This window comes from Brienomyrus brachyistius, chromosome 11 (genome assembly GCF_023856365.1).
Source record: "Brienomyrus brachyistius isolate T26 chromosome 11, BBRACH_0.4, whole genome shotgun sequence".
In the NCBI taxonomy this organism is placed as follows: Eukaryota; Metazoa; Chordata; class Actinopteri; order Osteoglossiformes; family Mormyridae; genus Brienomyrus; species Brienomyrus brachyistius.
In genome coordinates this window covers 16,621,548-16,905,209 of record NC_064543.1, presented here as the reverse complement: position 1 = coordinate 16,905,209, position 283,662 = coordinate 16,621,548, and the positions used below count along the sequence as shown (strand labels likewise).

Sequence of the window (283,662 nt, the reverse complement as noted above, 5' to 3'; positions counted from 1 at the left end):
ACATTTGGCTATGGCCAAGGGAGCAGAGAAATGCCCCCGCGACCCCCTCGAGGAAATTGAGCAATTCGCTGAAGTCTATTGATTGGGGGCTGAAGTGTTTGTCCCAGGCAGATGAGGCCTGTGTGCACAGGGCTGCCTACTGCATTAGCCAGGGGCTGCCTGCCATTTCAGTGCTCGTCACAAAGTGGCCGAGGAGGAGGAAGAGGAGGAGAGGAAGGGCGAGGAGAGAGAGCTGGTCCCTTCATGTCCCAGAGACAGGCAAACTTTCCGGCCCCCAAGGAAAGGGCGATCTACTGAGAGATCTACTGAGAGATCTACTGAGAGATCTACTGAGAGATCTACTGAGAGATGTCAGCAGCCAGATATAACATGGACAGTTCTGCTAGATTGCGGAGATCATCGGATGACGAACGAGCCGTCATCTCTCACTCTCGACGTGACTAGGAATCTATGCAATCTGCACGATGAACTGGGCATGCGAGTTGCTTTTGCTCTCTGGCAGGAAGTCGGGATCTTTAAACAATGGCAGGTTTTTCCGGGAGGGTGTGGCCGACTCTCACGAGGAACCTGTGGGGCCGGGAATGACCGTCGCCACGGGGTCCGGGTGCTAACAGATCTGAAGGCACGCGTGGTAACAGGCCGTACATCATCCAAAGCGGCTCTTTAGGAGCAGACAGTGAGTAATGGCTCCCAGTGGGGCCAGCTGAGCACCCAAGGACCACAGAGCCAGCAGCATAACAATGGAACGGCAAGTTGGGGGGGGGGGGGGTGTTAATTTTATGTATCACTGAAATGGGAGCTTGGGACCACCCATCTTTTAGTGGTGACAAGAACACAAGCCTACCCCGCCTCCTAGCCAAATTTCCAGCACATATTTAGGTGTCAGGCTGCAGGTGAGGGTCCACCAACAGGGGGCAGTGTGAACAGCCAGTAGGGGTGACAGACAGTTCCTTTACTTTACCGCACTCACCTGATTGGGTATTTCTCCCCAGGGTCCCGCCCTAGATTGAAAACAAGTGGCTGCATAGTGTGCTCCTTTTGTTCATGGGTGGTAATGCCCACCACTTCTTCCCCAGGACAGAAGTTGATGCCCTGTGTGGATAGAGAGCATGGAAGAATGTCAATATTTATGTCAAACCCAGCTTGAAGACAACTGTGAAAAGCTGTAAAGACCACAGTTCCTTTAAATTAAATCATACGAAAGCAGTGTTAGATACAGCTAATGTCATGTGTTTGAGGAGTTCCTTTGCATTAACTACAACTCCAATTCAATTAACTGCTCCACTTATTACTAGCATGATGATGAAGAAAGACGGTATGCAAAGTCCAGATGTTCAGATATTTAATCCTGCTACTCATCCCAATTTAGCCCAGAGGAACGGGCTTCCAGGTGGCATCCCAGAATCCTCAGAGACCGGGACATTTCCAAAGACCTCAGACCAGTGAACTGAAGCCTCTGATTGAATGAGCATGGTCACATGGACCGCCATGTAATCCGGCGCCCCTCTTTAGGGTATGAGCTTTGCCTGTCAGACAGTGAGTCTTTCAGGATGGTGCAGGTCTCTGGTGACTAATCCATGCAGGTATCCAGTTAACATTACCAAGACAAGAATTAGGTAAGCCCTACCAAACCAGGCCGGCTGCAGTTCCCTCTCTACCCAAGTCTTGGCTGCAAGCCACACGTGGGACGTACAGGACAGCGCACTCGCTTGGGATTTTGCGGCACCTCTGCGGAACCCCCCCCCCCCCGGGTTTAAGGGGTAAAAGGAACTACAGATTGAAACATCTGCATTGGACTGCAAGTCTTTTTTCTCACTAACATCAGAGGGAGAACACAGAATGGCTTCGGAACCATTGTTCCGCATTCAGAGCTTGCAGGGGGGAGAGAACAGCTGCAAAGGAAAAGGCGACATCACCCCAAAGAGCCGTGACATTAAACCTCAGACCGTTCTTGCTGCACAACAGACAGAAGCGCCCAGGTTAATTATGAAGCCATTACAACCCCAAACGCAACCCTGACCCCACCCACCCAGCCCCAACATCCTCCAAACACCGCGCTTATGTATTTGTAGAAAAAGACCCCCCCCCAGCATAATCATGAACATAGCTTGACAGGGAACCTCGTTAATCCCAGGTCATGATGCTGAGCATCACCAAGGCGAGAGTGTCACCGTCGACCATGAAATGTCTGATTTTATACGTCTCCAGCTCATAAAGGTCCAGGAAGGCAAACATGGTCATTTAGCTTAGGCCACTTCTGATTGGCCTGGAGGTGAAGCAATGACGGCAATTTAAATAACCACTTTCCCTGTCCTCAGTAAAACGCCTTGTGGGTCTTCACTTCGCTGCGCCTCCGGGGTGGCTGAGGTTAACAGGCAGAGCAAAGCGTAAAATCTGACACGGATTGCCGGGAGGCAGGCTGAGGCGGGGACAGCGGGGAGGGCCCAGCATGCTAGCCCCCGCCTGAACACCAGCACACTTCTGCGTTAGATTGGTCCTGAAATCTGTGGGCTGCATCCACATTGTGTTTCATTCATATACAGGACATCACTGTCAGACACCCTCAAGATGCATCCTTCATCACTGCACAGGACTGGGTGTCACATGCAGCCAATAAAGGGGATAGAAGGTCAAAGGTTAAAGGTTAAAAAGGTCATGCGGGACATGACACGGTCCCGGCTCCCGCAGATTATGCTGGGATGACCAGTGACCCTTAACGCGTTAACCTTCCAGAAAGGCCTCGGCTCGTCTCCTCCGCACCTCCCTCTCCCCCCATGCCATTGATCGATGGCCAATCCGGCACCATTATTCGTGGAGTTCCACTCCAGTTCCCCTGGGATGATAACGAAGGCGCCATTGATGCAGAAGTCCTCCTGGAGAGAGGGATTCCCATCTTCGGTGTGCCAGAATACAACCAGCTCGAATTCTGACCTGCTGAGGACGGGCGTGGCCACGTCCAAAGGACGCCAGCCGTTAGCCTGAGATATAATTCCTTTAATATTTCTGGAAACTTCCTGCAGGTTGCTGATAAGGATGGACTGCTGAGCTTACAGGTAGGTGCTTGACAAAAGGGCTTCCAGATAGTACGCTTTCCCCAATTAAATGTCACTTCCCTTTATCTTAATTTTGCCTGTAGTGCAACCTTCCCAAGCCTGTGTTCAAAAACAGATGACACTAGCATTTCCCCAACTGTGATCACAAAGTGATGTAAAGGGTCAAAGGTTAAGTATCTTTAATATATGGAAGCAATTATATATTTAAATTAGAAGCCCTTGGCATATTGAATGCTATTCTTACCTTCTTGAACTCCTCCAACGAATTGGTCCATGTCCAGTAGTGCGCCTTGTACATCCCCAGCCTCACTGCCATCAGCACGTTGCCGCGGTAATAGAAGATGGGCCTGATGGGTATGAAATGTGATTGGCTACTGCTGGATCCCGCAGATAAGGGGTCCGTGCGTACTTCACGGTACGAGTGAGCAGACACCCAGGTGTGTTATCCTATTATACCCTTAAGATCGTGAGGGGGGGGTTCTCTGATGGGTACTTTGTAGACTCATTCCAGGGACCTGCGTGGTCACCCCTAAAACCAGCATCCTCCATCAGAAATCACATGGAGGCTTAAACAAGAAGTGTGCCCCCTAGTGTTGCAAACTGGACTTCATGGGACCGCTGGGACAGCGGAAATATTTAAGGTACGATGATCAGCCTCAGACAAACTACGCATTGGTGTGTGCCTACGGGACCTCACCTGTCAATATGCGTACTGTTGAGAAGAACTGGTGTCAGGTCCAGCCCATCAATGATCCGGTCGCCTGGGATGGCCAAGCCGGCTAAGGCCAGGCTAGTGGTGAACAGGTCCATCACGGTCCCCAGCTGATGACTCACCTGCAGGGGGCAGATATCACCACCTTTTACAAGCACCAGACCATCAGCATTTTCTTCTTCATTTCAGTTGGGTACCAGGGGGTGGGGGGTGGGGGGGGCACATTAATGATGACATCATTCATTAGACAAAGCAGGCAATGGACGCGGAGCCAAAATCAAATTGCAATCATGTCTGCGCTTCTGTCGGCACTCAGAATGAGGCGTGACATCTACCCATGGGGGGCCGGCACAGGACAGGGGAGAACACCCGCCCCCCCCCTCGCGCCGTGGCAGCCTGCTGTGTGGAAACTCACAGGCATGTCAGCTGTGATGTACCACCAAGGAATCCCTCTCTGCTCGTACAGCCCGACATGACAGCACAATGCCGTGACTTACACACGCTCTCACATAAAAACGTGTGGCGGGGGGGGGCTCCTGTTGGTGAACTGTCTCTGCCCCCCCAGTGCATAATCTGTGCTCCCAGGTTTATTATGAACTACACAAACGTCTCTGTAAATTAAGGGCTGGGGGGATGGGGTGGGGTATCAGGCCGTGAGCGGGGGCTGGCATGTTATCGCACTCTCACAGCCCCGCGTCAAGCTTTATTTTATTTATAAACTTTGAACTGTCCTCAGATAAAACGGCATTTTTCCACTGTCATCCTTGATCTTTCGTCCCATTCTCTCCCGAGCGTCCCTTTGAGGGCCGGGCCACTGCCGCCTCCATCAGATAGGCCTGTCAGGCGTGAGCAGGTGCCGTGGCCCCGCCCACACAGACACACACACACACGCACCTCGCCACAAGACGCTTTCCTTTCCTCCTGTAGCCCCTCAGCAAAGGAGGGACCTGGAACTCCTCTGTTACCCACACTTTCTGGATTAACACGCACACACACAATTTGGGTAATAGCTGGAATTATGGAGGACATCTAATAATGAAGCTGACTCCCAGATATCACCTGAAGAAACACATTTAGAAAAAGAAAAAAAATACACATATTTCCATACATCTGGACAGCCTGCGTCCACCCGCTCGCTTTCTTCCTCGCCGTCGCTCTCTGTCACGCGCCCTTTCAGCTGTGAATAAATCCCCTCTGCCCGTTATCGGAGAAAACAGACCTGCTACCCCTATCTAACGCACTCAGGCTCTGTGTCTCCCGGCTGATAAACACAACAAAGAGAGGCGTGATGGCAGCTTTGGGAGGATAGGGCTGGGGGGGCTGGGGGGATGGGGGGGGGCAGCTCCCCACCACCAGGGGAATGTGAGAACGTTCCCGCTCTGGCGCTAACTGGCATGGACACTGGAGTCGCAGCTGTACCTGCGTTCAGCATCAGTGACCGGCTGGACCGCAGATTGTGCTGGAAGGAAGTTCAATCAGCCCCTAGAAATGTTAGTCAAGGATTACACAGTGTGGTCAAGATGAGCATTTTGTGAGCATTTTGGCTAAGAATAGCAGCTGTTCAGATAATTCAAACATTAAAATCTTCCCGGAGTTTTCTTGCTCGCTGGGGTTTGACAGACTGCAACGTTAAAATTCTGACCCCTTTTTACCAGGTGCCGTGAAATATCAGCTGGGAGGGAGCAGTGAGCAGACAGAATGGCAGGACGTCAGCTGGGATGCTAATGTCATCTAACGTTACGGTATCTAATACAGTCGGTCGGTCAGTTAGTTAGTACAGTCTCTGGCACACTAAGCAGTCTACTATGAGAGTCCGGATGTATCTAATTAACAAATTAACTGGGGCGTTAACCGGCGAGACACACTGACAAGCACTGTGCCTCTCTGCCACTGCATCCTTCACGGGATGCTGGCTCAATCCCCCCCCCCCCCCACCCCCATCCAGACTTTTCTTCGTCGCCCTTTATCCAGCACGCCTGCCGTATTCAGATACAGCGGCCCTAATTACGACTCAATCCAAGCACGGCAAACACACAAACAGATTAGCCGTCTAAGCCCCTCCCAAGCCCCGCTCCCCCAGCGCTCCACCACGCTATCAGCACCCAGCACACCCCCGGAGATGAGTACCGGGCCGCGGCTTAGCGCACCCGCGGGCCATCTCCCTCCCCCTCCCGGGCAACTCGGCTTTGAGGCGGCCTGGTGTCACAGCAGAACCTAATACAATTAAAAGTCATTTTCATAACGTGCCGGTTTGGCAGCAAAATATTTCATGCTGCCATGAAGGGGGCCTTGGGGGGGGGGGGGAATCAGCCTCAATGTCCCAAAATTGTGAACACACACACACACATACACACAATCACACACACACACACATAATCACAGTGTCATGTGCATCATCTGGGCCCTTTCCTGTACTACTTAGACGGAATCTGGCCCGATCTCTCTGCAACAGGGGGAACTTCAATATGACTCGGGGGAGATTTGGGGATGGGGAGGTCCTCACCGTTCCAGCTGGGATGTGCCCCGGCCACCACGCGATCGCCGGCTCCCTCATGCCCCCCTCGAAGGTGGTCTGCTTTCCGCACAGGAAGGGCCCATTACTGCCACCTGCAGGAACGTAGAGGAGGCGTGAGAACGTGTGAGACCGTCCAGTGGGCTGGTTCCCAGAGGGTACACCAAAATCCCACCACATAGCAGTTGTATGTGGCATGATCACATGACACCTTCTTCTCGTGTCTGTTCCTGGCTGCCAGCCAAGTTCAGGACAGACTTTAAAATCCATCTCCTTGCTTTAATAAGGCATTGTAAGGTCAGGCCCCTGCTTATCTAGCTGTGCTGATTAATGTGTCCGATTCAGGCTCTCAGATCGCAGAATGTAGGCCTTCTTGTCATTTTCAAGAATAAAGAAAAGATGTTTTAGCAGCTTTCCACCGTGGGGCTTGTAATCTGTGCAGCTGTCTGCCGGTGACCATGCAGGACACCCGCTTGATGCAGTGTGGCTGTAATAAGGTTAATTTGTTCTATTTTACCTTAGATTACACTGCTGGTGCTGCTGCACATGCTGTAGTGAGAAAGGCTGTCATTTTTCAGTATCAACACTGACCCACTCTGCTAGTTCCCCTTGCTCTATGTCTGGGGGAGATGGACCCAGGACCCTCCCCAGGGATGTTGTGACATCACAGGGGGACCCTCCCTAACAAAGGGCCCAGAGCCTCACTCCCCTCTCTCACCTTCTATCAGCATTAACATCTTGCTGATTTGTTGCTGAATCTTCATTAAGCTACAGAAAATTGTATTAAACCAAACAACAAGTTCTAAATTTACCACACAAGATGATTTGGTGCCTGGTGGCCACATCATCAGTTTTCACCAGCAGAAGATTCAGTGCAGGTCATGCAGCAGGACAGGGTGCAGTGGGACAAGGAGCAGTGAGACAAGGAGCAGTGGAACAAGGAGCAGTGGGACAGGTAGCAGCGGGACAGGGAGCAGTGAAACAGGGCACAGCGGGACAGAACACAGTGTGACAGGGCGCAATGAGACAGGAAGCAGAGGGACAGGGCGCAGTGGGACAGAACACAGCGGGACAGAACACAGTGTGACAGGGCACAATGAGACAGGAAGCAGAGGGACAGGGCGCAGAGGGACGGGGTACAGTGAGACAGAGCGCAGTGGGACAGGAAGCAGAGGGACAGGGCGCAGAGGGACAGGGCGCAGAGGGACGGGGTACAGTGAGACAGAGCGCAGTGGGACAGGGCGCAGTGGGACAGGGTACAGCGGGACAAGGCGCAGTGGGACAGCCCTGAGTTACCTTGCATGGGAGCAGATATGAGTGCAGCTCCGTTGTCTGAGGTAAAGAAAACAAAGGTGTCCTCTGCGAGACCCAGGCTCCGCAGTTCACCCAGGATCACCCCCACACCGTGGTCCAGCTCCATCACGGCATCGCCATAGCTACAGGACAAGAAAATGCCACCATTCTGTCCATGCCACACTGGAGCTGATCAAATGATAATTCAGCCTCACTATGTATCATGAAATTATAATGAAACCTCTTTAATTTTCAATTCCAAAATGCCCCATTTTCCAAAGCGACCTACATAACATGGAATTTCACACTCCTGCCCGTTAATATGTCTGGGTGTTTTCCATGGCAGTTTAACCACCCTGTTCAAAGACACAATTACAGTTACCATTGTGGTTTCCGAACCTGAAGCTTGGCTTGGGTGGTATTACTGGGTGTATTTTGGTATTTTGAAATCTCTGCAACAAAATTAGCCACAAATACAATTTGGGGTCCGAGTGTGGGGTCATATATTCAGTGTCCTTGGAGGATCTGGGGGGGGGGTTTAAGGGCTTTGCTCAAAGGTTAAATGGAAATGTGACTCTTCTGCCAAGAACGGGATTTGAACCGGTGACCTTCTGATCACAGGCCCAAAGGCCTAACCCACTGAGCCTCTTCCCCTCTTCCACTTGGCAGAATAGCATCGCTTTTGAAAATTCTGTCAAAATGCCATAAACCACTGTATAATGTCAGGAGAATATGATGATTTGAATAATTTGATACCACCCAAGCCTACCTCAACCCTTTTACTTTCAAGTGTGATTCCACGGTAAGAGGTGGCGAGACCTCACCCCCTACTCAATGAGATAAAAGGACCAACATGTATCACCACAGGGCTTTCCTGAACACGACTCTCCTGTTCCATACAACCCCCCTACCCCCCACCCCATCAGCGCGGACCTTGACGCCTGTCGCCGTGGTAAGCCTCCCACATTCAACGCAAATCAGGAGAGCGCCGGGCGATGGGACCCGCTGCTGGAGCCATCAAACCAGAACGGCGCACGCAGCGTGAAATTCGCGATGTAATTAATCAATATTCCCAGAGCTGAGAGCGGTTGCGTGTGTACACTTAATGAATGCCACTGCTTTAAATCAACCCCCCACCCCTGCCTCTCCGACGCCTGAGCCCCTGCTTGATTTAGCTTTAATTTCCAGCATCTGAAAGAGCTTCCTCTTTCACAGCCGTGACCGATTCGTGTCACATCTACAGAGGTAAGACGGAGGTGATAAATTGCATCTTGCCATCCTGGATTCCTGTAAGTACATTTGTCTCCTTTGTGACACTATAACACTCCTGCGCAGCAAAGAATGCGCCCCCCCCTCAATCTGAGATCTACTGAGCTCTGAACGTGTGTGTCCTGGTCAGAAGACACTTAATGAGGCTAATTCACCACAGTTAATACCAACGTCCATCTTATAATATCAAATTTTGGTCAGGATACCATGGACCAGGACTCTATCCCCAGTAGAACTGCAGGGCTTCCTAGATGGGGTTATTATTTCACAAATGAAAATACCGGCCACTTTCACAACCCAGGAAAAAATTTTCAGGAGCCAGAATCTCTTTCCAGAATCAGGAACCTTTGTCATGTTCCCATCCCAGCAACTCTGTCCTATTGTAGCTCCTCAGAGGTAGTTCAGGAATATTTTTTAGTCCCTACTAGGGCTGTGTCTGAAATCAGTGGCTGCATCCTTTGAAAAACGTGGTCCGTAGCACAATAAATGTTGGACTGCAAAGAATTTACCCATTGGATCCTTCGGCAAATTAAGGAAACATTCCTAGACTGCATTTGAATGAGCCTTCAAAATGACACAGCCTTGTTGTGTCACTGTAATGCATTCTGTCTTTGAACGCAGCTATCAAAAGATGCAGCGCCTGAATTCGGACACAATCTAGGTACTTTTTGCCTGACCATGAACTACTGGGGTGTAGCTTACAAGGATAACTTCTTAATTGGTTAATCAAAGCACTGGTGCTAACTTGGAAGTTACACAAAGTATGGGAAAAGAGAAGAAGTGGAGTAAAAGTTGAGTAGATAGGATTATTTTTGTACCTCAGTTACATTTAATGCATTAGTGAATACCTTTTTTGTTCCATCTCCATATTTCTGCATCGGAAAATTTGATCATTAACCAATATACTTTCGTCTAATATCGCCAGTGCTGGCAGTTAATCTTGGCAGGGCTTATTAGCAGGGTAACATTACAGTCAGTACTGCTATAACATGACTGATGCATTCCTGAAAAGTCTCGTTCACTAAAATTGAATACTAAAATACACATATCCAATGGTAAAAACAAGGTTAAGGGAATGCGACTCCAAAACTTAGTAACTTAGTAACTTAGTAACACCAAAGAAAATGAATTAAAAATAAACATTGATACCAGTGGCCAATGTTGCAATTTAAATGAGAAATAAAAACACATTAATAAATTAAATAATAAAAATCCCCTGCGGGTTTTATGAGTATCACTAGAATTGCCTAATGAGCACTTCGACCAAACATGCCGAACTCGCCAACTTGTTGATCGCTGAGAGTTGGGAGTAGTGAACCGCGGCCACTATGCGGCCGGGCATGAACACAGCACAAATACGGTGGACGAGGGTATGAGGAGGGTCACTGAAGACAACATGGCCGCAAAGAGGTAACATAAGGCCTATCTGTTGGCCAAATTTATTATTGAATTATAAATAGGGGCTGAGTGATGGCTCTGAGGCTGTTGGATCTGTGCCAACAATTGAAAGCTTGCTGGTTCAAATCCCATGAATGAGTTATTCTACTCCATTGGACCCATTGCTTCATCCTGGATATGCTGTTAATTTACATCCAGCCCTGCAAAGAGGTCCTCCAACTTTCAGGAAAAATGTGGGGGTCGGTGGCAGGATTGGCACTCCAGCCAGTGGAAAAAAAACTCACCCTGTTCCATTCAGATTGGTATGGTGCTGAACTATCACACGGCTGCACTTGTGTTCTCATGCCTGAGGTGGTTAATCATGTGGTAGCAGCAGCAATGTGCTGTAATCTATGCATGCTCCTTACCCTTCTCTACCTATAAATATGTTGTAGGATATATAAACAAAATACAGATAAAAGGCTGCATCCCATTTTGACCACTGTCGATACCCCCAATAACGAGGTACGCTCGTACCTAACAAAATGACTTGTTTATCCTCCCTTGTTCTTAGGTGGCGGCGTGTTTTGGAAGAAGATTTAAGGAGCCAACTGTAGGTGTCACTGCTTACTTAGCATACAGGCTACAGTTCCTGTTGGGTGGTGGGAAAGCGATACATGAAAGTGGCCTGGAACTGCAAAGGCTCTCAGTCGAGACGAGCAAGGAACTTGGAACCAGGACCCAGGTTCTGGAACTTTTGTGTGAAAGCAGCCACTGACCACTCTACTAATACCAGGTATTGTTTTTTTCATTATTTTCTTGACATTTTTATGTAGAGCAATATATAGTTGGACACAATTTTTGCAGCAGGGCAATTTCACAAGAGCAGTGCCCATTGGATTTGACCCTATAACCTTCAGGATGTACAAAGCCAAAGAACAGCATTCCTAATAGACATTTAATTTATATTTATTTAATTCATAGGTGCGTTTTCCAAAGTGATACCCAAGTCTGGCAAAAAGAGCACCACCTCATATGCCACCACGGGCTCTAATGTCATGACATTGTGGCACTGCAGTTAGCAGTGAGCTATATTTGGCATTTTGACCTTACCGACCCCGTTGACTCTTTCCTAGGAAGTCCTTGGAGGCATAGACTGGCGCATGAGTCGCATCCACGGCCCAGTACAGGAAGAAGGGCTGGTGAGCGCTGGCCTGGGTGCGTATAAACACCAGGCTCTCCTGAGGACGACACACGAGCTGCTCACATCCAAGGCAAAAGCTACATGTTTAAAAGGCACTGTGGTCATGCACTCACCTCCAAGTATATCTGGGTGAGGTTGGACTCTCCAGTCTTTAAGTTGATACCAAATTCCTCATAATACCTACGGAAGAGAGAAGTACATTTTGCTTTTCACTGTCTTTTTTTTGGTTCACACCCTGTGATCTGGGGATTTGATTCACACAGAGAGCTCTGGGAACTGCATGGCCTACCGAACTGGCGTCCCAAAACTGAAATGAAGTGACGCTTCGTTTGCTATTTGCAAAGTATGAGGACAAGTACCTTGAAACTCTTTAGTTTTCGTATATCCAGTCTTTCTCTCCTTTGGCACAGACACACACACACACACACAGTTAGGAGCAGAGCTTGGGGTCCAACCACAGGCTCAGCCATTTTTGGGGGTTAAGAGCCTTGCTCAAGGGAAAGATGGAAACGTGACTTTATTGCCAAGCATGGGATTCGAACTAAGGACCTTCCGATTACAGGCACAGAGGCCAGACCCTGTGTGTGTGTGCCCATCCAAGGTGACCCCTGCCTCATACTCTGTGTGCGCCGGGACGTGGTCCAGGTTCATTACAACCCTGTGCTGGGCCATTGGTTGAATGGTGGAGAGCTGCATGTTAAGTTAACTGCTTAAATCCAAAAGTGACCAAATGGATTTTCGCAGGTTATACATCTTCCACAAGGGGGCGACCTTTTTGCCGTGAGTCTCCATCTGTTCTTGCTGTGCTACTTTCAGGTGCCTGGGAGCATCCTGGCACTCCGTTTCTTCATAGTGAAGCCACAGCGCAATTCTGGGAGCACCTTACGTTCCCGGCGAGCGGCAGCGCGGCAAAGAACGGCTGCTTGGATGGTTGAGCGGCGTGCCCACGCGCCCATCGACAAGGCGCTCACGCTCAGCCGACTCCAGGTGTCCTTGTGCAAGCTGGCAAACGCAACCTGCTGTCTCCTGGGTGCGCGTCTGTCCGGGCCCAGGAACGGCAATTAAACTCACGGCTAAGCACAAAAACGGCCCGGCTGTCAGCGACCCCTGACGCGCATATGCTCGTTCTGGGGAGGGAGGGGGGGAGGGACAACTGGGCGGAAAATGGAGTATCGTGATCACAGCTGGTGGAGAACATGAGTGGGGGGGGGAGGTGCAGCCAAACGTGAGCGCAAGGAACCAGGTGAGTACCTAAACACCACATACATAAGCCTCACCTGCCCACCATCTGCGAGTTCCTGTACACCGGGATGTTGGGCCGGTCAGAGTTGTTGTATGGCCCAAAGTGACAGTTCGGGGAACCAAACCACTCATCAAACCCATGTTCCAGAGGGAGAAATCTGGGCCTGTGACCAAGGTGCCTGAGGGAAACCGAACAAGGGATCCAAACAGGGCATTGATATGTCATAATTTTCCCTCTCTTCGTAAAACTGCAACCCAAATGTATTCATAAGTACATTCTGGTTCCTTCAGTTTCACTGTGCATTCTCTAAACTGCATTTTTAACTGTATTTGCCTGTCTGTTTTATTTCCTGTGCAAGTGTCATATTTAAACGATTTAAACTTCTTACATAATTATATTATATTTATTACTGTTTCTTGCACTACAGTCTCAAAATAATGGATAAAGGTTTGTACCTTTGCTTATCACTGGGCCTGTACCCTTGTAATTGTACCTTTTAAGGTACAGAAATTCTGAGGTACCATTCTGAGGAACATCCCAAAAGTACGAACAGCATTAATGTACCAAAAATGGTACAGAAATGTTCCTCAGAGTCCATTTCTGTATCTAAAATGGTACAATTACCTACAGCTAAGAATACAATTGGCAGACCCTTGTTGGTACAGCCCCAGTGACAAGTAAAGATACATTTTTTCCATTTTTTATGAGGGCATACGACCAATGAAACTGAAATGACATCTCATGTCCCATGCCCCACATACCTGGAGGCAACAATAAATAATACTGACTTTGACTTGACCGTCATCATCACTCACCACTTGCCTACGATCTTGCTAACGTAGCCGGCCTTCCTGAGCATTTCTGGCAGCAGAACCTCATCCTGGGCGATTCCTCCTACTATCTCCTGGGGGGTATAAGCTGTAAAAAGCGTGTCCGGCACAGGGATCCGCAGGAGAGCAAAGACAAGGGCGTCAGGGTCCCACGGCGGCTTTTCTGAAGCACCGTCACAAACATATGTTTACTAACGCTGCCACACGAATCAGGCAGGTCTGAGTTTTTTTTTTTTGCTGGCTGGATGCTATGGAGAATAAAACAAGCTGAATCTCAGTCTTTAAAACAGGAGTACTTAATTGCAGTCCTCAAGAGCCATTAGATCTACTGGTACGCAATCTAGGTTACCTCTTAACATCTCAATCAGGGGAATTATCTGCAGAAATCACGTCACTTGTGGCATAAGGGGGACGTAAATTGTCTGTTTGGAACGATAAGCTGAAAAGTAACTCAAAAAAATGGGCGGACCCCCAGGGTACCAGCACACCCTCCTGGTCTGAAACAGCAAGTGCTGTGACTGAGGGTGACGGAGGTGGCCTCACCATTCCTTCCGTGGCCGTTGGTGGTGTAGAAGCCGTTCCTGATTGGTAGCCTCCCCGTCAGCAGAGCAGCTCTGGCTGAGAAACGCAGCAACAGATGCAGTCGCTGTTAAACAACTTACAGTTTCTTTCTATCTTTATTTATTTTCTCCGTCCCCATTTGCGGCGACCTATGGATAACTCACGGCCTCGTTTCCTTCCCTCTACCTGCTCAGCTGACTCGTCCTTGAGTAGGAAAACTATTCGCTTTTAATTCCAGGTAATTATGCTGTGTGGCATGACGAGACATTTAAATAAAAGTTGGCACCCAGACATTACTTCCTGATTACCTGCAAAGCCGTGCTCACCAGGATGTAGACAGACTGCATTATGTGAGCCTTGAACTGATAATGCTTCAGCGTTTGAGAAAACTCAAAAAAAAGTAGAAAAATAACAGCACATATGTATGCCAGTGAGTCAGTCTTAAAGATTAAGCCCCATACAAGTAACTCAACGTTAACAGCACACACACACACACACACACACACACACAATGCACGGAAAACTAAAGCCAAGCATTCTTATAAACGCGTATGATAATGTCCCTGAACATGATTAAATTCTAATTAATGCGCAAGAATGACAAGCCTCTGACACAGTTTCTTCTCCCTAACACTGATGCGAAGTTGCAGGCAGTGCACTTATGACATCCTTACGGTGCCCAAATCACACACGTATGAGATTAATAATTGATAAAGTCTTATTTGCTGAAATATTAATTAGAAAAGAAAAGGCCTAATGGCACATCTCATTTAAATAGCACATTTATGCAAATTCTTAAATTAGGTCTAATTAGCATATTTCAAAAGTACATTATCCCCATTACCATAATGAGCCTTCTTACCACTATCATCCAAGCGTGTGTAGCTTAGTCTTTTGAATTATTCATAAGGCTGAGGGAACGGTCTTTTACAGGATTTCGGCGTCTACTACCAATCTCACAGCCCAAAAATTCTCTTTTCTCCCTCTTAATCACTGTTCGTGTGAGATGCTTTAACTATCTCTTACCTCTGGGAGAGCGGGAAGAGGCTTTAATCGCGTGGACAGTGATCAATCCTTAAAATTAAGAATGTGAGGGCACGAGGTTTTTAAGTGTCACGAGTATAGTTCTAATGGTTTTAAGGTCATTTTAGGGAGCGTTAGAAACTGGAGAAAGGGGAAAGTAGCTACTAGAAATACACAATAATAATAATAATAATAATAACAATAATAATAATAATAATCGCAGTTATATGCCACGTTAAAAGGAAAACTGTATGTATTCTTTAAAATAATTATAAAAATCACGAAAGAGACAAACCTCCCCTGCGATTTTTGACCTATATTAGTTGTTGATGATTCTGCGGGGAGCATACATTATTGGCTTGTACGACGCTTCCGACAAAAGACTTAAATTAATGTAAATGTAACGAAAAAGGGGAAGCAGACGTGCTCAGACTCACAGGGGGAGCACAGAGGATTGGCAGTGTAAAAGCTGGGGAAGAGCATCCCCTCAGCAGCCATTCGGTCCAAGTTCGGGGTCTCTTTGGACGGCTGTCCGAAGACCCCCAGATCACCCCAGCCCATCTGGAAATATAAGTAGAGTGACGCTTCAATCCTAATTAGTGCATATGAAAAGGCGACAGAATGACAAAACGACTTATTTTTATTATATGTGTTACACTTGGCACAAAAAAACACAACTTCTACTAAACATCATACTCGATTAATAAAATAATCACGTCAACACAACATTGCAAAACCGTCCCGCTACACAAATTTACGGAATGTCTTCATTTCTACTGCAGTCTCACAATGTCACGCAAAGCTGAAAATGAAATAAAGAAAGTCGTCCTTACGTCATCCATAAGCAAGATTATAATATTTGGAGTAGTGCCATTTTTGACCGCCTCTAAACATCTGCAGCATTTATAAGCGATTAGGAGAAGTAAAAGTTTCTTAAAGTGGTCGACGCTCATAGCCGCTGCTACTGCATAAAGTGAAGTGTCACATGACAGGTAATTAAGGAAGTAGCTGACGGCCGGTCACATGCAGCCTATGCATTCCTGCTACATTAATGCATCGCTGAATGCATCGCCTCTGTTAAAATTTGATTTCATCATTTGGTCATATACAATTTCAGAAATGAAACATGAGCCAGTATAGGTGACGTGCAAGTCTTTTATTTTGCCTGAAAGTCTCCTGTGAAGTAGTGAAACAGTTGACATTATGAATGAGAAAATGTTTTTTAAAAACAGCAAAAATATTAAAATCAAGATATCGTGATGTGTACCAAAATACGATTGTAGGTAACATAAAAGCTATTGTATTTTGGCTAGTTGGAGAGCAGTGTATTTATTTTACAGTTCTGACGCACATATTTTATTGTAACTTGCAGAGCAGCCATCTTGAAATACAAGAAGAACCAGTAGAAATAACTACACTTCGGACATGTGATATTACAAAAGCAATGTAGTTAATGAAATTGAACACAGAAGCTAGAAACGGAATATTAAAACAGAGACGCAGGAAGCGCGTACACGTCGCAATCACGTGACCAGCCTTCAACCATTGTCCAACATGGCCGTCTGTATCGCCGTGGTAGCTAAAGAGGTACGTACAAACTGCTCCTTTTCCATGTAGCTGATTAACGACACTTTATTTTTGCATATTTTTTTTAGATTGCGAGTCTTTCGCCATTCCGTGTACATGTGATCATTTTAATTTAAAAATCCGATTATATTACGGCACACCGTCTCCTGTTTTGACACTTCGGTGACACGAGAGACGTTGCACTCGTTGATATGATTGTTTTATGCTGTAGAACTACCCCCTGTACATCCGGAGTATGCCCTCGGAGAATGAACTGAAGTTTCATTACACCGTACACACGTCGCTTGACGTGGTGGAGGAGAAAGTATCAGCCGTAGGAAAAGTGCTGGTGGATCAGAGAGAATTGTACCTTGGTTTGCTCTACCCAACAGAAGATTACAAAGTGTATCCTTGCGTTACCGGTTACTCTACTGTTACAGTTTTTTTTCCTCACAAGTTCACTTCCAGTTGTGATCGCTGCGGTTTAGTGGTGTGGTTCCGGGTGTTGTTGGCTTTGTAGGCCAGGATGAATACAGCCACACATGCATCTTGTTCATTTATATACACCCACGTACATGTTCATACCTAGTGAATAATTCATCCTTTACAGTGACATCAGATATGGATACGTAACGAATTCAAAGGTGAAATTTGTCATCGTGGTGGAATCATCTAACACATCTCTTAGAGACAACGAAATCCGCAGTGTAAGCCGCCTCACTGTTCTTGCACTAAATTGTAAAGCTTCCTAAATCTAACCCTAGCCTTTGACCTCAATATCACTACCTTTTCTAGATGTCTTACTCCAAACATTAGAATTTACTGTTGCATATGTTATACCTGTATAACACTACTTAACGAGTAGTAACATTGGCTGTGTGACATATTTGCAATTATATACAAAGTGAAATGTATATCTATAAAAGATAAGAAAACAACATTGTTGTAGTAACAAAGGACACCTGAACTTGCACAAGAATGTAAAATTGATAAACTGTTCAGTTGTTTCAGCACTACATCTGTTTGATGACATTGACAGTTAAGAATGTTCCCTCTTCCAGATGTTTCGGAAGTTGCATAACTCCTTCACGGATGTGATGTGCAATCCTTTCTACAACCCCGGAGATCCCATTCAGTCAAAGTAAGGGGCTTATTTTATCACCCACGTTGCAGTGATTGACATCAGTTTGTTCCTCATCCCAGCATTCCGGTGCTTTTTCCCAGGGCATTTGACAGTGTGGTGTCATCCATGATGGTCCAGGCTTGCTGAAGACCTCTCTCATCTGTATATACACTGTATTTAAAGGTCTACCCCTTTCCCTTGAAGTATTTTGTCTGTTTTTGAAAGTTGAATAAAAATGCTTGTGTTCTAATAAAGAGCCGCAACTAAATAATGAACATTTATTTATCCAGTAAAGAAATGTATTTACAATACACATACATAAACATTTTAATTGTTAAAAAGAAAAACATACTTAAATTCAAGGCACGGCTGCAAATCCTCTCCCAAACACATGTGCAATATACTCAAAGGATATGCTGCAAAATATGCCCGACCTGCATCAACTCTACATCACCCATCACCCCACAGAACACCTGTCTCAATCCTATAAAATGCAGGACCCAATACTTAGCACATCCATTGAGAAGGGAGAAAAGAAAAGAAAAAAGGTACAGTTTGCTTCAAGGATAAAAAGCTATACACAGTGAGACAGCATGTGCTTAGGAGACAAACACATGAGAGAATTAAAGCAACATCACAGCCTTTGCATCTTCACATCCTCTTTTTACACACTAGTAAGGAGTAAACCAAGGCTGAGGTCCGCCACCTCCCCTAAAACGAGGAAAAAAGGTGGATCAATTTTGGAACGATGGAAGTCAACTCATTTCCGAGGCATCGCAACGTTGCAGGGTTGCCTGGCAGTTTTACCTCCCATTCCGGTTATCTGCAGGGACAGCATTAGTCTACTCTGGCAAACTGGTTCCAAGTCAGAACAAGATTCCAGGAATTCCTCTGAACTTTGCTTAAACCTTTACCTTTGTGCTTGTCTCACCCCAACTAATAAACCTCCCTTTAATTTTCCACTAAGAAACCTGTATTCTCTGTAAGATTACATTCTAATGAGTCTTCAGATTTAAAAAAAAAAATTTGAGGTAATTCTATGGAGTCACATCTTTTATTCAAGGTACAAATGTAACACAGTTAAAGAGCAGAAGCCCAACTTCCTAGATGAGGGAACGGGGCCTATCGTTGCTGCTTTCCACTTGGGCCCGGCCCAGAGTCGCTGGCTGGTGGCGTAATGAGCAGGAGGCAGGGGTGTCGCTTCGCACCCTGGTGCCGGTGCTCCGCAGCTCCCCAGGGCCGCTTTCCCGCCGGGAGGCCGTAGGGGTGTGGCAGTACTGACCTGGAGGGGCGGCAGTAGTACCTGCCCTGAAAGCCGCTGTTAAATCTGAAGGAGCGGAAGCCTCGTCCTCGAGATCGAGCCCCACGGAAGCTGCCCCGGTCGGTACTGCTGATCCCTGGCATATTGGTCCGTTTGGGCAATACCTGCATGACAACAGTGACACACGTGGCTCCAAGCTCAGGTCACTTGGAATGTATTTCAGCAATAAAACGTGCAGTATATGGACAGATAAGACGGTGGGCATCACAATACGAACAATACACAGATTATCTTATTTTCCAAGTGGAACCATAGAAGAGAGACCGTGCTGTGCAGCCACCCCCATAAATACAACTGGCCCCTGATGGCCACCCCAATAACAATTTTCAGTAGCCTCCACAGGAACAGCACCACTCAGTTTCAGTAAACCTGCTCAAACTAACACCCCAGTCTTCCCAGACCTCAATCCTATAGGACAGCGTTTCCCAATCCGATCCGTGTTTTTTCTCTCTCCCAGCTCCCAAGCAAAAAATGCTGACTGTCTGCCAGAGGAAAATGGGACAAACTGGACAGTCCCAAACAACCTCCCAAAAGCACAAAAACCGCTGCAGACAAGCTGGGAAGATGTGATTTCCCGTTGAAGGGGAAAAAAAAAACACTAACTAAACCTCTTGTGCTTCTGCTGTTATCGGGGCTAATGGTGACTGAGGAAGACATGAATTTTCTTGAACACTTTGCTCTTCTTTGTTTTGCTTATTGTAGTTTCCATTTTCAAATTGTAAAATATTTTTATATGTAAAATAAGAAAAGAAAAAAAAAAACAGATTCCAGCGAGTGTCACCAACCCTTGACTGGTAACTGTGGATTCAGTGATTTTACTCAGCCAAATTAAATTAAATTCCCACCTCCCACCAACACATGGATGCTGCATTGTTACATCATAACACAATATCCATCTTAAGCACAGCTTCTAAATCTTAGCTCCGTATCTCACCTTGATAATTCTACCTCTGAAGAGGGTCTCATCTAAGGTCATAGCAGTCCTCACAGAGTCTCTGTCCGAAAATTCGATGTACGCGAACCTGAGGAAAAGGGCCTTCGATGAAGCATCAGAAGAAAATGCAAGCAAAAAAACAAAAAAACCTGCCATTGCAAACTAACCACAGTTTCTTGAGAACAGAGGTATGCAAAAGTCCAACACTGATGTCTTGGCAACATGAGGTGAGTGATAGCTGGAATAAGGGTGGGAATTTACCCTTTTGGGTGGCCTGTAAATTTATCACACAGAATGGTGACGCGGTTCACAGGACCACAGCCATTAAAATGGATTTCCAGTTCATCAGCGGTTGCACCATAGTCCACCTAAGAGTAATATAAAAAGTATGTTTATGACTATCACGCTTGCAAAGACAATGCAATCCCAAATCCATAAAACATAATGAAACAAAGCAGAGAGCGTCAGGAGACACAAAAACTCACATTTCCCACATAAACAGAGCGGTTGTCTGCATCTATTCTCTCCTCGTGCGTCATTGTATAGAACAACCCTAAAGAAAAACGGAGGAGAATGGGGTTCAAGTTATGAAGGAGAGAAGGTACATGCCCCAACAAATGTTATACTTGCAAACTGTGAACTTGCATCAACCAAACAATAGTTCTAAACAGGTACCATCATCCATGCCATGGAATTTCATGCATCAAATGCACTGACGTTTAGAGCTTCTCATTTGAAGCCCTTCACATTAGACTTTCAGTTATAATCGAGGGAAGTAACATCTTATTTATGATAGAGTATTAATAACAGTTCTGGTCCAGGCAGTAGTAAGAGTATATCACTTGTACTCTAGTGTTGACTCCAGGGGACTATGTCTTTGAATGGTGATCCATGCCTGTTAGCTAATGACTTAGCTCTCTTTTCCTATAGTTAGAATGTTTTTCATTGGACTCAGATAGCAGTAAAAGATGATGCTCTCATGCTTCAGTTTAATAGCTTAAAAACACACGTATATAATTTTTTAGCACTAAATCTTAACTATGGCTATAATCACATTACATTTTTGATCTTAGAGTAGCATTTTATTTCCATGGCTGGGTGACATTGTTACTATTGATATCCTGCTATTATAACGCTTAAGTAAGGCATTCTGCTTTCCTAAGGAGTTCTGAAAAATTGAAACTCACCCCCCGGGGGGCTACAAATGAGCCGCCTCTCTGACTCGTACTGCACCTCCTTCAGCTTCTCTGCCTCCTCTTCCATTTCTAGCACTCGGGCCTTAATTGCCTCCAGCTCCTGTAAAACAGCAAGATGTAAAACACCGTATAAGCAACTAAAAGCAGGGCACCATTCCTTCACTGATTCGCTGTTTTCCTTTCCTACATTAAAATAGCATCCGCTTAAACCTACAGTCCCGTTTATAATTTACGAAAAACCACATCCCAAAAAAATCTTCATGGTCCTTATATAATACCCCCTACGCTACATCACAATTACAGACACAATTACTAAGAGGTATTTAGAAAACGAGATCATGTTAATTTCCAAACAAATCAGGTTTTGACAATTGCCTGCATAAACAAACGATCTGGGACAGTTGAAAATGCTCCCCGTTTTCGTTCGTGGATCCGGCCTGTTCGGGACGTACGATCATCGCGGACATTTAAAATGCAGAATAACGCCACACGTCTCCATGCACGCCAAACAGTTTCACGGGCGATACTAAAACCCGCTTAAGGGTGGAGTTTTGCAGGGAAGAAAGCAGAACCTGCACGCCGTGCGATTTAAACAATCAGCATAAGCCAACGTGTCTCAAGGATTCAGAAAAACATGCATGCGATTAAACAACCATGCACTAAAACATGGTATTCAAGCCATTTTTAAAGCAATACATGTTTTATAGAAATGACTACCTTTGAACGTAGGTCTTACTGGATAATGGATAAGTTATACGCAATGAATGAGGAGCATCGGTAGCGCGGAAGACCGATATAATCTTTTTTTTTTTTTTTTGCAAGAGCTCGGTAGCACCATTGAAGATATGCACATCTTCACACTTACAGGATCCTCGGCGCTGCGATCCCTGACCAGCTCTCCGTCCAGATGCCTCTGCGCACCGCGTCTCTGCTCCGCCATGTCAGTACCCAGCGGGCTCCAGCACCATGCCTGCTACAACCACTGCTTTTCTCGACTATCCTCACTGATCGATCCCAGATGGCGTAGCCTATAGACTGCAAGAGACGTCGGGCAGCGCAGATCGTGTGTTTGTGCGCGTCCGAGATGCTAATATTTAAGGCAGTAAAAATGAGAGACAATATGGGGCAGAATACCGTCTTCACACACAGCAATCAATTGCACGCCAAATGTGGACGGAGTTACCTGCTACCTGGCCAAGGTGATGAGAGATTTGGTGTCTCAATGTATGGGCACCTGCAGGTCACGTGATTACCAGGATGTAGAAATAAAAATCACCTAGAGTAGTTATATTGGTGATTTACGCTGCAAACATACCAGAAGTTAAAAATAGCGTGAACGTGTAACTCTGGAATTTAAACTGTTTACTAGCCAGATGGATTGGTTTTCGGTAGGGGCTGCTCTGGTCTGAAAACATATAAACATGTTTCTCATTGCGTAGATGTCGGCTGCCGCACTGAAGACTTTCTCCGTTCAGGCGCATTATAATTGGTGATTGTGTTCGTTCACTTCATCTGAGGATATTTGTCGAGCTTTTACACATAGGCACCTGTTTTACTTCAAAGAAGATGAAAGTAAATGTCTTTTTTCTTTGCTCACGTGGCGATTTTGGGCCATTAAATAAGCAGATGCAGATCCGGTGTTCTTATTGGGAGCCTGGATAGTCCCATACCACGAATGCATTGATGGAATAATTTATTCCTTTGCAAACTACATTTTGCAAATTTCGCATGGTGCCGTTAGGCTATGGGCGTAGATTTAATGAGGATGGACTCTATAGCTTCGATCCCCTCCTGCAAATACAAACACTGTATAAATGGCCCAAATCTGATTTTAAGTTAAACGGAGTTTATCAATCCATCCGTTTTCCCTAACCGCGTATCCAATGTTGGATCGCGGTGGTTGCAATATATGTGAAATGGGGGGGAGGAGTGTTTTTTGTGACTGCTGTTTGTTGGTTTTATGATCGTGTCTTTCAATAGTTACCACCAATTTCATAAAAAAAGTATTTGTGCGTTTTAGCTGTTTGAACCTTCAAGATTCTTTAAAATGTCAGTTAGGCCTATATTTTCCTACTCAAAGATTTTATTGGGCCACAATACACTTTGCGCTGGAATCTGTTGTCATTTCCAGACTGCTGTCGGACTAGTATTGTGGTGAATTGATGAGACTGTCCTAGAGTAATAAGGAAGGGGGCGGTGTTCGACTTGAGGTGGGGAAATTAATTTTTGGGATCACCTGTGGGGAAGCGGTGGCGGTGGCTTGCTGGGTGGGTAACCTGTGGGTAAGGGGGCTAGGAAAGCTAATGGATATACCTTAAATACCCACAGAGGTTCGTTACAGTATGTAGTCATCAGGATACACACTGGTAACAACCATGTTAGTTGATTTAAGACGTTGTGATTTCCAGTGAAATTCAGTATAACTAAAGTCCTACAATGTACATATAATACATAGCTGTACTCCTGATGTGTTATATGTGCTTAGACTGAATTAAAAGAAAAGCAATACTTGGATAGAATGTAGTTTGAAGGTATACCTTCGAGGTCCACTGGTTCTTTATGGCCGTTGCTGCATATTATTAATTTTCATTTACTAATATTAAGACTGGAGTAACAGAGCTCTCTCTGTCTGTATAGTCGTTCTGGGAGTAAGGAAATAATTCATGAAGCGTAAGAGGATATCATATTCAATTTTCTTTTTTAATTACACAGATACATAGTTCAACACAGACAATAACCTGAATTAGAATGTTTACAGCTTCACATGTCCGACGTAGCGCACGATTAGAGGGAAACAGCGAAAGGGGACGCATGCAAGAAATAAATTAAAATGAAAATACAATTCTCCTGGCACAGTTTGCTTTTCTTAGAGCATGATCACAGGACTCTTAAAGAGGAACAGAAAATTACATTTTCTTCAACACACCAACCTTCCTACAGAAACGTACTTTTTTCTGTAATAATGTATTGCACGAAACAGCATATTATGATTCTCTACACATATCAAATCAAATCTTCATTTGTCTAAAGCGTTTATTTAAAAAAGAGAGTCCCTACAATGGCTTTGAGAATACAAGCTGTACCCATCTTTCCAAAGACCTTTCCAGCAGTTAAGCTTTGCCAGGTTTACAGTACAAACTATTTTTTTTTTACCGAAACAGCTGAAGAATCACACAGGCAATGTAAACCAGTTCGTTTTTCTAGGTTAATAAAAACTGTGTCAGAGAAGCTTATGTCTCCGCACGTTATACGCATAATGGAACATCTCCTTCATAGACCATGTTTTAAAAAGCTTAAAAGAATGTGACAGACGGGTTTTCTTTGCCAACGCAGGAATGAGTTGGAGCCCCCGCACCTGTTAATGAAACGAACATTCAAATATATTTACAGCAGCCGACGGCTCTCCTTGTTGCAAATTTCAGAAGCGTTAAAGCAGAAATCCTTTTGACTATACTCCCAAATGACCATATCCATGTCTGAATAATCAAAAACACCTGTTCGTATATGCAACTGCATGAGGACAGTTCCTGCAGTGGAAACAGGAGAATTGTTTTTTTTTGCCGAGTAGTTCACAGCAACGCCTGAAACCATAACCCAGAATTATTCGCTGATATGATCGGAGTGTTTTTGGACATATACAACAATGTCAAAATCTCTCTTTCTTTCCACTTCAGCTGTGACAAGCATGTGTTTCATCCAGTAGTACTCCACACTAGCATCCCTTTCTGATGCTGCTGCAAAGGGATCGAGACCCCCAGAACGAACCCCCTGACAGAATTCCATACGATTCACAGACAGAAAGTCTTCATAGATAGAAATATTGTGGGAATATCGGTGATAAAAACAGAGAAACCTAAAAGTTACATATAGTTGTTTTTTTTTTTTGGTTAGATTTGTTGAGGTTATGTAAATAAACAAATACAATCCAAAGAATCATGCCTCAAGTTTCATCCACAGGCAGACACCAAGCACGGCTAGACATATAGAGAATAAGAAAATAGTAGCATCATCTGAAAATAGCCTAACTTTCCAAATTCAATGGAATGCGAGGTTTTAGTGCTGCTCCTGTTGGTTTGATAATATTCCTCCCATATTTACGCTTCAAATGTCTGATTAAAGCTCAGGGTGCTGACTTCTGTCTGGTCATACAAATAAACGACATATTGAAGCATTTACCCCTGCGGTTCTTATGTAATTACTACATTTTCACATTCCTAAATAAGAAGCTGTAATATTCTGCGAATGATTGGAGTAAACAGGTAATTATGCGTTTGAAATGCTTAAATGGAAAAAGCTGAAACGGTAGCTAGCTGTCGATCTCCGCGCTTTCATGCATTGGCATTTTTGTGCTTCGAGCAAATTCGTCTATTTTAGATACTTTGGTTTACACATGGTTGGTACGGAGCCTCCAGCTCTCAGGCTTGCCCGTGGCATGTCGAAACTGCTCATTGGTGAGATCTGCAGCCATTCGGAGATGCTTTGGTCTGTGCTTTTCGTTATTTTGGAAGAAATATGACATGAGAGGGGTTACAGGCTCACAGAACATTCGCCTCAAAATGGAACTTCTGCCCACTGAGATAAGCCGCATTTCCTTCACAGCACCCGGAGAGCTACAAAAGCCTGCATTTTAAAGTTAGCACCAAATCGCGGGGTCTCCCTCACGTTTGCCTGAGTGTCACTATGTCAGGCTTTGGGTTATGGGAACAGGTTTGGCACTATTGAAGCGATCTGGATGCTTTACAGGTATTTCATAGGCATCATCAGTCAAAAGGTGGAATCCTCATGCTCCTTAATGAGTTTATTTGTGACTGAAAAGCAGTACTGTTGGCTGTATTATTAAGAAATAATACTCTTTACTGGATTGTGGAACCAGCAGGTTCTGTTGTAATCAACACATTACGGCGGCTGCTGTTTAAACCAGCCATCAAGGTCGGCTTTCTCAGACTTTGCCAGGAAATCTCAGTGGGCTTGCAGGTTTGTTAAACAAGCGCAGCTCTCACAGCTGAGTGCTTTAGCTCTGTTCTTCATTTATTTGCTCGGCAGTGATGTCTATCTGCTTTTTCCAATGATTACTCAGAGGTAGAGGGAGAACTACCAGTTAGTGGTCTGTGGATGGGTTTGTGGGGGCCAGAATCCTATCATGGGAGGGGGGCAATGCAAAACAGTCGATCACTGTTTTAGATGAGACGTACAAACTAAAGAACAACAGATGCAGTGAAACACATAGATAATATATCAAACACACACGCACACACGAGCGCGCGCGCGCGCGCACACACACACACACACACACACACAGATATACAGAGACGTAGAGAGATGGATGACGTTGTAGTCTGAAAAAATGAAATATTGGGAATGGAATATGAAGATGGATCAGGCGCATTGCGCTTAACTTTGACTAGCCCGAAATGCTCTAAGATGAAACAAGTAACACTCGGAAATGAAGTTAAACGGGACAAAATTATTTAGGGAGTTTAATATTACTTAACTGGATGTGGAGTTATTTGGAGTTAAATAATTTGGATATGAGCTGTCTATTTCCTTGGAGAACCTTTGATTCTGTTTAAAAGGATTACTTTTGTAATATTCGAAAGCGCCATCGTCCTCTGTGGCCCAGTAATCTCAGAACGGATTAAAAGTACATTAACTGTTGAAACAAGTCTTTACGGTTTTAGTAAGTTTCTCTTCATAACTTGGTGCCACACTCAGCTGCCGCAGGACACGTATGTCCAATAGGTGGCAGTATTTCACCTAAATTCGCGAGACTAACACAGTAAAACTTGATTTGTTAGAAGTGGAAGAGCGAAGGCGGCTGGTGTTAATTCGGCGCTGAAAAAGCCAGTCCTTCCAGGGAACCAGAAAAGAACCGTATCGCACAAAGTCAACAAGGAGATATTTCTTTACACGCGTGCATGATGCGTAAAGAACGTGCATGCTGCGCTGCGGCCACGCGCCGCTGCGCTGGAGTGGCTCGCGCCGCGCTCGAGCTGCGATTCCACGGGCAGCATCACGCGCCCTGTACGTGCATTTCTCCTGTGTATTAGTCGCGCCTCAGATTGCGTAAATATAGAAAAATGAAGCGTTTGAATGCTGAACTGTAATTGCTTCAATAAAAATGTTAAATGAAAAAAATATTCTAGACTTCATACTTTCTGTTATTTGGCAAACATTTTTTTGTTTTTGGACCTCTTTAAATACTATATACATTCACATTAAGTTAATGTTATTGTTTTAAATATATTTACGTATATTTATATTCTACATATCACCCTAAGGGCAGTTGCTGAGGTTCCCTTCAGTAGCTGAATTCTGCTATCATATTGCACCTCTAACTTCTTGCTGTCTCACAATACGAGTAATATAGAATATTCTGGGTTCACTTTTTACTGCCTGCTGCAGATTCAAAGGAGACTCTGCTGACAAATGTCTTTACGTTAGAAAGTTCAACCCCAAAACATTAAAGCGCTGGATTCTTCCTGTCAGGGGGTGGTCTGCAAACAAACATCAGAGACAAGACGTTTTTTTCCTCTTAAAAATAAACAAAACCAGTATCTACAAACAAGGTTTATCCCCTTCACAATTCACAAAGTATATATATGTATATATGCATGGATACATACATATATATATATATATATATATATATATATGTATATATATATATATATATATATATATATATATATATATATATACACATACATACACACACACACACATACATACACACACACACTGTGTGTTTTGTTGAGGTGGGCCGAGATTAGCCAAAGGGGCCATGGGGTGTGGAGGAAGGTACACATAGGGGAGGTAGAGAAAGAGAGAAATCAACAGTGCTCTGCATGCTTTCGAAAAAAGAAAGTAAAAGCGGAAAGGTCAAACCCCCTTAAATGTCTTTGGAGAGCGACAAAAAGCTTCCAATCTGGAGGGTTTGCATGTGGGACAAGGTCTGTTTCAGTGCCGTTCAGTTCTGTGAGGATCAGCAGTTCTATCTTCACTGGGAGCCGGCCAGCATCTTTTGGTTTCCAGTCCATCACCGCTCAAAAAAATAAGTAAAGTCACTGTCTTGTTCACTTTCTCATCAGTTCTGCTGCTGCTTGTTGCTGTTTTCGTGTGACAGGAAAAACTCCGGAAGTGATTTTCCCGTCACCATGGAAATGTGTCTGAGTGACAGCGGGGTTGCTGTCGGTTCGGTTTGGATGCACAAGGCCCCGGGCCCCGGGCCCCGGCTCCTGCTGCTGCTCCTCTCCCAGCGCCGACCCTGCCGCAGAGAGGCTGAAGTAGCTTGCGTTTGGTTACGAGATCAGTGCTCCTCCTTGTTTCTTAGTAACTTTGGCAGTGTAGTAAAAATAGAAAGGTTTGGATCGTGTTCTTTTAAAATTCATTTGGGTTCACATCTGTACAGAGAGGTGAGTCCGGTGTACATTTTCTTGGCTCGCTAGCAAGGTAGTTAACAGGTTTTTTTTTTTTAATTTTCTCCATTCCTTCAGGATTTTTGGATTATTCTTTTATTATTCTTGTTTAAAGCCAAAAACAAACCTTTAAAGTTATTCTTATGTGAGATAAAGCGTCACTTTTCTTGTTGAAGAGTCCCTCTTTGAGGTGAGCCCAGCACTGTATGTGTGCATGCGGGGGGCGAGGGGGGTGTAAAATCCCACAACTGTCATGTTTCAGAAGATCAGTGTACCATTACCCCCCTCATGTTAAATGAGGTGAAATATTTGTTTACTCCACCCCCCCCTCCCCCCCCGTATACACAACATACAGTGGGGTTACGTTACTCAAACCAGACAAAATCACTGTGAGTCGCTGTGATGGCTGAAGTGCTGTGCTGATGTTAAACTGTCTGATTATTAACTGGCAATAAGATGCCGGACTTTTTACTTGGAACCTGTGTGTCGGAAGGCAGTGGAGGGTGTTCATGTTTATTGGTGTGGCTGTGGGTGAAATAAGATCTGGCCTGACCGCACAGTAAAGCAAACACCTTGTGTCATCATGAGTATGTGTGTGTTTGTGTCTGCACAAGCGTGTGTGTGGTTGACCGAGAGACAGCAAAGGTTTTAGGGGTGGCAAGAAGAAGATCTTCAGGTAGCTGAAAAGTGGCGCCCATTAGCTACAGCTCAGGGGATGATAGTTCTTAAAGGAGATTCTTCAGTCTGTTGTGGTGGGAGTGGGATCACTGCGGCGGGGGCCGTCAGCGGGAGGCGCTGTCCAGCAGGGCAGGAGTGGCAGGGGTTGTGGACCGTGAAGCGCTGCTGGAACTGGCTTCCTTTGGACTGGCTGTGGTGCTGCTGCTGCCCCCCCCGGCACCAGCAGCCGGGCCAGACAGGGAGAGGGACGCAGGGGGGTTGCTTTCGGAGTGTGTGGGGGGTGCCCCGGAGGTGGAGGACGATGAGGATGTTGCCCCCGGCAGCCCCTGCCCGCAGACGTGGTGGTGCTTCTCCCAGTCCCGGTGCTGGCAGAAGGAGCCGCAGTAACGTGCCGTGTTGCACCCGCTGCATGTCTCACTGGCCTTGCGCCCGCAGTTCCAGCAGCTCTGGGGGGGCAGAGGGGCTGTCCATTACCCACGGCAACGTGGTTTGAGTGACTCTAATATTTAGGCTCTTTAACGTTCAACTGTGCAGGGGAGATTCTAGGGGCCGTCCTTATCATTAACCAGTACTATGCTTTGAATCTGTGAGTGACAGGGGGCACTCCGGCAGCCAATCAGTTTTCAGCTGGGGCCAGCGCCCCTGTGGACCCGCCCTTGTATATACCCCTGTAAATGAGAAATGCTAATTGGGTTTTTTTGTTGCTATACTACGAATGTGACAGGACAAAACACTGCGAGCCATTTGTGGGCCTGGGAATATCGAGGCCGTGCAGCGTATATGGGGGGGTATGTGTGTGTCAGGCGCACATATGTGTGATCTCAGAGGCAGGCCCCACCTCGCTGGAGTCCTCCTGCTGGTTAATGACGGTCAGCGCATCCTCAGATGCCTGCCTCTTGGCCTCGACCAGCGCCCGCTCCATCTTGGACCTTTCGGCGGAGATCATCTCGTGGGCCTTGCGCTCAGCGTCTGACACGGCCTTTTGCAGCTCTAGCATGGCCTGTCTCTTCACCTCGTTCACCGCCTCCTCTGCGAGGGGGGGGAAACGGGAATGTTAGAACTCCCCCCCCACACACTGAGTACGGGAGGGCCCAGTCATCATCCTTTATTGAGGCACTCTAAGCTTTCAGCTTGTCGTATCGCAGCAAACAGATGTACATCATCCAAGATTTAAAACATTCTGTCAGAAAGTCCTTAATAATTCATTACAACAAGTCCGGTAACAATCATCTCCAGCCTGAAAACAGCAGCTGTCTCTCAACTTTGTTTGCAAACTTCCTTAATAATGTGGAATTCTGGGTATCATCTCCTTTTGACGTTTTTTTTCTGAATGAATAGAAGAAAAAAATTGGAAACGAGGAAACCACTAATGACTCCCAGACGCATGATGTAGGACCAGAGAAATGCGGAGCTCAGTTGATTGGGCCCCATCCTCAGCTCTTTGTTCCAGAAATGCCAAATGTGCTTGAATTAAGACTCTGTGCTTTTTAGAACGGGCAGGTGTGCGGACTACCTCACATAAGGCCCCCGAAATAGGCACCCGCTCTCCTGTCCTTAAGAAGACAGATCATCAGGCTGGTCTAATTGTGTGTTCATTTGGTCGGCTATTTATCTTACTACATCATGACAGACTGAACAAGGATAAACATTGACTTGGAAATAATTATCGCTCAGGCCGACAAAAAATATTTCCCTGGACAAAACACCGCAAAGTGAATGCGTTGATCTTCTGAATTCATTTAAGGAAATGACATTTTTATAAGCGCCAGAGTAACAGAGAGGTTGGAACGCGATCCAATCCGTAAACATTTCGCAGGCCCCCTGGACCTGGAGGTAGCCACTGGATAAATGACAGCTGGAACCACTAGAGGGGATGGGAGAGGCAGATGTGGCAATCGTAATGCTGCCCCCCCCCCCCCCCCAAAAAAAAAAAAGTCATTCCCATACGCTGAGTTTACCCTAAGCATTCTGCCAGTCTCCAGTGTCATCTTGCCTCCAAATGAGTGATGCAACGTAAAGCTTGAAAAATCAGGGAAACAGGACTTCACCAGGGAGGACGCCTGCATCACTCTGTACTCAGGGTCTGTTTTATATTTGACGGGGGCCACGCTGCCAGACTTACGATCCAGCCACGTGTTTCTCAGTAAGAGGGAACATGGAATGGGGGCGTTAAACGGTATAGGGGTTTGCTTTTTGGCATCCCAAGGCCAAAAAATGTTTTAGGCATGTGTGCGTTTTCCATAAACTCTCAAACTCCAGCCCCCCAACTAGGCAGCGCAGATCTGCTTCGGCCTCTGGGAGCGAGAAACCACGAACGAGGGTCCCACTGTCTCCCATGAGCGTCCCGGCCGCCGCCCTCTCTTCCGTCCCCATTACGTGTTTCCTGCATCCACCCGCTCTGTTTGGGGCCCCGGCCGTCCCGTTATCGGCCTTACAGCGAGCGCCTCTCTAGGATTACTTTGCAAATGTAATTAATTTTATCAAGGAGGTTCCAGAGCAGATGCTGGAGCAATTAGCACTTAATGGAAAACATGGGCCAGCAATAATAATATTTTAGCTCTAGTGGGATTTGCTAGGTTTCTTTTTTTTTTTTCTGCAATTCCGTTCCTTCTCTTTTTTCGGCAGAATTGCTTGTACCCTTAGACCTCACAGGACTGCTGAATGTTTCTTTTTTAGAAAAAAAATTTAGAGGGGCTGGCGCCATAGTAACCCGCTGGGAGAATCAGCCACCGGACGGCGACGGCGCGAAGCCCAGGGCTCCCCGTGGAGTGCTCAATCAGAAATGGGAGGGAGGGCAGATAATCCCGGCGCGTTCGCGCTCGTGGGCACCCGCGGTGCTTAATCTGGCACTGGTGGGTCTCGCGGGGGCCGGGCACGGGTGCCGTGACTTACCCTGCTTGTTTTGGAGGTGCTTTAGTGCTGGTGAAAGGGGCAAGCTTGTAGCACCTGCGTGAAAAACAACTGCAATTAAAAGGGCATTACTGCCAGCGAGGATGCAGCGCAGTTCTGCCAGGTGCCTTTCGGTTCTGGTTTGTTCTTCCTGCGGCCCCAATCAAAAAGTCACTTTGGGGCCCCTTTACGGTACCAACTAGAGGCCAAACCTCGGGGGCCCCATGCAAATGCATGGTTTTAGCAGTAAGAAAAGCCCCCCACTACTGATGCCGTATTGGATCCGGGCCCGGCTCAGACTGGTTATCCATTATCTAGTCCAGGCTGTCTAGGACTGTGCTAATGTCCAAACCCAGGCCTGGGGTACGTCGTATGTGACCCCAGCTGGTCCAAGCTGTTGCAGTCAAACGCTGCAATAAACGGCGTCAGCTGTCACTGAGGCTTTTTAACGCGAAAAATTTTATGGAAGGGGACTAACAAATTCCCCCCTTCCCCTCCAGCAGCAGTGGAGCGAAACCCGCTCGATCGCCCTCCGCTGTCAGCTGCGTCCGGTCGCTGCATTTTCACTGCGGTTTTTAACTGCAGTCGCCTTGCACGGCGGTGACAGATGGAGATCGGCGATCGCTAATGACACGCGCACTTGCAGTCTCCACCCTTATGTAACCAGGTCTGCGCTTGCCTGGGCCATCTGTAGTGACAGGCCTGTCCAGACGCTCGCTGCTTACCTGCTTTCCTCCAGATCTCCTCGGGCAGGTATCCAGAGGGCGGCCGGTGCAGGAAGTCCCGATGGATCTCTGCGGAGACAGGCAGAGAGACACCGTTGCCCTCGAAGATCCTTTAATGAGATATCGGATGGGCATGGGGGGAGGGAGAAGGGGGAGCATCGCTAATCGTGGGCTTACGCTCCACCATCATGGAGATTAAAGGGGGCTTTCGGCTCGATTTGTGCGGGGTTAGCCAACGGAGCCGGTGTGGTGTGGCGGGGCGGCGGTGTGTGCATGCTGGCGTCGCGGGACGGTGCCGGAGGAATACCTAGGGGCTGTGGCTTGCTGCTGTTAGGAGTGTTGGAGTTGTGAGGAGGTGGAGGAGAAAGGTGAGGGAGGCGCTGGGCGGAGCTCCCACCTTTTTTCATATCCTCTACGTCACTGTAGCGCCGGATCCAGTGGTTCATCTCCTCGCGGTCGGCCTCCTGGCAGCGCCGCAGCACTGTGAGCGACCGCCGTGTCTTCTCCACCATGTCCATGATGCAGTTCAGCAGCTGTGGGGAGGTGGAGGGCAGAAGAGAGAGTCAGGGACCCAGGGGACGGCAGAGTGGCCCCATCCCTGATCAGGGGACGTGGCCATATGGATGATGGCTGACCGGATACAATCACAGGGGAAAGTCTTACGCGTTTCCTTCACTTACAGGAGGCTTAAGACAGCCGAGTAACAAGGGTCCCATTGTCCACGGCCCTAATTCCAGCCCCACCCTCACTCCCTCCCCGGGAAGATGGGGACGCTGCCCAACGTGTCAGCCTTTCAAGAACAGGGCCACGTTTTCTGGGACGCCGGCCGACCTCCGTCTCAGCGAACAGGGCCAATGGCGGCTAGCCTGGGCAGTCCCATGGCAGCTGATGTTCACGGTGTCAGCAGCTCTTGGTGACACGGTGACAGTGACCACCCTCCATCCCGGACCTGCCCCTCATCACCCTCTGCCAGCGCCGTCTTCCTCCGCCACCCTGCAGCATTGCCCCTCAGCCTCCCTCCCTCTCTCTCCTTCCCTCTCATTTCCTCTCTACCTCTCTGTTGGGTCTATTTATTTTCAGTGGAGTGTTTCTAATTTGGCCGGCTCCCAGCAAGGCCGCTTCCCTCCATGACTGCAGCCCTTGTCTCAGCTGCTCGGCCCAGCTGGAACTCCACTCCGCTGGGGCCCCCGCTCCATCTGTGGCCCTTTTTTGGTCTGTGTGTATGTTTGTGTGTGTGTGTGCGCGTGCGAGAGAGAGAGAGAGAGCGCTCAACACTTGGGGAAGGTAAAGGACTGCTTGCTCTGGGCCCACCAGGCCAGGCCCTAGCCCTGCAAACGGGCCACAGGGGTTCACCTGCCTCCCCATCGGACCCCCCAGCACCCCGGCAGCTGAAGCTCGGCGAGACTTACATTGTCGAGATGCTTCCACTCCTCCGCCCACTCCCGATCCGTCAGCCGGTGATCAATTACTTCTTCCTGCCGGGCCCCGTGCACCGCTGCAAGGCAAAGATTCCCAGTAAGGCCCCCGCCAGCCATGGGCCCCCACCCCCACCGCATCCGTGTACCGGCTTCCCAAGGAGGGCCAGGCAACAACTGCAAATGTAAACCAAATGCGCCTGGGAAGCGGGTGATTATGCACAGATGTGGCGGTTTGCGTGACGTGGCGGCGCATTTTGGGAAGATAGCAGTCAGCTTTTCAGCTCCCGCCGCCATTCCCCGCTCACCCGTCTGCCGGTGCCGCTCGCGGGCCTCCCGGTGTTCGGTGTGCCGGTACGCATCGCGGTAATGGTGTGCCAGGGCCATGTCCTCCAGCCGGTAGTGCTGCGGCCCGGGGGCCGTGGGGGGGGCCAGGCCGTTGGCCGTGGGGTGGGTCAGGCCATTGGGGGGCGGGTGGCTGGTGAGGCTGCCGCTGGGGCTGTACCGCTGGCTGGGGCTCACCGTGCAGGGTCGCTTGGCTAGGTGCTCTGTGTGGAGGCCCTCTCTGTCTGCGCCATTGTCTTTGGTCCTGGGGGGACCGATGAGGGGGTTAGGACACACGCGCTGCAGCGACCCGACGGGGACAAATCTCAGTTTTGCCTGCTGGACTGTGGTGGGCGTTCATATAACGGTGCTGAAGGGGTGTCGCTTCACGTCACTGCAAACCTCACACTGCCTTGTCCCCGCCAAGGTCAAACAGGTGAGGGAGGGGGGGCTGAGAGCAGCAGCCACACGAGTGGGTGGTACCCCGGGGGTCACATGGATGTGCCGGCGGAGAGGAGGTGAAGCTGTACGCCGCGGGGGCGCCAATAGACCTGCCCCCTCGCCAGAAATATCAAATCAATAGTTGGACACACCTATTCAGACCAGGAGCCTGTTTATGGGGGGGGTGTCCAGATTACAGGGGGAAGACCTAGCCCCCCTGCTGGCCAGTCCTCTGCAGATCTGACCAAGCTGGGCTTTGGTGGGTAACCATCTGGACACATCTCTGACATATGGCTGGTTGGGGGGGGGGGGGGGGGGGGCTATGCAGAGAAAAGAATCCCAATTATACAAAGATTATTCTTTTTTTTCTGCTTTCGTGTGCTTCAGAAGAACCAGCAGGAGAAGGGGGAGGTCAGCATGGACGGGGTTCTGGGGGCGAAGGACGGGGTTCTGGGGGCGAAGGACGGGGTTCTGGGGGCGAAGGACGGGGTTCTGGGGGCGAAGGACGGGGTTCTGGGGGCGAAGGACAGGGTCGTGTGCAAGGGGACTCTGTGTGTGAAGATCGGTACCCAAACGTAGTTTGCGAAGACGTTAACTATATAATTTTTAACTGGAAGGAGGGGGTGGGTGCAAAAGCCATATAGCGTATTGTTTCACAGTATCTGTAATTACCTCTGTTCTTATGTGAACCTGAAGTAGATATATTTTGAATAATAAAATCCCTGCAATTGAATACAGTGTATTACTTGTCGGGATGTGCGGAGGGCAATAAAGTGTTTGACGGGAAAAGAGGTGCGGAAGCGTACGCCCGACTAATTCAGGTTAATGACTCCTGTGTGCCATGGGCGGGGGCTACCTGTCGGGGGTCTTCCTCTTGCCGTGCTCGTTGATCTCCAGCAGGATCTCGGAGGAGTCCAAGGGTGAGCTGGCGTTGGCGTCCAGCAGTAGCTGCTCGTGCTGGGCCAGGTACTGCGCCGGCGTCTGCTTGGCCATGCGGGCACAGTGCAACAGCTCCCTCTGCAGGAGGGGCAGGTTGGCCTGAGAGGGCAAGGGGAGCAAGGAGGGAGGGGGAAAGGCGGGAAAAGACAGAGGGAGGAGAGAAAGGATATGGAAACAGGATAGAACAAAAGAGGGAGAAGAGGACAAGAGAGCGAAAAAGAGAAAGGAGTGAGGAGGAATGGAAGGAAAGGGAAGGAGAGGGAGAGAGGAGAAAAGGAAGGAGAGTGGGGGGGTAGATAGAGGGAAACACAGAGTGAGACAACACAGACGCAGGATCCCACCCCTGTCTGCATTCCTCCCTGCCTCCATCAGCAGGGGCAGGCCCCCCGGCACTCTGACAAGAGACAGCAGTCGAATGCGGGTGCCGGCTGACCGCTCATTAGCAAAGGGCTGGGGCTCAGCCGCTGACAAGGAGGACTCATTCTGAGCCGGCCACCAGGGTGAGATCCAGCTCAGCGGGCTACTTCCACTGATGGGCCAGGCGGCCGCAGCTTAACAAGGGCCCGTCCACTTCACGGTGTCTTCTCATTGGCCGTTTCTGTGCCTGTGAGTCGCAACCAATAAAGAGCGGGCACTCGTACACCCTGGATTGGATGCCAGTCCTTCACTGGGCACACACCCTGAGAGGAAACCCACATGACAAGGGGAGAACATGCAACACCCCCCCAAACACACACACACACACACACACACACACACATATACACAGAACTGGGGACACAAATTGAACCCCCGAACCAGGAGGCGTGGTATTGCAGGGGGTGGGGCCAGGAACCGTGGCACAGATCCTGTGGATCAGGATTTGGCTCCTTAACCGTGACACCTCCCGCAGAGGTGGACGGCTGGCTGCACAGAATTCTGGGTGATTCCCCAAATGAGACCCTCCACCACGACAGGCCATGGACTCTTACCTTCAGAAAGGGAATGACAAAGGGCCTCAGCGGAAAGTTGGTGGCTTCCTGGAGCTTTCCGTGGAATTCCTCGATGGTCAGGGTGGAATTCTGCCCCGGAGAAAGAGCACAGGGCGATGAAAGAATGGATCGTGCTGAGATCCGTGGGGGAGATGAGAGAGCAATGCCGATGACACGACATTGTCATCGTGGAGGGAGACGTGGGACTCACCACCAGGCCCAGCACCAGGCTGCGGACGCGCTCGCCGATCTCAGGCGAGATGTCGTTGCCGAACTGCTGCAGCGTGGTGAGGAAGCGCTTCAGCTTGCAGAGCTGCCGGGCGCCGCAGGCAGGGGGCAGCTGCTGGGTGGACAGCGAGGCCGTGGATGACATGGCCGGCCCGTTGCTGAAGCCGTTGGGGGTGGAGGGTGCCCCGTTGAGGGCTGTGGGCGAGTGGCCGCTCCCGTTCAGCACTTTGGGTTGGGGGGATAGAGGCTAGGGTCAGTTTCTTTTAGGAAAGATCCATGACCCATCCAAAAGCCGGAGGGGAGGGGAACGTGGCCCGAACTCCCGCCTCCGCCTGGGTGCATCCCCAGCCATTTTCACCCCCCCCAGCCAGAAATGCCCACCAGACTGCCCCCATCCCCCCGTCTCTCACTCACTGGAACACAACTATAAGAGGAACTTGTTAAAGAGCTGCCTGAAATAGCCCAGGGGGGGCTGTGTAACTTTTACTCCAATAGCAGGTGCGTTGCTAAATCAGACCCCGCACATGTCCACCAGCTGAAAGTAGATTCGCAGCTTTCGGGTTCCGACACCCCCACCCCCCGCCCACACCCCACACCCCTACCCCGTCCTCATTTCCCAGTTCATCCTAAGACCCCCCAGTGTCCCGAACGAGCTTCTCCTCGAATCTGATTCTCTCCTGCGTTACTACACGGAAGCACCATCCACGCAAATAAAAACATATTTAAAACTGAAACACTCGAATGCGTGTAACTTGCTCTCTGAGGACAGTGGCTCAACATCACATATGTACTTTCCATAACAAGCCTCTTAGACGGACACCATCGCTCAGCCGCTGCAGATCCTGAGGGTGGGGTCTGTGTGTATCTGTGTCCTCATAAGTTTGCGTGAGAATCTTGCGTGAGAGTCTTACACACTCCCTGTCTGTACGGGTTTTACATGCACGTTGAGGAGGGGCGGGGACCATGTAACACGGGCACTTGCATTCTGGTTATGGAGCGGGGAGCAGGCCGCACTGGTGGACAGCAACGCAACAGGTGAAACAACACGGCTTGTCGTGACTATATAGGGAAGAAACTGGTCCCGGGGCCTGCGGTAGCGTGTCAGTGGCCCCTTCGGGTTGGAGAGGGTGTCACACCTGGGCCCACACACGCACACCATCACCTGGTGCTCCCAGGCCATTTACTTGTGAGCAAACATATTAATGCACCTTATTCACAAGGAACTTTAACACTAAATATGGCCTGGTGGGCTTATGTACGTGCACATCAAATGCGGGGGGGGGGGGGTAGCGGGAGAGACCCCAGACATGCGTCCACACACCAACTGCCCCGGGAACGACTAGAATGATCCGCCGCACCACCCCGGGCGGAGGAGATGCTCTAATGAGAGCAGAAAAGACAACAAAGCGAGCCGTCTGACATATGGGGCGGAGGATGGGAACTTCATGCATAGAACATAAGGACAATGAGACAAGTTACCACGGTAAACATGTCCATGGTGACACCTCGCCTTTGTCTGTCCGCTCTTTAAAAATTCGAGACGCACGCCATCCATCTCGGCACAAAGATGATGGGCTCGGTGACCGCCACCGCCCTCGCCAGACGGCACGGTAGCGAGGACTTACTCGTGGTGGGCGTGAATGACGCGTTGCGATTGGCCGCCTGGCTGACCGCGGGAGGGGGCGGTGGCATGGTGGGTGGGGTCAATCTGGGCTGGGTTTTGACATCGGCGGGTGAATCTGGCATCGTTCCAACCTTCTGTTCCGCGCTACCTGCAGAAAGGTGCGACGGGGTGAGATCACGCAAGGGACATACAAGGTCATTTCGGGCGCCGCCGCCCGGGCTTAGCGGGGGCCTGGATGGCGAGGCCACCCTGTGGCACTGCCAACAGGCCGACCTGCTTGCGTGGTTTCGGCCGGAATTGAATCCTGCAGCATGGTTAGACCGGCAGCCTGCCTTTTCGGACAGTCAGAAAAGTCATACTGCATTTAGGGGGACAACCTTGCCAGTGTCCCAGCGATGACTGGGGTGCCCTACATGTGGAATATGGGGCGCTGGTAGCCTCGGGGGGAGGGGGGGGTGATAGACAGAGGACATGAGGCTGAAGGTAAACACACATACCCTCAGCGCTCTTGGAAAGATCCAGCAACACCTGCTGCCTCAGTCGGCAGCTGCGGATAGACCCCCCCCCCCCCACTACTGCCACCCCTGCCTTTCCTCAGCGGCGTCTGTCACCCTCCTGACCCCCCCCCCCCCCACCCCCGCTGTCCCTTCCCCTCCCTTCTGCGGACAGCCGCGTGACGGTCAGTGTCATATGCAGTCCGTGTTGACACTGTCCATCAAGGCCATGGTACATATGCTGCCCCCCCCCACCCCCCAAAACCCCAGGACCAAACAAGGCCAACTCACCACCACCACCCCCCCCTCCACTCCAGGGCAGGGCCCCCTCAGCAATACAGAGGGACACACTTCAGAGTCACCCCTGTGATCTCATAAGCCACAAAACGTTTCAGTGTCCCACAGCTCGGTTCACTTTACCAGACACGGCCTGATTCATGCTGAAATCGGTCAGGTAACGCATCTCCCTCACACTCCTCTCCCTTCTCACATTCCTCAGGGGCAGCTTTGTACCCGGGATGCGTGACTGTGCCGTTTGCTTAGCGGCCTAAACGGTCCACCCTCGCTCTCTGTGGTGACTGAGTCAGACAAGGGCAACAATAGCTGTCAGGAAGCGGGAGGATGGGGCACCTCCAGCCTGCGGTAGGGGAGTACGGGGGCAGACAGCCGTGGCTTTCACACTACCACTGTCCTGCCTCAGCAGCCCCTGCAGGGGGCGACTGTAAACCTGCGGGGTAGAGAATTAACTGCCTCCATGTTGAAAACAACCTCTGAGGGCACACCGCCTCACACACACACACACGCACATACACGTCTTGCGGGGAGAGGCCTGCTCAGTGCCGGCACTGTGAGCCAGGTACGAAAATAACTGGCAGTGCAGGGTCTCGGCCAGAAGCAGCAGCAGGGCTTGTAATTAGTCCCGGATCCAGAGGGATGGCAGTCGCTGGGCAGGGAGGGGCACCGCCAGCGGGGAGTTACAGAGAGGTCACAGGAGCGTCCTGGACAAGGAGCTTCTAGCTGGGGCTCGGTCATGTGACCACTCCACTGGCCTGTGGGCCGCCCACCATATGTCTGACAACGCGCTGCCAAGCCGTCGCTGCTCTGTGCCGCGCGGCTGCGTCTGCTATTCGCAGTCGCCTTTAAAAGCAAAGAAACAGGTTTGCCACAGCAATCCGGAATATTTCAAACGGGCTGTTTATCACGGCAAATAAATCCCTTTGGGTAAATTATCACTCCAGCCCACTAAAAAAGGTGTTTATTGCACACATATTTTGGAACAACTGTAAGAATCTGGCGAACAATAAATTAATCATTATCATTGGATGAGCATCCTTCTAGTTCAATGGGGGGGTGCTACACAATGTTCTATCCTCCAACGGGGGCATGAGGTCTTTGGGGAATCCTCCAAGTTGAAAAGAAATATCCCTCTTGGGTGCTAAATGTGAATATGGGGGCCAAATGTCTGATGTTCCAGGCCAGATGTTTGAAGCTACAGGCCAGATACTTGATGTTACAGGGCAGATGTTTTGTGTTACAGGCGTGACTCTTGCTGAGACAGGCGAGGACTTGATGTTACAGGTTAGATACTAGATGTTACTGGTCAGGAGCTTAACATTGTTACAGGTAATGGGCTTCATGTTACAGGGTGGATGGTTCATGTTACAGGGCAGACATTTTTGCCTTTTGAGTTCCCTTCTTGTCAGATGAAAAGACCTTTAGCACCAGAGCGTCACTATAGTCCCACAGCTCAACTATAGTATAGTACTCGTAGGAGTAGAAAAGCGCTATATAAATGCAGTCCATATAGAATATGGTGTTCAAATTCACCTGTAGTCTTCAAGAGGAGGAACTCACACTAGTAATAACTATAACATATCATTTTAACACCAACATCAAAAACCTAACAATCCTGGAATATACTACGGTTATATACCCTACATGACAAACTGGGGTTAATATACCAGTGTTATACACCCGGTATAATGTCAGTAGCAATATACCAGTATTATACACCTGATATGCCAGTGTTACATTCTTGATGTGATGTATAAGTGTTAAGAAACCTGATATAAGGCATCATTGGTAATATACCAGTGTTACACACCTGAAATAATGTATCAATGGTAATATACCAGTGTTATACCACTGACATGATGTGTTAGTGTTAATACACCAGTGTTATACACCTGATATAATGTATCACTGGTAATATACTAGTGTTATACCACTGACATGATGTCAGTGTTTATACACGAGTGTTATACACCTGATATAATGTATCACTGGTAGTATACCAGTGTTATACCACTGACATGATGTTAGTGTTAATACACCAGTGTTATACGCCTAATATCATGTATCAATGGTAATATACCAGTTTTATACACCTGGTATAACACTGATATCAACCACAGTGTGACACTGGTAATATTGGTGACCACTCCCTTCCAGAAGTAACTGTCTGGAACTGATAAGCTAGTAGCTGCAGACCTGCGGATGCCGGTTAGGTAATAGAGCATGGGCACTGCCGCACCACAGCCTGCTCCATTTACACGGACACCGAACGAGGATATGGGGTCACGCTGCGATGCAGCAGTATATACCTCAGGAATGTCAGGACTTCGGTGGGAAGGGGATGGGGGCAGGATCTGGGCCGGGACAACGGAGGGGATTACGGACAGCTGTTGGATCGCGCTGGGCTGAGTGATGGGGGCTCAACACCCAGCTCTGATACACTGCTGTGTCTGCCACAGTCCCCTGCCATCTGGGCCCATCTGTGCAGCCGGCAGGCTCCCAGAACAAGGAGGCCGATGGGGGGCGGGGTGGCACCATGAGGTGCAAACCAGCAGGATGCACTTTCCCACGGACCTCACTCTCTCCAAGCCTGGACCCCCACTCAAAAAATCAATTTATGAAGCTACCACGTTTGGCCCAAACCTGAACCACCAGGGCCGCACGTATGTCAGAGACTGGCCAGAGATGGATGTGACCCTGTTGGTCCAACCTGTTTCATGTACCACCGCGCCTCATGTATTGACAGGATGCTGAGCCTCGCTGCGCTTGCCGGCGCCTATTTGTTCTTCAGGAGCCTGGGGGGGTGCAGTTTAAATCCCTCTTCACATGGCCGCTCTGCACGCACCAAGCAGGGTTCAGGCAGAAACAAGACCCCCACCCCAGGAGACCCCTGTCCCCTGGCCCTCCCCGACATTCCCCATTCGTTGTCGCCTGCGATCCCGCCTCCCTCCCTGGCTTTTCCGTAATCCCGCACCGGACTCCAGGAATGCTGTTGTTTTCTGGGTCTCCCAGCTGTTCTGGCTCTCTGCCCAGCCAGCCTGCTCACATCTGCTGCCCATCAGCCGCACAAACACGGGCCTCACATCAAAACACCGGGATTAAAGCCGTGATCCTTCCCACCCCCACGTCCCACTCACGCCCCTCATCTCCAACCTATACCTGAACCCGCAGCACGGCACAGGTTACGACCCGACCCGGCCGACCTCTGTCCCCTGACCTGCCCCCCCCCCCCCCCCCCCCGGTGACGCTTGAAGGGATTGGGAGGGAGATGCACTGTCACTAGAAGTCGCCACTGCTGCCTGCTTCAGAAAATCATATTCCAGAAGTAAAACAGGCTCTTAAAGCGGGTGGCGTGGGGGAGGGGTAGAGAATCATCCAGAATTGGTGCGTGGGGGGGGGGGTTTACAGCCTATGTCCGCAAGCTCTGCTGACATGTCAGAGTGCATGAGAAAATGATGCTGGAGGGGGCCATCCACCAACCCCCCCATTATGAACCGTACCACATAGAGTCAGTCTCTGACGCGGCATCTGAACCTTTACACCCGCAAAAGATAAGCCTGGGGAGGGACGCTGTGTTTCGATAGACCATCCCCCATACCTAATGAGGAATCCCTCTAAAACCAGCTGGCTGAACAAATACATTTACTCAAGGCAAACATGGTCTTTTCACCCACTTTCCCCCCCCCCCCCCCCCCCACCCCGACGTCAGGCGGGATGGGACAGTTGTGGGATTTTTGGGGCCCAGTGCGTCACCCCCAGAGATGGCTAAGGGTGGTGCATACCCCTTTTCCTCTGCAACGACACCCAGGCCACCTCTCCCTAGACTGGGTGAATCCTGGTCAGGCGGGCAGGCCCTCTAGGGTCCCACTGGGCTCTGGACCACAGAGCCTCAACGCTCATTAGCGCCTCCCAGTGGTAGAAGATGTGGAGTCTCTTTTGCAGCTTGCTATTTCCCACTCGGCAGTGTCCGCGTCATGGTAATCGCCAGCGTTTAGCCCCATCCCCTCTAATCCTGGGAGGGTGTCAGCAGAAGTGGTTCCATTCCATATATTATTACTTAAAGGAAGGGAGAAAGAGGAAAAAAAACTTCTCTTCAGATTCTCTCAGTGGCCGCTAATGAAATCCAGATGTTTGAGAAAGCTGTTATTCTCCATCTCCCTCTCTTGCTTTCTCTCCCTCCCTCCCTTCCTCTCTCGCTCCCTAAACCCCCCGAGCCATTCCTAAATAAAGGAAAGTATTTGTGACATTCGGCCGCGGTGAACCATGCCAAGAACAACTCCCCAGTCCGGCCCATCTGCGGCGCGTTAGGACGGCACCGGGCACCGGGCACGAGGCGGGTGGGCGGGCACAAACACACACAGACACACACACACACACACACACACACCACATACACACACGCTCGCGGCCCGGCTCTGCACTCTGGCTCCTGTTATGAGCATTAGGAGACAGACCCCAGGGCAAAGGCAGAGCTGGACTCACAAAGCCGCCTCTGTTCGGGCTCTTGCCGCAAGGCGCCCAGCGTTTGCTGTGCTGTTGCTTGGAACGCCCCCCCCCCGACTTTTGGTAAGGGGGGGGACACGTCCTGTGAGCAACCCGCACCTGAGCGGCAGTAACTGCCAGCCCCCCAGCACCTGGGGAGAGGCGGGCGCTCCGTGGGCGTGGAAGCGTCACTGGCACAGCTGCCTTGGTTAGGGGGTGGGGGGGGCGACTGGAAGCTGAACAGAGAAAGGAGGCAGGAACTCGCAGATGAGTGGGCAGAATAAACGAGAATGAGCTGGCTAAAGGGGTGGGCCGTGAGACCCAGCGCCCCTCCCCCCCCTCACTAGTCTCGACAGCTCACTCTCTTTTTCTCTCTGTCCGATGGGAATGACTTCATGGTTTAAGGGTAACAAAATGTGGGATTTGGACTGACATCATCAGGCCGGCCCGGCTGGATGACATCGCTCCCCCCCCTGCTGAAAGCAGGGCCCGGTTCTGGTTCGCCTGCCTGAGAACGACCGTGCCATGTGGAGCCGGGGAGAGGGACCAGAGCCAAAAAAGAATTAGCCCCGATTGGAGGCTGTTTACTCTGCACACTTACACAAATAAGCCTCCCTATCAAAACACCTGCAGCTCCGCCGAACGCCAATTAGCTCATCAAGCTTTTAATTACTCTGTTAATTGCACGCAGGCAGTGCGAAGGGCGGCTGGGGAATAAGGAAGGGCCCCTCCTGGGGACCTGCCTCGCCGATCCTGACAAACAAAGAGAAGCACATGCCAGCCACACCTCCACTCAGGCAGATGGAGGGGGGACAAGAAAATACACAAACGAAGGGAAGCTAAACACTGCCGCCTCGGTATCTATCCCTTTGCATCGGGGCGAACCTGGATACTCAGGATGTGAATGGGTGCGCCTGCCGTTTCATCTCGGATGGGTGGGGGGCCCTTATCTTTTGCAGATCTGTGTGAAAAGCGTGCTGGGAGCACGCCCATGTTTATTTTCCCTGGGCGTTATTTACTCAGCGCACCATACACTCGCTTCCTCGGCTCCCCCTCCTGTTCTCCTTCTCTCAACATGTTCCCCCTCTCTCGTTCCCTCTTTTCATCTCCGTCTCTGCCTGCTGCCGGGCCAGCCTAGAGGAGGAGGAGGCAGAAGAGGAGGAGATGTCCAGGAAGCAACGATGCGGCTCAGGCTTCCTGCATGGCAGGTGCGTGCCGGGACCCTCGCACCTGCGGCCCTCCAGGCCGCCGCCTCGCCAGGCCGAGACCAGCTGCAATGCGGGCGCCGGGCCTGTTTGCCTGCCGCCACTGCCATGCTGCTCATAGCTACCGGAACCTCTGGATCGTTCCATGTGGGGCAGCAGTGAACAGCTGTGAGCCATCATCCCACCAGAGAGCCAATTAGCGGCATGGGATCGGTGCGTCCGTCCTGCAGCGGTCGTGTCACCAAGGGCTGCATGGACGCAGGGCGGTCCCAGCCGGCCCTGCTCCTGGCCCGTTCTGCTCCTCCCAGGCCAGATGGTCAGCTCACAGTTATTACTCGTTTTTCCGCGATGTTCCCCCTGAGCACCGGCGGTGTGCCAGCTGACCACTATTCATTTCTTCGGAGGTAGGTCTGATGGGCAAGTGTATCTCACTGCACCTGGTAGATGAGTGTCGAGTGGGATGGGCAATGTTGAGTAGGAGGGGTTTATCACGAAGGGTAGGAGGGGTTTACAGTATAACAAAGGTTAGGGTATCAGATAACAGGCTCCTTGTAATGAACTTCTTCCACATTGCACATCCTACTCGACAGTGTCCCTCCTACCCGACATTGCCCCTCCTACCCGACATTGCCCCTCCTACCCAACATTGCCCATTCCACCCAACATTCATCTCCTAGCTGCAGTGATATGTCTCTCCTGATGGGGGGAGGAAGTCATGTGACCAGCTAAACAGAAGTCTGACAGGTTTCCCCCGCAGAGTCTCCATTTAGCTCAGGACCAGAAAACGGCATCTAAAGGAATAAATACCGTCCCCCAAGGGATGCGGTGACAGAGCCGGCAAGTTGCCTTTGCCCCCGGCGAGACTTTCCTTCTCTGATAAGTACCAGTGTCATTAACACAGAGATTTCCTACACCGCTGCAAAAGATCACCGCCAATGAATTACAAGCGTGAAGAATAGGTCACAGTTTGCTGTGACTTGGTTTGAGGATAAATTTGCACATTTATTCGTCTTGTTCTCCATCTCATGGCTCAGATCCGGTCTCTGACTGTGTCCTTAAAGAATGCAGTCTTTCTGAGTCCTGTCTCTCCTCATGGTTCTGATCCAGTTTCTGACCCCATCCTTGAAGCTCACTGTCTTTCTGGATCCTGTCATTCGTCATGGTTCCGATCCATTTTTGACTCCAACCTCAAACCCACTTTCCTTCAGAGTTCTGTCTCTCCTCTTGGTTCGGATCCAGACTATGACCCCATCCTGAAAGCCCGTTCTTCGCCTGCCCTTCTTAGGATCCCGGTGTCACCCTCTTCTTTAAATAAGCATTTCTCTGTATTGTGGCTCTTCCCCCAAGATTCGTTGTGACTTTCGAGTTATTGCTTGTGCAGAGATTTTCGTTTTTGCACATCCCCTCAACCCCCCTTGGACTGGGGCAGGAAATGAGGGGGAGAAAAAAACCAGGCAGACACAGGGAGACACACTCTACCCACATGGAGCTGGGGCCAGATCCAAAAGGCCCAACTGGAAGAACCAGCGTGTCACCCGGCAACCAATGCGACCTTTCTTTGGTTAATTTACAGCACTTATTAAAGTTTCTTGTGCCGAGTAAAACCCTATTCACAAAGCTGCAGTTTAGAAAAGATATCTGTTAACAGTGAAAATGGGCCAGCAGCCTGTCAATATAAATGACAGAAACCCGACGTTGCTCTAAAACTCAATTTAAATGGCTGCTTCGTTGCCGGCCTTCTGTTTCGGGGAGATAACAGCCGTTAATTTCGCCAGCGAGTGGAGACACGGCCCGCTCCCGCTCGCTTCCCGCTCCCCTGGCTCTGCCCGGGAACATTTCAGATGCTTTCAGACTGGCTTCGAGGGAGACTGTCGCTTTAATGCCACCTCGTAAAGCTGGCGTCTGACTCGCTGGCAAACGCCTGGTGTGTGAGATCTCTCGGCCCGGGGGGCCCACCGAGGTGGGGAGCAGCGGCACGCCATCAGGGGGAGCAGATCCCCCACCTCCGTTACACTCCCCCCCCCCCCACCCCCAGTGCCTTCCTGATTTCTCTGGCATTCGGACCACGGTGCCGTGACCTGGAGAGTTTGCACAGCCACAGACCTGAGGACAATGGTGCCAAAAACTGCCTCCTTTATGTCACATCGCAGCAAACAGCCAGACCTTGTGGACTCTGGCTCTACTTATCTGATCGGGGAAATGGGAAATCAGAGGGAACTCATGTTGTTTATTATGTTTGTTTCTTTTGCGCTGCGGGAAAACGAATAAGAAGTGACACGCCGGGAGAGAGATAGAAGCACAGGGAGACGGAGACGGACATGTTTGTGTGTGTTCCGTTGTTAAAAACAGAACATAACGCAGATTCGTGTGTGGGACAGACACGATGGCGTAACAGGGATTTATTTACCATGGGGTCAGCGGTACAGAAAGTACACACGTGTGCACTGGGGGGGGGGTTGGTGCCCAAGCATGAGAAGGAGCCCATATCCATGTGCAGGCGTGTGCGGTTTTACACTACAGTCGCTCCCAGCTCCCACAATCCCATCCCCACATGTTTCTCATCTCAGCCAGATGTTTGGGAGCTGACACCCCCCCCCCCCCCCCATCGAGAGCTGACCATGTCATGGTAATATTAAACACATGTGCAGGGGACTGACACTGGCGCTGAAAGCGGGGGAGGAGGGGGGGGTCAAGCGGCAACGATCAGCGCCTGCCTTTCATCTGCAATAGGGCTCCAAGTGGCTGGCGTCCTTCAGGGAACGTGGGGACCTTCAGCCAGGCCACCAATGCCGTGGAGTAACAGCATGACCTACACGTGTCTACCTGAATCTGCGCTGGGTCAAGACGACAAGCTGGACACTTCAATATAAAATCTGTCATGTAGACATAGAATAATAGTCGTAAACAAACTAATGCAACTTCAGTAAAAATTTAACTTAGAATGACAAAATTCCTCCTGTTTTGAAACACTTTATCTAGGCTTTTCATAATTGTATTTCCTCTTTCTTCCTGTCACGCACACACACACACACATACACACACACAGAATTCCCTGCTCCTTCTCAAACACGCCCAAACTTAAATATATCCCCTGACTCGTTGTGACCGTAGAGTTCATTGCTCGCAGAGATTGCCTTTCCTGCACGGCTTCTCAGTTGCTCTCACATAAACAAAAAAAAATCCTCAGTTTCTCTTCCTGCAGCCCCTCCTGAAATCACTCTCCGTCTGAAACACATTTCCTCACACCGGGAATCTAACTGCAATCCGAGTGCTTTCCTTGGCCACTAATGCCCAAATAATCCCAGGACCCGCAGCTCTTATTAAGGGCCCGTGCAAACAAATAGATAAAGGCGGTGGGGAGCCTGCGGGGCCCTCGCTCGCGGCTGGGGCCTGCTGTTCCGGGCACAGCGCCTTGGGGAAGCAGCCTGCCCCATGTAGCCGAACAACGGTATTAGTGTATTACGGCGTATTAGCCGGTCAGCTGTCGCCTGCTTAGGGCTCTGGATCTCGGGACGCCATCGATAGGTATGGCCATCTCAGGCAGTATCCCGGTTACAGAGGGCCCGGCATGATGCTCGAAGGCTCCAAGGAGGCGGGGGGGAGGGGTTCCGGAACTCTCTGCCGTTTTCCGGACTGAATCAGTACCTCTCCGGGAGCAGCTGCTCTCTGCGGTGAGAAAGTCCAGAGTTTTCTCCTCCTTTTACCCGCACAGCTGAATAATTCATTAACAGCCATGGTGAAGATGGTCTGAACATCTCACTGCTGATAATCCAGCAAAACGCCACAGAGTGCTACTCCAAGCTGACCTGCGCTCGTCACAGGCACCCCCCCACCCCCAGCCCACCCCAGGCTGGTGGCATTCCGTCTGGGATGATGACAAGAGAAGTGGTCCGTCCCATGTGCATGGGGTTTCGGCAGGGGCGGGGGAACGGACGGATGTCAGTGCCCTGCCGTCCAGGATGCCAGTCTGCATAGTGACGCAGAGTGGCGCACCCCCCCCCCCCTTTCCGAATCCCCCCTCCCCCAACCCCCCGGCTCACTGCCATCTGGTACACCGCGTTAATTACGCCGAAGGCAAACTTCACCTGCACCCTCAGACCACCCCCCCACAATTGCTGCCAGGAACACTACAGCCCTCACTTCATCATCAGTGATTCTGCTGAGGGTTGCCCCACAGAGGCTGAGGCTGGGGGAGCGAGTGTGTCAGCAACGGCCACTGCTGTGTCCCCCCCCGGGACGTACAGCCCACCAGCGTCACACCGTACTGTTGCAGTAACCCCTCATCCTTAAACGTCACCATAGTGCTACGTTAAACCGTTAGCCACGGCTGTCACATGGTCACACGCGGTCATTCTGACTGAAGTAATCCCCTCCTCCCCCAGCCAATGGAACTGCAAACACGCTTTCTTCACCGTCATGCCGTCCCGCCTCTCCCCAGTCGCACGGTGCAGTCAGGGGGCAGCGGTGTGCATCACCACCCATCAGACTGCCTGTGTAACGTGGCCCTGAGGAGGGTAACGCGGCGCTGAACTGAACATCGGTTGTTCAGAAACCAAACTGAACAAACGGAACTGAACATGAGTTATGCTTGTCGGGCTTACTGCTGATTGGATGGGCAAAGTATCCAAAGACAAACATGTGTCCTCCCAGTGCGGCAGCCGGCCAATGTCCCTCTCTCTCGTTGTCCTACTGTCTCTCGTTGTGCCACCTCACTGGGCGCTGACTCCCCACGTCCCGATTCACTTCATCAGAGTTACAGATGCCATGACACCTCAACAAACCCAGGGCCTGTTGGCGTTCTCTGTTACTAATGCTCCCCTCCCTGGCTTCTGCTCAAGGCTGACCCTCCTTCCCCCCCCCCACCCCTTAAAAGTTACAGCTGACTGGATATTAAACAGAACAGATCTGCAACTCTGCTAGGGGAGGTATTTACACAAAGTGAGCACAGACCCTCGAAGGGTAACAGAGGTCTTTCCTTAAAGGCTTGCTGACCAGGTGGGGATTCCTGCCTTGGGGTCCAATTCTGAATCGTCGTCTGTTGCTATACCTTTAGACCTCCCATCAATTGCGGTGACTATTATCATTCCCTTTAATTATTTAACTGGGTCTTTACCAGGGCTGGATGAATAATTCATTAACATCCAGCGGCAAAAATACGGGGAATGGTTTTTAATCGCCGCCGATAACAGAAGCTGCGATACGGAGATGTTTCTAGTAGAAGACAGGGGTGATGCTGGGGGCCGCGGGAACGGTGGAGATTATGCCGTATCTTCTTCGCTGTTGTCGGGCGAGTGTTAACAAGCTGGTAGCGTGATCTCACGCCATCAACTCCAGCATTTTTTGGCCGCGCAGGCCTCCATGTGGCTCAGGACTCGCACATTAACCTGCCTGGCATAGACTGGCGCCATATCTAGTCCAACGAAAGCTAAGGAAGGTAGGTTTTTTTTCACCAATAGCTTTTCTAGCGAGAGTGGCTTGTTTGTGGCCCCGAGATGAACAGGGTGGAAGAAACCACGGGGCCACGAGACCATGAGTGACGTGAAAGGTTAGCATAGGAGCCCACAGCCCACATTTTGACTATTCCCCCCCACGCCCCAGCCAGAATGACTTGAGTGATATAGCTTATTGTCCAGGCTTCAGTAGGTGATGGGTGCTTTCTCGCCCCAGCTGATTATGTGGAGTCAGCGGCTCCCACCTGAAGATCCGACGAAGGAGCATGCGATTCAGGGCTGCCAGTTCAGGCACTAATGGCTCACCACCCTCCCCCTGCCCCCCACCCCTCCTCCTCCAAGGTCTGTTGTGTATTAAAGGGAATGCAGAAAGCAGACACCATCTGATCGAAATGAAACTGTCCAGATGCGGGAGAGTTTACATGAAGGATGGGGTCAGACTATCAACGATCGCCAATGGATACCTCCTGCTGGACGCAGAAGAATAACAGTTACCATTTATAGATTGCAGGAGAGTACTGTTACCTGTCGGTATCCGTCTTACTACATTTTCACTCCTCTTGTCACCATAACAAAAACAGTTTTTTATTCACATTCAATAGGAAGCAATCTAATTGAACATGTTGCTTCAATAACAGTAGGGGTATCTATACAAAGAAAAATACTGGTTTAACAGAAGTAAAATGCAGAGATGTAACTAAAATTAACATTCCTCTATAAATGCCCCAAATTAACTTATTGATATTGTCACTGGATTTAAAATCAGTAATACCAAACATCCAATTCCTCCATGGGGTGTAACTGACAAATATACATTGCTAAGTTAGTAGAGCAAAATTGAATCAATAGAAAAAGTAGCTATATATAGACATTTTCCTAACATAGTGAAAAACTGTAATATTACCCAGAAAACAGCTAAGGAATGATCTAAGAGCGGATTTATTTTCAGGGGTATAGTTTACTGAATTCAAAGCTATAACTGGGAGAGATATGTCATTTATTTCTAGACATGATGGAGTGATGAAACGCCAAATCGGAGAGATGCCAGGGACGAACAGGAGTGACAATGCCGGTCGCCTCATCTCTGATCGACCCTCGTCACCGAAAGCTTTTATACCGAAACCGACGAGCTGAGGGTGCCGAAAACTTAACGGAGGGAGGGAAACGGGGGAGGGAGGGAGGTGTCCGATCCCCTCGCCAACAAAGCGGCGTCCTCCTCCGTCCGCTTCGCCCAGGAACACGCAACCTGACAATGAGAGACAGCCGCCGGCTGGCTGGTTCTTAAACCGGGATGGTTCGGTCACCGAGACCCCGCGATTTCACATCAACAACGTGGCCAACGAATAAATATCCACGGGTTTATGTCGGCTGTGCTGGTAAGTGATACAGTATAATGAGGCGCAAACTGTGTCTAAAGATTAAATACATAAATGGGATCTTAACAGTCGAAATCGAACGCTTTTAAACGAGATTATGCAAAAATCATAAGCTTTATTGGGAAGAATTAATTGAAAACGTGGCTGGAAAATACATCCCATAGATTAAATCAGAAATATTTGTTAACATTTTTGCAAAAATCTCTATTTCAGCCATTTAAAAAACGTGCAACTAAGTACTTTTAAGGAGAGGCAAGGCTTTTCAGATGGACACCTTATAGGCAATGCATCTCTGTGGGTCTCTCTCACACACACAAACACGCACAAACACACATAAACAATGCATAACACTCTGAACATAAATGCGGCACTTACTTTCTCAAGGTCGAGGTCAAATTGAGGTAATTGCAGCAACGGTAATCCACATAAAAATTATGAAATGGCGATTACAACGCACCAGTCTTCAATATTTGGAAGAATAGTAAAAAATAAAGCATCCAGGTTTATTAAGCACCATTTAAAGGTGTTCTTTTATCTTAAATCTTGTAGAATTAAAAAATAATATTAAAAAAAATCCGCACGCTGGCCAATACACAATAAAAATAGTTGACTCCTTTGGATTTAAAGCGGCGCTGACTTTTCGATTTAAATAAATTATGAGGTAATTTACTTCACAGCTATAAGTTCGAAGGATATTTTGTCCTACAATGCAACAACTCTGAGACGGAGTCTATTACATAGATCAGTCTTTGGTTTTTGTCTTCCCTCTGTGATGATTAAAAAATACAGTTTTGTTGGTTTTTAGGATCAACACATTTTTTGTGATTTTTTTTCGGTTTCACATTTGACCTTCTCCTTTATGTCTCATTTTCGGTCTTCTTCGAATCCAGCCTCAAACTCCAGAAAGGACGAAAAATAAAGAAAGCGCGCAATTTTCAGCAGTAGATTAAATTCTGAAATACAATAACACTGGGAAAAAACGAGCGCTCATCACGAAAGTCACTCGCTCATGCCAGCGTTTAATGCTTTATTTATTTTGCCAGGTAATCCACGGTTGAAACACTTGACAGACGGCCGTGACACTTATAGAAAGGTAAAACTATGCAAATTATTTTGGCACAGATCCTCTCGCCGGTGCCACATCAGTTCTTCGCTACTTTCCTAGTCTGCTGCTGAGCACGTCAGTCAAAACCCAATAAAAAATCAACCTTTATACATCCGCAAAAATAAAGGTCTGGTGTTAAAGGATAACGCCGCACCAGCGCCCGGTCTGCGGGTGAAGCGCTTCTGCTTCCCTGCCGACTGACGCTCCGATCGCTCGGCGACGCCAGTCGCACATTCCCCAGTAAACAAGCAGCTTTAAACCTCCGCAAATCCCGTTATTTCTTTAGGAAAAAAACATAAACGATCAGCCGGTTTGTGTAGCACTTCTCGCCGATCTCCGTAGTTGTCGCCGGCCTTTTGATTGCCTTTAAAACAGTGACTCGTGTGGCTCTCTCCTCTCTCCCCGCCGCAACCTTCTGTCTGCGTTTAAATCGCCATCTGGAGCGGGGATGCGTACTCCGGCGCTCCTAACCTCCCTCCCTCCCTCCCTCCCTTTCCTTTTGACAGCTTCTCAAAGCCAGAAGTTGACAGCCTCCCTCGCCGCCCGACACCGCCGTGGCTCGGCTACTGGCTAAGCACCGGCAAACTCCACCTCTCCAAGCCACCGTTCCTCCTTACGGTCCAGATACCGTCTGCGTCGCTTGGCTGTTTTACTCTCATATTGGTTTTTGCTGTCGTTCCTATATTCCCAATCTAAATTAAGACCTGTAGACCAATAATAATCGTTAAACTGCTTTATATTGTAATTAGCACATTTATGCAGGTTTTTTTTGAGATGTTATTGTATTTTTTATTACCTTACTCTAAACATCCTTGCAATATATATATATATATATATATATATATATATATATATATATATATATATATATTTGACATTTCAGTCATTAAATAATTGCAGAAAATATTCCTTTATAGGAACTGCGGTTGGGATTTTCGTGTAGGGTATCTTTATTAAAACTGACGTTAGAGATTTAATTATATTGGTTTAGTTGTGGGCTGCATTTATGCTGCTGAATATTTATTCTGGATTTAAAAGCCGCATTTCTGCCGCTTCGATCTCAAGTATGTTTTTGGTTGCCAAGCGTCGTTTTATAAGCGTACAAAGGTGCCCGGCTCACCTTACGGGTTTTGTGTTCCTCGCATGTCCCCGAAGTCTACCCATGGGGGCGCTGTTTCCTCGCTTCCGCAAGGCCGAGTTCTGCGTTTACCACGTGACGACCATCCGTCTTTTTTAACGGTAGACTAAGAATAATATAGTTCAGGGATTCTTTGATATTGTCACGGATCTGAGGACTTAGACGTGTGTTTAATCTAAATGAATCGTACTTTCTTCCAAACGTGTTAAAGTACATACTGAAGCTGTGGTTATCTAAAGCTTACCCCCCCGAAATATTTAGGTGCCTCCTGCACTGTCCATTACGCAAAATCACCGTACTTATAAATTTCTTAAACTATGTTTCCTTTCACATTTAAAATTTAAATGTATATTCCCCATTCGACATATGTAATTCAGTTTTTTTAATCATAATATGTTGTAAAACATACATCTATGAAAATATATTGTAGTGCAGGAACAGTAATTTTATATCCCTAGCCATAACTAGTTAAAAGGTAGTAATATTCTTATTCAAAATCGATAATAATCATAGTAAAACTGTTGGACAGAATATTTGTTCAGCAGGGTTGCCAACTTTGGTCATCTGGCTGGCGTGAGATTTTCAATTCGAGACGAGTCTGCATGTACACGCATACGCATTTACATTTATGTAATACTTTCCTTACCTTGCAAATAGTCTGTAGGGTTTGTAAACTACTCCATCGTTTTGATGTAGCTAATTTGAGGTTCATAATGGAATAATATAGATTCGCCCGTAAGATTTCTTGCGTGAGTGTGACAGTCTGAAAGCGTGAGTGTCACGCCAGATGCGGTTGGCAACACTGGTACAGCTTGAGGTTTCCAGATAAAAATTCTGGTTCTAGTGAAAAGAACCAATTGTATCATTTGCCCCAGAAACTAGAGTGTCAAACAAATGATCTATTTCCATACATTCTCAGCCTTTTTATCTGTTTGCTTGGCAAACATATAATCCAAAGAAAAATACAATGCCTATATTTTTCACTATTAAAAATGGATTATTAGTATGAAAAAGAAATTACTCTGTATATACCTGGATGGTGTAACAGATGTTTCGTGTCAGGATCTGAAGTCATAACCTTCCCACCACACATCCAGTTCCTTAATCACTAGACCATCTGCCACCCACTTTTTTCAGGTACAGCGTAAGCAGGTTTGTCCCCGATAAGCAGTTTTAATTTAGGTGATGGAAAAAGGACTTTGGGAAGAATGAAGCTTGGATCTCGGCCGCCTCTAACCAAGCCCTTACGTTTTACAGCTATTATTTAAGAGAAAGGTTTGGACAAGGCATATTTTTGTGATCATAACATATTTTTATCCTGGCCACCTCCTAAGTGAAACATCTCTGCACCTCAATGAAGATAACGACCACATTAATTATGACACTTTGGGAGGAAAGCCTTTTCGGGCCGCGATATTCCTGAATTGCGTTTGTGTGGAAGCAGGTGAGACCGTTTTTTTTTTGTTTTTTTTAACTGAGAATCTCACATCTGCCTGGCGTTTGGAGAGATACCGCCGGAAGCATGGCAAATAAAATGTGCGCTCGGCGAACGCCGCGGCGCAGCCTGGACCGCCACAGCTGCTTCCCACCGCCGCCTGTCCCACAATCAATCCACTCGTCTGTTTGCTGTCTTCTCTCCAAACACACGGCGGTTTGTGTGCGCTCCCGTTCAGCGGGGGCCAATTTCGGCACATTTTATCTTAGCTAACAGGCACCTATCAAAAGTATGATCTTCTGTTGCCCTTGCTAATTAGGCAGCAGATGAGAAGGAGGATGGCGATGAGAGCCTTCAGTGGGTACGTACGTCAAAAAGAGGTTAGCACTTCAACAGATACTTTGGTAGCATTCCCTGAAGAGTAAAGCTAAATGCTAACACAAGTGCTTCATGATTTGCATAGGCAAAACCCGTGTGAAAGAGCATCGACTACCATGCTAGTGTGCCAATGAGCATACTGTCTAAGCTAATATACCTAGAAGACTTCTCTGGACAGCTGTCGAATAGACTACATGAATTTTATGCATCCATCGACCATCCATGGCCATTTATCCGGTACACGGTCTCCAACAATTTGTCTTTTTCATTTGTTTGCAACTCTAAGATTATTTTAGTGGAAATTCTTCAGTTTACCGACTTATTTTATCAGTTTTTTTTTTACATTAGTATTGTACAGAATCTTCTGTTTATGGTTTGTGCCTGAGATTACCAGGGAGAAGTCGGACGTTTTAGTTAGTTGGTCTGCTTTGAAAACCCATGTGTATGCTGAATAAATGCTTGAAGAATGAGTCTCCATCCACTGCTGATTATTTGGAAGGCGCTCCATCTACCTTTTAGGTGAACCTAAGACTTACAGGGAGGGGCACCATAAAGGAAGGAGGGGGAGTTAGAATGATTCCAAGGGCCCCTGATTGATAGCCCCCCCCCCCAAAGAATTGGAACATAATTACATTGGCCTGGGTGGGGTGCCCAATATGGTATTTTTCCATGGATCCCAAAATCTTCTGTGATGCCCCAGCTTGCAGCAAATAATACCGACCACCATTAGCATTAAAACGACAACCTGGAAACCCTACACCTTTAGGATAACATCCATCAGTTTGGTAGCTCAACTGGTGGTTATATCCTAAACAAATGAATATATTGGACAAACAAGAAGCTTTACCAAAAGGGCTACATACCAGCACCATTCAGGTTACAGGGCTGTGTCCTCATCCACTCATTGCCTTGTTTGCTTTCTATTGATTAACAAATTAATGATCATACTGTAAACAGGAAACCGGTAACAAGACTTCTATGTTTAATTATGAAGCATTACAGTATTGCTTTAGTGTGATATACTGTAATTATGTTTCACAAATGTAATTATGGTGCACAGTTAATACTTTTAACTCGGGCTTATTATTAAAATAATATCTGACCCACTAGAAGAGTAAACTGAAATGCAACATTGAGACACTAATGATATTTCAGTGTTTCCACCACACAATAAACTTCTGTTGTCTTGTTCAGAAACGTTCAGCTTAAGGTATCTGAAAACAGCTGAGTGAAATATGTAAATCACTCCAGACAAAGGCGTCTGTCACACAAATCCAGCATCACAGAGACAGAGGAGTTCCACTCAGCCTGGTTTTTCTGAGCTTTTCCTCTTTCGGAAAGCCCTAGAAAGTACGGATGCAGCGAGGAAGCTCACAACACAAGAAATGTTGTTTGGGTTCGACAGTGAGGAGCAGAACTGAGTGTAGCTCTGGCGATTGGGCTAGAGAACGGCTCTCCCCTGCCCTCAAATCTCATCCACCACGCAAAAGTACCTAGTGACACGTCGCGTGGAAGACTGGAGATCGATGCCGGTGATGTACCGTCGGGGAATTGGGGAAGATCTGCTGCTATTGTTTGCTTGTGTGTTTCTCTCTAGGCAACATCAGGTGATGGCCTCCTCACCACACACCACACCACTGCTGGTTCGTCCCCCAGGAACGGCCCTACGAGCGGTAATGGTGGCCATTCCATCCTGTGTGTCAGTGTGGGTGGGGGTGGCATGGATACCGTGCGCTTCTGTGGGTCCCATGGGTCCTTTTCGCAGACTGTGTATGGAGGTCAACCTTACTGCAGCCAAACCTCTCCGTGAGTGAAGCAGCGCTAAGACATTAAAACACCGCTACCGTGATGACCTTTGGAGTGTCTGTTCATAAATGGCTAATTGTAAAAGGCAGCCTGTGCACGTGATTGGCTGTTTGACTGTGCCTAATTGTTTATTGGTCACGTAGCTAGAAAATGATAGAGAAATTGTACAGAGAGTGAAATCTAAGGAAGACTGATTCTTCTTCATTACTGAAGGGTTGAGTCCTGTAGCTCTATGATTGACAGTTGAATTTGTCCCTCCCCCCATCTGACATCAGCATTTTGTTGTTCAGGGTGTTTAGCTACAAGCACAAAGTGCCACCCTAAGACCCTGAACACAGCCTGCGTCCACACAGTAAATATGAAGCGAGGAGGAGAGGAATCCCCTTGGAGCTAGTCTACGAGATGATCTGGGAACTGCTGTTTGGAAGAAACTATTGTCTGTATTTTCAATTGAATTCAGAGGTTCTGTCTTCAGGCTTTGAGATGAACCAGAAACAGTTCAGTTATTAATTAGCTATAAAAGGATCCCTCCATGTTATAAACCCTAATCCTGGCCAAGGTCACCTGGAGTCTCCCCCAGGCAGTGCGGGGCACCAGGCTGGGGTTCACCCTGGGTGGGGTGCCAGTCCATCATGGGGCAAATACATGGACATTCTTAAAGATGGACAAAAATACATCAAAATGTATTTTAATATAAAATACCCTGTTTGTAATATACTACAGAATACAACCACCAAGCAAAGTATCAAAATAGACTCCAGTATTTCATATTTTAAAAATACAAAAATAAATCTTGCGCACTTCTATAGGATATCGGCCTGCTCCTTCACAAATGGCCATGCATATAAACAGCACTTTTCTATTACTTAACGTAATAAAATACAAATATGAAACCAAACAAAAGATCGGATATTCTGCAGTGTCTTACATATATCCTAACTACTCACGTGAACATTCAGGCAATGTTAAGTCAATCGAATGAAAAAGGAGTAATAACAAACTCAGAAAGATTTGTTGTTTGTTAGTGTTTTTTTGTTTTGTTATACTGACAAAACTGCTTCATTTTCACACTACAGATGCAAATAAATAAAAACAACAACATTTAAAATGAATAATGACAAACACAGTTTAAGCACTTAGCAACATTTTAATAACTTTAAACATGAATGGGCCTGAACTCGGCTTAAAAATCTTTTGGTTCAACACAAGTGATCAACGATTGGCCCTAATGACCGACCGACCGACCGACTATCCATCCATCTTCTGTACCTGCTTATCATATTCAGGGTTGCAGGGGGTCAGGAGCCTATGCTGGAAGCTATGAGTACAAGGAAGGGAACAACCCAGGACAGGGCGCCAACCCATTTCAGGGCACCAATGACCATTTATTAAAATGCTTTGGTTGCTATGTTCTTCAGTGCTGGATTATCAACACATTCCTACAGATACCACTAGCCATACAGAGATCAATGTATAATATCGTACCCTTCTGTGCATATAATACTCAGCTACATACACAAATATATGCTTTGCAATATACTTTTGAAGCTTCTTTATTTGAATATTGTTATATTCTCACTAGTTTATTTAAATGCTGATTTAAAATTAATTGGATGCTGTGATTGGGTGGGGGAGATCTGATTGACAGTTGGGGAGGTGGGGCCAGAGTCTGGGGCACCCAAACTTGATTCCCCTGATGGTGATGGGCACTTGAGCGACGCAACGCCGCTCTCATTCCCCGACAATTCCCAAGACTGACGGCAGACCGGCTGTCAGTTCTCTGCCCCAATTTGCAGTTTCATTGCCAGATTTGTAGCCGGGACATTGCAAGATAATTCAATAGACATCGACCTGTTTCGATAGATGCGGCACTAAGTTTGGTGACTACTGGTTACACCTAGGGGGCGCCCTCACCTTCATGTCATCCTACTTTAGGCTGTCTCTGATTTTTATTATTGAGTCATAAAAAAAAAAAAAACACGTTAAACCCACATTGCCGATTCCCAATCTGATACCTTAGCAGGAGTATCAGTACGAGCAAAGCAGATGGATCGATACCACGGAGGAGTGCTGAACAGGGGTTATGTAAATGAGCCTGGTGCTACAAGAGCCTGGGGGGGGGGGACGCTGACAAGAGGACCCATGGCCAGTCCTTCGGCTCACACGCCACAAATCCTTCCCCGATGCGCGAGTCACACGTTAGCGTGTTCAAAGGAGATAAGGCCGTCGCCGCTGGCTGGTGGGGAAGGGGGGGGGGGGGCGGTTGGGATCGGCAGAAAATATCAGTTATTACAGGAGCTCCCAATTAAAGACCCACGTGCCGTATCGCGCCTACTTTTGGGGTGAGCAGCGGCAGCCCGGCAGCCCGGACAACATGGAAGGACGTCGGTTAGGTCAGACCTGGGCTCCACTCCAAAAAAAAAAAAAAAAAAACCAGCCACCAGACCTGACAGAAAATTCTGCAATCTAAAAATGGGATAAAAGGACTCATTTTTGAATAGTCATTGCTGACAGGGCAATGGAGGCGAAATGCATGTAATATGTAACATGCGATATATGCATGAAGCCTGCACCCTGCGGTGCACTTTCCTCCCTCTGAAGCTTCCAGAAGATGTCCCACCCCCGGGAGCCGCATGCACGGGGCTCCCAAGCCACCAGATGAACCCACCGGTTTACAAGGATGTCGGGGTCACAGGGGTCCTAGGCGTCTCTGGTCCTGATCTCCGTCACTCAAGCTCCCGTTTTATTGGCTCATCTGGATTTTATGGCTGGATTTCACACAGTTAGAACATGTCCTCGAGACACTGGGGTCGGGGCGGGGGGGCAGGTGGGGAGCACAGATGCTGTCTGTAAGTGTTTTATTTGACACTCAGGGGTGTTAGCGTGGGGCACATTGCTGGGGAATTCTCACGTCTCCACGGGTGATGTGAAAGAGGTACCGCTGGCATTAAACGTCACTGTGATGCTCAGTGTCACCTCTGATTGGACTGAGGTAGATAAGCAAGAACCTGCCCGTACAGCACATACATCGTATGTCTGTACATAGCCATAGAAATGAATGGAGAGTCAGCACAATGATAGAAATATATGAACTGTGTGCGTGCGCATGTGTATGCGTGCACTCCAGTGCATGATCAGCGTGGTGCGAGTCCCGCACTGTAGAGGATCAACACTGCAGGGGTTAACGCGCCATTTCCACTATTTCCAGTTGCGAACATCTGTTCCTCAGGAACTGAAAGGGCAGTGCAGTGGAAGTGGGAGAGATGACTGCGGGAAGAGACTACGCCACAGACACACACACACACACACACACACACACACACACACAGACACACATACAGAAACACACACAGACACGCGCAAACACACACACACAAGCACACACACACACAAGCACACACACTCCTCTTCATCTTATGGGACTCTCCCTTGGTGTTCTGGATTGCAGACATTACTAACAGATCCATGTCAGATCACTTTCAGTCCATATAACTGTGTTTTTAACATTTTGAGTTACTGGGTCAGCAAGTAACTATGTCAGCTAACAATCATTAAGGAAAAAAATTATTTCCACAAGTAGACCAATCGGATTGTGCCAGTCTGGGATCCACTTTCCTACGCACGTACTTGCGCGAGGCCGTCATGAGCGCGTGTGAGGCCTCAAATGGCAACGAGAACAAGCAACCTGCCGAGCGGCACATTTAGCACAGGTGCTGAACAAGGAAGTGAAGGTTTTATTTTGATTTGTTTTTCTCTCTCTGAGTAACAGTGGCCAGTGAGCCTCTAGAGGATTCCTGGCCAGTGCCTGCCCAACCCCCCCCACAACACTGAAGCAGTGCCATAAGGGTCTGCCTGCTCTGGAAGGGGGGGGGGGGTGGCAGTTCCTCATTGTGGTGCAGCGTGTGCTGTGTTCGCGGTGATAAGACGGGGGTGTGTGGTCGGGGGCGGGTGGGAGGCAGAGGATTCAGCACTCCGCCGTCTCCCTGCCGCTGCGGTTATCGCCCTCCCCAGCTGTGCCTGAGCCCTCCGACATCTGCTCCTGAGCAGGAAGCTCCGGCTGTTTCTCATAACGCCCCGAAAAAGGAAGGGGGGGGGGGATAGGCGCTGCACTAAAGCTGGGACCCCTGTGCGACCTGCTTCCCCAGCCCCCTCCGCCCACTACCCCAGCTCACCTGGCAAACAGGTAAACTTCCCCACAGAAATGGGCAAGAACACCCCCCCCTCGTCTGGCTTGAAAACGAACCTGACGGATGGAGTGAGCATTTACTGGGGTCCTTCTCGCTTTATCAGGGAATTACAGAGGACGCCTATGACTAAGCCTATTTATAGAGTGCTTATCACAGAGCCGTCCCCAAAGCTCATTACCGTGACGGAAAACCGGGGGGGTTGTCACAGGTAATTCACTGCGTGGGGTGTTAATGCTTCTTTGAGGCAGCCCCCACCCCCCCTTAAATATTTAGGAGCTACAAAGTACCACTTTAATGACTTTTTTTTTTAGTTTTGCTTGGCTTTATGATTTATGAAAAGTGTATAACTTACTCTGTATTTCTCCTGTTATAGCCCTGCTCTCGACCGGCTCGACATCTGCCTCAAAGCAGGAGAAACACGGGGTCTCACCAAAGCAAAGTCCCAGGTGTCATCAGCACACACACATGCTTCAACCCTCACAAAATAAAATTGATGATCAAAAAAGAATCGCATTTCGCCAATCATCTGTCACGCATCATCCGTCACGTAATCTTGTGCCTCGTCCTGCACTAGCTGACGTCAGGGATGGTGAAAGTCTGTCAGGGATGGATGATCTCCACCTTGGGCTAACTTAATCTCCCAACCCCTCAAGGATTACGTACCCTTAGTCTAGCAGATGCTGTCTGCCCACAGAGACTTCCACACCTGATAAGTTTATACTAGGTTGGTGGGGATTACTTGAGCAAAGTTAAATATAAGGATCAACAGCCAGGCAAACTTCTCTTTTGTTCCTTAACCACTGGGCCACCTAGTGGCCAGTGGCTGTGCCGTGGCAGAGCCGAGAGGCCTGATAATACCGTAAGAACTGACTATCTGGAGTCTTCTTTTGCTCACTTTCCCCGGGGGAAGTTTGTTTGACTCGACTGTCATTACGAGGGGAACCCCAGAGAAGATTAAGTTCCCTAATTAGAAATATTGTATATAAAAACATGTCTTAAAATAGCTCACGGTATCTGCCCTGAGAGCACAGAGCAGAATGCGTGTTTTCCCTGATACTTCAACATTTGAGAAGAGAGGTATAGAACATAGAAGAGAAGATGACTGAGGCAAATGATGTATGGTATATCTGCCACCCAAAACAGACAGTGATTGAGGGATTGGTACTCACCTTCAGGGGCTCTCCTGGCTCCCCGGCCTGCAGGGGGAGATGTGGGGGTGACTCCGTGTGCAGAGCGTCGGGCTGCCATGGCTTTCTGGCTGGTCAGTGTCACGGTGGGGACCCTCAGGGCAACGGGGCTGGCTACGGGAGACACCTTCTCCGAGTCAGATCCCCGTGGGTGATGGAAGTGCAACTCGGTAGACAGCTTCTGCATTCTTGGAGGGAGGGCGGAGGTCACCAGGTTTGGGCAGGTACCAAGGACCAAATGCAATGGTCTCCAAGTTTCAGCTTACAAGAAGAACACCAGAAAGTCGTCCCCTCTAAGCCTCTGCCCCAGTGATGATGAGGAGGGCGACCTCATTGCGAGAGGTCAGACCCCTTTCTGAGTGGGAGTGGACCCCCTTCCACGCTGGCGGAACCAGCGCTGAGCTCGCAGAGCCTGCTAGGGCTGCGGTTTCCAACAGTGTGAGATCAGCAGTCTTAATGACAAGAGCAGGAGTCTGAGAAACACACATGGAAATCACATGGAGTGCAGTAGTCCTCCAGAACTTTCTTCCCACTTCTCCGTGACTTAATCCTTCTTCTCGGTGCCCGGCGTTTACCAAGATGTCGTGGACGACCTTCCGATCTCGTGCTGCTCCTGTGTTCCCATGACCCTCTCTGGCATTTCACAGAGACTTCAATATTAGGTCCTTTTCTCCTCCTTCCCCTCTCCCCTCCCTCTCTTTCTTTCGCTCTCTCTCTCTCTCCCTCTCTCCGTTTCTCTTCCTCACTCACTCAAAAGTCCATTAAACCGGGTCAGATGCAGGAGTCGGGTGCGGTTCCAGGAAGGTGCCGGTCCAGAATCGAAGACAGGGCAGACTGCCAGTGGCTGGGAGCAGAGCGGGTGGACCAAGGGCTCCTTCGGGGGAAGCAGCAAGAGAGCGTGTGTGCGTGTATGAGAGAGAGAGAGAGAGAGAGAGAGAGACCGTGACTGCGTGGCCCTGTCCCCCCGCGTAAAAGGGGTGGGGAGGTGCAGGCCGACGAGGGGAAGGTAAACAGAGCTGCATGCAGGCGATAGCGCAGAGACATCAGGCTCCTGCCTCTGTCTCAGCTTCCTCTGTCAGGAACCAGCTGCGCTCATGGGCAGGACCATCTTCCCCTTTCCTGCTAGACACCAGTGCCCCCCTCGCCCCCCCACCAGCCCAGCACTTCCTTCTGGCCCCAGCCCTTTAGCCAGGTCCACCTTAACTCTAAGAGTGATGTTTAAATGCACGCTGGTGAATACATATCCCCTCACCCCCCCCCCAACCCCAAGTCCCCGCCCCTGACCTTAGGTGTGTGGCAGAAGTGAAAGTGGCCTGTTGGCTTGAGGAAGTGGACTTCCCCACACGCTTGCACAGATGCGCGGTCCTCCTCTCAGAGCGAAACTGCCACGCAGGGCTGCCGTGAGCAGTCTGGATGTGATGCCGGATGTCGCATGACCTGGGCGGGACGTTTCCAGTAAGGGACATGGTACCCCCCCACTGAGACAGAAGCTCTCAGAAATGTCCTAGTAGCAGTGGGGGCTTTCCAATCTGACAGGGGGCCATCGGATGTCCTCAGTTCCTTGGTACTTTCACGAGCGACGGCCATTAAAGGAGTTAGAAGACACGCCTTGGGTATTCATCTAAGACTCAAAATCATAACAAAGTTAAAAGATTTCCAATTAGATTTAGAAATTATTCATGGGATGTTGGGTCTCCACAGTTCTGTGACTGTACCTCGTATATCGGCCAGTCAGGCTGTGACGACATCCTTTTGCTTCCCCTGTAACCTGTTGCATTTTTGTCTGACACCTCCAACGCAAGCCTCCATCAACCGGTCAGCCATTTTGTTTACCTCTAGAGTCATTGTCCTTTGCTTTTGTGCTTCCATCCCTGATATAACCCATAAAAAAAGGTTGTTTTACAAGTCACTGTCACAAAACAGGTGCTGTGATATTTGTGGGAGATGGCAGATTATGATTTCATCTCATTGCATTTTCAGGCCGGTGATGCTATCACAACAGAGTTGATCTCTCCTGTTAAGTGGTTTTAACTGTGGTGACCTCTGCGGCAGTAGCCACTGAAGCCCATGTGGTGCTTAAGGCAAGCTTCACCACCAACGCCCTCCTCCGAGACAAAGTGAAGTTCACAAAGTCTGCGGCCCTTCAGAAGATGTCGTTCTAGGCAGCCACCTATGTTACCTGATGGGCTGGCAGGCACTACTATGAAAGATACAGGGCGACACGTGGAAAGTTGGCAAGACAGAATGGTAGACATGTGGCCGGGTCGGACTTATTGCTTGCTGCTTTGAGCTCGACACTGAGCCTGGAAGACCAAACTAGCCAATTCAGAGAGATCCCCCTATCAATGCTGCACAGTCTCCTCCAGGCAAATAAACTAAATTGGGAGACAGACAGGAGGTTAATGATCACTTTAACTGGGGATCAATAGAGAAAGAAAGGCTGAATGTATAATTAAAAGTAGAAACATTCTTCTCAGTTGTCACATTCCCTCTTCCTGACTTTTCCCTCGACACATTTAGGCTGAGTGATGGGCTATCGAATAAGGAAGATTTGCTTTAGATTCAACCCCACAATATGCCTCTGTCCTCATACACACATTAGCTGCTGCCAGCTCTCTTGTCGGCAAGGTGATTATGCCCAGGGACATATACAGGGGCGGGGCCACAGGGGCACTGGTCCTAGCTGTAAGCTCATTGGCCACCAGAGTGCCCCCTCACCTGTCACTTACCAATTCTCATCATATCATTGGGTAACGAAAAGTCGTCCCCTTTGTATGAATTAAGTCCTCTGTTATTCTGATGATCCACAATGAGGCTAAGGCGAATTGTCCAGCAGGACATACCAGTGATCTTGTCAAGAATCCTGCCCCATTCCCTAGGGACTCTCTGGACTTTCCCGAACATCGCTCAGAGCCGGGGGGGGGTGGCGGGGGGGAGCTCTCTTCGGGTAGCGGGCGCACACCTGCTTGGCACGGCCAGGCTCTGCAGGCCTCCAGATCTTAACTGAACTCTGGAAGTTAAACCGTCCCCATCTGTCACGCCACCGCCCCCCACAGATGCGAACTGGGGGCTGCGCGGAACGAGCCTGGCTCGCGTTCAAAAACTGTCAGAGCGCACCTGCTAAATTAAGTGTGCTCTCTCACATGCACACTCATACACACACACACACACACACACACACACACACACAGCCACGTGAATGCAAACGCACACATGCCTGCCATTTCAGACCTACGTCACGTGTCTTCAGCATGAAAGTGAACATGTATCCACGTGTTTACTATTACTACATGTCTTGCAACATGGGACAGACAGGCATGTAGTATCAGAGCTCCGGGTGTTTTGCTAACATCCGTGTTTCTAACCGGGGTTCACATATATGAACAGGTGAGCACAAAACAAAGATGAAATGGGTCATTTTACAAAAGCCCCTGTGCGCTTTCGGGGCCCCTCATCCCCCACTGCCCGATCACTGCCGTCTGCGAGGAGCAGTAGATGGAAGTGACAGGCGCAAAGGCCCCAGAACATAACCGCAGGTGCGCCACGTCGCCCCCTGCAGGCGTCTCTGCACGCTACCTCGCTCCCTCACTGCGCACACAGCCGGCAATCCCTCCACTAAATAGGTGCCACCCCGAAAAGGGGCCAGATGGAAACGAAGGCGTCCCGCCGAGTGGTTCCCCCACATCTGCTGGCGCCTGGAGTCGGGGAGACATGACAGCTTCTGACGGTTAACCCCTCCCCCTCCTGCGGCCCCCGCTGCCACCTCACCGCAATGCCTGCCTCATATCTGGAACACGGGGCATATACAACTACAGGCTGACGCCCTGGATGACCCGGTCCTACCTGCAGCAACGCGTGGTCCAGTCTGGAGTGCCATGTGAGGTTCTATTTCAGGTGGGATTGCACAATCCAAAGTTTTAGCCAAAAATATGTAAATAGGCTCACTTTAAGAGCAGGAAATTAGCCATCCACTCCCAAACCCAACTTTTGGCGAACAGGGAAAGTGCTTTCGACAAACTTCTAATTGCCGTCGTACTGGAATTACTTAGGGTTTCAGTAATAAGACTGCAGAGTGAGAAATGGAACACACACACACACACACACACATGTGCACACTTACACACACACCCTGTCGGTTCATCGCTGACAGCAAGCATAATTTCGGATATCATTATCTCCGAGATGCCCCAGGTAACCCTCCTCCAAAGTACCGGCTTGCCTGCTTTACATAAAGCGTTTTTCTGTCGCTCAGAAAACGTGTCTATTTGGAGGTAAATAAACGTGGGTTAACCTGCAAATGGGGGGGGGGGGGGGCGGAGTTTCAAGAGTCTGGCGAGGGGGTTGGGGGAGCCCAAAATTTGCCAGAAATTGAGCTGCACCTCCGGAGTTTAACTCCAACCAATTAGCCTGGCAGCGTATTCCGTACACTTTGCTCAGGGCCCATGCATAATGCATGATGGACGCGCTCTTAAAAAAGGTCACGGAGGAAATCCAAACAATTACACCTGTTTTTATTTCATCCAGAGTACTGAATAAATTATTTTCGTTGTTCTGATCCCAAAACCCGAGGCTCTAGATGAAAGTTCGGATTACAGATGGCCACTATCTCCAGTATTCATCTGATCCCGGGCCGAAAAAAAGTGAAAGACCGCAGTCGGTTATAATAAGGGTGTATCTTGAGTGTTACTTAATAGCTGTCCGTAGCTTATATAATATTATGCTGTATAATTATTTATTCATGTTTTTTGCTCATGTTTTATTCATATTGCAGGCCATTTGTACTAGCGTGTGTGTGGCAAAATGCAGGTTAAGGGTACCTTTCTTACTGGCGACGTGAGCATTACCGTGAGTGCACTTAAGGAGGCGGCCTAAAGCCTGCAGTGATAAGTGATGTTCATGGATACTCTGGGGCACCATCACATTCTCTACAGGTTCCACTGACGAATTTGCCCCTTGCGAATCCGTGCTCCATTACCCAGCCACCCCCAGCCGGTTATCCAGGACGGGCTCCCAGTGAGCCCAGAGCTTAGCCGGAGAAGCGCAGGGCACAAAGCAGGGGGGAGGGGGTGGGACCGGACCACACTCACACACACGGGCAATTTAAAGATACCGGCTCAACTGCAGCGCAAAGCATCGGACTTTAGGAGAAGGCCGGAACACCCAAAGGACAGGAGAACAAAGTCGACACACACCGACCGGCTCGAAGGTGTGAGGCAGCCCTGCTGACTGAGATGCCATTTAACTGAAATAAAACACGACGATCATCTATTTGCGGTTTGTAATGCGGTGTAAAGAAGGTGCCACGTTTTCCACAAAACACGCTGAGGTTTAGATGAAGGAGAATGTTTTATGTTGATGTGGTACAGAATGGATGGATCTCGGCAGATTGACAGATTTCATCACCAGGCTGGTGACCATTCATTTTATCTGATGTATGTACATGTTCAGTGAATAACTTGAGCAAGGCTCTTAGCCTCCAATTTCCCCAGTGACTGTCTGCCCTTGCTCTCTCAAAATTGGACTGTTCTTGGGATAAAAGCATCTGGTAATTAAATAATAGGGAAATAAAGATGTGCCTGAAAAGCAACTGAATGGGTTGAGATCCCAGACCCGAATGAACTTCGGATCAGTCCTCAATAAACTCCAAAGAGTGACGTACCCCACCGCAAAGAGCCTGAGAGGGGCTGCCCGTGCCGTCCTTCAAGGGCCCCTGTCTACACAACTAAGGAGCCTTTACACTTAAGCAGCCAGGGTGTTAACACTTGTGGCTGGATTTGTACCCCAGGCTCTGTAATCTCTAGGGTAACAATCATTGGCAGTGGGTTGGAGAGCAGCTTTTGATGCTACGGCTGACCCACCACTGGGTGTGATTATCCACATTGGGGATGTGTGACGGAGGAGTCAAAGGTCAGGTTGCATATGCACCTCAAGTACTGAACACAGGGCTTGTGTCTTTAGCATCCATCTTAACTATCGAGTCAGGGTTGTGGGGTTGGTGGTGGAGATGGCAGCACAAGTCTAGGGTACATTCCAGATGGGATGCTAGTGCGTGCAAACTGCATATTTTTGTATTGTGGTAGGAAACCAGAGCACCCAGGGGAGATCATGCAAACTCCACATACAAAGAATGGAGGCGGGATTGAAACCCATCACCCTGCAGGTGTGATGTCACCTTGCTGACCAAAGAGGACTCATCCCTTCCGGCAAACCCTTAGCCTGCTTTATACTGGTGTTCTGCTGCTAACTCACGGCTGCTGCTTGTTGCTCTCGGTCCATATTGATTGGGCCAAGTGAACTATCAGTAATTCCCCGGAATGAAGGACTAAGCATCTCTTTCCTGTGACTCTCAGAGTCTGATCAGTTTCAGCAGTTTTAATGACCCCAAGCCTTAGTGGTTCCTATAGTCTTAGTCTCCCCGGGTCTCAGTCATTCCTATAGTCTTAGGGACTCAAAGGGTCTCTCTCATAGTCTCAGTTTTTCAAGTGTTAGTCATTTCTATGACATCAGTGAACGTTTTAGGGGGTTTTTCATAGTCTTGGTGATATCCAGGGCCCTAGAGGTCCCTACAATCTCAGTGACTCTCAGTGCCTCCAAGTCTGCCCTAGCCTTAGTGGCATGAGTGGCTCCCTACCTCCTCGGTGCTACCTGTCCCCTGCGGCGGAGCCTCTCAGCCCATCTGGTTATCAGCTTCCCAGCAGGAAGGCAGACCCCTGGGTTTGAGTTCCCAGCCACTGCTGTGTGTTCACGCCCCTTCTCGCATTGGCTGTCCGCGCAGAGCCAATCTCGTGCGGGGGCGACTGATGAAAGACACCCCCCCCCACTACCCCAAGAGAATCCGAATCCTCTTTGCCAGGGGTTTTCAGGGGGGTAATGCGCTTAGTTAGAGGGCTGTGTGAGGATGAAGAGCACAGCACACACAGCTGCAGGGCACCGTGCCCACATCTCTGCCATTTTACTTTGTTTGTGTAAAAAAAAATAAATCTTAAATCCAAAATACTAGGCAGTACTGTGCAAAGGCATGGTATCACTTAGCCAAAAAAAAAGCTCTGATTGAATTAAACAGACACTGCTGAGCGGAGAAAGACATCCCAATATCTGATCTGGCTAGATTCGCCTTGAGCATTTCACTCTTTTTTTTTCCCAACTTGGCTCTCTGTACTTGGGGGTGGTTCACGAATTAATGAATTTGAAAAAAATATACCCCCCTCCCTCGTCAACATGGCCCAGTGCTCTGAATTTGCATTCCCCCAGGGTTTCACTGGGGACTTCGCCATAGTCAACTAAAAGCAGAGCCCAAAGTTATGGGAGTTAAATGAGAGCACTCCGTGCCCCCTCCCATCCCATTTACAGGTGTGCATCTGAGGGTCTAAGGCTGCTGAAATGAGTGCTTCTCAGGTGGGCTAACACACTGTGGGGATGGACTTACTCATTCTTTGTTTTATTTCACTTTAATTAAAGAAGCGAAGCCCAAGGCGTGAGCATACCATGTGACAGAATCCTCAGTGATGTGGGGGGGTGGGGGGGGTGTGTTCAGGTGAGGCGGGGGAGCCACCCCACGGCAAGAAATTTGGGAAGGAAATGGCAAAGTGGCAGGACGCAGCGGTGTCGGCTTATTTGTTTATATTTAGCCTTGTGGTTTTTCCGGGCAGATTGTGCTGGTGGTGGGGGAGGGGGGATGAAGATGACCCCGTGATTTTCACGTTTCATGAGACACCCGACACTTGGAGGGGGAAAGGAGGCGAGGATAAAGGTCCGTCCCCTGAGATGAAGAAGTAAATACACCACCCCGGGAATGAGCACGAAGGTCAGAGAGAGAAAGAGAGAGAGAGAGAGAGGGAGGGAGAGAGAGAGGGACACAGAGAGGAGGCGATGAGAGACCGGGGGCCCGGCCAGAAAGGAAACAAGTAAATAGGACCAACTCTAATAGGAATATCAAGCCAGTGAAAGGTAAACAGGCATCTCAAGGCCGACACAAAGGGAGCGAGGAGGCTTTGAGAGCGCTGGAGTGCTGGCACGCTCCTGCGGCGCGCCGATAACGCTGCCCGGGCCGCCTGCATCCTGCAGATAAGCCCGAGCGCCCGTATGCGTGGCCCCTGATCCCCGTTTCACAGTCAATATCCATCCAGGCCGGCAAACAAGCGGCCGTAGAAGATACGGCAAATAAATAAATATACACTCCTGCCGCTATTACCTTCTGTTTACCCCCCCCCCCCCATCCCGCCGCGCCTTCACACGCCAGAGAGCAGCCTCCGTACAGGCGCACGCTCACGCTGATGCATACAGATGCTCAGCCCCCCCCCCCCTCCCCCACCGCATGTGAGGATTTTCACTTTGCCTACCCTCCCGTCTGCTATGGACGGGACGGAGTCCGGATGTGCACCTGGGCCCTGACTCTGACTGCAGCTGTTCATCTGGCGTCCATCTGGGCCCACCTGGTCCATGACCCACCCTCAGCCCCCCCTCCCAGAATGCGGAGGTCAGTCAACACCCCCAGAAAGCTGGACGACCTGCTGACAGGACCCTGCCGCTATTATTCTCCTTTGAGTCACAAAAATGGCTTAATAAGCTGTACCTTGAAGCCCTGTTGTAAAGGGTACTTAAACAAAGCACTTTGTGGTTTGAGGTCATCCTGCACTGTTCTCACCCTGCATGATGCTCCATTGTTGCCCAGCACTGGTTTGACCTGGATCGGTTGGCACTCTGTTACCGTCCTTGCGCAGTGCTATTTACAGGCCCAGTGAACAAGAAAGCAAAGGCAAGTCTCAGTCCACACCATTTCCTCCGAGTCCTACTTCTAAAAAAAGTTTTTTTTTGGATCACAGGTGCTGCGAGACAAAATTCTTCCCTAATGCCCTGCGTTTGGGTGCTGTGACCTGCGCCGGGGTGCGGGTGGAGGCTGCAGCCAGCGGTGTCTCTTCTAATGCGATGAAGGCTGAGCGTGGCGCTGGCTGAGATCGCCGTCCGCCCGGTGCATTTCCGCAGATGGGAGTCCAAGCGTGCCAGTTGGCACAGGAACGCCCAGCATCGCCCGCTGGCAGCCAGACAGGAGGCCTGGTCAGCTCACACCTGAACACACCTGCTTCTACTTCCGTGGAGAGAGAGAGCCACTGGAGTCTTGCGCATCATGAGCACATGCACATTCACATGAAGAAATCTTGCGTGAAATCTTGTGTATAATCTTGCGAATATACACACCCTGACACATGACTAGGGGGACCACTATCACCAACTAGGGGGATCATGGAGATGGAGATCCTGAAGTGGGCCCCTTGTGGAGGTGAGACTGAGGAGCCAGAGGCTTCTTGACAATGCAGGCAATCCTGTATCTGCTCTACACGACGGCATTCAGACCAATCGTCCATCAGTAATGAAAAAGAGGTCATTTGGTGAAGAAAGGTCAGAGAACATATCAGCTCACCCTCTGAAAAATGGAAGTTTAACACGGACCAAATCCCAGTGTAATCAACCCCCCCCCCCCCAGGCCCGCACCCCCCACCTCCAGGGACATCAAGTATACATCAAATGTCCCGGACCTATCAGAAGAGCAGAAATAGGAACCTGGGACATTATTTGTTCGTTTTCGTACGTTGAAATTTTGCATTAACAGCATTATCCTCTGTGAGAAAAGTGCATGCTCATTCCACTGCAATTTTGCCTGTTATTTCCAGATGAGAATGGTGTGCAGGCTCTGCGGGGGGCACTGTGGCCTTACACCAACAGGATTGTTGGTTTGATTCCCACCCGCAGTCTTGTGTGTGTGTTTGTGTATGAATGGAATTTGCATTATCTCATGTGCAGGAATGTATTTTTCTTGGTTTCTCATGCTTCTTACTGCTGTCCAAAAATGTGAGCTGGTGTCTTGGAGCATGAAGTCGTGTGTACGAGAGTGTATCTTCTGTCCAGCCTTTGCCGTCATTCAGTCCAGGTTCTCAGAGATTCCACACTGGGAACATGCTTATAGAAAAGGGTTGAATTTATGTTGATTGTGGAGAAAGGCCATAAAAAGTGAAACAATCTGGCTGTGAGCCTGGCTTCCGTCAGGTCCGCCAACGTTTCGCATAAATACGAGTTGAATGACAGAGGCTCTGACATCCATGTTGTGTGTGGTAGATGACTTATAGGGGGTGTGTATCTAGCAGGGGGCTTGTTGCTCCTCGTTGCCCCCGTCTGGTGATCCACAGGCTGCTAGAGGACATGATTTTACCCGCGAACTCATACTCCAAAGCCCAAATATCATGCTGGGATGAGGCCATGTCAAATCACCACAACCCAGAGAACCTCTCCAGATGTAGGGGGGAGGAGAGGCCCAGCTGGGGGTGTCTCCACTGCAGGTAGTTCATCACCGCACCGCCACACGCGCAAGTACACATACATGGAATCATAGAAATAGGATCACACACGTATGCTGGTGTAGTGGGTAAGAGTGTGGAGGCCTACAGGATAACCAAATGTTGTTAACCACACACGCATGTTCACTCACTCACAAGCACACACACGCACACGCGCTCATATTAATCCCTCAAGACACGCATGTTACCCACGGAAACAGGCTCTTGCTGTTGCCAAGGCATCTTGCCGACTTTTGGGAAGGTCACTTCCCAGTTCTCTTGCCAACCCTGAAATGGTGACATTGTGTGGGGGTGGGGGAAGAGGGTTGGGCATGGGATGGGGGGGGGGGGGGGGGGGGGGGGGAGAGTCATTCTGGAGCAGGGAGTAGTGGGAGCCATAGAAGATGCTGGAAAAAACCCTTCTAGAGATTTTGGGACCATGGGAAGCTTGGGTATCACCACTTTCAGATACTAACAGTTTACTCTACTACTCACGAAAAACCTATGTAAAGTTAATATAACTGGACAATTACTGAAGGCTATGATGGCCTTCTGCTTGCCTAGAAAACACCGGAAAGTTCTTTCAACCCCTGGTGATGTAATGTCTGGCGGCACTGGCGAATGCAATCCGATGATAACACTCAGCAAAATCGTACATTAGCAGAGCCAAAATGGCTGGACAGAGTTACATTTTCACTCCGTCTGGAGTTCATCCAGTGTCTGCCCCAACTCAAAGCTTATACAAGCAATGTCTGTTGGGTAGGACAACTCAATAAAAAATCCAGTCCTTCTGTTATGTACAGAGCTTCCTTTTTGATTTAATAACCAAGGGGTCGCTCTTGGTACAGCTGTGTGACCTTGACAAGGTGACTGGCAAAGGCACCCGCTGACACTTCAAATGGAAACGTTCAGATTTGCCCGGCCTGTACTGTGGAGCACAACGTGACACATAAACTGAGAATTCTCTTGCCTACAATGAGTTCAACTCATCATATTACAGCTGGTAAAAAATACTTTGAATAAATTCCTGTTCTAAAGCTTCAGAATGCATACACACTAAAGGCTTGGAATTTTGCAGCTTTTGACAATAAAAATGAAGGCTCTTGGTTCTCCTAGGTTCTACTTGCATGCTATGAGTCATCACCACCTATTTTCAAATAAGGCTAGCCCCTCCTCCTCCTACAGCCCCTCCTACTTATACCCCACCCCTTTAAATACATGTACATTGTCTGTGCAGAACGTCATTATAAGAGCTGACAGGAATATTTTTGTGTGTGTTTTGCCTCTTTTTGTTATTGTCCCCTCCTTACGCCCCTCCCCCCCGGGGGCTCAGTGAGCTGCCAGTCGGTGGCAAGTATCCAGATGGCATTCACAAGGCAGGCAGCACGGGGTGGTGGGGGGGGGGGTTTGGGGGCTGGGGACCCACACACACACACACACACACAACACTTAATGAAACCTCATGAATTATTCATCACACACAAACACACGCTTGCACAGTGAGGGAGGGGGCCACACACACAAGGCTCTTGTCAGGAACAGAAGGCAATGAGACTATGTTCTGTTTCTGTTGTTGCCGCTTTTGTTGTTGTTTTTTTGATTTTTGAGTTGTAAAGAAATGCCAGGTGGTGGTAGCCCCCTCCCGGGTTACAGAGCAGAGGCTAAGGGATGTACTGCCTTGAGGAGCAGAGCAGGGAGGTGCTGATAGAGAGAAAAAAAAAAAAAAAAAGGTTACCTTACTGTTTGCAAAAATCCCATATAGGCGCTTGGCTCCAGTTTCCGCTGTTTGATTCTGACGTGCTTTGGCTGTAGGGCGTTTCTGTCAGAGTGGTTGCCAGTCATGCTCACCTACTTGTCCCGTCTGTGGTCAGTTAAGGGCCGTCACAGTTTCAGCTCTGAGGTCTATGCAGTGGAATTGGACACTGGGTTTGAGAGGCAGGCCTGACAGCAGACTGGCTTAGGGCAGAACTAGGTACAAAATCATCCCACGGGCCTGATGCAGCCCACGGAACGTAAGAAAAGCAGGTAAAAATGCCAGAAGTAATTACGAAGACAATTGCTACTTCCATATAGACATGTAAAACTCCAGAAAAAGGAAAAACTGATTCAGAATGTAGGTCTTTCAGAAAAGATGTCAAAAAAAGTCTTCTACTTCTACTATGAACATGAAAATTATAAAAACGCCCCCTCTTGACAGGGTGAAGCACAGACAAAACAATTGCTGAGGTCTGGCTTAGGGGCTGTCCAGCTGTAGCAGTTCAACTCAGCTGAGGGCCTGGATTGCTTCTGAGGACGCTCAGCATTGGGAAGGTCAGATGCTCCTGATCTTCCCCAAGAGCCAATCGGGCAAGAAAGTGGTGACTGGAAAACATGCTAACTCAAGTGTTATGCAAAGGTCATTTATCATAAGACACTTTAATAAGGAAATAGTCATCAGTAAGAGCTGGATGCAAGATGGGGGAGGGGAGCAGTCAAATTGAGGGAGTCAGCATGTTGTGTCGATCAACTGTTTGACTCTCTTTGGGATTGAGATATTTGTTCCTGAAACCCCACCCCCACGGCAATCCTCTGTTAGATTACTTTACGAACATCCTCTGCCCATGTCCATTTGTAACCTGGAGTACCACCCAAACCATGCCACATCACATGGTTTTGTTTGCGCATCGTCGGGTAAATTGCAGAAGAGCATGCGGCGATTGGGCTGCCCAGTGCCACTGGCAAAGACTGCAGTGTTCTCTCTCTCTCTCTCTCTTTTGTGCATGTGATATGCTGAACCCCCTTGGCAGCAGGATGACTGAAGGACAGCTGTGTGGGACCAGCAGTGGGTTTAATTGCATGTGGAGGAATGCTAGTACACCTTCCAGGGGCAGGTGCGTGTGTGGTGGGTGATGCACTGTGGCAGGGTAGCTTGGGGGGGGGGGGGGCAACACAATGGAGCCAGGTGGAGATTAGAAGGTCGAGGGATCTGAAGCGTTAAGGCTCACTGAGCTGAGGCTGCCGTTTGCTGTTCAGGTGGGGAAAAGGTGGTGGTGGTGGTGGTGGGGGGAGCTTTTGGGTCACTTCCTGTGATCTAAACACCAATTAAATGCAGCAGTCAGAGGGAAAAATTTCCCTGCAATTCTCGGAAAACGCTTTAAAAACCACTCCGCGTCCTCTGACTGCGGCGGAGAATGTCGAAAGGTTTCGGAATGTAAAAGTCCGGGAAAGTCGCCTTGAAAAGACTTAACGTCGCGCAGGCGCGCCTTTTTTCTTCGTGTCCTCGCGACGGCGGTTACGAGCGAAAACTTCTAGAGCAATTTAGGTCACCAACAACAGGTACTTTACTTAATCCCGTATAGGCAGAAATAAAGAGTACCATCCTTAGGGAAAATTAAAATACCATTAAATAGGCAGCTGGAGACATTGTGTTCTGAATTATAGGGAAACTCTTTCGACTTTTCCGATAAACATAGGTATCACTGACAAACAGCAACAATCGCTTTCAGATATACCGGAATTTGAAAGTCATATCGTAAGGCTGTGATAACGACGATCTCGAGGGACGGCGTTTATATACACACAAACCTTTGAAAAGCCTCGTTTGAAACCTGATGTTGTCACCTCTCTCCGCTCAGGGATCATGTCATCAATGGAGCGCGGAGATCGCCCCCGTGCCCTTCTCTGCTGCCGAAAACACTGTTTGTCTTCATCTTAAAAGCGAGGATCGGCACTTGAACTCCGAGCAATTGAATGGTACGAAGGTATAGTTCCAGTGAAATAGGCGTGACTAATGGGTAAATAGACAGTGTCTAAAGTGCGGGAGGTGGGGGTGGGGGCAGGGAGATGATTAAGCCCAGATATTTGAATAATTACAATGGAGTCGGTCCTCTCATTATCACACCGGCTCCTCTGTCACGGAGCGATCGCTCTCGGAGGAACGCTGGTCTCTCCGCACTCCGATCGATAGATCTTTTGTGCGATTAAATATGAGTGAGCCACCAGCAGGCTGGGGGTGCGGGGGGAGTGCCGAGCAGGTCGCACGCAGAGCTGAGAACACCCGCTCCCCTTTAATTGCCTCCGCCCCCTGCTTGTCATCACGTCAGAAAAGAGGCATCTTCTGACTAAAAGGATTCGAGCTCAAGTTCCATTAGTTTGCCTGTGGCGTTAATTTGTGTTTATTTCACCTGATTTTATACAGTAAAGCCGCCGAGACTGCATAAATGACAGGCCAAGGCTGTAAGGGAATCAAATAAAAGATTACTTTTTATTATTGAAACACATTAGCCTGCCCAGAAAGTTCCATTTCACGTCTCTTGTTCTTCCTAGGAAAGAATCTAGCCCCACAGTGACCCTGTACTAGATAACCAGCTATGTGAGATAGATAATAGTAATAGCAACAACAATAATACTACTACTAATAATAATAATAATAACAAAAACCAAGGTAGCCCATCCTTCTGCATGATGGGGTCGTATTCCTCGGTGCCTGATACCATGAGCTGATACGTGTTTGGCCTGCTGTTGTCCATGTTGTCGATACTTTCATCTGACTTCAGAGGGATTAATTACAGCGCGTTGCTGGCTGGCAGGAGGGCACACAATCATCCAGACGCCCCGCCACCCACCGCCAACCAAGGAGTAAAACTTATTTCCAGATGTCCCACTGATGGGCAGCGTCTCCCTGCTCACACGTTCTAATTACTGTGACTTCCAACGCTGAATCCACCCCAGCCCCCTACCCCGAGACCCTCACAGTATGGGTAAAGCAAATCACAGGGGCTGGGCACCTGCTCTGATCCAACATCCTTATCTTTTCTGGGTCATTCCTGTGCACAGCGCCTCCACAGGCCACAAGTTGTAAGTGCACACAGAACAACGACAGGCTTAAGAATCATGACATTTCGAAAGGAGGGGAGGGGGTCATTTTTAAACTGTGCATGCCTCACAGGCTGGGGGATTATCTCAGGTGTTTGTATTCCGATTTGCCCTCCCATCATTCCCGGGCCGTCTGTACAGATGCAGCTGGTGCCGGGTGATAATGGAACTGCATCCCGCCGCGAAGAACGGGAGGCGATGACCCCCGGGCCCTGCACACATCTACCCGCTGTGATGAATCGTGGAATAAGCACGGCGTAAATCACTCAGCATGACAGGGCAAAAAACAAGGAATTTTTACCAATAGGCAGATGTCAGATAAAAGTATTTCAGGCTGATGAGGACAAAATATTAGCCGGCCACTAATGCGACGAGCACTGGTTAGAGCAGAAATTGCTTTCTTGTTTGCCCACTAGAAACATCACGCAAGAGTGATCATTTATCCAACCATCAGTTCCTTTTCCATATCCTTGTATCTAGCCTGGGAATCATCCAGCAAGGCATTAGGTAGGGAACACCCCGAATGGGATGCCAGAATTCCCATCTTAACTCTCTCTGTAGATGGTCTCATCCTGTATAATGGTCTGTAAAATTCTCCAGTTGTGCCATGTCAAGTGAAAATGCAACACACTGTTGTCTAAATATCTGTAATTAAATGAGTGAAAAAGCACTGTAAATACACAATTATGAAAAGGGTCCGTGGGGAAGACAGACAAAGGAGACTTAATGTGCTGAGAATCTGTGCTAAGAATCTGTGCGTTTTTCTGGACTTTGGATGACCAGGTATATACTTCTGAATAGGGTGAAAAGTCATCTGTCTTTTTTTTTGGTGGAGGGGGTCTCTGATAATACAACTAAAGGGTGAAATGCAGCCAGGAAATTATAATTTTTCTGGCTCGTTCTCCTCCCAGTGATGCTTGTTTGACTGAGAAATATTGCCACCAAGCTGGTCTCCCCAAAGTTCAGAGGGAATTAAAAAAAGGGAAGTCATTCAAATTCATGTGCGCCGCTCGACTCGGCAGCAGATGTTGGCGTAATTAAAGAGAGGGGGGAAAAATGCTAAATTAATTTCAGGTTTAATGTAAATTTTGGTGATTGGCAGAGCCATACTAATCACCATCCGTATGCGGGGGAAAAGAGCCGCAGCCGGGCACGTAGGCGCTGGCACACGGGCACACGCCGCATGCACGTGCTCATGGGGTGTGCCGGTATGGCATCCCGCCACAGGATCAGCTGGCACGACGACTATGCACGGGGGTGACACATGTGCATGTGAGCGTTTTTGCACCTGCCGGCACATGGGCTTTATATGTGCACAGAGGGTGCAGGCGTAGATGAACAGAGATGGAAATGCATCATGTCGCAATACATGCATGTTAGCGAGCCTCAGAGAGGAAGACCAGCGGTGCCGCGAGTACAGAATGACTGCACGTAATATTTATTATGTCTGTCCACAATGGCCATTTCATTGTTGTTTACTCAGGCCCAACAAACTAAAGGGACTTGCATTGTATGATTAAGAATACAGGCAGAATCACATGTCCATAAGCCAACAGTCCATCCATCCATCTCAGTACCACTTATCTGGATCAGGATCACTGGTAAGTCAGAAGCGTTTAATAAAAATTTGCAAAGGAATGCAGAAGGTCACTGATGGAAGAAAACGCATCAAACATCAGCTTTGCATCAGAGGAATATCCCATGAAACCCCCAAGATACAGAGAAAACCAAACATGTGCAAGCACATGAACATGCCTCATAAGGCCTCCCATAATGGGTCATGATGGGGCTGTGGGACCCTGCCATGCCAGTGTCTTTATTTGAGTATCTGCATGGCTGCATGTCTTTGCTGGACACACTTATGTTCACATATGTGACTTTGTGTTCTGTTTAAGTGTATGTAAGACTGATCCTGAGATGGCGTCTTTTGATTGGCTTCAGTCCCGTGGTGGACAGGCTGGTGTCACGCCCCCTGCCCCCTGCACTGCTACCCCTTCCCCCCCCAGCCCTTTTTCTATGTCTGCCGCCAGGGTCAAGGGACAAAGAGCATGTGTGTGTGCTTGTTCGCTTATATCTATACAGAGATACCTCTGTGTTTGGTGATGAGATTGTATGTCAGTGTGAGAGAGAATATACACAGAAATAAACACAGCAGCCTTGACCCCTGTTTGCAAAGATCCGTTTTGCTCGCTCTCTCTTTCTCTCTCTCTCTCTCTCTCTCTCTACCCCACTCTCTGTCTCCCCCTTCTCTCCTCCATCAGCAGCAGTATGTCTGTACCTTTCTGGAGGACTCTTTGTTCACCATGCCATCGTCTGTCACAGATTAAGCAGTCAGAGGCTGAGGGCCGATTGGTGATAATTGTGCTGCAGGACAGGAGTGTTGGGGCTGGGGGTGGAGGGAGGGGGGTGTGAGGTGTTTCAGCAGCTCACCGCGTGACAGATGCCCCCTCTGTGGGCTGGGTGCTGCAGCTTGTTACGTTGAGCTGGAGTTCATGGGAGGGGAAGCAGGTGGCATTCAGGGTGACACAACTGTTTCATTACCGAGACCCAAACTGGGGCGTGTGAGGGGGTGGGGTGGGGTGGGGGCAGCTTTGTTTAAATCCAGTTGATCTCCCCTCAGTCTGTTTAACTAATGACCATGACTTACCACAGGTGACCGGAAAATGAGGACTGGCGGGCTTGTCCATTGCATCCTGTGGTCACAGCTGGAGTCTGCCCACCTCCATGGTGAAATTAAAACACAGATGGGGGGGGGGGGGGAGCAAGAATAGGACAGAAGAGAGAGAGCTGGAGATTGTCAGGAGACCTGGAGTGGTGGGGGTAGTGGGGGGTGGGGGGTGTTGATGTTTTCCAATTCAGCAGATGTGAGTCATTTCATCTTGTGATTCAAATGAGTTGTGTGCTGTGTGAACAGATGTCCCGGACTCCTCCTCTTTTATCAACATTAGCTGATTGGGTTTTTGTGGGCAGCTACCACGACTGTCAGCTTCTCAGGTAAGTCACAGTAAACCTGTCCTCCTGGGAGTGGGCCCCGACCCTTGCGCCAGCAAATCTGAATCAGTTCTGTTGTTTCTCGTACCACTCCTATTCTTCAAATTTTGACTGAAATTTCTTTTTTACAGAGGAAAGGAATACCTTGTAACAGTTTCAACCAACAATGTAGAAGAGAAAAGGAGACAGGGGGGTAAAGAGGAGGAGAACATGGAGAGGTACAAGAAGTAAACCTGGAGAGGCAGGAAATGAGACAATACAGACTGGAAGGGAATGTAGGGAAAGATTGGAAAGGAACAGGGAGACAGGAAGAGAACAGAGACAGGAATAGGACAGAAAGACAGGAAGGAAACAGATGGGAAGTGGAGATAGTAACAGGAATGGAAAAGAAACAGACAGCAAGGGAGACATAAAGGGATCAGGGAGACAAGAAGGGAACAGAGAGAGGAAGGGAAGAGACAGACAGGAAGGCAATAGAGACAGTGACAGGAGGAAAGCAGAGGGAAAGACTGGATGGGAATAGAGACAGGAATTGAACAGAGAGAAACAGGAAGGGAACAGAGAGGCAGATAGGAGAAGTGAAGCACGTGAAGCAAGAATGGATTAGAGAGATAAGCAGGAAGAGGGTAAAACAGAAATGAAGAAAGATGGAAAGGAAACATCAAGAAAGAGAAAGGAAGGGAAGAGGGAGTGGCCACCGTTTCCCGGTCGTGCCACTCCCTGCCATGAAGTCTCCGGGATGCTCAGCTCATTAAAACGCACCCATTATCCCCACATTTGCACGCATCACATGCAAAACTAATTTTCTTGTAAGAAATTAAAAGTTCATTTTAATTGAGCTCGCACTGCAGTATGCAAATGAGGAGTACATAATGTACACTGAGGCAGAAACAGCACGCCAAAAGCGGCCTTAACCCCTTCCTGGCATAGAGCACATGCCGCATACACGTTAAAAACATGCATGTGCCAGGTGGTAGCACATTATAGGAAAAGAATTTACATGTGCAGCTTGACTGTCTCGGTTGGCAGGGACTGACGACGCATCCCATAATGCAGCATGCACATCTGACTTAACGTCCTCCCACACACATCGTCATGTGCGTGGTGACATTGGAAAGGTTGAAGACATTGACAGGCTGCAGGTGTGGGACCCTCTCCTATAGCCCCGCATGCACCTCAATCAGCTCCCGGGATCTTTGGATGCTGCGTCGTTAGGCAACGGGAAAATTAAGAGCGGCAGAGTTTGCTGCTGATGTGAAGTGGATTGAGGTCAGCCGCTATCTGACACCAAGGACATCTAATTCTGCATTGAGTGTATATTTACATTTTTATTTACTTAGAAGACGCTTTTATCGAAAGTGACATGAATTTTTGAGAAAGCAAGGTCAGATACCCCTGAGGTTAGGGTTAAGGGCCTTGCTCAGGGGCCCAAAGGGAAAACCATTCTGCTGACCCTAGAATTTGACCTGGTGACCTTCCGTTCACTGACTTAACAGCCTAACCTGGTGAGCCACACACAGATGCTGGTAAGGCTCCTGTCTGGTGTGTGTATCTCATCTAGGGTGTCCACTGACTCCTGCACTAGGCTTCCTGCCCCGCTACCCTCCTTGTGACCCTGTAGTGAGAAAGTAGTTTGAGGATGGGTGTATTAGAGTTATTTCCCCAGCCACACAACTGCACATTTCATCATCCCTGTTTATTGGTCCGAGTGCCAAGGTGTATTGCTTTTTGAAATTCCCATAAAACCATCAATGCAGGCATGCTTATGTAACTGTTAACCAAGGGTGGGAACACTGACCCCTCATGTAGCGATGCACTGGGTTCAATAAGGTCTTTCTTTGGGGCCAAAGATCAATAGAAATACCCATGGTATGGCGGAGGTCAAAGGTCAGAGAGCAAAATGGCCATAGGGTAGATAGAACAGTTTGTTGCCCTTTTACCTGATGTGACCTTTCCTGGGGGAATTCTATGACACTCGAATAGCCACTAAAAGCTGAAAGCTGTCAGCACCATCACAGACACCTGACACAAGTGAGATTGGCTTCCCAGTAAGCACTGACCAGTTAGGCAGATGACTTTACTAGGACCTCCCTCAGCATCCTAGTGAGTGTTTGCTCCTCTAATGATTTGCTGGTTCAGAACTAATCAAAACACCTCCAGTTATATGCCACAAACTGTTTTGTAACTAGTTCAAAATCAGGCACAAATGAGGTAATCAAACTGAAGTACACTGGAAATGTCGCCTGGCTTTTGGCTTAGGTCACAACAAGAATGGCCCAGAGATCCGAAGGCCCAGGGACTGTAGCACATGGGCTGGTGTATTCACCAGGTCATGGGAATCACCAGGGCAACCATGTGCAAATCACCTGCCGGGATACAGATTTTGTCGGTGGTCATTAATGGCAGATGTTAGGCATCAGTGATGTGCATTTAAAGACAGAGCTGTTGACTAGTGCTCCAAGTCCTTGGCTCGTGTTGTGTTTTGGTAGTTGGGTGCACTGAAACAAATTGCAAGACTCCCACCAGTGCTTGAGTTCCTGTGGTGTTTCAGGTCCCGGTTGTGTGAAATACCTCTGACCTGTTTGCATGAATAGTCTCCTGACTATGAAACTGGCAGTCTGCATTACTGGACAGGACCAAGTCCAATGTTCTACAGGAGTAGCTCCAGCAGCCTGTGAAGGTCCAGAAGTTTCCTCACAAAGTATTGTTGATGTTATGGACAACGGACACAATTTGAGAGGTGGAGGGGTCAGGGTGTGAACACTTGGGGTTGCGGAGTGTGCCACGTAATGTCAGACCCAGGGCAGGGCAAAGAAGCCGTCAGCGATTAGGGTGAGTCTGCCACATGACGTGGGCGAGGAGCGATGCTGGTGTTCTGTTGGCAGGGTCTTGAAAGTGAGCCTCTAATGAGGAAAGTGTTGATTTGGCACAAGCCCTAATAGGATCAAAGGGCCCGTTTGGCTCACAGCTGACAGCCGGCGGTGCTCCGCTGGCGGGCAACCAGCAGGGGGTGGGGCTGTGGTAGCACGCGAGGAACAGGGAGGGCCAGGGAGCCTCTAACAAGGGCGGCCCCCATGGTGGTAAGCAGGCTCTCGGCAGCATGCCGACACAGGTGGGTCGCCCAGCAGCACGCGTCAGCGGAGAAAAAGTAGAACGGCATTCCCAGAGGGGCTCATTTCCTTAACCTCCACCAGGTTATCGGGAAGCAGCAAGCTGGACATGGGAGAAACCGGCTGCATGTTAAAATCCCAGAAGGGGAAATTTCTGCTGCGGGAAGCGGAGCCAACAGTGGAATTCGTCGTGGGGCGGCGTGAGGGGAAAGCGGATGAGCTGGTAGGAGCTGGCACGCTCAGGGACATCTGCAGAACGAGCAACAAAGTCCGGGGCGTCCATGAAGGGGGGTTGGGGGGGCTTCAAGAACACGATGGGACGGGCGTCATATGCGTGGCCCAAATGGCATTTTGGCCAGGCTGGGTCTTGTCAGGGAGGACAAGAGCATAAGAGTGGGGGTATCCAGAGGGGCCAGCGGGAAAGACAGACTCCCCGACTGCCTGTCGATAAAAATACACCCCATCCCCTCTGTTAAATTCAAATGCAAATACGTTGTTTTTCTCCCTCTCACCCACCCCCCGGCAACCCCCCCACACTGTTCCTTTTGTCTCGAAAATTAGCCAAGCAGAGTGCTCGGGCGGCTAATTACGTATTCAAATGAAAGAGGCTCGTTAATGTTGCACAGGGGAGAGTGGAGATGATTGGGAGAGGGTGATGGAATTGAAATGAGCTCTCCGGTGCTGGCGGAGGCGCATCTGGAGCCGGCGGAGCGAATCCCGGCAGATGTCACCTCCTGGGATTGGGGGGGGGGAGGCGTCAGGAAGGGGGTGAGCCGGCGTGCGCGTATACGTGTGTGCCAGAGAGGGTGAGCGGACTGCGGGCAGCAGAGAACACGCGTGTACATGCACATGCCTCGGAACACGATGCTTTGTGTCAGCCAAATAGGATGGGATAGAAGTATAGGTTAAAAAAGCAGGCCCTTATGAAAGCAAAAGGTTTTTTGTTGGGGTGGGGGGGAAGTGAATCAATGAGTGCTGTGCCTGCCTGTGACCTGCTGTGCCTGTGCCTGTAATCATGGAGATGATTAGAATGGAGCGATCAACCCCGCTCCACGCCACATGGGACTTGGGGGCGCTCTCTGCTGTCCCGCTATATTTCTGGCTCCTCCTGGTCACATTTAATACTGTCGTTCACTGAGGCAGCTTCAGTGCCCGACACAAAGGGATGCCTTGCTTACCCATTCCGACTGGAGCAGACCAACCAGTTGGGCTCTGCTTGATTCTTTTGTCCCCGAGGGTCCTCTGAGCAGTACTGTGACCACCTTGGTCCTGATGACCACCTTGAGGGGGAGGGGGGGGTCACAGCGAGGAACATGCCGAATCCTCCACCCATCCAAATTCCAGACTCCCTCCCCTCACTCTGCTCTACCCGTGCTCCCCGCCGCGACCCCCCTCCCACATACACCTCTGCATGCCTCTGTTTACCCAGAGGGGCTGACGGTGTCCTCCTCTGCCCCTAGACCACCTACCACCACCCCCCACACTTCACCCTCCTCCCTGCCTGCCTAACCGCACTGCCCTCGTGTTTCTGCCAGCCTGGTCTGCACTCCCTCCCACCCACACACACACACATACTCATGCACGTAGGTGCATACACGCACCTCCACATGGGACCCAGAAGTGCACGATCTGGAATAAAGGCGCCTTCTCCCTCCTTCTCATCATGCATTCATGGGGCGTGTGCTGTCAGCACCATGCCCCGCGGCTGCTCAGCTTCTGCCCTGCAGGTATTATTAGCATGGGCCTGTAGAGTCATTATTGATCCTCCAGCTGCTAATGGTATGCACGCCAGTCCCCTAGGGGGTAGCCCTTTGATGCTGGTTGCCCATACAAACCCCCCAACGCACACACATAGTGGCAGGGCTGCCCTGCCACGCTTCTCTGTCTCTGGCCCCCTCGACGCATAGAGGGTGTGGAAGGTGCCTGTACGTGGGGATGCGCCTAGTGGGTGTGGAGCCAGGGGGCGCTGTGCCAGGAATTCAGGTCGGCTGTCAGTGCAGAGTGCTGGGACCAATGTCAATGCTTCCCTCTATCTGGCTCCAGCCGTTCTTATCTATCTGAGATACCAGTATGTTCAGTTTGATTCAATTAATTTTAATATAGCGCCCTTCCCCACATGGTTACCCCAAAGCACTTAACTTCTCCGTTGGTGCGTTATCTGTCGGGGAGATAGAAGGGAAAGAAGATTCGCAGTTCTGGCATCCCCCCCCCAAGCCCCCCACCCCCCTTCCGTCTCTCCCTTCCTTACATTTTTCCCCTCTCGCCTCTCTTACCCCCCCCACCCCCCCATTCTGACGGAGATGCATGGTGTTTCTAATTTGGCATGCAGACGTTAATTCCAGCACAGCTGCTGCTTTCTCCCTCTCCCTGAAGGCTCGTCTCTAATGTGCAGCTTCAGAGACACGCTGCAAATTAACACCATTTGTTCTGCAGAGCATGCCTCCTTCCCGGTGCCTCGTGCATATCTTATTACTCGATGTTTGTCTAAATGTGTAAAAGGGGCAGAAAAAAAGAGAGAGAAAGAAACACCCAGTCGAAAATGAAAGATGCTAACTCTATTGTCAGCTCCTCCGAAGATCTGAAGACCCATTAAAATGTCTCTCGCTCGGATTTTCCTGATTGAAATGCGTTTGTTGTTGTGGCACCAGCCGCCGCTGCCTTTGTCTGTTCAGGGTCCCATGTGTTAAACGCACATACTCTAAGCCACCCCGGGATAGCGTCAGCAAGCCTACTGGAGCAGACCATGTATATTATAAGGGGGCTGCTTTGAAATCTGAAACATATGGCCAATCAAAACAAACCAATGTAACAATCACTACGTAAACCTCTCAGAAAGTCACATGACATATGAACTTCTCAGGTGACTTAAAAATACTTAAACACTCTTAATAAAACAACTCGCTGGGTGCAGCACACAAACCCACAACAGTAGGCGTGCCTCTTTAGTGGTGTAGAAGCCCGAAAGACTTTGGTCTACTGACCTGCTATGGGCATCTCTGTATTTCACATTTGCTGACACAGTCAAGCCAAGCGAAGTCATCCCAGCTTATCAACCATGAAAAGTTGGGCCTGAATGTGGTGATGAATGAAGGAGAACAGGAGGGGAGTGAAGGAGAGAGGAGAAATGGGGATAGAACTAGGGGTTCAGTCTCCCTTAGGGCATGACCTGAGTGCAACCTTAAAGGCAGAAGAAGCCACTTGACTGCAGTGCATGGTGGGAGGACCATGCTAAGAGGAAGTGGCTGTCTGAGTCAGACGATACCATGAACAAATGTCTCCCAGGCAGTGAAACTCCTGAATCTAGAGAGCTTCCTTAATGTGGGTGCAAGGGTTTGGTATGGAGGGATAACTGCATACACCTACATACACCCTATGCACTGGCAAATACTGAAATGCAAATACCAGCAATGATACACATTTGGATTGTCGGCTTATTCCTTGAGGGGAATGACTGTAGACGCGTGTTCAGGAGAACACTGAACTTCTATGCAACAGACACTCATTCAAATCCCTGCGTTTATGCCCAGCCTCATGATTCTGCACCTACATCAGAATGCACACCACATTCCCACGCTAGTGCACAGCCAAAGCGCCATGATTAAAACTGAAAATATCTGGGCGTGTGATTCCCCAGACGTCCGATGGACTTATTAATCTCTAATTAGCCAGCAATTTAAGGAAAAAGCCATTAGGGGTCAATCTGGACAGAAATAATTCTGCCAGTATTCCACAGCAACTGGCCAGTTTTGAGCTGAGCTCCCCCAGGGACTCCTGGTGGAAGCAAGAGGGAAGGTTACAGAGGTGGGCCGTCCCCACAGAGGAGGGGGTGTGACCAAAAGGACAGGCCAGCACATGGGTGCACAGATTTGGCAGGGAAGCCCGGAAAGCTGCTGCGGCATCTGCTGCCTGCGCTATCGGCACTGTGATGTCACTGCCTCCACCGTCAGCTGTCACCTTGGACGCGAGTCAAGTCGCGTCATGCTCCGCTCTACTGTTCATCTCATCACGTGCGGCGCATCTGGGCTCCTGCGGACATGCTGAAGCTGAATGTGTGCTTGTCTTCTGTGTGGTAGGTACCATAGAGAGGCCTGGGCTTCTTACTGGGATTCCCAGGAGATGCTTGTGTCAAGTCTTCGGGAGGAAGGTGATGGGGGTGCTGTGACCCTACTGTGACATAAAAGGACCAACTTAAAGGCAGCCAATCAATGGAGTGGCCAGTCCAATCACATTTTGTTTACTATGCTCCAGTAGTCATGAAAGAATTTCAACACAACCCCAATTAAATAACTTGAAATAGCAGGGCAGGTCTTTTGATGGAATAAAAGGCTTTATTTTTGTGTAGAGCCCTACTTACATTTCAGTGGCTTATGGTAAAGGAGAAGGTTATAACTTAGGAGCATTTTCTGGGATTTGGACCCACAACCTTCACGTTGTTGACATAATTCTCTGTTTGATTAACCTACATGTGCTGTTAGCCTCAAGAGCAAGTCCCCAATGCTTGATTCCTACACTCCCGGCCTCTCTCAAATGCCATAGTGCTGTAAAATCGTACAACACTCGCCATGTTTAGGGTATCTCAGATTAGATGTGCTTCCAACGACCACAGCACACAATGTCCTACCAAGACCATATTGTGAAATTAAACTGTTTACATTTAATTACAGCGAACTCTCTGAGTCCGAGCACATAAAAAATACAATATGTGATGGAGCCGCTTTATTGATTTCCAGCATGATTGTAAGTCAGATGCAGAGGGTTGCTGCATAGTTTATTCATGTATTATTATTTATTGATCGGGTATATGCCCTTATACAGATCAGAGCACAGCGTAGCAGGAGATAGAAGTACAGAGCAATTCTTGGTAAGTGCTGAACACACTGTGAAGCTGTGAAGAAGTGCACCATCAGCTGCGGGTGGTAATAAGCTCTCGATTTAAGCCGATGCCATTCCGCAGTTCACACCGAGATGCTAATGGTGCTGCTTGTCAGGCCTTCAGTGCAGAGGTCCTGGTTAAAGTGGAGGACTTTCCGAAAGCTCGCTGATGTGTAGGTCTTGCTGACCGCAGCCAGCGATTCAGTCCCCACTCTGGCTATAGGAGTGTAGTAGTGTAGGGTAAGGGTGAGGATTTTATCAGATGGAGAGCTAGCTAGACTATATGTTAATTTATTATTATCATAATTTATTTGTTTGGTTGTTTATTTCCTGAATGTCCTTTTTCAGATCGTTATGTTTGTGTACTGTGTACTTTTCATACTTATCTTTTTTGTCTGCACTATGTGTACTGTCTATACACTTCGTCTTGTTTTGCACTGTATGTTTGTTTGTCTGCACTTTACCTACTTTGCTGTTGTATGCAAAAGAATTTCCCCCTGGGATTTATAAAGTTCATCTTAAAGCTGTTGGAATGCTGGGTGAGAGGAAGAGGTCAGGTGACCTGCGTAGGGGTGATTCTCTTCACAATTGCTCGATAATGGTCCAAACTGATCTCACTGGCCTGCTCCTTATGAACTTCTCAACGCCTCTGTTACATTCTTCCTCCATGGAGGCCCAGGGCCAGGAATGCATCCTCTACAGGAGCCAGACCGGAATGGCAAAAAAGTGAATATATTCTGTGGACTATAAGACTGTAACAGACAATGGGAATATGCGAGAGAGAGAGAGAGAGAGAGAGGGAGGAATGCATGGTATGCATCCCATTGTTGTGCAGAATGATGAAATAAATAAATAAACAAACAAACAAACAAGCGGGTGTGCTCCCGGCAGCCTATGAATATTGCATTAGCAGGCGAGGGGGACGTGTGCAGCAGGAACATCTGGCCCCGTCCATGGGGACCCTCATGGCAAGAAGGCTGCAACTTCTGGGGGAGGGGGTGGCAATAAAAAAAAAGCAAGTGAGGTTTCGCATCATATGCCTGATTTGTTTTGCTAATTTGATTCTGAACAGCAGCAGCCCCCAAAGTACTGGTACCACGTGAGTGGTACCCAGGGCGGAGAAGCAGTGCTTCACACTTCCGGAATGGTGTGACCAATCCGGACTGCTTATTCCAATGGGAGTTGGAGTTGTCTCCCTCCGGACCTACCGCAAGTTAGCGATGTCTGTAATGAACACGTTTTATTGAGTCTTCCTTCCCTGCCCCCTTCCTCTGAAGTCCGTTTCGGCCGGTTTATTAAGTCCGTCTATCCCATCGAGCTCCACGCCTGAATCGCTCATTGTCCAGCTGTAATGGCGCATAGGAGGGAGAGGCTGGGGTTTCAAAAGCCTGAGGAAAGCTGCATTAGAGAGTGAGAGAGGCTGAGACAGTCATCTGCATAATTGTTACGGGAGGATTCAGCGCACGCTCTCGCAGGTGTACAATTAGAGTGGCCTTGCATCTCTGCCGTGCGGCTCAGACACGGCCCATTGTCATTCACTGCGCCGGCCTGCCTGTGCTCACCGAGAGCTCTGGTTTTTTCTCCTCTCCCCCTCCTGTGTGGGTGTGATGGGGGGGGAAATAAATAAATAAAAATAAAAATAAAATGGAGGACTAATTGCTTCGGATAATGAAAGCCAGCCCTCCGGATCCATTTTCTTCATTCTCCACTGGGCCCTGATGATATGTTGTCTGGAAACTCTTCATTTTATCTATACATTTCTAATATCCGCATTTGATTTGTAGATGGCTTAGAGGGCAGATGATATGTGTGTTGCGTACAGATTGTTATGTGCCTGTCATGTACTTTATCCCCAGCATTAAAACGATGGATGAGAGTACATCTTTCTCACAGAAAAATCTTGATCTGACTAAACAGTAGAGATTAATATTAAGGGTATCTTCATCCTGTCTTATTTAGCTGTTCTTTGAATTTTTGTGATCTTTCAAAGGGTGATGTAGTACTGTTATTGATTTTTAACCATGCAAAGAATGTTGAATGTTGTTCACACTGAGTTGAGATGAGCTCATGGCTGATTCAAGTATAGACTGAAGACTGGGCATCAGCACCAGGAACTGGAAAAAGTATGTATGTCCTTCTCGTCACTGAGGCTGTGGTAGGACATGGGTTCGGATCTCACTTAGTGGGACCAGATGTTGTCCAGCCAGTTGAGGGCTATAGAAGGCTTTATCTAGCCATGGGTTTGGGGGAGGAGTTTGTCTCCTAAGGACCCAGAGTATCCAGTTTCAGCCCAAATGGTAGAAGCTGAAATTCAGGCTGCATATTGGACAGGTGGGGAATTTTAATAACTTGTGTTCCAGAATGGTGAGCAAGATGGAGGCTGAAGCAAATCCAAGGAACGTCAATGCTAACCCCATGAACTTCAAACAACCCCCCTCCCCACTGATGTGAAGCAGCTGTGGCGTGATGTGGCCTCTAGCAGACCCATGTGCAGCCTACATTCAGACCCCAAAGATGATCTGAAGATGCATGCATGTCAATGTCTGTATGTCTCCTGCGATCACAGGGCTGTGATCACAGGGCTCTTCCAGATGCTCGACAACTTCATCCAGAGTAAATCATGGCTAGATAGACCCTTCGCTCCAGGATCAAGTGCACAACTAATGTGTGCGATGCGTTCCCAGGCTGGGATGTGTAAGCAGATTCTGCGTATGCCTGAGAAAACAACCCTGAGCCTTTCTCCATCATACATTAGAAACATCACATACAGCAACATTTCCCAGTTGTGAAATGAGGTGAAGAATGCACTCCAGTGTAAAGACAGTGAAATCTGCTGTTTGTCGCTTTAATCTCTGAGGCTCCCAGTTTTCATTCACCCTCTCTCTACACCCCCTTCCCACCCCCCTTAGCTCTCCCCTCCTTTCAGGCTCCTCTTCTCTGGGGAGTGGTAGAACCACAGGTGTGGAGAGCTTGATACCAACACACAACTGTGAATCAAGCGAAGAGGCTCCCTGGTCATCCCTAAATCATATTCTCCAGCATAGGTGGTCGACCTTCTTTTACTGGGAGCCGAAGGGACAGCAGTTTGGGGGGGGGGGTGTGACTCAGACAGCTGCCCCCCCCCCCCCCCCCCCCCCCATCTCCCTATTGGCTAGATAATCGAGCGAGATGCTTGTCTGAATTCCCCTCCTGATTGGGAGGGAATGATTTATTTTGTATCAGCCTCCCATTTTTCTTACCTTTTTAAACCAGGAATGTCATGTAGCACCCTGGGTTTTTTGTGGTAGCCAAACGCGCTGAATTGTGTTAAGGATGCATGCTGCACCATGTAAATGAAAGTGGTGAGTTTTGCACTCTTGTTTTTCCCACAGGTCAGTGATGGGTCTGCTTTCTTGACAGTAATGTTCTCAAGCTTGATTTCCAGGCTCAGAGGATGGATGGTTTTCTCCAGCGCCAGAAGGTCAGTCTGTATTTTTCCTGTCAAGAGTTTGTTTTGTATGTGAAAATCACCCCCAACCCCCAACATCTCAACTAGGAATATCTGTCTAAATTCAGTCCAGAAAAAGATTCTTTTCCTTGAAACTCTTTCTTTTGAAACACTTAAAACAACCACAACTTTTAAAACTTTTCAATATTCCTCACCTTCAAAATTGGTTAGCAATATCGTTATTTTTATTGAGATAATAATAATAATATTGAGAATGCTTTTCAAGGTTTTGTGGTGATAGTCTCTGTATCTTTACATATAATGTGAGACTATATGTAAGAACACTTCTCCAAATATTTTTGTATTCACAGTTGTTTCTTATGAGGACATGATATTTGCTATCTACTAGGCCAAAATACTACAGATCACACACACATACATTTATCACAAGTTTATTGGATGAATGATGCATCCAATTTCCATCTATCCATAGATCTACCAACTGCTTTTAAAGATTCACAGAGTAAGTGAATTGCAAATACATTATGAATTCAACTAACAATTAGTGACTGTGATATATTTTTTAAAAATGTGCAATCATAAGTATCTGGAGTGCTGGCAGTAGGATGACCTCTACCCCGTGTGAGATGGGTGGTGGCAGACACATAACGGTATTATTTATTTAAACACTAAAAGAATGTATTCCAATTCTAAAACTGATACAGCAAAAAGATGGATTTGTAAGTCACACGATATGATGTTTAAGGCACTTGATTTTATCTGGTACATGTGTGGTTTGTGGTTCTGTGGGTTAGAATGGTTGCCCTGTGATTAGAAGGTTACTGGTTCGAATCCCACGATTTCACCAAGGCCCTTGACCTCTGGTTGTGGTATCTGCTAAAAAGGTAACCATATTTGCAGGATATAGTTGTATTATGTCTTGTCTGATTGCATACTTGGTAATAATTATATAAAAGTTTAAAGGGGCAACAAGATGTTGGTGTGGCCTCACACTTCCAGGGGGTTGAATCCCTTCTCTGTTTTATGTGTAGAACAATAGCCTGTTCTCATGTTCTCCCAGTAGGCCTTTGTTTTCTTCCAGTAGTCTCATAGTTAGGCAAACTGGCGTCTCTAAATTGCCCATAGTGTGCCTGATGGACTGTCATCCCATCCGGAGTTCAATGCTACCCTAGTGGATACGGAATACGAATGAATAGCTGCAGCGTTTGACACTTGTTTGTCTTTGCTTTTTCTTTAACACTGCATTTCATTTCCGGACGTCTCCCAACATGAAATTAAACCCACGGTTTATGCTAATGGGAAACAGCAAGAACGCACATCTAATTTCGACAAAGAAATTGTAGGTGGCTACAATAAGAGTGTATTTACCAGTAACCCCAGTAAATCCAACATCAGGTGCTCCTAAGAAATGTGTTTTACCAGCAAATGTATGCAAATTTTTAAGGATGCCAGAAAAATGAGACCTGCTGAATGAGGTCCGCTGAGAATATAGTGTTTTGTTTAACCTTTTTACATTTTTAGTCATTTTATTTATTCATCCTATTCCTGTATCAGAACTGGATCAGGACCAGAGCAGTCAACATTTTATGCTGGATTTCTTGGAGGTCTTACCCTGCTGTCAGCCAAATCAGCTCCTTGTCGAGTGAAAAAACAAGGGCTGGAGTTCCAACTTCCATTTTGCTAACGAGGCGGAGAATGGCAGTGAGAGGCACTGGAATTCCATGGGTTTCCCGAGCCGCGGTACGGCACTCTGCGGTCCAGCTTTGGCTGAAGTCTTGCTCTCTGTCTCTTAATCTCTCCTCCTTCCCCTGTAAGAGCCGATGTGCCCTGTTCAGGCTTTACTGTTCTCCTGGGGTAATTAAGCCGGTTGCACTCACTGGAATAGCCTGCTAGAAGCAGCATAGTGAAGTCAGCGTGTACACTGTCACGGGGGGGAGGGGGGATTTCAGCTACTCCAACTTGCCATGATGCGACCACACACTACTATGAGACTTTAGGGGTAGGGCTAAGCACTCCCAAGCTGGGGGGGTCGGGTCAGTAGAAACTAGTGTGTTCGGTGCAACCGCTGGCCCACTAAAGATCAGCAGTTAGAGACCACCTGAGCGACCCCATCATTAACAACTGCATAGCCACCTTGTGCACTGGCTGGATGGTGCACTGGGGTCCCCCTGGGGACCGCTGGCCAGATACCTCCCCCCAGAAGCGCATACCCCTTAGACCCCTGGTATCGTGGGCCTGGATCCTCATCATCGAGGGGAAACATTCAGATACACTTTCCCCATTGTTAGGATCTCCTGTGATAACACAAAAAGCGTTATACATGCAACATCAAGAAGTGATCTCTGCACAGTCCTACGGGATGTTCTCTGGGGGCATGCTCTGTCACGGGGTTCCTGCTGCTAAGGAGACTGCATCTGAACTCGTGTGACACTGGAAATGGAGACAATGACAAATTAATCCACATGCAAATTTATGGGGGCATATTGCTCATTTGGAGGATGGTCTGGGTATTGTCCAGGATGAGGTAGAGTCTGCGACCACAAGAAAATGACCCCGGACTGAGCAGTTTGGCTAGCTGCCACTGAGACCATCACCCGGACAAGTGTTGTGAAGATCACATGAGATATATTGCTTGTAAATGTTCAGCGGTTCCATGTATGATCCGTGTTACTCATAGATGTACTGTACGTATGCGTGGGAGTGTGAATCTATGGGCATTTGATGTGTACTTTGACTGTTTGTGAAAAACAGAGCTCTAGATATACACCTACCACACCAATGCAATTAGCCAATAAGTCAATAGATAGGCTAATTAAGCGACCAACTATAGCTACATGCAGATGTCAGTATGGCAGAAGGTGGAAGATAATGAATTCGTAACATGAAAGCTGTCAGTTGAACTCCCAGGATGGGACTCCCAAGCGAGGAGCCTAGCCAGGATCTCTCCGGAAGGATATTCTGCCATGTACATGGGTGTAGAAACCGTAATCTGCTCTGGAAAGGCACAGCAGCTAAGCTACTACATTAAAAGTAAATCAACGTGCATTATAATGCACGGGTTAACTGTGTGAGGAAAGGTTTTAGGGACCTTTGGGATAATGTTAATTTATGATCTTCATCTATCTGGTAACAAGAGTCTTATTTAACAAATAATACAGTATTTGACATTTACATTGTTGTATGTATTGAACAAATGGTTTAAATCATTTTAAGATTTTGATCCAAATTTATTTGGGGGGGGGGGGGGGGGGGGCAAGTCAGCTAGGACTAAAATATGTTAACCTGGTGGAGGGTTTCTGATCGCTCGTCTTATTTTGTATAACCGCACAGCAAGATGGTCCCGCACCACAAATGTGGTCCCACCATCTGAGAAACTGTGATAGGTGATGAACAATCATGTCATTGATGGAAAAGGTATGTGAACTGTTTCTTAAGAGTTAATGGAACCTCCAAAACCTCAGCCAAACTCTTCGTATCGCTACTGCTGAGACCCACATAGGATGAGGATTTTGCAACGTCTCTGCTGGTCTCCTAGTGGCAGACAGGACGCCTCCTCCTGATCTCCAGGGGTAATTCTGTCCTTTTTTGTGCCTGACTTTTATGGGGAACCTCCGCTCTGATCCGCTGTCTGGCCTCACTGACCCGGCATGAGGTACTAGTAGGTCCACAACAATCCCCCGACCTTGGAGGTGCCATCTCACCTGTCAAGAAAGGTGTCTCCGTGTCTAATATGACACACCTCTAAATTAAATTTGTCAGCTGGAAGTTACAGCTGGAAACGCAGAACCAGCTTTTGGGGACTCATCAATGTAATGATGTGATTTTTTTGTGGCACCCACACGCACACATGGAGAGACGAAGATTTCGATGGTTACTTGCGCGTGCGCTTGTGAGTGTGTATGAGAGAGTGACTGTCCAGCATGTCACCATGCATGTGTGTGTCATTTAAGGCAGTGTTTCTCAAATCAGTCCTCAGGGACCCCAGGATTATCTACTTTTATGCTCCCTCCCAGTTCCAGGCACATCTGAACCAAACAGTCATGCACAAACCAAGCAATCCTGAACAAACCAAACAGTCATGAACATCCAAGACCCAGTTTAGGTGTGCTGAGAGCTGGGAGGGAGCAAAAATGTGGACTGTCTGGGGGTCCCTGGGGAATGGGTTGAGAAACGCTGATTTAAGGGGACATGTGTGCATGTTTCTATGTGTTTAATGTGCGTTTTTTTCACATTTGTTAGTGTGATGTATGTTTGTGTGTATACTACTGAGAGAGCATCACGCCTGTGTGTGTGTGTGTGTGCATGTGTTTATATGTGCGCTGGGGGCGGGGCTTGATGGTATGGGGCTCCACCATTGCTTCTCACTCTGCTGATTAAATCAGCAATTCAGATAAATTGTTGGTCTGTTTTCACAGCAGAGACAGCGAGTAAATTAAAAGCAGGAGCTGACAGAGAAGCATATGGTGCGAGTCCCTGCAAGAGGGGGTGGGGGGGGGGAGAAAGCAAAGATTAATTGATAATAGCTGGCTCCTTCACCCCCTCCAGGAGGGTTTGGTGTATGCCATTGGAATTTTAACAGCAAGTCAGCGTGTGGAGACCCAGAGAGGGGAGCTGGATAAGAGGTTCGACACAGCAGATCCGCTCCCGTCGGGAAGGAAAATCTCTGTCCAGAGAGCGACATCAGCCATTCCCGTCAGAGGCGGCTGTGCCGGCCCCTTTGGGCAGGTGCTTTTGACTCTCAGAGGGGGGGACGGCAGAGAGCTTTGGTCACATGCTTGCATTCGGTTGTTGGTATTTCCAAGCATTACAATTAACATGTTATTAATTTTGCAGATGCTTTTTATGGATGCCGAGAAAGGCCATGAAATATCATTATTTTTTAAGACTGTTTTCTCTTCATTTTTTTCAAGATCTCCAGAAAACAAATGCCGTTTAAGCATGATAATGAAATAATTACAAGGAGTAACATATAGCCTAATGTTCAGAATATTGCAGCCACAGCGTATCATGTGTGGAGTTTGAAATTACAATATATTAATCGGTACATCACATTTTTGTTTAATCAAGGCTTGATGCAGGCTGAAATAGCTTTATGCCTTGCTTTACAAAATATTAACAGGTCCTGTCTCTATGTTGCACCATGGTACTGGGAAACGCTACTGGTTATAACTGTACACAACATATACAGGTGATAGGATAGTAAGATCCACTTAAATTTCCATCCATCCATCCATTTTCCAAACCGCTTATCCTACTGGGTCGCGGGGGGTCCGGAGCCTATCCCGGAAGCAATGGGCACGAGGCAGGGAACAACCCAGGATGGGGGGCCAGCCCATCGCAGGGCACACTCACACAACAGTCACTCACACATGCTCCACTTAAATTTGATGTAAAGAAACAAACCTTCACACCAACATTCAAATCTAAATAAATTGTCTGAATCGCTGGGGGTTATTCCTCTACGCAAAAATGTGCTATGGTGAATACTGTTCCATCTGCACAATGGCGGACATACAGAGCAACCCTTAAATATCTGAACAGTGCCACATGCCCCCTTCCCCCCCGCCCCCAGCAAACCTGAAATGAAATAATGGCTCTGATGTTAAAGTATCAAATGTTAACTTTGCTTCTGCAATTTAATTGAACAGTGCAGAAGCTCCAGTCCTTTAAATACACACAGCCGCTGCTGCTATCATGAAAAAAACCACGTTCGTCTCCTCAAGATCTAGGGAAAATTATTCCATTATCATGAGAAAATGACGTCCGTTTTTTCGAGATGTCAAGAAAAGTCGTTCTGTTATAAGAAAACCGTATAAAAAAATAGTATTCCATGGCCTTTCTCAGCTTCTGTACCTTTCATTCAAAGCAAAACAAAAAAATAAAAAATTATTTTTGAGGAGCTATTCATGTGTCGGCGTAATAAAGAGGACCTACATTAAGCTTACACATTCCTCTTGTTTATGCTAAATTATTTTGTTTACATTTTATCAATACAGAAGTTGTTTTATCCAAATCAACATTTCTTGAGAAAGCAGGGAAAACAGTCCCTAGAACAAATGAGGGTTAAGGGGCTTGCTCCAGGGCCCAATGGTGAATTCACTTTGTCGACCCTGGGATTTAAACCAGCGACCTTCTGATCATAGGCATAACATCCCAACCCACTGACTGCCCAGGCTGCAGAGAGATACAGAATAGCTACAATAGCCCACAGGAAATAACAGTGAGCACCTTGAGTGAGATATAACCATAATCAAAATAATCTGTTATAGGTAGCATTGAAGCATAGGGCTTTTTAACAGGACAGGAGGATTTATGACTAACGAATCATCACGTTAGCAGCACACAGTGGCGTTTAGGGATGCTTGATGTGAACAACAACACCGACACAGACCTTTGGCTGGAGGATTTACCTATGGGATAAAGCCACACTGGGACGTCAGAAACTGGAAATAGAGGTGGAGATGGGGGGTGGTGAAACTGATAGTAGATTGCAAAGGATTCTGGAATTCTCCATGTTTTTAACACCAGAGGTAAAGGAAGGCCTGAAATCTCGCCCCCTAAATGTATGTTTTTTCTGTATTTTTGGCCTCCACTGATGACCCAGGGGGCGGTGAGTAAAATAAATGAAGGTGAACAGAGTGTCACGTTCAGCGTGACCGGGTGATCGCTTGGACAGGCAGGCTGGCAAGGATCGAGCAAACAGGCAGAATACGGGGCAAAACTAGGGGTTTATTACGGGCAAGGGTAGTACGGAACACAGAGGGGCTGCTGTCAGTGCTACCTGATCATTTCAGCATGAACGGCATTGGTGTGATGGGGGGATAACATGGCCTAGATGGACGGACTCTTAATTCGCACTGATGATGGATCGGAGCTGCTGGGTTTTCGAAGTGGGTAGAATAAATTTGAGTGCGGGAAAAACCCAGAACGGCGATCTTAAAGTGCTCCTCCCAACACCCCCCCACCCACCAGACTGCTTGAGAGAACCTGCTCCGGGGAAATCAGAACACTCAGCTCATAAACATATTCATCATCAGTGCTGACAAGCGACTCACTGCATGAATATGAGCCTTTCCGCAGAAGCAGGGGTACTGAGCAGACGAGGAACCCGGCCCAGTGGGTCAAAACCGCAGCTAAAGGCTGTGAGCCCTGCTTCACTGCCCCGACTGCCTGGATGGCAGGAGGTACTGCCCAACTTCAACAATGAGCTTTTGCACCAGAGAGACACCCTCAGCTGTTTGCATTATGGTCTTTGTCATGCAGCTCATACAGAAAGCAGAGGAATGCCGGCCTTCCGGAAAAGTCTTTGTACACAGCTGCTTCTTGTTGTGGCTGGTTTGGTGACACAAAAACCAGACTGGAACACAGAGGCAGGGACATCCGGCCTAGTGCGCGGGGGCTGCGGGAAGCACCCAAAACCATTTGTGTCAGCTGGGAGGCAGAGCTGGCCCCCTCCAACCTCGACCCGGGAGCGGGGAGCACTGACGTCGTCAACACAGGCCGCCATTTGGCGGGGGGGGGGGGGGGGCTGGTGGCTGGCAGCCTATAATTAGGGCTCGCTCTAAGTACCTAGTGAAGGGTGCCGGGTGGAGGGGAGGGGAGATATTAAAATTGCACCCATAAAATCCCCCCCACCCACAATCATCATGACATCTTACCATTTCCAAAAAAAAAACAAGCACCAAAAAGCTAATTTTCACATCACAGCCAGTCTCTTCACAGACATCACAGAGAGGGGGAGAGGAGACAGCAGGAGGGGGGGTGTGGGAGGGGCTGTGGGGAGGGGTGTATTGCGAGGGGGGGGGGGCACTGGTAGACATGGGTCAAGCTGCTCATCCTGTGAGCTCCACTATAGACTCATACATGCACAGGTAGCCTGAGCAAGACCTATGTCAGGGGGCTGCAAATAAACATGGTCAGAGTTTATGACATGTCAGAAGCATCAGTGGTGGTGGTGGGGGGGGATAAGTAATAACGAATTGGTGGTTTGACAGGCGGCGGGTCGCATGACGGCCAACACGTGTGCGTACACGCTGCCGCCTTGCCCTTTGTGCTGCACTCTGTTAATTAACCCCCGCGCTGTCAGCATTGTTCCCGCTGATATCTGCGCAGTGCATGCGACGACTTGCATTTCACCCTGGATAAGGCCATAGGTTACCGCCACCATGTGGCATCAATCCGGTCCGGTCTCCCATTGCCAAGAAATTCTGGAAAGGCATCGTGGAGCATGCATTCGTGAATGGGGAACACAAAGCTCTCTCGCAGCTCTGCGGGCTGACAGCCGCAGCTAAACCCACACAATCGACTGTCCTCCGCGTTTAATAATATTATGTGTGTCATGCGAGGCGGCGCGTCTGTTTACGCGGCAAGACTGCCTGCTGCCGTTATCCATCATCAACACTGGTTCGTACCACATGTGCCATAAGCATTATAATAACAGCCCGGAGAACTCCACGATGTAGTCAACCGGAAGTGTGTGTTCAGCTCACAGCTTGGTGTGGTAGAGATGGAGTGTTTCATTGTCATAGGAGTATTTTGGGGAGTCTGTGATGGTGGCTAGAAGAGTGTCCCGTTCTCCAAGGAAATCAGCATGAAGTTGTACACAGACACACACAAATAGACAGATAGATAGATAGATAGATAGATAGATAGATAGATAGATAGATACTTTACATTAATACATTAATCCCAAAAGAAATTGCACAGTAGCTGAACACACATATTTAGACCGTAAAAAGACGTTTAGATATAAATATTAAATAAATACACACCCGGGTGAGTATCTCAGCCTATTGTATAACACACTCCTCAGCACCACAGCCCCCCTCCCCCGGCACACATCTCCTTTGAAGTCCACGCCCAGCCCCTGTAACAACGCCCCAATAAATTATTAAGAATGCTGCATTCCTGCTTCCAGCAGGAGTCTGACAGGAGCGGAGCCTGTATGGCACCAGACAAAGGAGCAGGTAGCGAGAGGGAAGTTCACTTCTGGAGGAGTATCTCCCCCCCCACGTATAAACACGTTCTCTCCTCGGCCGGCAGTGGCAGCACCCCTCAGCGCCGAGTGGGCCCAGCACGTCAGCGTCGGTCTCGTCACCTTATGATTACAAGCTCATCTCGCACATGAAACCTCCCTTACATTCTTCTCCCAGATTAACAGCCTGTGACCAATTGGCCAGTAGGGGGAGTAGTGGTCAAGGAACCAGGCTTGTGACTAAAAAGCTAGGTCCTAGGAAGGGTACTACTTTGTGATATAAAGTGAGGACCTGCAGTAAAACATACAGATATATGAACAACTGTATAAAGAAAATTTACTAGGCAAAATTACAATAAACAAAAGCAGTGTGCAAAGACATAAAGTATAGTGTAAGCAAAGATCCTTCCCCTCCTGGTGTATTTCCCTTGAACTAGCAAAACAGTACTATGGCATAATGTGTTCTATGTAGGTACAGCCCCAGGCTCTCTCGGCTCTTTCTGCTGTAAAGACTTTTTCTCCAACTCCCAGATGCCCTATACCCGTGTCCTTTTGCGCCTCCCCCTCCACTCCCCCCATCCTCTCCGCTCCTGGTCCCAGCTGGCTCCTCAAAGACATTCCGGTGCAGCTAATGACAAGGGGGACCTCGGGGACGGGCCTGCAGAGACCCCGCCCTCCCTCCACGGGCCCCCACCTCAGACTCTGGGAATGACACAGACGGGGGAGGCGGGCTCGGGGGGGGGGGGGGTGCAGGGGGGGCACTCCAGGTGGTGGGGCCGCAGAGGGAATTGCAAGTCATGAATATATGAATTCCAATATAAATGATGAGGGGGAATGAATTCAAATTGAATTATGTCGGCTAAGGACCGTGCTCCCGTCTCCAGCGCTGCGCCGGATGTTTAGGTCCCGGAGAACTCTGCCTCGCTGATGCGCGGTGATAAGACCGGCACCATGGCGGACAGTGCACCCTAGATTCCCGGAGGCCGGGGTTAAGCGTGAAAGCAGGCCAATGAGAGATTCTGGGTGGGAGCTGGGGGGGAGTCACCACTGCTGCCCCCGCAGGCAGAACAAAGAAGGACGAGAAGCAGGTAAGGACATCTAGAGGTGAGAGCACACACAGCTGTCTCTCTGCCCCCCCCCCCCCACCCCAAGACCATCCTGTTCCCTAATTGAGGGCGGGGGGGAAGGCGGAGCGGCCTCAGGGAGTGGGCCAAATATGCGAAGCCTCAGGCTCCACCCTTCTGCTACTTTGAGGCACTGGGGCAGCAACAAGGAGTGAGAGTGGGGGGCATGGGGGGCAAAGAGGGCTGGAATTAGGACTCTGAGGGGAAAATGTCTCTCCTCATAGGGGCATTGGTCCCCCATAGCCAGCGGCAAAACAGTAATGACTCCCCCACCATTGTTACAAGGATTCCTCGGTAAACAATCAGCAACTTCCAGCTTGCTAAGCAGCGCGTGACAGCAACCAGCACACCAGAGTCGGCCAATCAGATCGCAGCGAACGTGCACGCGGCATTCAGATTATTATTATTATTTTCCATCACTGAGAAGTGCCATTTAACGGATTGAATATCATTTCCTCGTAATTTCTGCTTTTTTCCACTCCTTTCAGCTTTTCTGCTCTGGGCTGTTTTATTTATCCTGGAATAGTGCAGCGACCTGGCAAACAGCCCAATCAGACGGAGACGCCGGAGAAGCGCGCCGGGTTCGAGAGGAAACGAGTCGACGCGATAAGTTTTCATCAAACGGTGTAATGCACAATTGACAGCGGCGATATAATACAAGCGAAAGCCCCATGTATGGCTCACTGCCTTCATCACGCGTGTCGGAAGCCGGCGCGTTTTAAGGCACCCCCAGACCCCAGACTTTCTGCGTTTATATGACTAGTTAAGCTGATACGGAGATTAAAAGCAGCCCGATAAGGAGCACCGGAACGCGTGTCGCTTTTAAAGATGTTATCTCAGCTATCTACTGTTCAGATAAATAATGTTTCTTCTGCAGGCTTAAGAAAGCCCGCGAGCCCTTTACGGAGATGTGCCTTCTACTAGCATAGGGGGCCCAAGTTAACGGTTTCACTGATGCTAACTAGATATGGCAACGTGAGTGATGTTTGGGGTCCAGATCAACCTGTACAGGGCGATGACTACAATACGAGATGTTATATGTACCATTAAGGGAAAAAAACTATTTTATCATAGTCATATTGTAGAACCAATTAGTCCACTGGAAAACTGTGGAATATATATATAATAATACCATATATCATGGTTATCTGATTTTTTGAGTGATATACTTAAAGTTTGCTGGTTCATTATCGCATATATCTTTCACAGCAATCAGGAGAATGTAGTAGTTTGGTATATCTAGATTTGCTATCATACAAATTACTTTTCAAGGGGGAATATAGTTTATTGTTTGCATTTTTATGGCATTATCATTCATTGATTAGCTGCTTTATTATATGATTTATTCCTGTATTTCGGATGTGTTAGTTTACCGTGAAATAGGCTGATATTTACAAAAATAAAAAGCTCCAAAGCTTTTACGCCACCCTATTTACCCATTCATAATCGCACAAAAACACCAGATGAAGGACACCTTCCCTGCATAGATGCTGGCTTCACTGTTTAAGAAATAATTAATTACGAGCGCGGTTGCCGTTCTTAACAGCCTCCAGACAATACAATCAAAATGAAATGCCAGGGTAGTCATTAGCGGAAGCTATGAGGGCTTGAAGGACTGAATGTTGCAGCGCTGCTCAGAATAATCGCTGGGATATGTCTGATAGGACCTCATGGCTGCCTATCCTTATTTCGTAAACGTAACTGAATAAATGCTTTTTTTAGAGATAATGAAGCCTTTCACCAAGATTAAATAAAATAATTAATTTCAACAGAAAGGATAGAGAGAATTTTCTTTTGTTTAACATTTATCCTACGCTGAGAAATTGTAATAGATTTTAAAATATATATCTATTTTTTTTTTTGGTTAAAATTTGTATTTGCTCCACTTGCACTGATAGAGCTGTCCACCTTAATACTCAAAAAATAGCCATGCGCTGATGCGTTGGATGCTTTTTTTAACATCTCAAAATTACTGTGACTGACAGTTTATTCATTATTCAATCGCACATATGTGGTAAGACATACATTTTGGTGAGCCACGAGGCTTAAACAATTGAGTGGGGATCATTATGGCGCCCTTAATAATATTTCCATTATCCCTGAGGCATTTTTTTCAGTTGTTTTCATCAGCCCCCAAAAGGCACATTTGGATACTATCTTAATGCTGCGTTTTGTTAATATGGAACATTTTGAACGAATGAACTCTTATTGAATGAATTATATGTGTGTGTGTGGATTATGTTTATATGTTTTATGTTTATATTACATTGTGAGGACCAAATGTCCCTCACAATGAAATAAAAACCTGCTATTTTGACGTTTTTCAGGTCCCCACAAAGATCCGTGAATGCAATCAAACAACTAAAAATGCCAAAAATCTTGTTTTTTGTTTGGTGACTTATGGATAAGGTTAGGGCTTGGTAGGGGTTAAGGTCATCATAGTTGAACTTATGGTTACACCCATAAAAATGGATGGAGAGTCACAATACAGGCATAATTATGTGGACTGTGTGTGTGTGTGCGTGTGTGTGTGTGTGTGAATGGACATGTTAGCTTTTAAGACAGATGCATCCCCACAATGTCAGAATTAACCTTCATCCGATGCCTGGAACCATTCCAGTTAAGGGATACAAAAATGTTTTGTCATTTTTAAATGTTGTGCATGTCAATAAGCCAAGGGATGCAGGTAGCAGGGGGACCATGTGGAGTGAGGAAGACTATGGTTCTGAGCTGAGGAAAGGGACAAGCCCGGGGCTGGGGTGACTTGGGGGGTGCAGATTAGAAGGTGCGAGACAGCAGATGGGTATGTCTAAAAACAGCATCTCCGCACAGACCACAGGACGATGATTGGGGGAGAGACCGCCCTTCTTGGCCACCGGGGGAGGGGGTGTAATTGGAGGGGGAAGGGGCTGGTCGTTAGAGTTTAGTGAAAGTCAAAAAGAAATCAATTCATTAACTGCAAAGGAGGTTTATAGTGTCACTGCAATTGCTTTAACAAACTGAAAAAATGGCCTCTAAGATGTTTGGGGAAGAAAGACTCAGATATTTTTCTGTGTAAATGTAGAGGATGGCGGTTGCAGTATGATTAACCTTTACTGCTAATTTACATTTACTTTCCATCTTGTGTGGTTTACTTTTTTCTGGGCAGGGGGCGGGGGGTTGTAAAACATGCATAGTAGTGTTAACAAAGGGAGGAGAAAGTCATGAAACAGAAGCCAAATCACTGGTGGGGGGGGGTCATCCATAGAACAATAGCAACAAAGATTTATGCAAATGACAGAGAGAGAGAAGATCAATTTTAATTTGAGAAATCATGCTTTAAGGATCACAGGATCACCTGCTTTTTTTTTTTTTTGTCAGGGTCTTGCCCACATAGCCAGTAAACTGCCCTGCTTTTGACCAGAGGCCAGTTTTCTTGACAGAAAGGCTTATCACATTCAAAGCACAAAATAATCTATGGGGATATGCACCCTCCCTTCTGCCAACACTCCCAGCCCCACTGTACACTGATCCTAAGTCACACTGTATCAACTGAGCTCCATTGAGCATAAATGTGTTTAGAAAGGCATTCTTTACCTAAAGCCAGAGAGAATGAAAAACCAGTGAGGGGTAAATGGTTGCTTGCAGAACACAATAGGGACGTTCTCCCTCTCTTTGTTTCTGCATCATTTTATTACTTGCGTACCAAATTCTGTCTGAGTGACTCTATGTTTCCCAGCCCTTGGGAAAGTTGTCATGCTCTTTCGACATCTAGTGCATCTTAGCAGCCCAGACCTCGTTTTACTGATGGCTAAAGGAAAGCCACGAGTCAAACGATTGATGTGACCATGACGTTGGAGCTTTGAGCTTGACATTTGTGCTTGCTCCCTCCAGCTAATCACCCCACGATGCATGGCACCCAGTGCACAGGTGTGTACCCGGTAAGTCTGCGACATTTCCATGCGTCCTCCGTAACAGGGCTGTTCCTTCCATGCATGTGTACTGTCACTTTTCTGTCGTTCTTGGAAGTTCTTTTTTAATGCCAGTTCCAGCAAAATGCAGAAACAGGTGCAAACTGATGACTAAGAGGATGGCACTTTTTTTAAGTGGATAAAGTTTCTTCAGTGGATACCGCTTTTGTGGACACACACACACATACATACACGAATGCAGAGTGACACCCAGTATATTATAAGTGATGGATTTCGCTGAGTGCTCTTATTCAGAATTAATTAGCAGTAGTACGTGGGCATCAGAGGTCCAGTCAACTGTTTATGCACCAGTGTTTTCCTGCTGACATCACAAGGTGGGTGACCATCCAGTGCAGGAGAAACTGCAAAAGAGGGAGTACATTTCGCATGTGCTGACATGGATACAGTTGGGGATTGGAAAGGTCAGAGCCATGCTTCACTGCGTCGGCGCATCTTCTCTTGAAGCCCATGACATTGATTTGGGTGGATCGTATGGTCCTGTGCCATATATCAGCACACACCCTTTTGTTCTCTGTTTCCGGGCTGGGACGGCATGTCGTGGGCACCATGGTCCTTGGGTCGGTGGGGGAGGGAAGACGGGAGGGCAGGGGCACGCAGACGGTGCAATCCTGCACCACGGCGTCTCAGCTTCCAGATGGGCCTCAACCCAACAGGTGCTCCCAGGAGCTGGGGGGGGGTCGAGGGGTCTGACATCTGCTGCCCACACACTCCTAACCGCTTCCCGGCTTGCACAGACACACGGCACATGTAGACGCACAAACACATGCACGCAGCAGAGCTGACCTACACCCCCATTCTCCCAAAACGCAGAGATGTATTCAGACGTTTTACCCGAAAGTTCCGCTCAAATAAGCAGGGAGTCACTATCAGCTATCATGCATGCGGTAATTCCAGCAGACAAACTGCTGACTGGCACACGCGTACATACAGTAATTAGCTAATGCACATTATCCCAGTCAAATGTGAAGACCTGTACTCCAACATAAACAAACATTTACAAATAAGCTAAGTCATAAACACAAACATGCAGGCCGCTTTACTCAACACCACAACCCATGTCACCTTCAGCTATCGGCATCAGGACTATGCAAACGAACCAATGTGTTTGTTTGTTTTCCATGCCACTAAAAGCACATTACGGGGCCCCCCGGGATGCAAAAGTGCGTAGTTTTTGCATAGCTTTTACATTTCTCATTTCCACAAAGCACCGTTCAAAGTGTGACAGGTTTGATGTCACATCCAGAGTGCTACATCAGTTCTTTTGTTTGTGCACGAGTCTTTGTGCAACCTTACTCCATGGCATGTCGCTTTACAGATGTAGTTTTTCGGTGAAGTGCAAAATAAAATCATCCTCTTGGATCATAATTTAGGCAGCTTTGTCAATTAGCTTGGTAAAATATTTGATGTTAAATACATTCAGGACCGTTTGTCGTAATCTGCATTTAGAGTAGAGAACCCCTAGCTGCATTTTTTGTGTCATGCAAACATCTAGCCCAGTTAACCCCAGAATGTCAAGAAGATAAAGCTCCTTTAGGGGACGTTTACATAATATTCAGTTCTCTGCAGTAAAACCAGCAAAGGTAGCTGGGACTGAGGGAAGGTACCTCCTGGATGTTATGGGTTCAATGTCATGACCATTATACCATGACCATTAGTCCGTCAGTTGGCAACTCCCCCCCCTTCCCTCCCCCCACCCCACCTCCACCACTCAGGAGACCGGAGCTCATTGTAGCTACAGTCCAGTCCCAGGACACCTTGTTCATTTCTCACCAAGTGTGAATTAAGGGGCGTTGCCATGGATGATATCTGTGGTCTTTTGTGGACGGATAATTCAGACTCAGTTCTTCAGCTGTTCTCAAAAACAGTTTCCTTTTTTTCTCTTCCATGATACAGCTTGCAGAGCCAAACTCGCATACATATGCATGAAGAATGTACAGATTTACCATGGCGCAGACGGTGCTGCTTCCACATATGTTGACTCCTTCATTAGCGGTGTGAGGGTACGGTTAAATTGATGCTGTCTCTCCTGCTATGAGATGATCACACCTGCTCTCCAGGGCCCCGTGCTCAAGACAGCTGTCCGTCAACAGCACTGCTGGAGCCTTGGGAGAACAATACAAGTCCGGAGGTCCACCCACTCAGCACAGAACCCCCCGGGTGCCGGAACTGCTCGGTCGGTCTCCAGCCCCAGGACCACTGGTGACCCATCTTGGGGATGCCGCACTTTCTCCGCACGAGTTGGACGGCTAATCCCCTCATTACAGGGCTGCAGAGGGGCTACGTGTTGGAGGGGGGGTTTAGGATCTTGAGGAGGAGGGTGACAGATGGCATGTGGAGTGTGTACTGGGGTGGAGGGGTGTACACAGGGAGAGAGAGGTTTTAAATAGACCACACTCATGCCTAGACCTTTTGGCTGGAATTACATTAACCAGATCAATAGCACTGCTGTCATGGGAAATGGGAAAAAAACCTAACACTATAGGTAGAGTTCCTCAGGTTCCGGAACCCCTAATTCCTGTACTACTTTTCCTGAAAACTCAAGTTGAGTGCAGGTCTTTGTATTGGTTCATATTGATCTGTTACTAATTGAGCTGTGGTTTGGGGGAGCTGTTTGCGCCTCTCCCAAGCCTATGGAAACAAGGGGAGTGAAAAAATAGAGACATCACGGGGTCAGGGGGTCATGACCTTTAGCTGCGAGCTAGTGCGGGAACCCTTGGTGTCACTAACACCCCTCTGGTACCAGCTGCCCAGGCCGGATGGCCGGCTGACCTCTGGGATGTTTGATGGACGGACCTCATGCTGGCCTGCTCTCTGGCGGCTTTGGCTTCAGGCTCTCCGCTTCACATTCCGGGTCACCGGGCTCACGCTTTGGACACGAGGACAGCCCCAGTGAGTGTCATGCCAAGAGACAGAGAGAGCTGCGCTTATGACTGATGGTGGAGTGTGTCGTTTATGATGTTACTGTCCCCAGACTGACTGAGGACATCATCTGAGAACACAGAGCTTGTGGGTGGGCCTTATGAGAGGAGGAGGAGCCATCGCATGATACAAAGGGCTTGTGAGGGTGTAGTAGGAGTCCCAAACATGGTAAAAAAAGGGAAAACACCAGAGACAATTCAGTTATTACTATTAATTAAAATGTATTAATCATTCTTGAATTTAGTTTATTTACCCTTCACATTGCACACTTGGGGCCCCAATGAAAATTAATTCTTAATGGTACATTTCTTTCGGTAAATTTCTTAATTGTTAATATGAGCCTTACGAGGAGTAATTTCACTGAAATTCACTGATATCTTAAAAGGTTACCCGGGAGATCTAGTTTTGTGAAAAACACACCAAATACACAAATTTAACAAGTTTAACAAAATAATACAATAACGGTATTAACATCATAACACAGCATCGCACATCACAGGTTCACTGTCACCCAGCCCTTGTGGCCGTGTGGTTGTCATCTCTTCCAGCACACTTGAAAACATGACTGGGATTCTGGAGCTCACAGCTGGACATCCTGCAGAAGATGAGATCTGACCCTGAGAGGACTTACCAGTTATGTCTGGGAGTCACTTATTCTATTGTGGACAGTCCCTGAGGCTCATATCAGGAAACCAAAACAGCATCTGCACTTCTGCGTGTTTATGCCCTAAAAAGTCAGATGTGGCTTAAATCTCCTGATGATCCTCCTACTGAGGGAATTAGCTGTTCAGACACACAAAGCTGTAACTGCCTTGGTGTTTCACTGCTGTTATCTAGGGTGGTCAATATATTCCTTGGTGCAGTGTGAGTATGGTCATTGTCTTTTGACTCACGACGCGGTTCCTGGTATTTCTCCAGAGGTGGATGTTGTCAGGTGCTGCTTTGATCCATTAGTAGGTGGGAATAAAATGTTAGTGAAGTGTTGATTTTATCGTGCTTTGAGTTGGAGGGACATCCTTAGAGGACTCTTGTCAAAGAGTACCCAGCTTTGAGAAGCTTGAAGTAATGGCAGCATCACTGGCCAAAACTAGCCGTGAAGGTACTTGTCAGGACCTTTGACTTATTTTAATCAGAACAATAGGGAATAATGCCTATTCAGGCCAAGGAGCTGGTCATTTTCATCAGAACACATTTGGAGGATGAATTATGGATTACATATTAGAACTAGGCATCAGCTATCTATCACCATCCAGGATACTTGCGACGGTTTTATTGATCGATCCAGTAATGATACTACTCTATTGTAAGACGTCTTCCATACAACCGCATACCGCAGAGTTGTCGTAAAACATGATCAATGCAGGGTAGGTTTGGCTGACGATGATGCAAAAGCCGCAAGAACTTAAAGTTAACATCGTGCATGGCAGGAGTTCACGAAAATACATCCAGCAGTGGCGGGTGCTTCAGACAAGTAGGTCTGCCTACAAAGAGATGGGCAAGATCCTCAGTGAGGATCTACGCAGAGTGTAGTTGGGGCAAACATAACCTTCCTGCTGCAGCGAGCAACAATCCATCAGACTAGCCAGCCAAAGAGAACCACTTCACCTGGGGTCAGAATCATGCAGCCAGGCACTAATTTCCCTTGTGTCATGGCTCCATCATTCTGTTTTCTTGCTTCACCCCCTAACAAAAACACATATATCCAGGTGCTCTAGATATTGACCATATGTCACCAATCCAGCATAATGAGAATCATCTCATTCAATCTCAATGTTCATTGGGGATACTATATGTGCCCTTACTGTGCCTAATGTAATTCATGTGCAAGACATGATCTCTGTCTGCCAGAAAATAGTCATGTCTGCCAGAATAATAGTCATGTCTCGCACATTCATGACAAAGTAGAACGGTACCGGTTCATTTCCTTAACATGGCTATTCTTCACGTCATCACCTAATTGGAAATAGTTAGGCTTCAGGAGACTGAACAAAGGTCTGGGAACATCTTGTGTGTTCAGTGGTTTCCAGCGTCTAATAATTTGATTTAGACCATGAGTTTTAGCCCGATTCCAGTAACATCCTCGTCTGTGGTCCTATGTGATGTATTTGATCTATCTTGTTCTTTCATAGTACTCATCATTTGTTAGTTGACTCTTTAAGTGAAACTTTTGTGAACACTACTGTAAAAAAAAAGTTCCAGAAATCCAATTTAAAGCTGCTTGTTGCTTTCTGGGTTTAAAATATTTGTCTTTTGTGGATGGTGACCACAAAAAAAAAAAAACAAACATTTCCATCAGCTGTGGATGACAGCAAACCCATTGCTTTTAAAACTGAGATTTCGATCGCTATTATAGAGCACGCAGGGGTACCGCTCTTACGGTGAACTTTGCACAGGCAGCGATCATCTGGAATGCAGATGCTCAGGCAGAATCTGCATTTGGAATTCATCTGGCGAGGTCTTTTTTTTTTTCTCCCGAAGTGCCTTTAATGACATAGAGGAACAGCTCTGTGGAAGTGACCTTCCTCACCAGCGAGGCCAAGCTTTTAGTGGCAAGGGAGGTTGAGCCGAAGCCATAACATGTAGAGTCCAGGAAAACAGCGAACTGCAGGGGGGGGGGGGGGGGGGGGCATGTTTCCGTCTGTTTTGATAGCCGCATTGTTAGTGGGTGCCTCATTGTCCTAAATGCATCTGCCAGCGTTGGGCTATTGTGCCATGGCTGCGTCACATCCATGGGTTTCCTTCAGAGTGGCGTATTTCATGTACCCGCGCCTCTCTCCAGTGACAGCACCTGCTAAGCACATGTTACGCTCTTTGATGGGCCAATAGCCAAACTGCTCTCAAATTTCACACACTATAAATAGCTTACGTTCTGCAGGTCTTCTGGAAACAGAATCGGCGTCACGTTTAGTAGGACGGGGGGGGGGGACGGGACATATAAATACTTAAAGTGTTGACAGATGCATAAGTAAAATGTCTGAAAGGACCACAAATGCACCTGCGCCTCCACCAGCCCCGACACGCAACGCCGCCGCTGGAGGCGGTCTCCATCTCCGGGCCGCTCATTAGCGGTCCCCGAAAATCCTCCTTCCGTCCTGGGTCCTGCCGTGACGCTTCCCTCCAGCAGATCCGCTCGCTCTTCTGGGCAACTCGTGGGACACGACTGATGCTTCTGGACTGGAAATGGAGATCCCTGGCGGGCGATCTGCGGGTTCGAGAAACGTCATGTGGGAAATGCAGAGTGGTGGTCGTGTAATGAGAGGCCAGACCGTGAGCTGGAACCGGTCTCCTCAAAGAGGAACCATGCGGCTCCACACGCAGACCAGGGGCAATTCTAGGATTTTTTAAGCCGGGGGGGGGGGGGCATAACAGGAACTTTAAATGATACAGAAGGGCCAGCCTTACTGTTAGATAATGATATGTTTAGAATCGGTGAGTGACAGGGTTGAGGGGACCCTGGAGACCAATCAGCTTTCAGGTGGGGCCAGTGTCCTTGTGGCCCCGCCCATGTAGCCCTACCCCTAACAGAGACAAGCGGGCACTCATATGGGCAGACTGGGAGCAGGGTGACGCTTGGAAGCAGCTGACCTCACAACCTCTGAATAACAATGGACTTCAACTCAACTTGGCCCTTTGACCTTTGACCTCGTCTCTGGAGCACTGATCTATATGATCGCATTTACAAGAGACATTACGACATTTACCACACTTAATGGAACTAAAAAATAATTAAATCCACCATTAACTTTAAAAGCTAGGCCGCTACTTATTAAAATGGAGAAGAAATTACTTTACCCTGGTGTCGTTCTTATTTTTAGATTCTTTTTTGCTTCGGTATGTACATTGCATTAAGAAAAAATGACAATAAAATGAAAGTAAAGATTATTCTAATCATCATAATCATGACAAATGGCTGCCGACATTACCTTAGAACAGGAGCGTGCAAATGTATTACCTTGCCGCACTGTAAAAGCAACTCTTAATCTGCTCACAAATGTCACGGCTTAAGAACCGCAGCTAATTAACCACACATGAAAACAGGAATACATTTTAATATTGATCTTTCCCTCCCACTCCCCAGCGGATTCAGGCTGTGCGTGTATGATTATGAATATTTTAGAAGCGCATTTAACACGGTGAAGACAGGCGGCCTCAGAGGGGGATTGGGGCCCACTCTTCAGCTAATGACCCAGGGCACTTCCAGCAAAGCCTCTTCATATTCTAAAGGAAGTCAATAAGCAGTGGAGCCCCGTCAGCATCACTGGGATTCATGCAGACGCCACGGGACCGGAACAAAAAAAAATTAATAACACGCGTGCCTAACAATTCTTCCCGAGACTTAGCTGCGCATTAAAACCTCCTTGCTTGAAATGCAAAGTGGAAACATAGACTTGGGAAAGACAACTTTGGAAACCCTGCCCCCCCCACCACCACCTCCGCCCTTCTACTAAGTAAACGCGGAGAAAAATAATGTTACAAGGCGGACACGCAATAAATTCTGTTATCATCCCCTTCGTTTCTTTGGCATTGAGAAGAAGGCTTGGGGTGAGATGATGCCGACAGGTCCAGACCCCCCTCTCCCCCCCCCCCCGTGGTGAGTTGACATAAGCCACGTCCTCATGCCCTCTGACCACAGGACGGTACTGAGAAAACCTCAAGGCCAGCTGGGACCTGGGGTCAAACCAGCCCCACAGAAATCTCCTGGTTTCATAAAAGGGGAACAAAGGGGTCCAGAATTGCTGCATTGGCTATGATATATGATATATGAATCAAGTTATTAGACATTGGGACACTGTGCCTATGATTGGAAAGTCAACGGTTCAAATTCCAGGGTTGACGTAGTGATTTCACCATTGGGCCCTTGAGTAAGGCACATGACCCTCAGTTGCTCTAGGGACTGTCTGATCCTGCATTTTCAAAAATGTATGTTGCTTTGGATAAAAGGCTCTGCTAAATAAGTAAAATGTAATGAAACCTAATGGTGTTGGGGAAACGGCATGGGGGCCTGATGGGAAGAGGGGGACGGATGTACCTAACCCCCGACTTGGCCCTGGGCACCGCGGTCTTACCGCTGGCGCTTCCCAGGGAGGCCAGACAGCATATGGCGCCGTCTCCGTGTGAACACACCACCAGCGTAGTGTGACAGACCCACGCTGTCGCTGTGGAGACAGTCGATGGGGGAGGGGAGGGGAGGGGAGGGGAGGGGAGGGGGTAGTGCTGGGAGGGGGGGGGTAGTGCTGGGAGGGGGGGGAGCAGGGTTGCAGGAGAGACTGACAGATGTCAAGCTGTGAGCCTGAAGAATAGGAAGTGCTGGGAGGGAGTGAAATCAGCCTCATGTGCGGAAACAGATGTACGGGGTCTGGCTGCTTTATTTTGATGCCGGAGACGCCAATTCCCCGCACCACTCTCTGATTGTTCAGAATAACACGATCACATGCAGCACGAGGTCCCGGTAAACAAAACGCGTGCATCGCAACGTGTGGCTTTGGCGGACGCCTAATGAGTTTGCCCCGCCACCGAACACATTTCGTAACAGAAAGGATGGATTATATTAAAGCATCAAAACGAACATCTGGATGCAATACAAGACGATTAAAAAGAATTAAAGTCTGAAACGTTTCCAAGATCTAATCTTCTGGGAGCCTGCAGTAATGTGCTATTTGTTAAAAAGCCGGCGCTGCTCAGTTCGTTTGGTCTAGATTTTCTGTCATCTCCAATCCACTTTGTACGTCTCTGCGGAAGATTAAGGACACGAGTTCAATAATTCATCGCGGGGAGAATGAAAACAAACCACGCTGGGCCGTCTTTAGACCTCAAGTAACCAGCAGAGCAGGCTGTACATCCCTTGTAGGTCGGGACCAATAGGAGAGAGGCCATCTTTGCAGGGACAGTCAGCCTCTGCCTTGGGGCATTGTGGTAGCCCCGGCCACTCTGCTTGGGGTAGACAGCGCTTAGAAGCGGGCTCAGAGATACCATAAAGTCGGCAAACATGGGCGCCAGGGGCTCGCCTCGTCGCCGTTCCTCACTCATTAATAACGCGGCATCCATATGGCCACCACACGGCCCTTGGCCCCAGTGGACGCGGCTGCATCCATTCCCCGTCCAAAACGGGGTGTCGAGGAAACCCTGCCAGCAGTCGACGCTCTTCAGCACTCCAACAATGAAAGGTCGGCGGTATCCTGCTCTGGTTCTTTGTCGTAAGTCGTTCAGGGCAGCAGCTGGTCCCCTCCCCCTCGATCAACGGGGCCAAAAATAAACCAAAAAAAACACAGCACCTGCAAAACCCTGTTGGCAGCAGCGAGCGGCGTTCCTCCACAGCCCTACCAGGAACACGCCAGAATTTTCCTCCCACACGTCTACCTCTGAGGTGTGAATCCGGGGGCGTTCTCGACGTTCTCCGAGGGAAGAGCGCAGCCACACTGCGGGTCCGGTGTCACATCGGCAATATGTGTTTCCCAGTCCCGCGCGGCGATGATCGCTTATCCCCCCGCCAGCGCACATATGTTCGGGACACGGAACAGTTGGACGTGGCCGTGGGCTAAACTGGGTCAGCCTGCCACAGATGGAACCAACTCCCAATGGGTCACTCTTTGCTGGAAAAAAAGCTTCTCTAAATCTTCACTGCAATCATCTGTTTGCCTACAAAAATCTGTTTTATTGTAAAAAAAAAACAAAAAAAAAAACATCAGGCCTAATTAAGTCACAGAAGCATTACTGCAAGTCTAGCCAAGGGTCCAGAATTTAAAAGAAGAAAAAAAAAGATAAATCATGGAATCCACTTTCTGCGGCATCCGTGAATTTCCATGTTGTGTGCCAGGAACCATGCAGGTGACTTATGCAGAACTCTGCGTTCAGGTCCTTTTGAAAGAAAAATCAGGCTCATCTGACAGACAATATCTTCATAAGCAAATTGTATCCTTTGAGGCTAATGTATGTTTTATAACCACCTTAGGAAAAGTGCACACCCAGGCTTGGCAAATTGCAGGCTTTGGGAGTTCTCCCAGAAAGGCAGCATTTGGGACTCTAACAGCAGATATTTTAATTAACAGTGTGGTGTAAAAATCACAGGTTTTCGCACAGATGGGTTACATTATGCATCACTGAAGTCCCGTTCAAGTCCCGTCAAGAATGCAGAGCAGTCCTAGTCCAAGCATCGCGAAGCGTATTTCAGACTCTGCAAGACCTCTGCTGGAAAGAAAGGTGTGAAATCGTTGTACTCCAAATGTAGCAAATAATATATTTTTAAAAAGTCCCTCAGGCTTGAATTACATTTCAAACCAACTGCTGTTTTTGTTTTTGAAAGAGCAAAAAAAAAGCATTTTCCACATGGATAAAATTGTGAAGATATCACCCCTTTTTAGAAAATCATATCCATTTCAAAGCATTATTGAAGCCGTCATCGCAGTTGACTGTAGAGTAGTCCCATATGCAAATCATCCAACAAAAGACTGCGTGAATGAGGCTTCCGTTTGATGCAACCTTGGCAGTGCCAGGCAGCAACTAAACCGGTATCCAGTAGCTGCACAAGCTAACAGAAGTAGCGTTAGCTAAGAGCAAAAACACCAGCTAATGGCTTTAGCACCAGCTATCGTAAAACAGCAATCGGGGGTAGCGGCAGCTAGCAGAAACGGCAATATCTAACAGCACTGGTTAACAGTGATAGTATCGTCTAACAGCGACGGCAACCTCAAAAACGACGACAGCACGCACGGCGATGCCAACTAACAGCGGCGGCGGCTAACAGCAATAGCGGCAGCTTGTTAAACACACGGGTGGCACGAGACAGCCCCCGTGTTTACCGTACTGTATCTCTTGGAAAGATGTCAAGTTTGCAGCTGCAGTACAGAATTATTCATCGCCCCCCTGCCCAGCCGGGAGAGCCACAGGTAGTTGATGAAGTGGCAGTGCCAAGTGTCCCAACTGGCGAAGATAAAGCGCAGCTGCTGAGAGTCAGCGTGGCCAGATGCCGCCCGACGTGCCATGTGTTCCAAGCAGGGCACGGGGGGAGCGGGGCGCTTGCCAAGACACTCTCATCTGGTGCCAAGTCGACACATGTTCTGGCACTCCGACAGTTTCCACTCCCGGCTCCCGTTCCCCTGGCGGAAGGACGGGCTTCTCTCTCCCCTCCCGTTCTTGCCGTGTGCTTCATCCTAGCTGGACCAGCGCCTGGCGCCCGCTGCCCTGCCACACAGCCTGCCTGCTCCGTGGCGCTATGCGGCAGCCCGAAAAAAAACGGGTGCCAACCGTCAGATCAAGGGGTCGCTCCCTGCCATGCGGGCATGCATTCCCGTCCGAGTCCACCCCAGCGGGTCCGTAGACGCCATCGGGATGGCGAAGCGACAGATCTTCTGCCTGCGGAGGTTCTGCCACACAGGTAACAAGCAAATCTTCGTAACCATCATACAATCATGCGTTTCTCTGGTCATTTCAAATGTAAATGTTGATTAGCAGATTGTTCGAGCACTGTGAGGAAAATACCACAAAAGGAAGAATCCTTCAGTCCTCTTTTGGGGTAACATCGCAGAGCGACGTAATGATGTAGCTAGTTTTAGCACTAACCCCGGCGCCAACGTTGCCTTTTTTGCGCAGTAATCTCCGCAAGGAGTGAGACTGTAGTTGAAGATGCTCGCCTGCGTGGCGCTTCCCCGCTTATGGAGCGATTGCTCTTTGACGATACTATTTCTCCACTGCAGGGGAGTTTCCGAGGAAAAAAGAGCCAGGTTCACAGGAACATCCCATCCTCGCCTGCAACATGGGGGTTCGGGGACGTGCAAACTTTTTGAACGAGTGCCATGTCTGAGCAATCCTTATCTGAGGCCCGCGAGTGCCAGCTGGCGGCTGTGTGTGCCCGCACCGCAAGCCAGTGCCAGAAAGCGCTGGCGTGCCTGGGTCCTGGCAGGAACGATCTGGCAACAAACTGCTTCCATGGCGCCTTCCCGCTCATGCCTAGCTCTGCTGTTCGCCGTTTCCGTCGAGGTGACATCTTGTTCACCACAGGACAGAAGATGCTCTGTGGCTAATACACCTCTAATTTACTTTGTTTCAAAAAGTACAAGGCTTAGGGTACTTAAACTTATTCTTCAAAATAAATGTGGTTTCTTGGGTATCATTGCAGAAATGGTAAAGTAATATATTCAGATGCCTATCAATAAGAATACCTTCTTGTCTCCTGCAAAACAGATAACATGTATTTTATAAGCATGCAAATTAAATATAAATGTATTCATTAATATCCAAAAACGTGTATCAGTTGTTTTACTACGGACGGCTTAGCTAGGGCGATCTTCAGACATTACCGTTATGATACTGCGGTTTTTAACGACTAAACGTCAACCCAACTGCATAAATTCAATTACAATTAATAAATGTGATTAAGCATACGAATACATACCGGTGGATGTTAAAATTTCGATTTTGGAAGATCCGCACTAAACAGCAAGTTCCCATCCTACTCTCGGGATGGGTGTTTTGACGCGGGAACTGTGTGCTGCCCGTGCCGCGGTTTCCCTCCGGACGCTTTTAATGCCGTACTGCACTCTTATACGTACGTTTGGAATGACTTGAGGGTAAGACGAAGTGAACAGAAAGCATATTTAATCAGTTCGGTGTTAGTGAAATACTTGATTTTCAGTTTTTCGTTATTATTGACAATATCGACGTAGAGTATTGTAATTGCTAGAAATTGTATATTGAATTTGTACCGAAGAAAAAAAAGGTGACAGTTGTCCGCGGCGAATTTATATGTGTGTACTAACTTACGATTGCTAATATGTGCAATAAATAAGATCATGCTATTACTAATGCAGTGTATTAATACACGCAGTACATTTTGTTTAAACTTCAACCTAATCGAAGGGACTGTACCAGAAATGTTTTAAACATTAATTTGTTATGTAATTATAACCAGGGGCACGTTAATTATGCATGAATGGTGATTATTGTGTTATCTTTCTGGAGTACTGGCCTCAAGGAGGACCCATGTTCCCAGCTTGGTATTTTTTCATATGAAAACTATTAATCTTTCGGTCCTAGTCCATGCTTAGTCCTGTGGCTTTATGGTAATCATTACTCAAGTCCAATTTTAAGAATTATTCGCCCTGATCTCGTTTATTGCAGTTATTATCCCTTAACCTCCCAGCTCGTCCTGCTTAATTAAAACGGGTGCAGCCCGTGTCAGGGGTTTTCTGTGGTGAGAGCAGGTGTGAAAGCGACTTTGGCTCCCAGTATCCCTTGCCGCTGCTCAGTCTGTGCGTGTTTGCCTGGGATTTATTCCTGTCGAGGGACTTGACTGTAATCCCACAATGCTGTCACGCCGTATTCCCGGTCTGCTCCTGCCTTTTTGCCGTATAAGAGACATGCAGAACCGCGGGGTCTGAGTGTTTTCTCACATTGAGTTCGTTGAGTGACTAGAAATCGAAATTCAGTACATGTGCAAATCAGCTAAAAAACCATCTTTTTCAAATGAACCACCCGATGGACAGTTATAATTTAGAAATGTAATACAATTAAAAATATAATTTATAAGTTATGGCAGTCTCATAAGTCTTTGTACTTTGTGTGCTTCATTTAACCTTTGGACTCTAGCTCTGTAGTTAAACAAATAAAGAAATACCAGCATAGATTATAGAATTTATTGTAAAAATTATCAGTAATGTAAAACCACTAATTTCTAGTTTATTTTTTTATTTTAGTTACTGCTAGAAGCATGAGGCTTTGAAATTGGTGTCCTGGGAGGTGCCTGAGGGAAGTGCCCCAATGCCGCTGGGAATCGTTCTCCGGTCTATGCACAGGGGACCTCTGTGCATTTCAGGTCTTGCATGGACACACTGGGAACCTGGTAAGAAAGCGGCCAGGTGGCTCTTAAGAAGGTGTGTCTCCACGGGCGTGAGCCGGTTAGCTGCGACGAGGAGGGTCACTCCCGTGTTCACCAGAGCTCCGAGCTTTGGGGACAAGCTGGCCATTTTAGATGGCAGCGGTGGCCACAGCTACCGTGACTTGTATGACAACAGCTTGGGCTTAGCGAGGCGGTTGCTGGAGCAGTTGGGTTGCACCTCTGGGGACGTGCAGGGGAGAAGGATCTCCTTCCTGTGTGCTAATGACGCCTCCTACGTGGTGGCACAGTGGGCGGCCTGGATGTGCGGGGGTGTCGCCGTCCCCCTCTACAGGAAGCACCCACCCTCGGAGCTGGAATACATCATCACCGACTCCCAGAGCTCTTTGCTGCTGGCAGGGGACCCTTACACAGACACCCTGGGGCCCCTGGCTGAGAAGTTGGGCCTCCCTTGCCTAGAGCTGCCTCCTTCTTCTGGCCTTGCTGAGCTGAAGACCACGGAGACTCGCGCAGACCTGCCGATCACGGACTGGGCCGACAGATCGGCCATGATCGTCTACACCAGTGGCACCACGGGCCGTCCCAAGGGGGTCCTCAGCTCCCACAGGAACCTGCAGGCTATGGTAAGGGGGCCTTGAGGTCAATTCTCTGCAGTAATCTGACTTGCATGGTTCAGAACCACCTAATATCTAATTAATTGATGAATACATAGCCAGTCAAGAGTCTGGACACACCTACGGAAAAATTTCCTTTTCAACAACATAACAAGGTTGGTCAGGGCTGCTGGCGATGCATTCCAGGAAGCTGCCAAGAGTCTGCAATGCTGCCATCAAAGCGAAAGAGCGCTGTTTTGAAGTGTCAGAAATTTTTAGATGTTGAACACTTCTGCTTGTTGCAGTATTTGGTAAGCATTGCATCATTATCTTGACGCTTTTTGCTAGGGCGTAAATAACACTAAAATCAAGACAAATGCAAATGTTTCCGGACTTTTGACTGCACTGTATATACACACAAGTTCGGTACAACCAGGTAATTATTTACAGTACTGTGCAAAAGTCACAAAGAAAATGGTCAGACAAAGAACATGTTTAAAGCTACATATCTGGGCCGTAAGTGAATATTTGCTCAAAAAAAAACAATTTAACATGATAAAATCTGCAAATTAAGAATAATATAATAAAAACAAACAGGAATTTCTCCGGCTTTCCAAAAAGTTACTGACATCTTGTTGGATGGCTAGATGAACATCGCTTTAGTTCCCACACCTCTTCTCAGGGGCACCCCAGCCATTCATTGTATATGGTAAATTTCACCAAATCAATCAATTAATTAATTAATTAATTAATTAGTTATAAAAGTTAATAAGGTAATAGATATTGATTAGCCATATGAGGTGTGCTAGTGGTCACTCTTACCCAGAAGGGGCCGTTATATATGCAGGTTTTCACTGCAACTCCCTAATTATATTACTAATTAGAGGACTGATTGGATGAAGAGTCCTCACATCTGGGTTTGAACAGCTGAACTAAAGGTTACCCCCAAAACCTGCGTATACACCAGCCCTTTGTGAATTAGATTGGCCACTCTTGGTTTTCACCAACATGATGATTATTTAAACATCATTTTCCTTGACTTCCTAATGTTTTGCAGAGTACTGTGTTCCTCTGTTTTATTGGTCTTTTGCACAGCTTCAACCTGTTAAACCGTTGTCTATTGTATCTCGTATTTGGTTATGTACTTGCTGTGTAATTTTTATTTATTTTAAATGATTGTGACTGCACTGACATATCGTGTGAAATTCCTTGTGCTTGCAAATGTATTTTGAGAGAATAGAATTGAATCTGATCCCCCTTATCTTGAGCTCAGTGCTTTGCGCTCTTTTTAATAACTTCTCCACATTCGCTTTAACTCCCCGGCTGAATCTGTGGAGGCCATTATTAAACATGCCCGATTAGACCTGGATTTGTTCACCTGGATAATGTGGTCGGTTATTTACGGCAGAATTCACCTGGAATGTCTCGCCATTGTGTAACTCAGTGGAAACTTCTTTTCCAGCTGGTTTTAGTGGCCGCTAACGATCCCACTTGCTGGTAGATTGCCTGCCAGTCGCTGTGAGCCAGGATTTTAAAAAGAATAATTTGATACATATTCCAAAGGAAAAGTGAAACCTCGGAGAAAGTCTGGAAACCTGAAGTTTGTGTTCTCACTTTTTCTGGAATTTGAGACTTAAGAACCGTTATGTCACAGCTATTAATTAATAATATAAATTCACTTGTCCCACAGGATTATTTGAGATGAATTTGTTCATTGGTATTTGTTCTCATAGAGTGATTTTGTGGATAGCGCTGTGGCCTCATGTCTCAGGTTATGGGTTCGATTCCCACACGCGACTCAGTACACATGAAGTTTATGTGTTTGGGCAGATACCCTGGCTTCTTCCCACCGGACATAAACATGGTGTTAGGTGAACCAGTGTCCCTGAATAGCCCCTAGTGTGTGACAGTGAGTACGCCTTGCGTGGGCAGACATGCTGCCCTGACTGTAGTGTTTCAGGCCCAGTGCATCCTGAGACAGGTTTTACCCTGATGGTGAACCTGTACTTAATTAGCAGTGGTGGGAGATGGATGGATGGCTGTTTTCAAGGTTACTTTGCTGGGGCAGGTTGCCCTCCCCTCCCCATCGTCGCAGTGCTAACTGTTCTGTCCCTCTCTCACAGATCCAGTGCCTCGTGTCTGAGTGGGGCTGGTGCGGGGATGATGTCATCCTGCACACACTGCCCCTTCACCACGTTCACGGCATTGTCAACAAACTGCTGTGCCCTCTGTGGGCAGGCGCCACCTGCCGTATGCTACCTGACTTCCAGCCCCAGAAGGTGATCCCCCTCCCCCGTTTGCCCAGACACGTCGCCTCGATCCCACAGAGATGACCAATTACGATTCCCCTAGTCAACCATTCGCCCCTATTTTTGGAAATAGTTACTATTTGACTTAGGGAATGTGGTTAGTTGCCATGTTCCGAGTATGATCATTCCTCAGAAAGCGGGGTCAAACAGGCCCTGGAGCAGCTGGGGATTAAGGGCCTTACTCAGGGGCCCAACAGTGCTGAGTCTGGGATTTGAACCAGCGACCTTCCGATTACAGTCACACCCCCCCCCTCCCTCCAAGATGGTCATATGTCACACTTGAAACAATGAAGTTGTGTGAGGGTGGAGGGCGGCAGGTTGTCAGCCCCCTCCGCTAATTGTGGCGTCGTTCCGGGCCGCTGAGCCCAGGCTCCCCCCCACGTCGACAAAGCTGACAGCCTCCAGGCCCATGCTGCCGAACCAGAACTGGGTGGCGGGCCACACGGGGCGGGGCAGCTGCATGCGGCGTCCCCCCCGGGCTGTCACGCTAAGCGGCTGCGTCTTCGTGATGGATTACCCTGTCTGCCCGCCTAGCTTCACTGTGAGGGCTGCGAATCAACGACATCGATTGGCTGACACTGAGAAATGACGGACTACGATTGTTTGGGGTGGGGGGGGGGTGTTGAAGGGGGTTTGTAGAGGGTCAAACTGTTGACAGGCAAGGGCTTCAGAGGACAATTAGTGTAAGCAATGGCAAGGAAGCTTGCAAATCATGTTTGCTAAAAGGGGACACTTCTGACCCCCATGATGTGGTGAAATTGGTATATTCCGGGTCATTTTCCTGGGATTTCATCTTGGTTCGCTCTGTTAGCATTTGGACAGGCCCTTTGCGACCACGTCTGTCTGCCAGAGCTGCTCTTCTGCATCCAGGGAGGTCGGTGATGCTGTGAGCCCCTGTTTGAGGGTGGAGAGGTGCATTGTGGGTATGCCGAGTGTGTCGATTGGCCCCGCAGGACCCTCCGCGGCCTGCGGCAGGCACTGCTCAGTGAGATGTGACCGGGAGTGTAATAGAGGGGGTCGTCAGGGCAGATGCTTTCAGGTGAAGGCATGGAGGGGGGGTGGTTGGGCGGGCAGGCAGAGAGACAGACGCAATTAGCTGGTGCAGAAGTTGAAAGCTTGTCTCATGTGCGGTCAAGGGACAGAGCTCATGGATTGGGGGGGGCACATGCAGGTACGAGGTGGGCTTTCTATGGTGCAGGCTGATTCTTTTGAAGGACGTAAATTGCCCCCCCACGCTCCACTGCGTTTGCTAGACGCATCGCAGAATGTGCAGAACACAGTCTGTAAATAACACTCCCCTCTGAACTCGGAGCTGTGTGTGTATTTGTGTGTGTGTGTGTAGCCGCTTTCCCAGAATGCACTAGTGCTGGAAGTCATCACCCCCCCCACAGCCATAGGGCTTCCTCCTGCTGCCATGCAGAGAAATACGGCAATGGCAAGTCACAGACGCTCCATGGACTCATTAACTGCGGCCAGTATTCCGCCGGTATTGCGCCCTGAACGTGCACCGGGTGCAATTTGCCAATTCTCCCTGCATGCTGTGCTTGTCATTTTCCATCTTTATATCACACAACCCAATTTGCTGGTGGTTTAAAGTGAGACAAAGACATTTTGTTTATGTTTTCTGAGCTACTGGGCCGGATTGCCGGTGGATATTATTTGCAGTGTGTGTGGTCCCAGGACGGGCTATGACATCGGCATGCGGCCGAGCGTCGTTGGGGTGGGTAAGGCCGTGCGTATTGCCGAGGGCAACCCCAGTGGCACGAGAGTACCACGCCCGGGACCTGTCTGGCTCAGAATTCCGGGACCCCCACCTCGCCCGTTGGGAGCCTGTCCCCCTCCCCCCGCAGATTTTCCTGTCCTCGATCGTTAATTGTCGTCACTCGTTTGTGTCACTGAACTCGGAACGGGAGTTGGGGAGAAACGGTAGCGCGCTGGTGGTGTCTGACAGGAAGAAAGATGGAGGCAGGTACAGAAGGACGGGTGTGTGTGGGGGGGGTGCAGGGAAGGGAGGGGGCGCGATGAGATGGGGGTGCCAGGTAACATGTGGTGATGGTGGAGGGGGCATGATGGAGAGAGGAGGAGGAAGAGGGAGACTGATAAGAAGAGAAAGGTAGTGAAGCGGCGAATAATGAGAGTGCGTGTGAGAGGGGGAGGGGGGGTGGGGGGGCGGTGTGAATATCCCAGGGGGACAGAGGGAAGGAGAATCTGCCGCTCACCTTCAATTAATTCCCGCTTTTCTCCCACTGTGTGCAGGATGTGCAGTGAGGCATGCCGTATGTGTGTGTGTGAGAGAGTGAGTGTGTGTGTGTGTGTGTGTGTGTGTGTGTGTGTGTGTGTGTGCGTGCGTGCGCGCGCGAGCCAGCCGGCGAGATGAAATGTCTATCCCCTCCCTTTCCGCTGCCGTTCAGCGTCTGGGCACATTTGCACGCCGGTGCCCGTCTGCGTGTGCTGCCTTGTTCACCAGCGTGCTCATGGTCCTCCATCTGCCTGTGTACGCGACGGAGGAGGCGCCTGCCGGTGTTGCCCCCTACCCCCCAATAAATGTCCTGCAGCGTGCTACTGCAGTTGGTGTCAGGCTCTGTCTGTCTTTCTAGTTGTTCTGAACCATCTTCTTTCATATTTCTTTTGAGGAATGTGTGTAGATGTATGTGATTGATGTGTGCATGTGTGTGTGTGATGGTAAGAATGCATGTTACATGTCCTCCATCCAGCTCGGCAGTTGCCCTGATTAGTGTCGGGTTCCTCCGTCTGATCAGGTGTGGGACGTCCTCCTCAGTGCCAGTCCTCCTAGGGTGACCGTGTTCATGGCCGTCCCCACTATCTACGCCAAGCTCATCCAGCACTACGAGCAGCACTTTGCCACGCCCCACGTGCGGGACTTCGTCCGGGCCATCTGCGCGGAGAAGATCAGGTATGGGACCTGGCCAGCAGGGGGCGACTCCAAGCTGGACCTCCAAAAGCCCTGTTCATTTGATTTCTTTTTTGTCTACATGAAGATACATTGCGATTTTCATCAAAGCGGCAGCGGTCGATTTCTGTCATTAAGCCCGTCCTGTCTCGCGTTATTAATTAAGCAGTTTTAATTAAGCCCTGGAATGCCGGGTATGTCCGACTGCGGGAGACAGATTCTCCAGCGCGAGCGGGTTAGTCCAGCCATCTGTCTGAAGGTGCTGATGTTATAATTACTAACGTTAGCTTGCCTGGCCGAGCGCTTAGGCGGCACTTCAGGTTGGCCGCGTCCCGCATCCTGTCAAAGATATCAGCTTGTTTACCCACTGAGTCGTAGCGCTTTTAAAGATCGGCCCATGCTGAAGTGTGGCGCCTTCAGTGGGAGCGTTTCAGGCAACTGTCCGCCGGGTTAGTGTTGGCGCCTAGCCTCTGGAGGTCCTGTCCTTGCAGCATTCCCCTAACACCAACCCCCCCATCACCTCTGGCTACTTCCCAGGCTGATGGTGTCCGGCTCGGCTGCCCTGCCCCAGCCTGTCCTCCAACGTTGGGAAGAGATCACCGGACATACCCTTCTGGAGCGCTATGGCATGACGGAGATTGGCATGGCGCTGTCCAATCCGCTGAGAGGAGCCCGCATTCCAGGTGCCAGGTCTCGCCCTAGTCGTGCCTTTCACCCAATCACATGGCAGATGCGTCGTAATGGTGCAACACACCCGTCTGCAGAGTCCTCGGAGGGCTGACCATCCCCTCTCTCATGCCCTACTTCTAATGGTGCTTTGGAGAGCGACAGTGATGTAAAAAGAAAGAGATGCTTATTTACTGTTCATACAGTGTACATCATGACTTACTATGCGCTAATTTCTGTTGGCATCGCTGTCTTATGTTAGCATCAAATGCTAGCAGAATTAGCACGTGCGGAAATTCGCATTACGAATCCATTCCATTCAGCTGTCCTTCTGTACTTTTTCAAGTAGGAGGTTGGAAGTGATCAAATTCCGAGTTATTGAAATGCATCCGCAATATATGATATAACTAATTCATGCATATCAGCGCATATCAGCGGCTCTTTCTTGTCTCAACCAACCACATGTTCGTGATGCAAGCAGCTCAATTTTGTCATGTTTTCGGCCCGACTAGTGAGCACATCTGAGTCATATCAGCACAGGTACGGGTTGGTTACAGCTCGCATTATTTATAATAGAAAATTGCCTCTTCGCGGTACAGCCGCGTACACATACTCTGCGTATGCGTACACAGAAACGTTCGTACTTCTCTGATCAAGCCTCGTACTTTGCACATGCGCACAACGTGTTGTATTTATATTTTTCTTAATGATAATTTTAATTATTATTCTGATATTCCCTGCACACTTACCACAGCAGTGAGGTTTGTGTCCCTTTTACTATTTTTTACAAATTTAAAAAGCCAACTCACAGGGTTTTTGGTCAGCTGACTGGAGTGAGATCATACTTGTGCTCCTGGCAAGACCAGTCTTGCTCATTTGCCTTCCCAGAACAAACTTGGGGTGCAGTGAATCATGGGATTGTTCTTGTTCGGCAAGGATGCAAGCGATGTACCCTTGATATTTAGGGTGGAGCAACGTCCGGGGATTTTTACTGCTCTCTGTACTTCCGTTTTTGAGTATTCAAAATGGTCTTTGGCAATGGAAGATGACATAAGACGGGTACTAGAAAACGTGAATATGTACGGCTGTTGAGAAACACCCATTGTTTACCAACTGTGAGGAGCTACTCACCCATGAGGAGGAACTAATGATAGGTTCGGAGGGGGGGCCTGTGTAAAACCTTCAAAGCAATAAACTTGACAGTTCTACCCCATAATACTGTCACTGGTGCTTAATTTGCTGTTTCATTGCAACGTGTTGGAAATAAAAAGTGTTGTTTTTGATCTTCAGAGGTGGTGATTAGGAGCGGGCCGGAGATGCCGCGGCTGTGAGAGCTGGGCTCTCTCCCGTGGTAACACCGCAGTGCCGTCGCCCGAGTAGGTTAACGCAAATCGATATCTGTGCTGCGGTGGAGTGGGTGACCTCCCCTGCGGGGTCTCTTTCCAGCCAATTAGCAAACAGCTCTTAACATCAGAATTAACTCTCTCACATATGCTTTAATTTGCGATTCAGTGCAAATATGTCATAGAAACCTACATTTCTCAGTTTAACCCTTTTTGAATGTAGGATCTGGTAAATTTTTCTCTTTCATTTCCATGCAAGTACAACAGAGAAAAGGCCGAATAGCGCGCGCACGCACACACACACACACACACACACACACACACACACACACACACACACACACACACACACACAGGTGTTCTTTTTTGGACTGGTTGCCCCCCCACCCCAATTTTGGACGGCCCACTGGTGCACAGCCTCGCCCCCGGCAGTTGGGATGAATTATTCATGAGGACTAGGAGTGGTGCCCTGCCCAGCGCTGCTCATTATGGGATGCTGCTGTGCACGCTGCCACCTTAATTAGGGCCTCAGGTGGACGTGGAAATCGCGCTGCGTTAATGGCCGTCCCCACGGCAACGGGATCCGGCTGTCCGAGTGGACTCTCACTGCCTGAGCGCATTCCGGCACACTCGCTCCTAAAACCCCTCCCCTCTTCCCAGTGAGAACAGACAGAATGACAACCACCTTAAACACTCACGCATGCACACGCATGCACAGGCGCACACGTGCCGTCGTGGGGGTGTGAGCGGGCCGTGCCTTGTGTCTCCACAGCGAATTCCCTGGATGCACACTCATCTGCTGTGTCAGCCGCACACGCTTTCCTTGCATGGAACATGCAGGAGCAGAGACGTGTACAGACTGTACACATACATATGCTTGTGGTGGGGTGCAGGAACAGTGGTAACCCTGCACTTCATGAGAAGACGCAAAAGGCCTGCGTCTCCATGTAACAGTCAAAGGCTGAATAAGAAGCCCCCTCCCATGTATGACTTGTGGACCTCACACCTATTCAGGGACCCTAACGGGTGGGGAGTAACCAATAAATTAACAACTGAAGCAGGTGGAAGTGATGAGCGTAAAACCCAGGAAGCATTGACACAGAGTCGGCGAGTTCCTTTACATAAAGGCCCCCGCCGTCCTCTTCTGCGTGGGCCTCATCCCTCCGTCGACGCTGCCTGTCGTCGTCTTAGTTGACAGCATTGTTATTTTCAGCCCATCGCTTGACGGCTTGACGTTACTTTTATTTTGTTTTTCCAGATCATCCCGTGTGTCAAGTGACACGTGTAGCTCAGGCTTCACCTCCTATGAACGCGTGCGCCTAAATTGGCGTCCCCCCCCCCGCCAAGGCTCCGCCACCGGCCCTCGCGCCTGTCAGTGTCCATCACCAGCCACCCCTGTCTTTATATTCATGTTTTGTTCTGTATTTTTTGCCTGTTCCAGTCTGAAGTGACAGGGCATTCCGACTGACCTTAAAAGAGGGTTCCGGCCCCACACCTTTCCCCAGGTCCCGAGAGAGAGAGAGAGTTAAGCTCAGGCTCTAAATGGATTCCGCTGACATTCTGATCGAGGGAAGAAATGCTGTTTTGTTACTCTCGCTTCTGTCAACTTCGAGCGGAGAAGGGGGCACGGCGATGGCTGCCCAGAACCCGGCTCCCCATTAAGAACAAATAAATAGATTTAAAAAAAACAAAGGAAGGCAGAAACGACGACTCGCTGTGCCCCATGTCACACGAAGACAGGCCCAAGGAAAACTGGCCAGACTTGAGCTGTGCGGCCCTCGGTTTCGCCTTTAAACCTGGCTAATTCCAGAGATTACAGGCTCGCTAATAGGATTCGTTATGTACCCGAAGCAGGGCGTATGGCACCTGACTGCTCGGCCCACCTGTTGTCTGTAATGAAAACAGTGAAGAGTAACTCTGGGTGCCTTCAATCCCACAGCATCAAATGATTTAATATTTACTGTTTGTCCTCCAGGCGGATTTTTTTTCTCCCCTCAAACGACTTGGAATACAAACATTGCGGGTTTTATTTTAAAAGCACAGCTGAATAAATAGATAGAATTGCAAGTAGCTGATTAAATGTGTCTGCTGAAGCAGGAAAATAGCGGTTATTTATGGTGTGGTCATTATTGTTAATGCTATATCAGAGTCTCTTGACACAGTTTGGTTGGAAGGTTCCTTCCCAGCAGCCTCTGAGTCTGGCTCCTTAACTGCCTGTTGTATTTGCCATCTGCTCGATGGATTCTGGCTCAGGTGTGACATTGACGCTCATGTGCCATTTTAGGTGTCGGAAGACCTTCACACCGGTGAAAAATGTAACATTCAGTGAATTCAGCATCTACCCTTTGACAAGTAGTCATTACTGTAAAGGTAATGAGACTCAAGAGAAGGTCTTAAACGTGGCTCGTCCCCCTTTCTCTTAAACAGGGTGGGGTGTGAGGTCGCAGCCCGCAGAGACGAGGCCCCGAAGGTTGTGCATCCATTCTGCAGGATGCCATGCGGTCACTTTAAGAGGGAGACGGGGGTGTCCGTGTCAGAGTGTGTCTGTGTCACTTCAAGGCGTATTTCTCTGTGGTTTTTGCTGCTTCAGGTGCGGTGGGTAAACCACTTCCTGGTGTGGAGGTGCGGATTGTCATGCCCACCACTACCGACACCATTATTGCTGAGGGCGACTGCAGGAAGACACAGGTAGGACCCGGGACTGTGGCACCACATGTCTTTTGGCGCTTTTCCACTGCCATACAGGAACCGAGCCGTACCCCAAACTGTACCAAAAGGACAGACTAGTTACACTGCGGTTCCAGCTCGCTTTGGTTTTCCATTGCAGAAGGGTTGGCTTGGTAAAGGCACTGCTGGTTTTGGACAGCAATAGTGAAGTAAAACCAAAGAGATGCTTACTGACTGTTCACATGGTGCACAGCATGATTTACTATGCTAATTTCCACTAACAGGTCTGTGACATTCGCTGTCTTCTGTTAGCATCAAATGCTAGCGTAATTAGCATTAACGTGCGTACATTTGCATAACAAATACATTCAGTTTAACTGTTATATATTACTTTTTTAGGCAGGAGGTTGTATGTTTAAGTCCTGAGTTATCGGGAATGCATCAATACATCAGGATGTGCGATATTACTAATAATGACTAATATATTGAATTATTCCCTTTTTTCTTTCATATAATACATGCATTTCGCCACAGAACACCAGTATCTCCATGCATTTCGACTGATTGGATGGTGGTGAAGCACCCAGTTTGGTTTAGCCACTCTTTCACCCTGCCAGTAAACAGGGCCATGCCAGTTCGTGGTACAACTCGCAGTGGAAAAGTGCCGTTTGCGTTACTTGGGGAGGAGGGAGAGGTTCTCCTTTTACACCAATTTAAAATATGTTATTCTGAGGTAAAACTTGAATCCTCAGTTCTTTTTGTCTTTAAACTGAATAGTCTCAAAATAACAGAATTGCACAGTTACGCCAATTTTGCCAATGGGGGTAAATAGTTCTAAAAATGTGAAATTTGAAATATAAGCACATTTCCACAACACAGCTCACATATACACTGCAAAGCTTCCATATTTATGTTGCCATTCATTTTTTTCCATTGGAAATACGTGCATTTGCTTTCAGGTCGAGTAATTTGAGCAAGGCTGACTAGTTGACTTCTAATTGGCTGATTTAATTTTTTTTTGTTTTTTTTTTACTGTCAGGTCCGACCCGGTATGGATAAGAAAGAAGGGGAGCTGTTGGTCCGAGGACCTTCCGTCTTCAAAGAGTACTGGAACAGACCTCAGGCGACCAGGGAGGCTTTCACTGCTGATGGCTGGTTTATTACAGGTATAGCGCCACCTGCTGTTTCCTCCTGTTCCAGCTCTCACCTTATATATACACATTTACACAACAAAAACAACTTCTGGTCAGTTTTTTTACATGAATGTCATATATGGCTAATAGTGGAGGACGTGAACATATTAATCAAGGGTTTGAGATACAGTAAGTTATTATTAATGTATGAATATTATTTTTTTTTATCATTTTTGTTTTCATAACAGTAACATTGGCTATATGTAGTCTTCCTCTGATTGTCAGTCAGCATTTCTCATCTATCGTTATCATAAAGGCTGTGGCAATAAGGCTCCTGGCACTTTAGGTGTCCTGGTATCACTGCTGGAAGCAAAGAAAATCACTGAGAAATATATCATGTTTAAGGCAGGAGTCTGCTGATCCTAAATCAGATTTAAGGGCAGCAGAGAAACAGCTTGTAGAGAGTGAATAATATGGTGAAGGGGAGGTGAGACAGCGAGACGGGCAAAGGGGGAACGGGATCCTGCGGCCAGGATGCTTTTAATTGGCTTTAAGGAGAGTGGGGGGCTGAGGTCACTACTGTTGTGCTTGGAAGAGACGAGCAGCCTGAGTAATGAGAGAGAGCAATCAGCACCAGCAGGCGGGACCCCCCCCCCCCGCCGCTTCTCTAGCTGGCCTCCCCCCCCCCCCCCCCCCCAACCTTGTCCCTTTTTTACAGAAAGATCAGAATCCTGCCTTGGATGCTAACCATTAGTATCATTGGCCAAGTAGTAGAAATGAAATAAGTCGATGCTTTATTTGTCATTGAGCCAAGTACAGGTTCATTGTACTGCTTCTTTTTGCATATCACACACACACAGTAAAGAATAAGACTCGAACCAACGACCTTCCGATCACGGGCATAGAGACCACACACCACCCCCTAATAGTCACATGGCACACGGTGACATTTGTGCAGCCTCCATTAAATGGCATGTACGGTGTGCATTGTTTGCTGTTGTCTGTGGCAGTGGGGCGGGGGCGTCTGGGTAATTTTGTTGGTCGTGAGGCCCTCAGCCTGGTGGGGTTATATCTGTTGCCAAAGAAGGCAGGTCCCCATTCGCTGTGTGGGGCTTCCACCTTCAATAACACCCCTCCCTTGGAGAGTGACCTCAGCGGCAGACTGGTAGTCTTGAGCCTTGGTACACCGTGATGCTGAAGGGGATGCTGTGGGGCTCCACAGGGCGCGATGCAATGCCGGTTATTGGAAGGTCATCAGTTCAAATCTCTCAAAACAAAAATATCGCTTTGGATAAAAGCTCCTGCTAAATAAAGGTAATGTATTGAAAGGCACTTTACCACTGAAAACTTCCATCCATCCATTTTCTGTAACCGTTTCTCCTATTCAGGGTCGCGGGAGGTCTGGAGCCTATCTGAGAGGCTACAGGCACAAGGCAGGGAATAACCCGGGATGGGGCACCAACCCATCACAGGGCACACTCACACACACTGAAAACATTTTATTTAAAGCAAACACCTGTGTGCAGTTTGGACACCCAGCAGTAGGTAATAATGAATGCAAGAACTGGAAATAACTGAGTATGGTATATAAGTGAATTTTGACCTCGTAGATTTGGAATTATTGGGGAAAAATGGTTTGTGTAAAGAAATGGGCTGTCATTCCTGCCACTGCTGGGCCTGCAGATTCAGGGTGCATGCTCTCGTCTCCGTGAGGTCAGGGACGCCACGCGCTGGGTGAGATTAGTCCGAGCGCTCAGAACATGTCTGGGACCAAGGGTGGAGGTTTTAATTCATTATGCAGCCCAGCTCTGATAGAAACGTATAATTAGATTTCTCGCACATTGATTTCCAGAGCTGGAGCTTTTCTTTGGCTGTTAAGTTTTTATATAGCTGCAGAGTAAGACTGACTTTGGGAGTGATGAAAGCTTCCTGACTGAGCACTGGGGGTGCTGCGTGCGCCAGCTATGCTGAGGGTGGAGTTCTGCTGCTCCTAGCCCGTTGCCTTGACTCCTGTCCCACCTTTCTGTAAAAGCTGCCCCAGCATTTTTGTGAGGATGTAGCTGTGTTCAGCCCCATCAACGCCAGCCTGAAGGGCGCCTCCTTGCCTCCCATCCCCACCCTCATTTTTGTCACCCCCTCCCCCCCGATGGTTTTCATTAACGTTATTTCTTCCCTGAGCGCGCTGGCTGTCCTCCCCCATGGTCGTGTTCACACCTTCGCGGCTGGCCTTGGATAATCACCTGGCAGAAGAACACCAGCCGTTAGCTGAACTCTTCAGCCGTCTGGCCTGCTTCGCTCTGGACGTCTGTTTTTAATGTTACATACGTTCAAGCAATGATTTCTGCAGATGCTTTTTCTAAATGAACTTATCATCTTGGTTTTTTTTCTTCATAGAATGAGACCAGCAAAATTTCTAGACCAGTAATTCTTTTTCCATCTTGGGTTTTGCCCAGGGACCTTTTGGTGACCTGGATAGTTTTTTGGCTGTTACCTCTTTTAGGGGGCTTACAGTAAAATCACAGCGGCTGTAGTCATTTGACTGATATCGGCACAAGCAGAATGACCCGGACCACGTGACCTGAGGGCTTCTGTGATGTCCTACATCCAGGCAGAAACCACCAATCAGGTCCCTGACAGCTGCTGTGGCAGCCTGATAGCCGTACAGATTTATCAGACCCCGTCGACCGTAACCTCCGACCTTCTGTGCCGTCTGGGGCTGCCAGTGTCAGAATGGCGCGCTGTGAAATGCGGGTCGCCGGCGGCGATATGCGCCGTGGATGCAGCTAATAAGGGTCCCCCGGCAGCAGCGAGACCTTTAAAACACAGCGGCGTAAACAAGGCCATTATTTTTATTGTGTCGAAGGAACTATGGGGCTGGGGGCAGGGTGGGGGGGGGGTCGACATGGGGTTTAGCCGTTCCCTGATCTTCTGGTGGGACGGGCACCACTTTCCGGGAATGGATTATGTAGTTAAAAACAAAAAGGGCGGGAGAGAAAAAAACTAAAATGCATTAGCGGTGTTCCGAGTTCTGCATGAGCATAGTTATGAATAATGGAAACATCCTAAAAATTGCCAGAGCTCCAGTAAGCACCGTTTGGGGACCACACATTAGCCTTTGTGCTCATAAATAAGGGAGGCATGGATGGTGCTGTTGGGGGGGGGTGTTAACGAGGATAACAAGGCTGAGCTCCTGCAGGTCCCCCCCTCAGCTGTGGGGTCAGAGCGCAAGGCACGGAGCCCCCCCCACCTATTTTTTGAACACTGTGCTGCGTGACATGAGACTCGAAGAAAAATGGCACTGTCCCCTGGATTATGACTGGTGCCAGGGCTTGTGTGTGTTTGTGTGTGTGTGTGTGTGTTTGGGCTTGTGTGTGTGTGTGTGTGTGTGTTTGGGCTTGTGTGTGTGTGTGTGTGTGTGTGTGTGTGTGTGTGTGTGTGTGTGTTTGGGCTTGTGTGTGTGCGTGTGTGTTTGTGTTCGGGCTTGGCGTGTATTTGTGTGTGTATGTGTTTGTGTTCGGGCTTGCGCGTGTGTTTGTGTGTATGTGTGTGTGTGTGTGTTTGTGTTTGCGCGTGTGTTTGTATGTGTGTGTGTGTGTGTGTGTGTGTGTTTGCCTGCCTGCCTGCGGGCTGCCTATCCAGTGGCAAGGTTGAATTCTGTGGCATTCTGTTGTGACTTTCACATCGTAATTAGCTCAGCTCTCTCCAGTGTCCCAGGTATTACTATATGTTCCCTTCTAATTTAATTCCCTACCCCCACCCATGTGAAACCCTGGGCCCAGAAATAATATCTCCACCCACCTCCAACATCATTCCCAGAGCTGGGAATATGCAATTAAAATTGTCACGGCTTCATACCTCATTACCTTGTACCGCTTTAAAAACAAAAGTCTTTTCCTGTTACATGTAAAACCGAAAGCTTCATAGCACTCATCAGATCTGCTGCTTCATTCAGGTGAAGGTGTTTTCAAGAGAGCCCCCCCCCCCCCAACAGACCAACAGGCCGGGGGCATGAAGCCAATTCTCTCTAACACCTAATCCTTGTCCAAGACCGCTGGCAGACCTTCAGATCGGCCAGCTGGAAGCGGTGTACTTGTGTTGTGTGTTTTTTTTACGCATTGGGTATTATTTCTCAAACACGAATGCTTGTGATGGACGAGGTTGTCGACCTTCCCCGCTTCTGCCATGCTCATATTCCCCTTTTTTGCCCTGTTAGACATACAAAGTATCCTGTATCAATTTACGGGCGGCTTTCGGAATGTAACAGATTCCTGCAGCGCTGCGAGGAAAAAACACTAACCCGTCTGTCCTCGTTCATCTAACAGATCTGCGCCCGTAGCTCAACAAGTAGAGCGTTGCGCTGATGGCACAAAGGTTGTGGGTTCAGATCCCAGGGGGAAAACGTGAATTGTAACCCTTCCCTGGGCTGTAAGTCGCTTTGGATAAAAGTGTCAGATAAATGAGTAACTGTGTTATATAAATGGATGGGGGGGTGCAGTCGGTAGATAAGCGGGTGAATTCACTGAGATGGATTCAGGGTCCTTTTCGTCATGCACGCATCAGACGGATTAGGTTCCTCACCCGGCAGCGAGATGCGTTTATTTATGGCCCTGAGTAGAGAAACTGAACCGCGACAAAAGTTAAGCGTGATAAATGGAGGCTCCTCCCTCCTCGCATATCCGTCCTCATTAGACGTCCTGTTTAACTGTCTGCCTCTGAATGGGAGCTTCGCTATTAATGGCCCTGAGTGGGATTTGGTTGCTGGTGTTTGTAAGAGGCGGTTGTTTAAGGAAGCTCTTTGGAGACGGAGGTGATTCCTTCAGGACGGTGAGGAATTATATTCCCGTTTATTTATTTGGCTGGTCCTTTCCTACAAAGCAGTGCAAAAAACAAAAAAAAGATGTACAACTCAGCTGGGTACGTGAGAAGCACTCTGCTGTCAAGGAGCCAGCTTGGGTAGGTGGGCCGTTAGGCTGGACTGTCAGCACTCGACTGTAAACGAGGGCAAGATGGGTGTTTGGAGAAAAGGTATACGGACGCTGCCCGGGAAAATCCCAAGAGAGAATCCAACGAGAGACGAAGTATAAGTGCAATCTGGAAAAAAAAACGCAGCAGAGCGCCTCCTAGTGAGGAGTGGAAAGCGTGTCGATGTTGGAGAGCTTTTTCAGGTAGACGTAGGTAGACAATTTTAGCAAACTGCACCATTTCAGGTGGCCCAAGAGGGTTTAAGAAGACCTGCACAGGTCTATGAAGTTGAACTATTTTGGATGCTTTTCTTTTTACAGTTAGTTTTACACGCACTCCCACTCTCTCTCTCTCGCTCTCTCACACACACACACACACACACACACACACACACACACATGCAAACAGGCCCGCGGTTGTACTTAATACTCTGTCAGGCCTGCTTGTCAGTGTGCTGGCACACTGTCAAGCTGCCCTTTTCAAAATACCCCCACCCTAGCCGCTCTGCCCCTTTATTACAGGACCCGACCGGTCCATTTCAGCCAGAGCCGTGTGTTTTGCATGACTGGAGACTCCCGGGACATAGGAGTAAGTAAGCAAGGCCGCCCGTCCGGTCGTCACGGTGACGCGACGTGTCAGTCAGGTTGTCTGTAGCGGTGCCAGACACCGCTCTGAAGGAAAAAATAAATACAAAGGTTTTATGCATCTTAACTAGTGGTGACTCTGACACTCATTGTTCCCACGTCGTAAATAGCTCTTCCTGTTTGACACTCGCGTTTGTTTTAGTTTGACGGTTTTTAAATGAGCCGCGCGGCCATCAGCACTGTCTCCGGTGCCCACCTTAATGCTGAGCCGGAGTCCCTGTGGCTGGACGGAGATTTATCACCGTGAAGGGCTTCCCTTGCCCACCCGCGTCCCCTCTGGCCCTCGGGCTCTCTCCCTCTAATGCAGAGGGACAGACCTAGTAGCTGCAATCGTTATTGGTTAAGTAGCCGTCCTGCATTAAATGCTACACGCGGCACCGCCCGCCCGCACGCACGCCCCCTAATTGTCCCCGTGCCGTCGTTTTCCCCGTGTTGTCCTGCGTGCCCCCGCTTCTTATCGGTTTAATTAAGAGAGCCGCCCATCCGTGTCGCGGCTGCCACAGTGACGCCACGCTTAAAGTGCCCCCCCTCAAAAGGTTTTCCGATTTCCTGGCACATCATACATAAGGATGACCACGCTTGCCGTGCAAGGAATACCGTGCCCGCCAGTCTGGGGCCGTGGATCTGGGCATTCTTAAAGCGGAAAGCGGGGCAAACTCTGAATACGCCATTAGTGTTGTTAACACTCATCCAGTTTATCAGTGTCCCGCCCGCCCCCCCACCCCAAAAAACCCCCCATTACCACAGCCTATCAGTGTGGAACAGTGCTCTGTGAAGAAATTCCCAATATCTAAATTTACACACTGTATCAATCTTGTTTAATAGACTGGAAAGCTTATTGGGCGGCTGCAGAGCAGCCAGTGAGGGCAGCGGTGATGAATTACTCCGTCGCCACGACAGCAGCCCGTGATGTATAATGAAATATTTATGATTTATCCCGGCTAATAAACCGAAATGAAGTGCGTGATGTATGGCAGCAGATGGGCACTGTATTGACGAGGAGCTCCTCCACGGAGGGAGAGAAAGAGGGAGATGGAGGGGGAGGAGAGGGAGGCAGAGGAGAGGGTGAAGGTGTGAATGGACGAATGGATTGGCAGAGGGCTGCTGCGAGGCAGTATGAAAATCTAACGGAGGAGTTTTAATTGTGTCGTGATTTAAGCTTGTGGCCACCTGGCTTTCCACTGTCCCTCTGTTTGCCTCGACGTTCCTGTGGCATGTTTGTGCTGGTTATTTACCCCCCACCTGCCTGTTTTTTTGGCCCTGGGAGTCATGGTGCGGCAGCGACTCAGCTGCAAGGAATCACCTTCTCCTGGGCGACAGCTGCATCCAGCCGCAGACAGGCTGAAGTGCATCAGCAGTGACACCCTCGGGTCACCTATGCCCCCCCCCGCCACGCTGTGGGGAGACTCCAGGAGGCCAACTGGAGCCATCCTGCCGTCCTGCTATCTTGCTGCTGTTATGGCGTCAGCCTGGTGTCCACTTGGCAATCAGCCCCTTCTCTGGAGAAGACGACGAAGCGGTGTCATGAAATGGTTAAATTGGGTGTACGTGTGCATGTGTTCGCGGATTGGGCCCACTGGGGGAGCAGCATGCACCTGGGGGTGGGTGGGAGTGGCCCCTGAGTGGGACATGGGGGTAGTCATTAGCGTGAGCTGCAGCTGAGCAACCCCCTTGGCAGCTGGGATTGTGGGAAGCAGAGTGCCAGGTGGCCCTGGACACTGCTCCGGGAACACAGCCTCCTCTTGTCGCTATTGGTTTGCCGGTGTGGCCCCCGTCAGCAAGCCGTCTGATGTGACATCTGATCTGATGCTGTCAAAGGGCAGGACCACATGGGGTTTTGGCCCTAGCTGTAAGTTGACTGGTCGTCGGAGTGCCCCTCTCCTGTCACTCACCAACTCAGGACATAGCATTGGCTAATGAAAAGGTTGGCGCCTCTATATGAATTATAGCCTCTCTTATGCCCCCCCCAACCAAAAAATGTCATAATCACCCCTGATATTGTCTGTTAGCTGTCAAAGTGGGGCTGTTGCCAGGTGCTTGTCATGTAACCGCTGCTTTAATTCTGTCTTGATGCTTCAAGTGCAGCTTGTTAATGGAAACATTATGTCAGTGTAGATTCCAGGCTCAGGCCGTCCCTTCCTTTGTCTTTCTGCAGGGGACACAGCGGTTTACAGGGATGGGTTGTACTGGATTATGGGCCGAACATCGGTGGACATCATCAAGAGTGGCGGGTACAAGATCAGTGCCCTTGAAGTGGAGCGCCACTTGCTGGCTCATCCTGATATTACAGGTAAGGAGTCTGGGATAGCTGTGCCTCTGGTGAATCTGCAATACGGTGAATTCTGCAAGGGATCACACTACAACCAAAACTGGAAATGTGCTTTACATCCATTGGTTTCCCTCAGATGTGGCTGTTATTGGGGTGCGAGACGCCACCTGGGGCCAAAGGGTGACAGCTGTGGTGCAGTTGAAGCAAGGGAAGAACCTCACTCTGGAGGAGCTTAAGGCCTGGGCCAGGTATGATTGTAGTTCCAGGCAACTGTTGTATGTGATGCTGACCCCTAGTGGTGGGAGTCCAAATAACCGGAACCAGCAACGTTGTTTACACTCTTAGTCATGTCATAATGTCAGGCAATTTGTAGGTTCATAATTTTTTATATGAAGCTCCGCAAGACTTAAGGGAAATCATAGGAAGGATGAGTGGAACAGCACAGGAGAGGGGAAGAGGGGGAGAGGGACTTGGTAACCCAGGAGGCGTAGTTCAGACCCCCGTCCATGTGGCTGCTGCTGCTGTTTTTAAACGTCATTCATACCTGCTGTGTCCATGCTGTGTCACCTGTAGACCATGTCAGGGAGCACAGGTCTCCTCAGGCAGTCGCTCTATCTCTTCCTGGCGATAGCTTTGCCGTGTGCACCTCCCAAGCCAATGGCAGGCCACACGTGTAGCTGCCTGTGCTGCCGCACATGCCGTCAAATGTGTTTGCAGATGTGCTGGGGGCCTCCATCTTGTTTGTGTCTCTGTGCCAGGGGGCGTGTACAGGGGCGGGCCCACAGGGGCACTGGCCCCAGCTGAAAGCTGATTGACCCCTGAACTGCCCCTCCTCTGTCACTCACTGATTCAAAACATATCATTAGCTATTGATAAGGCCCGCCCCTCAGTATGAATTATGGCCACTGACTGCGGTCGATCATCCAGCGAGGCATCCGTGCCAGCGACTTGCCACCCTGGGTTGAGCAGGGTGGGAGTTGAGAAGGGGGAGGGGGACGGTGGGGGAGTGTTTAACTCCTCGATGCTCACTCATCGGTGAGGACCGGAGAGATAACTGTCAGTCTGCATATCTGTCAGACAGCCTCACACCTCTCTGACGAGAAGGGAAGCAAACGGACCTGCCTTGTTTACGTTTACAAATCCACATAGCTGACTGAGAAGAGGGAGGGGGGAGAGAGAGAGGTAGAGGGGGAGACAGGCAGGAGGGTGAGTAAGCGACACAGCCAGAGAGTCAGACACAGAAACCTGACTTGTGTTTGTAATGATTTAAAAAGAGAAGCAAGCGTTTAATGACAGCTCGTCACTCCACGTTTTAAGCCCCCGTTATTAACTGCTCGTGTTTCTGTTTGTGCGTTCAGCGCTGATAAGAGGAAATGGCCCTGGGGGGGCACATTTTTTTAATGTAGATGGTTTGCATGGTCGCCATTAGGCGTTTGTTTATCTCACACGGGCAGCCGGTATGAAGCCGCAACGTGGATCTGTGACTGTGCGCCCTCTCCTTCCAGAGAGAGGATGACCGCCTACACGATCCCCACCGGCCTGCTCCTGGTGGATGAGATGCCCAGGAACCAGATGGGAAAGGTCAACAAGAAGGATTTGATCAAGCAGTTCTTCCCCACTTAGGACTGCTGGGCCCTCTGTCGCTTCCTGTTAGCCGGACAGGGGCCCCCCTCGCCCCAGTGGGAAGGAGCAAATCGCTGGGAGAGGTGGACTGAAGACATTTGGGTGGGGGCCGCGTGGAGTTAACCCTCAGCGCCCTGGACGATGGCCCAGAGTCGACCGCGATGTCTGCAGCATTTTTATTATGACCAATGTGTTTTAAGACGACTTCGAGATGTGTGTGCTCTTCTTCTTTAATCATGATGATGGCAGTAATTATGATGACTGATTACGATGGTGAGGGGTCAGAGTAGCGTCATCTCAGGGTGCGAGACTCTACTCTGAGGGACGTGGTGAAGAAAATAAAAGGCTGTGAATCTGAGGGGCTTTGTTGGGGGTCATGGGGGGGGGGGGGACAGCCAGGGACCTGGGCGGGGACTGCCTCTAGGTACGGCCTTGATGAGGCTTTGGCTCTGGCGGAAGCTTCTGGAAATGGGTGTCATTGACGTTTATGAGGGCCTAGGTTCCTCCACCGTTCCTCTCCCCCAGGGTGACCCGCTAATAAAATGGAGTGGCTCGAGAGGGGCCCAGCTGAGCACAATCAATGCCGGTGTTAAAAATGCATTCAGAACGATTGATTTTTAAGCTTTACCTGTCAACATTGTTTTATACGGCGGCCCAGAGCCCAGCAGAGACCTGTGGAGAGGCCTGACCAGGGTAGGACGGAGAGTTTGGGGGGGGGTGGGGGGCGCAAGCCTCGCAGAGGGATTTAGATCTTCAGATCTTCAGGAGCTTGGACCTTGTGGTGGGTGGTGTGAGGCATCTCGTGGTCCCTCTGATTAATGTGCCGGACGATGTTCTACAGGAGAGCCCTGCAAAGGGGGCGACGTGTGTGTGTGCTTCAGTGTTACGGGGTACCTTGTATAAATTAACTTATAATATGGAGGCCTTTCATAGCCATAAATCACCCAATTACTCCCACTACCAGCTGCGGCGGGCACAGTGCCAGCAGCGGCCGGCTGCCCATCCTGCCGGCGGGGCTCCCCGGATCTCGCTGCTGCAGGAGGAAGGAGTTGGGGGGGGGGGGGGACTGACTGGGGGGACAGTGGGCTGCTGAAATGTAGTGGGGGGGGGGGAATAAAAGAGCATAAACAGGCCCAGCAGAGCAAGAGTGAAAGTATGCAGCCCCACCTCTCCACACACACCACATCTCACTGCCCACAGCCCCCAGAGAGCTGATTAAGAGAGCAGGGCTATGGATCCTGGGGCTGCCAGAGCAGGATGGATGGGGGAGGGTGGCGGTGGCACTGCTGGACAGACTCGCCGCTCAGGCTGAAATGTGGGTGTGTGGCGGGGGGGGGGGGGAACAGTGGGGACACTCCAGGATGATGGAGTACATGAGGTCTCAGTCAGACATTCCTTCAGCCCCCCCCCCCCACCCTGTTGCCCGCTGGAGTGAGGACGGGGAGGCTGTCTGTATCAGGCAGCTTATTGGGCCCCTGGGGGGTCGTGGGGGGGGGGCGTGTTTGGATCTTTCTCTAGCAGTGTTGAACGCTGCGAGGGAGAAGATGGGAATTTGTGCGCCGTCTCGCGACAGCGAATTCAAATTAGCGGCAGCGGTTTAATAACTGTGCCATTCTCTCCTTTAAATTTCACATCCCTCTGTTTGCTATTGATAACTCCCTAATTGGATGCATTGTTCAAGGTTTTGTGTTCTAATTGTATTGTTCGGCTCAAGGTGAATTTTTCCTGCAGTGTTTCTGTTCCCCCCTACGCCCCCCCCCGCCCCCACCCAGTCTTTATGTTTTCAAGTCACATCACACATGAAAGCAGTTCATCATAAATGATTCAGCATGGGGCTGATATCGGATTTGTCTTTGAACAGTCTGAGCGCTTGGTTAAATAGGTCCTTTTGTTTGAAGTTACTGCAAGACATAAAAACAACAAATGTTTGGAGTAAATTGAATTAAAATGCATGGTTCTGGGCACGGGCTTGTGAAAAGGGCAGCCTTCGAGAGATCGCCACCGCCGCTAATCAATACCCCCAACTTCATTTTTGCGTTTGCCTTCTCTGGCCCTGTGACCCAATGCGCAATTTGGACGCACGATGTCAATACAGGAAATGAGTTTTCGCTGTGCTCAGGTATGTGTTTCTTCACGGAATGAAAGAAGAAAAAAGGATTTGCTCAGAAAGTGCAGACACACACTGGACCATTCTTGATTTTCCTTGCCTTGGATGATTTTGATCGACGAGGCTGAATCCCATGATCTGGAGGTCTGGTGGAATGTGCTTGGAGGTTGGGGGAAAGGTGGCCATTGGCCCGAGAAAAAGATCAATCTCTTCACAAATCCACCACCACTCAGTCAACAGGAACGTGTGTGTATGCATGTAGGTGTGTGTGTGTAGGTGTGTGTGTGTGTGTGTGAAGCATGAGGATAAGGCGAGTTCAGTTGCGGCAGCTTTTATCTTTAATGGACTGAAGATCTGGTTTAAAACTTTGGAGGAGCAGATCAATATTAAATTATGTCCCTGTGCTCATAACTCTCTGCGCTCTCAACAATGTAGAGAGACAAGGTCACGGGCGAATAAATAGCAGACCGACTGGCTAATGATCTATCATTCTGGACAAGTGCAGGCACCCCGGAGCTGTGCGGCTGACAAGATCATTAATAAAACCTGCTGGGAGTGTGATCGATCGCTCTGATGGATGATCAGAGCCACAAATACTGTAAAGTACCTGTGCGTCGTGTCCGGCTGAGGTGAGCCGGGTGGGGGGGGTGGGGGGGGGACGGGGACTGGGAGCACCTAGTGGCCGCTGTCAGAAATGCGGTTTGAAAGACGGAACGTTTTCACACAGTGGATTTCCTCATACCTGACAGGATTTGAAACACAGATCTTTATTTCCTTTGGTGACTTTAGTATCGTACTGTAATTTGGAGCATTAGGTTTGATCTCACTGTAATATAGGTCAGGCTGTGCTTTGAAATCGTTGTTCTTCATTGATTAGAAAAAACGAGGTGTACCACAAATCTGGCCTGAGATCAGCGGACCTGTGTCGTATTTGACTTGGCGTGCCGTCAGTGAGGCGTGTCGGTGGTGTTTAATCTTGATCTGCTGCCCTCCATGGGGAGGGACAGGCCGCATGCTCTTTCTGCTTGGATGCGTAGCGTTGTGTCTCCCCATTGATCTGCTGCCGCCCCCCCCCCCGTCCCACCTCACCATCCATCCTGGATATTGATTACTTTTTGCGGACGGATCGGACAGATGGGCTCTACTCCAGTATCTTGACGCAGGTCCTCCAGGTGAGTACGTCGGGATGGGTCAAAATCTAAAATCCCCATTATTATGGGTCGATTTGGGGGGGGGGGGGGGAGTGACTGGCAGTTGTTTATCGAGACTTTATCCCAGAGGCTTTGGGGGGGCAGGCAGGGCGGGGCTAGGATTTGTACAGGGACCCCCGTTCGTACTCGGGCCCGAGCATTTGGCTCGCGGCTCTCCCAGGCGCCTGCTCGTCCATCAGTCAGGATCCACACACCACACTTAATTACCAAGCTGACATTTAAACAAGACCGGCCGTGTTTCACAACAGAGGGCACCGGCCCGGGATTTAAAAGTAAAGAATTGTTGAGACGTAAAAGGCATCCTAATGCCTCGTTAATGGGCTGCGGTATTAATTATTCAGGCCTGCCCATTTTATCTGTGCATTAAGAGGGCACCTAGGGGGAGAGATGGTGAGAATCTGCCGCGCTGTACACTGGCCCGGTGATTGTCGCTCTGTCTCAGGATCTAGGCCTGCCTCATCTGGACCATTGTCCTGCCCAATGTGTGGAAGGACTTGAATGCAAAACGAGAACATTTTTACATTTGCGTCTTAACTGATTTTATTCAATTGTGCAAGATAATTCTATACTGGCTGGATCCTCTCTGGTCGGTTTCAGGTTAAGAACCTCTCTGAAGCTTAACCCCCTTCTCTCCAATGGGACTTGAACCACCAACCAACAGGTTGAGTCTTTCATTAATCCCTATATTGCCTGCTCCTTCTTGGTAATTTACAAGAGCTTAGCGTTTTATTTTTTTGATTATTTGGGACTGGTTTTGACATCTTCCTTTTGATGTGCTCCTGCATAAGCTTCCTGGAATCAGTCCGCCGTCGGAGGTGGGGAGATCTCGTCACCTCCGAGGTCTCGCAGCCCCCAGATGCCCGCCTCTGCCGCTGTGCTGACAGTGACGCGCCCGGGCGGGGAGAGGAGCATCAGCGCATCCTGCCATCCTGCTCGGCCTCATCCGTCAGCACCAGCGCCGTGATGCCACTGCATTCATAAGTGTTGGGGAACAATTAAAATGCCTTTTTGGCCCAGTGCCAATGCCTGTGATCAGCAGTAATGACAGGATGGGTGGCGGCACAAAAGCGGCCCCCACTGCTAATTGATTTGACTTGATGTAGTTCTCCTCTTTTTTTTACCAGCAGTCAGACACAAAGAACATACACACGCTTGCTGTGTGCGCACTCACTCACTCACACACACACACACACACACACACACACGTGTGAACGCCTTCACCCACTGGCAGGGAACATCTGTGCCTACCATGGAGGGTTACAGTCAGTGTAGGGTGTTCAGTCGAATGGCCTGTCATGGGGGAGGAGAATCTCCTGGCTGTCTCCCCGGTTTTGATGGGGGTGTCTTCCTCGCTATCCTATTTCGAAGCTTGTCTGTATTTATTTATTGGGGGGGGGGGTGATTTCTACATGGTGATTGTACATGGTACTGTCCAGTTCTATGGCGACAATTAGCCTGGCCTGTCAATCACGAAAGCAATGAATGTGTGGGGGGGGGGGGCAAGCACGGGAAAACAACGCTCCCAGTCCAGTTTTCGGGGAGGGGGGGCTCCGCTCCTCCCATCCGCCTGTGTGCGCTAAACCTGACTCGGGGGCATTTATCATCTTTAGCCCTTGACGTTTGTCGCTGGGCCGCTAAGGGCAGCCTCCCGCTAAAAAATAGGGCAGTCAGGGACAAGATGGGCAGGGACAGAACGGCTCTCTATTCGCCAGAAAGGACACGGCTTTTCATTTCTGTTTGCAGGCGCTGTAGGGGGAGGCATAGCCAACAAGGAGAGACTAACGGTAAGGATAACAGGACATAAATAAAAAAAACTTAAGGAAAGTCGTACGACTAAAGTAGCGCTGACAGATTGACAGAGCTCTGCTGTACTTTGCCTACAGTTACCTCTGTCTGTAATTTGAGAATTTGCACATGCTATACCTCAGACCAATGCTGCATTAAGCTGCTGGTCAGACTACTAGTCCACACTGTCCACCTTAATCCAGCCCTGCATGTATTTAATGATTTCTCTGTTCTGTTCGCTCAGACAAAAACTGTGTAAAAATAAAAACTGTCCCTGCAGATTTGTTGGTGATGCAGAGACAGCCACCTTTGGTGTGCGCAGTGTACATCCAGCCCAGCAGGGGGCGATCTCAGGCCACACTGCCATGGGTGTGATTGCTGTCCTGACTGACGAACAGCTTGATGCCCTCCCAGTGTGGGAATGACAGCAGGTCATCGGTACCTCCTCAGTTAGGCCGAGCTATGAATAAACTACTCTAATCAACAATATTTTTACTTTTTTTGTATATTAACTTTTCTGCTATGGGATAAAATTGATGTTCTTGGGACCGCAAATTTAATAAAATGACCAGACCAGAAATGCCAAACAGGCGTTTTTAAAAATTTTCTTTCACTCTCCTCTTGGGGTATTTATTGGGGCAGAAAAATAAATCTCTCCCAGCCTACCCCCCCACCCCCCAAAAAATCCCTAGGGACAGGTCAGGCAGGCCTGCAGAGGTCGGGGGCTGATTGCCCCCCGCCTCCCTTTGTCGTAGCCCAGCATATGTGGGCTGACAAGCTGACATTGCCGGTGGAGTGAGTGGCGTGGTCCTGATGTGCCGTGCTCTGACAGGCGATGGCACCGATTAGCCTCACCGTGCCGGCAACTGTCATCTCTAAATGCTCGCCGCTGCTTCCTCCTTGTCATGAGGGAAAGGGAGGAAGAGGAGGTGGTGAAGGCGTGACCCCCACAGCGTCCTCGTCCGTGTCTTTTTTGATGTGAATTAAATTATCATATCATAAATGCAGGTCGCTGTGATTTTGAGGATTCAGCTGTAAAAATTAAGAATTTGCCTTCATCCGATTGTATCATTCGATTTACATTTCACACTAAAAATAATTTAAAAAAAGGCCACCCAGTCTTTGCCGAAATGCGCTGATTGGATGGTGAGGACTAGTGTGTGAGTGTGTTTTGTATCCATCCATCCATCCATCCATCCATCCACCATTCAGCCATCATCTTACGACTTATCCAATGCAGGGTCAGGTGGCTTTGGCCGGGAGTCTTTCCCAGGCAGCCTAAAGGCTGATTTATACTTACACTGCATAGAATCTATACCATCAGTAACTGGGTACCCTACGCCATAGCTCAACTGCTGCAGTTACAATTCCGGGAAGCAGTGTCAGGCCATCAGGGTGTGTGAATACACTGCACCGATAGCGGAGATTCTGTGCAGAAGAATAAATCAGCCTTGAGGCACAAGGCCAGAGAACACCCTGAACGAACTGCCAGTCCACCGCAGAGGACACACGCTCTCACACACAGTGGGCAATTTAGAAACACCAGTACTTATGTATCAGGACTTGTACGAGACCAAAGTTGAATAGCTGGGGAAGAAGCTCACAGGAAACGGGGGAGAACAGCCAGAGACCACGCACATACGGCTAGAACCCCCAACTCTGTGTGTTTGTTAAATTAAGATTTTGCTTTAGCAGGTCTTTTCTCCCATAGAATGTCTCCAACCCCACCCAATGAGTTTTGATGGCTGGGGCTGCAGACATCAGGACTGTGAGTAGCTCCTTGTGCCTGTCTCCCGTAAACGCCAGCCTGTCTCCAAATTGCCATCACCCTCCATGGAAACTGTGGAGGAAGGGGGGGGGGCGTTCTTTGCGTGGTTTTGCATGGTAGGATGAGGGGCAGCACTTTCAGCACCCCAGATTCGGTAGGGATCGATTCAATGTGAAACGTCCATTATCTCTGTACAAGGTCAAAGCGGTGAGTCAACGCCACAAGCTGCCATGTGGCACTTCCTGAAGAAGAGCACGCTCGGGAGTCTTTGGTGTGCCCTGGGCTCCGTGATCTTTGCGGTTTTGCTCCGACGTCGATGTAGATCAGAAATAATACGCACCTGTCTAAGCAAGGCAGTCTTTTTTACTGATCTCAGTGAAGGGCTTTTTAAAGAGACACAGCACATAATTAAACTAATGCTACACCACCTGCGTTTTTTTCTGGTCAGATTAAAGACCATTTCCCCGGCGTCCCCAAAGTCCCTGTGCCGTTTGCAAAAGCAGTTTGCTCCACATGGATCTGTGGTTCCATGGCTGTAAAGCTGGGCTTTGATGGAAGTGACATCATGAAGATTCTGATAAATGCTTGTTTGTGTCGTGGCACCACACTTCTTACTGACAAGTTTCGCTGTCTCACTGACGCCGTAAAGAGCATTTGGTGGGAAAACATTCCGGGACAGATTTTAAAAATCCTGTAGAGATTTTTATACGTATCAATTTAGACCTGATGTATCTCCAGAACAAGGTGTGTTTTAAGCTCGGCTGCACTCAAAGTGTTCATCATATGCCTGCACTGTGCATTTCTACGGCATTAAACTTTCTGTTTGTGTTTTTACGAGAGCGAGTGCTCGGCATTTTCAGGAAAGCCAAAATTATTCTATTTAGATGTAAAAGACAAAAACAGCATCCCCTGAAATAAAATGCACCAATAAATCTGTTTGCCATAAAGTAAATACAGGTCCCGCAGCATGCCCTCCCCTCAAAGGGACAGGAATCTGAAGGTGGTGCTCTACTGCCCCCTGGTGGCACTTGCTCAAGTTTCCCTTTTCTGGACTGCAAAACCCTCATTTGTTTTTTTTCCCCCCCTTTTTAAATTGTTTTTTTCAGCAAACGCTCTGGTGTTTTATTGTTGAAATATAACTAGGACTGCATTGGAAATTGCCTGACATTTTGTTGCCACCAGGAGATTTTTAGCTGCACCTTGATGCTATAAAGTCAGAAAGATGCATGTACCAGTGAGTTTCTGCTGTCTTGTAAATACCTCCCAGCAGTTTTGGAGTCATTTTTCCCTGTAGATGCAACTGAGAGTCCGTTTGGGCCGCCTGGCACCGCAATAGCAAAGAGGGATACAACAGCCTGGCCATCATCACCCCAGTGTGGTCATAATGAGAAAGAGAGCTGATGTAATAGGCACCCATCTGCGGCCAGGCTGTTCTCCCTATTAGCACCTCCGGGGGGCGCTAGGTATGCTGGCAGCAAGCACAGCAGCTAGGGGCAGGGGAGTGGCGATCAATCCAGGGAATGAGCACTCTGCAGTCAGTCAGCTTGTTTTTATAAGCATATATAGTCTTATTGTGGCTACTTTACAGTGTCCAATACAGCCCATTAATCTACATTATACTGCTGGGCTAGGCACTTTAAAGTAACTTATTTATATGATATAAAATTTAAAATAGCTAAGTGCTATCTAGCACGTTTGGACCTGTATCACTCAGCGGCCACTTTACGAGAGTCGTTTTCTTACCCGCTTCAACCATGAGCTGTTATTTCTGCCCTTTCTCTTCACTTGGACGAGTCTTGCTGTTCTCCTCTGACTCCTGTCGTCAACAAGGCATTTTTGGGAAAACAGACATGCCTCTGATTGGATGTTTTGTTTTTCGCTCTATTCTCTGTAAACTCTAGACGCTGTAGTCTGTGGAAATCCCAGGAGGGCGGCTGTTTATGAGATGCTGGACCCGCCACGTCTGGCGACAATCACACCGCATTGGAGACCGCTTAGATCACGTATCTCTGCCTTTCTAACGCTCAGCCAAACTGTAAGTGAACCTCTTGACCCTGCCTGCTCGCTCAGTGTATTCGGTTGCAGCCACATGATTCTCTGTTTGGAGGAGAAGGCTGTTTCCATTAATGTGTGAGTGTATCTAATAAACTGGCCCCTGAGTATTTGTACTGAGTGTGTATACTTACAGGGCACATATGCGTCAGTGATATTGAATAAATGTGTTAAATTTGGGATGTATACTCTTAAGAGCATCTGAATTTCAGTTAAACCAGCAGCCACCAGTAGTGGGCAGTTACATCTCCTTCTTAAAGGGAATGTGCCCCCCCCACTGCACGCGCCACCCTACTTTTCCCATCACTGGGGAATGTGGGGGCTGGCGATATTGAGCAGGGTGTGGTGCCGCTTTTAGGCGTGGGGCAACGGAGGGGGTTACCCTTGCCAGCTGCCCCGCCATGTCACATGGACAGGTGCCGACCCGCTCCAGCGATAGGGCCTGGACGCCGGCATCCCAGTGGACCTCTGGTAGCAACATTGCGACTTCAACGGGAATTAAAATTCAAAAGTAGCTGTTAAAGTGTTATCCAAGAGGACAAAGCATTTCACAGGCATAATCCAACCATTGCCAGTGTGGTGACTAGGTTATAGCCCCCACTGTAACTGCTTCTCCTCCAGGTTTGGGGCCGTTCCGGAATGCAATCATCAATTCCAATCCAAATCAGGAAATGGAACTTGAGTTGGAATTTAAATCTCCCTGATTTGAATTGGAATTGATGAATGCATTCTGGAATGACCCCAACACTGCTTCTCTCCTGTTATGTGTTGCTGTTGAATGACTAGCTGTAGAGTAATCTGCATCGACCTTTGACCTCTGTTGACGACCCCCAGTAGACCCTTCTGGGAGTGCCAAAGCCAGAGAGGTCCCATTTGCCAGCAGACGTTTTCTGAGCACACGCCAACCTCTGAATGCCGTAGTACCATTGGCATGACATCCAAATACGCAAGCCTAATGTGGTATCTCTTTAAAACATCACAAAAACGATGGCTGTCATCTTTATTTTTTTGAATCCATAGTCCAACTTGGCGTAGCCAGCATCCCGAATGGCATATTCATTGGTGTGGATGCTGTCTGGGCCTAGCTTTCAGGAGGAGAGTGGAGTTCAGTAGGACCAGTGGAGCCCTCTGACGCTGGGAACAGCTGCTCCATGTCTCTCCCTGGACTTGGTCATGCCCCCCTCCACCCCACTCCCAGCCCCAAGCCGGTGTGTGGACGTCAGGCTAGGGTTTCAGCCCAAACCCTACACGCTCCAGCACACATGTGCTGTCACTCATCTGCCTGTCGCTCAGCCCAGTAGGAGAGAGAGAACGCGCCGCTGAGCGAGGCCAAGAGCGACCGGTTCACATGCTCTGATCCGTCCCACGTCCTGCCAGGAATCCCCCAAGCTCTACCACCAGACTGGTGATCTCCGCTGCTTCGGACGTGTCGGCAGTGCGATGGAGAGGAAGATGGCCCCCCAGGCGTCACTGGGATTCTGTGTGCTGGTGGCTGTCGTAATCCAGGTAAGAGAGTATCACTGGGCCAACCACACCATCTCACTGGTGTGTAGGGGGGAGAGCTTTCCCCGTATTGGGATTTACTTTCCCCAAATTGAGATTTACCTTCTCTAAGAAATGTAGGGGGGAAATATTTAATTAATCTAATTAACAGTCACTTAAAAACACCCAGCAAAGCATTTGTAACGATTCTAATTTTTTTAACTTAATTTTTATGTATCTTCTTGGCATATCCATACATGGTTTTAATGAAAAAAGTTAGACGACGGCTTCGGGAATGTAATGAGGCTGTTATCCGCTAATTAAATTGCTATTAGACAGTGGGAAAGGCTTTGATTCGCATCCTGTCCTTTCTGAATAAAAGTTTAGAGGAGAAGCTGTGGTTGTTTGGTGTGTGCTGGGTGGGGCAGACACCCCAAATAGCCCCCAAAACAGGCTCTGTCCAGCCAAATCAACATTTGGTGTTACTGACAAGAATGAAAGGTGCTTTTCCAGCTGCTAAGCATATTCCTTGCTGGATAAACAATGGAAATAGCCAGTCTAAACACTGACTAATTATTAACGAATATACAGTAATGAATATTCTTGATTAATTAGTCAAACTCCACATAAAGCTTATGTTGGATTTTGTTTATAATTGGGTGGAAGACAAACACGACAGCATGTCATCAGCACCATTAAAAAACTTTCTATCAGTGCTGATTATGAAAACAGAAACATTCAAAGGTAATTGCAAATCTAATCAATTACTCTTGTGTGTTTATGACGCTAATGCTGCACAGACTCCGTGCTGAAATATGTGTCCTTCGCTTGCTTTTAATGAAAAGACCTGCTGGAGTGGTACATTTTGACAGAATGAACCAGGGGGGAACCATGATGCACGCCGACGTTTGTGAGAAACTTACAGGACAAATAGCCCCGCTTAGCAAAGTGGCAGCAGAACGATTCATCCACTCGTCAATCTGACTCAAACCGTTAGCCTTATGATGGAAGGCGTGGCGACAGAACACCTTCCACCCCTGTGATTTCTTCAGAATCGTGAGCTAGATAGAGGCAGACACCCTCATGAAATAGTAATCACCTACTGATGAATTGAGTATCTCTTCTCTGGGATCATTGGGAACTGGAATTGCTAAAGGGTGACTGAGGCCCCAGACATGTTGCGTGAATTGTGGATGGGAATATGATGTCATATAGTCACGATGTCATATTGTCATGATGTCATATGCATACACATTTACACCTATAAGGGAGCTAAATCAGTTGGATCAAGGCAGTTTTACATTTGTGGGTGAAAGGCAAGACTTTCAAAGTAGCAGCCTGGTTTTGACTGGAGTAAAACATTGGCTTGTAGCTGCGTGCTCTTAAGTGATTGGAGGTGCCCCTTTGAAGAATTTTCATGATTGTGGAAGGGTGACAGGACTTTGCAAGAACCTCACAACCCGAACCAAAAAAAAGGCCCAAGAACATGTGCTTTACGGGAAGCCAGTGCGTTTCCAGTGTGGGCTGTTTGATGGCCAGTGCAGGGATAATGGCAGGCAGCTGTTCCCACAATGACGCCTCAGTACATGTGTTGTTTGTCCGGTCTATAATCCCAACAGGGTGAGCAGGGAGACTGTTGCTCTCAAGCCATGAAATCGGGGATAAATGCAGCTGTAAGGACCGCTCTGTGCACAGTGAGCACAGTGAAGGATCGCCTGTTGGAAACGATCACTCAGTCTAGACAGGGCATGCTCTGTTCACATGAATGTTGCTCTCCTCCGGGCTTTTGGGGCCCTGAGAGTGCCTTGGCCTGTTTTAAGCAGCTCAGCTGTGCTGTCCACAATTAATGCAGTTTTTTCTCTCTCTCCACATTGTCCTCTTTCTTTCGTTATTTTTAAAGTGCTCCTATATTTAATCTCTTTCTCTAAAAGTGCTTTCTGGCCCGTTACTTCCTGCAGGCAAAATTTTCCGTTTTCATCCGTTCTGTCCAAGGGAGCTGTTAAAGTCTGCGTTTCAGGCTGGAATGCTTTCATCTCGCGGGACTGCATCGTAATCGCTGACCTTGGGCCTTTCATCGCTCAATGGCCGGGCCACGTACAATTTTTTTTCACAATTGTCCTCTCAAAGCTGCCATTGAATCCAGGAGAAAATAAATGTCTGTTACCAAGGCTGATTGAATAAAAGGCTGCAGGTTGCATCTAAATTAGTAGCTGGGGGCCCATATTACAGACCATTATTCTGACTTTGCATTGGTGCAGGTGATGGAAAGGCGTCTCGTAGCACATGGACGGTAAGTTAGGGCTTCTGGGTGGGGGATCTGCTATATGTTCTGCACTCTACACTGCAGCGGTTGCATGTAGCCCAGTTCAGAACTGAGCACAGAGCTGTTCTCTCGTGATTTTGGCTGAGAGGGTGAATAAGGAGAGAACTTTGGATGTCTGATCAGTACCCTGTGGCCTCACCAAGGCGCGAGACATTACACTAATTCACCAGCACAACATGGAGGCCCACTGGCTGCAGCTCCCATCCTCATACCCTGGGTATTTGGGCCTGTCTTACACTTCCTTTAATCCCATCACCCTTTTCTCTCTCAGACACACAGCTGCTCTCACAAACAGTGTCACTTCCGTGGTTGTGAGACCAAATCTCGTGGTGTCCATTCAGTCTCAGGAGATTCCCGCACAGGGCTGGACATAACAGAGCTGATATTAAGCTATTATTAAGATATAAAGATATAAAGCCAGCTGAAGCAAGTGATTTAGATAAAAAAAAAAACTGAGCAATAGCCTGCTGGCTAGTAAGAAAATCACATACCGGATGACTTTATTAAAGTGGCTAGTAGCTAGAATTCTTAAGTTAAACCTCTAGTCCTACATTCTCACAAGATGTTTTGGTGGAAAACCTGCAACACAGGCCTTCCCGAAGAATGCAGAATCTTTAAGGAATGTGGAAGGAATGATGAGGGTGGGATAAATTATAATCCCTGTTCTTTCCCCAGTTAGATACCAAGGCCTCATGCTGGCAAGAGCGGAGGGGGGGCGATACCACCCTGGGACTTATCGCTAGGAATCACTAGCATATCCCATCTATCCATCCATCCATCCATCCATCCATCCATCCCCATCCATCCAGGGTTGTAATTTGGGGGAAGGAGACAATCCTGTACTCCACACTCTAGGGGGGCCCTGCTGATATCAGAATTTTTAGTAACAAAACACATACATCAACTGTCCATTCCAAACCATTTATATAGAAATTTTGATCAAATATGTTATCATAGCAAAACAAATTTCTGATCCGTATCTTTTACTGCTGGCGCCCTGTCAAAATAAGATATTATTCATGTTCCATCATTTTTAATTACCACTCCTTAATCTTTTGGCTCCAAAAAAATATTGCTCAAATAGTCCACTTGGGGCCCCCCTACCCATGTCAGCATATCTAGGGTCCCCACAGTTAGTCCATTGCTGGATCCATCTTTCCTTCCATTCATCATCCACCAACCCATGCACACAGGCTTGTGATTCCCTATATGCTTTAATAGTGTGTAATTAATGCTCCCGTTGAGGCCATAGACTCAAAACAGATTGATTTTCACAATTGCCTTGTTTGGAATGATGCTGAATTTGTCTAGGGCTGCCACTAACGACTATTTTACCGATTAGCCGAATAATCTAAACCTCCAGATTCTTCTCCAGAAAACCAAATCTACAGTTTCATTTAAGTTAATTTTATTTTGAAAATAACAAACTATGTCATTGCCTGGCTTTAGGTAATGGACGCTGGCTTTTCGCCGCGGTCCAGACGTTATTTTCGCCTACAATTCGATAAGAAGATTGGTAGTGCGCCTATAATAATGTAACGTTGGCGCTACAATATTAATGAGATACATATTGTGATGCGCAAAAGTTAGTAATCTGAATAAATTCAGTGTATCCTTATGCTTATTAAATTCGGTTAGCGAATCATGCCACATGCTACTGTTTTGGTAAATAACTGAAGCATTAGGTACTGAAGTCGTGGTGAAGAAAGGGACATCTTAGCAACAATTAACGATATATTTTAAAAGAGGAGAAAGACGTTGGTGCTAATTAAAGTCCCACCCGTTCATTTGGTAAATATAGTTTTCATTTTGATTTCTGTTAATGATTTTTTCATTAGTTTCTATTTTCCTTTCGGTTTTAACGCTAGTCCCAATAACCCCGACATGCAGGAACACACACTGGTACCACTAAAGTAGAATAAGCCCTGATTTTAGCTTAAACGTTTTCTCAAATGCTTATTCGATGGAGATTCTAAGGTCGCAAGCAGACAACTTTATTGTTTTAATTATGAGTGTACAACTACAAAAACAAAAGATATTACAAAGCTGGTAATTTAATGAACATAAATATATAACACTTATGTTGGAGTTTTGCCTGTTTTGGCGGCGCATCATGCAGAATATCGCCTGTTCGTTTTCCCTTTAGGTGCTCGTGTATACTGTCTAGCGCTAGTGCTGCGTGATACGCCATCGAAACTGCGCGGTGTAAACCCACCTTTTTGTTTCGTGATAATTTGAACTACTCCCATAATTAGTCATGTTAAAGGAAAACATTTGTTATAATGAACTGAAGCCTTTTAGAAATTTCATAGACTAAAAAATGATTTAAAATACTTATGTCGTCAACAACTACATCAACTAATCGCGGCAGCCCTATATTTGTGTCTACAAGACGTTTTATTGTCGGTCTATATTAGTTTTTGTATCGACTGGAATGAATCTCTGGACCTGACATACACATTTTCCTTTATCCCCAGTAAACATTTCCAAGCCGTATTGCTGTTGCCTGATCAGTTTTTATCTTGGAGGACTCCAGGCAGGATTGGTTTTGCTCAAATGGCTTTCTTTCATAAGTGTGAGGAATGTGAGAAAGGGCTGAAGGCTGGGGGTATCACTGAGGTTATATTCAGAACCAGCACCCAGAGGAGGGAGTCATGTGACCCAGGATGGTATAACCTACTGTGGGCGTCTGCAGTCACCGCGCTCTGAGTGGGATGCAGTAAGGTGATGTGACTCTTTTTTTAACATCCCTGTAAATAAGCACTTTCCCTGCCCTCAGTAAAATGCCCCGTTGTAGGTCCTCTCTCCACTGTGCTCCCCAGGGAGGCTGAGATTAATGGGCGGAGCAAAGAGTAAAATCCGTCACGGAATGCCGGGAGGCAGGAACAAGCGGGGAGGGTCCAGCGTGCTAGCCCCCACCTGAAAGTCTGAACTCCACAGCACACTTTAGAAAATCTGCAGGCTGTGTGCGTCCTTTTCTTGAAGCCTCAGAAGATGCAATTCCATCCATCCATCTAAGTCTATCATTTTCGGGGGGCAACTGTGGAGTCTTGGGGGGGGGGGGGGTGCAGGTGGGAGAGTTGCACATTATGGGGGCCCGGTTGAAGGAATTTTGACCCAGGCCTGGGAATTATGCATGCCAGGCCTGCATCCATCCACTCATCATTTTAACTAGTTACCCTGGTCAAGGTCGTGGGGGCAGATAAAACTTCCAAAAAAAAGGTGTTTTTGGTTGTGAATGGCTGTTACAGCACTGAAACCCAGCCCCACGTCTTTCATTTTGTTCTGTCACGGTCATAGAGGTCAGTACCTCCCCGCCTCCATGAGTTTACAACTGTCCAAACACGACCTTCTGCGAAAGGTCACAGGCTGCCGTGTGAAATGGCCTGAGAAAAATCCCATGAAGTGCTTAATATGTCACAGAGGCCGCAGACAGGTGTCGCTTCAACTGTCAGGCTCTCCCTAATTAGTAACCTCCACCCCCCGCTGTTGACGCAGCCCCAGCCTGCCTGAAGTTATCCTCTCCCTTTTTCAGCTTCTTTTAAATTTAGTTAGTTCATTATCAGTTCAATTTATGTTTATATAGCGCCTTTGACAAGACACTTGACAAAAGTGTGCGGTAACATTTTATTACATCGTTTATTTAATCATAAAAAGACAATAAATCAGACTGTGGGTATTTTACCGAGGACCAGGGTGCCTGCTTGTGTCTAAGATTAGCCCGCTAACTCCCCCTACGCGTGCCAGCGGCCACTCGTGACCCCCCCAAGCATGCCGGACGATGATGGTGTCATTCCCGCCTTGCAGCCCCCGCCAGGTGGCCCACACGCCCAATTCTGACACACACTCCATGCTAGCGGGGGCCCTGGCCTGCTTCTTATCCCTCATTTCTAATTCGGTGTGAATTCTAACTTACTGTAACCATAAACCATAAAAGTTCTTTATTGTTTCTCACATGTATTTTAATATATGCAGTAATAACTTAGGTGGCTTTCCTGACCTGCAGCTCTGTCTGTGTCAGTTTGCCACTGCAGCTGTGTTTTTCCCTAATGGCTTATTGGTCTAGGGGTTTGATTCTTACTTTCAGTGTATGAGGTCTTAGGTTCAAATCCCAGATGAGCCTTGTGTTCTTCACATACTACTTGTTCTGGGTTTGTCTCTGTAGATTCAGACTCCGGGTTTTGTTCCCATGATCAATGAAGCATTTCTTTTTATACTGATCATCTCCTCCGCGATGTTCCTTTTTCTGGCTGAATTTCCGCTGGCTCTCGGCAGGCAGAGCTAGGCAGCAGGCAGATGGGGATTTGAGGCTGTGAGAGAAGTCGACGCGTATTTTAATCGCAGAGATGAAAGCAGTATCTCGGTCAGCGTGAGGAGGCATGGGTGCTGAAGCCTGCAGGAATTCTGCAGCATCAGCAAATCCCAGGGGCTAGGTCAGGTAGGCAGTGCCGTTCAAAGGGGCCTGTTTGCATCCTCGCACTGGCGTCTGGTTGGGGGTAATTCGGGCCCTGTTCTGGGGTCAGGCAGCTGCTAGGGGGTGTTGCATGTGAGTAAGTGTGTATGTATGCATGTGTGAAACTTGAACCTTTGGGCTTTTCACCCACCCAGTCGCTCAAAATGCCCAGACCGGCATGCAGATGCCACATTAGGGATGGAGCCAAAGGTCACTGATCCCCTAGGATGAATGGGAGAAGTGCCCCCCCCCCCCACCCCCCTCAAGCTCACTCAAGCCATTAGACACTTTAGAACTTGCGGCTAAAATTTGCCTCCTTCACAATTCTATTATCATTGGAAGTTTACGGGAAAATTCTGATGGCCTTAAAAGTGGAAAACATTGATACGACAGGGAAGTCTGACTTAGGCTGATGCTGTGTGTGTGCTCTGGCTGCGGATGGAGAAGAGGAATGATTGATTTAAGATACAGAACAAACCACATTCTTCTTATGAAGATGAATGCCGCGGTCGTGACTTGGAACCCTACCGCAGGGACATGTGCGTGGCATTGCATCATTTGCTGATTGTCTTGTTTCATCGAAGGCGTGCGAATAATATTACGACAAGAGTCTGCATGTGCGGCGCACATGTGCGGTGTGCGGAAACGTAAGCAGTTGCGTTGGTGTGCTGGGAGATATTCGGCCACAGTTGTGTGGAGGGCTAATAGGAATGTATGCACTGGTGTAACCAAGTCATCATGTGTGCATCTTTCAGGTATGTTGTGCCGCCCATATGGACCAGAAGAACGCTGATGTCCTGTATCCATGGAAGGGGTACGCAGCGGGAAGGGCAGGTCATGCCAGGATGAAGAGGGACTGGATCATACCTCCCATTCGGATTTCAGAGAACAGCAAGCAAGTCCCAGAGAAAATAGTTCAGGTACCTTCATCTTCCTGTAAACATATAATTCCTGGTAGAGGTATCTGGTGAAGCTAGCTTTGCTATATTACTCTAGCCTCCTGCTTAGCTGGTTGGGTCAGGTGACCTGGGCCCTGAAATGAAGAGGTTTTCACCAGCTGCTACAGAACAGAATAAATAAGCCACATTCCACTAATGGAGGAGGGAGGGACTAATTGGCCAGGGGGGCCTGTGGGCTGCTACAAAGTGGCTTTGTTGGTGTGCCTGGCGGATCCGGCAGCTGCTGGCTGCCAGTCAAGTTGCTCCTCCAAGCTGTGCTGTGTGAACAGAGATTACACATGGGGGTGGGGTGGGGGGCGCAAAAAAATGTTATGCATATGATATGCATGCACCTAATAATCCAATCAAATCGTTAGGTTGCTCGTTCTGGGCTTCTTATTAATAAAAATGTCTGTCTGTTTTTCTGCTCTTATTTAGATCAAATCAGACAAAGTTTACACCGGCAAGGTCATATACAAGCTGGAAGGTCCGGGCGTGGATCAAGATCCCAAAGACTTCTTTGAAATCGAAGATACCACTGGATGGATCAAGAGTAAGAAGCAGCTGGACAGAGAGAAGTACAGCCGTTTCAATGTGGGTGTAATCTATCTATCTATCTATCTATCTATCTATCTATCTATCTATCTATCTATCTATGCTTAGAAACATTAAAAAAAAATTCAAAAGATTTATTATTTATACTACAGTTTTTTTCGAGTGCTTTGGCACATTTCATGAAACATGCTTAACATTCTCAAGACTATAAGAGCATTTCTCAAAACAGTTCATGCGTATAACACAACACTATAATTTAGCTACGAAAGTCTGCAACGTACCCAAAACAATTTTAACTCATGTCTCAAAGGCAAATAATTCCACCAGTGAATTAGTCAGCGCCACCGAAATGAAAAGTACAATCAGCATCGTTTTAACCATGAGAGTCAAAATGCTTAGATATATTGTCAACGTAAGTACTGTACGCTCCTGAGCTCCACCATTCTGAATGATAGTCCGTTCCCACTTTGTCAGTGTCACTGACTGATCATTTTTCATTAGCAAACTGATACTTATTCATGTCAGAAAATTGATAAAAAAAACTAATAACAGGACATTGGACAATTTCAGTAGAATAAATATAGGTATGAAAATAAATATGGATATGGATCTAAGGATGTATCTCTGATTGTCAGTTTTCAGTAAGTGTGAATTTTCCGGAATTCTGTGTTCTTCTAGCTTAAGGCCTTTGCCCTGTCGCCCAGCGGGGAGCGAATAGAAAACCCGTCCACCATAGAGATCATCGTGATGGATCAGAACGACAACAAACCGAACTTCACACAGTCTGAGTTTGTCGGCTACGTGCCTGAGTTCTCCTTACCAGGTGAGCGCATGGCGGCTTCCAGGACCACGCCAGCTACTCAGAAAACCCGTCAGTCATGAATATTCCGGCACGCTGTCACAGACGTGGCGACGGCACATCCTGTCAAGTGTCCGTGTGTCTGGTCAAACACCGTGGTCATGTGGGCCAGGCGTGATTTATAGATGCACCAAGTCTGCAGTCACACGCACGAGTCGGACTGTGACTGACAGCACTGTGATCTGGACAGGAACCGCAGTCATCAATGTGTCAGCGACGGACGCGGACGACCCTGAAACGGAGAATGCAATCCTGAGGTACTCCATCATCATGCAGGAGTGTTTCCCACCTTTCAGCATCAACAAAACCATGTTTGGCATCAACAACGTGACGGGGACGATATACATCAGAGACGTGGGCCTGGATCTGGCGGTGAGTGTGCGTTTCCATAGGTCTCCAGGAGTGGATGCCTGTACTGCAATGGTGCAATGTGGCAGGGAGAGTCTGTAGAGTCATATGAAGAAAAAAGCTTCTCTCTGTTACTTTTTCTTTCTTTAAACACTGTGTATGTGGCTTGTTGGGTAACAGATCTGCGCCCATGTCTATAAGGTTGTGGGTTCGAAAGCTGTGACTGACAGAGTAATCATATCACTGTTGGGTCTTTGAGCAAGGTTCTTAACCCCAGCTGACTTGGTGTTCTGGCCTCACTGGTATGTTGATTTGGAGCAAAACATTGGCTAAATAACTGTTATGTAATAGTATTGCAATCTTGTGGCAACGTCCATCCACATCCCAGCTTCATGGTATGTTGGTGCTGTCCAATTTCTGCGCTGCAGGTTGTGAAGTTCTTCAAGCTGAAGCTCCAGGTCTCCGACATGTCTGGAGAGGGGCTGTCGGATTTCGCCTATGCTACCATATACATCACCGACATCAACAACAATGCCCCCCAGTTCCCTGTGGACCAGGTATTGTGTATATGATGGTGGTGCAGTGTTTTCAGATCCAGGAACCATGCAAGCATTTTCTCCAAAACAATGGCACGATATCAATCATTCCTAACCTTACACTTCATCGGGATTCATGGGTATAATTGCAGCTATCAAATTCTCAGTGAGGTGTTTGTGTTTAATTTACTATTATTTAATATCAAAAGGTTACAGTTGGACGAAAGCAAACATGAAAAGACAACTTTGGTAATTACAAGTTCAGCGTGAAGTTCCTTTGTTATGCTTTTGATACAAGGTGTTTTTATGTCTTGTTTGTAAGTAAACAAATGCATTAGGGCAGCTCCTGCTGATGCTTTTGGACAACTTCAAAGCAGCGAAAGGTAAATCTCCCTTTCTGTACTGCACAGTATGCCATGACAGCCCCGGAGAACAGAGGCACGTATGAGATAGGCAGAGTCCAAGCCAAGGACAACGACGAGCCGGGCACGCCCAACTGGAAGACCGTGTACTCCATCATCAAAGGGGACCCCTCTGGTCACTTTGCTGTCCACACGGACCCTGAAACCAATGAGGGTGTATTGTATGTGGTGAAGGTAAGCCACCCTGAGCCCATTTCCCCAAAGACTAAGAGCGAAAGAAAGAAAAACCTTTATGACATTCAATAGAAACCCTCCATGATATGACTGGAAATTATTCATAAACTCATATTCATGCAATATTTTCTATTTCATATGGTCAGATGTCCATCTCAAGGGACATAAACAGACATGCAAACTCCACACACATGTAACCCAGGCAGAGACTCAAACCCAGGTCCCAGAGGTGTGAGGCAACAGTGCTAACCACTGCACCACTATGCCGACATTGGATCATGTTGAGATTAAATATTAGTTTGAAAATGTTGGGGCACCATATCTGATTCTGAACAGCGTCTCTCAGGACATCCACTGTCTCTCCTCTGCTGTACATCCAGCCGCTGGATTACGAGGTAACCAAGCAGCACCGTCTGGTTCTGACGGCCCAAAATGAGGCCCCGCTCAGCCACAAAGCCCCCAGGCTGCCTGTCAGCAGCAGCACAGTGACCGTCACTGTGCTCAATGAAAACGAGGCTCCGCGCTTCATCGACAGTCCCATCCGACTGGAAGTACCTGAGTCCGTGGTGGCCGGCACGGTGCTGACCGTCGCCAAGGCTTACGACCCAGAGGGCGACGGGGTCAGGTCAGCTTTCGGTCCCCAGTAGCAAACCTATTATAATGCGCTGTCTGCAGTGCCGCCAGTGCCCTGATTCTGTGTTTTAATGTCCTTCGAAGGTTTTACATGGAATATGATCCTGAGAAGTGGCTCAGGATAGACCCAGTGAGTGGAGAGATCGTGGCCAGAAAGACCTTCGACCCACGCTCCGCCAGCGTCAAACACGGCATCTATCACGCTGTCATCAAAGCCTCAGACACAGGTGTGGGACTCTAGCTAGATCGGGGAAGCTTCAGGCAGCATTTTTAACTGGTGTGCCATTTATATATGTATACATACACAAATGCATACATATGTTATACATACAGCTCTGGAAAAAATTAAGAGGCCACAGCGAAATTTTCAGTTTCACTAATTTTTCATTTTATGTGTATGTGACTGTGTAAAATACAGTTTTTTTTTCAGGTAATACAGGTTTTTCACCTGGTAAGGAGAACTCAGGCACTCCAGCCTGGCTTTTCCCTGCTTCTCATTAATGAAGGGCTTCTTCCTTGCTTTATGGGGCTTCAGTCCTGCTTCTAGGAGCCTGCTATGAATTGTCCTAGCAGTGCACTTCACACCACTTAATGTTTCCCATTCTTTTTGAAGGTCACTTGATCTGCGATTCATGAGTCACTGTTGGATAACTTGATGCTCATCTCTGGCATTAGAAAGTCACTTCTGCCCTCTGCCTGCCTGATTTTTGTTTTTTCCCAGTGTCTCCTACTTCACATTGTTCTTGTGTACTGTGGTCTAAGAAATTTTGAACTTGGAAGCAGCCTGCCTTGCAGTGTAGCCTTCCACCAATAGAGCCAGGATTAAACCAGGATTTAGAAATGCAGATTTGTTTAAAAATATAGAGTGGTCTCTTGATTTTTTTTCCAGAGCGGTATATATAAATATCCATCCATCCATCCATTTTCCAAACCGCTTATCCTATTGGGTCGCGGGGGGTCCGGAGCCTATCCCGGAATCAATGGGCACGAGGCAGGGAACAACCCAGGATGGGGGGCCAGCCCATCGCAGGGCACACTCACACACCATTCACTCACACATGCACACCTACGGGCAATGCAGCAACTCCAATTAGCCTCAGCATGTTTTTGGACTGTGGGGGGAAACCGGAGTACCCGGAGGAAACCCCACGACGACATGGGGAGAACATGCAAACTCCGCACACATGTGACCCAGGCGGAGACTCGAACCCGGGTCCCAGAGGTGTGAGGCGACAGTGCTAACCACTGCACCACCATGCCGCCCCCATATATAAATATATAAACAAAAAAAAGAAGCTTATGTATTAATAGTTAAATTATGAATGCATTTTAAGTGACATATAGATAGATAGACAGATCTAGCTAATGGCAGCTTCTGACTGAGGCAGCTGCTCGCTGTGTTCATTGCAGATGGGGGGGGCTCGTCCACCACGGCCACTGTGGAGATAAAGCTGAGGCAGACCAACGACTTCCCCCCTCAGCTGGTTCCCCCAGCGAGCAGGGACGTGTGCATTGGCCGTGAGGCCCGCTCGGGCCTCTTCCTGAGTGCCCTGGATTTGGACATGCCCCCTCACGCCGAACCCTTCTCATTCAAGCTGCTGGATCACTCTGCCACTAACTGGACCATTCAGAGGGTGAATGGTGAGGACTGGGCACTGATACCGCAGACGTGGGGAGAGTTAACAGAGAGCATTAGCATTTGTTTTAGTGGCCGAGACTCAGCTCAGTTTCAGCTGGTAAAACAACAAAATCTAAAACAATGTGGGACCATTAGCTGCTACCTCCAGATTAACCTCAGGAAAGTATAAAACATAATCTGGCAACTGAAGTAAAAATTGAGAGTAACAGTACAACAGTACTGACATATGTCACTTAATGACAGGTATGCATTCTGAGGAATGTGTCGTTAGGCAATTTCGCTATTGTGAGAACATCACAGACTTTACTTACACTAACCTAGATGGTATAACCTACTACATACCTAGGCTATATAGTGTAACCTAAATAATGATAAAAAGTAGAGTATAGTAAATACATAAACCGGTAACATACTTGCATATTATCTTTATCGAGTGGTATTATTTCACTGTTGTACCTGTGGTCCTTCATTGAACGAAATGCAGCATAGAACTGTATACAGAAGAGGAATATACAGGCCAAGCAATACAGCCATATTTATTACTTGTTAATATACAGACAGTAAAATGCATGAGTTACTTTCTTGAAGATAGTTATTCTGCCAATTTTACATAGCCGCTCTATTTTTTTTTTTGCTTTAAACAAATTTAGTTCAAAAGTCTGATATTAGAACTGTATAAGGCCTTGTAATTTCCATGTAGTTTACTCTCTCTCTCTCTCTCTCTCTCTCTCTCTCTCTCTCCTCCCTCCAGACACCCACTCCTGGATCTTCCCTCATTCAGAGGTGGACCCTGGTCTGTACTACATTCCCATCCGCGTGTCAGACATTGGAGGACTCTCCACACTGTCCATGCTCAACGTGACGGTGTGCAGATGTGACGTCTCTGGGATCTGCAACCCAGCAGCTGCAGCGTTCTTTGCCCCCCATGTAGGGATCAGCATCACCGCCCTGCTGGTTATCATCGGCAGTATTATTCTGCTACTCTGTAAGTCATAATCTAAAAAATACACATTACTGTACTGAAGAAATCTGCATATTTGGAACACAGTCTTTTGCATTTTCAGTTCAAATTCTAAAAAGTAAAACAAAAAAGGTACGGCAAGAATGACCACATACTCTCATTCATCTCACTACTGCAGTAATGCTGCTCCTTGTGGTGGCAGTGGGGAACTGCAGATTGCGTCCCATAAAAAAAGGCAGTATTCTAAAAGGCGTGTCCGACGATGACATTCGCGACAATGTCCTGAACTACAACGAGCAGGGCGGCGGAGAGGAGGACGAGGTACGGCTCTGTCTGACAGTTACGCTGATTCTTTTAGAACTTCACCTGGCCTTGTTAAGGTTTTTGTGTTCAGTGGTAGATTACATGCTTTGAAGTGCACAGAGGAAGGCTGTGACAGGTCCTTCAGTCCTGCTGCCATCAGGGCCTACAGCTCTGCCGTAGGCTGCGCCGTCCAGCCCCGTGCCTGCAGAGTGTAACAACACTCACATTCCCTTCTCCTTATTCATTTATTTATCGATCGCAGTCAATTTGAACTGCATATTTTATACTGTTTGGTCTGTACATATCCATTTCATAGTACATTTCTATCTATCTATCTATTTATCTATCTATCTATCTATCTATCTGTCTATCTATCTGTCTGTCTGTCTGTCTGTCTGTCTATCGATAATACTGAGGCAGGCAGTTTGCATGGCCACTACTGTACTGAAGAAGGCAGGGTTCCTTTTGTCTTTCCTGTCATTAAGGCCTGGTGGTTGCTGAAGGCCTAGGCTACATCTTACATATCTAAGATATTTCACTAACTAACTCACTGATTAACCTTCAGCTAATTGTGCGGAGGTGTTACTTGGCAGCCTTCTCACTGAGAATGAAAAGGTGGCCCAATGCCAGTGCCCCAATGTCCCCTCCCTCCCCAGAATGCTTACAACATTGAGCAGCTGAGAAACCCCAGCAAGCTGGTGCCGCCCTTTCCAGGGAGGGGCTCAGCAGCAGCGCCCGGCACCTTCTTCCCCCCAGCAGGCTCTGGTTTCCCCAGTGGGCGGCAGCCGCTCAGGAAGGACGCCCCTCACGATTTTCCCTCCCCTGTGTATCCGCGGAAACCACCGGCAGACCCCGCTGACATTGAGGACTTCATCAATGACGTAAGGGCGGTCAGTCTTATCTAGCTAGTGGAGAATGACAGTGCATATTAAATACAGACCCTGCAGTACAGAATCACACAGCTGTACTATTTGCCCTGAGTATCACAAGGCTCATCTTCATTCTGTCACAGTGGTTTGGAAACTTGCCAGAAGTGGAAAGTTCAGGTTCAGAAAGTACAAATCCAGGCTAAGATTGTGAATGTTACTCTTTATACACAACTGGTTGGCTGAAACAAAATCTTGGTCTGGATTTATACTTTCTGAACTTTCTTCCTCTGACCCTTGCACCTTACCCAGGACACTGTCACAGTATTTTTTATGTCAAGAAATTTATTCTGTTCTACTGTCTTGTTTAACATTATCACTATGTGTGTCTTCTGCACTGCCCCGTTTTGCTGTCCATGCACACGATGACAATAGGGTTGACTTTGACTCTGATCCTAGGGCCTGGATGCTGCAGACAAAGACCCCAACATTCCCCCTTACGACACGGTGCTGATCTACGATTACGAAGGCGACGGCTCCGTCGCAGGCAGCCTGAGCACCATCGCCTCTGGGAGCTCTGACGAGGACCAGGACTATGACTACCTCAGTGACTGGGGGCCCCGCTTCAAGAAACTGGCTAACCTGTACGACCCACACTAAGACCCTGTCCTCTGTCCGCTATAGTGTTGGACTGGAACCTGACACTCGTCTGTAGTCATGTGACCTGGCTGAATTCACAGCCGAACTGACGGCATAAACCCTTGCCCTTCGCTGAGGGATCCACTGCTTTTATCAGGAGACCTGAGCATGCTGGGAATGACTCCTGTGTGACAATCCTCGTCATTGTGGGCTCTCTTTGTAACAGAATCGCAGCAACTGTAATGCCAAGTTGCCAAAAACCTGTTTTTTTCTAAGTCATTAAAATTCTTCCAGTATGTTTCTCATTAATTTACATTGCATACATAATCATTTTTTTGTTTTGCAATTTTACCCACCATGTTGATCTGCAATTCACTTGCAAGTGGTTAGCAGCCCTGAATCCTGTGGATGATGTGGCGCGCAGGAATGATTTAGATGGTAAATAAAGCAGGGGCACAGATGTTTGGAGTGATGTCCGGGCAGGACGGCACGGGATGCCAGGCGAGCTGGCTGTTGGGGAGGGGGGCAGGCACCCTGAAAGCTGCATCAATAACCACCATTATTTTTAATTATTCCAGAATGAACAGATGATGCCCATGTTTATACCCCAAAGTAACAAAACGTGGGGGCTGCTAGCCAGACCTTTTATCAACTGGGTATAATTTCAGGTCTACAAAGTAAAAATCCAGACCATGATTTTGTTTCAACCAATCAGTTGAGTACTCTGTGACTATAATTCTTTTTGCTCAGCTGGTTGGTTGAAACTAAATCTTGGTCTGGATTTTTACTCTCTGGACCTGAAATCTCCACCTCTGCCAAACGGACATACTGTGCATCTACAAAGCTAATTCTTGCTAAAGCTAATGCAGTGATGTAGTAACTGCATTTGATTTCTGATGAACATGAACATAGTCAACTGAGCAGTGTAAGCGAGGGACAGTGTCAGTCCAGTTTGTATACACAGCGGCCTTCATAGGTATTCGTTAGAGACTGTCTATTGTTTTATCGTAGAAATTTTACTTATGCATTGTTTTATTACTTTCACTTATTGTTTTTATATTTAATTATATACTTTTGTTTGATGCAGCAATAAAACTGAATTACTATTAATAAAACATTTAAAATTAAAATTTGTCACAGTATTCTGCAGTCTTCTGAACATGACCAGCATCAAATTTTCCTTTCATAGAAATCATGTTGATCTTTTGTTTTGTTCCTTTAAATTTGCATATATAAACCATGAAGATCTATCACTATTTAAATTTCTTACAAACTATGCAATGTGTCCAAGGGCAAGTTGGTCAGAGTGAAATCCTCCAGAGTGAATGTCTCATAGGTGAAGTCTGTCTGTTACACATTCACAAACCAACTGCAAGTTCTTCATTTAGAAGGTTACAGTTGCACTGATAACTGCTACATTTTACAGGTATGCTGGTCATTAGAGGTAAAAGCTCAGCTGCTGTGGGGTGATTGGTGATTTGTGAGACCTGGAAACAGAACTTCAGGATTCAATTCAGATGAAACTGAAAATATCTTACATCATCCAAAGCCACCTGCTGCCCACATCCACAGAACTGCTACAGGATCCACAAAACTCCAAAACCATAACAAAATGACCTATAATCTATAATCCTAATCTATATAAACACTATGGTCACAGAGGAGGAGTCTTAGTTTTAGATGGAACATTGAATTTTGTCACCCAAAATCTAGTCTTCCGTAACACCAAACAAATTTATTGCCAAATTTTTATTACACAAAATAGATTAAATGATTCATTTAAATTACATACTTTGATCAGATGCATCGGCAGTTGTGGCCAACGCAGCTGATTAAGCTGACAGTCCTCTCACGATAGCGCCCCCTGGCTGTTGCAGGCACAGACGAATCAGAAGCTACAATGCACCCTTAGTGCACTACTATCTGTGGCCACCAGGAGTGCTGTTTAGCTCACACAGCATCATGACAGGCTGTGGATCTGGGGTTCATGCGGGTCCCAGGCTAAGCTCTTCGTCTTCCTCCTTGCGGGGGGGGCGTCTGGGCCTGCGTGGCTCATCCTCCCCAGTGTCCTGCTTGTCTTTCTCTGCCTCGATCCAGCTCTGGGGGGCGATCATCTTCTTGGGCCCATGGGGTGGTGGTCCCAGCAGGGCCTCTATGTCGTCGTAGTTCACCACCTCACGCTCCAGCAGGGCATTGGCCAGCTGGCAGGACGCAAAGGGTTACTAGCTGGTACACATTAGCAGGACATTAGCAGCAGATTAATCTCACTGGTCTAATTCATTCAGATGTAGGAATGAGGAGGTGAGAAGCTCTTACCACTATCAGCTTCTCTCTGTTATCTAGGAGTAGCTTCTCCGTCTGCCTATATGCCCGTGAAATCAACATCTTAGCCTCCTAAAACAGCAAAAATACACGGTTAAGTCCAGCGGTGGTTCCAAACTTTACACGTAACATTCTGATCACTTACGCATGTAAAGACTTTGGTTTTAAATCTTAATTTCAGTAAAAAATATCCAAAAAAAACCTGACAGGCAAGTGAATAATGGAACGGGGCTACAGCCAATCACCCACATGGTCCATCTGATGCTGGAGGCCCTGACTGAAAGGCCGGCGGCCAATGGCGCCCTCTTCCTCCGTTTCAGGGAAGGACACCTGGCCCACGCTGGGCACCATGCCATACTGCTTCACCATGGAGTAGGCCACGCGAGTCACCTTGCGGAGGTCGTCCTGGGCTCCTTTGATTGACAGCAAAGAATTAGGGGCGGTGTTCATGGGTGTGCTGGAGCCAAGAGGTGTGACGGACGAACCCTGGACGGATTAAATGACAGCGCCGGATTCTCACCGGTGGTGACCTTGTTGAATGTGATGGCTTCCGCCGCCCGGCCGCCCAGTGCCATGCACATTCTCTCAAAGAGCTGTTCCTTGGTGAAGAGATACTGGTCCCGGGGCAGGATTTGGGCGAATCCAAGGGCTGCGTTTGTGCGGGGGGCGATAGACACCTGTGGGGCAGAGCCAGTGTCAGGTGTTGATTGGCGATTACTGCTTGTGCTTTGTGAGACACCGCTAAGAGAAAAAGATACGAGTGGGCCGCGGGACCACAGCAAACCCACGCCGCTTGTCACCCCAGATGAGTCTAACGTGTCGTCCCCCAAGGATGGAACGGGCTGCCGATCACATTCGGTTGTCAGACTCCCTCTCCACACTCAAGAAATGTCTGAAGAGCCGTCCGTTTCATGGATTTCTCTACTGACCTGATGCCTCTTGATGTTCCCAGACTGTTCTTAAGGTTGCACTTCTGGTTATTGGATAGTCTTACTAGGTTCTTGCTTTGTCTGGTAGATGTTGTGTAGCTCCATTTACATTTACAGTATTTGGCAGACGCCCTTAGCCAGAGCGACTTACATAAGTGCTTCAAGACGCTGCGATGAATTTTTCCGATACTAGCTCAATAAGGACCCAAGCTATGAATACCATCTATCCGAACACTGTTGAGAGAGTGCAACAATTTTTTATTTTTTTTTTGTAAACATACACACACGGAAAAGAAGCTCCATGTTCCCACACGGCCCAGACCTGTACCTGGGCATTCACTGGAAGCTCAGCCGAGCTGCACTCATCCTATTTGACTCCTTCACTTACACACGTTTGCAATGTTCTGTTTTGCTTCAGCTTTATACAGTGTTGAGTAGGATATTTTTAATTACTAGTTACCCTGTGAAATACGAAATAAGTTGTGTATATATTTTGATTACTTCAAAGAACTGCAACTTCTTTGTTGACTTTTCTAAGAAATGTTTTAAACTGGTCAATAGAGTTGAAAAGTTCTACTGGCTTTACTGACCCGCGTTGTTGGGAAATACACCAAAGGAGACATTTCTGCACAGCGAAAAGATGCAAGGCAACAAAATGAATGTTAAATTCTACATATAAACTTTTTGCCAAAAAGAATATATTCGGATATAGCCCCTTTGTAATCACCAACATTTTGATTAGTAACTGTAATTTAGTTACGTATTTCTCCTAAGTAATGTAAGAGATTATGATTACAGTACCAGTCAAAAGTCTGGACACACCTACCCAAAGAAAGATTTGTTTGTAATATTCTCTAAATTTTAGAACAATTACAAAGACATCAAAACTATAAAATAACATATGGAATTATGCACTGACCAAAGAAATATTAAGCAAAAATAATTGTGCACTACTGTGTTTGGGTCGGGCAGCCAGGTCATGTGGTGCGACACTCAGATGTTCCTTTGTAGGTGGCGAGGCATTTTCACTGGTACTGTACATTAATTTTGTAATTTCATTATGCAACTCCGTGACATACTAGTTACTCCCCAACACTGCCTGTATGTCGCTTTGGACGAAAGCACTTGCTAAATATTTAAATAGGAGTGGGTGGAGCTACCTTCATCACAGCTTCCGTGTGCTCCAGCAGCCAGCCTACCAGGGCGTGGCCAGACTCATGGACAGCAACCACCTTCTGCTCCTCCTTCGACAGGATTTTGCTTTTCTTCACACTCCCTGCAAAGGCACCCCCCCACACACACAAATATCTCACACATAAGACCTCAGTAAGGAGCCTGTCTCCGTGGTGATGGTTGCTAAGTGGTAGTACCCGCAATGACCCTCTCCACGGCGTATTCAAAGCTGAAGGTATCGATGGACTTGTAGCCTTCCCGGGCAGCGTGCAGCGCGGCCTCGTTGCAGATGTTGGCGATGTCGGCCCCTACAATCGTGGGAGATCAGACGTACAGTGGCATGTTTTCGCTGGATCACGCTAGTTTAAACACACTGCTCACGGCGGAAGTTGTTTATGTTAATGACAGCGATAGCTCCTTCAGTGCTGATGACTATTCAGGATATTTGTACACTTATGCCTTAAATTCCAATAACATACACTTCCCCTTGCACGGAAACCACTTCCTTTTATGCCACTGTTTATGAGTCATCCAAGATGAACCCACGTCCCAACAAAAATGCTCCAATAAGTGTGTATCCCAACCAAGGGCATAGGGATGGTTTCAACACTGGTAGAGACCAAATAAGCCTCTCTAAACATACACGAAGCTCACACAATCCACACATCCAAATCTATACCCTTGATCCCAACCTCCAAAGTACTAAACTGACAGGAAAATGGCAAGTAGAATTTACAGGCCCTCACATAAACAGTGAAAATGATCTAGTAGTATAATTTGCTTAACATTTTAGATTTAGGTGTAGACAAGCTGGTATAGAGTGTAAACATGGGACCACCAACGGCATGATTACCGCTAAACCCTGGGGTAAGCTCTGCCAGGCGCAGAGAGTAAAAATCGGCTGGCTGGGTCAGCTTCAGGATCTTCAGGTGCTGCTCAAATATCTCCTTCCTCTCCTGTGTTTTTTAAACACACACAGGCAACATTGAATTGCTACGGGGCCTATCTATGATGGCCAATAGAACATATACCCATAGGTTAGGAGATGTGAACCTGCAGAGTGGGAAGGTCAATGAATATATGCCTGTCCAGCCTCCCTGGCCTCATCAGTGCGTTGTCCAAGATGTCTGCCCGGTTGGTGGAGGCCAGTACAATCACATGGTCGGTGGTTCCCATTCCTACCATTCCAAATGTTTATAATATTTAATGTTACTTGATCTTCTCCCAGACGAAAAAAAGTCCAACATTACCTTCAAAAATTACCTGAAATAAACAGAACTCCTGAAATATTCATTAGAACCTTATTAGACTTGACTTATTAGCTTTTCTGAAACAAAAATTATGTAAGATGTATTTCCATGGAAATTAACTGAACAAACTTTATATTATTACAACCTTACCACTAAAACACCTTTTGTGAGACTCGTCCCCTCTTACCGTCCATCTCAACCAACAGCTGATTAAGGGTCTGCTCCTCCTCTGTGTTGGAGAAGCCTGACATGTTTGTGGAGCGTTTTTTCCCCACTGCATCGATCTCGTCGATGTAGACGATGCACGGGGCGCGGGCACGGGCCTCCTTGAACAGACTGCGAACCCTGGCAGCGCCCAGTCCTGCACACAATGGCAGACAGCGATCACCATGCTAACAAAGGCCACACAAGGCAGAAGATTGGTACACCCACTTGCTGAGAGAAATGCTCTATTCAAACGTGCACTGCTGTGCCATCAGGTCAAGGCAAGACAGAAACTCAATTTAAGAAAACACAAGCTACAGGAAACCATGTTTTCTCCCTTCTAAGTTCTTCTCTAACTCAGACAAATGAGCCGCTATAATTGGTCCAAGACTCACCTCCGATGACCTCCACGAACTCTGACCCTGCCATGGCCAGGAAGGGCACTTGAGCTTCCGTGGCAACAGCCTTGGCCAGCAGAGTCTTGCCACAGCCTGGGGGCCCCAGCAGAAGCGAACCCTTGGGCACCTTTGCCCCCAGCTGGAGGTATCTGTCTGGGTTCTGCCAAAAGAAAAAAAACAAGCACTGGATGTTTAAGATGGCAGATTCCCAGGCCACCCCCACCCCCCCCAAGACTCTTCTAGCTTAAAAACATCCTTCTCTTACCTTCAGGTAATCTACAAACTCCTTCACCTCCATCTTTGCTTCATGCATGCCAGCCACATCTTTGAAACTCACTCCTTTCCCAGACTTGCCATCCACGATAGTAAATCTTGCCATTTTCAGTTGGTTCTATTACAAGATGTACAAGTATGAGACAGAAATTCCTTCCCTCAAAATTGGACTGGCTGGAAGCACTTCTCATAGCTGTACTTACAAATGCACCGAATCCACCCTCCCTGCCGGCCAGGCCCGCCAACCGAAAGATGTACCACAAGATGGCCACTCCAATGGCCGCCATGCCCAACGCATAGAGAGCACTGTACCAGAATAGGAAGGGAAGCAAAGTGTTTGCAAACCTCTGAAAACAACCTGTTTCAAGCAATAAGCAACAAATACAGATGGAGTAGTGAATCACAATCAAAGAGTTATGGAACTCTTCTGGAATGCTACATAAAAACCACCCACACCAATTGGTAGAAGCTACATTTTGAGAGCCAGGAAACTCACTTCCCGAAAAACCCAGTCCGTTTATACGAAACAGGAATCCTGTCTTTCGCATCAATATTGAGGTCTTCCTCTGCAGCCCGTAGCTTCTCCTCAAACTTGTCGATATTGGCCACTTGCATGCGGTACATCAACGCCAGCCTCTGTAAGAATGAGGACCGTCTGTTTGCTTTGTAGGGTTCACAAGTGCCATGGTAGATGTACAATCCTCAAATACTGCATGGAGCTCCACTGTGCGGGCTATTGTACACAGTACCCATGATGCCTTGCACGTTAAAAAAAGCAACACATTAACAAAATGATGTCGACTGTGGAGAGGCTAACCGGTCTGCCGAAGATGACAGCTCCAGGATGCAGGTAGATTTCCACAATGTCGCTCTCTGGGACCACCTGCACACGAGACACCTCCCCCTTGGCCAGCATCTCATTGACAAAGTCGTTCCAGGAGATGTTGCCACCGCTGCTATTGATGGTGTTCAGCACACTCATGATGAGGGCGATAATGAAGAGCATACGAAGACGTTCTCGATACATCTGGTCCTCCCGCTCACGACGTTTCTTATCCTCTGAAGAAGAGTGCAGGAAGTCAAGTTTGCTAATTGGTTGATGACACTGGAGCAACTTTTTCATAAGCTGAATCTTGTATGTTCTTCATCATACCCACCTTCATCTTCTTCAGTAGGTTTTCCTTGCGCACCATCGCTTTTCTTTTTGTCTCTTCTATTCTGGGAAGTACTAAAAAAATTTATGGCACCTTAAAATAAATATATGAACAAATGTTAGCCTGAGAACCCAATAATCAAAAATGCTAAAATCATCACTGAACTGTTTCAAATGGGCTTGTATACTTACCTAAAATGTTCCATAATCCAACTGGGTTTTTGGTTAGCTGTTGTTTAATGAGGTTATTGCTAATTCCACGTAATCCAGGACTCAGCGGTCTGTACAGTATTTGCTGCAATGCATAACCAAAAATCCGTATAACATATTAAACATAATATTTTACTAATAAGTCAAAAGACCGCCAATAGGATTCTCTTGCTGCAGATCTTGAAACTACAGATCGGATAGCAGAATACACTGGTGGAGCCACTGATATATTAACCCTCCACCCTTGACAACTGCGCAGTCCTTCACAAATCACCATTAACGATAGCACTCGCTTTGAATGAACAGTAAACTAGTTATATACCTGCAGAAGTCCGGCGTTGAAGCCATGGCTCTGATCTTTCACAAATGACCTCTGGAGAAGGGAGCTGGTGGAGACGTCGCTGTTTATGCACAGAACATCCTTCGATAAAGGAGGCAGTCTGGTGGGGCTCTTTAGGATATTAAAGTTTCCCGAAAGCGAGCCTTTCTTCGCGGAGGAAAACACCCAAAAGGACCTGCTCTTCATATTTCGGCAGAATCTGCTATTCAGATGCAAGAGTAATGCGGCCATATTAAAGGAAAATATTAGTGCATTATCAGTGTAATTACATTAATTAAAAAAACATGTTAAACTGAGGTAGGTCGTTATGCAGACATTACTAAAACATTACTAAAATATTTTATATCGGTTATGTTATTTAGCTACGCATCTGACGTTAACCACCTAGCCGTCTTCTCCTCCCCTCTGCCTTGAACTTTAACCTTTGTGTCGTCAAATCAAAATAAATGGCTACGTAATTCGGTTTATTTGGCTCCTCATTATATATTTTCCATTTACATATAAAACAGTAATTTATTTAAAACGTTTCAACAGCCGCCGTTCTGTTGTTTAAGATATTATTAAACTGACTCACATTCGTCGAGTGACGTCATCACTAGTGGCTGATTCCGCCGTTTCCTCGTTCAAAAACTACAAATGGCGCCATAGCCATATCTCTAGGACTCGTAGTGAAACTGATGATAATAAGAAAAAGTAGAAAAATATATAAATATTTATTTAAAAACCAGGTTTAAGAAATTAAACATCTACTATTAAACATTTAAAATTTAGAATTTGTATACGAGTCTTTTCTTAATCAAGACTCTTTCCCATGCAACTTTCCTACATTTAAATTGTTTTTGTTATGTAAGATTTCAGTGCGACCACCAGGGGGAGGTATTTCTTTTTTTTCCAATTGTCACACGTGCAGAGAACAGTTTACAGTTTTAGATCATTCGAACTGGCACCTTTCTTTAAAAATAAAAGTACTAACTAACGGACGAAAATAAATAAAACCCCATTTTGTTACTACCTACGTAGTTAATTATATATACTTAGTACTGTACAGGATTTCAATCTAAAAGTCAAAAAATATATAAACACAAACATATGCTCAAATATATATATGCCTGCTTCTGTGAATCTGTTGCATTACACATTTAAAACATACAAATTGATTTTTTTTTCCAGAAATGCGCAATTCTGACAAATCCAAATTCCAATATTTGTCATAAGAATAACAAATATAGGCCTTCTTTCAACTCGTGTTTATAGTCCCCCGTGTTATTAAGAATAATTAATCACGGTCACGTTGTCACACACATGCCATTGCAGTACAGTACAACACCTACATGTTTCAAAAACATTTTAGAGAGAAGACGGAGAGAGAATAACTGTGAAGCAGTACATAGTCAGAAAAGTATGATTCCTTTTGGCCATGACAAAACACATTATAACATAAAACGTCTCATTATTGATACACAGTAAAGGAAAATAACCAGTTGATTTCGTCCTTGCAATACAGAGAATTCTGCCCTTCCATCTGACACATCCAAAACCCTACGACGTTCTCCATTTCCTTGCGTGCTGCTCCGACTGCCTAATGGAGAATTGATCCTCTCCGAGAAACCGCGTTACGCGCGACTCCATCTTGGCTCCAAAGCGCCCTTCCGATTACCGAATGGCAACGTGTTTCGGCGATCCACAATGGCGACAGTTTCGCGACCACGGGCGTTTGGAACGGCCCACTCATAGCAGCCTATCACGTAGCGCGCTTCAAAGCACCTCGGCCCCGCTTTCGTCAGCAGCACGGACGACGTCAGAGGCTGGCCTGAAACGGTTAGCGAGCTGCAGTAGGGAGCCTACGGAGAAACTCGAACAGCGACATCAAAATAAATCGAGCCTTTTAATGTGCAGAATCTATACGCACACGACGATGAAGTTAATATAATAACGGGGAACAGGCTCGTTTCTCGCGACGGTGATTTGTGGAGTCTGAGAAGTCTTTCTTTCGATGTGGGATATTCGGGAATTAGACTGTCCGTCCGCCTGAGATGTGTGCTGCTTTTGTCGGATGTTTCCGGAGGGCTGTCTGCTGAACTGCGAGGCCTCAAATGGGAAAAACAAACCTGGGACAGGACTACCGAAAATAAGCGAGCGGGCGCACTTCAGATTTGGTCGAGGGTAAGTCTCGCTTGACAGATTTGACATTAGCAAGCAGTAATGCCGTATAAACTGCGCCGAATAAACGGCCCGCCTCGTCCTCGTGGGGGTAGCTCGTACTAGTTTGCTAGTGCGCTAATCTAGCAACCCGAAGTGAATCGACAAGTTAGAGTGTTGGGAGTCCTGCCTTTAACCTAGTTGCGTCTATTAGCAGCAGTTACCTCACCTTGTGTCCGTGTTTTGGTTGTTTATCTCCGGATAGCCTCGAAAGATACTCGGATGACGTTTTATCAGGTTAATTGTCGAAAGTTTTTTTTGTTTTTTGGCTGAGTACGTATTTAGGTTATTTGGGTTTTAAGCGACCTGAGCAGCATTATGCGGCGAAAAATCCGTCACGCCGCCCACGTACAGGATTATCTGTAAACCTATACGTAGCGTGTTAGTGGATACCTTGTTGTTATTAAGGCAGCGGCCCGCTTTTGTGAGACGCGGGGTTCGTTTTCTGCTGTTTGAATGGCGTGTTATTGGGGGGGGGGGCTGGTGATGGTTATTTCGTACTGCCAAAATAGCACTCGTTATTTTCTTATGATGAATACATTCCCGGGGAGCGAAGCATTATTATGACACCTTGTGATTTCCTACCGTAATATTTCTTCTATGCTTGTTCTCATTTTTTATATAAAATGATGTTGCTTGTTGCATAACTACTATCCATGAGGCATTTAATAAGAAAACACAGCTGATTTTAGACACCATGTGGCTTTCGTCTGTAATGTCAGCCGTGGGCGTAATGTTGATGATAGAGAGTCACTGCGGTGATGCATCGGTGCCCAGTCACCTGTACGGGGCTGCCCGCTGGCACGGCCCTGCTCGTCGCCTTCACATTTTGTTTTGGTTGTGGGTCGCAGTAGGGAGCTCCGGTTCTGGCTGCTGGTGGACAGGGCTGCCTTCCTTTAGATTGCGTGTGTGAAATCACGCTTAAAACGTTAAAGATTTTTCCTCTTGACTTGCTGGAGGTTCAGTGTTTTGTACAGCAGCAGATAGTGTGCTTTATTTACTGAGATGGGTCGCATTGATTGCTTTTGCAGCAAAGCGTGTTTTCGTCTTGAAATATTCAAATGCATCTTTCTTGTTTTTGCAGTAATGTTTAACACATCTGGTTGCATTATATGTTTAGGTGTGTTTATCTGTCCAAAGCTTACGAAGATAAGCCCTTTAGCAATGGAAGTATCTGATCTAGTATTGCTGCGGCATCGGTGATTGAGGGGAAACACTGCAGTATGACTGAGGGCTGTTTTCATCTTTAAAATTTCGTGTTTGCTTGAATTTCACTATATATTCACTCTAATTGGAGCCAAGCATAGGACATCGGTTTGTGGTGTCTGCGTTTACCTACATTTTTGCAGCTATTCTGCAATGTTCTTCCTTCCTGGTTTTGAATTTCATGGTATTGCATATTTTTGAAAATGCAAACCTAAATTGGTTTGTGGAAATGATTTGGAAATTGGGTGGTTGGTGTCTGTATGTTTGCATGAATGTTTCATTATAATTTACATAATTGTGGGATATTCCCTTCAAATATTAAGATACCTTTTAGTGCTGTGCCATTTTACTTTACCATTAATCCTGATTTTACATGGGCGTGTCATCTTAATGAATATTATCTTCTACCAACCAAGAGTTCAGTTTTTTTGCCTGACATTTGGTTTCTGGGGCCCAATTGAAAAAGATTAGCCACAAGAAATTATCGTGGAGCTTTAGTTTTGGTGTTGTGTTATGGGAACCAGTCGTTCTTCAACTGACTCTTGTGTAATCTGATGTAGTTTGGTGCTTATCAAACAGTTTTCTCTAAAAATCACTGCACTTTAGGAGGGATATTTTTAGGAGCCCCACAAAAGAGAACTGGCATCGGTCTTGGTTTTGTGATAAACAAAGTATGTTTCAGTCTTAAGTGTAGTCTCTCTGCAGCTTATTTTTAAATGGCTGTCTTGCTTTGTTATATTCGTTGAGGTGATATGCTGAAGGAGGCATGTGATGTAGACAGGAAATGATGTTCTGTGGAGTCTGTGTAGAAGAGAGCCCAGTTATTTGATCTTGGTTTCTGGAGGGGTTTCCCCCCCTTGTCCTAGGCCTTGTTTCAAGCCTTTCCATGTGCTTTAGCTTTAGATGGCTCGCGGGGGTGGGTGGGAGTTGCATACTAGGACTTTTGTCCCTGACCAAAGGCCCTCCCTATCTGAGGCCCCAGTAAAGGTCCAGGCAAAGTCATTTTCAGATGTGCCCCTCATTTTCCCTGCGCCCCCGGCAGGCAATGTAATGGGACGCCCTGAACGCGGTGGTCAGAAATGTGAGCCACTGCGGGGGGAACAATAAAAGGCCTTCATGCAGCTGACGGCAGCCACGCAGTTAGCTTGCCTGCATCATACCATCCCTGTTAGCTATGCAGCATTTATTGGGAGGGCCAGGCCAGCTTCGCAGTGGCTCCCAGCTGCTACTTGTATCACTTAGTTGCTCTTGGTGTTTCACTGAATTAAACTACTCAGTATTTTTATATTCATATTAAGCTTGTTGACATGGTTCAGCCAAATCCTCTCCTATGTTGCAAAAGCTGGAGTGAAATTGTTGTGCTTAGCACAGTGGCATATTGTGTACTTTCTCCATGCGGGGGACTTGTTTGTATGTTTGCTCTTGACTTCAGACCACTTGGGTTGAATGAAATGTTTTTTCTTTCCTGTTTCCTCGGAACAAATGAAGGAACCCTGGCTTTGTTGCTTTTCCCTTCCCCCCCAATGCGTAAGGCCAAAATGTTTGTAGATGCACAGTCTCTTCCTGGTGGCTACAGATCCGGTGACGTTTACAATTGTGCGATTTATTAAAGGATGGCGCTCCGCACAGTAACGGTGGACCATCGTGATTACACAGGCCACATGTGTGGATGAAAAACAGGAAAATACCATGGCTTACTCTGGGACCATGGACAGTCCACGTTGTGGGGTTTCCTGATTATTCACCTCGTTGTGCTGGTTTCATTTCCTGACATTCTCCACATTGTATGGTGGAAGATTGCACTTCCTGCATTTATTTTTCTCTTTCCTTATTTTGGCTGTCGTCTTATGTGATATTTGTGGTGTTCCGTTTGAACCATATTGAGTACACACACGTCACCCGTGCTGTGCCCTTTAGTATTGCTGGTTTTGGTATGGTGCTCTCTAAGCATGTCCCTCTGTTTGTGTCCCTAGTTCCTTAACCTTGCATACATTGAGGGAAAGGTTTGGTTCTGGGGCAGTCAGCCTTTAAATTTTACATATTTTGATTTGTAGCATAACTTAAGCGTGGTCTTAAAGGTCAAATAAAATTTGAGATCTGTGAGATGGAATCTCGTTGTCGCTGAACCGTGAGTGATAAGAGCTTGGACGAAAGATTTTAGTAATGTTGTATAGCATGTTTGGTTACATACCTTTAAAGCACTAACCAGTTGTGTGATTGTGAGATGGGGAGGGTGGCAGCAGCTCTGGGAATGTTATAACGTGGACAGTGTGGTTGTGAGGAACTTGGAGGTGGGGGTGAAGCCAGGAACAGATGTTGGTGTTTTGGTTGGGGAGAATTTTTTTTTCAAATTTTCTTTGAGTGTGCCCCTAGGTGGCTAGTGTTTTGTAGACTCGTTTTCCATATCTGATAATCCTTTCTGATGCTAATCACTGGTTTGCTTGTCACAGAATAGTAGAAAGTGTATTGTATTTACCAGAACTCTGCTAATTTGTTTGAATTGCAGTGGGTTCCATCTTGTAGGGAGTTCTGGAGATGTGTTAAGTAGAATTAGGAGATGGGATAAGAGGGTTGTCTTTCTTTGTTTCATTGATTAGTACATGGGTGTTCTAGGTTCTGGCTGTCTTCAAAGATGAGTGAAATGTGACTTCAGTGTATTAAAAATATCTAATGGAAATGCAACCTGGTTATTTTATATGGTTATAGAAATTTGTTAAAGAATCCTATCAGGGTTGCTAGGCTGAAAATTGATGCCTTTATCTGGTAGATCCATGATCCATTATCCTTCTGAAGCCCTCCATTTTCACAGAAGAGGTGTAGAAAATCTTGAATGGCCAAACAATAAATTGGGAATGACAACATTTCAGTGGGCCTGCACCTACAGACAAAGAACAGAGGCCATAGAATGTGGCTCTCACATCTAACTCCATCTGAAGGGGCTTTTGAATAGGAGAACACGCAGATGGTGCTTTTGGTGTTAATGGACCTGAGATGTGGCTTGGTATGGCTCAGTCGGGTTCTGGTGGAGGATTGGTTTGGTGTGAAGTGTATTAAGCCACGCATGGGGGTAGGGTGGGGTCCAGGAGATAACATGAGAAGCCCTAGGTGTTAATTCTTCATCTTATTTCCTTTCTTCTTTGTGGCTTCCGAGCTGGTAGCACTCTTCCTACCCTCCCCCCGGTGTGATGTGGGGTGGGGCGGTGAGCTTGAATCACAATCACTCAGGCCTTTAACGGCAGCACCCTATTGATGGACCAGCTGGATCCATTGACTCAACCCATTTGCATTGAAATCCAGCTGCAGGAAGGAGGGAGGACATTACTGACAGGCATACCTAACCAGGCCAGCCATTCAGCAGTTGACTGTGCTGCTTTTTATGTTACTAGATTGCATGGTTCTCAATCATACACCAAAATGTTGTTAAATTGCAGCATTTAAGGTGATATACCAAAAAAAAGCCCAAACTTATTATTTTATATCAGTGGCTTCAAAGTCACAAGGATGTTCTTTTGAATTTCACAGATTTAAATATGTTGAGAGAGGGCTACATTGTTTTTTTCCCTGCTTTTCCAGCAAAGTGGTATTTTTATTGTTTTTGCTGGATAGCTGCTTATTTTTGTGTTTCGCTGCCAGGGTGGTATGTGTACGTGGCTTTCGTAGGTGCTGCTGTCCCGGTGAGGAATGGCTCACTGCAGCTCTGCCTATCCCACAGTGGCATGCACAGCCTTACAATGGGCCCTTATCTCTTTTTATGTTCGTGTTTATGCAGTGCATTTTTTTCTCCACTGCTTTCGCACTTTAGGGCCTTAGTTTTTTTTTAATTTTGTGAATCACCACATCTTTCCATTGTGTTTAACATTAGGTAGCAGCTGAGAGCTGCTGGGTTGGAAATGGCCTGCTATTTACCAGATAATCTAACCACTGACTATAGTGTTCGACTGTCACCCTCCTGGATATTTTAATGAGATAATGGTCAGTTCCAGAGCCTTGTTGGTGAATGGATTTGATGTTCATCAGTGGAACTTAATTGCTTCCCTATGAAATATGTGATCGCTCTCCTTGCTTTGTTTGTGTCCTCCAGCATGTTGACTCCATAATCTAGGTAAGAAGCTTTATTTAGGTATCAAATCTGCATCCCACCCCTAATTTATACAGACAGAGATTTGCAGTGGAAATGAAAATTGGTCATTTGAGTATTTTGCTAATGAACCCATGTCCAGCGTACTCACTCTCAAAACCCTGGATGCAGTTATCTAACCAACCCATTATTTGTCTCATGCCCTTAATCTACACAACAGACAGATTGCAGAGGTGCAGACAAGCTTAAATGGCTTCGTTGTGAATCATTGGTCCTCTCATTGCTTTCATCGAATGTGTATGGTAATAGAAGCTGCAGCTGTAGCCCTGGTTCTGTTCTTTTATTTAACCATGTGTTAGTTCCAGACATAATCCGAAAGCCTTGTCGCGTTTTTCGGAACGCTTTCCATCTGACTGATCTCAGTCATGGGGCGCCTTCTCACCCCCATTTCTCCATAACAGGAATCTCAGAAGTCTATAAATGATTGGCAGATTTCCTTTCATTTCAGTGGTATTAATTTGAATTCTGGTTTGCAGAGCTGGTGTGGGGCGAATGAGATGCGGGTCGGGGGATGATTGCATGTGTGCCGGGCCGCATTTCCCTGAAATTGTCTGTTGCACCGCAGGGCAGAATACAGCACGTCTGCCATTGGCTGTAAAATCTTATCCTCGTCAGACTTTGTATTAAATTCGTGTTACTTTAAACACAGTTCTGAAGGCATGAAAATGTTTATAGCCATTCTTTCGGTTTTTGATTAATTTCTGATGCCGTTCCTTAAATGATCCGGCACGTGTGAAATTTGCGCTCTAACGGTTACGGTTACTTTTGGCACTGAGCCTCAGAAATCCAACTCCATTTACTTCCCGGCAGCCCGCCTCTTGGATACCAGGTCGCCCGGGGTGTTGCTCGGCGCCGCTTTGCCCGAGAACAGCCTGGCAGGGGGGTGTGCTTGGAAGCGCGGGCCCAGAGGGGAGTGTTCCTATTTCGCTTTGTCAGGCCAGCTTGGTACAGGCGAGCAGTTGGGAGATGTTGCTGGTTAGCGAGGGGAACCCAGGCGCGGCGCTCTGTTGAGAAAAGAGGAGTGGTGAAATAAAGGCTTGTTAACATGTGACCTCGGCCTCATCATGGGGGCGCTGTACAGTGGAGCTTTCTGTGAGTCTGAGTTAGTGAAATTGCCTCCCTGCAGCAGATGGATGAAATGTGACGGTCCTATGTCTGTTCTTTAGTTCTCTTTCTGAAGAGCAACGTGGGGATTTATTTAGCCGCGATGCACCCCTGTGCATGTGTCAGTCTCTCAGGACACTTTTACTGAGGGAGGGGGAGGAAGCTGGAGTTTTAACTGTAGCTAGCTCTTTGAACAAGGAAGGGGAGGCGAGCTGCAGCCTTTAAATAAATAATGTGTGCTCTCATGCAGGGCTCAAACAGGAGAGCACGCCCAGTCATCCTCTGCTCTGCATCCGTTTACTCCCCCGCCCCCCAACCCCGGTGGCGATTTTCTCCTATCTGTAATTCATGCATTTCCCACTCTAGGCTTTCTGATGAGTCGTAAATGAGAATGGGGGGGGTGGGGTAGCAGAGTCGCCTGGGATGATGCGATGTGGTGTCTGAAATGTGCTCTTGGTGCCACCTCATGCACCCTCCACTCTGCTCTGTGTAAATGGCAAGGTGGAAGGAAGACTGAGGGGAAATGACGATGGGGGAAGAAGAACTTGGGACGACATGGCTTTCAGAGAGTGTGTAGAGAGCAGCTGAACAGATGTCATTACTGATGCCCTGAACTGGTCCCAATGGGTGAGACAGATCTCATTAGGGAGGGTGAGGGGTCTATCAGACATGTCTCCCCACATTGGTTTGATTTCTGCTGTGCTGGGAAGACTCAGGTGTGTCTTACTGCTTTTAATCAAAGGTGTTAGCATGACTTAGGGCTGGTGGGGACAGTAGGTGGTAGATTGCCTTGCTCTGTCAATACTGAACAAACCCTCCAGTGCTTGCTGCCATGGTGATGGTAGGAGACAGCAAGCTGAATGCCTCCGAGCCTCCAGGTGCGCCGCTTTGGCCGCTTGGCGAAATTCTGTGGAAATACAGGGATTGTCCTGGAGCTGCATGGCGTGCTTCATGTTGCGGTGTAGCCCCCCCCCACCCCCCCGGGGTGAGGAAGCCATGGCAGATGGATGCTTTTCAGACATGGCTTGAACAAGCGCCCCGGTGTCGCCTCATGGGGGTGAAGAGAAGCTGAAGGAGAACAATGAGCTTTTTGCCCCGCACATCTGTGAAAAGCTCCAAGGCCCCCGTGACCTCCCTCGTGACCTCCTCCAGACCAGGGCCCCCTTGCAGTTTGAGGCCTCATCTGCCCACCACTTACTCTGCTTTCTGTGTCTTATTTTGGGTGTCTTTGTGTTACTGCCACAGAATCTCTGCTTTTATCATCTTGTTTACTTATTAGCTTAGCACGAACGCCTGTGCGGAGTGCTTATTTTACACCAATTTACACAGCTGGGTGTTTGCTTGCACAATTTGGATTAAGTACCTTACTCAAGCGTACAGCTGGGTTCTTTAGCACTCCTGCAGCTGCTGTTATACATATCCGAGGTTAGATCTTGATAGAGCTGCTGTGCGACAGGCTGGTTGCACCCAGAGCCTTAAACCGCCTCAAGCCGGACTGGCTAAACCGACCTGGCCTGGTTACTCAGTGGATGAATGTTCACGGAACCTTGATTATTCACCAGTTTCCTGGTCTCTTACAGAGACTGGATGCCGCTTCTTGGTTTCCAGGTGATCTCTGTTGATTTTATTCGTTCCCTGGCTGCAGCGCTTCTTAAAGGCTTTGCCGAGGCATTATCTGTTCCTTTATTGCTAACCTTGGCTGGAATGAATGTAGTTCAGGGTTTCACATTGAAAATGGCTGAAAGAAACATTCAATATTTTTCTGTTCAGCGAGCTGAATGCAGTGAATACTGTACACGTTAAACCCCATGACTGAACCTGCAAAGGCATTATGACAGCCTGGTGTTTTAGTCTCCAAATAGCCTTGGCGAATTGACGGTAGATATTCCCATGGTGATGGGCTGGGCAGTGTGCGAACGCGCGTGCATGTGGGTGGAAAATGTGCTTGTGGGGTTCATCGTACATTTCATCCCCCCCTCCCCGTCTTTCATTCTTTTAATTGGGTATTATAATGAGAGCAATATAATACCCCATCGCTGGGTTTGCCAGGCTGCTCACTGTCAAATGAAAGGCAGAGTGCTCCTTCCATCTGATGTGAAATGAGATGATGGGGGTGGGGGAAGGGACGCATTCTGTGACACGTAATCCACCTCTGCTGAAGATGGTGGGGGCATGTAAGGGTTGGGGATGGGCCTGGGCAGCGTCCCGTCGCAGTGTGAGGGAGGGGGCAGAGCGCGGCCACGTCGCCCTGACATTTAGGCTCCCCACCCCCCACCGTTTGAACACGCCCCTTCTTTTCCCAGCCGCTGCAAGGCATGCAGGCCTTTCCTATCGGCGGCAGTATTTTTATCTGGAATGTACCTTAATATGCGGTCAGCTGGAGTACATCATATTAGCTGCATTAGCACCTTTGCATCTTGTGAATTATGTTCCCTATGTAGCTTGCTTCCTAAAAACAGACTCTGTCCTGTCCGTAAACCCACCCCCTGCTTTGATATAGTCGTGTGTAAATTTTCCACTTGGGGGGCTGACAGTCTGCCTTTGGCTGGCAGCAGGAAGCAGGAGTGGAGTTGTGCCGTACGAGTCCTTTGCTCGTGTCGGTTGACCTTGCGGATCAATCTGGTATGATGCCGGGGCTATTCATTACCGTGAGAGGGATAAATCGGCCGGCTGTATCGATCAGGCGGCCAGAGCTCTCAGGTACACACGGGCGCTGCAGGTGTTCCTGCTGCTTGCTGTTCCATTTGCCCGTCAAAGCCACACCGCAGCCGCTTAATTGAAAGAAAAATCGTGATCCTCTGCTGTGCGAGAAATAATTGCATGTCACTGTGTGGAGGGGAGTCTGAGAGATGTATGGTCTTCGTGACAGAACACGTGTCTTGAATTAAGGCCGGTGTTTGAATGTCTCCAAATGTGGGGTCGGCGGTACAGAGGAACGGTTGCCATGGCAATGGGGCGAACGTGGGGTGTTTGTGAGGCGCATGAGTTGAGCGCAGCCGCGCTGTATAAACAAAGTGGCTAGTGCGACGGGAGTGATGCCTGTTCCAGGTTCGTCGTGCGCGTGTGGGTGGACAGGAGGGTGTGCTGGTAGTAGACCATGCTTGCAGTACATTTCTGCATTTTATCTGTGCAGCTTTTGCTTTTCTTCAAAGTAACTTGCATTAATTATTTTCTTAGCCAACTCTCGTCAGCACGTAGGTTGGATGTACCAAGATAATAACGCTCAGTAATTACGCCAGTGGTTTAACTTAAATAACGTCTCAACAGTCCCTGCTGTGGATTGAACCAGAAGCTAACTGGTCACGATGCATTTTCCCCCGTTCTCTCCAGTGTTTGTAGATCTGTCATATCCTTTTGGTATCTGACTCGCCTGTCTGCAGTGACTCCCCTCTGACTCACTTGTCTGTGCCTATCGGGAAGCAGACAGTTGATACAAACTTCATGCCTCTTTTTTTGCGTGGCCAGCCGTCGGTCGCTGTGCGGGAGAGCTGCATGCTCATTGGATGATTGATTAAATTTGACATTCTGCCCTGGCTTCTCCCAGGTGTGTGATGGGTCAGCATGGCCACTTTGTAGCGAGGAGTCAGAGTAAGGCCAGGTAGTTGAGTAACTCCTTCATGGTTGTCGAGCGATGCGGCGCAGTCTTCAGCACCACTCTGAGACCCAGCAGATCCTCGCCATCCCTTGCTCTCGATGCACCACAGTTAGCGGCCCTAGGGTCTTTGGCACACTCTATCCTGGCTCTTTTCGGGCCGTGCTTAATGCACTAAACCCCCCAGACAGGCCATCTGATGTGTATTGATGTTTTAATGCACGTACCAGTGCTGGTGCTCAGAATTTGATTTTGCTGGGTATCAGTGTTGAAATCAGTGAGGCCCATATGTTGGGGTCCCAGACTGCAGCTCGGCCTGTTCTCCTGAGTATTTGTAGATAAGAACGCTCCAAAAATGTCCTGGATATTGTCGCTGCGCCTCGATTAGTGCGTATTTTATTTCGTTTGCCTCATCTCAGCCATGGGGACCTGAGGGGTTTTGTGACGGCTGTCCGCCGGGCATCCCACTCTCAGCGCCCTTCAGGACCAGTTGTGCTTGCCCAGTCATCTAGGAGGTGAAGGAGCATGGCGTCATCCCCATGGAAAACTGGCCGATCGATACTGGAGTTGTTTTGGAGATGAGCCCTGCACTCTGCTTCTCAGTCTCCCTTTTTCCCGTCCCTGTCTAGTTCCTCCCACCAGTCTCCCCAGTAGCTGGGTCAAGTTGCTCCCCTTTATGGTGGGTCAGATATTATGCTTGCCTGCACTGCTTATAACAATGGGTCCCTTCCTGCTAATACGCGATGCTTGAAATATAAAATGGGCCTTACAGCTTGGTCCTGTTGTTCATTTGAACTGACTGCTCTGTGTTAGGAACAATATGGCCTAAAAATCGGACTTGTGTTTGTAGATCTGATGCGTGTTGCAGTACTAACAGCTTAATATTGTAATTTCACCAAATGGTGCTTCTCTCAGGCTAATAGTTGCTTAAATGGTTAAATTGAGTGTACTTGCCTCAGACTGCTATGAGCTCAGGCAGATTTTAAACCCAGCACTCGGACTCTTAAAGGTTCTGCTTATCATTAAACAGATGACCAAGTTGTATAGTATTAAGTGGATATGAAAAAGCTGGAGACATTAATACAGACAGGCTGTGATTCGCAGCTGCAGAGCTATCTGTCCTGTGCTCCGCAGTGCCTATTAGGCCGAAGTACTGCATTTATGATCAGGAGAGAAGATGGCTGGTTTGCAGGTGTGCTTGATACAGGCAGAGAAGATGCTGAGCAGTAGGTGGGGGGTGTTGTCCTGATTTCACAGATAAGTGAGACAGACCAGGTTGTGGGAAGCGTGGCAGTTCCTGTAAAACAATGCTTTGGAGAGCAGGAGGAGGAGAGAAGTGACAGCGAGCCATCAGGCCAGGCTGGAATGGCTGCACCGTGGAGAGCATAACAGCACCCATGTTCTCTAGCAGTCCCAGAATGCTTTGCTTTCACATCCAGAGATGTGGTCATAGCCAATCTGTTACCTTCTGTTGCAGTTTTCATTATTCGTGGCTCGTGTTTCCCAGTAAAGCTGCAGGCTTCTAGCACCTGTCCATAAGGGTCTAGGCGTGTGGTCTTCTCTCTTCCACCCTAATCAAGCTAATTTACTCTCCTCCAGTGGTGTGAATAGGCAGAGCTGGAGAACTCCACATGAACTGAGGCTGCTCAGGGCCGTAGATCTGTCAGCAGAGCTCCGGTGGGGGTGGAGGGACCCGGTGTCTTGGCCGCTGTGTGTGTGTCACTCTTTTTTTAGAACTGTCTGGTGTTCACACTCCATCTTTAACCCTGAAAAGACCTTCCTTGACACCAGTTTTCAGCCTGGGCCAGAGAGTAGGGCTGCAAGATATCACATTATGATTATATGAGCTTCAGATGACGGGTGCAGACATTTTGTCCAGAAGCCAGCTTTTCGGTACTATACGGCCATTTACTTACACCCACAATTTGGTAATCAGATTACTAGTGTGCTTAAAATATTAATGACAGGTGTATTGTGATGTCCAAAAGTTAGTAATCTGTGTAAATTCGGTGCATCCTTAAACTGCAAAAAAAATACCACCTTTTTTTTTAAACCTTGTTTATCCACAATATCTCCTCTGTCAAAAGATGTTGTGGCTGTTGAGCTGTCCCTTTCTTCTCCGCTGCTTCAGTGCTTATCCCTGATTTACCAGAACAGTAGCGTGTGGCGTGCTTCACTAAGCAAATTTAATAAACAGAAGGTTATGTCGAATTTATACAGATTACTAACTTTTGGGAGTCAGAATAAACCCCTCATTAATATTTTAGGTGTACTGCTAATGTGATCACATCCATGTTGTACTGAAAAGCTGACGTCCAGACAAATGTTTATGTCCATCATCTAAAGCCCAGGTAATTATTTCGCATATGTCCTATAATCACGATTGTATCGCAAATTGAAATCATGCAGCCCAAATGGAGAAGCATTTCGGTCTGGGTGAAACTGTGTTTGGACTACCATAGTGATGTCACAACTAGCTTAGGCATGACCCACACACACTGAGTATTGCTCGAAGCAGGTCTTGAATCAACTGGGCCAATTAGTTGGTAATTATGTCTGGTGTTTACATCTGACTGTTTTCCCCCAAAAGGGCATTAAAATAGCATGTTTAAGTGCAGGGCAATTTAAATGCATTCTTATATACCTTTTTCATGTGAATATTGCCATTTTACCTGTGCCTGTACTTGTGTGGGTGTAATTATGGAAGCCGTAATGCATTATGTATGTAGCACTCTATTTTCTAAAGCTAGCTGTCCAAAGCCACTGACCTCCTTGTAGTAGGGGTGGGGGTGGGAAGTTTGTAGTTCTTCACACATTCAAATGCATAAACAACTGTCTGTGAATTGGTAGACATCCCATAAAATAGAAAGCAATGACTGTCCTTGCGGTGCACTTGTGTAATTCAACCATGGAGTTTACAACAGCTACAGCCTGTAGTTCCTGTCTCACAAGTACGTCAACGGTCCTTGGGAGGTGGTAGCTCCGTCGGGTAACCTTTCATGAGCAGGAGACGAGGGGTCTGTGGGGGGTGGAGGCCCAGATTGGCGCCGTTAGTCTGTGTTGACTTTCTGGCCTGTTCAGGGTCACTATTTCGTCAGCGACACGCGCACAGGAGATGATAAACTGTCATAGCGCCAAAAAGGTATTAGAGCCGGTACTTTCCCGGTGCCCCGCCGCTCTGCTCAGTCGCACGCAGTTAGCCTGAATCGGGGAATGGTGCCATTTCACATACCTCATCCTCTGGATTAGAGATGCGGAAGTAGCGCTCCTTGTGGGTTGCCTTTAAGACCCGTCGGACTCGCTAGGCCCGTCTGCTTGGGTTGAGGTGGGGGCGAAAATGTTGAAGTTCTTTTTTTTTTTTGTTCTGTGCCGAGGGAGTGCAGGTGGCCCTTCTGTGTGAGGGTGGGTGCGAAGGGGGGCCGTTTGTGCCATTGGGCAGCCGGAAGGCTAGAGCACGGTGCCTATAGTGTGGGGCCCTAGGGCATCACGCTGTCCTCTGGCTGGGGACACGACCCTTCTGCAAAGGACTGCATCACAGGGTTATTAAATTCTAACAGGGAGTCTAAGTTTGAATTCTGTCTGGGCCCATAGCAGTCTGTGGCAAGATTAGGCTGCCTCACAGAGCTGCTTTTACACAGCAGTTCGCTGCATTACGTTCCTTTCATTCAGTGATGTGCACTTTCCAAAGCACCTCATGCAGTTTTCCAATTTTCCCCCTTTGTTTCACATGGGGATGGGCGATTTGATTTTATATTGTGATCAATCTTGAAGACATCTGCGATCTTCTTTTCATGCAAATCACCGATATCTTGAGCTTTCATGTCCTTCTAAACCTCACATAAAACTTCGAGTTACAATGTGTGTCACTACCTGACCCATAACACACTTTCTCACCTGCCATTGAATTGTTTTTCAAATATATCATGCATGATAGGGACCCTGTGATACAGCTGTGATACAACTTGGCCAATCAGTACAGTCACCTAGTAGGAAGTCATTCTGTTGGTTTGTGAACATAGCACGAAAGTAACTACCCGGTTCATACCACCTGCCCGATTTGTACCTTATATATCTGCACCACATTATATTTCCTGGCACTGCCCAATCCGTTCATCCTGCTGTTTAGGTATGACCCACACACACTGAGTATAGCTTGAAGAATACAAGGAATCCAAAATCAGAATATCTGGCTGAAAATCCCATTCTGTGCTAGTGGAGATAGCTTACAAACAGCTTGTAAAATACACCTGATGTAGTGAAGAATTTTTAATGGGATCAGGATGGGTTGTGAAAATATCATGAAGTGGTACTAATCGTGCAACTTTATAAATGCTAGAAAAAGTAATATTGCACATGCACAGACGTGCGAGGTACAAATCAGGCATGCGCAGTCACATATTTCATAGATTAGTTATCTGTAAACTTTGTCGGGTCCAGGGACCTTTTCTGAAGTGCCAGCAAATGCTGCTAAGTGCCTTTATGAAAGCAGGTTTTTCATCTCTGGAGAAGCAAACTGCATGTCAAAGAGCCGAGGAATTGGCATAGCACATGCTACAGCCTGTCTATCCTTTTATGGTTGCCTTGTCTGCCCCGGATGGAGAACAATAAGGCAGTATGTTCATCCTCTTTCACTCGCTCTTCAATAGCTTCCCTTCATGAAGGCTATATGTGAATTTTTATCTTTTTCCTGCCTCTTGCTGAAGTTTTCAAGGCCTTAAACATTTCAGTGTGTACAGCCGTTCACGGGTGTCTGGGACTGTGGCTGCTCTGATTTGGGCCCCGTTGGAGAATCATTCAGGATATAGCCCTGTTTTTGTGCCATAGGGAGGGAGGGCTACAGGGCTGCTCAGGGCAGGAGATGGGGAGCGTGGTAGCATGTATGACATTCCGAAGGTAGGTCTTTGGATGCGGTGGCTGTCGTGGACCCCAGCTAGGCAACCACCTGCTGAACTGTATCAGAGGTTCTCTGTAATGGCCTCTCTTTTTTTTGCCCCTGTGCTCTTCCTGCTGCCCATTTGCCAGCTCTGACGGCAGTCCAGTGAGTGTGTGTGTGTGCGTGCACGTCAGGAAGCACTTTTAACTAAATGTCATCGTACTGCAGTTTCGTCCTTGGAGCCTGACTTTTCTAAATGTTCTTGGGTTACGAGGAAGCTTCTGCGCGGCTGACGGAACGTGGCGACCCGTGCTGCTGGAGAAACGAGAAGGTGCCGCGGGACACGTTTGTGCCTCCCTGGGCGCCCAGCGTGCATTTTAATGAAACCCCACTGAAGGGTGGGGTTGTATCCAGTGTGTGTCTCAAAGTATTTGAAGAGCTTCTGAACTCCCCCTCTGAATTCAAATAAACCATGTCTAAATGCGAGGGGCAGGTGGGACTCCGTGCAGGGTTAGCGGGGAGGCGGCGATTCGGTTGAATTTTAACCAGTGGAAGGAATAGTGCGTCAAACGGAATGGCGCGTTAATTCAGACATTTGTTGGTGTCTCAGTTTCAGCTTTATGAAAATGGAGTCAAGGAACCTGATTTCCCAAGCTTTGCTGACAAAGATTGTGAAAATGGAGCATTCTGTGAACTAATCATGTCTTTTTTTTTTTTTTTTGCTTTTTTTTGTATTTTTATTCATTTTTTAGTATTTTTAAGGACTTGATCGCTGCAGTCTTTTGGATTTAAACCTCGCCCCAGTGAAGACGGCCATGGAATCGGTAAATATCTGACTTTCTGCTTCTCATGAGCCTGTGATCCGTGTCGTGTTGTTATTGCCTGTTGTATAGTAACGCACCATGAAGGCCGGGCTCCTTGTTGGAGGGGAGTGTTGTTTTTACCCCTGCTTGTGTGCCAGATACCTGTCCATCATCTGAGAGACTGGACTGCTAAAATTCCTCCCTTGTTCTCTTGTTCTCCCTCACTCATTTCTGCCGCCTATGGATGCACCACAGAGCATGCTGTGGCCCGGGGCCCTTTGGGGGCGTGGGCTCGCCGTGCTGGCTTTAGCGCCGAGCAGCAGGCTTCGGCTGGCCCATCTTGTGGCAGATGGCAGCTGATTGTGAGTCGTCGTGTGTCACCCGAGCAGCCTCTACAATGGGGCTTATCAGCGGGATCTCTGACTGGTGTCAGCGGGGCAGGGGAAGGGTGCAGTGTTTCAGTGCTTTCTAATCACCGATGCCGAGCAGGTCCCTGCCGCCCTCCGGGGCCCAATCAGCCGCGGAAGGAAGTGGGCTTTCAAAGTGGCCGCCACTCGCCCCCACCCTCGTCCCGAGACTCAGTGGTGCAGGTGCTGCGTTCAGAGAAGGACCACGCCTTGCTGGCTGGCACTCTGTCAGAGAAGGGAGCAGGGACAGTGAAAGAGTGCGTGCGTCTGTCCTCAGTGGCCAAGCTGGTGTTAGATGGGAGCAGCGAGGCTGGCCTAGGTGTATGCTGCAGACAAGCCCTCTGGCCAGTCACAGGACTTTAGAGGTGTGGCTCAGCAATGAAGGAGACCCAACAGCCTGCCAGAGCCGTGTCTGCCACAGCCAGTGGGTGTGTGTGCGGAGGCTCCGAGGCATGGGTCTGCATGCACGTGCGCTGTCGTCTTCTCCTGAGACGGCCAAGAAAGTGGGTCACAGCTCCAGCTCCCCTTCCAGCTAATACGGCCATTGAGGAACTGCTGCCCCAGCCTCTGGGTCACATGACGTGACCCCCTCCTCAGTCTGAGTGAGCAGAACCCTGCAGAGGGAGGGAGAGAGAGAGAAAGCGAGAGAGAGAGGCAGCCTCCACTCTCTTGCCTGCGTGCTGTTTCGCCTTTGACTGCAGCGAACCTGCGGTGTTTACAGTCTCTGCTTACTGTCGCTGGGAACCAGGGAGGCGGATTACAGAGCTCATTACGTGCTCAGATCCCCCACCCCACCCCTTCCATCTATGTGATGCTGGTCACATGGTTTCCAGCCATCCAGTACCAGCACTGTAAATCAAAATTGGGCTTTATGCTCAGCCTCCCTCAATCCTCAGATGTGCAGATGTGGTTGGGTGGAGGCCAGCTAAAGAAGCCTTCAGCTGAAGTGCAAGCCTCCCTCTCCTCTCTCTCCCTCCCTTCCCCCAGATTGTAGTTCACTGCAGTAGTGATTGAGCCTGCACCACCGTGCGTGCGCACAGCATTGGGGTGGATTGCCTCTCCTCATGAGGGAGATCTTAGCTGTTTTTCCACCGCCCATCCCCGCCCCCACTCTGTCTCCGGTCTGCTCATTTAAACATTTTCCTGAGCCGAGCTCCATCGCTCGCTGGGATTAGTCTGCGGTGCTCCTAACGGGGAAGTTGTCGCTGCCAGTCATTGCATAAGTGGCATAGCCTGAGCTGAGACGACTGTGGGGTCTTTGTTCCTCAGGGCTGCGCGCCCCTCTCCTCGCAGGCCCCATGGTAATGCTCTGTTAAAGGGCCCTGTGTGCTTCAGACAAGCAGTGCTCTGTATGGGGAGAGGGCAACTTTGGGCTTTACCCTGCAGAGTAGCATTTCTGTCATAGCTGAGCAGGGGAACGCCGTCCTGCTGGCCGCAGAAGGAGCTGCGGTGTGGCATCGTGAGCCCTCTGTGGGGCCTTCTCTGTCTGTTTGCCTGTTGTCCTTTGCAGATTAAAAAGCAGTAACATGCATGGTGCACACGCATGCTTTTATTAACAGTGCACTTTTCCAACCATGTGGTATCATAAAAATAATGCCATATGTAAGTAATGTAGATTTTTGAATGGCAAGCTTACCGTTCCAGTGTTTGAACTTTGGTCTTGAGCTATGCCTGTGTGGCCCCTCCCTGCTGGCTCCACTGTCAGGCTCTGCCTTCAATGTAACATCTGTGATTACAGGTCATAGGAACCTGTCTGTGGTGCACTTTGTTGGGTGTGGAGCTTTGCTGGACAGTGCTGACTGAAGTAGGCCCCAGGGCCTAAACGGCTTCTCAGCTAAGTGGATCGGCTTTTTGTTTGTCTTGGACACGGTAATCTTCATTGGTGAGCAACCTAGATTTGTGAACTAAAGCATTTGACCCTTAAGCCGGTTGTACTTTTAAATGAAATGTTTAGTTTCTGTAAACACTCATGATCAGTGGGTATAATTATTAGGTCCATTAGTTGCTGTCAGCTTGGATAATGTAACAAAGTGAATTAATTGTAAAATTAATCAATCGATAGTAATATTGTGCTTAAAAATAATGGTCACTGAAGGCCAGAACCTATACTGTGTCTCTCCTATCCAGTGTCACGATTAAAATGAGGTGGCTGAGCCTTTAGCCGGAAAGCCTGGGGCAGCAGGTGGGAACAAATGATCCCTCTTTGCAGGGCTCTTTGTCGCTAAAGCCATTTCACTGAAGCACGTGAGCTGGATTGGCATTAAAAGCGTGATGCATAGGGATGAAGTCATCACCATGTCGTCTGATTGGCCGTGGATCCCACTCGCTCAGTAGAGGAACCAGTCAGGCCCCTGGGGGGGGGAGGGGGTGGTAATGCTTTTCTGGCCTGTGCAGAATGAACTGCCGTTGACCTGACGTTTCCTTTGTTAGCTTCAAACCAGCCGTATGCTGGAGTAGCCATGTTACTTCATCAGACCTCAGGTTTGAGGCTGATTTCCACCTTTTTCTGGACGTGTCCTGTGGAATGCTTCCACTCTGACAGCATGAAGAAATGGGTTTTAAAATTTGCTTTTATAATATGCATTTTGAAGGCTAGAATTTGAGCAGAAACTTTACTGATGGAATTAGGACAGAAGACTTTGTGTGTGTGTGTGTGTGTGTGTGTGTGTGTGTGTGTGTGTGTGTGTGTGTGTGTGTGTGTGTGTGTGTGTGCGTGCGCAACACACTCTCATGGTTTGTGTTGGAGGGCAGTTTGCTGTGGCCTTTGACATGGAGCAGAGGGAACGTATTGGGGCAGTTTCTCTATGAATACTCCTTTCATGTCCTCCTGAGTGGGCTGGAAGCAGATTTCTGTGTGCACGCATGACCTATTAAACCTTTGGTAAATGCCAGGCAGCTACTATAAGTCATCCTGCCTGGTGAAATGGTTCTGCAAAGGTGGAAAATGATGCCTTTTATAAAGGCCTTCCTTAGTCCACGGTTAGGAAAGTTTTACTGGACAGAAGTGTCTTTTTGCCGAAGGAGGATGAAAATGATCAGGGGTTTTAATGACTCGGGTGCAGTAGAAGAATCCATCTTACAAAATTTGTGCACAGAAAGTTATCCCTCCTTTTTTTATAAGTTAACTCATTGTCTTTATTGCAGTATACTGTTAGACACATGAGATTCCTGACACATGAGATTTATATTTACTTTGCACAGTCATCCATTTCATCTTCTTTCCTGTTTGTCATCCTGACTTGCTCGTTTGGGATGCATGTACCAAATTAGTGTTACTGTTGTTTGGCATATTACATGTTTAACTAAAGGAGAATTTTTGGGGTCCATTCATTCTTTTAGGCTTAAATAGATCCTTTGGTCAGTATTGAATGGCAGCGTATCACGTTGTACCCAGAGATCATCTGTGCTTACGGTGTTTTGATTTGAGCTGCTCTTGTGACTCATTTCAAGGTTGAAAAAATGTATTGTCATATTTCCCTTGGGCTTGTTTTAGTGGCTGCCTCCCAGTGATGCCTGTACTGATGTCTTGGGCCTGTGTCTTCCCGACACTCAAGTGGGGGATGGGGGGGATGGTTGGCCCTGATTATGGCCTCCTTGTTGTAGGTGGACGTGGGCAGGAGCTTGTTTGCCGTCCGACACCCAGTCATGGAAGTGGTCACGTTTAACCAGACGTGACACTGACACCACAATGGTGGGGTGGTGGTGGTGGGGGAGGGGGGGGTCACTGGGTTAGCTAAATCCATTGGGATCCTGAACTGCTTTGTTCCAGTATGGGAGAGGGTGGAAGGGGTGGCAGGCAGGTATTTCGGTGGGAGGCCTGTTCTGAGCGGCAGATTGTGGCACAGCCGGGTGCTACTGAGACAGCTGCTGCCACCTCCCCCTCTGCCCCGCCCCTCACCCCCCCCTAGTTTTTTTGAAAGCAGTCGCTTAGGGGTCAGGGCTCTCTGTGCATGGTTGCCGTGGAAATTACCAGATCGGTTCGCCCGGCTTTTGGGAGTGTGTGTATAGGCGCAAGATTGGAAAGGATAAACGATGAGGAGGCCATCTGAATAGAGCCATTTGTGAGCAGTGAATCTGTGCCTCAGGTCAGCAGGAAACGGAGAGAACGCAAGGTGGAGACGAGGAAGTTTGTGTGTATTCCTCCATGCATCCATAATCCTGTGCAGGAGGAGAGACGCTGGCTTTTCTCGCAGCAGACAGCCAGCCTGATTTCCTTCACTAATAGAGATGTTGTGCTTCCTTTGGCGCATTTCCTTGAGAGGAGAACAGGGCCAGTTTTCATGCCTGGAGCCCAAGGTCTCAGGCTCTGTTTTTGTGGTGGAGCCCCGCCTGTCTGCTATTTGCCACAACACACAGCAAAAGCTCCGCCTCCCAGGACCCGGTTAAGTTGGTCACACTGATTAATTGCAAGGGGCTTCATCCCTTTACTGCCCCCCACCTGGCCCCTGTGTGAAGAGGCCCGAGTAGACCATTCACCAGTGTTACAGGCTGCTCTGTGTCTGTGGGGAGGAGGGAGGATTTGGGATGCTGCAGGACAGACCTAGTTGTGCAGTCTGTCTTGTGATGCTGTGCATTCCCGTGCGGGGCGTGTACTGGAGTCCTTGTTCACTACAGGTGACCGTGGTGGTTCTAGGGAGATAACTCTCTGTCCAGGCTGTGCACATAGTTGCAGGCTGGGGCCTCTCTCAACACGAACTTGCATGCATCGATTCTGATCCGGTCTGATCTTCAGTGCGGCCGGGTCTCTTGTTTTAATGAACTCTTCGTGCTGCTGTTTTTCTCCTTCCTGGGGGCAGTTTGACTAAAGAGTGCCATTGTGGTCTGTTAGTCATGCCAGGTAGCTTTGAATGTGTCAACATTGTTGCCTCAGGTGTCATGAAACAATTTTTGGTCTTTTTTTTTTAATAAATGGTTTTTATCTGTATATTAAATAGTGTTCTGGATATATGAGTAGATATCATATAGAACACAAGAATGGCTTGTCGGATACAGATCTGAGCATTTTTCTCTGGATTGAGCAGCAGTTAAATAAATTCACAAGTTTTAACCTTTCCTGTACATTTAAATTATCCAGTCCAACTTTGTTCTGGCTCAGCACTCCAGTGGAAATGTAGAATTAATCTTTAGAGTAACTGGGAGGAAACAGGGCCCAACCAAGGCCCCCTCCCACCCCTCGGCAGTTCCATCTCCCTGGAGAGAAGGATCAAAAGATGGTCACCGGTGCTGATGCAGCCTACAAACTGCAAAGCTGAGCGGAACAAGTGAGTGTTCTGTTTGTGTGTGAGCTGATGGAGTCAGCCCTTCGACCATGATCGCTTGTGCACAGCCCTGGGGAGGAGAGGGGAGGAGAGAAAGTCTGCCTTGTTTCTCTTTCTGTCTCTCTTACACATGAGCACACACATGCTTGCTTATCCAGCTGCCCGAACAAGCACCAGGTATAGGTTATATTCTTATATGTTCAAATACAGAAGGGTGTTTGTGACCCAGAGAGTTCTTGCTGTTTTATTTATTACAGCATCCCCAAACTTCAGCAAATTGCTTGCTGGAAGAGATGTTTGGCACAAGTGATAAGAAGGTCTGAGCAGAGAGAAATCAGCCCTCTGCTTTGTCCCCCTTCCTCCTTTTGTCAGTTTCCCCTGCCTGGCCCCCCGACACTTGCGTGGGCTAAATTCTGCTTACCATGTGTTTTTTCTGTGGTAGCCTGTCCTAACCCTCACCCGTTCATGTCTGGAGCTCTTCGCCGCTGGTGGACTGCAAGCATTATGCTGCTTGTCCTTGGCCTCCCCTGAGCTCTAGGGGCATGGATCTGGTTTGATCTATGCTCATGCGTATCAGGTGGGATTATTTCCACTAGCCTAAGTCTTCTTGGAATATTACACTTGCTGGGTCTTTTTATTTTCATGGATGTGTGGCTTAAAGCTGAAATCCCCAGAGTTGCTCAGGATGCAGCAGTTTTTCCTCACAGTTTTTTTCACTTTCTTTTATTTTTTGCTTTTATGACTTGTTAGGGTCATGGTGAGCTCAGGTTACACCCCTGAGAGTGCAATGCTTCAGACAATTTAGTCTTCACCTGAACAGCATTACTAGGTGTAGGGGAACCCTGAGAATGAACACAGGGAAAATCTGTGAAAGTTCCACGCACGGCTGAGGCTGCTTTCAAAGCTGAACCCCTTGTTTATGTTCTGTCCTTATTGGTTTGCAGAGCTCTGTGTGTCATTCTGGAGGACTCAGCCAAGACCTCTGGCCTTCAGCCCCTTTCCCCTATGCTGTACCTTGAGTTCTTACCATACTGCTCTGCTGGTACTTCTCTCTTCACCTGTAAGACAGAATGTTCTCCGACTTTGTCTGGCTGTCGTTGATGGGTGACAGAAGGCTGTTCTGTCCAAAAATCCAACACCAGTGCCCTGAATAAACTCAACAGAGGCCAGCCTTTTATTAATTGTGTTCCATGCCTTATTTAGTCTTTTCTGATGATTCCTGGTATCCAGGCTTTTATGTGTTATCTGCAGGAAGACTACTAGAGAAAGACCATTCAGAAGGTCTTCCGCATCCCCCCCCCCGCACTGTTTATTTGAAAGCTGATCCACTGAATCCTGATAAAACTGTGTTGTTATGGTATCTGCAGCTGAAAAATTCTGCTTAGACTCTGCGTGGAGCTTTGAGCTCCTGCCTTTTGGGTGGTTAGCCTTTGCGTGTGCACTGTGCCAGCACTAATAGCTTTGTCTTTGATTTTACGCTGTGCTGAGTGTGCGCATTGTCACTAGGTAGGCAGCCTCATAAACATCCCCAGCGATGGACCATGCCTCCCAAAGCTGCCCTCCCTCTGGGTTTAAACCAGCTTCGGAGTTCTTCAGATGTAGGCTCGCTTAGTGTTAGGCCTTTATCTGCTGCTGTTCCAACAGAATGCTGCCTTTTTCCCATTGGCGTTTTAGATTACTCGTATCTAGCAGTGCTCTGTTCACTTTGATTTTAGTTTCCACCGGGGCAGTTGATAACTTGCACATGTCTCTAACCTCCTGTTTTTCTCTGTGGTCATGTGAATGCCCAGCACCCCCTTGCGATTAGCTTCTAAGCATTTACTGCTATAAATTAATGCTGGTGCATTTCCTGCAGAAAGGCAGCATGCTGGTGTTGGCTCCAACGTGGCGTCTATAGGCAGTAACTGAAAGGGTTAAACCTGCTCCGGATCCAGGTGGTCCTCAGTGGCCCCGGCAGCCTCTGGATGTGGTCGCTCTCTGTTCCCCCGCCTCCTGGCGTGCAGGCGCTGCAGCTGGCCTGCTGCAGTAATCTCAGGATCTGCCTCAGCTTGTGTACCGGGAAGAATTCATGCTTGGAATTGCAATTACTCTACTATTTGAGGCTTTTTTGTTTTCCATTTGAAGTTCCCATATGTGTAGATGAGATGAGATTTTAAGATATTTCTTAAGAATGTGTATTTTACAAAGCAAAAATCTGAAATTGACTAAATATTATGGCCTCTAAACATTATGTAGGAGCTGATTAATAACCAGGTCTTTCTGGATACAAGCAGCATGCAGACAGTTGCTATTCTGTACACTCATTACTTGCAGGAAGTTGACAGCCTCTTCGACGCTGTTCGCTAATTTTTTATTTATTCTCTACCCCTGTTTAAAATAACATCAATTTCTCACTGATCCCATAGCAAATTATGTGTGGAAGATGACAGCTGGACAGTGTTTTTTAGATTTAATTTACCTTATTTTGCCTTGTGTTTTTCTATGACCAGAAACACTGAGCGAAAGTCTTTTACTTAAGGTGCCTTTAGCTTTTGAACCCTGTAGGTGGAGGTGAGGTGTGATGACTGTCAGGGCGTAGGCAGGTCTTGGACAGGAGGATTGTACACGTTCGCGTCCAGTCAGCCCCCATGTCTTCCATGCGATTACTGTCCTTCAGGTGGAGAGTGTCAAGGCGGGAGCTTTGGCACTCAAGTGCCTCTGTTTTCCGAAGATTACTCTGTTTCCTAGCCCTGGTTCAAGGCCAGCGGCGTAAGCGCCTGAAGAACGTGATGGTTTTTCCGATGGGCTAGGGACGCCAAGGACGGCTGACGCAGCAAGGGAATCCCTGCCAAGTTAACCTCTACCGCGCCATGTGCGGCTTTGCACGCATCTAAAGATGAAGCGACCTTAGCTGTGAAGACTTGCGCGTAGTGGAAGAAGGGCTGACAGCTGCTTTGTTGTCTGTAGGAGCTACATCCCACTGCCTTAAAGGTCCACAAACCCCTAGCTGCCTTGCCTTTTTTGCGTCTCTTTTGACACGCCCTGCTAGCTCCCCACCCCGCCAGCACACCTTCGCTTCGCGTGGCAGCCATCATGATGGCCGAAGTTGACATCACAGATGTTGTAGGGAATGGAAACAAATGTCTTGGTTATTCTTCATTCATGTTCAGCCCTGGTGTATGACACTGGCATTGTCGTGTCATGCTGAGCGTGCAGATAGCAGGAAAACAATTACATTCTCCAAAAATTTAGGCTTATCTCGGAAAGCATTTAATGTTTCCTTTGTTAACCACTAATCAATTCTTGCTGAGTTTACTTTTTTTGAAGCGCTCTGTGTTCATTGCGCTTAAAATAGGCAGCCTGGGGAGAAAATCAATGCTTGCTCAAGGTAATTGATGAGAAAGGCTGGCCCACCAGTGCCTCACTGATACAGGGGGGGGGGGGGTACTTACAAATTCCAAGGTAGGGTCTACGGTTCGTCAAGTTAGTTTCCTCTTTACAGTGGTCAGAAACACTGCCTCAGCATTGGTTCAGAGTTACTTCGTAATTCCACCTTACCTGTAGATGTGTGTTCCTTTCTTTTTTGCTCAGGGTTGTCTGTAGTCCAGCTCTCAACAGTTCCATTGTTCTTTCACCGCTCAAGCCATTTCATCTCCCTCATTGACTCCATGGTCAATATTGACATCAGAGGTGCTTTTCCCAGTTTCAGAGTCCTCCCTTTAATGTAGATATAGCTTATAAGGGTGAGGTCAGATTAAGCTTTGTTCCATTTGAACTCTTAACTTGTAAATTCTAAGTTTGTAGCTGGAAACTGGAACTGGCAAGCTCCCTGAAGTCGGAATTCCGACTTGTGAACTCTGAGGAATCGACACAACGCCAAGTTCAGAATTCAAGATGGCTACAGCCTTTGTCAACATAAGTTAAAGCTGTTGTTTTATACTGTGTATTAGCACTTGCATGTTATTTGTGGCTTTTTAAATCGGTTGTAGACACAGTACTGTCCATCCACTATCTGTGAACGTATTGCTACGCAAAATACCACGTAATGTGTTACCCACTGACATTGCTAACAAGTAACCGGACCCGTTTCATTAAGCAGGATTTTTTTGCTTAAGTGAACAACTTGTCTGATTTAAAGCAGTCTGGGCTAAATGTAAGTGAATGAAGATAAAGCCCATTTAAAGTAGGTTAAATTAAATCTGACAAGTTATCTAGGTAAGCAAGAAAGCTTGCTTTTTGAATCGGGTCCCTGGCACTGCTAAATGGCTTTCTGACTTTCTGTACTGGAACACTGTTAACTCGTGTGTGACGTCATTCCCAGTTCCGAGTTTCGACCTCCGAGGTAAATGGAACGCAGCATTAGCCCTTGGAGGTTGTCTCCAGGGGTGTCTCTGCCTGAGGGGTTTTGAGCAAATGGTGAGCTGACTGCCTCCTCTTTGGGCATTAAAGCAGGATACCCGGGTACCTGCGTGCCATGACACTATCCCTGGCAGTCCTCTAGATAAGATGAGTGGCTGTTGCAGACCAGAGGCCTTTTATATCTGGGATGTTGGGGGTGTGTGGATGAGCACTTAGAGCGATGGCCCATCGCCTCCCTACCAGGAGAGGCTTGGAGCTGCTGTTTCTATTTATTTATTTATTTTTGCGAAAGAGGGACTGGATGTTTATACATGTCAGTATAAAATGGTAAAGCGATGGTTAATACTGCCTCATATTTAATCAGAATTATCTGCTGAATAAAATGCATGTTTCCATGTCACAGTACTGTGTACATACTCTCCTGTTTGGCAGGGACTGTGTCACTGAGTGTAACCCAGCCTAGAGTTTAGATTGCAGTATGTAGTGGTGATTTTGTTCTAATTAAATTTTTGCGTATCTAGTACATAAACATCTACGGACCCGTTGTTTTTATCCATTTTATAAAGGCATTTTAATAGATTAAGTAAAGAGATTCAGATTAACCAGCACTGCAGATCCGGCCTTTTTGTTTGAAAGCGCCATGCTGCCGGCTGCCCGTTGTGCAGAACAACAGATCAGTATCATGGGCAGTGACAGCTGTGCAGCGAGGTGCTTTCAGTGAACCCTGCATTTTGTGTATCTGACAGCTAGCTAATGTGTATGTAACTGGTCCTGTGCTAACTGCTGACATGGAGATCAAGGCTCTAATGCAGAAACATTAAAACTTTGAGGGTCGCCTTTAATGTGACGTGTCAGTGTCACACATACAACTGCATCACAGACTTAAGCAGTTACACAATATTCTGGGTAAAAGCATTGGCTATGTGACTGAAACCATCTTCTGAGCAGTATAAAAATAGTAATAATGTCAGGAGATTAAAGTAACAAAGTCAGTGTTCCCGAGATTAAAAATCTGTCTTGGATGTACTCTGAGGCAAGGCACGAGGTTTGTGCATGGCTGTTTATGAGCTTGCTCATCACAGGGGAAACCACATGCGATTGTGTGAAGTTAGGAGGTTCACCGAAGAGCCTCATCGTCATGTTAAAATGATAAACTTCCTCACTTGGTCACATTTGGTCAGTTTTGGGGATCAAGTACAGCAGTGTAACGGACGTCTGAATGGTATAAGAATAATTTATCTCTAGAGTGTTGCAGTGGTTCGGAAAATGTTTTGGGGCTGTTGGTGAGCACGAGCTTCTGTGAGCTGGATGTGTTTTCTAGCCCCAGGTATTCCATTGCAGGCTCCAGATCAGCACAAAAGTAGTGCCGTGCGGATCAGGCTGGCTGCGATTTGTAAGCGTGGAGGGGGGCCCCCGGCCAAGCGCCTGTGTTTTGAGAGGAATGTAGTCCTCCTCAGTTCACTGAGTTCACAGAGCTTCGAAGCACTTCAGGTCCTGCTTGTTTACATGGAAGTACCCACAGAGTGACTCATCACGCTGGAATAGGTTATATTTTCTCAACCAAAATAGCAAGGTAATTATTATATTTCTCACTCCCTCTCACTCTAGGCAAGCGCTGGTTCCCCATGTTTCGCGTGTAATTGCATTTCAGAGATATAATCAGCCTCGATTCAGGCAGCCACCCAGTACTGCTGCAGTTTTTTTTATATATAAAAAAAAACTTTAGGTGCCTTGTCTGCACACGTGAGATCATCTGTGTCAGTTGACTGACTTCATGCGTTTCTCACAATGCACTCGCCTTCTTTACGTTCATACTGCAAAAACCACGCAGGTTTCAGTGCCACTGTGTTTTCCCGTCTCTTACTCTTCACTCCGTCGTGCTGTGCAGGCAGGATATTCACCGATGAGAGCGTGCCTTGCTCTGTGAGCGCCTCTCTGATGCCAGTTTTGATCCATCTTTGATTTCACATTTTTTTCTTTCTGCTTACCCATACTGTCATTTTGGTAACTTTTGGCCCAGATTTAGCCAAACATTTACACGTTGTAGGCTTCCCTGCTACATGCTACAGTACAGCTAAATAACAATAATTTAAAAATTTCCTTTCTTCCTTAAATTAGAAAAATCTGACCTTGTTGCTCTGCTAGGGGGTCCTTTCTAGCTTGTACTAGGGGCCCTGTTGACTATGACTCTGAGTAGGCCTGTGCAAATCCTGTATTTCAGTTTCCCAGAATGACACCATTGTCCCCTGGCAAGATGAAAAACTGCCATTGAGTCACGCGCTAGTCTTCTGAATCGACCAATCCCTCCTCCCACCACCATCCTAGTCTCTTGAATCTCTTTCCAGACTTTGAAACTCCGAATCGGTTGTGGGGTTTATCTTAATAACCCTACTATTTACAGAGTTTGCCGGGATACTGAGTGCTGTTCGTTTGCATCAGCCAGATGTATGGCTTAGTTCTCTCACTGAGATGTGGGTTCCGGCACGCCGTGCTGGCTGGAAGACAAGTGTGTGGCCAAGAATGGGAAAGCACAGCCTGCACATTCGTTCAGCATCTGCAAACCTTTTTGTGTGGAAGGGCAAACCATTAACATGGGGATACGAGGATGTTGGTGTCTCGGTGATGCTCCTTGTCCGGCAGTGTCACGGCGGGGTGGTGCATGCTATCAGGACGCAGGTGGAGAAACTCTAAGGCTGCGATGAAACTTGAAATGTCTTGATGGATGGGAGTGATCCAGCCCTCCTCGGCACCAAGACCTCATGCTACAGTTGATGTAGCAATCTCCGTGAACAGAATGTGGAAAGCAGCGCAGCGTAGCTGAGCGTGAACGTGATTCACGTTGCTTTTTTTAAAGTCCTCTGGTCAGGACCTGGCACTTTGTTTAATTACTAGCCATTGGGGGGAGTCTCTCATGTTTTTCCACCTTCCCACATGACTGCCACAGTTTCTGCTGACACCAGGTCCCCCAAAAAAGAAGCCTACTGGTCACACAAATGGAGCTGTAGAAAGTGGAGAAGCTGTCCTTTCTTCCATGTCTTTGCCCTCAGTTGAATCTGTTTTTAATCACTGGCTGTATTTTTGTTAGATTCCGTGGTCAGGTGACTACCATACTGGCTGAACAGTTTTTAAACAAGGGTTTTAAAGAGCTTCTTAGAGATGTAGGCTAGGTTGTTTCTTTTTAATGAACGACCCGGATGGATGTCGTGAGCACACCTGTTTTGTAAAGTTGTGTTGTGACAGTAAAGCTGTTGCCTGCCATGCGACATTTGCATAGCCATCTCCGTTAGGGGCTGGTGTTTATGATGCCATTGCAACGTTCAGCTGCCACAACCCTCGGGCGGCCAGTGCAGGGGAAGGACGCCAGAGAAGGGCAGGGCCGGGAAGAAGGCCTGGCAGGAAAACTGGGCTGGGGGAGGGACAGCCCAGAGAAGGAGCAGGACATGCACCTAATCTGCTCTCGTCTGAAGTAGATCATGGAGTTCAGCTGCTGGCCTCGCAGAGGCCCCTAGTGCTGGTAGCGGCTTACTCGATCCTTATCGCAAGCATGGACAGCAGATGGATTTCAAGGCCAGATCGTCATGGGGGGACGATGAGGACACCGAGTGGAATGGGAGCCTGTGGAAATCCTGCGCTCCGTGGGCCTGACTGGCTTCTGCCCCAATCAGGAGTAGGCCCCACTGGGCCCGTTCTGCAGCCGCATTTGACGTCGCTTTTCTCATCATTGTGGCAGCCTGTGATCCTCAGCCTGTGCCTTATAAGTGGTTTTTAATGCCCTCCCAATCCTCCTCCTGCTCCGTTTAGAGGAGCAGGGCCACATTTGGTCAGGTCCTGCCTGCGGGGACAGGCCTGCAGCACTGGGCCTCCGGCGACACGTCTCCCCAGCTGGTTAATGTGCTGGGGGTTGTCATGACGACGGCAGGGTGGAAGCCTCAGCCGCGAGGGAGGGAACGAACGTGAGGAGGAATGCGACGAGCTGGATCAGGGAAGGCAGAGGATGGGAACTCTGTGGGCTCAGGCAGATCATCCCCCTAAGGCCCGGATCTCATGCAGATCCAGCTGTTAGTGTGTGGCCACACGCAGTTCTGCAGGAACACGGTGTTTGGTCTGGAAATGCTCGACCACAGAACAGACGGACCGAGATGTGTATCTGAACTGTCTCTATGGGCCGGCGTTGCTGTGAGTGAGTGGGCTATTTTCAATTCAACTCTTTTAATTGTTTTTTTATTTAAACATGCAATCAGGAAAATATGATAAGCTTCAGTGTTAGTGTTGCTAAAGTACCAATAAGGAGGTATGGACAAGGGTCCCTGTGTGACATTGTGGGGTTTAGGTAGTGAGGAAAGGCATCAGTTGGGCCTGAATTTCCAGGACTTTTTGGAATTTTCCCGCCCCACCAGTCAGAGCAAGGCCACTGTGGCAGATGGTCTCACCCTGTTGGCCGGTGTCATTGATAGCCTCACCATATTGGCCAGTGGGTCAAAAATGGCGCCCTGGAGACTGTGTGGGGAGCAGCGCTCTGCCAATCTGCCGATCTGGACTGGAGGAAGTAACCCTGTGTGACGTACGGTACATGCTGTACGGGCCACAAACGGGCACAGATGCAGGAGCCCCAGCAATGGGGAACTGTAAGCAGATGTTTAAAGAACCTGAGGTTCTGTGGATGAAACCATTTGTACAAATGGCCATCTGTGGCATGGGCAAACGCAGAGCAGAGCAACGTGGATATCTTACTGCTACCAGAGTGGCCTGAGTGTGCCGATGGATCTGTGCATTTGAGCTTGTGTGACTAATTTGCTGTGAATAACCTCATCACTGTATGTGTTGTATGGTCTACAGGCACTTTCAAATCCAAGATATTTTAAATGTGCTTAAGCATGTTTCGCTTCTGACCACCACCCTGCAATATGCATGCATTGAAAAAGACTTGATTTCCTGGTCTTATTCTGTGTCAATAGTTCAAACAAAATCATAAACTTAAAGCAGGCATTCAGGTTTTCTGCTGAGAAAGGAGAATTCCAGAAATGGGAAGGTTTTTATTGTAGAGTTAAGGGAACAAACTAAAATAGTTGCCTTTGCTATTTATAAATTGCTTTTAAAAATTTACACTAAGTTTTATTGGAGTAGTATGTAAGCAGGGCTGTTTGGAGGTGGATGGACCCTTCCCCACCCAGAGTAGGAAGTTAATGGGGGCAAAGAGCAAAAATTCCACAAGAAATATACGTTTCTCTAATAAAGGCATTCATCCAAAATCAAGCTGATCTCTGCCTGGTTGTGTGGCTACCAATTGTCTGCTTGCCCATGACTTTGCCACCCACCCATTAACATCTTTTTACAGTTGCTTAGGACTGGGTAGTATATCAGATTTTCACGATATATTGATATATTTTCAAATTGACATAGGATGACACAATGCCATTTATAACGATATACCTTTGTGTATTAAATCCAGTAGTATTCCTACTTGGTTGTAAAGAACATGAGAGCGTTTGGGATTTCGGGGGATTTTACTGATGGGAATCTCAGAATTCATAGCTAAAATCAAACTGTTCAACATAAGTCTCACAGGGTAGTTGATGGAGGCAAAGAATAATTGGTACGTAAAGAATAATTGGTACGTAATTTGCAAGACGTATTTTATTGCAGGGAGCGATTTACATTTTCTAAAGGGGATTTTTAAAAAAAGTAAACTAGTTCTTTTGAAAGACAAACTAGAGTGTGTGTGTATATATGTGTGTGTGTGTGTGTGTGTGTGTGTGTGTGTGTGTGTGTGTATGTATATATGTGTGTGTATATATGTATATATATGTATATATAATGTATAAATAGCTAAATAAAAGCCTTAATAGAACTGTCTCCTGCTTTTGCTCTCATACAGATGGTATTGTATACACATACAGATTTTTGCACACTTTGGAACAGCAATTGTATGCTTTTGATTTACTTATTTTGGCACAAGGTGATGATTACTGTATATATTTTAATCTAGACTTATTTCATATTAAAAAACAAACTTTGCATTAATGCATTTAATTGCATTAATTGCATTTATTTTTAAAGTGCCCCTAAATTTTGTAAATGCCCCTATTTTTAAAACACTGGGCAGAAGTCCCCTCCCCAAATTAAAAAAAACATTCTCACATTGACCCCACCCCCATGCAGCTTTACCTCAGAGACAAGTTAACAGCTCACCAGGCAGATTTCGAGGGCAATTTCTGATGGCCGAGTCAGACTCAGGCTCCGGCAGTGGGGCTAAATATAGCTTGGCGTTAGTGCTGTGATGTCATCAGCCGGTGTCCTGCGGACTAGGGGGCTGACTCAGGATCAGGTAATGCTCATGCCGGTGCTGCTTTGATGGTAAACAGCTGTGCCGTGTATGAGAAATAGAGGTTAGGTTGCAATCTCTGAGCCGCACTCTTGACTTCTGAGTTAGCAGCGGTCCAGCACTCCATACGTTTTCCTCACACAGTTGGGGAGATTGTTTTGTGAAACTCCATCCTTCTTAAATTTGTGTTTTAAAGTCAGTACCTTGGAACTTTTTGGTTATTTGTTCTGGGGCCCATGGTTACCTAAGATACCCTATAAGCGTCAAAATAGAGCTCAAAATAGAAAGTGTAGAGCTTGTAGGGAGTGGACACCTGCTCTCAAGCACACATGACTCAAGATGAGAAAGTTTTGCCGAAACCCGCCGGAAGACAGATGGTAGGCACATTAGCATAGCCCATTGTGTTTAAAATGTTGACTTTTCTGCTCCCTAGTTTGACTCTTGGTTAATTAGAAATGCAGTAGGCTCATTTTTGTTATTAAGTTCTGCTGAAGTACATGCTTCTGTGCATACTCCAGCATGCCCCTTCCTCATTTCCCTTCTCTGTGTAGTGTGGTGTAGCACTGTGCCCTGCTGCTGTGTGCACATGTGGTGGTAGACGCTGTCCTGGCAGCTTTATTTAGGCCAGCAGACGGGGTGGAGGGTGGGTGTGGTGCAGCTCTACCTGAAGAGGAGACACAACAACGGGCGTGGCTGCCGCAGAGACTAGGCTCTCTGGGATTACCCAGAAGGCAGTGGGAGGTCGCAAGCACAATACACTCTTCTCTCATGAATTGTTATAGTATAGAGTTATAGTTAATGCGACTCATGAATTTGGGCCTGTCACAGAAGTATTACATTGTCAGTGAATTCATAATGAGAGCAAAGTGGTGGTTGAAACGTTCTGAAACAGACGTGGAGTCACAGTATCTGGGGTCACGTGTTCGTGGGAAGCTGCTTCGCTCAGCTTCCTTTGACAGTGAGTATTATTTCGAAGGCTCTGATGGCTTCAGGTCATCTGCTGTCTGGTTGTGTTCCTGACCTGTCAGCCCAAGCAAAAGGAAAGGAAAAGCTCAGCGCTGCCTGTTTGTGGTGGGCTGCCTTGAGCGAGGGAACAGGTCGGGTGATGGGCGGTGCTGGGAGCATGGCACCATGCCCAGACTTGGCATGTATGTGAGCCAGAGTGAGCAGCTCGTCCATGTTCATTCCAGTGTAGCCTGTGTAATCTGCATCCCGAGTGCGCTGTATCATTCCATTTGACTGTAAAATGTCATTGATATCCTTGGGTACATTTTCCTTTAGATATTGTCAATGAGTGAACCAGGGTTAATGTTTTACCTGGTCAATGGCACCAGTTAGCTGGGTGATTTGCTCAAATTGCACCCCGGCTCCAAGGGATAGGCTGCTGTGATAAATGTAGGAGCGGTAAAAGCCGAATTACCCTTATTGTTTTTATTACCTCTATTGAAACATACTCTTGTTTCCTTTTGGGTTGTTTCTGGGCCTTCAGCCCTGGGGTTTGAAGCCTTTTGCACCCTCATTACCCCCAGCAGGATGTGCCCTGGTCAAAGTGCCCCTGTAGGAGAGCAGCTCCTGCCATAAAATCAGTCTTGCTGTGCTGCTTATGAAACTGCTTATATTTGCTAATTGTTCTTGGAACTTGGCACCAGAAAATGGCACTGGATTGACAGGTTTCCTAGGAATTGCTTTTAGACACCAGGTCTAAAAGTGGCTCATTTAACTAATTTGTGGCTAACCATTGGTCCTCAGGACATGTTAATACATGAATATGGTTGATCAGCTCAGCTGCTGTGTACAGTGAATGTCGCTTGTATGGGTTGTTGGCCAAGGTTTTGTAGGTTTAATCGGTTTGTAGGCCCAGTGTGATCTTGAAAAAAGGTAGTAGTATGGTGTAGAGAATTGAGCTTTGCAGTACTGTTGGTTCAGTTTCATGTGACAAACATGCTTTGCACGCAAGAGTGATCTGTATGAATGGCCTCCCTTGTCTGATTTTACTCAAAAGCTTTGAGCTTACAGTGTCCCCCCCCCCCCCCCCCCAGACGTTTTTAATGTTCCAATTTTCCCATTTGTTTCCTGCCTTGGTGTTCTTTTCTCCAGGAAAGCTGCTTCAAACAGTTGTACAGTTCTCACTACGCTCTGTTCGTTCACACTGGGAGGGACAGGGCAGAGACACAGGGGCCAAGACGTTGTGTAACTTGGTGTCTTTCGCGGCCAAGTGCTCGAGCTGTTTGGGTTTGGTGCGTATGAGACGGGTGGGAGGTCCGCTCAGTACACATGCTGGAACAAATCCCGGCTCTGCTGTGGCATTGCTCAACGCCATCTGAACACTGAGCTGTGGGAACGGCGTCCTCTCGGCACACCTATACCATACAGGTGTGGCTATTTGTGTGCTTACAAGAGAAATACTTTTTACTTCCTGGTGCCATATATTAGACTTTGCTCAGGATGTGAAGCTGGCCATGACCCTGTGGTGCCCCCACTCTCTCCTTTGGCCAGTCCCACTCTTCTCTCCGTTTTTATCTTATGGTATCCCCCCCGATCATAACCCTTCTTCAAATGCCTCCTCCGTGTTCAGGTACTTTCTGGTGGGATACTTTTTAACTTGCCAGCCAGCCTTTCATCAGCAGTGCGTGAAGGAGTGTCTCTACTGGTCTGTGGCCTCTCTTGAAGACTGTGAGGTGTGAAGTCACACTAGGGCAGGAATGTAGTAATTATCCCCATTTTTTTTGGAGCTATTTGTCCACCCAACCTGTAAATGTGCTCCGATCCATGCAGGGTATGACCAGAAAGCTAAGTGGAATTGTGCTTTTACACTGCTATTTTTCTGCAAGTCAGCTTTTTGCATTTGAGACGGAGTAGCACCAGCAGGCCTCTGGGATCCCCGGGCTTGATTAGCGAGGCTGCTGAGGAAAGGCATTCTTCTGTGGGGGAGGCAGGCTGAAAGCAGTAGCTTGTGGAGGTGGAGGGCCTGGCAAGCTGCGGGATGACGCAGCAGTGCAAACAGGCGCCGATCTGGCCCTCGGCTTCGGCCATCAATAATTCACAGCATCTTTTGAATGGCCGCCACTCTCACCCCCATCTCCCCCCTGCTCCTGACTGCACTGTGCCACTGCTTTCCTGCCATTGTTTCCATCTCGCATGCAGCTGCTCCTCGAAAGCTCTGCCTGCTGTCTTCCCAGCATGCCATAGGCTGTGCGTTGGGGTGAGGCAAACTGTACTGCAGCCACTTTTCCCTGGTCTGCTTTGCTCCGTGAGGCAGGCCAGGAAATGGGCTGGTGCTAAGACAGAGTTTCGGTGAGGGGATTTCACTGATAGGTGAATTTAGAGCAGAGCACATGACAGTCTCTTACAAGACCACTCTATGGAAAGAGAAAGATCAACAACGCTGTTTTCTTCCAACCTTCTAAGGGACTTTCCCAGAGACTCTGGGTCATAGAAGAAGTTTCAGTGAAGTGTGTTTCTCAACATTTCTGCTTGCCGGTTGACTCTGTAAAGCAGCAGTGGAATGTTCTGGGTGAAAGCAGATACGTTCACTCTCCACGCCATCCACTGCGGTGCTCCTTGGATTCCCTCTGTATATTAATGCTAAACAACGGAATAGGGAAATGCAGGGAACAAACAGGATAGTGTTGCTCTAAGCTTGTTTGCTCTATGAGTATTCCGGTTCAGAGGAGTCTCTGCGGTCAGAAATGCAAGGCTTTAGTGGATTTCAGACATTGCTGCTCACTGAACCTGGTACCTGAATTGACCCCCTGACTCCAGCTCTCCTTGGGAGTGTCTAGTGAAAGCAAAAATGTTTCCACCCTTATATGGACTTTTTCTGTTCTCAGACCAGCAAATGTGGTGTGGTGAGGGAGTCGCGACGGCTGTGTGGAACAGAGACATGTATGTGTGGGTGGGGGGGGGGGGGCTCTACGACAGCCCACCATAGCAGACAGCTGGCCTCCTTTCAGCCGTTGGTGGGGCGCCTTTTTCTCGATGGAGCCTGTAGCTCTCCTTGGCTCTTCTGACTCTGCAGCGAGGATCTGATCCAGGGGAGCGCCGCGTGAACAGCAGTGTTACGCAAGCGGCTGTGTCCAGCCATTCAGAGCATCCCTCTTTGGCAGTGGAATTGTATTAAAGGAGCCTTTTTAAACGAGAAAGCCAAGAATCCCATCATGCAAACGGGTCAAGTGGTTGCACTTGACAGTTACAGGTCTGTGCCCCATCAGGACTTTATTTGGCATACTTTCTGTGAAGTGTGTCGATTAGATGGTTTGCATCTTTCTGAGGCTGCATGGTCACACTGTGCACCAGGAATGATGCCTTTTGACGTGTAGCTCTTCCTTCTGATGCAGAGTTAAAGGGGATTTGCTGTGGTTTGTGTGTTGAATGCCTCAACCAACGCTTGTGGTGTCAGCAACACAGGAGCTCACCTTCAGGCTTGCTTCTTGAGGACCCCCATCTCTGCTTTGGGTAGGATTGCAGCTTTATCAGCCTGCGATTCAGCTGATCTTTGTGACGCCTTTCTGTGCATTTCAAAGCTTCCCCTCTGTAAACACATCATCCCCCTCCCAGCCCTTACCCTACTGCCCCCTTCAATGAGAGCTTCACGCCTTGCACGAAATCTCCATTGTTTTGGAAAGGAAGGGGCTGAGATGATGGAGGAGTCATTAGGTAATCTGATCCAGGCCTGTCATCAAAGGCAACCAAATACTGCAGCAAAGGCTGCTGATTAAATGTGGAATGCTTTTACTTTTCTCTGAGCCCTAGAGAGATTGGGAAGGTGGCTCCTTTAAAGGCCAAAGTCTTTGCTCCCCCAAATGGCCTCAGTCTACTTTCCTCTTGCCCCTCAGTCTTCTGACCACTGCTGAAGATTGAGAAGTATAGGCATCGTTATGACGGGTAGAACAAAACCATTAGCCAGGCCTGTCAGATGCCATTTGAATTGCTGGAATCTGGTCTCATTTTGTGAAATGGCTGCTGAAATGGGCCAGCGGCTGCTTTTTAAACGGTGGCATTACCATATAGTTGAAGATGAGTAGATTTTCCTGTTGTGAATGTCTAATTTATAAGCCTGTTTCCTGAGTAGAACTTGTTTCCAACTGTATATAAAATACGAGGATTATGGTTCCAGTGTCTGTTCTGAAAGCTGATGGCTGTTAATAGCTGGTGGGTAGGTGGTGACTAGTTATAGGACATCCTGTCAGTAGTGTGTAAATGGTAGTCTCATTGGTCTGTTTCCTCGGTAGTCTCATTGGTCTGTTTCCTCTGTAGTCTCATTGGTCTGTTTCCTCTGTAGTCTCATTGGTCTGTTTCCTCTGTAGTCTCATTGGTCTGTTTCCTCTGCTTGGTGAGTTTATTTTTTCCCCTATTCTGCTGTATTCCTCTCCCCCCACTCCATGTGAGGGAGTTCTAATCCTCTGTCCCCTAGCCTCCCGGTCATCATCTTTGACACATGCAAAACCCCTCTTCTGAATATGTTAACATAGTAGGAAGCCATGAGTCCAGAGTGAAGAGTGTTCTTCAACACATTCTCCACGTCAACTGCATTTTGCTCACTTTGTATTTTGTTTTGCTCGATCTTGCCTCCCAGAAAGAGATTTAAGGATTTATAGTGGCGCACTTGTGTGGTTATGTGCCCTGTTTATCGTGGGCTTCTTTTCCCTCCTCGTGATGAGTTGTGGTCGCGGGAGTCCCTTTCAAATACGATCCGACGAACTGGGAGCAGTTCACGCTTAGACAGGAGCTGATGCGTTTGGCCTTGTTTCTTGCCTTGTCGAAATCTACAACAAGGACCAAAAGATTATTTTTATGCATAGCCAGCAATGTTTCTTTTTGACAGTGATGAAATACCAAAATGGGATGGTTTTGAGTGACATGTGGTTTGTTCCCATCGCATGTCGCCTCCGTTGTGTGCCATTTGTTTTGTAGTTTAGCGTGACAAACACGGCAGTTTCGGTTAGTGATTCCACGCTTTGCTGCTGCCTGCCTCAGGGTCTTTTCCTCTCACGTTTGGAGCTGTTTGTCAACTACTGCAGAAAAGGTAGTGATTGCTCAAGAAGATCCTAGTGAAGTGAGCTGGTTGTGATACGAAGTGGTGGTGGTGTATTTAATCTGGTTAGTTCATCCCATTCTGCACAAGCTGTTTCTGTGTTTGCTATGATCTGCTTGCTTAATTTAGCAGAAATATTTAACTGGCTACCTCTAAGCTTTCCTAGAAGCCGTTGTGCCAAGCAAAGTGTTAAGTGGTTCTCCCAGAATTGGTCCAAAATGTTCATAGGAGAATTTGCTTGTACGGAGACCTTGAATATTTTTGAGTGTTTTTGAGCTCAGAACTATATTAGATATTTATTAGAATATATTATCTGTCCCCATATTGAGAGTCAAGCTGAATTTGATTATTGCTGGGTGATGATCACTGGATTAATCTATAATCCTACCCAAATAAAGAATTCTGTCCAGACCATGTCTGTGTAATGAATGGCCTCTCTGAAACTTATAGTAGCAAATGATTTAACTGACTCCTTTTTTGAGCCCAGGGCTGCCTGTGCTTGATGTACAGTATCTGCAGGGCATACGGCTGGCATTGTAATTATGGAATTATGGCTTTGCAAGAACTATTGTTAAACCCTCAAGAATCCAGGGTGCTACTTTTATTATTTTTTTTAATCCTCAGATTTCAGGTGAGGTTTGTATCATTTCCTTTCGAACTGTTTCTCTGAAATTCCTGCCATTTATAATCTTACCTCTGTTTGTTAGAAACAGCTGTAAGGAGGGAGGTGGCTTGTACGAAATTGACAGTTTTATTTTTCTTTGTCTAAAAAAAGAGCCTGGTTGCCTGCCATGTGGGAAAGTGATTCTTCTCGTTTTTGGGCACACATGGTCTCACATCTGCATATGAATCCAGCCCTTCTGTCTCCTCCCATTGTTCTGCTGGTCACCGGGGCCTCACCATGTCCAAGACCTGTTATGCAATCCCCCTCTCTTTACAGCAAGCCTGGGAATGGCTGCGTTTGGAGGAATGTGGCGTGGGGGAGGGGTGCCGCTGGGGCTGCTGTGGGAGCTCAGGAATGGAAAGCCAGGCTAGAAACTGCTTACTGCTCTGACCTAGTTTTTTGTCCTGGTACTTTTTCTCTACCCCCACCCCCTTTTTCCTAAGCGGTTGTGTATATTTTGAAGTGCGTGTGTTTAGTATGAACTGCTCCTGATGCAAGAGCCATTCTGGGCACTTTCAGCAGTCACTTGACTGCAGAGGGCCAATGGAAAATTACAAGACCAAACAACAACTCTGCTTTTGCTCTGAGAAAGCTTTTGCAGTATGTAGAGCTTGGATAGATCCTCCCTTCAGTGATTGCAGCATTTATTCAGCCTTTACTGTGCATGTAGTAATGTAATAATCCAGCTGTCATGCTAAAAAATGTTAGTAAATGTCATAGTCAAGACACGGCTAGGACAGGGCATATGAAAATTCAAGCTTTGCGTGAGCGAGAAGTATGCTTAACCAGTGCTGGTCAGTTTAAGTCGGTAATCCACTCTGCTTCCAGTAGCAGCCCTCAGAGAGCCCATGCCTTCGCAGTCTAGCTGGTATGCCCAGGTAGGCGTGGGCAACACGATGCAGGTGTGGCCAGATATTGCCACACCATTGTGGATTATAACATTTTTGAATATAGTGTAGACCCCTTATTTGAACTTTGTAGGGCTTATTTTCCCCTTTCCTCTGAGCTTTTTTCGGTGTGTGTACCTTCCCCCTTGCATGGTGCACGTGCAGAGTCCACATGTGTAGAAAGTTGCAGTTGTTTGCCTGTCTAGCTTTGGAGAATAGGGACAATCGGCCAGAGAAACTGATCTAAACACTAGTAACCAATTTAATCTGTTGTTCTGAGCTAAATTTGCAAAGAAAAGAGAAACAATTTCTTGTTCAGCTGCTAAGGCCATTAAACTAAAATGGGGGGAGACTGGTTTGGCATCTGGGACTGGAAAAGAAATTGCCAAATAAGGTGCTGCTAGCATCGTTATACTTTGTTAGTTACCTTGTTAAGGTCATTTTCATCAAGTCAAATGCCACTTAAGTGACATGTAAAACAAGCAGTTATTTTTCTGCTGGACTTGTTGAAAAATGTATGAAACAAATAGGAAGAACAGCAATTTGGCAAGTTGCTTTCTAATTGTTTTCAGTTAATTATGTGTAAGAACTCTTGTGTGTTACGGTAAGCAGGTAACTGGGGTAGCTTAATTTCTTATAAACATCGTTGGGGTGAGGGTAAAAGGTTGGCTAGGATAATGTTCAGCAAGGCTTCAGAGATTGAAGCAAGATTGCTGTGGAGCGGGGCTGTTTTGACCAAATTATATTCTGATTGTTTTGTTGTACATCTTGTGTAGGTCAACCAGTGCACTTGATGATGCAAGAAGAATTAAAGATTGATAAGGCGAAAGCTCTCGTTTATTTTCATTTACCTTGGTTACGTTACCTTGTCTTGCAATAAAGCTAATAAAGAATCGTCAGGCTACCAACAAATTGCTTCACATATTTGGTCTCTGTTTCTTGTTCCTTTTTAAAACAGTGAGTGAGCATGACAAACTTAAATGTGGTAATGTTTTGTGGGTTGAGCAGCTATAAAGGGACAAGGGTTTATTCAGGTTTACACCAGTAGAATACTTCCCATATTAGTCCAAGGAAAATGTGTTGTATGTTGTGATGAATTTTTTTGGGGCTTTTTGAATTTTTAGTAATTAGTTGTCATTGTTGACACACCACAACACATAGTGCACAACAGCAAAATGCGTTGTCTGCATTTAACCCATATGTGACATCGTGACAGAGCAGGGGGCAGCTAATTCGGCGCCCGGGGAGCAGAGGTTTGGTACCTCAGTGGTGCCTTGCTGGTCAGGGATTCGAACCTGCAATCTTTCAATTATGAGTGCACTTCTCTAAACATTAAGCAACCCATGGTTGATCAGCAACAGCTTTTCTGCTGCCAAGCTGACCAGCCCCAGTCAGTGTTTTATGCCCAGTACGGCTGCTGTGGTCCATGTAGTGTGTCTTCACAATACATTGTTTTTTCAGTCTGTATTATTACCTGGCAGCAGATAACTGCGCTGACAGACCTTTAGGTGTGTTTTTTGTCAGTGTGCTAAGTGTCTGCATGGACCCTGCCTGCTTCAGCTCTGATGTTAGCGCCCCTCTGCAGGTTGCAATATCCAGGCTGTTGCTCTCTTTCCTAATTCCCTTTCTTGTGGCTTCCTGGACACCTTATGATGTATTGACACATCTCGTTCATTCCCTTAATGATTGGAGCTACAGCACGGGCACCAGACCTGGGCTGGGACTGGAGGCTGGGAGGCGAACTGCCGAGCCACCAGAGCATGCTGTCAGAATATGGCACGTGGCATGCTGCGTAACGTGGCAAGATGTGGAGATTTCTGCTGAGGATGTAGAAAAGCAGCAGAGGGATGTGATTTGCAAGTTAAAGCGGTTTCTGTTCAGATGTTACATTTCTCTGCAGGGGCTTTTCTGGGAGGCTGCCGGGGCGTGACGGCCGGATCGCATAGCTCTTGGACGCCCCGGTGTCGCCCGGCGGCGTCGAGCCGGTGGGGTCTGCTTCGAGTGGGAGGGGTAAGCAGTTGCCACAAGGTCACTTTTTATCTCACTTACAGCGAACACACACACACACACCCCAAACACACACAGTGTTGCAGAAATGGTCACGGCGGTCCTTTGTGGTTTTTTTTCCATCCCCCCTCCATACTGAGTGTGAGAATCAAAGGTTACCAAGTTAAAAGCTCTTTTCTGGGTCTTTCGTTCCTTTTCATTGTGTGGCAATGGGAGGCACGTGTTGGCATATCGGCTTGGAGCTCCGGGATTCGTTAGCAGTAGTACTGGAACGTGACAAGCAGCCCAGAACTTGCGGGCCCTGTTCTCCCAGCCTGACTCAACCCCAGCCTGGGCCCCCAGCTATAACCTCAGTACTGAGACTGGCCGTCTCTCATCCCCCCCCAACCCCACAGAGGCCCCAATTCCTGCCAGATGAACTCGGCGCCTGACGCCGAATCTCGAGCGGCCTGTGCTTTGTCTCGCCAAGGCCTGTCAGGCCCCTCAAACAAATGGTGGAAACCCAATAGGGGCCAGATGCTGGAGCCCATCCGCCAGGGCACTTGGGATCTTGCAGTGCAGGGCACAGTGGCTCTCAGTGCTGGTCACCTGGGTCAAGAGCAGTGGAACAGAAGGCGTTTGTTTCCCTTCTGCGTGTGAGACAAATGGAGCTGTGTTTAGAACCCTGAAAAGGTTAAATTTGAATTTACATTTCAGGGATACAGGTAATATGGTGGTTAAAGACTGGGGCCCAGGGTCCAGGACGGGCCCTTCTGGAGCACCCTAGGTGGGGGGACGTGTGTCAGTGTTGGTACCTTTTGGATAAAAGCATTAGATAAGTCTCAATGGAAATTTAAGGTATCCTAAGATGGCATAGCATTGGAATCCACACACAGTTATAAAACACATTAACTCTTACTTTTGTTTAAAGCATTAATGTTTTCAGTTTTTTAACGTTGAATTGATTGACCAGGAAAATACAGCCGGACCATGGGGTTTGTGCTCAGACAGCTGATGTAATTGTTCTTACTCGCACATCCGTTACTGAGAGAAATCCCTCTGTGTCTTTTTCTAGTCCTCCTTTCTGCGTCTGTTGCATGTGACGTGCTCCTGGGGTTATTTACAAAGCAGCCAATAAAGGGGTGGTGATTCGTTTTTAAACAGGAAATGTTTCCTTGCCCAGCACACTTGCTTAACTGTTTATTAATCCTTGAGTCTCTCACAGTAACCCTGTCCAGATAAATTTTGCATATTTTTCTTTGTCTTGGTAAAAACTGAGATATCTCCAGTGTACATTCACAGCTGTGAGAATCTGATGCAGACTTTGGATTGCAGGCTTTGCAGGGTGTTGGGGTTAATCCAGTCCCTCGCTGCTGTAAAAGCCGGCTGGGAGCCACACAGGGAGCCCACTGCCTCTCCCTCTTCCTCAACAGGAGGCTAGCGTCTGTTTCCATTAACATGGAACCACAGCTCGTGATGAGTTTAGAGCACCGTTTCTCCCAGTCCTGCACCCGGACTCTAACAAGGTGAGACACGGCCGGCCTCTGTCTGCGGCGGGCGGACTGACGAGCGCGCTAACCAGCTGCTTCTCAGCATTCCCAGCACGTGGCAGCATGCCGCATTGCATTCTGGGTCGCCTCCCCCACCATTCCACTCGCATGCACACAGACCTTGCTCAGGGTGGGGGAGGGCAGGTGTAAGGATAGGGTGGTGGCACTTTGCTAGAAGCCCCTTGGCCTTGCAGGGTTTCATTTATTTATTTTTTCTCAGCACTCATCAGAGCTGCAGCGCTCCTACATTTTCTGAGCCTGCACTCTTCCGTGCTCTCCCCCGTGAGGCTAGAGCATCCATTATTTAGATGGGACGCGGTCAATAGTTCCTGCTCCTGGAGCAGCAGCAGCCTCCCTGCTCAGGTTATCCGCTAAAACCTGAGCTGGCTATGCCCCTTCCCTGCTCCTGGCTCACACGTGGGTCTGGACATTCCAGACCAGTCATGTCCAATATAAGGTGGGTGTGACATCTCTGAGGTGTACAGACCGGGGAAGGAGGGTCATAACCACACACGCGGGAGCCCCCTGGGGGAAGCTGTTGAGTTTACAGACTCAAACTGAGGGATTTTTCAGATGTTTTGGTTCATTAATTGGCCTTCAAGTTCATGGAAGGCCATCATGCCACTGATGGTGGTGTCGTTGACTTTGCCCAGCAGAAGCATTGACTGGTCCTTGACATGGCTGGCTAGCTTGTTTCTGACGCAGCCTATGCTGCCGGGTCTCCATTGAGTGAAGGCTTCTGAGGTGCTGTGTGTGTGGAGGCGCGTGCCAGCTGCCTCCTGGGTAACCGAGAACGCGGCCTCAGCGCCTTCATGAAAGATGCATCAACACCATCTTCATTTAATCTCTCTGCTGGTACAGCACAAACTTCTCTGCTTGCATGCTTTGATCTGGGGTGTCCTTGGTTGTGCTCACAGAAAGATAGACGGATAGAAATACTTCAGTGATCCCAAGGGATAATGCGCGTGCATGCAGCAACGAAGAAACATTAAGTGCACTAACACGTAGTGTTGGGGTGTGAAGCAATACACAGTGCAACAAGGTTGTGCAAAATGGATAGGAAAACGTGTACATGTGATATGCATATGGCACAGTTAACTATGCCTTATCTGCTTTTCAATGCTGACCTGGCATGTCTTACGGCTGAGATGAGGGTGTGTAAAGGGGGAGGTGCTGTAGGTTATTGGAAGCAGCCTGAAAGGGTCCCCAGTAGTGCTCCTAAGCACACCGTGGTGGAATGTTCTGGTGGGTAAAGCTGTCGCAAACAGGGTATGTCTTAGAATTACTAATGATTTGCTCCCATTTTGCCTTTTGGGGGGATGGGTTCAGTGTGCTGTCATTAACGTGAGAGCAGAATAGGATGTGATGTTCTATTTGATATGACGTGGAGTGTCAGTCTGTGTACATACGGCCTGCTGCACCAGGTGGCTCTTGGGGCTCCGCCCTCCCCAGCCCATGTCCCTGCTGCTCTCATCAGCTAGATTTGCACTGATGCATAATTCATCTATGATGTGATAGGCCTGAGCAGCTGTCGCTGTGCCTGTAGTCAGAGTGGCCCGGCCCGGCAGCCTATAGTCTCCAGTCAGGCCTTACTCTGCAAAGTATTTATTGGATGGTTTGTGTTGCAGTTTTATTTTTTATTGTCGCAGATAAAAGCATGTTTCCTGTTTCTTATCTGACTGTATTCTCAGCTATGTGACATGCCCAGAACGGTATGGCCAGTTTTATCCCTCCCCATCCCCTGCAGCAAATCAAGGAATCTCATGGGTCAGAATGCTGCCTGTTTTTCCTCAACCCCCATACATTTGTATGATTATGTGCAGAGATGGCCAGGCAGACTTGACTTTGGGTCAGATGGTCAGAGGGTCAGAGACCCGGTGAGCAGCTCCGCTGTCCATTGGCGTGTCACGTCCGTGTGGATTCCCCCCTGAGTGGTGCACGCTGTGGGTCTCAGTACCGAACGTAGCTGTGGCTGCCTGGAGGATGTGGGTCTGCATTTGATGGGTGGATTTAGCACTGGAAGTTAAAAGGAGGACCCCGAGGGGCATGAGCGTAGTGCCATGAGGCAGAAGCCCATGCCTCTGTGTCACATGTCCTTCGTCAAGAATGTGAGGCGAGCAAATGGGGCATTCCAAAATGCACCGGCCTCTGCTGCCATGTGTCCTGTCCTTCCCTTAATATAAAAATCAGCATCTGTTTCCAGTGCAGGAAACGTGTGCTGGATGAGTGGTTGGAAGATGGATGAATCTGTTTCTAGTCCATCGTTGTCATCGACGTATAAGCTGCTGTAGTTTCTTCAGCTGTTTCCATATGGAAGTGCTTCATGCATACATGAAGGAGGAAGGCTTTTGTTTACGTGTGTTTCCAGGGGGAGGATGCAGTTGCTGCTTAGAGTGGCCATACCTTGGCATGCTTTTAACAGGGGCAGCATGTAGTCGATGTGTGTTTAGTCGTATTTGCTAACTTATCTGTTTTTAATATGACACTCTCATGGGTTTGACTGTGGAGGGAATGCCTTGGAGCTAGAACCCGTTTCCTCAGCTGGCTCTGCACCAAGGGACCGGCACTCTCACAAAAACGCTGACAGTTCTGCAGGGATCGCCCAGTGGAAAGTCTTACAGTGGATAATGTGTGTGTGGAGCAAGGGAGTTCTGAGCGTGCGCGTGTTTGTGCCTGTGTGTCTCAGCTTAGACCGGGTATAAGTTGTTGTGCCGCCCACCTGATCTTGGTGGATTTTAATGCAGCCTGGGGACAAAGCCTCTGTTCTTGGAGGCCCACTGTCAATTGCTGGCTGTTACGCGTATTAAAGTGGGGTTCCTGACTGAGCCTGTCTGTGGCCGATCTTACAGTGGGAGTCACGTGGCCTGGTTTGCAGGTATGGGTCTATCACGTGGCTCTCACCACCGGTCACCATACATACATACACACACTTACCTTCAGTAATTTGGCGTCAGATATCCCTGTAGAAACTGCAGTTTGAAACCAGCCAGCTGACGCCCTGCTGAAGACGGGGTGCCCCTGTCACCCCTGTATCTCCTGACGCTGGTATACTCTCCTTTCATTGTTATTAGCTGTCGTCCTGATTCCCGTCTGACACGGTTTATTTCTGTGAAGTTAAACTGAGCCACATGGGCAGAAATGCCTCTTACTGCCTTAATCAAAATTAACAAGCTACTAGAAAGAGATCGACGTCTCTGAGGTTGGATCTGCAGTAGGGGTGTCTGAGGTGTAATCACAAGGCCATTGGGTGACGTGGTGCCGAGGGTAATGGGCAGGTCAGACACCATCCACTTACATGCAGACATCTGTACGGATGTGCGTGTGGAATCCAGTATGGCTGACAGTCACTGGGACGTATGTATGTATGTGTGTGAGAGCTGGGCTCAATCTCCTGGCCCTTTTCCACACCCCAAGCGGAGTTGAGTCGGTGCACAGGCTGGCAAGAATTAGATGATGCTCTTGGGGTCAAGAATGTGAATGATTGATGCAGAGTGTATATATAGCAGATGTGAAGCCCCAGTGGAAAAAGGGACCAGTGCTGCAGCAATTAGCAAGAACTGGTTCAGTTAAACTGGCTTTGGTGCTCTCGACGAAAGGGTTTTATTATGATCCAGATGAATGTCGGGTGCAGCTCTCTTTGGGAGAGGGACTGTTCAGGCTGTGTCCAGTGCATGCACACAGACTGCTTCATCTGAGGCCCTTGTCCCGGCATATCAAACATGGAGTTGCACACAGTCTACAAACTGCTCTTTGCTGCAGTCAGGTGCCTCAGTGGGATGCTTTCAGCACAAAAAGAGGGCGTGCCCTAGCAGGTATAGGGCTTTAACTTCTTCGGTGTCCTCTCCGTTCAGCTTCCAAAGCAGTTGTCTGCTGATTTTATTTTTTCTTCTGGTCTCTGCCTTCTGTCAGTCTTGGGTGGGGGACAGTTTACCATGCTGGTCTCCTAGCACCAAGTATTTTCAAACGCTGTCTTACGTCAGCGCTCTCTCGTTAACTGGTGTTAGTGTTGTGGCGTGTGTGAGAGAGGGTGTGTGTGAGACACCAGCTTGTGGTCTACCCATCAGGCTTTCTAACTGCAGTTTGTCTTCTTTCAGCTTCAGTAAGGCTTGAAGCTAACGACCTGTGAATAAGTGTAGCCACGTATGAATTCATGAATGTTCTGAAACAGCTCAAAGCTGCTGCAAGTATTTGTTTGCATGCACGCACCTCCCCACGTGCAGATAATCAAAGGAAGAAACGCCTCTCCTTTGGGGATTCGGCAGTCCTTGTGCTGCCGTGTCCCGTCTGGCTCAGTTGCAGCAAAGGAACCGCGATTCCCGACTTTGTCTCCTTCCTCCAAGGCAACGTGAGCCCCGTGGGTCGGCTTGTGCATTCGCACGGCTGGCTAAAGGGCACTAATAGCAATCATGTGATGGAGATTTCAGGTCCTCAAGCTCCTTGCGCGACGCCATTGGCTGCCAGCTTCCCGGGAACGTGTGCTCTCGTCCCCGTCGCTAGGCAACAGTCCCTGCATGCATGTCACGGTGGCCGTGTGTCACCCGCCCCCTCCTGCTGCTGCTGTTTCTCCTGAGCCGGTGCGCGAGGGTGGGATGTGACGCTGTCGAGGTGGGGGGGGGGGGGTAGTGGTGGTGGATGGGAGGGCAGATTTGGACAGATTATTGGGGAAATCGATTAATTGGCGTAGCTTCCTTGTCCATACTGAAAGTAACCATGTGACCATGGTTAGTAATAGTGCTGGGGTTGGAGTCTGCAGGTTGTCTTCAATGTGGAATCACCAGGGAGGTCAGGGCCCCTCCCAACTAGACACCCCATCCAGTAAAAATGTAACATGGATCCATTTCGCGTATGAAGCCATGCAACAGCCATAGCCCTGGTCTTGTCTTTCAACAGAGCAGATACCTCTGACCCCTCCCCCTCAGGTGTAGTCATGCCAAGGCTCACCTTGCGGGGAATGCCTGCTTGTTAACCCCACCTACCCCTCACCGACTGCCCCCGGCCCCCAATGACACGTTTGCTAATGAAGCGAATTTGCTCAGGTCAGGCTATAGAGCCAAGCTGGGTCTGGTTGCCTAGTTACCAGCACGGTGCTGTATTTGCACACCAAACAATGCCTGCTGCAGTTGGGCCCAGTCTGATCAGGCCTAGTGTGGGGGAGCCCCGCCTCCAGCACAGTCCACTGCACAGGAACACTTACCGGCCGTCTGGGAAAACGGTCAACCTACTGTGTTTTGGCCAATGGGGACAGTCAGCGTGGAAAGGCAAAAATGCACCAGTGTGAGGGTTTGTCTGGGATATCGCAGCTTAGCAGGCACATGACCTCTCTGTGGCCTACCTGGATGGCCGTCTCGGGCTGCACGTGTGATTTCAGTGACTGTGCAAACGGACCCTTTGGTGTTTGCCTTCATGCGTCTGTGTCAGAGAGCGCTGGTGCCTGTAAGACGAGATGATGTTGCTCAACAGATGCTACCATTACCTTGCGTTGCCCTGGGCTGCTCTATCTCTAAGGAAATGTGGTTCTAATGAGACAATGTTCCAGTCTGGGGCGGGTCACTGCAATTACGCACCATTACAGGAATAGTCAATAGGCTTTATTAACTTGAGAAGAAATTTTAAATCTCTTTTTCATTGTTTTTCAGCATTTTGGCATGTGTGGTTTGCTGGCAGATCTCAGCTGCTGTGTAAGAGTGCTGTTCAGATGTCAGTCAGGCGTGGGTGCCGCCTGTGCCCTCGCTTGTACGTTTGCACTTTGTGTTGGCCCAGCGATCGGGGAGGCTGATCTCACGGAGGAGCCCATCAGACAAACGTCTAGTTATCTCTGCCCCTTACAAGCCACCGCTGATTTTCTGAAGGCCGTCTTGCATGTCACCGGCATCCGCTGGCTCGGTGCTCCACATACGTGGTCAGCTTCGGTAAGCACATCGATGCCCTGTGTCAGAGATGACGTGGAAGCAGAGCATTACATTAGCAACGTATTACATTTATCCTGTGTATCAAGTGGCTGTTTCTGCTGAGCATCGAGCCCTGCTTGTGAGGTAATGCTTGGAGCCCTGGTACCCAGTATCTTGTGAAGGAAAGCTGAAGACCGTCGCTGACTGACATGTAGCGTTGGCACAGCCAAACCAAGGGCTGTCTGCTGAAGGCGGGGGCCTGTATATTTTTGCAAGATCATCAGTAGGAAAATGTGTATTGACAGTGTTGGGTTAAGAGTGGCGTGGGAGGGGAACCGCAAGCTGGAGGCGTGGGGGGGGGACTTGCAGCAGACACGTACCTCAGGGAAGACTGGTCACAGGAGAATCCCAGCTGCCATCCTGTGGTCGGCCGACGTCCTGGTCAGCTCTGCAGCGATGCAGTTATGGGGGTGGGGCATGTTCACCTCTCGGCTCCCATGCTGCGGGAAAACGTGCACTCACCTGCAGCTGGGATCACAGTGTCTGGTGATGTGGCGGCCATTAGGAGGGATGGCAGGGATGAGACACTAGCCTGGGTGGGATGTGGGAGATGTCACACACGGCAACACTATTCCAGGTGCCTATCCTGCATGATTTTCAGTGCTTGGCCTGGGTATTGCTGCAGTTCTTCATTTTAACCCACAGTACTCTTTCTATAATAATTACTCTGTTACTTTGTTTAACTGGGTTGCTCCACTGTGGCTGTTTAGGTTCCATTCTGAACCTGTAGTTTTTCCCTCAGTCTCCTGTCAGTAAAACACAGTGCCTTGAGTATTATAGGACATTATGGATAACAGCACTCTTCTGGCCTAATCACCAATTTGGTTGCATGATTAATGGTTTGAGTGGAGTGAAAACCGAAGGCGTCTCTCATTCTCCTGCCCCGGAGCGGGGCGCTCTTGGAATACTGAACGTTTTCTCAACATTTTGTAAGATATGTTTTGGTCCCTGATAGGTAATTAAAATAAATAAATAAAAATTAGATGTGGATGACACACAGTAGTTTGAAAATCTTGCCTCAGCAGTCATGTTTGTTCGATGCTGCCTGATGGATTAATTCGGCCTTAATTTTGGTTGCAATTGAAATGCTCGGCGAACCTCTTCTGGGATCTGGGTTTTGTGTGTTTGTTCACCTCTGTTTTGGCATTTGACCTTTGGGTGCTGTGGTGCTTCTGGGCGGAGTTCAGAGAAGCTGCTGTGTGTCAGCTTTCCATACACTGGGAAGAGGATGGCTCCGTTTTCTCACTGTGTTGCTGGCTCTGGGATATAAATAGCAGCTTTAGAAAGGGAGCCGACCAGGGAGGGGGGGCTGGGGGGGCATGGCGCCGGGGCTCTGTGGAGTGCTAGCAGTGACTGGGTGGGGACGGAGGCGAGGGCGCGTGGGGGTGGGGGCTCCCAGCCAGACGTGTTCCACGCTCCTCTGGAGTGTTTTATGGATGCGGAAATATGCAGGGACTCTTTCCATATTATTTATTTATGCCACCCTGAAGTGAGTGTTCTGCTCCATCTTGTTCTGCATCCTGTCTGAAAGGCAGCAGGGTTTTTAACAGCAGAAAATCCAGAGCTGAATATCCATGACCACGCTGCATGTGGTGACTGCGGGTTGTGTCACTATTGGCCAGTTAGTCACTGCCGTGACCCTCGTTGCTCTGTCAAGTTTTATCTAAGCCAGTTTCCTTCGATGCAGACGCTTGCATATTTTGCCCCTGCAGATCCGAGCAGTGGTGTGTTTGGGATTGGAATGCCTTAATTCCATGCTTTTAGCGGGGGGGGGGGGGGGGGCATGTGGGCGGAGGTGGGAGTTGAAGGCTGTCCGGGGCCCCGGGGAGAAAAAGGCACTGACGTCTCTGTCTCTCTCTCCCTCCTTTCCTGTTTGCCCTGTCCCTGTTGCAGACGGTAGACGACGATGCGATGGGAGCGTGAGAGCGTGGATGAGGTTTGGCGTGGCGAAAGCTGAACGATGCCCAAAGGTGGGGCCTCTAAAACGCCCCAGCTGGAGGACTTCCCACTCAACACCGACATGGTGGAGAAGCAGACTGGGAAGAAGGTAAGGGCCAGGGCCCGCGTGATCGGGCCTCTTTCTGCACTCCACCGCAGCCCCTCTGCTGTGACCCCTCCCCTCCCCGCTGTCTTGACAATGGCCAGCTGTAGTCATGCTACGTGCTTCATGACTTTCCTGGAAGATGGTGGATATTCTGTCACCCTATGAGCCAGCTGTCCATTATCATGATCAGGAAAATAAGTTTTACTCCACATAAATGCAACTACTGCCACACACAGGCTGAGGCAGAACAAAGGGTACGGTTTGCTTTGCACTCATGTATCATGCTTCTTGTATCCACTCCCCTAACCTATGGATACAGCTGTGCAGTCTCACATGGAAACCAAGGGCAATCAGCCACTTGTATGTGTGTCTGTGTCTGTTTGTGTGTGTTTGTGAAAGAGAGAGAGAGAGTGAGAGTGTGACTGCATGCATACGTGCGTGGAAGTCTGGAAGACAGGCCAGCATCCCTTTAAGAACGCTACGTCCTCGGTGCTCTGTGCTCAGCCCTGGTCATTCTCCTGCACACACTTCACATGCTTTTGCTAGAAGGCCTGCCTGAATTCACGAGCAGGAGGCCTTGGAAGCACAATGATGCCGCATCCTGCCATCCTCGTACGCTGCTCCTGCCCTCGCTGTAAATATGAGTAGGTGTCATTTTAAATAAGATTTTCAGAAAGACGTCCTGTTCCAGTGGTAGGCGTTTGTGCCCGCTTTCGTGTGTGTGTGTGTTTGAGTGCGTGTGTTTGTGTGCGTGCGTGTATGTGTGTGTTTGTGTGCGTGCGTGTATGTGTGTGTTTGTGTGTGTACATGTGTGTTTGTGTGTGTACATGTTTCTGTGTGCGTGTGTGTGCATGTGTGTGTGTGCGCGCGTGAGCGTGTATGTGAGCTTGTTCGTGTGCGTGCGTATGTATGTATGTATGCGAGAGAGGGAGGTAGCGCGCACTGCAGTGGCAACGGAGGTGGATGGTGCAGTCGCGGAGCAGCAGCGGCTTGTCCGCGTATGTACAGCATTCCAACTCGGATTGCATCAGACACGAAGGAGAGCGACTGCGTTGCTAGGAGACGCATAAACACGGGCAGTCATGAAGGCAGCTCCGGGGCAACGCAGTGGCGTGCCGCCTGGCCTGGTGCGGCCTCTTCCTTCCACGTGGTGGATCGAGCCCGGCCCTGTGTGAGCGTGTGTGTCTATCGGGGATGGGGCGAGGGCTCACGCAGGCGGTGACTTCATCCAGTCATGGCTGTCCGAGGCTGAGGAGAAGCTCCGCCTCCAGGAGCCCAGCGAACAGCGTGGTGGGAGCAAGGAGGTCCGGGTGTTGTCTCTCTGCAGTGAAGCTCACAACCCAAGCCGTTCACATTTGCACAGCAGATATGGGGGCCACAAGTCTGGCATTAAAAACAAAAAATAAACCCCAGACAACTGTAATAATATTGGATTGTGCCAGAATTTGATCTGGCTTAGTTTGAAAGCAGATCCTGGTTTTGAAGAAGGACTGAATTATATTGCATAGTGCCTCCCCTGAATTCCTTTATTAGTTGTTTTTGACGTTCCTCCTTAAAATCTGGTGTTGAAATTAGGCCTTATCTTTGATCAGTGCTGAGGTGACCCCTCCCTGCAGTTTGTTGGCATTTGATCTGGCAGTGAGCCTTAAGGTTACAGTACCTTGCACACGGCTGTACTTTAGTGTTCTTTCCGGGGGAGGGGTCTTGCCTTTTCCGGACTTTTATCCAGCCACACCGGGCGAGAGCAAGCGGACCTGTGGAGTGGGGTTCTCTCAGTTTCCGGCAGGGCCCCTAATGGCTTCCAGCTCCCTTGCCACCCCCCACCCATCTGGCACTCAACACTCTGCGGTGGGAGTAAATTCGATGGAAAAGTCATGCTCTGCAAATCCCGTAATTGCTGGAAGTCAGACACAACTAAGCAGATGGGATCTGGCTCTGTACTGTGTTGCACACACCCCACTTCTAGGCTGCACTGTACTGTACCACAATGTAAACACCCCAGTTCTATTCTGCACAGAACCACACTGCATTTACCTCACTTCAGCATTGTTCTGCACTGCAAACACCCCATTTCTATTCTGCACTGCATTGCACCGTGCGTGACCCGTTTGCACACTGTAATGCACTGCAGGCAGCCGATTTCTGTACTGCCCTGCATCACTCTGCATGTGCCCCTCTTCACATTATCTCTTTGCATGCACCCTGCTTCTCCACTGTACCGTGGTATCTGCACTATATATACCTTGCTTCAGCATTGCACTGCACCTCACTGCACTGCAGACACTGCAGTTTTATGCTGCATTGTACTGTACTGCAGTGCACATGCCCCATTTTACAACACTGTTGCACCTTGCTGTGTAGCCTGCTGTACATGCCCAGCTTTTTCAGTGTGCTGTAATGAATGCACCCTGTTCTGCATTGCATCGCACTGCACACACCCTGCGTCTACACTGCCTCACACTGCACAAACTCCGCTTCTTCACTGCAGTCTCCCACAGTGCTGGTGCTCAAGCTCGCCCACCTCCCTCTTCATAATGTGTGTATCCTGCCCCTTCTCTGTATCATACTCTAGATTCAGTTTCACATTTACTGTTGTCAAGTATAATTTTCGATCTTACACACCTCTTTTTTATTCTTGTTTTCTGCTCAGCTCTGCTCCACAAAGATGTGTTTTTAGATGTTATGTGTGTTATCTCCATTCATCTTTATTGTAATATTTTAATATTTTTAAATAACATTTTTCCCCCTCTCCCCGCCTTTCTTGTCAGGATAAAGTCTCTTCAACCAAGACTCCCAAACTAGACCGCAGCGATGGACTTAAAGAGATGAAAGAGAAGGCTCCGAAGAGAAAGCTGCCCTTTACTGTCGGAGCCAATGGAGACCAGAAGGACTCAGACTCCGGTGAGGCCTGTGGGGGGGCGGAGCCTCTCAGTGTTGCAGGAAGAAGCAGTGCATGTTGGGAGATGAAAGGGCCTACTGTTTGTGGCAGTACTCATAGTCTGTGGGCTGATGTTCTTGTTGAGCTCAAGTTTCTCCTAATGTCCTGGGTAAGAAGAGAATAGGATTAACAGGCTCTGCGGGCATGAGAGCCTAAAGCATTTTTGGTAAGGTCATTGTTTTTGCTCTTGAAATACCTGGTAGTGGGCTGTTGGCATTGCTGTGTCTGGCTCCCATGGTGATGGGTGTTTCCTGGCTCCTTGCCTATGGCTTTCTGGGCATTCAAGCACTTTCTGTTGCAGCTTTCTTTTTTGACTTAAATTATACTGCTGAGCTGATTGGACAGTTGTGCATATTTATAGAACACAGTTTCAGCGGAGGGCATTGCAGTAGCAGTAGTATTCTTTCAAAATAAAACCCGCTTACAACAGGCGACAGTTAAACCATGGTCGTTCACTTTGATTGATATGCAAGTGTTTATGCCATTCACTCCAGTTCAGTTTCCTGACCACGAGACAGTGTTTATGCTGTTGTGATAACACAGCAAAAGGCACACAGCATTAAGCATTTGCTGTTTGGAGTGAGTCTGTGGGGCTGTTCCTGCCTGACATTTGACATGTTTTTTTTTTTTTTTTGGTTAATTTATTTCTCCAGACAATACACTGATTGTTTATTGTGATGCAAATTAGGCAGGGGTGTGGGGTCACTCAGCCCCCAGGAGGGCAGGCCTTGTTGGCTTCAGTAACCAGCCCTGGTGCATTGGAGAAGTTCCTCTTTTGCCATTGTGCTGTCCTTTGGTTTATAGGGAATCGCTTACACACAGTGATTTACCATACCTCCCTCGTACGCTCCCAACACGTTCCTCTTTTTCCCTTTGTCCGTCATCTCCTCCTCCTCCCCCATCTTTGTCTCCTTGGCCCCCCCTCCCCAGCACCCGCTGCATGGATGTGTACCCTCTTTCGTCATGTCTCCATTGTCCCACATGTGTTTGTGCTGCACTCTCTGCCCTTAATCACCACACACGTTTTGGCCGAGTTTTCCCTCGGCCCCCTTTTGTCTTCCCTGTGCCATTGTCCTACCGCCCCCGCGTCCCCATTCCCAGTGGAATCCGCCTGCCACTTTGCGCCTTGTCCTGCTGCACCCCCTTTTTTATCTGTGGACGTCTGCTCCTGCGTGGCCTGCTTTGTACGCTCTGTTTTTTGGCTCTTGCTGTCTCTCTTCCCCTGCCCACTCTGCGTGTGTCCCTTATTTGGGGGCCAACATCTATTTGTGTGCATGCGTCTCCCCCTCCCTCTTTCCGGACCGTTAGGTTCTAAGCCCGGCCTATGGACCGAGGTCTGGGAACCACTCTGTGCTCTGAACCCCCTCCCCGATCGGTCACCGTGCTTCACTCTATGGGCGGCCATAGGCCTATTCCCCTCATTATGTGTCCTCAGTACAGCCCTCGGTCATCAACCATTGGCTGTCTCTCTCTCTCGCTGTCTCTCCTCTGTCCATGTCTCAGCAGGCCTGCACATTGCTGCCTCATTGCTTTTCCTCTTCTGCCAAGGCCCAGTGTGTCACAGGTTGTCGATAGTAGCAACAAAGGTCACAGCCTCCCCGTTTCCTGTGTGCTTGCTGGCACTATTATCTGCGGCTGAGCATGTGACAGGGCGGTTTGTGCACACGGGGAGAAAGAGATGAACGGCTTGCAGTGTGAGCATGATGTTCGGCGCTGACAGACTGGTAAGGGAACCATTAAATAAGATTGTATCAGGATGTAGGAAAAGGCAGCCTCTTTCGAGAAACTTATCATACAGACAGCTGCAGCAGTTTCATCTCGCGCTGAGCAAAGAGGCATTCACATTTTTGTTCCCTGTGGTCATCATCAGTCTGAGTGTGGTTTAAAATGATAGAGCGGCTGATGGATCTGCAATCTCCACAATGACGTCATGCCTCTCATACACTCACAAACCCCAGCTCCTTGCTGGTTTAATCTCCGCCATGTTTTGGCTGGAACGGCTCTTCTCTTTTGTTAACGTATCATCCTGTGATGACATGCATTGACTTCGGCAAGTCTGTCGGTCATTAGCCAGCTGGCATCCTTCATGTTTGTGTCCCACTGACATCACACACACTGAGACTAGCTCTTTCTAGTTTGCTTGTGTTCGTAGAAGTGGGGGCCCCCATCCCCCTGCCTCCTGTGCTCCAGGGCGGTTTCATAGCGGCCCTGATACCACAGTCGCTTTTTACTGGGACAGCCTGCAACTTGGAGTTTATTTGCATGGGTGACTCAAGCTAAATGTTGATGGTAACACATCATTTCAGAAACTTTTCTTTTTGTGACTTTTTAGTGATATGTCGAGAATCCAATGAATCATTGGTGGTACTGTTTCCATTTTATTTGATTGTGGTGGTGTTGGGGGGAATACCGTGGTAGTTGTTTTAAGACTTTTAGAAGACCCCTGGATGGTGAAGTTCATGGCGAATGTTAAGTGTATGTGCAAAGAACGCTGGACTTTGCTCCTAATTACGGCTCTCTGCAAATCATGTGTTGGACCTTCGTCAGCTGAACCCAACCCTGGTGTGGGGCTTTGTGTACAGCAGCTTCTCCGGGAAAACTGAGAATGTGGGTTCATTGAAGGTCAAGCGTGTGGCGATTTATTTAATTTGGTCTCAGTCAAAGTTTGCCAACTCAAATAGCTTGGTGGCTAGTTGGGCTTCTCTGTGATTCGCTGTTTATCCTGTGACTGTTTTTAAACATTAACCCTTAATGGAATCTCCTACAAAAAGAAGGGGTCCAGACTTCCTGAAGCAGTTTTATGACTTTTTTTTTCTAGAGCGTGAAGTTCATGAAGTTCAATGCAAGTTGTTTGTGAGGAAAATCTGGGTACTGGCAGTAAAGCATTAAAATATGGGTAATTAAAGAAGTTAGAGCTGAAAACACATCAGTAACAGTTTCTTGTCAACGAATGTCTCGTTAACAAATCTGAAAGGGTTGCTAACTGGTTCTTAAGGTGGGATGGTGAGATTATTGTTTCAATACCACAGTCATAAATGTTTGCATTATAAGCACTTCCTGAAGTTTTTCTGTGGGTCTCCATTGGATACCTGTTACTTTGCGGTACATGTTGCAATGTGAGCTTTGTTCCTGTGTTCAGATGGGCTGCAATACTTCTGACCGATTAGCATTTTAAATTAATGCACAGCTCATTACAACTCAAGTTCTTCTCATTATAAGAGCATTGAATGTTCACAGTTGATTAACTGTTTTTCGAATGAATATTAATCATTTCAGATGGCTAACGTCTGCTTTACCTTTACTTGGATTTTATTCTTCTGGAAACTTATTAGTAATATTTTTAAAGAGCATAAATGAGCAAAGTTGATTTGTTCGGGGCAAGTGACGGTGACTTGGATGTTTATATTACCTATTTATTAACAATGCTTGTTAAAAGGATTGTTGAGCAAAACTTTAAAATTTAATTCATGACATTAATAATGTTCAGTTCCATATTGTTGCAAACTTACAGAATGTCCTTGGTAGTTAAAATCCAAGATGTATTCTTCTTGCCTTTTAATACGTAGGGCCCTATTTCCTTTTGTGTCTGGCCAGCCCTGCCATGTGCTGTGTTCTTCTCAGCCCTTCTCCCATTGTATCACGGGAACACAGGGCAGTATGCGCCGTTAAAAATAGACTGATATTCCTCTGCGGTATGCATGTGTTCGTGTCCAGGCCCATAAGACACCGCCTTCCAGCGGTTTAATTTCTGTGCATCTTGTTTACTTTTTGTCACGCATTCCTATACATGCTGTGGTGTCCAATCCCAAATGGCTGAGAGCAGGTGAGGGATTTAGGGATGTGTGGTGCATACTGGGGTGGGCTGCAGCCCTGGTGGCTCTTCGTTCGCTTCTGCCTGTGTGCAGCATATCGTAGCTCGCAGGTGAAAACGCACGTCCCTCAACCGGCGTGGCAGACACATCAAAGACAGACGCATAAGACACACACGCCACGCTACGGTACCAGAGCTGTGCAGGTATGCGAGTGACGGTGTGCAGTAGGCCTGGCATGCAGCACATGTGCAGGGAGGATGAACGGTCGCAGTGCGTGCGTGTGCTGGAAATGCCGAAAGGGTGGGAGGCTCGTGCTGCCTCTGTTACATAAGCCCTGTTCTCACTCACACACATTCAGAGGCAGTGCAGCTGCCTTACTAAGCCAATAGATTGCTCTCTCTATACTGCCTGTATTCACCGAATAGTCTCCTTTCTTTAAAGCGCCAAGTTAACAACACAGCACTGCACAGGGGACTTGGCTGATTAATATAGCTGAATATTTTTTAATGTATTTTCAACCATCCATCTTCTAACCACTTATCTTGGTTTTGGTTTTTCAATGGCGTTACAGTAGTAATTTATGTCAGCATAAGAATCCGAAATGTAACACTGAAGCATGTCCCAGCTGTGTTAACCACAAAAGCAGGAATCACTGCTTATCTGTCTGTGGTCAGGCATTGCTATCTAGGTGGTACTCAGCTTATCTGAAGCAGGGTCATTAATAAATGCTTCCTAATAAGCATTTTCAGCTCTTTGCATCTTGTGAAGTCATGAATCACACTAGCAAGACAAAATCTACACAAAATTACATTCACGTGATAATAAGTGTGTGTGTGTGTGTGTGTGTGTGTGTGTGTGTGTGTGTGTGTGTGTGTGTGTGTGTGTGTGAGAGAGAGAGAGAGAGAGAGGAGAAAAAGAATTTCAAAGTAAGAAATATATATACCAAATCATGTAACTCACATGTATGAATTAATGTATAAATCACATCAATTAAATTAATGATTATAATAACAGTATTTCCCAGTGGTATTTGAGGTATATTTTTTCGGAGGCTGATTAAAATATGGAGGAGGGCAAAGCCAGGGGCTCCCTGTCATAGAGTGCATAGAGAAAAAGAAAAAAATGTGCACCAATATCTGGTTTGCAGAGCTGCACTTAAATGGGTTACAAAGTAACCAAAAGGTTCAAATGTGCATGCAGAAAGAGGGGAGGCTGTTTCCCATTATTTGCATTAGATTAAATACAATAAATCATATAGCTACAAACTGAAGATCTCAAGCACAAAATGACCTTTTTATTTCTTTGAATTAGTCAAATCAACAGGAATGCAGTAATAATCCCAGCACCAGCTTTATAAAAATTACTTGTTGCACATGACATCCATATGACATTTCTGCACTCTAAACTTATGAAACATTTTAGCTTAAATCTGTGGCTTAACTGCAGTGCTTCCTGTATTAGTGAGCCATTTGTTTAAAACCAGGTCTGGTTTCTTAATTGGTTTGCTTGTGTGTAAAATTACTCTTTTGATGAGTCACAGCTTAAAGACAGCAGAACGTTCAGGGTTGAAGACAAGGGGATATTGTTTTATCAGGCAGGAGTAATGATTGTTTTTTATTACATTTATATTTGTATCTTTATTGTCATTCTGAAGCATTTCATCACATTCATCCCCAGTTTAGTGGGACAAACACATGTACGGTAAATGTTCAGTCACGCGACACGTTTCTCATCCTAAAGATGGTCTTTTTATGGACATCGCTAGTTTTGTTTTCAGTTAGCTTGCTGCTAATGTGCTGGCTTTTTCCACTGCTATGAATACCCTTATAAAGAGGATTAAAGGTTTTGTGCTGCAGACAGCACTCGGGGCTTTACTGGGGTTCCTTTATTGCATTCATTAAGAATAGATCAGTGTGTTTTCAATTCCCAGTGTTCAGTGGTGTGCAAAATATGTAGATAAATAGGTCAAGTGATTAGCAGGGTGCTTAATCATTGCGAACGCTCATTAGTCTGTTGAACATTCACAGGTATTCACACAAATCGTCATTCTTTTCTTGAGCAAAAATCTACGCTGTTTATTTCCTTTCCAGAGTGATTCAGAAGACAGTGACACAAACATCCTGTAGGGACTTCCTGTCTGCTGTTCCTTCATTTCCTGTTTCCTCTCCCTGGCCAGCTCAAGAGCACTGCTTCAGAAGCGAAAGTGGGTTGCTGGACCTCTTAGCTTTTGTTTTGTAGGCAGTGTCTTAGGTGTTCTTTAACACCTTAAAAAAACTTTTTTTTATTAACTCATCCGCCCTGTAAATGCCCTTTGCACAAGCTTGTGTGTTTGTGTCAGTGCGGCCTTGTTGCCATGATCCAAAGCACATGTTCCAGAGTCACAGATTGTGCTCCAGGACTCTTCAGCAGCTGAGGGGGGCAGGTGTGCTGCTAAGAATAACCTCAGGAGTGAATTGGATCCACAGGATGATCTGGAATGGCCTGTTGAGGGGGGGGGCTGAGTTGCCTCCTGGACAAGGCCCTAGGCCCTACCCCCTCAGCTGTTGACCCGCATTCCTCATACCTTTCAGGCCGCTAGGGTTCAGATCCCCTCTGAACGTTGGCTAGCAGGCTCACGCACCGACCCTCATACTGTAAACATGAGTTCTCATAGGGGGCAAAAGACAGGGTGTCATTTCTGTGCACTGTGTTGTTTGGAAGAACGAGAGAATTGGGTTAGCTGGGAGATTAGGCCTGTCAAGGCAGCGCTCTGTGCCCTCCTGAAACAGGTCTGCACAGTTTGTGCCTGGGGAATGTTTACAGTGTCAGATGGGGAAAACCCAAAGAGATGTGCCGTTTTGCTAAACAGGATCCCGTCAGTTCAAATGCTTGGCTTTTGTCGTTGGAGGAGTTTGTTGTTAAACAAGTCTGCCCACAACCACCATGGAAAGGTCGTCTGCATTTTGCACTTGAAAATGTTGTCGACGGGGGTGGGGTGTGTGTTGTCAGCATGTAATCCCCTGGTATCTATTGTCTTTGCTGCTATTGTGGTGATATCAGTGAGCCTTCGGTAGGCTGACACACCTGAAGGCTTGTAAGTGGCTGCATGGCCTCATGGCTCCAATGATGGGCGATGAACGTCAGCTCACTCAGCAGTATTGAGCCGTGAGTCCCCCTTGCCACTTGTGCTGAGGGCTGTTGTTATGGGTTAAGCAACACCTCTGGTGGCCGAGTTGAGAACATTCCAAGAGAAGTGGTCCCGCCTTCGGTCAGGCTGCTGTCACTCTTCCTGGAGGTAGTTTTGTGCCTGCCTCTGCTTGTCTGTGTGCACTAATGTGTGTCTGGGCATGTTATGTATATAAATCATGTTCTATGCGTTTGCATGTTCCTGTTATATATGGTTGTCCTATTAAAAAAATGGCTGGAAAGATAGCTAAAAGGTCTTTTCTATTCTTGTTTTTTTTTTTGAGAAAGAGAGAGAAAAGACTGTTTTTATATTGCTTAAAATAAACTAGCACTGTTGCCTCACACCTCTGGGACCCGGGTTCGAGTCTCCGCCTGGGTCACATGTGTGTGGAGTTTGCATGTTCTCCCCATGTCGTCGTGGGGTTTCCTCCGGTTTCCCCCCACAGTCCAAACACATGCTGAGGCTAATTGGAGTTGCTAAATTGCCCGTAGGTGTGCATGTGTGAGTGAATGGTGTGTGAGTGTGCCCTGCGATGGGCTGGCCCCCCATCCTGGGTTGTTCCCTGCCTCGTGCCCATTGCTTCCGGGAAAGGCTCCGGACCCCCCGCGACCCAGTAGGATAAGCGGTTTGGAAAATGGATGGATGGATGCATGATTTATGCTATACAATTCTATTTTTTCCTCCTCATACAGTCTGCCTTTATTCCCGTGGTTTTTTTTGGGGGGAATTTGGAATTCTTGTCCTACTCTTCTGCAGTAATTTACGTGTCTGTCATATCTTTGATGCTTTTCCAGTTCTGTGCACTTGATAGCTTTCTGAAAAATAGTGTATTAGATGTCCATCAGTTTATATCTGTCTTTTTTCCCTTCCAACAATGAAGATTCTTGGGATTTTCTGTATCACTTCCTAATGAGCTTTAGGAAACCCTAGGCAATTATAGAATTGCAATGCATGAAACCGGGCCTCTCCGCTGTCCATAATGCAAATCTCATCTGTGGGCTGGGGCCCCCGCATTGTGCCAAACCTGGAAAGGCTAACTCTGCAGTTTTCCAACCTGAAAACATGTTTAGACTGCCTCTGTGGTTCATGTTATTTAAGCCTGAATAAAAGGAATGTACCAAAATGCATTTGGGGTGGGGGGTGAAAGTTAGCATAAGCATTTACAGATGTGAGTGAAAGTTCACTAGAAGGGACTGTGAAGCAGATTTCCTGGAAAGTGCTAGTGACCGGAAGCAAGCGATGACATGTTTCCTGTTCATATTAATTATGATCATGGCCTTGCCCTGTCATGTGCCACAGTTAACAAAATGTACATCTTCTTGAGGGTACAGGTGCCATTTTAATAGTTGTTTTGCATTCCTTTGTATACCAGTGAATATATAAAGGGGCCCCCATCCCAGAGTCTGGCTTCCGGGAAATTGGACACCAATGTTATTGTGAGGCTTGGGGCACAAGGTGTTGGGTGGCCCAGCGGTGCCGTGCCTTTTCATTGTGAATTACAGTGAAAATAGAAAGGGGAGGAGTGTTTGTTGGGCGTGTCTGATTTGCACCTGCTGCTGTCCAGCACGTTGCCAAGGCAGTGACCTTGAGTGCCTGGCTTATTGTATTGATGTTACCTCTTTAAGAAAAACAAACTAGCACGTGACCTCACGCCCATGCACCTGTCTGCTGCTTCTGTCCCCCTGCTGTAGCTGGTAGGCGATTCAACGCAACCTTCAAGACCAGCTAATGAAGTGAATGTAAAGAATACCACTCTATGTGGTTCCGGTCCGGTTGACCTCTTTGTTCTGCGGCTGGTGTTGATTCTGTACCCCAAGCTCGCTTTACTCCTCAGCTTTCAGTCTCTCTTCCAAGACTCACACTAGTGCTGCTGTCCCCTTTCAGAGAAACAAGGCCCCGAACGCAAGCGGATCAAGAAGGAGCCCACCAACACCAGGAAGTCAAGCCTGCCATTTGGGATGGGCTTGCCGGGGCTCCGGGCCGGGTACCCTCTCTCGGAGCGGCAGCAGGTGGCCCTTCTCATGCAGATGACGGCAGAGGAGTCGGTCAACAGTCCAGGTGGGTCCAGGTCTAGAGAATATTTTCTACATTTACACCTAGCGTGGTCTCCTGAATGCAATTTGAGAGTTGAGGGCAATTTCTCTGCATTGTCCTGGTGGTTATAATGAGATAACTGTCCTCAAGGCATAAGGTATCATAAAGATCGTTGGCGTTGGGGGGGGGCTGTAAAATCATGAGTTAGGAGCCATTCTTCAGGGTCATATCCAGAGCCTAGGGGTTTGTTTCTTTTTTCCTTGTCTTCTCTAGTTAGATCGTTTAGTTTATATGGTGCTTTCCTTCCAATGCTCTTTCTTCAGTGAAGATGTTTTAATGAATTAGTAGTTTTATTTCTTCAGTTTGTGGTAGACACCTCCAAGATGATAAGGAAAGTGTGTTTTAGGCTCCTCCAGTTCCTTCTGTAAAGTCACCAAATATACTTGACCCTGTGAACACTTTTTTCCTGGTGCAAGGGCGCCACACAGTGACCAAAAATGGCTTTGCAGCATCACTACATGGAAGTTCACATAAAGATTTTTTTTTTTTTTTTTTTTTTTTTTTTTTTTGTGTGTCCATTTATAATTGAATTGGTATTTTAGTGTGACACTTCCATCCTGCAGACACAACACCAAAGCACCAGTCCCAGTCAAGTCTGGGCCAGAAGGGAACACCAAACTCTGCCTCAAAAACCAAAGATAAAGTGAACAAGCGCAACGAGAGGGGAGAGACGCGGCTGCACAGGGCGGCCATCCGTGGTGAGGCACGGCGCATCAAGGAGCTCATTAGCGAGGGTGCTGACGTGAACGTTAAAGACTTTGCAGGTGAGCCGCCCCTGCCCCACCCCTTACTCGCCACCCTGTTGTGCCGTTTAAGGCCTGTGTATGCTTAGGGTGGTATCTACCTCAGAGGGAGCTTCTCAGAGGGAGAAGTACCTGAACATTTACCTAAATCCATTGGTAGGTTGATGGGCTGCTGTCCCGGCTGTGTCACCTTTAGGTGTTAACCTCTCTATGTGATTGTCACCAGGTTGGACCGCACTGCATGAGGCATGCAACAGGGGTTACTATGACGTCGCAAAGCAGCTGCTGGCAGCCGGGGCAGAAGTCAACACCAAGGGCCTGGATGATGACACTCCGCTGCATGATGCGTCCAACAATGGGCACTTCAAGGTAGGCTCATTAGCAGTGACTGTCAATAGACATATTACATAGTTTTGTTTTAAAAAGTTTGCTCACAAGTCTCTGGAGAAAGGAAATGGTCTGCTTGTCAACATTTATCTTTGGCATTTATTTTCTGTACAAACCATGTTTCTTCTCAGTTATGTTTAGTACAGGATTAGAGGTGGTTTTTATTGCAATACCGGGGACCTGCAACTTCTCTAGGGTTTTTCTTGTTTACTACTGATTGCACCTGTATGTTTGGATTGTTATAGGTAGTAAAATTACTCTTGCGATATGGAGGGGATCCGCGTCAAATCAACAGGAAAGGGGAGACGCCTCTAAAAGTGGCCAACTCCCCCACCATGTTGAACCTGTTGCTTGGTAAAGGCACTTACACCACCAGTGAGGAGAGCTCTTCAGGTCAGTGTATGGTTAATAGCAACTATATGATATGGAAGGTGTGATTTAAATTTTTTAACCCTAAACTAAAATATTTTGGTACATTTGAATTTTATGTGTGGGACTTAATTTTGTTTTTTTTTTGCTCAAAAGAATCCTCAGAAGAAGAAGATGCACCATCATTTGCTCCATCAAGTTCTGTTGATGGTAATAACACAGACTCTGAGTTTGAGAAGGGCCTGAAACTGAAAGGGAAGAACCTAGACCCACCCAAAACCACAGTGACTCCTGTGAAGGACGAGTATGAGTTTGATGAGGATGATGAAGAGGAGCGGGTCCCCCCAGTTGATGACAAGCACTTGCTCAAGAAAGAATTCCGCAAGGATTCTACGAGCAAAGCCAACAGCTTAATTTCCATCCCTAGAATGGAAGTTAAAACCTATTCCAAAACCAACTTGCTGACACCAAAGAAGACTCCGCGGCGAATCCTTTCTGATACCAACAGCTCAGATGAGGATGACCAGACCTTTTCACGAGCTCCCATGGCAAGGCAACCGACAACGACAGCAAATGCCAAAAGGCGAGACTCTGGAACTCTGAATTCCAAGCAGCAGAAAGAAAAGAATAAAGTCAAGAAAAAGAGGAAGAAGGAAACTAAAAACAACACCAACAAGGAAGTGCGGTTTGAAAAAATCAGTGACAAGTTCTGCACTTCTGAGTCAGATAGTGGGGATGTGGAGAGCGAGGATGATAAAGGCTCTATGAAGAGCTCAAACTGTGTTAAGGACTCTAATCCTCTGAGCCTTAAAGAATCATGTGTCTTCAGTTCACTCTCTGCATCGTCCACTTCCTCTCATGGCAGTCTGAGCTCTCAAAAAATGCCGCAGTCTTTGGCAGAGCAGCACCCCAAGCAGTGGAGAACAGATGGCTGGAAGACTGTGTCCTCTCCAATGTGGTCAGACGTCAGCTCCCTTTCAGACTCTGTGAGAACTAGACTCTCAAGTGAGTCTGACTTCTCATCGGCTGACTCAAGCATAGAGTCTGTAAAACACATGAAGAAGAAAGCACAGGAGAATAGGAGGAACAGTATGCATGGCAACTCATTGGATAAGAAAAGTTCTTTGGAATTCACCAAGAACTCCAACTTGGATGGATCGGTCTCCAAGGCTGACAAAGATGGAAAAGTGTTAAAAAAACATAAAGTAAAACACAAACACAAAAATAAAGAAAAGGAGAAGCCTCCTAGCCTCGTACTTAACCAAGATATGAATGAAAAATTTGTGAAAAGTTTTTCCTTTGATTTTGACACACGACAAAAGTCACTCATCATGGAAGCAGAGTGTCCTGCAGAAAGTAAAGCCAGGCTCTCTAAACATGAAAAAGACCATTTTAAAAAGGATGACAGGCTGTACAAAGGCAAACTGGAGGATAAGGAATGGACTCCTGGAAAAGAGAGTAGCAGAGCATCTAAAGAGGAGAAAATGAAGAAAACAAAAGAAATTTCAAAGGAGAAGACAAGCCGTGAGGACAAGGACAAGACCCTGAAAGCTGATAAAGACAGAAGCATAAAGGACAAAGAGAAAGCTAAGGACGAAAAGCAAAAGACCCACAAGGATGAAAAAAGGAAGAAGTCCAGGGACAAATCCTCCAAAACAGACAAGAAGCCTGAACAAATCGAGGAGAAATATTTCAAATTGGAGAAAGAAAAAAATGTAAAGGAAGATCGTGAAAAATCATCGAAAAAGGACAAAGTACTTAAGGAGGAGCCTGATTATGAGGACTATGATATTAAGAACCATTTTTTAGAGGACAGCAAGCTCAGTCCCTCGGATGATGACCATGATCCCTGGGTCTCAGACCTGTCCTCTCAATCCTCTCTCTATGGAGATGATAGCTGGGATGTTCCAATAAAAGAGCACAAAGGATATAAGTCAAACACGGTCAAGCTTATTGTAGAGACAGTGAAAGATGATCGAGAACGGAGAAAGGACAACAAAGTAAAGGACAAAAAGCAAGAACACAGCGAAAAGCGTAATGAGAGAGAGACTGCATCCAAAAAGAGAGAGTTTTCAGAGAAAGGGAGTGAAAAGAAGAAGGATTCTGATAAATTGAAGCTGAATTCTAGCTACCTTTCTGAAAAGGACAAAAAGAAGAAAGAGTCTGCTGACAACATCAAGGAAAAGAAGGACTCTGGTGACTGTGGTAGAGACAGAAAAGACCCCTATGACTTCACAAAAGAAAGGAAAGATTTCCGATTTAAACAAGATGATTCTTTGAGAGATGAGTATGGTAGTGACAACTTCTTTAAAGATAAATCTGATATTGACTCTTCGGTAAAGCTGATAGAGGCCAGAGAGCGAAACCACTCTGGAAAAGATAAGGAAAAGAAAGCAGATGGTTTGGAGAAGAAGGATAAATTAAAAACTGACAAAAACAAAGAGAAACCTAAAAATATCCAGGACTCAGAGAAGGATAGGACAGAGAAAAGCTCTGCTGAAAAACCTCCAAAGGAGAAGGACACTGACAGAAACTCAAAGGATAAGAAGGAAGCCGCAAAGGAGAAATACAAAGACTCGTACAGTAAAGACAAAGAGAGGAAGTTATCTTCTGAGCAGATTAAAGAAAAGAAAGATAAACACAGTGAGAGAGACAAAGATTTCCTAGACATAATGAAAGAAGAACGAAAACCCGAGAAGGTAAGGGAAAATACCTGGAGCGATATTGCAGACATTTTCACAGATGAGAGTGAAGATGAAGACGACGATTACGGTGGTTGTGTAGGTCTGTCAGACTTGCAACGGAAAGATCCCACACCTGACAGGGATGAGGTGGATGCCTTCCTTGAGAAACACAGAAAGTACTCCACAGAAGGGAAGCAGCACTCGGATAAACAGAAAGAAAGGGAGTATAAAGACAAAAAGAAACTTTCATCCGATGGAGGAAAAGAGAAAAAGGGTTCTGACAGACACAAAGATAAAAAGGAAAAGGACTCTGGAGATGGCTTAAAACACAAAGATCGCAAGGAGCGGGTATCTGTTGATTCAAACCAGGATAAGAAAAATAAGCAAAAGTTACTGGACAAGAGGTACTCGACTGAAGATAAGCTCAAAGGAAAATACAAGGATAAAGTTGACAAAGACCACCTGAAGGACAGGAAGCTCTTCAAGGGCAGTGGTGAGAATGAGAAATCTCTGTTGGAGAAACTGGAAGAGGAGGCCCTAAATGACTACAAGGATGATTCCAATGACAAAATCAGTGAGATCTCTTCGGACAGTTTTACTGATCGTGGCCATGAGCCAGTGCTCAGCAGCTTCTACGACTCCTCCAACAACAGCCTACCAGATATCGCTGAGGAGAGGAGGGACTCTCTCTCCATTTCTTATCCACAAGATAAGTTAAGGGAGAAGGAAAGGCACAGGCATTCATCGTCATCCTCCTCCAAGAAGAGCCATGACAAGGACAAAGAAAAAGTAAAAAAAGAGAAGGCTGACAAGCGAGAAAAACTAGAGGAGATAAAAGACACTTACAGGCGAAGAGAGAGTCTACCCTTTGAAAAGGAGCCCATGCCTTTGGAGGCTGACCCATATACTTTTCCCTATGGGACTAAGCCTGATGGAGAGGATGATTTGGACAAAACAGAGTTTGAAAAGGAGATGTTTAAAAAAGCTGCCAAGGATAAAGCTAGCGGTGTCATCAAAGACAAGAAGAAAAAGACTAAGGAAAAAGTAAAAGAGGAGAAACACAAATACACTGAAAACACTTTGAAACACTCAAAAGAAAGTCCTCAGACAACTAATTTAAAGGAAAAGTCGAAAGAAAACAAGGACAGAAATAAAGATATTTTGGACAAAGATGGAAGGACTGATTCTGTTAAGATGAAATCAAAAGATGATGACAGAGTTAATCAATCTAGAGACTCAATTCGCAAAGACAGCCGTCCACGAGAAAAGCTTTTGGTCGATGGTGATCTCAGGCTAACAAGTTTTGGAAAAATGCTTAGCCAAAAGGACCAAGAAATTGAAGAGCGCCATAAAAGGCATAAGGAGAGAATGAAGCAGATGGAAAAGCTGAGGCACAGATCTGGAGATCCCAAACTGAAAGATAAAACCAAATCCAGTGAAGAGTTGCGCAAGAATCGCACAGAGTCTTCAGTGAAGAAAACAAATTCATTTGAAACTTTGAAAGAGAAGAAGCTCAAAGACACAAGCCTTCCATCGCAGATAATGTCTCCTGAAAGAAAGTCGCAGCCTATGGACAGTCAGAATACAAAAGATTGGCTATCTGGGCATCCAATGACAGAGAACCTACCTGCATCACCAAGGCCGGATCAAAATAAGCTAACTGGTGTTCCTACTCCTACATCAGTGAACTCATGTGAAGAAGTCATGCAAACTCCACGCACTCCATCCTGCAGTGCAGAAGACTATCATGATCTCATGTTTGATGGCATTGACTGTCCAAACTCATGTACTATGCCCTATATCGATAGATATTCAAACACATCACATAGTATCCAAGAAAATGGCTGCCTAACTCCAGCAAAGAACCTTCAGATGCCCACACTTAGTCATTCTGCTTCAGATGATGTCAAAAGGCCTTTGGAAGAGGAATTCAAAATGGACTCAGACCAAAACTTCCTCCTAAAACAAACTATGCCCGATTCTGAGTATGAGCCCACGGCACCACACCCTCCAGAGGAGAAGCTTGTGTCAGTTGACAGGCTTGATTGCATCTCTCATCCAGGTTTTTCACCTGATATCGGAATGCCGTCCCCAAGGCTTGAACCAGCTGAGCCTGCTTCAGATGGGGCTTCAGCTGCCACAGCTGACACTGATCACCTCCCTGACAACGTTTACAATAACCTGTTGCTCAAGCCATCAACTCCAGTGCACAGACCTGATCCTCAGGAGTCCTGTATGGATATCGTTGCCCCTCCTACTCCTGCCCCTGCAGTTCTCCCTCCACTGGAAATTGATCTGTCAGAGCCCCACCATCTTTTGCCTCCCTCACCACACAGCGAGCCAAGTCTAGTCTCCTCTGATCCTGTCAATCCAGATGTCTTTGTGCCACCAAGTGAGCAAAAACTTGAGGACCGACATGAGGAGGAGGAGGAGGAGGAAGAGGATGAAGTCGAGGAGGAAGATGATGACGATGAGGAAGATGATGTAGAAGACTTAGAAGGTGACAATAATGTTGGAAAGCCAGCAGAGCATCCAAGGGAGAGCTGTACTTTTGTTCCATGTGTTACCGGGCATTTGAAAAGAGACTGGTCTGAATCTCCAGAGAGAACTGAACCAGAGGATATAAAGTCACATATACCTAGTCAGCCTCCTGTAGACACCATAGAAGATCCCAGTGATCATAGCGGAATCAGCTGGACAATGAACACTGAGATACTCTTGAAATCACCCCAAAGGCCTTTTATGGAGTTGCCACTGTCCTCCAAGATCATTCCTGGCCCACCTCCTGAAGATGGTCTGCAACAGCATCTCTCCATGGCATTGCCTTGTCCTCCATCAGAAACACCACCCTACCCAGTTTTTTCTCGGTCTTACTGTCCTTCACACAATCCAGAGTCAGATTATGAGGGCCAGAGGAATGCTGCAGATGAAGTCACTACTCCATCAAAGTCAGTTTCAGCACCCGTGGAGACTGAATTAAACTTTATATCCTCCAACAGATTGGAGTGCTTTTTCAATGAGTGCAAGCAGTCTTCAGAAGATTGTGGGGTAGCTTCAGAATCTCAGTGCTTAGGGGAAGACAACCATCAGGATTCCCTTAACTACATAGTTGAAAACAGTGTGGCCCCACCTATTAGGCATGAGCCAGTGGTACAGTGGCCAGACCCTTTTACAAGTGCAGTGGATGATTTAGATTATCTGCCATTCTCCCTGCCAGACTTGCCACTGCAAGACAAGGAAATGCAAGACCCTTCTATGGAAGATCCAGAATTGTCTGACTATAAGCATGCCCCTGTTCCTGTTGATTCACCACTTAATGAAGTCAAAGATGAGTCTGACTGTAATCCACTAGACATACCAGGTGAATCTGATGCCCCTTGTTCTCCTGCCGTTGTGCCATTAAGTGGGCCTGTACAGCAATGCCTTCCAAGTTCAGAAAGCAACAGCCAATCTGAGCAGGAGTTGGAACCAGAACTGCAGAAAGTTCCTGAGAATGACTCTGTGGATATGGTTCCTCCAAAGGATGAGGTGGTGGAGGATGAGAGAGATGGACATCATGGTAACTTGCAGTTTAGCACTGCTGACTGCAACAGTAACGAGGAATATTCTTCTGTTGACTCTACAGTAAACAATGACCAGTCCATTCTAAATACTCTTCCTCCATGTCCTGAGTCCGCAAGCAGTGTGGACTTGGACAGCACTAGACAGACTCCACCTATTACAGCACCCTCTCAGAGGAGTCCAGTCCATGCTATTCCGGTTTCATCGATAGTCTCACAACCAAACCCGCTTCCGGTGTCGAAAACCCAAGAAGTGGCTCCTAAGACAGTAATCCCACCGACTACCGCTGAAGTTCCCAAAAAGCCAGAGGAGATGCCATTGAGGATGACCAGGAACCGAGCTCAAATGCTGGCCAACCAAAGCAAGCAGAACAACTCTGCTATTGCTTCTAGCGTGACATCATCTGCATCTTGTCTTGGCACTATCGGAACCCCCTCCATCACCACCACAGCCTCCTCTGTTCCTGTTGAAAAAGAAAAGGAACCACCCATCTCCACATCTACTCCTGTCTCCAATTCCATTACCGGAGTGGTGGTTAGCAAGAACAAAGGCCGGCTCGTGGAGGAGGACGATCCCCAGGCACAACATCCACGCAAGAGAAAGTTACCCAAGGCAGGCTCGCAGCAGGTTCAAGTTCAGTTGGTTAACACTGCCATGCAGCAAACAAGGGAGATGATTCAGCAGACACTGGCTGTCATTGTCAATGCCATCAAACTCGATGACATTGAACCCTACCACAGTGACCGCTCCAACCCCTACTTCGAGTACCTGCAGATTCGGAAGAAAATCGAGGAGAAGCGGAAAATCTTGTGCTACATCACTCCACAGGCCCCTCAGTGTTACGCTGAGTATGTTACCTACACCGGCTCTTACTTGCTGGATGGCAAGCCCCTCAGCAAATTGCATATCCCCGTGGTAGGTGCTTCTGTCATTTATTTGAGGATGTTTTTAAGCATTTCCTTCTTAGCACAAGAGACAAACCATATGATGGCTGTTTCTGCTACCTTCTCAGATTGCGCCACCACCCTCTTTGTCCGAGCCTTTGAAGGAGCTATTCAGACAGCAAGAGGCAGTCAGAGGGAAGCTGAGGCTACAGCATAGCATTGAAAGGGTACGTTTTAGCTGTTCTGTATGCTTTTTCTTCCGTCTTTTCCATGAAGATCTTTAGTCAGTGGTTACAATTACATCTCATTATGTACGTGCATCGTGCCACCATGTCTTGATTTCTGTGGAATTCCTGATGTAATGTTTGCATGAGATTTCAGATCTTTGACGTCTTGAGTTTGTTCAAGAGGAGTCAGTAGCTGTTACGATAAATTGTCTTTCTTTTTTTTTTTTTTCTCCTTCCCTATTACAGGAGAAGCTGATAGTGTCATGTGAACAGGAAGTCTTACGGGTCCATTGCAGAGCTGCAAGGACGATAGCTAACCAGGCTGTCCCCTTCAGTGCCTGTACCATGCTGTTGGATTTGGAGGTGTACAACATGCCTTCTGAAAGTCAGGTGGGTCACCGCCATAAGTGCATAAGGTAAAAGCAAATCCTGTGATTGAGCTGTAGGAGAAGACCCAAGCAAATGCAAGAAGTGTGGCAGTAATTGAACACAGACCCCTTCACAATGCTGAGCACTCAGAAACTGTGAAACCATGTTGTAAATTGTGTTAAGCGAAAGGAAATCTAATTTAACTCCAGTGTCTATGTTGTCTGTCAGCTGGTATGTGAGCCCCAGCAGTCTGTCCACTTCTTTTATTGACATTTGTGTTCTTTTATCTCAGGGTGATGAGAACAAGTCGGTGAGAGACCGCTTCAACGCCCGTCAGTTTATTTCCTGGATTCAGGACGTAGATGACAAGTATGACCGTATGAAGGTACAGCTTTGTGCGACGCACCAGCGTCCCCGACCTTGCAGAGCCGTGGGGTATTTCAGGTTCTCCGTTACTCTGGACTAAGATGTAGACCGAGTGCATTAAACTAAAACTTGCGTTTTTAACTGCACTACATATTTTTGAGTGAATTGCATATGAAATTTAATCAATCGTTCAGATATTTTTCAGAAGCTACGAATGATAACCCCATAATTCTTTTTGTTTAATGTAATTTAGTTGCCAGTTCCAGATGACATAATTGGATTATAGACTACCTAAAATATTGCTTTGTATACAAGGAAACAAGGAAATGAAATTAAATGGGGATCGTTGTATTTTTATGTTTGTGATCTCTTTGGTAAACGAGGCCTCTTGTTCCCTCCCCAGACATGTCTGTTGATGAGGCAGCAGCACGAGGCAGCCGCCCTCAATGCCGTGCAGAGGATGGAGTGGCAGCTGAAGATGCAGGAGCTGGACCCTGCTGGACACAAGTCCTTGTGTGTGAACGAGGTCCCCTCCTTTTACGTGCCAATGGTCGACGTAAACGATGACTTTGTGCTGTTGCCCGCATGACAGGGAAATGGTCTCACCTTTGTGACGTCGCCATTAAAAACGAACATATGGTAAGGGCTAGCCATCTGAAAAGGAATTATTTCTCGAAGATCATTACGTGTAAAGGAACAAAACTTGCTAATGATTCCCATCTTCAAGAGGAGGAAGCATTTTTTTTTTTACCGGGAGAACACGACTGCACTTTCATCCAGTTCTTTTGTTCAGAAAAAAAGCAAAATGACTTTGCTTTGAAGCAAACCGTCTTTGGTTGATCCTTGGTAAGGAGAGAATAAAATATTTTTAGTCTTCTTGAAAATACAAACCAGACTGAGAAGAACCCTCCTTTAATTGTGGATCAGAACCAGCAAGGGGTGGATCTGCAAAAGACCTAAGATGGAGGAAAATAAAAGGGCAGCAGTGAGAATGGACAAGAGAAAACCTCAAGCTTCTCCTACTGTAAAGGGCGAAGTGTACCCAAGTCACTCCTGGAGGGGGCGGGGAGAGGGGCTTTCCACCAGTATCTTCTTCCATGCAAGGTTCAGCTGAGCCCCCGCACGGTCGTACAGGATCAGCCCTGAAGCCTGCTGGTGCAGGAGGCACCACAGCAGAGCACGAACGGGTTGTCCGCGGTGTTCAGGTCCGTGCCCCAGGCCGTAGGCGTGTACGGGCCCCACAGCCGTCCCCGTAGGGAGGAGAGGAGGCGGGCTGCCTCCAGAGGGAGTCTGACCACGAGTTTGCATGCAGGTTGAATCGGCCTCTACCTTCACGTCTCACATACCTGTTCATTGCAGACAAATGCATGAGGAAAAGAGGAAAATTAAACCCATGGTGACAAGAGGTAAAGACTAAACGGTTAGCAGAAAAAAACCTTTACTCGGGCATTTCATTGTTTCTCTTTCTGAGAAAGTGACTTGAAACACTACAGAGCCAATGTTAGTTTAAAGGAAAAAACTAAATTGTATCCCGTAAATTCTGTACAGTTTTTATATACGTTAACCAATGTATTCTCGCTGCCTTCTAGATAATTTATTTTGCCACACATTACTGCAAAGTTGTAAATAACTTATGTACTGTAACTTCACTCTCAGTTAAGTGTAAAAAATTAATAAAATTATCTTTGTATGTACAGTTCACCTTTGGGAAGCACTTTCCCCTGTAACAATGGGCCAAACCATGTACCCACATTCAGTATTTTAAAGAGAGTCTCCTGTCCACAAGCTCAAAAGGTCCTTCACATTCTGTCCAGTCCTGGTTAAAACTGGTCAGAAGAAGGTAGTTCATAGCCAGATCACAGCTTATAACCCCCTTTTCACATAAAATAGTTCTCAATAAAAAATTAAAAAAACACAATCTTACTCCAGAATGGGTTTTAGATTAGTCAAGGTCTAGTAATGATGTATTACACTTTTTTTTTTTAAACATAATTATCAAAGTTTTAAAAATTTAATCTAAACCGAGAAAATGCCTTTCTGTCGAAGTTTCTTAGTCAAGCAATTCAAAAGCCAAATTAATGTACAACAAATAAGGTTCTAGTCAATTCTGTCCTACTGTAGAAATGGCAAAGATTTCCACTATACCATACAGTGATATACATGTATTAAAATTTTAATTATTACATCTGAGTTTTAGTTAATGTATATCTGTGATTATAGGCACATTACACCTGCTATAGGTTACATAGTATTGTATCCATTGGAATATGGTAGCCTGCCTGTTATTCTTTATCCCCAATTTTAATATATATATTTTTTTTTGCTAAGCTGTGCAGTAGGCTTATTGTAGTTATAATAATTTGCATATAGTATTTAACTGAGTGGAGTGAGGTTTTAGTTCGTTTTTAATTTGCGATATAAAATGTAAAAGGTTATAAAACATCCTTTCTAAAACAACACTTTGTTTGCATTTGCTTTAATTTGAAGAAAGTGCTATTTTTTCCCCTAAGTATTTTATTAGCACAGTTTTACAAACCAGAGAGCGATTTTTTTTTTTTTTTTTTTGGTCCTAAGTGTTGTGTCCCCCCCCCCACAGTCAGAAGGTGGCACTAAAGAGAAGCTATTGGTTACTAAACTGAAAGTTTTGCGGTTTCTGTCATGACAAGGTAGACTTGCATATTTCTCTAGCCTTCTCCAGATGTCAGTTAATTGTTTTTGTTAAGGGGATAGGCCTTGCTCATTTATAATGGTGTATTTTTTAATAATCTTGTAGGCACGGCATCCTTTTTACCTTTCCCAGAGAACCTGCTTTAAATTGTTTAGGTCCTCCTCTCCAAGAGCAGGTTTTCTCTGCACACCGCACTGATGTAATATGCTGCATACCAAATATACTAACATTTGTCAAAATTACAAACTTTCAGCTCTGTGGAGGGAGACAAATTCAGTTTTACTTATTCGTGACTTTCACTTTTACTCAATTTTTTAAGCCACAGTTTGAAAAAAGTCAGTAATCAGGCCTTTATGTTTTGTACAATTTGATTGTAAGGTATATTCCTGTGTTTAGGTACTCTGTGTGCGGGTCTTTAATCCTTATGGTTTAACAGGATGGTTTTTTTAAGGATTTTATTATTTTACAGATAATCAATATCTTAATACACCAGATACACATAAGGCAGTATAACTGAACAAATGTGACATCCTAAAATATCTTAGGACACTTTTGACTCACAGGTAAAAGTATAACATTTTATCTTTTACTGGTTGTGATTAGTTATTCTTGTCCCTTTACACTGACCCTTTTAATGTTTGAAATGTGTGATAAAATTGGTTTGTGGGTCTTTGTTTTACCACAGAAGCTTATATAAATATCCTCTCATAATTCATGTACATCCATTTTATTACTCCCGCTATTGTGGTATATTGCCGAAAGATGATGTTGTACACAATTACCTGCAGTGGATAAACAAAATTGTCAATTTTCATTTGCATTCCAGAGAAGTCTAAACAAACTTCTCTGGACTGGATTTGGCAAAGTTATGCATTTTTGCCCCCCCTCTCCCCCTGCATTGGATGATCATGATAATAGTCTTGAACTCTGTGCTAAGCATAAATACTTCCAACATAGTATTTAAATAGAATGTATTCCTTCCATAAGTCCCGCCTCCCTATTGTCTAACAGTTATGACTAAGTGGTTATGACACATGCGGTTTTATTTTCCCCAGATGTGTTTTTTTGTTTTTATTTCTTTTTTTTCCCATTCAAAACAGAGGCTTGAAATTGTGAGGATCCATTGTCCCAGACCCTTTGTTATACTGTAGTCTGTGCTGTTTGGATGCTGTTACCTAGGCACAAATATGGCTACTTGGCATCTCTTCATGCTATTTAAATGGCAGCATCCCTGCCATCTGGTTCACATCTGCTTATAGTACCTTGTACCTGTCATATTAAGGGTTATCCAGTATGACGGCACCCGTCTTGCTTGGCTAAAAATAAAGTCCATTTTCCATTCATCTAATTGGCATCTTAAATATACATTGGACTTGGTCCTATTTCAAGAGCATCCTTACGGCCAAAATTAAGCCTCGCACTTATTGCAGTGGAATATCTGGCAGTGCTCTCGCCCGTTTCGTGACCTCGCATTGTCGTCCCACAACACCTTACCTCTACTTTTTCAGCTGGACAGAATGCTGAACCATTTAAGTCACAGTTTCAAGCCTTGGTTCCCGCTTATCTGTTACTTTCCCCTTCTATATTAACCTAAACCGGACAGTAGCTGTGTTTAAAAGGATTGAAATCATAACAACGCATGGAGAACTACTCTTTAAATGGTGAAATGATAACCTATTTATTATCTTTGACACCTGTGGTATGTTGGAGCAGTCTCAGATGTGTAAATTTCCCTCTTGTAATGCATAAGCGAGACGTTGTACATAGATGTAAATATCTCCCAGGACATTTTGCACCCTTCTCTTTGTACTAGTTTAAACTTGCGTAGAATGTGGGGTTCTAACAGCAATGAGACAGTGCGCTCGCTGCCGGTGATGTAACAATGTAATTTTTTTTCCTTTTTTTGTACAATGTAGTTCAATTGTGTACATATTGTTAGAGCAGCTATTGGAAGGGGGGCGGGGTTTGTTGATGCTGTCGTCAGTGCTGTAACATCTCCAGTACTGTTACGTCTAGCTGTGTTGATTTACTGCAAAAACAAAATGAGTAAAAAAAAAAAAAAAAAAAATTAAGGAAAAAAAACTAAACGGAATTAAAAAATAAAAATTATTTTCTACAGTTGCATGTACAGAGAGCGGGAAAAATGCTGTTGTCCCTCAGAGATTATGTTCGTAAATAAATTTTAAAAATACATCCTTGGTCTGGTCTTCTGTTTTGTGCAATTTTCTTGCATAGGCATCACCCAGAGGGAATTCTGTGATTAATCAGTGGTTCTATATATATATATATATATATATATATATATATATATATCACCCATTATTTCAACAGATTAATCTATTAATACTGTCTTTTGGGCTTTGATAATGTGGCTCAATATTTTATGTTTATAACTGTTCAACATTTGTCCTAGACTCAAACTGAGTTTTCTTACATTCACACATTTCCATGCATTTTCCATAATTCATCCAGTTCAGGGTCATGGTAAGCTTCAATTTCATCCGAGTCATAGAGCACGTACTGTACAATTTTAAACGCACCAACCCACATATTTAAACAGCAAGATGAAACCCACATGAACAAGAAATGAGAATCAAACCCACAACCCTCTTTGTGTGAGGCCACCGCACCATCTTTCAGTTTAAAAATAATAATTGCATGACCGATAGGTCTCATTTGATTCGTTATTCACTCAAGGCATGATGAATAAACTAAGCTTTTGTGGTGAATAAGTATCATTCATTATATTAAGCAGAGAAATAAGACAAACGTCACATAAATGAAAGGTTCCGGTAAGGATTCGACTAGGGTTGCCACCGGTCCCTTATAATAAGGGACGCAGTGATTTATTTTCCAATGCCGGATGATCCCGTATTATATGGGACGGGTTGCAACCGCAGATTCTACAAACGGTCTAACTAACCATTGATGGCAATAAGGCAGTTCTCCGTAGAGAGTCTGACGGTCCATACCCGAGATCCAGACATATGTATGGGCAGGCGTAGCGTGGAGGGGATGCTGCCCTGGCGTGTAAATGGAATTCAGTTGGTTTCCTTCCAATCAACCTGTTAGGTAATTCACAGCAAAGTGTTGTTTCTATACCAGTCGATTACACCGGGTGGGTTGTTTGGTTGCTGTCGCAGTACGTTTCGGTGTCTGTCTGTATACTGGAATAGCCCATCTATCCACACTGGAAAACGTCTGGCGATTATTTGCTTCTGTTCACGTTGACTGATATTAGCAATGTGTATGCTATACCGTTTGGAGTATGTATGATGCGTAAAAATCATGTGTGTGGTGTCCAGTGTAGTACAGTGTGCAAACCACCCAGAAAACAAACCGACAGACGCAGATATCAGGCACATTTTGGCTGATGCTTGTCGCCATGTGAGGGGGCGTATGCTCTGTAATTCCCGACGCTTATTGGCTCAGAGCGCTATTACACCGCCTTTAATTTCATATCATTTGCATATTACCCGCCCTTTTAAAGTTTTCCTAGCCCGTAGTAATATCCTTGTTCGGACAGTTGTTTTCACTGGTACGGTCTCTGAGAATGGACTTTGAAAGTAGGATTTTTCCCAGAATAGGCGCTTTTGGACGATACAACCGTATCGTGGTTTTCTTCACTTGGATCCCGAACTTTGCAGTAGCGTTTAACCTCTTTTCCAACGTATTTTTCACTCTTATACCCGAATCATACCATTGCGCGCCAGACCCGTCTCTCCTTCCTGCTGCCTGGGCTTTCGGCAACCTGTCTGAACAGGAGAGTCTGAACTTCACTATTCCTTGGGTGAAAGGATCCGGTCTGAGTCATTGTGAATTGTACAAGTACCCCGCAAACTTCACCAATTTCTCGGACAGCATCCCGAGAGAAGTCGTGGCGTGCACAAGAGGATGGGAGTACGCGGAGGCGGTGGGGCTTCATAGTAACTATGTAACACAGGTCAGTATGATGTGTACTTTTTGTTTACGCTGCTGGGAATCAGATAACATGTGAGAATATCCTTAGTCTCTCTCGCTATGTCAAATTCACCGTGAGCTGAACCATCAGAAAATAATAGGAGGCTGAACGCTGCATATATTCATAGGATTTACAACTAGGGATTTGGGCTATTACATATTGTCTGTAATGCATTGTACGTCCGGGTCGGAAGGACTGATACTACAAATGCTATGCTGTCCAGGATTAATAATTGTCAATGGCTGTCTGTTATGTACCAACGGGATGACATTAATTAAAGTTCCTATTTGATATTTGGAATCGATTCCCCAAAGTACATCATCTGAATGTTTGATCTATACAAAGGACCTCTTTGCAGTTTTTCAGTTTTTGTTAAAGATATGGGTTTTACTGATAAACTAATGCTTTTAAGAAGCAGATTAATTTACAACCTAATGCCCAGCTCTGTACGAGGTAGTCTATCTACTTTGCAGCTAGGGTCCGTAGGGCTTGGTTAAATCACCGTGGTCTCCGCCTCTGTGCCTGACATTCATCGCGATTGAATCTAATTTCCAGACTAAGCACATTTTTACATACACTCTGTTTGCGTGTGAGCGCGTGAGTTTGTAGCATATATATAATATTTGGTTTTTGTTAACGTACATGGCTGGGTTTTCTTTGTTTTACTGCAATGAGATTAAGGTCAAGTACCCTTCTGGCATGTGTGAACATAACATGCCCATCAGTGGCGGTTCTACACCATTTCAACTGAGGAGCCGGAGTGAAGGCAGTTGTTCTGTTGGAAGGGCAGATGCATTTCGTTTTAATGTCCTCTAAGTATTATTTACACTAGATTGCCAGAAGCAAAAGACCAGAGGTGGAGACTTAAGGTCCAGAGAGTACAAATCCAGATCAAGATTTTGTTTCAGCCAACCAGTTGGGTACTCTGTGACTGTGACTCTTTGTACTCAGCTGGTTGGTTGAAACGAAATCTTGGTCTGGATTTGTACTATCTGGACCTGAAATCTCCACCTCTGCTTAAGACAATTTTGAAAAGTGATGTTATTTATGCAATGCTTTGCAGTCACATTTTACAGTTTTTACAAATAAGTATCTTACTCTGATTTCTTGTTATAGACTCATGCTTCCACAAGGTTGATAATTTTTTTTCTGTCGTTATCTTCGCTTTTCACCTACTGAAGCGACTCGACCACCAGGCTCATCCACATCAAGGGTCCCTGAATAAAATGTGCGTTTCGCCTGTTCTCCGTGCACAAAATTGTAGCCCACATATTTAAATGTAAATTATAAGTATTGCTATTATTTCAGACCCAAATACCATGCCGCCAGTGATCCATATATGGACAATAAGGGACAATTTTATTTGGTCTCCAAAATAATATTTTAATCATTGTTTTGGAGAAAATACTTGCATGGATTTGCTTAGTATTACAGTATGGATACTGGGGACAGGGAAATCATTAACAGACGAACACCTGCGGCTACAGATGCTGCTGCTTGGTGCTGTGACTCTCTTTGAAGGTTAATCAGGTGCTGTCACAACACATGCATTTAATAAGGATTTTTTTTAAAATGGTGCCCCAAGAATCCTCTTTGCAGAGAAGTGATTTCCGATCATATTCCTATAAAATGTGCCTGACTTGGCCTGAGGAGGAGATAAAGCTAAAAGAGAATATAGCTGGTTGTCTGAACCACAGACACCACACCCTGTGTTTACGTGCGTGCTGTGACCGTCGTTTCCCTTTTGTTGAAAACAAAACCGCACCCTCTCCCCAATCCCCTGACATTTCTTGGCGTTTAACGACTCTCTTCCACCCAGCTTCCTGCTCTCTGTGATGTCACTGGCCCTTTTGTGTTCCTGCAGGAGCTGGGAACAGGCCAGAACTTTCCGTCGCAGGCATTTCCACCACATTCCTTTAGTGGACTAGCCGTTGCGAGTTCGGAACGGAGAGGCAGGATGGGCTGAGGCCGAGAGCAGGGCCTAATCGTCTACGCAGTCATCCTCGTGTGTGCCTTTGTTTTCCATGTCAGTTAGTGCTTGTGTGCCGCAGTAACAGTCAGACACCTCTATAGGTGTATCTGTATTCGTGACATCCCCCTATGAGGTGACACCGAGTCTTTATTACGGAAGATGAAAAGTCCCTTTAACTTTATAATCCGTCTTCAGTTTGAGTGTGAATATCAGCAGAGTCATAATGGTGTGTTTCCATCTTTACATCCATCCTCAAACCTGCATGTTGTCGAAGGGGCTGCATGTTTCATTAAAGGGACGGTAAGGGACGCATATCGGCCTCTGAGTGTGTGGGAATGTGGCCAGAATATGGAAGATGCAGCCTGGGTCCCTGAGCAACAAGTATTACCTGGCTGTGAATGTTTTTGTACGACTTACAAGCTGGTCCATGGGCAAAAAGACAAAAACGTAATGTAGGTGACACTTTCATAGGATTAACTTCTATGGATTAACTTCTGATCGGTTTTGGGGGGTTGGGGAGAGAGACTGATGCTGGCAGTGAAATTAAAAATTTCATAGGTTGTAGGTTTACTTGATGGGGCACAAATATGTAGCAATAACTCGGCTGCTACTGAAGTACAGATCATGAACAAATATAGTTGGTACTTGAGTGAGAAGTTGCATCACGATTCATCAATGGTGGATAAACATGAGATCGGTATTTATCTTGTGTTATTCATGACTTGTTCCATCCGTAGTTCCTTCAGTAGTTCACAAAGTTACAGAATTAACAGATATAGTGACAAATATAGTAACTGCTTGGGATAAAACATGTCATGATTCATTAATGATTAATTAACATGAGATCAGTATGTAAGTAAGATTTAGTTTGTGGTTAATTGACACATAAATAATGGAATAATGCTGTATTATTTGTGCTCCATCAAAGTAAAGTTTAACCATGGAGTTTTTCCTGAGGCTGGGCCCCTGTTTTTCTGGGGGGCTGAATTTGCCGGGGTCCTAGGCTGTAGCCTGAGGTCACGTATCCATTAATCTGCTCCTGTGGTCACATTACAAAATTGCTTTTATAAGATCTGCATCCTGGTCTCTCTGCAGTGGGACTTGGTCTGCGGAAGCAGCTGGAAGATTCCCTTGCAGCACGTCTGCTTCATGCTGGGCTGGATGCTCGGCTATGTTTTGCTTGGTAGCTTTTGTGACAGGTGAGTGTCACTCGCGGGACACGTCTGCGTCTTTCGGCATCGTGTGTGTGGCGGCTTCATGCGGCAGCTGTGTGCTCTGTGTGCAGGTTCGGCCGCCGTCGCGGCTTCCTGCTCTCCATTGGCCTGTCGGGCTTGCTGGGCGTGGCCATCTGTCTGGCCAGGGGACCCCTTATTTTCCTTCTGCTGAGACTCTGCCAGGGGGCCGCACTGTCCGGCGCATTCCTCTCTGCCTACATTACACGTAAGTATCTTTTGTGATGCTGATCAGGCACATAGGCAGGTATTAAAATAACTAGTTTGAACCACCCTCATTAGCAAAATTGATTGAGGGGGACATTTATTGCTGCTGGCAAATTTTATTACTGGCTACTTGCCTACAACTCAAGTTTGGGGTACAATGGTGTTTAAACTCTGCAGTCACAGCCCATTACTCCTCTTTACTAAGTCAATGTCTTTGCTACTGCGATACAAGCTAATACATCCATAAACACGAGATGTATAAAATGTCAACTGTAAATTTCCCAGGATCCTGTCTGAGTTTGTTGCATCCATTCTTTTTTTTTTATTTAAAATCACAATCAGAATTAATCTTATTTGCCATATTCAGCCCAAGCACAAGGAATTTGTTTTAGTGCAATTGATCATATTAAAGTAAAATTTAAGTAAATTGCCAAAGTAACATGACATGTGGGGTGTTGCACAAAGCAGGATTTCCCACTTAGTTGGGTTAGCTTAAGCTAGAAGTCATGATCGATTAATGTTCAATTCAGTTATATTTCCATAGTGCATTTTCACAATGTTACATTGTCACAAAGTGCTTTACATTATCCCTGCCCAAAGCCCCCAGTGAGCGACCAGAGGCGACAATGGCAAAGAAAATCTCCCTAATAGGAAGAAACCTTGGGAGGAACCAGACTCAAAGGGGGAGTCCATCCTGGAGCCGGTGGAGGAAGTCAAATGAGCAAGATGACAAAGACCCAATTCACACTGTCCAAATTTTAAGATTTGAGTCTCAATGTGGGGGGCAGGCGGGTGCTGGTACTGCTTCAGGTGGCAGGATGAACAGCGGTACAGCGGTACAGCAGCAGGGAAGAAAGGCTCCTTACCGAAACTCTTATTGGACAATCATGGATTCTAGCTTAAGTTAACTGTGATAAGTGAGAAAGCCTGCTTTGTGTGACGCCCATCAACATTATACAGTATACACAAGTAAGTGTAGTGAGACATTTGGATGCGGTGTAATGGGACAAACCGCCCGGACAGTCCAGTGCAGAAAATACCCTCCTTTTCCTGTCATTGCAGTCAATGAGGCAGCTGTCGCGTAGTGGCTGGTTGAGGTTTTGAGCGATATACAGTCTAGGTAAACACTTGTGCTTCAAGGTGACTTTGCAGTTCTCTGAACTGCGAAGTTTGTAGATGGTTGACAGGACTATCAGCCTGGCAGAATCAGGCCGCAGCTGCTTACCTAATCTGTGGGTATCTGTGTTTATGGTTCTGGGGAAAGGGACAAGGCCTCCCTGATTCCAGCGAGCTCACGTCAGCATGAGCTAAGAGGTCAGAAAGTCACAGGCAGCGGGGAAAGCGGTGGGATTCTGTTCATTTTTACCCACATTGTTCCCTCCCAAGAACTTTCCTGTCATTGTCATGGAGCGTGTGGATGGGCAAGCCGAGGGTGTGGTGATATGTTTGTGTTGGGAGGTTTGCTGTGGAGTAGCAAGGACTGTAGAGGCAGGGAGAGCGAGCGAGACAGCAGCCCTGCTGTTTGCACATCCTCTAACGTGCAGATTAGGTCCACCTGGGCTGGGCCTGTGGGGGGGGGGGCGGGGTTACGGGCACCTTGTGTATCTATCTACTCAGGTTTAAACCTGCTATTTTTCCCATGTCACACTGAGAGGAGTTTCTAAACTGGAAACCAGCCCCCATGCATGCTGACTGACTTACTAAACCTCACTAAAACCTCTTCTCAAGGTCTCAAACACAATGAATGACCCTGAATAGACAGCAAAACAATTGAGAAAGAACTGAAACAGTATGGTTATGGTTAATTTCCTCTCTTTTGGGTTATGAAAAGAAAATATCCATATGCTCCAAGTACAACCAAATATCACGCAGGCTGATATTTTAATGTAAAGCACAGACACATGCTGTCTAAGTTATAATATTTCTCTCTCCCTCTTCTAGGGCTAGAAATATGTGACCCACCTCACCGACTTATGATGGCGATGATTGGTGGGTTCTTTGCTGTTGGTGCAGAGTTGCTGTTGCCAGGGCTGGCAGTGCTGTGCCGTGATTGGCCAGTACTGCAAGCTGTGGCCACCCTGCCACTGTTATTGCTGCTTTCCTATTGGTGGTGAGTTGGCAGCTGTTGACCCGGCTTTTGTAGGTGCCATGTAATATTGCTAGTGGGTGGAAAGGCTGTGTGACTGTGCATATGTATACATCAGCGTGTGTCTGTGTGTCCCTGTAGCTGCGCCTCACGCTTCCCTGAGTCTCCTCGCTGGTTTTTGGCCACCTATCAGATCTCTCAGGCCAAGAAGGCACTGCAGAACATCTCCACCCAGAACAGGGTGTTTCTCGGGGAGGAGATCTACCCAGCTGAGAGCCTGCTGTCAGGTAGGGTCATGTGACCATGCCAGTGTCCATTCCGCAGTGGTAGTTCACACCGATGCTCTGAAAACCCCCTTGTCAGTATCCCAGAATTCCTATTTTCGCTCCTATTGCATCTTTGCTCCCTTTCTCGTTATCACCTTCGCCCCAGTCTTCACACCCAGGCTTGAATACTCTTGGGACTCCCATGGGAATTTGACAAGCGGGGGAGGGGAGGGGGGGTGGAAGTATGCAGCTGTGGCCAGAGCCATAAGGCCTCGCTTTGTGCTAGGGGCCATTAAACGGGCCCCTAATGTTCCCGTCTCTGGATCTAATTGCATTTGGGCTGTGCAGTGTGCAGCCCTGCGAGGCACATCTATGGGCTGCGCTGCAGATTCCAGTGCTGTTTAGGATGCCAGAGGCCGGGTCGGGGGGGTGTGTCAGGGGCTCACTCGACAGACATGGAGGAGTTCTGCATTCAGGAACATTCTTGTCACTATTACCTCATTAATACATTTTCTAAGGGTTTCCTAGCAACGCTGTTGGTGATTGTGATTGCTGAGGCATGACCGCCGTTGCTCCTGCGTCACGCCGGATGTTTCTGCTTTCCTCCCATCCCCGCTCCTTGCTCCCCCAGAGATTGATGTGGCATACCCGGAGGATTCCCCAGCCCGGTACCACCACATCCTGGAACTATGGCACACTCGCATCATCTGGAGGAACTGCCTCATCCTGGGCTTTACTCTGTGAGTGTTGCCAGCCTGACGCCATGGGGAGGAGAAGCAACAACTCCTGTCCTTCTTGTCATATGCATTCACCTCATGTGATTAAGCATAATTAACTTGGGTGGAGGTGGGCACTTAATACCTGTTTTCTAATTTCTTTTTATTTGGAGAGTCATCCTTTTCGGGCGCAGTGTATGGCTTGGGGGGGAATAGGACACTGCATTTGTGATCAGAAGGTTGCCGGTTTGAATCCCATGCTCGGCAGTGTAGCCATTTTTTCTGTCGGGCCCTTGACCAAGATCCTCCACCCCCTGAAACATGCTCCAGGGGTGCTGGATGGACGGCTGGTCCTTCCCTCAGATGCCAGGCTTCGCTCTCACCTCTCTGTGCGTTTATGTCTTAAAACAGGAGAGCAGAAGACCAATTCCAATGCACATCTTCTCAAACCTTATAATCCTACAAATGGCAAATGAAGCCTCACTTCATTTTCATTTCACGCCCCTCCTAGGTTCATAGGCACAGGAATCCAGTACTGCTTCACCCGGAACCTGCACAGCTTCTCTCCAAATTTCTACTTCAGCTATTTTCTGCGGGTGGTGACAGGGGCGGCCGCCTGCGTGCTGCTCTGCCTGTCAGTGGAGCGCTTTGGCCGCAGGGGCATCCTGCTTCTTTCGGCCATCGTCACGGGCCTGTCCTCACTCCTGCTGCTGGCCCTCACCCAGTGTAAGACCTTCAGCCAGAAACCGTTCAGCCCCTTCCTTCCATCCATCCATCCATCCATTCATCCATCCTTCCGCTAAGCACTTGCACCGGTCTGGGTCAAGGGGGGGGCCTGGAGCTTATCCCAGGCAGCACAAATAGGGGGACACCTCAGATCACTTGGAGGAAACGAATCTTGGTTCAGTAATCTAATTGTTCAACCTGTGATCTCTAGGTATGGAATGTAGGATTGGTTGTCCCAGCATTTTGTAATGGCACTGAAGAACATATTGAGAGGAATTTGCTAATCTTCTGAATTGCATGTAAATTATTCAAATACACGACCCACCCACGCACCGGTACTCCGCGGCACAGGGGCCCCATCCCAGATGACCGTTGCCCACTGACGCCACCTGGTGATGGTTTGGGGTAATTAGCAGAGGCCCGCTCTCAAAGTGCCCTGTCCCGCTCTGTGCTCCCTGCAGACCTGCAGAGCGGCCTGGTGCTGCTGCTGTCAGTCCTCGGTCTCCTGGCCTCCCAGGCCTTGGCCATGCTCAGCGTGTTCTTCGGCGGCGAGGTCATGCCCACCGTGGTCCGGTAGGTACCAGCCCCCCCCCCCACTCCGCCCTCTATACCCCAGGCTGAGGACACAGGTTATTTTACAATGAGGCGTCCTCTATGGAGTGACTCTATGACGCATTACATGCTTCGGTTCATTGAAAGGAAAGGGTGCTGGGTTGCGACCCGATAGTGGGTCACAGGACCATGTTAATTGGGTTGCCTAAGTTAATAAAAAAACAAAAAACTTTTTTTTTCCAGTGTCAGACAGTGTTTGTAATGGCGTTACTGTGGCATTTTTTACGAAAGGGATTTTGCTCAAATTTTTAAAAAATTCGGGTCATGACACATTGACCAATGAAAAATGTGGGTCCTGAGGCTAAACCTGCTGAGAACTACTGATGTACTGGATTACGCTCAGCGTGCTGTGAATGCCCAGGGATGCGAAATGCCTGCGGCCTGCAAAGTGCTTCCTGCATCCTCTCCAAAGCCCCGGCAGCAGTAGGTCAGGTTTCACAGACAGCCCCACAGGGTCACCATCACCTGTGCTGAAGAGCGTGTGCCCGCTGTCAACTGGTAGATGGGAGGGATAGTGTGTGTGTGTGTGTGTGTGTGTGTGTGTGTGTGTGTGTGTGTCCATCGCCCCCTGCTGACCCGATACTTCCCACCTCTCTCCTCAGGGGTGGGGCCCTGGGCCTGGTCCTGGGTGCAGGCTGTGTTGGCATGGCAGCCTCCTCCCTCATAGAGCTCCAGAACAATGGTGGCTACTTCCTGTACCACGTGGTGTTCGCCTCCTTCGCCGTGCTCTCTGTGCTGTGCGTCATGCAGCTGCCCGAGAGCAAGCGCAAGCCGCTGCCCGACTCCCTGCAGGACGGCGAGAACCAGCGTCGCCCCCCCCTCTTCCCGGCCCGGGACGAACGAGACGCCCTCCCCCTGCTCAGGACACGGCTAGCCGATTCTGATTATGACCCTGAAAGCTACTCGCGCCTGGTCACCGCCACCAAGAAGATGCTGGGGAGAGACAGACCGTACAAGACGGCCGCATCGTCACACTGCCCCCTGCTGGCCACTGATGAATGTGCACAGGACGCTCAGGAAGAAAAAGCACTGCACAAAGAATCCTCCTAAGCCCATCCCTGGTGTGCCCCCCCCCCCCCCACCCCCCATCCCCTACCCGCTGTTACCACTAAAACCCGTGGGAGTCTCCTCATGGGATCGAAGGGACTACAGTCTGAGCTGGACTCTGACTGCTATGTCGGGAGTAGTCTGCAGAAACGGAACGGTGCTATCAGTGTGTCGCTTGAGCCAAAATTAGAAATGACCGTTCAGCTGACGGGTGTCGATCTGAGGCTGTGGGTCAGTGTCTCCCTGCTGTATCCTTCCTCCATGCACTGGTACCGTTACGGAGCCTCATGCTGTGTTTCTGGCACATTGCTCTCATTGTTGGCTTGACCGTGCGCCTTAGATTCAGGATGCGGTGCAGCACTTGCATGAATCTACAGTCTGTTTCACTCCATCAAAAAAAAAAAAAAAACACTTGTAAGATCATCGTTCATTTGCTCTCATGTTGACTTTTTCTCCCGGTTTGCTCATGTTGGTGAAGTGTTTATTTTGTCATCGCTCAGTGTCACTGAGAACTAAGTCAACACTGCTGGGGAAATTTCTGGCAAAATAATGCGGGCCCGCATGTGCGCAGTGCCCTTTGCTTGTGTAAGGAGGAAGCACAATTTGGTGCTGCAGTAGATGCAGCCTAGAAGTTCTTGTGTGGTGCGGAGCTGGAGACAGGGCCGTTAGCATCTTGCGTTAGCGTCAAGCTCTTTATGGAAGCCTCTGTGCCTCTTATTTGCCGCGAAACACAACCTTGGTGTGGCCTAAATGTCTGGAAGCTATGCTCATTGCCTCTTGCCTTTGCTGCTCCTTTTCCTCACATTTAGGTGACTCTGCATGTTTTGCCTGGATTGTGGTAGTAAGTGATGGTTTTTGTATTTTTAAGAGTGAAATATCCTTTTATTATTTTGCAATAAAATCCTATGAAAAGATCTGTACCAAAAAGCTGGGTCTGTTTATCTGTATATGAACGAGATCATTCTAATTTAGATGCATGGATTTTATTATGGAGTTACTTACTTATTTTAATTAACTCATTACCAAACTCTAATTGGAGTAATTAGCAGTGAAGTAATTAAAATAGATGAAAGATTTTTAATTAGCACTACAGTGTGTAAAATGTTCAGATTTTTCTAGATAAGGATTGCACCCCCCCCTTCCAATTACAGTGTTCAGCCCTCACCCAGCAATTTGTTGGCCGGGTGCCAGTTTTTAAGGATCAGGGAGTTAGTGCTCAGAAATTACACTGGAAGCCACTGCGTACCCAGTCTCTGGTCCTGCAGGTTCCTCGTGTCTGGATACATTAATGGGCTTGCTGTTCTTAAACTGCGATGTTTAAAACCTGCACTCGTATCTTAAACTTATTTTTATAAATATTTTGTTTATACAACTTTCGTCATCATGTCTAAACATGAGGATATGGTCATTTAAGAAGTACAGGTTGAATTGAGCAATGACACTTGAAAAGTTCTTTAGCAGTTTTCCCTTTTGGCACAAGGTGGCGCTAGCGGTGCATAAATGTAACATCTAACAGCTCTTGTGGCTTAGCCAGGCTTGCAAGGCATGTAGTTTATGTCAAAGGGATCCGACGGTAGTCTTTGCGATTCCAGTACATGAATGCACACAAATGACATAAATGGACTGGGCTGCAGGGCAGGGGAGATGAGCTTAGCTATTTTTTTTCCACATAATGTTTTCATACCACATTTCTGCCAATTTTACAGTTTTTGCTTTGCCGCATTTATCAACTGGCAATTAACATTTGCAGAATAACAAGTGTAATCCCCACACCATAATGGTATTTTGCTTTGCAGAAGTGACATTTCTCAATGTTTCACACAAATTTGCAAATGTTTTATTACATGTATACAAATAATTTTGTTCAGTTGTCATCATGTGCTTTGCTTTAGTCTTATTAGTCAAAATGGATTCTGTAGTTTTGCCATAGTAATAGTTTTACACCCAAAACTATATCTGAAAGCGGTCGTCGTGTCAGTTCACCAAGCTTTCAAAATGATTCAGAAATATATTCCATGAATTGCAGTGATACAGAATTGTATTTTTGCTTCCCACGGTACATGATTGAGTTTCCTTTTTGCTTCTTTGTGACTTTTTATGCATGCTCCTGCCAGTGAATTTTACATACTGTAATGCGGAGCCTTGCAGTGTTGAAAATGGTGTCTTTGGCATGACAACAATGAGTCGGCTAAAGAGAAATGATCAGTCAGTGACAGTGAGGAAGCAGGAAATGATCAGAATGGTGGAGCTCAGGAGCGTACAGTACTTACGTTGACAATATATCTAAGCATTTTGTCTCTCATGGTTAAAACGATGCTGATTGTACTTTCATTTCGGTGGCATTGATTAATTTCATTGGTGGAATTATTTGTTTTTAAGACATGATTTAATTGTTTCTGGTGGGATATGGCCTTTTGCGGCTAAACCATAGTGTTGTGCTGTATGCATAAATTGTTCTGCGAAATGCTCCTATGGGATGTTGAGCATGTCCCATGAAATGCCAGAGCGGTTGAGAAACACTGAGTGTAAACTCAGGCAGCCCTTTACACTGTAACAGGAGCAGGACAACTGAAGCGGTACTGGGTGAGCAGTGAAGCCTGCTGCTTCTGCAAACTTTATACTCAATTTATGACGCAAAATGACCTCGGTAACAAATGAATCGTAAACTTTTCTCATATATTTGGTGTAGTCTGCATCGTTTTCTGGCCACAGGTCCTGTTATGTCTTTTAATCGTTTTGATCAATAATAGTGCGCTAAGCTATTTTTTGAGCGTTTCGCAGTGTCATCACAGCTGTGAACATAAGGCTGCAGTCTGTGAGAGGAGATAAGAGTGCAGCTTCCGGGCTTCAGTTTGCGGGCTCCAGGCTCCATGCTGTAAGAGGACCATCATATACAGGCCTGGTACAGTCACAGAACCCGGTGGTGATGCCGCCTCACCCATTATATGATGATGGTACTTTATTTGTCAGTTCTATATAGAAGTACAGAAACATAGGAGTTCTTTGGTTTTCAAAATATCCCATCTTGGTCTCCTGTGAGAGCACAGCTTGGGGCAGGGCAGGGGGTTACCTTTTGGGTGTAAGGGCATTGCTGTGTACTCTGCAGGCCATGGGATTCAAACCAGTGACGTTCCAAGTACAGGCACAGACCCAGCAGAGCCACAGTCTTTGCTTGGGAGAAACTTCCTATCCTTTCTTCATTGTGGCCTTCATACCTACTCTTAGCACGGTTCTTTAATTTGTTTAATTGGGGAATTAGGTAAGGAAAACTGCTTTGTCCATTTAAAGAGGCCACCAAGTGATTGTCGTCTCTGTCCCGTAACCATCAGTCTGGAATACAGTACTACCTTTCTGTTACTGCCACCTAGAGGTGGGACAGGGTTTGTGCCAGGAACAGCAGCAGGGGGCTGAGGGCCAGGAGGCTGCTGGCGCTCTTGTCCGGCGGGTAGCCGTAGCTGGTCCTGCAGGGGTTCTGGACCTCCTCATAGGGGATCGGCACGTCGTCAGGAGCCGTCTGGTTCTTGCTATCCCGCACCTTCGGGCCGGAAGGGGATGAAGTGCAGAGTCAGAGGGGCCCTGCCGTCCCGGGATACGTGGGATATCATTGGGATTATATAGTTGTTGTTTATGGAGGAACATTTTCTGTAAAAGCTTTTTACTGTAACCAGCGTGCTACTGCTGATTAGCTGTTAACCTTTAAGCAGCGTTATAAAGCGGGGGCGGGGGGCGGGGGTGGTTGTCAGACAGCAGCGTGACAGCATGTGACCGCTGCTATACAGTGACACGCTTACTCTCTCTACCGCTTTGAAGACCCTCAGCAGGTTTTCCCCCAAGGCCATCTTGACTTCCTGGTCTGACCAGTTCCTCCTCAGCAGTTCTGCTACGAGATCGGGATACTTAGAGACGTCCTCGAGGCCTTCTGGGACCCTGGGAAGCGGCATCAGGTCTTCAGTTAGCCCTCTCCGTCATTCGTATACCGTTCACATAAGGCGACCGAATATAATAACCAGAAACCATGATGAGGAAAAATATTCAATATCTGCTGTGCTGTGGGAGTTCTTACCTTCCAACTCCGTCGTAATCCCCACCAAAACCAACGATGCTCGCGTCAGCCACCTTCTTAATGTAATCAAAGTGATCTGCGAATGACAATGAAAAAGGAATAACTTACCGGACTTCCCCACCCCTACCGCAAGACAGCCTGTTGTCAAGGCTACTGACCTGCCACCTGGGAGAGATTAGCTTTGCTACTGCAAGTCACGTAGTCATTGTAGAAGTTCACCATCACCACGCCTTGTTTTTCTTTCTGGACGGGGAAGCATTAAGTTGATTACCTTGGTGAAGAGGATGGGGCCCGTGAGGATGAAGAGGATGGGGTCCTAGTGGGGATTAGGGGTCGGAAGCCGATGTCCTGTTTGTATATCTGTAGCTGGATGCTGTTCATCTTCACCCAATGATATACTTACCCTCAAACATTCACCCCCATACAATCTCTCACACCTTCAGTTCTTTTCCAACCTTTTCAACTTTGCATCAAACTGTACAGTTTATTCTCATATTAATACCTCTGAATCATATGTGGCCATTGTGCTCAGCAGTATATACCCAGACAATGCAGGTAATGTTTCTGACATACAAAATACATTATATTTATACAGAAATGCATATGTCCTGCACCCTGATACAGAAGGTTGAACTACAGACTTGTTGGGTTTTTAACCAGAATTGATTTGATATGGTTAAGGGGATCTTTGGTAACCAGCTTTAACTGACGGTTCATATTGATAAAGATTTAACATTAGTGTGTGATTTACATTAATATATTTAGCAGACATTTTTTGTCTAAAGTGAAAGCAAAGCCAGACAGTCCTTGGAACTATTGGGGTTAAAGGTCACGCTCAAGGGCCCAACAGGAAAACCATTCTGCCAAGCATGGGATTTGAACCAGTGACCTTCTGGTGACAGTCACTGCATCCCCCACTGACCCACTGCTGCATATGCCACAGTAATTGTACAGTTTTTTTTTTAACTTTCTGCTAAGGTCAAGTTTTCAGGAAGTTCATTCAGATGTGTTCAGACTGGACTGTCTGCATTTAGTTCACTATTCAGTGACACAGTGTTCCCGTTTTCTTCTGGTTTTATGGGTTACTGCAGCGTAATTGATCTACCTGGGAAAAGTATTATAAACATAATTATGACCTGTTGAACTGCTGCCTCGTTTTGTTCTGTGTGAGTAATAAAACTGATGACTTGGTGTCCTGTATTTTCCGGTAAGTACTCAGCTTTAGGTTGGCTCATTAAAGTCTATGAGTGATTATGATTCAGAAAACATGTGACTATTTGCTATTTTGGTGCCTTTTACTAAATCTGCCCCCTTTTTCTTGCACTCACCACCATCCTGAGCACGTCGTCAGGCACGTTTCTCTTGCTGGGACACACGGCAAAGGCGGAAGAGTGGCTGAAAATGACCGGGGCCTCTGACACCTGCAGCACCTTCTTCATCACCCCCACGGAGACGTGAGCCAGGTCCACCAGCATACCCAAGCGGTTCATCTCTCTTATTAATCGCTGGCAAAGGAGCACAAACTTTCCTCATTAAGACAGATCAGAGAGCAATAAACTATTCTTTAAATAGAAGTGTTTCTCAAACCTGTCCTCGGGGACCCCCCAGACAGTTCACGTTTTTGCTTCCTGGGGGAGGGTGCAAAAATGTGGACTGTTTGGCAGGGAGGTGGGAGAGAGCACAAACATGGACCATCTGGGGATCCCCAAGGACTGGGCCGAGAAGCACTGATTTATTTTATTACTGCGGAGCTGAGATGTTCTCATAGAGTTATTCATAAATAATCTAATTTGGCACATTCACTTGAGAAGCTAAAAGGAAACTGCCATCCTCTTTTCCTTAAGACAAGTTTCAGGTAAATTTCTAGATGTTGCTCAATAGAGTGGAAACCTAATGCTGATTTTATTGTGAAGATTGTTTTTTATAGTTTGAAAAACGCCATTGTGTTGTTTCGGCATCGATTAACTTGGAATCCATAATATTTTCCGATCTTTGAAATATACACAAAAGAAGATTACACTGTAAATGTACAGTCACCTGGAAAATCAACAGGACATTCAATGGGAGCTCCTTTGTAGTGAACTCACAATTCCAAACTCTGACAGTCCGTTGCTGTCAGATGGTGTGGATCCAGTGTCCACCAGCCAGTTATCAGCCCTGAACAAAGACATCACAGATAGTCAGATTCGTGCCTAGCGGCACCTGACACTGGGCAGTTTCACTTCTAGAGCTTCGTCATCAATCCACAAATGATGTCACAACCAGCAAAGGACAAAACCAAACATTCTTTTGGTGACATTACACTGAGTCACACCAGTGTCACACAGAAACTGGACAAGTAGCTGGCTTGGAGCTCAGGGTCCTCGTGGTGCCTGCTTACCATGGTGTATTGCAGCTGTGCGTGAGTGTGAGGTAGCGCGCCCCCAGGTGGTACATGCTGCGCAGTGTGCCCAGGTTGCTGTCGATGGAGTGGCCGCCCTCGATACCTATCAGGCTGGCCGTCTTGTTCTGTATAAAGGCGTCCATTATATCTGTAGCATATTGTGAGTGACAGGGTCATTTCTGGTTAGGGTTTGCTCATTTGCCCTGGATAAATGAGCTAGTGTTAGTCTGAGCGAAGCCACACACACTTCCCCTTATAGCCCTTTACCTTGGCTGCTTTTCGCAAACATGAGGTCTTCTGGGTATTTCTCACACATCCTGTGGATTAAGTCTATCTGCTCGAGTGTCTGTCTGACAGCGTCCTTGTTCTGCGTCTCACACGGAGCGTAAGCAGCCCAGAACTGCGAAAGGAGAGAGGGCAGACAGTATAACAAAGCAACATTTCTCCCGGTGATGTAAGTCTTGAAGCCGGTCATGTCGCTATGTTGCAGGGATGAATGTGCTCTTTTATAATCGCTGCTATTAATATGCATGTTTGTGTGCCAGTTTGAAACCTCCTTACTGCAACTCCCATGAAGTCTTTGCCCGTCCATACCTGTGCCGCCAGTCGGCCGGCCTTGATTTTGGGGATGTTGGTGTGCGTGTTGTTTAGAGAATGCAGGTCGACGTGGTTGAGTTGGTTGTTAAAGAGTCTCTTCAGCTGCCACGGCAGATCGTTGTGCCTGCCAGACGAGAGGGAAGAAGTGTGTCTGAACGAACAATCGCCGGTGGATTTTAATGTTTGTTGAAACGTTTATGAAAACGGCAACAACCGCAATGTGAGATTACTGAAACGGAGTGTTGAACAACCTTGTGCAAATTAATTGAAATAAGTTGTCGCGTCTATGTGCAAACAGACTGACCACAGTTAAGACGCTCATCACCGTCACATGAATTCACACTTATCGGTTTGGCTTCGGATTTAGGACTCGGTGGATTGATAAAATCGCATGGGAATAAAACCATTCATGCCTTTGGGGAATTCGGCAACTCCAATTAACCTAAGCATATTATTGACCTGGGGTGGCATGGTGGTACGTTGGTTAGCACTGGTGCCTCACACTTCTGGGAACCGAGCTTGAGTCTCCGCCGTGGTTCCCTGTCATTATGGGCTTTCATCTGGGTTCTCTAGATGGGTGGACACAGCTCAATCATATACATTAGGCCTAATCTATCTTTATCTTTTAAATGTCCATCAACTACTTCATGTATTTATAATTAAATGCTAGTTTGTGAAAGTTATGGGCAAATCAGAGCACTGCTTCTGTGAAGAAAACGTGTTCAGACTGCACCTGATGGACAACACTGTCCCTCTGGGGGCTGAGCAGAACGGTTCCTGCTAAAAACCTCTCGTTCCTCAAAAAATACAGTAGTGAAAAACACACCTGTGGCGTGTTACTGCACCAGGAAAGTACCTGTTTCAACATTCACACCTAGCAATAGTACTGTAGTGGTCACGGCCTTCTAGATAATTCTTGTTTGCTCACAATATGAATTCTGTGTCTAAAGAACGACAGACAATATTTTAAGAAAATCCCACCTATCGCATGAACATCTGCTCGGTGTCCGTCCAACGTACATCGGTAACGTGTGAACTGTCTAATACTCATGTCATTAGCTACTTAGTTAGATGACTACGCAAGGTCAGTTTTGTATCAGCAACGATTATGGCTTATCTGCAGCCTTCCTGAAATGTTGCCTAACACATGACCTCACGCAGACGTCTTGTCAGTTAACAAGAATTGAGTACTGCATCATTTCCACAAAACTTGTGTACGTTGGTCAGACGCTGGTGTGTGATATCAGGGATACTTCTAAGATTTCACCTCCCCAGTGAAATTAATGTATCCATGTAACATAACTGCTTACCCAGTACAAGGTCACGTCTGAGCTGCCCAGTGGCATCAGAAGGAATTTGACATGGAGGAGTATTGAATTCCCTCCCCCCCAACGCCCCCCTGTTTCTATCACTATCAATTCTGTGTTTATAATATTAACATCACATGTTATATGGTTATTAAATAATATATATTTTTTGTCAAATTAGTAAGATGATGCCGTAACAGGGGTAGCCTTCACATTAGTAGCAATTACACGAATCCTAGAAAGTAAATTTAGATAAATAATTAGGTCCAAGTAATGACAAACATAGGCTAGGGTACATAGCTTACAGTGATCTATCTTTCGATTATTGGCTTAATCCATGGATGTCTTCTTTTAAGACGCTGTTGAGTTGCAATCATGCTGTTGTGATATTTAAGCTCTGCGACAACTGCAGTTTCATTAATCGTTAATGGTAAAGGCTCCCACACACTTTTTAATTTGCGTCATATAGCATGTTGGCCTCGTCTTCCTTCCGCCATATTGTCAAATAACCGAAAAAGCAAATTACGTTTTTTGTTAAAATCAAGTAATTGAGTTTAACCGTGTAATCGTGACAGGTAGGATTCAAACTCTCAGTACTGGATTCGGAATCGGAAACATCTGTTTGCTTCAGCCAGTTAATAGTCTGGAAAATGGCCTTGATACGGTTGAAATACAGTTGGATAAAAAAATTAAATGAGGATGAGTCTGCTGGCAAGCTGCATGGCCATTGATGGACGGCAGTAGAGTTACCCGTCGATCAGAGGAGTCGTCTTCATGAGCTCCAAAGCTCTCTCCCGGTACTGATCCGCTGCGGCGCCAAGCGTGAGAACTCCCAACACGGCCCAAAATGCTGGAGTTACCCTCATACTTACCGTCTATTGGACGTGTTTGCTAACAAAAACAAAAATAAATGAAAGGTATTAGTGGCCCAGCTACCTCCACTCGTCCCCCAGTATCCTGACTGTATCCTCTGTAGGCTGGGGTCCAGGGCAGTGAAAAGGTCTGACTCGCCGTTTTGTTATATAAAGCTCCCAAGTTAATGGATGATAGAACCAGGAGAAAAACCATGAAAAAATCTGCTGATGTTAAAATTCAGGAAAAGCGTATTAATAATTGATACCAACCCCCATAAACCTACGAAATGCCTGCAACCATAAAAATTCATAACATTTGGACAGTGGGCAATAAAAGTGTAAGGAATACATGCATCTGTCTGTGGGTGGGGAGCTCCTTAGAGGTCCTGGGAAGAGCTGAAAAGGCTTTGGGTCTATGAGGCGGAAGAGTGTGATTATCTTCCAGCATTCTGGTGTTATGCAGTGGATGTGCAAGAAATGGGATGGCGTGTTTAGGCATGAGAGAGTTATTTTTTTAATTAAGTCACTGTGGCTTAGATCCATACATGTCAGAGCACAGATTTCACAGAGTTGTATAAGCGTACATGCTAAAGTGTCTATATACATATGTTTAATGGTTGATGTGATAACTGTATAACTATTAACATGAAAATACTGACATGAGTATTTATGTACTGTGCTTATCAGTGCAGTGTGTTATGGCCACAGAAACAGGGCTTCAAGCCGCAAAATGAAACAGACCACGCAGCTGTTTGCATATGTGGATGTAAGAAGCACTTCTGCTCCCCATTGTGTGCTCAGATGATGCCCGTTCATACGTGTTGGAACCTGTGAGATATGCACCACGTGCATGAACTGCATGAAACAGACCTTTGCTGCGTTTTGTTGATATCTTGATGTATCTATTCCTTGCAAAGAAAACCCATGGGTGCAAGATCAGAGAAAGAAAGCGATGAGCTCTAGAACACTTAGTGACCACAAAAGCTTAAACTAAATGCAGCACAATAGACATGCTAAGGTTTCAAAGGCCAGTAAAGCAGCGGCAATTTCTCCTCCGAGCAATAAGACACTTGATATGGTTCGGCTCTGATATGATCTGAACTGATTTGACTTGTTAATATAATAAAATTATGCAATAAATCAGACAATCAATAAGCATTTTTTTTCTGACTTTCTTTTTTGTCCTGAGTGTAATTTATCTTCTCTGCTTTTCATCAATCCATCTTCCAACCTGTTTTTTTGCAGCCAGGGCTTAGTCTATGGAGTCTGGGAGTTATACCCTGAATGGAGTTCCTGTTCATTGCAGACCACACACGCACGCACGCACGCACACACACACACACACACACACACACGCACAGAGAGACTACATTGTGATTTGAAAACACCAAATAGCCTAATTGCTTGACTGTGCTATAGGAATTAACCCACACACTATCAGCAAAGTGTGTAAACTCCAAGCATGTAGGAGGGTGAGATTCAAACCCAAGTTCTGAAGGTGTGAAGCAACAGTGTCATGCACCCACTTAGCCAGCCCGCTGCCCCCCCCATCTGTCTAAAAACAAAAGAGATGACGTGGATGTGGTTGATATGCATGTTATTTCTGCTGACTCTAGTTTCCTAACCATGAACTAGGCTTGAGTTGAGATGGCTTCAAGTAAGGTAAAAACAAACACCCTTTCTCACTTTTTCCCCTACTACTGTGTGGATTATAGGCAGACAACTTAGATGTACTGAAAATGTCATTGTTAAATTTGTCTGGTCTGTGTCACCTTTTCATTCATTTGTTATAATATTGTCTGTTTAAAATGTAATTAGACTGAATGGTGAATAGAGGTTATTTGAACCTGACTGTGTTTATTACTGTACTACAATAGGCACTATTTGAATAGATTGTTTTTTTCACTCATGGAAAACTTCTGAAAAGTGAAACATGACCCAAACGATTTACCATCACATTACTTACACAAAGTGTGTCACCTGAACCAGGCATTTCAAGTAAATGGCCAAGTCATACGGCCAGTCAGCAGTGAGTCCGCAGGAAACACCGTAGGACGGTAGATGTGGGATTGGAACCTCCACAGCAGCTGCAGTCAGGGGGCCTGGCATTCGAAGTGGGGGGGGGGGGGCACGGGCCAGCGACACAGGAAACTGTACTGAAGCAGCATAGATTAAAAAGAAGTTATACAAGGTACATATTTAGCAAGTCTCCAGCCGGAAATGTCTATGACACCCCCATAACACTTTTCAGAAGGAGGATAAATTATAAATTATGGCAGTTTCTTTTTTATTTATTCTTTTTTTATTTCTTTTTACTATCCCCAACCCCCATATTTTTCAGTTGTCTAATGACTTGGCCTCAAGCCAGTGTATAAATTAGGATAAGTAATATTAGACAGTTGGGAAAGGGTGTGTGTGGGAAAGAAGAATCTCCCTGGAACAATGAAGTGCCTTACTGACTAACTCCAATCTGGGATATAAAAACATTATCACATTTCAATATTTATCAAATTCTCTCATCAAAATTAAGCAAGCTTAAAGCAAAGAGCATTAATGATCAACCACTATACATATATTCAGTGAAAATAATAATGTGTAGAAATATTAGGCTCAAAGCATTACAATAAAAATGAAAACTGGCCTGCTTTATTCCTTTTAGTAATTTTGTTTTTCAAAATTTTCCTGCTTTTGTACAGTGATTATTCTTTTCCCATTTGTGAATAAGACCGTAGCCAAAGATTTTCTGCATCATAATTTCCAAATAATTTTGTCAGATGATTGCAATATTACAATATTACATCACACAAAGAAATGACTCATGTTTCCTTCCACTTCAAAGCCCCATATATACCACAGACAACAGCTCACGCTCGCAGTTCCCTTCCAAGCGATGAGCATGGCCAGACTGGATGTAACAGAGACCTTCCACAACATCGCTTTCCCTGGGCACCTGCACACTCGCGAGTCTCTCCACTATGCTGTCAACTTCCAGTTCCAGGACACAGATACGCTCATTGTGTCATACCCCAAGTCTGGTGAGTATGACAGACAAGCAAGGGTACAGAATAGATACCCGGTTTTAAACAGCATTTGATATTCTTCCAGAGCACTTGAGGAGTAAGATGTGTACCTTGATTATACTGTAATGGGACGTTATTAAACATTCCACTGTGGAAAAGGTGTGCCAAGTGAACACCTGATTAGTGAAGTTAGCTTTGGATGAATCAGTCGAGTTAATAAAACAGCACATTTCCACTTTCTCTCTCAATACCAGGCACTACCTGGATGCAGCAGATCCTAACACTTTTGTACAGTCAGGGTGATGAAACCGTGTCACACACCATCCCAAACTGGGCACGGGCACCATGGTTAGAGCAGTACTACTTCCCCAAAGTACTAGAAGTACTAAAGGAGCCGCGGATCATCACCACCCATCTGCAGTACCACCTGCTAGCTCCCGCCCTCGAGGGATCTCAGGCCAAGGTACAGCCAGGGGCTAGATCTCCTCTTCAGAGAATCGTCATCCACCTGTCCTCTTTTGCTGATTCTTTTACGGAAGTTAGGCTTTGTGAACAGCTGCACCTGCATTATCCCCCGTGCCCCTAGTCATAAAGTACCTAATTAAAGGACACTGTTCAACCGCGGGTTTTTTCCCTCTTTCTGTTGTCTCCACTCTCAGGTGATCTACGTTGCGAGGAACCCAAAAGACCTCGCTGTGTCTTTTTATCACTTCCACAAAATGGCCAACTTCTTACCCAACCCTGACTCCTTTGAGGAGTTTCTGGAACATTTCCTTGAAGGAACAGGTAAGTCATCTTGCTATGTGGTGTCTCGCGTTTTTACGTAACGACTCACTGCATTGTCACAAAATCTTAGGCGCTGTTTTTTTCTCTTCGCAGTAAATTACGGCTCCTGGTTTGATCATGTGAAGGGCTGGACCAGTTCCAGAAGAAACGATCTGAACTTTCTCTACATAACTTATGAGGAGCTGTGGGAGGTGCGGTAATTCAGTCGGTTTGCATTTGTTAAACTGTGCCTTGCATACAGCATGAAAGTAATATCTCTTTGTTCTTCCTGGAGCTCCTCCTGCCCCCTAATTTTTCATAAATTGAATAAATAGCTGGCAAATATAGTCAGAAGATCATAGCTAGCTGGTTAGTGTATTATGCTGCTTCAGCATCTCCTAAATTAGAAATACGTTTACATAATATTTAGTGTAGCGACTGTTTGTGGCCCTAAGGGGGCCCCAAAAGATCAGGGCCCCCAGACAAATGCATTGTTTTTCACCATTGCCTATCTGGGTGAGAGCATTGACAGCTGGAGCAAAAAAAAATGACCACATTTGCAGGACTTCAAAGGCTCGATGGAGAAGATCAGCACTTTCCTCCAGCACCCCCTGATGTTGGATGACATACAGAAGATTCAGAAGCACTGCACTTTCGCCAGTATGAGGGAGAATCCTATGGTGAATTACACCACAGTCGACAAGGAGATCATGGACCACAGCAAGGGGCAGTTCATGAGAAAGGGTGAGCCAGCTGAGATCTCAGCGCTTCACATGAGCATTTTGACACTTTCCTTAATCTGCAATTTAAAAAATTCATTGCTGTTTCATTGACAGGGAAAGTCGGGGACTGGAAAAACACCTTTACCCCAGAGCAGAATCAACGTTTTGAAAATATCTTCAGTTTGAAAATGAAGAATTCACACCTGAAGTTTACCTGGAATATCCAAAGTGACCAATCAACGCAATGGAAAAATCAGCCACTGTTCTGGCCTCCAGAGTCTCAAAACTCAACCTTTCAAGCGAATGGGTGTTATGCAAACACAAGCGTGTAGAGAAGATAGGTTCTCTGCTCGCGAGTGCATACATGCACAACAACCAAGAGTGTTCTGTATCTCAAAAATGTAGACTCTTCAGAACAGCCCCTTTTTGCTTCAGTGACAGCAATGCAGACTCATCATTCCAGATGCAGCCACCTGCAGTGTCTCTCCAACAGCCCACAAGGAGTTTCCATAAATTCTGGGAACATATTGGCTACCTTGCTGTTACTCTTCGATTCAGCTCATCCCAAACCAGCTGTACAACTCTTAGGTCAGGGGATTGTGGAGGTCAGGCCATCTGTTACAGCTCACCATCTCTTTCCTGGTTCACTTTGGTAATGATTCTCAGTAGGTGTGTCCAGACTTTTGATTCATACGCTATAAATTATGATGCAAACATGCAAAGATTATTTTCATCATGACTCCTTTTTTGTTTGATTGTTTCTTGTCGAACTGGTCCAGCCCTTCGCATTATCAAACCAGGAACCATAATTCACTGCGAAGAAAAAATAAGTGCGTAAGATTTTGTAACAATGCAACGAGTCATTAATGATTTATCAAGTGTAATAACAGCAATATGATGCGAATGTTATATGTAAGCAATAATGTTATTTTTATCTCATTTTTTTTTGTAAAATATGATTTTGGATTTATAAGAAAACATATATAAAGGTCATTTCGGTGTCCTTCAGTGTCACATCAGCAGACAGAGCAAATCTATATCTGGACATTTGAGGAACATGAATAACCTTCCTGTCTTTGCTGAGAGCTGATGTCTGCTTTGCTGAAAGGAACCTCTGTGTACAGACGCATTAATGTCTCGACTATGAATTGCTCTTATCTGAGACGTGAGAAATAGGGAATCTCGAGAAGGACGACAGAAGAGGAAGCAGAGAGGCGATAGGAAAATATCGAATAAATGAATCAGACATAATTATTCCAGCTTGATTACATTAACCTGAGAGTAAACTATGACATACATACATGTGAGACGAGAAGGGAGAGTGACGTCCTGTGACATCATAAAGCAGGTACATAAAATCAGCTTGTTAAGATGCAAAAAGGCAAGTTGCTATTAGTGGCCAGCAAACCCAGCTACTCGGAGCTGTGTTACGTCCCTGTGTGCTTCCTCAGTAGTGGAATGAGCTGCCGAACCACATTGCGTGTAGCTCTGCCCAAATACCATTTACACTTCTACCTGGGCGTTCACTGTAAGCTCAGCCTAGCCCTGCTTACGCCTAGTCCACTCCACGTATCTTTCTAATGTGCTATTTACCCTCACTTGTATGTCAAAATGATAACGAGATATCAGTCATCAATCATGAATTGTTAAAGACCTAATTATTACTGTTGATCCGATCTCATTTGATACTCACAATAAAAATATTCAGAGAAACGTCTTTGTTTAACTGGGAAACACAGCCAAGCTTAGGAAATTCATCTGTCCGTGATGCTGAAAAATCAGTGCATGCATTATTTACTTCATGATTATTGCAACACTGTGCTCTTTGGCCGCTCTTTACTGTCATTAAATGCACATCAGTTAGCTGAGAAGAACTGACAAAACCAGTAAGCTCCATGTTGAGTATAAATTGTTGTTGCAAGACTAACATGATCTTTAATTCTCTTATAATCCCTCTCTTGCTTTGATCACAGGGAGTGGGTTACCCAGAATTTCCAGAAATTAGAAACTCACACCAGGCAACAAAGCACCTGTGTGTGAAATTCCCCAAATGTGTAACGGCCTTCCCACGGATGCTATTGCTTTCAATTTTCAAAACTAGGTTAAAAACATTTGATAAGATGGTTAGATAGCCTGTCACACAACCTACACATTTCCGTCTCTTGCTAACACATTGCTCTCCCTTACTCATCTCTCCACAATAAAGATCACTGTATGTGTATATATTTAACCAAGCTACTGCCAAACGGTGGAGTTTAAGTTCCCTATTTCAGGCCTTGGTTCCCCTCAAGGTTTTATTCTGCTGTATAAGGGGTAGGGGGGCCAGAACCCAGATATCTTTAATGCTCTTTTCAAACAACATGTTATCCACGTGAAGCTAATAATTAAGATGGACAACACCATGACAGAGCTGCACTACATCTTCCAAATGAATGAATCCATCGCGATGGCTGAGGTTCATCATTACTGGATGTCTTTTGTCCAGTGTCCTAATAAGTGTCCTAAGTGTCCTTTTGTCCTAATCCACAATATGTAGATCGATTAGTCTCATCTAATTACATTGCAGTATGTCTGGGACGTCATTGAGGGTGAAAGACTGTTCTAATATCAAATATGCTCCATGTTGAAGCTTTCTATCCATGGCACCTACTTTTCTACCAACCCTAACCTGATTCAGATTGTGAGCTCTCACATTCAATATCATCTCTAATTGATTGGGGACATATTGCAGGTGAGGACCTTTCTGCGCAAGCATATTCAAAACCCAGCTAACAATCTGATATCTCTCTCCTTCTAGCTCCCTCTGTACGTTGTAACACGTTTTTTGAGGATTTAAACCACCTAGGTTTTTTCAAGTGCCTTAAAGTAGGGTGACTGGCCTTAACTGTGGCACAGGTTTAGGCTACTTCCACGTTGCTACATTTTCTTTTAAAAACGAAAAAAGTTTTCAAACAAAATGAAATGAGCAAAAACGTGTGACTATTAGTCTGCACTGGGCAAGTGCAGAGTGACAAAGTCACCAGGAAATTTGTCTCATTTCAGGGACTGCAGCCATTTAAGGTTTTCCTTTGAAGACCCAATGCATCACAGTGGCGCAAGAAGGCTATCCCATTTCAAAGGCTCTTTCAAATGTGGCCTAGAAATCCGTTCTTATTTATCCGGGACATAAAGGATACACCCGATGGATCCTTCACAGCCCAACCTACGCCAAGATTAGGATGTGGATTTTTAGAAGGATGAGGCCTACAAGGGCTACA

General features: G+C 47.3%; 11 protein-coding genes and 4 long non-coding RNA genes across 32 annotated transcripts in view; 9 read left to right on the top strand and 6 right to left on the bottom strand.

Moving 5' to 3' along the window:
• The window catches only part of galns (galactosamine (N-acetyl)-6-sulfatase), a 19,448-nt gene extending 3,366 nt beyond the window's left edge, over positions 1–16,082 (bottom strand). Inside the window, exons 1-12 of the mRNA XM_049030758.1 lie at positions 15,911–16,082; positions 15,515–15,638; positions 14,037–14,111; positions 13,479–13,581; positions 12,698–12,841; positions 11,534–11,600; positions 11,330–11,457; positions 7,574–7,713; positions 6,269–6,372; positions 3,751–3,887; positions 3,298–3,400; positions 971–1,092 (exon numbers count right to left, since the gene is read on the bottom strand). Of these exons, the coding sequence (XP_048886715.1) occupies positions 971–1,092; positions 3,298–3,400; positions 3,751–3,887; positions 6,269–6,372; positions 7,574–7,713; positions 11,330–11,457; positions 11,534–11,600; positions 12,698–12,841; positions 13,479–13,581; positions 14,037–14,111; positions 15,515–15,638; positions 15,911–16,030 (1,367 nt within the window). The 5' untranslated portion in view covers positions 16,031–16,082. The remainder of the gene's footprint in view (positions 1–970; positions 1,093–3,297; positions 3,401–3,750; positions 3,888–6,268; positions 6,373–7,573; positions 7,714–11,329; positions 11,458–11,533; positions 11,601–12,697; positions 12,842–13,478; positions 13,582–14,036; positions 14,112–15,514; positions 15,639–15,910) is intronic.
• A 425-nt stretch (positions 16,083–16,507) lies between these two features.
• Positions 16,508–18,020, top strand: trappc2l (trafficking protein particle complex subunit 2L). The gene is made up of 5 exons (XM_049030788.1): positions 16,508–16,664; positions 16,876–17,048; positions 17,263–17,350; positions 17,705–17,784; positions 17,868–18,020. The coding sequence occupies exons 1-5, from the start codon at positions 16,632–16,634 to the stop codon at positions 17,911–17,913; spliced, it is 420 nt and encodes a 139-aa protein (XP_048886745.1). The 5' UTR covers positions 16,508–16,631; the 3' UTR covers positions 17,914–18,020.
• Positions 18,021–18,030: 10 nt separating this feature from the next.
• pabpn1l (PABPN1 like, cytoplasmic) lies at positions 18,031–22,691 on the bottom strand. 4 transcript variants are annotated; one of them, XM_049030777.1, is made up of 7 exons: positions 22,408–22,691; positions 22,083–22,252; positions 21,209–21,317; positions 20,507–20,574; positions 20,283–20,389; positions 20,022–20,109; positions 18,031–19,191 (listed from the first exon to the last, which is right to left on the bottom strand). In XM_049030777.1, the coding sequence occupies exons 2-7, from the start codon at positions 22,155–22,157 to the stop codon at positions 18,889–18,891; spliced, it is 750 nt and encodes a 249-aa protein (XP_048886734.1). In that variant the 5' UTR covers positions 22,158–22,252; positions 22,408–22,691; the 3' UTR covers positions 18,031–18,888. The 4 variants fall into 4 exon arrangements, with proteins under 4 accessions (XP_048886734.1, XP_048886733.1, XP_048886735.1 ...); XM_049030776.1 differs by having other exon boundaries at positions 22,401–22,690; XM_049030778.1 differs by having other exon boundaries at positions 22,352–22,442.
• A 1,207-nt stretch (positions 22,692–23,898) lies between these two features.
• Positions 23,899–64,513, bottom strand: cbfa2t3 (CBFA2/RUNX1 partner transcriptional co-repressor 3). Of its 6 annotated transcripts, none has more exons than XM_049030743.1 (12): positions 63,386–64,510; positions 38,868–39,014; positions 37,226–37,467; positions 37,015–37,104; positions 35,961–36,142; positions 34,648–34,928; positions 34,334–34,419; positions 33,232–33,457; positions 32,925–32,993; positions 32,203–32,256; positions 30,149–30,339; positions 23,899–29,756 (listed from the first exon to the last, which is right to left on the bottom strand). In XM_049030743.1, exons 1-12 carry the CDS (start codon positions 63,588–63,590, stop codon positions 29,415–29,417), a joined length of 2,115 nt encoding a protein of 704 aa, XP_048886700.1. In that variant the 5' UTR covers positions 63,591–64,510; the 3' UTR covers positions 23,899–29,414. The 6 variants fall into 6 exon arrangements, with proteins under 6 accessions (XP_048886700.1, XP_048886702.1, XP_048886705.1 ...); XM_049030745.1 differs by having other exon boundaries at positions 33,322–33,457; XM_049030748.1 differs by lacking the exon at positions 63,386–64,510 and adding an exon at positions 52,543–53,740.
• LOC125751671 (uncharacterized) lies at positions 54,160–58,928 on the top strand. Its single transcript, XR_007400728.1, has 3 exons — positions 54,160–56,206; positions 57,821–57,896; positions 58,320–58,928. It is a non-coding gene; the product is annotated as an uncharacterized LOC125751671 (long non-coding RNA).
• Positions 64,514–76,970: 12,457 nt separating the features above from the next.
• On the top strand, positions 76,971–82,156 carry LOC125751666 (uncharacterized). The gene is made up of 3 exons (XR_007400722.1): positions 76,971–77,046; positions 77,346–77,463; positions 81,708–82,156. It is a non-coding gene; the product is annotated as an uncharacterized LOC125751666 (long non-coding RNA).
• A 33,186-nt stretch (positions 82,157–115,342) lies between these two features.
• On the bottom strand, positions 115,343–119,481 carry LOC125751669 (uncharacterized). The gene is made up of 2 exons (XR_007400726.1): positions 119,383–119,481; positions 115,343–119,160 (listed from the first exon to the last, which is right to left on the bottom strand). It is a non-coding gene; the product is annotated as an uncharacterized LOC125751669 (long non-coding RNA).
• Positions 119,380–142,300, top strand: acsf3 (acyl-CoA synthetase family member 3). 3 transcript variants are annotated; one of them, XM_049030753.1, is made up of 10 exons: positions 119,390–119,706; positions 120,683–121,445; positions 123,539–123,694; positions 126,484–126,638; positions 127,173–127,318; positions 131,235–131,332; positions 132,351–132,477; positions 140,206–140,340; positions 140,456–140,567; positions 141,825–142,300. In XM_049030753.1, the coding sequence occupies exons 2-10, from the start codon at positions 120,747–120,749 to the stop codon at positions 141,940–141,942; spliced, it is 1,746 nt and encodes a 581-aa protein (XP_048886710.1). In that variant the 5' UTR covers positions 119,390–119,706; positions 120,683–120,746; the 3' UTR covers positions 141,943–142,300. The 3 variants fall into 3 exon arrangements, with proteins under 3 accessions (XP_048886711.1, XP_048886710.1, XP_048886709.1); XM_049030752.1 differs by having other exon boundaries at positions 119,391–119,557; XM_049030754.1 differs by lacking the exons at positions 140,456–140,567; positions 141,825–142,300 and adding an exon at positions 137,928–137,994 and having other exon boundaries at positions 119,380–119,557; positions 140,206–140,321.
• Positions 142,301–144,723: 2,423 nt separating this feature from the next.
• On the top strand, positions 144,724–147,716 carry LOC125751667 (uncharacterized). The gene is made up of 3 exons (XR_007400723.1): positions 144,724–145,221; positions 145,858–145,921; positions 146,049–147,716. It is a non-coding gene; the product is annotated as an uncharacterized LOC125751667 (long non-coding RNA).
• Positions 147,717–148,761: 1,045 nt separating this feature from the next.
• Positions 148,762–168,305, top strand: cdh15 (cadherin 15, type 1, M-cadherin (myotubule)). The gene is made up of 16 exons (XM_049030717.1): positions 148,762–148,813; positions 150,715–150,848; positions 152,243–152,371; positions 159,879–160,043; positions 160,500–160,655; positions 161,295–161,439; positions 161,666–161,847; positions 162,252–162,380; positions 162,770–162,955; positions 163,336–163,580; positions 163,673–163,815; positions 164,999–165,229; positions 165,979–166,212; positions 166,367–166,509; positions 167,148–167,372; positions 167,817–168,305. Exons 1-16 carry the CDS (start codon positions 148,777–148,779, stop codon positions 168,015–168,017), a joined length of 2,685 nt encoding a protein of 894 aa, XP_048886674.1. The 5' UTR covers positions 148,762–148,776; the 3' UTR covers positions 168,018–168,305.
• Positions 168,306–169,711: 1,406 nt separating this feature from the next.
• On the bottom strand, positions 169,712–177,804 carry spg7 (SPG7 matrix AAA peptidase subunit, paraplegin). 3 transcript variants are annotated; one of them, XM_049030733.1, is made up of 19 exons: positions 177,727–177,804; positions 176,823–176,922; positions 176,231–176,447; positions 175,891–175,993; positions 175,703–175,792; positions 175,363–175,604; positions 175,042–175,181; positions 174,749–174,851; positions 174,538–174,663; positions 174,270–174,432; positions 173,858–174,031; positions 173,474–173,598; positions 173,274–173,376; positions 172,618–172,728; positions 172,408–172,523; positions 170,839–170,995; positions 170,568–170,731; positions 170,313–170,390; positions 169,712–170,197 (listed from the first exon to the last, which is right to left on the bottom strand). In XM_049030733.1, exons 3-19 carry the CDS (start codon positions 176,432–176,434, stop codon positions 169,982–169,984), a joined length of 2,415 nt encoding a protein of 804 aa, XP_048886690.1. In that variant the 5' UTR covers positions 176,435–176,447; positions 176,823–176,922; positions 177,727–177,804; the 3' UTR covers positions 169,712–169,981. The 3 variants fall into 3 exon arrangements, with proteins under 3 accessions (XP_048886690.1, XP_048886691.1, XP_048886689.1); XM_049030734.1 differs by lacking the exons at positions 176,823–176,922; positions 177,727–177,804 and adding an exon at positions 176,633–176,717; XM_049030732.1 differs by lacking the exons at positions 176,823–176,922; positions 177,727–177,804 and having other exon boundaries at positions 176,231–176,682.
• Positions 177,805–178,047: 243 nt separating this feature from the next.
• ankrd11 (ankyrin repeat domain 11) lies at positions 178,048–256,062 on the top strand. Of its 5 annotated transcripts, XM_049030713.1 has the most exons (15): positions 178,048–178,411; positions 194,113–194,184; positions 219,974–220,083; positions 221,395–221,585; positions 229,451–229,604; positions 232,370–232,502; positions 241,402–241,575; positions 242,175–242,375; positions 242,581–242,723; positions 242,987–243,134; positions 243,267–250,270; positions 250,368–250,466; positions 250,713–250,856; positions 251,128–251,220; positions 251,605–256,062. In XM_049030713.1, the coding sequence occupies exons 5-15, from the start codon at positions 229,518–229,520 to the stop codon at positions 251,788–251,790; spliced, it is 8,412 nt and encodes a 2,803-aa protein (XP_048886670.1). In that variant the 5' UTR covers positions 178,048–178,411; positions 194,113–194,184; positions 219,974–220,083; positions 221,395–221,585; positions 229,451–229,517; the 3' UTR covers positions 251,791–256,062. The 5 variants fall into 5 exon arrangements, with proteins under 5 accessions (XP_048886670.1, XP_048886667.1, XP_048886666.1 ...); XM_049030710.1 differs by lacking the exon at positions 221,395–221,585; XM_049030709.1 differs by lacking the exons at positions 219,974–220,083; positions 221,395–221,585.
• Positions 256,063–257,310: 1,248 nt separating this feature from the next.
• Positions 257,311–267,608, top strand: slc22a31 (solute carrier family 22 member 31). Its single transcript, XM_048969475.1, has 9 exons — positions 257,311–257,812; positions 260,898–261,001; positions 261,088–261,242; positions 263,183–263,351; positions 263,469–263,614; positions 264,225–264,333; positions 264,821–265,035; positions 265,497–265,608; positions 266,250–267,608. Exons 1-9 carry the CDS (start codon positions 257,423–257,425, stop codon positions 266,695–266,697), a joined length of 1,848 nt encoding a protein of 615 aa, XP_048825432.1. The 5' UTR covers positions 257,311–257,422; the 3' UTR covers positions 266,698–267,608.
• Positions 267,609–268,508: 900 nt separating this feature from the next.
• dpep1 (dipeptidase 1) lies at positions 268,509–276,057 on the bottom strand. Its single transcript, XM_048969302.1, has 10 exons — positions 275,795–276,057; positions 273,735–273,861; positions 273,408–273,540; positions 273,138–273,288; positions 272,845–272,914; positions 272,086–272,262; positions 270,916–271,000; positions 270,758–270,833; positions 270,486–270,621; positions 268,509–270,229 (listed from the first exon to the last, which is right to left on the bottom strand). The coding sequence occupies exons 1-10, from the start codon at positions 275,908–275,910 to the stop codon at positions 270,059–270,061; spliced, it is 1,242 nt and encodes a 413-aa protein (XP_048825259.1). The 5' UTR covers positions 275,911–276,057; the 3' UTR covers positions 268,509–270,058.
• On the top strand, positions 273,477–282,118 carry sult5a1 (sulfotransferase family 5A, member 1). Of its 2 annotated transcripts, none has more exons than XM_048969304.1 (7): positions 273,477–273,594; positions 278,738–278,933; positions 279,173–279,381; positions 279,578–279,704; positions 279,798–279,895; positions 280,247–280,427; positions 280,520–282,118. In XM_048969304.1, the coding sequence occupies exons 2-7, from the start codon at positions 278,789–278,791 to the stop codon at positions 280,735–280,737; spliced, it is 978 nt and encodes a 325-aa protein (XP_048825261.1). In that variant the 5' UTR covers positions 273,477–273,594; positions 278,738–278,788; the 3' UTR covers positions 280,738–282,118. The 2 variants fall into 2 exon arrangements, with proteins under 2 accessions (XP_048825261.1, XP_048825260.1); XM_048969303.1 differs by lacking the exon at positions 273,477–273,594 and adding an exon at positions 277,511–277,560.
• The last annotated feature ends 1,544 nt before the right edge of the window (positions 282,119–283,662 follow it).

Excerpts from the sequence above, each read along its gene's own strand:
- acsf3 (XM_049030753.1), top strand. The coding sequence starts at position 120,747 with ATGCCGCTGGGAATCGTTCTCCGGTCTATGCACAGGGGACCTCTGTGC. Across the intron at positions 132,478-140,205 it reads TGATGGCTGGTTTATTACAG|GGGACACAGCGGTTTACAGG; the intron begins GTATAGCGCCAC and ends GTCTTTCTGCAG. Across the intron at positions 140,568-141,824 it reads GAGCTTAAGGCCTGGGCCAG|AGAGAGGATGACCGCCTACA; the intron begins GTATGATTGTAG and ends CTCTCCTTCCAG.
- pabpn1l (XM_049030777.1), bottom strand. The coding sequence starts at position 22,157 with ATGGCGGAGCAGAGACGCGGTGCGCAGAGGCATCTGGACGGAGAGCTG. Across the intron at positions 20,575-21,208 it reads CATTTGTAGCCCCCCGGGGG|GGTTGTTCTATACAATGACG; the intron begins GTGAGTTTCAAT and ends GTTTTTCTTTAG. Across the intron at positions 20,390-20,506 it reads GCTCTGTTTATGTGGGAAAT|GTGGACTATGGTGCAACCGC; the intron begins GTGAGTTTTTGT and ends TATTACTCTTAG.
- dpep1 (XM_048969302.1), bottom strand. The coding sequence starts at position 275,910 with ATGAGGGTAACTCCAGCATTTTGGGCCGTGTTGGGAGTTCTCACGCTT. Across the intron at positions 273,862-275,794 it reads ACGACTCCTCTGATCGACGG|GCACAACGATCTGCCGTGGC; the intron begins GTAACTCTACTG and ends CTCGTCTGGCAG. Across the intron at positions 273,541-273,734 it reads CCGGCCGACTGGCGGCACAG|TTCTGGGCTGCTTACGCTCC; the intron begins GTATGGACGGGC and ends CTCCTTTCGCAG.
- ankrd11 (XM_049030714.1), top strand. The coding sequence starts at position 229,518 with ATGCCCAAAGGTGGGGCCTCTAAAACGCCCCAGCTGGAGGACTTCCCA. Across the intron at positions 250,467-250,712 it reads TACAGCATAGCATTGAAAGG|GAGAAGCTGATAGTGTCATG; the intron begins GTACGTTTTAGC and ends TCCCTATTACAG. Across the intron at positions 250,857-251,127 it reads ACATGCCTTCTGAAAGTCAG|GGTGATGAGAACAAGTCGGT; the intron begins GTGGGTCACCGC and ends CTTTTATCTCAG.
- cdh15 (XM_049030717.1), top strand. The coding sequence starts at position 148,777 with ATGAGTTTTGATGGCTGGGGCTGCAGACATCAGGACT. Across the intron at positions 160,044-160,499 it reads TCCCAGAGAAAATAGTTCAG|ATCAAATCAGACAAAGTTTA; the intron begins GTACCTTCATCT and ends GCTCTTATTTAG. Across the intron at positions 165,230-165,978 it reads GACCATTCAGAGGGTGAATG|ACACCCACTCCTGGATCTTC; the intron begins GTGAGGACTGGG and ends TCCTCCCTCCAG.
- cbfa2t3 (XM_049030743.1), bottom strand. The coding sequence starts at position 63,590 with ATGCAGAAGCTGTCTACCGAGTTGCACTTCCATCACCCACGGGGATCT. Across the intron at positions 34,929-35,960 it reads AAGAGGAAGACCCCCGACAG|GACCAAAGACAATGGCGCAG; the intron begins GTAGCCCCCGCC and ends CGGTCCCCCCAG. Across the intron at positions 34,420-34,647 it reads CGAGCGGCACCGGCAGACGG|CGGTGCACGGGGCCCGGCAG; the intron begins GTGAGCGGGGAA and ends TTTGCCTTGCAG.
- slc22a31 (XM_048969475.1), top strand. The coding sequence starts at position 257,423 with ATGGACTTTGAAAGTAGGATTTTTCCCAGAATAGGCGCTTTTGGACGA. Across the intron at positions 257,813-260,897 it reads ATAGTAACTATGTAACACAG|TGGGACTTGGTCTGCGGAAG; the intron begins GTCAGTATGATG and ends GTCTCTCTGCAG. Across the intron at positions 261,243-263,182 it reads CCTCTCTGCCTACATTACAC|GGCTAGAAATATGTGACCCA; the intron begins GTAAGTATCTTT and ends TCCCTCTTCTAG.
- trappc2l (XM_049030788.1), top strand. The coding sequence starts at position 16,632 with ATGGCCGTCTGTATCGCCGTGGTAGCTAAAGAG. Across the intron at positions 16,665-16,875 it reads TCGCCGTGGTAGCTAAAGAG|AACTACCCCCTGTACATCCG; the intron begins GTACGTACAAAC and ends TTTATGCTGTAG. Across the intron at positions 17,785-17,867 it reads GGAGATCCCATTCAGTCAAA|GGCATTTGACAGTGTGGTGT; the intron begins GTAAGGGGCTTA and ends GCTTTTTCCCAG.
- sult5a1 (XM_048969303.1), top strand. Across the intron at positions 279,705-279,797 it reads ACATTTCCTTGAAGGAACAG|TAAATTACGGCTCCTGGTTT; the intron begins GTAAGTCATCTT and ends TTCTCTTCGCAG. Across the intron at positions 280,428-280,519 it reads GGGGCAGTTCATGAGAAAGG|GGAAAGTCGGGGACTGGAAA; the intron begins GTGAGCCAGCTG and ends TTTCATTGACAG.
- spg7 (XM_049030732.1), bottom strand. The coding sequence starts at position 176,479 with ATGGCCGCATTACTCTTGCATCTGAATAGCAGATTCTGCCGAAATATG. Across the intron at positions 172,729-173,273 it reads GCTTACCCCAGGGTTTAGCG|GGGCCGACATCGCCAACATC; the intron begins GTAATCATGCCG and ends CCACGATTGTAG. Across the intron at positions 170,732-170,838 it reads ATTCAACAAGGTCACCACCG|GAGCCCAGGACGACCTCCGC; the intron begins GTGAGAATCCGG and ends TGTCAATCAAAG.